The sequence below is a fragment of the Polyodon spathula genome, chromosome 1 (assembly GCF_017654505.1).
Source record: "Polyodon spathula isolate WHYD16114869_AA chromosome 1, ASM1765450v1, whole genome shotgun sequence".
Classification (NCBI taxonomy): Eukaryota; Metazoa; Chordata; class Actinopteri; order Acipenseriformes; family Polyodontidae; genus Polyodon; species Polyodon spathula.
Genome location: NC_054534.1, coordinates 48,038,409 through 48,326,766, shown reverse-complemented (window position 1 = coordinate 48,326,766; position 288,358 = coordinate 48,038,409). Strand labels below are relative to the sequence as shown.

The 288,358-nt window shown below is 41.1% G+C and overlaps 4 protein-coding genes across 4 annotated transcripts in view; 3 read left to right on the top strand and 1 right to left on the bottom strand.

The window, feature by feature from the left end:
* Positions 1–5,828, top strand: part of LOC121319467 — a 9,995-nt gene extending 4,167 nt beyond the window's left edge. The window contains exons 2-4 of the mRNA XM_041256919.1: positions 1,461–1,505; positions 2,214–2,258; positions 2,977–5,828. Coding sequence (XP_041112853.1) covers positions 1,461–1,505; positions 2,214–2,258; positions 2,977–4,952 — 2,066 coding nt within the window. The 3' untranslated portion in view covers positions 4,953–5,828. The remainder of the gene's footprint in view (positions 1–1,460; positions 1,506–2,213; positions 2,259–2,976) is intronic.
* A 26,805-nt stretch (positions 5,829–32,633) lies between these two features.
* On the top strand, positions 32,634–33,413 carry LOC121320779. The gene has a single exon (XM_041259449.1). The coding sequence runs from the start codon at positions 32,634–32,636 to the stop codon at positions 33,411–33,413; it is 780 nt and encodes a 259-aa protein (XP_041115383.1).
* Positions 33,414–62,472: 29,059 nt separating this feature from the next.
* LOC121320707 (FERM and PDZ domain-containing protein 1) lies at positions 62,473–258,002 on the bottom strand. Its single transcript, XM_041259320.1, has 16 exons — positions 257,928–258,002; positions 208,371–208,477; positions 187,979–188,139; positions 176,953–177,055; positions 159,297–159,342; positions 158,661–158,765; positions 130,873–130,968; positions 102,304–102,429; positions 91,537–91,656; positions 90,416–90,552; positions 90,196–90,322; positions 86,380–86,475; positions 85,928–86,110; positions 84,979–85,123; positions 66,898–67,806; positions 62,473–65,240 (listed from the first exon to the last, which is right to left on the bottom strand). The coding sequence occupies exons 2-16, from the start codon at positions 208,469–208,471 to the stop codon at positions 63,046–63,048; spliced, it is 4,650 nt and encodes a 1,549-aa protein (XP_041115254.1). The 5' UTR covers positions 208,472–208,477; positions 257,928–258,002; the 3' UTR covers positions 62,473–63,045.
* An 18,022-nt stretch (positions 258,003–276,024) lies between these two features.
* tomm5 (translocase of outer mitochondrial membrane 5 homolog (yeast)) lies at positions 276,025–277,946 on the top strand. The gene is made up of 2 exons (XM_041256908.1): positions 276,025–276,241; positions 277,391–277,946. Exons 1-2 carry the CDS (start codon positions 276,121–276,123, stop codon positions 277,423–277,425), a joined length of 156 nt encoding a protein of 51 aa, XP_041112842.1. The 5' UTR covers positions 276,025–276,120; the 3' UTR covers positions 277,426–277,946.
* The last annotated feature ends 10,412 nt before the right edge of the window (positions 277,947–288,358 follow it).

The window sequence follows — 288,358 nt, the reverse complement described above, 5'->3', positions numbered from 1 at the left end:
ACTTCAAAGTAAACCAGTTACCCAGGTGAAGAGACAATAGCTATAAAGTGAGGTTAAATCATTACTCTGTTAATCCATAGATCAAAGATACACTATTTGTTTGAGTATATATTTCCAAAGACATTTACTTAACTTTTGTATAAAATTTGAAAATTATTTGAAAAGTTTGCAGAATGTTTAAATAATTTCAAATATGTTTTTGTTTGGAGAAAAAATTTATATTTTCAAATACATATTTGATATTTATAAATGTAAACTCAAATATCAATGTATTTGTCCCAGGTCTGGTTTCCAGTAATATAAGAATTTGGTAATTAATATAGAATATAAATATGAATGTATAATGCGTTGTTAGTATGTGTGGCACAGTAACATCACAGCCCATATGTTATTTGCATGCGGAGAGAGACTCAGAGAGCTGCAAGTTAAATTGCGCTAATGCGCTCTTTAATTCACAAATAAACAAAAATAACACGGACAAAACACTTCACAAAACACACTTAACAAAATAAACTGCATGTAAAGGTATGTGGTCAAGTGGTGTAGCAGGAGTGACAAAAAGTAGACAACAAACTTAAACTGCAAAAAAAGGAGGGATTTATTCAGCCTCAGTTGAAGTGAAGAGAAAACAAAAATAGTTGATTCAATACAAAAGAATTACTAGATATATAAACAAAATACATTTTAAAAAGTATGCCAGACACTATGCCTAGTATATATAGATATATAGATATTTTTGTTCTTCTAAAGACAGACTTCGAGTACACTGTTACTCAATTTCCATAGCTTTCTACAGCCAACCTTCTACAGCCAACCTCTTCCCAATGAGCTGACTATACTCTCCGAGGATATATATATATTATAATATATTGATATATATATATATTATATGATATATCTATATATAATATACTAGCCCATATATATCCGTATAAATAAATAATATATATATAAATATAGCCCATAACTCCTTCCCTGGGCTAAACCATTGCCATAGCCTAAATTACATTTAATTTATAAAATCCATATAAACTTATTCCAACTAAACTGTATTGTCACAGCACAATATCCATTTATTAATTCTCATGTATTTACTATAGTCATCACAATACAAATACACAAGAAATAATTCAGATTTAATATATGCCCCATAGACTTGTATTGCGCGAACCCGCGTCTATATCAGGATGCGTACTGTGAGTGCGTGCTCCCTAAAATGGCTACCCACAGCTACACAGCGCAACTGCACTCTACTAAAATGTTACATGCCTTGACTTAACACAAGTTGACCAACTGGAATAAACAAGTAATTTCAGAATTAAATAACTCACAAGTATTTGGGTATATCCATTGTATAGAATATGTGCACCTATTCCACACAATGAACTCAAGCAAACACCGCGCTCATAAGATAGAACAAACATTTTTCAACACATTTTTTTTTTTTTTTCCCCTTACAGGCATGAGTAACAACTCTTCAGTACCCCGGATCACAAGACACACAGGTAAGTTATTTTCAGGTTATTATTTTAGTATTGAAATGCTTTTCTTTGTTTAAATAATTATTTTACACAACCTTGTTAAAATAAGTTTGTGAGTCTCGTTGTTTATTTATTATTAATTCAGTGATGGAGTTTAGTTCCACTCCATCACATTTCCCTCCCCTTAAGAATTTTCTTCCTTGAAAATGCGAGAAAGGAAGTCAGCAGTTATATTTTGAGTCCCAGCCCTATATTTTACTTCAAAGCGATATGGCTGCAGAGACAAGTATCACCTGGTATCACTGTCTGTTCATTTATTAAATGCTGAGCGAGACCATTCGTCAGCTCCACCAAACTCCACCTCTCTCTCTGTTTACTTCCTGGTTCCTGTTTCTGGTATGACGTCCTCCACTCTGGCCGTCTTTACGACACGTGGTGTCAGAACCAGGATTACCAGCACCTTAGACGCAGACCAGAGCAGGGACTGCAGTTTTTTTGAAAAAAAATAAATAAAAAAAGACGGCCGTCTTTGTGACAGGGTGGTATGGCGTGGTCTTAAGGCTCTTTGTCCCAAAATATTGATACACCTGACGCAGTAATGTTGATGTAAAATGAGTGCCCTTGACTGTAAGTACCTCTTTGGGAATGCCCACCCTTGAAAACAGCTGCACAAAGCATTAGCTACCTAAGCATAGAACAAACATTTTTCAACATGTTTTTTTTCCCTTACAGGCTTGGTTAACAACTCTTCAGTAACCCGGCTCACAAGACACACAGGTAAGTTATTTTCAGGTTATTATTTTACTGCTGAAATGCTTTTCTTTTGTTTAAGTAATTATTTTACACAACCCTGTTAAAATAAGTTCACAATGAGATAGAATCCGTGAGTCCCGTTGTTTATTTACTGTTAATGCAGTGATGGAGTTTATAATAGTTTCGCTCCAAAACAAAAGGGTTTAAACCCACGAAAGTCAACAAGACGGAACAACACATAACACGCACCTCCACCTCCATCACCAACATTAATCCTACTAATGCTCTCCTAAACCTAGTTTATACACCTGTGGCTAATTAGTCATTTAATCATTTTTTCACTTGTTGGCTCCAGCCACATTCCCACGTGTTTTGACAGGGAAAATTTTACCTCCTCCCTGCCAACCTAATTTTCCCCACGGCAGACACACACCTGTGCACCGGCAGGGCTTTCACCCTGCCACACTGCCACAGTATGGTATTTTAAAAAAAAAAGAAAAAACAAAAAGATTTAACCAATAGTAGGAAAGACTTTGTAGAAACGTAGAAATGTCTGTCATTGAATTGTACAAGTTTCTTTTAGTACTACAAATTACAAATTATATTGTATTTTGGCTGTCTGCATCTACAGTTTAAAATACTTGCACACACCTAAGAGAGAAACATACTTTTTAAAACAATATAAGTACATGGTTTCCTCTCCCAATTACTTTTTTCCAACTCAATTAGTTTTTTCTTACAGATGCAAAGAAGAGCAGAACAGAATATCCAAGTTATTCTGCAGGGAGCACAAAAAAAAATTCTCAAAAGAAAAGAGGAGTATCTTATCGAAGGCAGTGGAAAGCTAATTATGACTGGGTTAGAGAAAGCGCAAAAGGAAAGTCCAGAATTTTTTGTAACATCTGCAATTGTGACTTGTTGATCAAGCACGGTGGTCAGAACGATATCTACCGCCACAGCCTTACAATGAAGCATCAGCGATTTACCAGGAAGAAGCGGGCGGCAGACCAGCTTACCCAGACTGCCTCTGCCATCCTCCAAGCAGAGGCTGCTTTTGTCAATATGCTGGCAGAACATAACATATCATTTTCAGCTGGCAACAACATCCTGAAATTCATCAAACAGTACTGCACAGACCTGAAAGTTATTAAGGCTCTGAAATGTACTTTAATGCAGTCCTACACTGGAGATGACAAAGTAACTACAGGTGTTGTGGTGGAACCAGAACCTCAAAATGACGTAGCTGCTGTCTGTCGTCGTGTGCCCTTTTATGTTTCTTTAGGCCAGAATACCAAGGGACTAGGAGAGGATAAACTATTTATATTAGTGGGATTTTTTGATGAAAACTTGGGGAGAAACGTTGTTCAGTATCTAAATGTGTCTGACCATGTGTCTGGTACTGGACAGGCGATGTTTGACTTTCTGATGGAAACATTCAAGAAGTTTGATATACCGTCAGACAACATAGTGGCTTTCTCTTCAGATAACGGTCCACCAATGATAGACGTGAATGATTCAGTAATTTCCAGGTTAAAGCAAATAAACCCAAACATCATAAATATTGGCTACCTATTTAATCTGCCAGACCTTGCCTGTAAATCTGGGGTTCAAGCATTATCAGCACCAATCGAGGAACTGATTTCTGATATTTACTATCATTTTTTCCATATTTCACAGCAGGAGCCTTTGGGTTTTGCTCTGTTTGATGAAGAGCCTTGCATTATTGCTGATGATTTGCTGGGTTTCTGTAAAGCAATCAAGAAAATGTTGGAGCTTTGGCCTGATCTCCTTTCATTCTTTCTTTCATACGCACCCCAAACTGCCAAGGTCCAACTAATCTGTCAACGGCTGCAGTGCTTGGAGCTCAGGCTGCTATTTCTGTTTCTCAAACAAGCTGTGGAGCCGCTGAATCAGTTTAGGCAGAGGTTGGGTAATGGGGAGAGTCAGCTCATGACCCTACAGAGGGACCTGAGTGGAATTGTTAGGATCTATGCTGGCAGACTGCTACTTCCTGGTGCTGCCATTAACTTATTAAAGAGTGGTGACGTCCAACTTTTGAATAACACAGGAAATTTCTTACCACCAAATGAGGTGCGTGTTGGGCCAGAAGTGGAACGTTATCTGAAAGATCAGGGAGATGACCTTAGTGTTTCTGCATACAAAAGCAGATTCTTCGAAAAAGCCAGTTTATTCTATGCTGCTGTGCTAGAAAAGATGCTTAAGAAACTAGAGCTAAATGATAAATTCCTCAAAGACATGGCCACCTTACTGAATCCTGCCAACAAGCTAAAGGTGTCCATGGGAACGGTGATGGATATAGCCTCCCAACTTGGAGTTTGCAATGCCAGTGATGGTTACCAACTAAAGGATGAATTCTCCTTGTACCAGCTTTCTGATGCATGTTCAGCACAGCAGTCTGATACAATTGGTGCATCTGTATTGCAATATTGGAGTGGTGTTTTAAAGGACTGCTGTGGATCAGAGGAGCAGATGCCACTCTTCAGGAGACTCATCTTGACACTGTTATGTGTGTTGCATTCCAATGTTGAACAACAAGAGCAGGCGTTCACCCTAGTGAGAAAAACAAACACCAAAACTAACCAGGCCATCAACTTAAAATCTCAAAATGCAGTTCTATCTGGTAAAAGAGGAGATGATAGCAATATCCTTGAGGAAGAGCAACATAAACAAATCAATACCCTTGTAAAACAAAATTAAACTAGTTCTGTGACAGCTATGGATGCAATGATTATGATTTTCCCAACCTGAAATGAAACCAACATTTTCATAAAATTTCAAAATGAACAATACTGATAAAAGAGAAAACCCAACTGAACCTGATACCGACATTTTCATACAATGAAAAAGCGCTGCCATTCGTAGCACACAGTCAGCGCCATTTTTGGGAACCCATTGTGCACTTTGCTGCATGTACAAAGTTTATGTCAACATCCCTTAATACTTTTAATTTGGTATCTTAAATAAAAAATTATGACTGGACTTACCTAATTGATTCTGACAGCCTACAGTTGGGATAATTTTGGCTTCATACATAGTCTGGGTGTTCAGATGTCCAGGGCTGCTTTTTTCCACGGTTGCTCGAGTGGTTAGTTGAAGAGTGCAAGTACTAACCTTTGTTAAAAAATGCATCATATGAAGTAAAAGCTGAAGCTGGAAGTTGTTGAATCTGTCATGCCTGTTAGTTACCATTTGTAGACCTAATTTAGACCTCATAAAAGTGTAAGTAGTGATGCTGGCCTGACTACAACAGACAAATGAAAAAAGCATTCAATAAAAATAAAATGTTAGTTGAGGTCCCTGCAAACGAGCAAAAGGGATGCTGTGGACATGGGCATCTTCATCCGTAACCCATTTGGTTGTAATTTGAGGAAGACTATAGTTACAAAATTGTCAGGATTGAAAGGGCGCTGTAGCTGCCTGGAGTCTTAGTGCAAATATCTGGATGCTGCATTAAATTGCATGTTTCTGTGAGGAGGTCTGTATATTTTTGTCACAAGGACAGCCGAAGTGGGTGACGACAGACCAGAAACAGGAACTGACTCTGCACACAGCTGTTGAAATGGTGAAGGCGCTGATGCACAGTTTAATAATACAACAGGCAGAAAATAAAAGGTTTGTAATAAAACAGCACACGGCACGAGGCCAAAATAAATAGACAAACAAAACGAATAGACACGGACAAAACACAGAGTGGACGAACTCTACACAACATATGTTTACACATATTTACAACGTGGAGGCAGAGGAAGCTCCAGCTCCTCTCCTCGTGATGGTGGGGGAAGTGCTACCAGCAGGCATTCACCCTCTGCTGGTGGGGGAAGTGATACCAGCAGGCATTCACCCTCTGTTGGTGGGGGAAGTGATACCAGCAGGCATTCACCCTCTGCTGGTGGACGGGGACCCAGCAGGCATTCACCCTCTGCTGGGGGACGGGGACCCAGCAGGCATTCACCCTCTGCTGGTGGAGAAGGAAGAGGCAGCTCCTGTTGCTCTGCTTCTGCCGATGGAGGTGGCGGAGGCAGAGGCAGCTCCTGCTGCTCTGCGCCTGCCGATGGAGGTGGCTGAGGCAGAGGCAGCTCCTGCTGCTCGGCGCCTGCCGGTGGAGGTGGCGGAGGCAGAGGCAGCTCCTGCTGCTCTGCTCCTGCCATTGGAGGTGGGAGCGACGTGTAGTCTCCTGGTGGTGGAGGTGGGAGCGGCATGTAGTCTCCCCTTGTTACAGAGGACTGGTGCGGCTCTTCCTCCCTTGCAGGAGACTGGTGCGGCTCTGGAGACAGCGGTGGGACCTCTGCCTTCCTCTTCCCCTTTCCCCTTCTCTGCCACCTCCTCACCATCCTCTCCTGCGGCATTTCCTCCTCTCCTTCCTGGTAGGGTCAGCGCACCACCGGGTGCTCGAACTCCCCACAGGCAAGGCACCAGCCCTGGTCATCCAGACCACCGAGGAACCCCTCCAGGTCCGGGCAGCCATCTCTCCAGTCCCAGCCTTCCATGTTTTATTTATTTTATGTATTTATTCCCCCACACAAAAAAAATATATATATTTTAGTCTAGGAGGCGTTGTTAATCCCACGTAGGACACCACGTGTCACAAGGATGGCCGAAGTGGGTGACGACAGACCAAAACAGGAACTGACTCTGCACACAGCTGTTGAAATAATAATACAATAATTTTAATAATACAACAGGCAGAAAATAAAAGGTTTGTAACAAAACAGCACACGGCACATGAGTCCAAAATAAATAGACAAACAAAACGAAGACATGGACAAAACACATAGTGGACGAACGCTACACAACAATTGAGATCTATAGTTACACTTATCTCTCACTCTCTTCCTCTCTCTCTCCCCCGTTCCCCACTCTTGAACACACAACCCTGTGTATGTGACAGCATGCTCCTTTTATGCAGCTGTACTGAGACTCGACTGGTAATCAATCATTCAATTGGAGTCTCGATACAACTGCACGTGAATTAATCAAGTGCAATTCCCCATGCTCATATATTATTACTTTTTACTTGCACGTGAAGTGCTGTGCAATCCTCGTGCCTAAATACACATATACATTTTAAACACTCGTGTTACACAGACCCGTTTATATCCCGTGTACCAGTGTCTATACACCAACATTTAAACACATCACACGCAACACATAACAGATAATATACACAGGGGCGGGCACTTTGTCACAATTTTTTATAAAGCAAAGTACAGTAAACCGTCGCGTATCCACTCATCACATATCCACCCTAACTGTTTATTCCATAAGAACATAAGAACATAAGAAAGTTTACAAACGAGAGGAGGCCATTCGGCCCATCTTGCTCGTTTGGTTGTTAGTAGCTTATTGATCCCAAATCTCATCAAGCAGCTTCTTGAAGGATCCCAGGGTGTCAGCTTCAACAACATTACTGGGGAGTTGATTCCAGACCCTCACAATTCTCTGTGTAAAAAAGTGTCTCCTATTTTCTGTTCTGAATGCCCCTTTTTCTAATCTCCATTTGTGACCCCTGGTCCTTGTTTCTTTTTTCAGGCTGAAAAAGTCCCTTGCGTCGACACTGTCAATACCTTTTAGAATTTTGAATGCTTGAATTAGATCGCAGCAACCAGTCGCCACGTAGTCTTCTTTGTTCAAGACTGAACAGATTCAATTCTTTTAGCCTGTCTGCATATGACATGCCTTTTAAGCCCGGAATAATTCTGGTTGCTCTTCTTTGCACTCTTTCTAGAGCAGCAATATCTTTTTTATAGCGAGGTGACCAGAACTGCACACAATATTCAAGATGAGGTCTTACAAGTGCATTGTACAGTTTTAACATTACTTCCCTTGATTTAAATTCAACACTTTTCACAATGTATCCGAGTATCTTGTTAGCCTTTTTTATAGCTTCCCCACATTGTCTAGATGAAGACATTTCTGAGTCAACAAAAACTCCTAGGTCTTTTTCATAGATTCCTTCTCCAATTTCAATATCTCCCATATGATATTTATAATGTACATTTTTTATTTCCTGCATGCAGTACCTTACACTTTTCTCTATTAAATGTCATTTGCCATGTATCTGCCCAGTTCTGAATCTTGTCTAGATCATTTTGAATGACCTTTTGCTGCTGCAACAGTGTTTGCCACTCCTCCTACTTTTGTGTCGTCTGCAAATTTAACAAGTTTGCTTACTATAACAGAATCTAAATCATTAATGTAGATTAGGAATAGCAGAGGACCTAATACTGATCCCTGTGGTACACCGCTGTTTACCACACTCCATTCTGAGGTTCTTCCTCTAATCAGTACTTTCTGTTTTCTACATGTTAACCACTCCCTAATCCATGTCATGTGTTTCCTTGAATCCCAACTGCGTCCAGTTTCAATTAATCTTTTGTGCTCATTTACATTTATACTTTCTGTTTTCTACAACCTAATCTATGCTTTCTGGAATTAAATGCGGGACTTTGTAAATGGAAATCTAAATAAACCATGTCATATGCTTTGCAATTATCCATTATCGATGTTGCATCCTCAAAAAAATCAAGCAAGTTAGTTAGGCACGATCTCCCTTTCCTAAAACCATGTTGACTGTCTCCCAGTACCCTGTTACCATATAGGTAATTTTCCATTTTGATCTTATTATAGTTACCATAAGTTTGCATATAATAGAAGTCAGGCTTACTGGTCTGTAGTTACCTGGTTCAGTTTTGTTTCCCTTTTTGTGGATCGGTATTACGTTTGCAATTTTCCAGTCTGTCGGTACCACCCCTGTGTCAAGAGACTGCTGCATGATCTTGGTTAGCGGTTTTGTAAATTACTTGTTTCATTTCTTTGAGTACTACTGGGAGGATCTCATCCGGCCCAGGGGATTTGTTTATTTTAAGAGCTCCTAGTCCCTTTAACACTTCTGCCTCAGTTATGCTAAAGTTATTTAAAACTGGATAGGAACTGGATGACATGTGGGGCATGTTGTCAGCATCTTCCTTTGTAAAAACTTGTGAAAAGTAATCATTTAACATATTTGCTATTTTTTTTTCTTCCTCTACGATTTTGCCATTTGTATCTCTTAAACATTTAATCTCCTCTTTGAATGTTCTCTTGCTGTTGTTAATATTGGAAAAACATTTTGGAATTGGTTTTAGCTCCCTTATGTTCCCCGTTACCAATCTAGTGGCTTTTTCTGCCGCTTGTTCCTCCAATGCAGCACCCGAAGACGGCCCACAAGGAAAATTGGTTAAACCACTGACCTGGACAAAGCAGAGAATTATTTCTCCTCTATTTCTCTCTGGCAGAGTCCACTTACAACATGGCATCACCCAGAACCGGCGCACAAGGTAGTTCTTAACCACTGGAACCACAAAGCCTCTTTAACCACTGGACCACAAAGCCAGAGAAGATTAGTTCAGATATTGTAGATCCTACCAAAGTTTTGATACACTTGGTTGTATGTGCTCTGCACTGCCTTTGCTGTTAGTGTCACGTGAGCTGTTCAGTTCAGACTTGATATGTAATCAATCATGTTCACCTGGGGGGCATATCAACTTTAACCTCTGTCTCGATCTCCTGCCTGTCACTCAGCAGTGAATACACACACCCACATGGCTGACGGCTACCCTGTCACGAGCATTAACCCTTTGCAGTCCTATGTCGGACTAGATCCGACGTTACAATTTTCCCTTTCCGGTCCGATGTCGGACCCTGTCCGACATCATCAAAAATACGTAAAACACAGGTCTCTAGTTGTTTTTTTTCTCTGGAAATAGGGCGTATCTGATAGCCCCATGCACCACAGAGATAACACAGGCATAAAAAAGGAGATAGCTGCTTCTGCATCCTACGCTCCAAGAATATCACAGACATTTGCAGAGCTTTTTGAGATGTTATAGTAATGAAATAATGCCCAGACTTGATATCATCAAGTCTATTTCACTCTGGGGGGCATATCAACTTTAACCTCGGTTCTGATCTCCTGCCGGTCACTTCAGCGTGAATACCACAGATACAGGCTGATCTAGCTACCCTGTCACGAGCATTACCCCTTTGCAGTCCATGTCGGACTAGATCCGACGTTCCCATTTTCCCGTTCGGTCCTAGGTCGGACCCTGTTCCAGACATCATCAAAAATACAAAAACAGCAGGTCCTCTATCGTGTTTTGTTCTCTGGGTGAAATAGGGCCGTATCTGATAGCCCCATGGCACCACAGCGCTAAGCAGGCATCACAAAAGAGATCGCTGCTTCTGCATCCGACGCTCCAAGAATATCACAGACATTTGCAGAGCTTTTTGAGATGTTATAGTAATGAAATAATGACTTGGATCGCATTATTGAGGAGTTTACTCTGGTACCTCTGCAGTTGGATATGCGATGGATTACTGTATTTTAATTTACTCTCCATGTACTGAAATTTGTTTAAATTGTCAGATTATTGCTGCAGTCTATTGATACATTGATTTAATTTAAGTGTAAATGACTTTTCCATAAGCGTCATATGTACTATAGTAACAGGCTATAATAAACCAACATATTAAGCAAGAATTACTTTGTTGTTGGGGTGGTACAAGTTAAATAGAAAAAAAGTTTACTGTCTCAATGCAATTGTATTCTTTCTCAATGATGTCTAATTTTATAATACATTAGTATGCATGATATGGCTGTAACGAAAGGTACATTTTGACTTTCGAAGGTTTGGAACACATTACCAAAAAAAAGCAGGGCCGGTTTAACTTATATGCAAATTATGCTATAGCGCAGGGCCCCCAGCAGAACCCCGCAAGGTCATCATTTGTTTGGGACATTTTACAAAAGCTGCATGCGGACGGACAGGCCCACACCCACAGGAAAAGAGGCACACAGAAACTTGCTTTCAGTTATCTTTAGTTAACCGTCTGTTTTTCACTGTTTTCATTTATGTATGTGTAACTACTGGAAAGTTTGTGCTGTATGCATGTCACTTATATCAAATGAAAGGCCTCACAATTTTCTTTCATTGTATATAGGTTGCAACAGGATCACGCATACTATACAGTGCCTATAGAAAGTCTACACCCCCTTGAACTTTTTTCACATTTTGTTGTGTCAGTGCCTCAGAGTTTCATACATTTAAAATATCTACACCCCATACTCCACACTGTTAAGTGGAAAAAAGTTTTTATTGAGAAAAAAAATTATATATTAAAAATACAAAACTGAAAGGTCATACAGTATGTTGAAAAAGTATTTGCCCCGTCTGATTTTCTGCATTTTTGCATATTTTTGACACTGAATGTTATCAAATCTTCAACCAAAAATCTAATATTAGATAAAAGGGACAGAGTGAACAAATAACACAAAACTTTGATACTTAAATCTTATTTAAGAAAGTTATGCAACACCCAATGCCCCCGTGTGAAAAAGTAATCTCCCCCTTAGACTCAATAACTGGTTATGCCACCTTTAGCAGCAATAACTGCAACCAAACGCTTCCTGTAGTTATTGATCAGTTCTCACAGCGCTGTGGAGGAATTTTGGCCCACTCCTTCATGCAGAACTGCTTCAACTCGATGATATTTGTGGGCTTTCGAGCATAAACTGTTCGTTTTAGGTCCTACCACAACATCTCAATGGGGTTTAGGTCTGGACTTTGTCTAGGCCATTCCAAAATTTAAAATTTCTTGTTCTTTAACCATTCTGATGTAGACTTGCTTGTGTGTTTTGGATCATTGTCTTGCTGCATGACCTAGCTGCGCTTCAGCTTCAGCTCATGGACTGATGGCCTGACATTCTCCTGTAGAATTCTCCTATACAGAGCAGAATTCATGGTTCATTCAATGATGGCAAGTTGTCCAGGTCCTGATGCAGCAAAGCATCCCCAAATCATGACACCACCTCCATGCTTGATCGTTGGTATGAGGTTCTTACTGTGGAATGCAGTGTTTGGTTTTTGCCAGACATAAAGGGCCCATGTTGGCCAAAAAGTTCCACTTTCGACTCATCTGTCCATAGAACATTGTTCCAGAACTCTTGAGGATCATCCAGATGCTTTTTGGCAAACTTGAGACAAGCATTCATGTTCTTCTAAGTGAGCAGTGGTTTCCACCTTGCTACTCTGCCATGAATCCCATTTTTGCCCAGTGTCTTTCTGATGGTGCAGTCATGAACACTGAGGCCTTCAAATCCCTGGATGTTGTTCTAGAGTTCTTTGTGACCTCTTGGATGATTTTACACCTTGCTCTTGGAGAGATTTTGGCAGGAGATCCACTCCTGGGAAAATTCACTACTGTCCCAAACTTTCTCCATTTGGACAATATGGCTCTGTGGTTTGGTGGAGCCCCAGAGCCTTAGAAATGGCTTTGTAACCCTTTCCAGATCCGTAGGATAAAAAAGGGGATGACTGACATACAGATATATATATATATATATATATATATATATATATATATATATATATATATATATATATATATATATAGATATATAGATAGATAGATAGATAGATAGATAGATAGATAGATAGATAGATAGATAGATAGATAGATAGATAGAAATAGACAGATAGATACACACTTTATTTGTTACCAGCGAGTATGAACGCTAAATTTCATTTATTGTCTTGAGTTTGAAAAATAGTCGGACTGACGGACACAGCTAAAAGCTGTAAACCGGATTCTTTCTCCTGCGTCTTTTTGAGAACTTGTATAATTTATATCACAAAACAGATCTTGAAACCACTCAGGGATGCTACATTTGACATTATTTTTTTTCCAACGTAATGTGGCCAAATAAATGAAGTTTAACAGCACTAGCTTGTACTTTAAAACATGTTTTTTAAAAACTTTAAATCCGTTAACCTGCTCTGCAGTCCTGCAGTACCTACACCAATTTTGAACACTATTTCCATCACTTCACACCAATTTAAATCACTTGTTAATACTGACTATTAAGCTTCTAAACACGCACTTACAGTGCCTATAGAAAAATCTAACCCCCCTTGAACTTTTTTCATATTTTGTTGTGTCAATGTGCCTCAGAGTTTCATGCATTTATATGAGGATTTCCCAATTAGCTACACACCATACTCCAGACTGTTAAAGGGAAAAAGTTATATATTAAAAATACAAAACTGAAAGAGCATAATCTGATCATAAAGATCATAATCTAATCCCCCTAAGTTAATACTTGGTGGAAGCACCTTTGGCAGAAGTTACAGCTGTGAGCCTGTTGGGCTAGGTCTCTAACAGATTTGCACACCTAGATTTGGCAATATTTGACCATTCTTCTTTACAAAACTGCTCAAGCTCTGTCAAGTTCCTTGGGGAGTGTTGATGGACAGCAATCTTCAAGTCATCCCGCAAATTTTCGCTCTGACTGGGCCACTCAGGAACATTTACCTTTTTGTTCCTTAGCCACTCCAGTGTATCTTTGGCTGTGTGCTTTGGGTCATGCTGAAAAGTGAACTTTTGACCCAGTTTTAGCTTTCTTGCAGAGGGCAGCAGGTTTTCTTCAAGTACTTTTCTGTACTTTGCTCCGTTCATTTTCCCTTCTATCCTGACAACTTCCCCATAACATGATGCTGCCACCACTATGCCTCACAGTAATGATGGTGTTCTTTGGGTGATGCGCTGTGTTGGGTTTGCGCCAAACACAATGCTTTGCATTTAGGCCAAAAAGTTCCATTTTAGTTTCGTCAGACCACAAAACTTTTTGCCACATGGCTACAGAATCTCCTGAGTGTTCAAGGTGGGCTTTCTTGAGTAATGGCTTCCTTCTCGTCAACTTACCATACAGGCAAGATTTGTGGAGTGCACATGCACACTTTGACCAGTCATGGGCATCAAAGTCTGTAGCTCTTGCAAAGTTGCCATTGGCCACTTGGTAGCCTCTCTGATTAGTCTCCTTCTTGCTCAGTCATCCAGTTCGGAGGGATGGCTGGATCTAGGCAGGGTCTTGGTGGTGCCATACACCATCCACTTATTAATATTCGCCTTGACCATGCTCCACGGGATATTCAAGGCCTTTGATATTGTCTTTATACCCATTCCCTGATCTGTGCCTTTCAACAACTTTGTCTCAGAGTTTTTGAAAGCGCCTTGGTGCGCATTTTTGAGTCTTTCCTTTGAAATGCACTACCCAGCAGAGGGAACCTACATGAACTGCTGAATTTATCCTCCAATCATCTGAATCACTACAATTTAAAACAGGTGTAGGCCACCTAACTTGGTATGTGATTTTGAAGGTGATTGGTTACACCTGAGCTAATTTAGGATTGCTGTTACAAGGACACTTATTGGACTTATCCAACCAAGCTATTTCAGTTTTTATTTTTAACTAATTTTCTACAAATTTGTAGAATATTCTTTCACTTGGAAGCTGTGGGGTAGGATGTGTAAACAAATGAAAAAAAAACTACACTGAACAAAAATATAAACGCAACATGCAACAATTTGAAAGATTTTACTGAGTTTCATATAAGGAAATCAGTCAATTGAAAGAAAATTCATTAGGCCCTAATCTATGGCTTTCACATGACTGGGAATACAGATATGCATCTGTTGGTCACAGATACCTTAAAAAAAGGGGCGTGGATCAGAAATCAGTATCTGGTGTGACCACCATTTGCCTCATGCAGCGCGACACATCTCCTTTGCATAGAGTTGATCAGGCTGTTGATTGTAGCCTGTGGAATGATGTCTCACTCCTCTTCAATGGCTCTGCGAAGTTGCTGGATATTGGAGGGAACTGGAACACGTTGTCGTACACGTCGATCCAGAGCATCCCAAAAATGCGCAATGGGTGACATGTCTGGTGAGTATGCAGGCCATGGAAGAACTGGGACATTTTCAGCTTCCAGGAATTGTGTACAGATCCTTGCGACATGGGGCCGTGCATTATCATGCTGAAACGTGCGATGATGGCAGCAGACGAATGGCACGATAATGGGCCTCAGGATCTCATCACGGTATCTCTGTGCACTCAAATTGCCATCGATAAAATGCAATTGTGTTCATTGTCCGTAGCTTATGCCTGCCCATACCATAACCCCACCTCCACCATGGGGCACTCTGTTCACAACGTTGACATCAACAAACTGCTCACCCACACGATGCCATACCCGCTGTCTCACCATCGAAGATGAGCATTTGCCCACTGAAGTCAGTTATGACACCGAACTACAGTTAGGTCAAGACCCTGGTGAGGACGACGAGCACGCAGATGAGCTTCCCTGAGATGGTTTCTGACAGTTTGTGCAGAAAGTCTTCGGTTGTGCAAACCGTTTCATCAGCTGTCCGGGTGGCTGGTCTGAGACGATCCTGCCAGTGAAGAAGCCGGATGTGGAGGTCCTGGGCTGGCATGTTTACACGTGGTCTGCAGTTGTGAGGCTGGTTGGACGTACTGCCAAATTCTCTAAAACGACGTTGGAGGCGGCTTATGGTAATATGGTAATATGGTAGAGAAATTAACATTCAATTCTCTGGCAACAGCTCTGGTGGACATTCCTGCAGTCAGCATGTCAATTGCACGCTCCCACCAAACTTGAAACATCTGTGGCATTGTGTTATGTGACAAAACTGCACATTTTAGAGTGGCTTTTTATTGTCCCCAGTGTAGAAAATGCGAACATATTAAAAAAAAAAAAAAACAATTTTCCAAAAAAAATCATGTTTGGTCACTGCTATATATTTTGTAATCACAGATGGCCCAAAAAAAAACAAAAGAAAAAACACTGCACCATTGAACATCAATATGAAATGAACATGGGGAAAAAAATGAAGCAATCTGAAAAACAACTGTTTTATTAGCACTTTTACCAATCGCAACACTCACTCACTCACTCACTCACTCTCGTTTGTAGCTTCCCTAGCAATCTAACTAGGCAGCCAACGCCAAAGCCTGCCCTTTCAGAAGATATATAATCTGATTGGCTGGGTTTTGTATTTTTGAGTTACAGCGCTGAAATACGCCCACCGATCTGATGCATCTCACAGGACTGTACTATTGCCGTCTGGAGGCTGTAGTTTTCTCTCTGAACTACGTATTTTGTATTGCTTGAAAGCGGAGATTCTAACATTTCCAGCGATACGACCCCCTTCCGTCTGGCTGAGGAGGAGTTAGAACATTTTGAGTGCTCAGTGCCGGCACTTTGCTACAGGAAGTGCTGACAGTGCCAGCACCCTGCTACAGGAAGTGTTGAGAGTGCCAGCACTTTGCTACAGGAAGTGTTATGAGTGCTGAGAGAGTGCTAAGCACTGAACACTGGAGGGGCTGAAAGGCTTGGCACGGTGATTCATTCCAGTGTCAAGAGGTTTGCGCGTGTGTGCTGGCTGTGCTGCTGAGTATATTACATTGTGTGTGATTGAAGTACATTATCTTTACAGGAAATTAAAATACTTTATATATATATATATATATATATATATATATATATATATATATATATATATATATATATATATATATACACACACACACATACACAGTAATTTGCAGAAGTATTCACCCCCCCCCTACATAGGTTTCACATTTTGTAGGCACCTGAGCATACTCCATGACGCTTTCAAATTAGACTTTACATATAGAATCAACACAAACTAGTCCACATTGATGAAGTTATAAAATGCATATACAATATAAATAAGTGTGGAAGGGTAGTGGGTAATTCACTGACATGGGAGAACATATGTACTTGAATCACCGCACAGGTGTCCAGTTTTATTGAAGGGCGCTGTTGTGCGTGGTCTGCTTACCAACTATGGTAAACAGAAATATGGTAATACCAAAAGGCGGTTGTGGCAAAGTGGCTAGTGGAGGGGAACAGGTATAGCGGTGATGCGATGCAGGAGTGACAGGCAGACAACAGTTTCCAGTGGAAAGGTGCTTTTATTTATAATCCAGGTCTGGTGACCGTTAAATAATAAATCCCCGGCTATACACAACAATGTGTAAAGCACGGGGATAGCAATAATAGGACACAGTCCCGAACAAAACGAACACACGGTCACCAGTCCTGGGTGAGTGCAGACGTGCTTGTGGTGGGTGAAGACACTGTATTTCGTGACGGTTCCGTGCAGTGGTGATCCGGATTGTGCTGACCCTGGTCGACAGCTCCGGATAGGTGAGTTAACTGTCTGGTGGTGAAAAACACAGACAATTACAAACAAACACAACACGTAATTCCTCTTTACAACGAGAGCTCCTCTCTCGATCCTTCTCTCTCCAAGCGTTAACCCAAACGAAGGAGACTCAATATTTGGGATTTTTAATGGGGAATGGAAGGGTGAGACCTGTAGTCACCAAAATCCAGGCTTTGGTTGATGCAGCGATCCCCAAAACCAAGACTCAGGTGAGGTCACTACTGGGCTTAGCCGGTTATTACCGCCGCTTCATCCCTGAGTACGCCACAGTGGTTAACCCGTTAGTCGACCTCATTAAAAAGAGTGCTCCAAATTTAATTAAATGGTCAGCTGAGTGTCAGGGAGCGTTTGATACTATTAAGCGTACACTTTGCCAGGCCCCCACTCTTATCACACCGGATTTCACCAAGAGATTCATCCTCCACACCGACGCATCGGATGTAGGTTTGGGTGCAGTCTTGTCCCAAAAAGTAGCTGGAGTAGAACACCCGATATTATACCTCAGTAAAAAAATGTTACCTCGGGAACGCAACTACTCCGTAGTCGAAAAAGAGTGTTTGGCCATTAAATGGGCTACTCACTCTTTATGATACTACCTGCTGGGACACTCATTCGATCTGGTCACAGACCAAGCCCCACTCAAGTGGTTAAGCACAATGAAGGACAGCAATGCTCGAATAACTCGGTGGTATCTGGCATTGCAGCCCTTCATGCGCTGATCTTCTCCTTCGTTTGGGTTAACGCTTGGAGAAGATCAGCGTTACCCTGGCCCCTATATGTAATCCCGCATGATATCGAGATAAATGGTTGCAGCTGCCTTATTACTTGCAGCTGCCTCTCATTTACCTCTCAAATCAATACGGTCTTACAACAGAGTCGCGCTTCCCTCCAGGCTGACCCACTTCCCTGACCCGGAAACGAACTGTCAGGCCAGCCCTTCCAGATACTTCTCCTCCCGTTCTTTAGCGCCCTCACAGGTTGGGAGGAAGATTCATCACCAGAACTCATCTTTCCGTCACAGCGGTACACAGTTCAGAGTGCAGGCACACTTACAGGTGCTCCAAAGAATAATCAGAAACAAGGCAAAAGGAAAAAGGAAAATAAAACAATAAAAAAAAACTACTGAACTTGGCAGCGTTATCCTGGTCGTCGTTACCCGCACGACCCAGATCACCAACCTACACTAGCGGCTCCTTCAGCCTGCTATAAACAATATTTTGGGGGTCTGCCCAAGGGTTCCCCGCTGTCACTGTCTTTTGTTTTCCCGATTTCTTCGGTTTCTTTTCTCCTGGCTGGTTTTCGGTTGTGGACCAGCATTTCTGGGCAGACCTGAGGAAACAGTAGAGCGTTATCTTATAGGGCTAACAATCTCCCCAAGACTCGCCTCCCAGCCACTCAAAGAGAGGGAAAGTCCACACACCCCCTTTCCCACCTCCCTGTGTTACTGCCTTGACCCACAGGCGGGTATTGGATGACTTCAGAACAGAAAAAAGGAGACACTTTTTTACACAGAGAATTGTGAGGGTCTGGAATCAACTCCCCAGTAATGTTGTTGAAGCTGACACCCTGGGATCCTTCAAGAAGCTGCTTGATGAGATTTTGGGATCAATAAGCTACTAACAACCAAACGAGCAAGATGGGCCGAATGGCCTCCTCTCGTTTGTAAACTTTCTTATGTTCTTATGTTCTTATGGCTGCTGCCCTCTTCCTGCAGCACTATGAACATGCCAACAGAGTCGGCACAGATCTCCCCCTGCTACATATCCTCCCCATCTGAACGACACCACTGGTTCATTCGAAAATCCTACACCCCCATGCCTTCCTGAGAGAAAGAATCTGCATTTTGATGCAGCTTTCCTGCTCGGTGGACTACCCTGAAGGCATAGGGCTGCAGAGCCAAGTCTTCTTAACGTGTGCTGTTCTTGCGCAGCCAAGCAACTGCTGAATCAACAGCTGTGTGTAGAGCACGGAGTCCACCCGGGAAACTTGTCGGTGGGCAGTCCTCCACAACGTGAAGCATTGTCTGTTTCTGCCCACATAAGCAGAGTGGGCTGTCTACGAGGCCCCAGTCATAAAGACGCGCTGCACACCGACTGTGACCAGTACGATAGTGATTGAGTAAAGACCGATCTTGGCGTGGCAGGTCGAAGCCAGGCGGGCGGTCTGTTGGGTCAGCAATGAGGAATTGGTTGCGAGTGTCGCTCTGGAACCACTCCTCTTGCCACTGGGTTGTTGATGACCAATCAGGGTCAGGAAGTGTCAGCCAGACTGGATGTCTAGATTCCAGACGCACCTTTCGTGGACGGAGGATAAAGTCATGCAATGGTAGTGCCAGGTTATCCTGGATCTTGTTGACGATTTTGACCACTGCTTCCTTGTGCCGAATGTGTGGAGGTGTGATGTTGCTCAGCACCGGTAGCCACTGGACCAGAGTTGAGCGAAAAGTGCGGGAGATGGTCCGCATTGCAGAGTTCAGCTGAGTGTCAATTATCTTTGCATGTGAACTGCGACACCAGACTGGGGCACCGTACTCAGCTGTTGAGTAGCAGAGAGCAAGGGCTGTGGACCGGAGGACCGGTGTTCGTGCTCCCATGATGTGCCAGCCAACATACTCAGCAAGTTGCCAAGTACCACTGTGTGATTCTGACATTGCTATTTTTCATCCGGTGAAGCCATGCTAAGGGGGCATGATCTGTAACTAGGGTGAAGTGTTGTCCCAGGAGGTAGTACCGGCGTGACTCAACTGCCCACTGGATACCCACGTCATCTATGTAAGCAGCTGCGTACTGCTGATGGGGCCGCAAGATGCGATCCATCATCCGCTGGAAAGTGGCTGGTGCTCCGTGCAACCCAAAGGGCATGGTCCTAAATTGGTATAACCCGAAGGGGGTCGAAAACGCCATCCTCTCTCTAGATTCTGGGGTCGGGTATCTGCTAGTACCCCTTCATTAAATCCAATGTCGTCATAGACTAGACACTCCAGCAACTCATCTACCCGAGGCATCGGATAAGCGTCAAACTTCGATTTCTCATTGATTCGTCTGAAATCAATGCAAAATCAAGTTGACCCGTCCAGCTTATCGACTAAAACTACCGGACTGTTCTTTGGGACTGTTCTATTACTCCCAGTCTAAGCATTTCATCAATTTCCATCTTTATTACCTGTCTTTTATGCTCAGGTATACGGTACAGCTCAATATTAATGTGATGATGGGCTACTCGAGTCTGCCCCGGGACGGGAGAGAACACGTCAGGAAATTCTGCCACCAGACCATGAGCCTGATATTTCTGCTCTGGTGTCAGATTCTCTGCAATCTGTATCAACCCTTTTCTTGCCAACAGAGAAAGATCAGGTCCCAGGTCTGGGACGTCATCTGCACACGCCACTAGCAACGCCTCTGGTTGCAACCAAGGCTTCAAGAGGTTTATATGATAAATGTGTTTCTCTCTCCGCCGCTCCGGTTGGCAGATCTCATAGTCCACCTTCCCAACCTGGCGTGTTAACTCAAAGGGTCCTTTCCACTTAGCCAAGAGCTTTGACTCGGAACTGGGTAATAATAGAAGTACCTTATCCCTGGACTGAAATGTGCGCAACCAGGCTCCTTGTTGTACTGTGTCTCCTGTCTGTGCTGAGCCTGCTGCAAATTGTCATGCACCCATTTCCCAACAGACTCAAGACATTTCCACATGTCCAACCACATCTCTCTGACCAGATCCAACACACCCCGGGGTCTCCGCCCATACAACAGCTCGAATGACGAAAACCCTGTGGAAGCCTGGGGTACCTCTCTGATCGCAAAGAGAAAGGAAGGAATCAGCTGGTCCCAGTAACGCACATCACTACGAATAAACCTGTGCAACATGATCTTAAGGGTCTTACTGGAACGTTCCACAAGACCATCAGTCTGAGGATAAAACACAAGGTCCTAATTAGATTAGGCTCTCCTGTACTAGAGATTGACCACAACCTGAATCCAGGAGAGCCTGGGTTTTTGTACCATCCACTGTCACAAGAATAACAAAACCCATCTGCTGAAGTGACTGAGGTAATTGAACGTGCTTACCTGGTCGACCAAGGTCACACTCCATCACGGGGCAATCCCGGGTGATGTGGCCCACCTCCCTGTACGTCCAACACCTCGATGGACTGGTTTCACGTCCCGAGGCTTCAGCAAGAGGTGGAAAAACCGGAGCCATAAAAGGGGCTCACCGATAAGGTGGCCACGCAAGACCCTAGTCTGACACCGCAGCTGCCTGTGGGTAGCCCCACTCTGCCCCGGTTCCCAGGCTGGCAGCTCCCACCGACACCCCTCGACCAAATCTCTGAATACCCCTTCCCAAGTCACTTTGCAATCTCCAGGGTCAGTTGACGGGAAGATCCGGCAGTCACACTCCTTCCAGGCAGTCTCATGGACTTTGTTTCTGCTGCCTGGTACTGTTCTGCCAAGTCGACCGCCCGGTCCAGAGTATCAAGTGCCTACTGCTGGACCCATAGCCGAGGTCCCGGAGCTAGACACTCCAAGAACCGCTCCAACATGATCAACTCCACCAACCTGGCTTTGGTGATTGTGTCCGGGTTCAGCCAACCCATGGCATAATCTTTTAGGCGGTGGGCAATAGCTCGTGGGTGCTCCCCCGCCGCAAACTGCTCCTCCTGGAACTTTTTTCTGTAGCCCTCCGGCGTGGCCTCCACGCAATTAAGGATGGCCACCTTCAATGTGGGTACTCCAGCATGCGCTCCGGGGACAGCGTCCTTGCCGCTGCTTGAGCCTCTCCGGTGAGCTGTGGCAACAGGTAGCTAGTCCACTGTGCTTGGGGCCACCCGGCCAAGGTCGTCATGGCCTCAAACTCCTCCAAATAGGCTTCAGGTCGATCCTCAGCGGATATTTTATTTGGCCTTTGCAACTGGAGGTCTCGAGCAGCGGGTCTAGCCGCCCCCTGCACCGCAGAAGTGAGAGTCTGGCGCAGGAGGTCCATCATGGCTACGAACTGTGTGGCATCCATGGTTTCTTTTTGGTGGTGAAGTATTTGTACTCCTTCTGTGGGTGCACTGCTTTTATGGGCAATGCCAGTGAATCCCACAGCTAACACTATGTGTGGAAGGGTGGTGGGTAATTCACTGACACGGGAGACAGAATAGATGTACTTGAAACACCTCCAGGTGTCCAGTTTTATTGAAGGGCAACGTTTTCTTTTAACCCACAGAGGGTGCTGTTGTCCGTGGTCTGCTTACCAACTATGCTAAACAGAACTAAGGGAATACCAAAAGGCGGTACACAGTTCAGAGTGCAGGCGCACTTACAAGTGCTCCAAAGAATAATCAAAAACAGAAGGTGAAAGGAAAAAGGAAAATAAAACAGTAATAAAACTACAAATAAAAGGTGCTGAACTTGGCAGTGTTATCCCGGTCATCGCTATCCTCACGACCCGGATCACTAACCTACACTAGCGGCTCCCTCAGCCTGCTATAAACAATATTTTGGGGATCTGACCAAGGGTTCCCAGCTGTCACTAACTTTCTTTTGTTTTCCCGATTTCTTTCTCCGGTTTCTTTTCTCCCACCTGGTTCTTGGTCCTGGACCAGCACTTCCGCACAATCAGCGCGTCTGAAAAGGCAGACCTGAGGAAACAGTAGAGCGTTATCTTAAAGGGCTATATCTACCCAAGAACCGCCTCCCAGCCACTTAGAGGGAGGAAAAGCCACACACCCCCTTTCCAACCTCCCCGTGTCACTGTCATGACCCACAGGCGGTTATCGGACGACTGCTGCCCTCTTCCTGCAGCACTATGAACATGCCAGCAGAGTGAGCACAGATCTCCCCCTGCTACAGTAGGATTTACAGAGAAAAACAGATTAATCGCAGTTGCATAAGTATTCACCCCCCTTTGCTACTGCAGCCCTAAATCAGCTCAGGTGCAAATGATTTGTTTGAATCGTCATAAAATTAGTGAAATAGTTCAACACCATCCCAACTGTCAAGCATGGTGGTGGCAGCATCATGTTATGGGGATGTATCTCTTCAGCAGGGACTGGAAAGCTTGTCAGGATAGAGGAGAGAATCTTTTGAGGAAAACCTGTTTGATTCAGCCAAGAAACTGGGGAGGAAATTCACATTTCAGCAGGACAATGACCTGAAGTACAAAAAAGCCAAAGCCACACTAGAGTGGTTGAACAAGAGAATTAATGTTCTTTAGTGGCCCAGTCAAAGTCCTGACTTAAATCCAATCGAATATTTATGGCAAGACTTGAAGATTGCAGTCCATTGATGATCCCCCCAACAAACTTATCAGAATTGGAGCAATTTTCTTGTTAGGAATGGGCAAACATTTCACGATCCTACTGTGCAAAGCTAGTAGAGACAGTAGTAAAGGTATCACAGCATCTGTCACTTTTGTGCCCCTTCCCACTCAATATGTGCAGTATGTAATATTAAAATAAACATAGTAAAATTTCATAGAAAAATAAAGATAGAAAGAAGAATAAAGAGGGGTGTGTGTGCGCATGTATCTTTTGAGAAGGCAAGGAGCCCTCTAAAATAACAACCTGAGCTGTTACCATTCAGAGAGCCCCAAACGCATTCAAAGAGCTTGATCGTCAGTATGTCATATTATAGGCTATTACACAGAAAAGTGGATGCATTTATCTTTTGACATCTCACAGCAGTTCTATGACAACAACTATTATTGTGCAGAGAACCTCTGTTCTCACCACGGTTTCATAATCAACACTTCACTGAGAATTAACCTTAACGGAATGGAGAAAGTCCACTGGAGGTCCCTTATTAATTAGGAGATGTGGCCCCGTGGTAGGTATTAGAGCCTTCCCATAATCCCTTGCCTGGTTAATTAGCATATATCCCTCTAGCGGTCGATTTTGATATGGCAGCGTTATCATTATTTTCAAAATAAAATCTAAAAACCTTTAAGTTCATTCAGAAGCTGGCAAATGTTACCACTACATTCTTTGGCTTAATATGATTATTTTTAAGACCAAATGAGGCAATTACGAAAATGTCGTCTTGTTCTGTTAAAACTGAAGCTGTCATTGTTAAGATATAGGGTCATAGATAGTCGGTCCCATATCCTAGCGGCCCCTAGCGGTCTCATTATTTTCAAAATAAAATATAAAATCCTCTTTAAAATTAATTTAGAAGTTAACAATTGTTATCACTACATTTTTTGGCTTAATGGGATTATTTGAAGACCAAATAAGACAAAAAAGGGTCATATATGTATCTGAATATATATGTAGGGGATTAGCGTAAAAGATTTAGAGTCAACAGTCATTCAAAAGAAGAATGTCAGTCAAAATAGATCCACCCCTGATAAAAGGGGTCTGCTCAGGCATGTTCTGTGTCAACGTTTTTATTTTAATTTCCATAGAGTGGACATGTTTGGGCATGTTACATGGTTATGATGTTATCGACGGGGGGGGGGGGGGGCATTCTTCAGGGTTTTTTAAAAAAGATTTAAATCAAGGTTCATACTGTTTAAAAGATAAGAACCATTAGCATGGATTCTACAACGCATTAATACTTTTCAGACAACTCTTCCGATGAGTAGCTTGATTTCGATTACGTTCCAGAGAATAGGGATGCTGAAGATCCCGATGCGCCGTGGCAGTGATGTGAATCTGAAAAAGTGTGTTTTTTACCTTCTTACGAGCTGCCGTGCCAGAGTCTTCCTACTGACCATCCTGTGGAATCGGAGGTTCTCTACAAACCTGTTTTTATACTGCTGGCTCAGGCTCTTTCTACAACCCCTCTGTATGATCAGGATGACCCCGACAGCCTTAACAGAGTGAAATTCACAAGAATCCTCAAAATTGTTAAGGGACTCCTGGCCTCTTTACTGGAAGTTATCATAGACCATGATCTGAAGAAAAATCGTACCGATTGCCCCTGAACAAGAGTCAGAAACTGGTTGAGGATTGTTTAAATGAACTGAGGCCCGAACATGACATAAAAGAGAAGCTCCGTCATCGACAAGAGGAACTGGATGAAAGGACGCAAATGTAGTTAACAAAATAACTAAAATCTTCTATCATAGAAACTTTACTGCACCCCAGGCGCCGTTGTCTTCTTATGGCGCTTTTGACTTTGAAGATGGAGAACAGCATGACTCTCAATAGAATGCAGGGCGAGATGGAGGGTCTTCTGTTTGAACTAATGGTTAACAAATTGGATTGTCAGAACCTCTTTAAAAAACCCTTGCCTGTAAATGCAAAATGATTCTCTGAACTTAAAAGAGCTACGTCAGAAATATAATATATGCATATGACGGATAAACTGTGAATAACCCTTTTTGTACTTTACAATGAACACATTTGTTTGACTTTTTTCTGAGGGGATGACTCTTCAGCTTCTTAAAAAAATGTACTATGATGTTTCAAATCCAGGGGGGTTTGGGGGCCATCAGTCTCTACAAAGAGCCCTGGGGGAGGAGGGGTGTCGGGTTAATGATACGATTATAGCTGAATGGTTATCTGAAAAGATACTTACACCCTCCATAAACCTTCTAGAATAAACTTTAAAAGAAACAGAGTATATGTATATGTATCTAATATGTGACCCGGGACAGCAAAATCAGTCGGAAGTCGCATAGGTAGATTTTACACAGCGGCCACTGAGTGAAGTCATGAATTATTGATTTTGAGTTTTACACGTTTTTGTGTACTTAACAGTCCAAACTATCGTTTTATCGAGTTTATTTTGTGAAATAATGTCTCTGTTATACTGTAAATACACAGTTTAGTAACAACAGTGACCTATATATTGTCAAAATTAGCTGAAACAAAGACTAAAATCCGTACAATTCACGGAATCTCAGCAACATCATCCTTCCACGCATACACATCATCCGGGCATCTTTTGAAAGCTGTAGTTTCCCTCTTTCCCGCTATGTAGGTCATTAATAGACTAACATCTTATTTAGCCAATGAAAACGGTTTTAAGACGTGGTTGCAGTGTAAACAGTTCTGCTTGTTGCTATGCGTGACGTCATTTGGCTTCTTGTAGTATCCACCGATTGGCTGAATGCCTCCACGCGCTTTGACTTCTGTGACAGCGGCATTGCTGTGGTTGTGAACGCAGAGAACTTGTGATATTAAACCTCGGCAAATAAATAAATAAATAAATAAATCACAGACGAATCATGATGGAGAATCATGTCGCCGACATTGTCATTGATAACAATACTAGAACCAAGTTGCAAAAAATACGTAATTACAGCTGTGTAAATAAGTCGTCTAAATACAGCTGCAAACTGAATGATGGAAACCCTGTGTTAAGGTATTTTCTTACGAATATATACTTGTTAACTGAGGTAAGGTAGTCCAAGATATGTATTTCAGAATATGCAAATACCAAGTGAAATGTAAATAGTAAATGTAAATAGTTCAGCATTTTTAATTTAAAAGCATTTACATTTTTGTTTAAAAAAAAAAAAAAGCTATGAATTGTAAAAGAAAAAAAGAATTTTTCTATGTTTCTGTTCTGGCCCCTTTAGTTGATTTGAGTTCATTTTTTAAGTCAATTCCATTTGGCCACTAGATGGCGCTGTTTACTGATAAGGTCTGTTGTTTGCTTAAGTTCCTATTTCCTGTAAAGAAGAATCCTTGTTAGCAACAGTGAAAGTCGCTCTGTGGAGCTGCAGATATCATCGAACTCCATCCTTCTTGCAATTATTTGTAGAAGCATTGTCTGTAAGTAAAATCAATAATAACATACTCACCTTTCAATTCATGATGATATTTTATATAGACGATCGTTTGCGTGACAGATTTACATATTTTCTTGATAGTTGCATGGTCAGAGATATCTGTTCTATGTAATTTATCTTGCTATGTTTGGGGAATTATTTTGCATATGGCAGCATATTTTATGATAATATTATACCATACCTAAAAATACATGCTGTGCTATTAGTGAGAATTAAGCATAGTATTCAGCATACCCGTACTTACGGTTGTTTTCTTTATTTTATTTTAGTTTTACTCAGTTCCTAACACTGTACCTACAAACTGGTGGCAATAAAGCATCATTCAATACTACAGTTACTGGAAAGAGTTTATCTATCTGTTAAGCTTAAGAAGGGGACTCTTTTGCGAGGGCAGAATAGTAAAAAGACATTATCAATGCTGATTGCAACATCCGGTGGACTAGATATCCAGTCTGCTCTACTCCTCTGTACACATCCAATGCAAGATGTCAGCTTCAGAACATATGAGCCTTGCAACCAGGTCAGAATGCTCACGTTCACCTAAGTCATCAAGACACTCCAACAAATCTGCAGCAAGCTTGGCTAGAAGCTCGCGCCAAGGCTAAAGCAGCACTAGCAAGAGCATCATATACACAGAAAGAAATAGAAGTGAAAGTGAAGAAGGCCCAGCTTAAAGTGGAGGAGACCCACCTGGAAGCCACATTAGAGGCTCTTCAGCAGGAGAAAGAGGCGGAGGCCGCCTTAGCTGAGGCTAATGTATTTGAGACAGCGATGGATGCAGCTGATGTGGCACAGCTGTCTGGGGTTGACGACAACAAACAAGGCTCATCCTACCATTCGCTCGAGAGGGCTGAGAAGTATGTACAAGACCAGCAAGCCAACGTGAACTACCATCAGCCGTCAGCATACAAGGAAGTCTCACAGCCAGACGTCAAGGTTGAATCGCCTCCCCCAGTTGATCACCTGCAACCATGACTACATCCTCTCTCTCGTGCCCCCACTCATACTGGAGTGCCAGCCACCTCAAGACACCCAATGACTCATCTTATCAGAGAGCATGTGGTTAACGTGCCTAACCCAACCTACAGGCTCCACACCTCACAGTCTCCCAGGTGCTACGCAGATGATGACGGCCAGCCACCTGGTGTAGAACGTCATGAGTCAGTAGAACATAAGAACATAAGAAAGTTTACAAACGAGAGGAGGCCATTCGGCCCATCTTGCTCGTTTGGTTGTTAGTAGCTTATTGATCCCAAAATCTCATCAAGCAGCTTCTTGAAGGATCCCAGGGTGTCAGCTTCAACAACATTACTGGGGAGTTGATTCCAGACCCTCACAATTCTCTGTGTAAAAAAGTGTCTCCTATTTTCTGTTCTGAATGCCCCTTTTTCTAAACTCCATTTGTGACCCCTGGTCCTTGTTTCTTTTTTCAGGCTGAAAAAGTCCCTTGCGTCCACACTGTCAATACCTTTTAGAATCCAGTTTAGAGAGTCCAGTGGGACCCATTCTGATCGTGCCAATGTTGCAGATCTGGTGAAGTTCCTAGCACGCCGTAACCTCCTCACAGCTGGACTCACCAAGTTCAACGACAAGCCAGAGAACTACTGGGCTTGGAAGTCAACATTCTCCAATGCCGTTGAAGGCCTCGACCTGAAGCCCAGTGAGGAACTCGACCTACTAATCAAGTGGCTTGGGCCAGAATCAGCTGAGCATGTGAGAAGAATGAGGTCCGTCCATGTCAATCATCCTGCTGCAGCCCTCAGTGTGGTCTGGCAACGGCTAGAGGAGTGCTATGGGTCTGCTGAAGCTATGGAGACAGCCCTCTTCAACAAGCTTGAACACTTCCCAAAGATCTCCAATAAAGACCCCCAGCGTCTGAGAGAGCTGGGTGACCTTCTCCTCGAGTTGGAGGCAGCCAAAGCTGAAGGTTACTTACCCGGCCTGTCTGACCTGGACACTGCAAGAGGCATCAAGCCTATTCTGGAGAAGCTCCCCTTCAGCATGCAGGAGAAGTGGATGTCACAGGGGACCAGATACAAACAGGTGCATGGTGTCAGCTTCCCACCTTTCTTGTTCTTCTCCGGTTTAATTTATGCAGAAGCAAAAATGAGGAACGACCCAAGCTTCATCACATCCACTTCCAGTGCAGCGCCGCCTAAAGTAGAGAAATTCTCAACGAGAACGGCGAGAGCCTCTATCACAGTGCACAAGACAGAAGTGGACAACGCCATCCAGAAAGATGCCCTATCCACAAAAAGCCGCACCCCCTGCGAAAGTGTAGAGGCTTTAGGGAGAAACCCCTAGAAGAGAGAAAAATCTACCTTAGAGAGAACTCTATATGCTTTAGGTGTGTCTCCTCAACAGCACACCAGGCGAAGAACTGTAAAGCTGTCATCCACTGCTCTGAGTGCAAAAGCGACAAGCATATTGCAGCTCTTCACGCCGGTCCTGCCCCTTGGTCTCACAAAGATGCCGTCAGCTCCTCCACACAGCATGGCCGGGAGGAAGACAAGTCTCCCTCCTCTCCATTTGCCACGTCCACCTGTACTGAGGTCTGTGGAGACAGTCCCCTGGGGAAGTCTTGCTCCAAGATCTGTCTTGTTAATGTTTACCCAGAAGGTCATCCTGAGAAGAAGATGAGAACATACACCATTCTGGATGACCAAAATAACAAGTCTTTGGCTAGGTCAGCCGCCTTCAAGATATTCAACGTAGCCAATGACGCCTCACCCTACACCCTCAAGACGTGCTCAGGTATCTCGGAGACTGTAAGCCGGCGAGCAAGAGGCTTCATTGTGGAATCAGCTGATGAAAAGACCTGTTTACCTCTTTCCACGCTCATCGAGTGCAACGAGCTCCCAGACAATAGGGACGAAATCCCTACACCAGATGTAACAAGGTACCACCCTCACCTCAAGTTCTTAGTCACCAAGATACCTCCTCTGAACCCCCAAGCAGAGATACTGCTACTTCTAGGGAGAGACATCATCCAGGTGCACAAGGTGCTAGAGCAGCACAACGGGCCCCTGCACGCTCCCTTCGCACAGCACCTAGCCCTCGGCTGGGTGATAGTGGGAGATGTCTGTCTCAGAGGGGCACACAAGCCTTCACCAGTTAACGCCTTCAAGACAAACATTCTGGAGAACGGACGCCCCAGCTTCATGAGCCCTTGTCTCAGCAGCTTCCATGTTAAGGAGAACTTCAGCCACACACACCAGCCTCGAAGTTCTGGCACCATGACCCTGAAGCAGAGATGCACGCCAGCCGACGCGGCAAGCCTCATGGGCGAATCTGTCTTCTGCTACACTAAGGATGATGACAAACCAGCTCCCTCAATGGAGGATCTTGCCTTCCTGAAGATGATGGAGAAAGAGTTCCATCAGGATGCATCAAACAGCTGGGTTGCTCAGCTCCCTTTCCATAGCCCACGGCAACGTCTCCCCAAAAACCGCGATCAGGCCATCAATCGCCTCGACTCACTCACACGCACGCTCAAGAAACGTCCAGAGATGAAGGACCACTTCATTGAGTTCATGTGCAAAATCTTTGAGAATGGGCACGCTGAAATCACTCTAACCCTACAAGCAGAAGAGTGCTGGTATCTTCCAATCTTCGGGGTGAATCATCCACAAAAACCCAGACAGATAAGAGTGGTATTCGACTCCAGCGCCCAACACCATGGGATATCTCTGAATGACATCCTGCTTACTGGTCCCAACATGAACAACAGCCTGCTTGGGGTACTGCTACGGTTCAGAAAGGAACCAGTGGCTGTGACAGCAGACGTGCAGCAGATGTTCCATTGCTTCGTTGTTCGTGAAGACCATCGGAACTACCTGCGATTCCTCTGGTATCGCAACAACGACCTGGATGACGAAGTTGTGGAGTACAGGATGCGGGTCCACGTTTTTGGTAATAGCCTGTCCCCAGCAGTGGCCATGTATGGCCTCAGGAGAGCCGCCTTAGAGGGCGAGAGGGATTACGGAGCAGAGGCAAGGCACTTCATCGAGAGGAACTTTTAAGTCGATGACGGTCTCGTATCCCTCCCCACAGAGAAGGAAGCCATCACTCTTCTTCAGAACACAAGAGATTTTGGCCCTCTCCAACTTACGCCTGCACAAGATCGCCTCTAACAAGGCAGAGGTCATGAGAGCCTTTCCTCCAGACGACCTAGCTAAGGGGCTGAAGGACCTGGATCCGAGTGTCGACTTCCCTCCCATGCAGAGAAGTCTCGGGTGAGCTGGGACATCGCAGAGGACGTCTTCACATTTCAGGTGTCTTCAGCAGAGAAACCATACACTAGACGTGAAGTCTTGTCGACGATCAACAGCCTGTTTGACCCGCTTGGATTTGCCGCCCCGGTAAGCATTCGAGGAAGGTCTCTACTCAGAGGGCTCACCATGGAGGCTTGTGACTGGGATGCCCCTCTCCTAGACGAGAACCTCAAGGAATGGAAGCTGTGGAGAGACTCACTGAAGGATCTTGAGCAGGTCAAGATCTCTCGCACATACACCTCCACCTCTCTCAGCCAAGCACACAAGAAAGAGACGTGCGTCTTCTGTGATGCATCCACGAACGCCATCGCAGCAGTAGCTTACCTGAAGACAACTGATGCCAGTGGGAACATAGATGTTGGCTTCATCTTTGGTAAGGCTAAGCTCGCTCCACATCCTGAGATCACCGTTCCAAGACTCAAGTTGTGTGCTGCTGTTCTAGCTGTGGAAATAGCAGAAGCAATCGTCGATGAGATTGACATCCAACTCGATGTTGTCACATTCTACTCTGATAGTAAAGTGGTCCTTGGTTACATTCACAACGACGCCAGACGTTTCTACATATATGTGAATAACAGGGTGCAACGTATCAGGAGATCTACCAGCCCACAGCAGTGGAAGCACGTCCCTACTGACCAGAACCCTGCTGATCATGCCTCAAGATCAGTCCCAGCAGGCAGCCTGACTCATAGCACATGGTTGACTGGACCAGCTTTCTTGTTCAGGTCAGCAGAGCCAGAAACCCTTCACACACCTTTCGACTTAGTTGATCCCGGATCTGACTACGAGATCCGCCCCCAAGTTGCTTGTCACGCCACCAATGTCTCCAGCAACAAGTTAGAACCCAGCGCTTCTCAAGCTGGCAAGCACTGACACATGCAACAGCAAGGCTTGTGCATGTTGCTCACTCCTTCAAGCTAGGCAGCAGCTGCAAAGGATGGCACATCTGCAAAAAAACTTGCTCCACCGAAGACCTGGATCAAGCCAAGAATATCATAATTGGAATGCATCAGAGAAGGTAAAGCCATTCCTAAGCAGAGCCCACTCTTCAGTCTGTGCCCCTAAATTGATGATTCAGGCCTACTGAGGATTGGAGGACGCCTGTCCCAAGCAAGCCTAGGTAAAGATGAAATCAACCCTCTCATCCTCCTTGGACGGAGCCACATCGGAACTCTACTCATCCGTCACCACCACGAGCAGGTCCACCATCAAGGGCGCCACTTAACTGAGGGTTGTGCTCATGCTGTTCACATGTATGAGCACCAGGGCCATACACATTGAAGTCATTGAGTCGATGGATTCCTCAAGTTTCATAAATGCTCTGCGACGGTTACTTTCCATCAGAGGACCAGCCAAACAAATCAGGTCCGACTGTGGTACAAACTTTATCGGGGCCTGCAGAGAGCTGAAGATGGAGGCCATTCAGAGTGACAAGGAGGTCCAAGAGTACCTGAGTGACAAAGGGTGTACTTGGGTCTCCAACCCACCACACTCATCTCGTATGGGAGGCAGCTGGGAGAGAATGATTGGCATTATGAGGCACATCCTGGATTCCATGCTGCTGAAGGTGGGTCCATCCAGGCTTACTCAAGAAGTCCTGACTACTTTCATGGCGGAAGTCTCAGCCATCGTGAATGCTCGTCCATTGGTTCCTGTGTCCACAGATTCAGACTCCCCCCTCATCTTGACGCCAGCGACACTCCTCACCCAAAAGGTTGCTGTAGTTCCTCCTCCCCAAGGTGAATTCAATGAGAAAGACATCTTCAGCCAGCAGTGGAGGCAAGTTCAAAGCCTTGCCAACACCTTCTGGCACCGCTGGAGAAAGGAGTATCTTTCTACCCTGCAGAGCCGTAGGAAGTGGCAGAAAGAGAAGCCCAACCTTAAGGAGGGAGATATTGTGATGCTGAGAGACAGTCAAGTGAAAAGGAATGACTGGCCCATGGGCATCGTCGTGAAGACCTTTCCTGGCAGAGATGGGAAAGTAAGAAAGGTTGAAGTCAAGACAGCAAGACAGGGGTCATGCAAGACCTTTCTGCATCCAGTTTCAAAGACTGTCCTACTCATAAGAACATAAGAAAGTTTACAAACAAGAGGAGGCCATTCAGCCCATCTTGCTCGTTTGGTTGTTAGTAGCTTATTGATCCCAAAATCTCATCAAGCAGCTTCTTGAAGGATCCCAGGGTGTCAGCTTCAACAGTATTACTGGGGAGTTGATTCCAGACCCTCACAATTCTCTGTGTAAAAAAGTGCTTCCTATTTTCTGTTCTGAATGCCCCTTTGTCTAATCTTCATTTGTGACCCCTGGTCCTTGTTTCTTTTTTCAGGCTGAAAAAGTCCCTTAGGTTGACACTGTCAATACCTTTTAGAATTTTGAATGCTTGAATTAGGTCGCCACGTAGTCTTCTTTGTTCAAGACTGAACAGATTCAATTCTTTTAGCCTGTCTGCATATGACATGCCTTTTAAGCCCGGAATAATTCTGGTCGCTCTTCTTTGCACTCTTTCTAGAGCAGCAATATCTTTTTTATAGCGAGGTGACCAGAACTGCACACAATATTCAAGATGAGGTCTTACTAGTGCATTGTACAGTTTTAACATTACTTCCCTTGATTTAAATTCAACACTTTTCACAATGTATCCGAGCATCTTGTTAGCCTTTTTTATAGCTTCCCCACATTGTCTAGATGAACACATTTCTGAGTCAACAAAAACTCCTAGGTCTTTTTCATAGATTCCTTCTCCAATTTCAGTATCTCCCATATGATGTTTATAATGTACATTTTTATTTCCTGCGTGCAGTACCTTACACTTTTCTCTATTAAATGTCATTTGCCATGTGTCTGCCCAGTTCTGAATCTTGTCTAGATCATTTTGAATGACCTTTGCTGCTGCAAAGTGTTTGCCACTCCTCCTACTTTTGTGTCGTCTGCAAATTTAACAAGTTTGCTTACTATACCAGAATCTAAATCATTAATGTAGATTAGGAATAGCAGAGGACCTAATACTGATCCCTCTGGTACACCACTGGTTACCACACTCCATTCTGAGGTTTTTTCCTCTAATCAGTACTTTCTGTTTTCTACATGTTAACCACTCCCTAATCCATGTACATGTGTTTCCTTGAATCCCAACTGCGTTCAGTTTGAGAATTAATCTTTTGTGCAGGACTTTGTCAAAAGCTTTCTGGAAATCTAAGTAAAATGTCATATGCTTTGCAATTATCCATTATCGATGTTGCATCCTCAAAAAAATCAAGCAAGTTAGTTAGACAAGATCTCCCTTTCCTAAAACCATGTTGACTGTCTCCCAGGACCCTGTTACCATAAAGGTAATTTTCCATTTTGGATCTTATTATAGTTTCCATAAGTTTGCATATAATAGAAGTCAGGCTTACTGGTCTGTAGTTACCTGGTTCAGTTTTGTTACTCTTCTCTCCAGAGACTGGTAAGTAACTTTAAGTTCTAGTGTTAATGTTGGCATCTTTACAGATACCAGACGGGGAGTGTTCTGGCCCCTTAGTTGGTTTGAGTCCATTTTTTAAGTCAATTCCATTTGGCCACTAGATGGCGCTGTTTACTGATAAGGTCTGTTGTTTGCTTAAGTTCCTATTTCCTGTAAAGAAGAATCCTTTTTAGCAACGGTGAAAGTCGCTCTGTGGAGCTGCAGATATCACCGAACTCCATCCTTCTTGCAATTATTTGTAGAAACATTGTGTGTAAGTAAAATCAATAATAACATACATACTCACCTTTCAATTCATGATGATATTTTATATGGATGATCGTTTGTGATAGATTTACGTATTTTCTTGATAGTTGCATGGTCGGAGATATCTGTTCTATGTAATTGATCTTGATGTGTTTGGGGAATTATTTTGCATACGGCAGCATGTTTCTGAGTTTATGATAATATTATACCATACCTAAAAATACATGCTGTGCTACTAGTGAGAATTAAGCATAGTATTCAGCATACCCATACTTATGGTTTGTTTTCTTTATTTTATTTCAGTTTTACTCAGTTCCTACACTGTACCTACAAACTGGTGGCAATTAAGCATCATTCAGTACTACAGTTACTGGAAAGAGTTTATCTGTCTGTTAAGCTTAAGAAGTGGACTCTTTTGCGAGGGCAGAATAGTTTCAATAAATGAAAAAAAAATATTTGTATCATAATTTTTGTCATATTTTGTAGAAAGGTATGAGGAGTTATTGGTGAACATTTGGTGTATGTGTCAGAATTCTAACATAATGGTTGCTAAGGAAATAGCTGGAAAGTAGGTGTCCCATGTTTCAACTTAATTTTCTCAAAATGGCGTCTTCTGACTTTGCTGATTTCAAAATGTCATATCTCGGGCACCATTTGAGATATATTAATAAGTTTGGTATTATTTTAAAGCTTATTGTATGTCCAATCCATTGCCACAATAAAACAGTTTTTGAAATTTTTGCCCATATGATTTCGCTGTCCTGTCACATATTGAGGATCTGACAGGCTGATTTATTGGATATGGGCCAGTTTGTCCGAAGAAAACAACAGCAGCATTAGTGTGTGCCTCAGTGTGTGTGTCCAGTCCCGTCAGGTCTACAAAGAACATTTCAAGGAGCGATAAGTGGAGCAATAAAGTGGAGTCGAAGCGATCAAAAAAGGCTGTTGAATTTTTGACCAAGTGATGATTTCGCTGTCCTGGGTCACATATTGATGATCAATGACAGGCTGATTTAGTGGATATGTCCAGTTTGTCGAAGAAAAACAACAGCAGCAAATTATGTGTGTGCCTCAGTGTGTGTGTCTCAGTCACGTCAGGTCATACAAAGAACATTTCAAGTGGAGCGATAAAGTGGAGCAATAAAGTGGAGCGAAGCGATCAAAAAAAGGCTGTGGAAGGGTGGTGGGTAATTCACTGACAAACACAGGAGACAGACAGGTGGATTTGGAAACACCGCACAGGTGCCCAGTTTTATTTCAGGGTGCTATTTTTTCTTTTATCCCGCAGATGGCGCTGTGGGTCCATGGTCTGATTTACCAACGATGATAACCAGAACCACGGGCATACCAAGCGATGGTACACAATACCGGCGCCCTTGCAGGTGCTTCGAAACAATAATTCAAAAGAGAAGGCATAAAGAAACAGGGAAAATAAAACAGTAACAAAAACTACAAAGAAAAGGTGCTGCACTTGACAGCTATATCCCAGTCGACACTACCCATGCGACCCGGATCACTGTCCCACACTGCCGGCTAACTAGCCTGCTCCATTACAATACTCCGGGGTCAGCCCAAGGGTTCCCCGCTCTCACTGTCTCGCTTTGACACACTCAGTTTCAGTTTCTCCCAACTGGTTCCGAGTCCTCGACCAGCGCTTCCACACTCTCGGTGCGTTTAAAGGGCAGACCTGAGGAAACAGCAGAGCATTATTTTATAGGGCTAACAATCTCCCAAGACTTGCCTCTCAGCCATTCAAAGAAGGGGAAAGTCCACAAACCCACTTTCCCACCTCTCTGTGTCACTGCCATGACTCACAGGCGGTTGTTGGACGACGGCCGCCCTCTTCCTGAAGGTTGTGAACACGCCAGCAGAGTCAGCACTGATCTCCCCCTGCTACAGGTGCTTTTAAATTTTAGATTACTTTGTAAGCAAATTGACTGAGAGCTTTTCTTATGTGTGGTAGTGACTTGTCCTAACGTTATGAATTTTGTGCTGCTTGCCTGGGTTTTGTGTGGTAAAGAGTCCGACGGTCAAAATGTTGAGCACAGTCGCGAATAATGCGATTTCTGACAGAACAAACAGGGGGGGGGGGGGGTGAGTTTCCTCAGTATGCATATTAGTATTACGTCATTATTCATAACATGAAAATTTGGGGCCCAGCCATCCTGCGTGACACTAACTCCTCCTGGCTCTGCCATCCAATTGCATCTCCTTACTTGGACTTTTGTGTTTGATATCACCCCTTTAAACGGCTCTTATGTTTTCTAACTTTTTTTTTTTTACATTGACAATGCTTTTGCTCAACTGATAAAAACATTTTTAAACAATGTATTTTTTGTTATAGATATAAACCAACTTCAGATGTTTTTTTTTACTTGATCAAATAATGAATAAAGCAAGGGAAAGCTATTTGAGAATGTGTACAGTAAAGAGGCAGACAGACAAGAGAGTGTAATAAGTAGAGTAATATAAGTGAAATGAGAAAAGATTTGAAAGTAAAATAATGGTAGAAGGGACTTTTGGACAATATTGAAAGTGTAAACATTGTATTGTTTTAGTTGCAAATGTACAGCCATGAGTGGTGAAAACAATATGTCTTTTCGTAGGTATTGATGTATTGATATTTACGTAGGTACAAAACTACAATGTTATGAATGGTTAAAAAGGTATATATGCATGTCAGTGCTAAAGGGTAGTATACCAAAACATGTTAATGCTGAAAAACACAATTCTCCTTGTTATAGAGGTGCTATGAAGTTAGGCCAATGTAAGGCACTCGATCTCTTGCACTCGATCTCTTGATAAAAGGCCATGTCCATGTCAGCCATGGTTTGATTTCAACGAGTGCATCATTAGCATGCACCCATTTTAGAGTAGCACCCACAGCAAGAAGAGACACATAGTGTCCTGAAGTAACACCCTGTCCTTTGTGTATGATAATGGAGGATAACTGGTCATTTCTGTTATCCACAGTAATTTTGCTCTTCTGCACAGCAGTAAATTTGGCATTGTGTCGCTTTGTAAGGGTCCTGTCTGGTTTGGACTGCAATCATTCTTCCTGCTGACTGAATAAGTTGATGTTTCATGATTGGAGAAGTTTTGCATTGCCTACATTTTCTACCAAGAATCGTTAGCCCATTTGTCATTTCTATAAATGAGTTCTTCCAAACACATGGAATCTGTACCAGCAGGTACATGTAGAGGGTAAACATGCAACACCTGTCGGTTTGATAAGCAGTAGTTACATCTAGTACATAGAATGTCATGACTTATTGTGACTGAAACCATGTGAGATCTACTCCCTGATGACAAATTTCAGAAATACAATGATGGTCGGGTGTCATAAACCTGGACAAAGAAAATAAAGCCGAATCAATATGGGTCAGAATAAAGGACAAAAATTCAAAGGGCATAATAATAGGAGCATGCTATAGACCGCCAGATTCAGACGGTGAGCAAAATAATCTGTTATACAATGACATTAGAAATGTGTGTAGCAAAGGAGAAGCCATACTAATGGGGGATTTCAACTTCCCCCAAATAAAATGGGAAACCGCCCCGGTGGGTAGCGCGAAGGATGAAATAGAAATGGTGGAAATGACAAATGACTGCTTCCTAACACAATTTGTCAAGGCACCGACTAGAGGGGAGGCATGCCTTGATTTAGTCTTTTCAAATAATGAAGACAGAATAACTAAAACAGAGGTCAGAGAACCACTGGCAAACTCAGACCACAACATGGTCTCATTTGAAGTGTTTTTTAAAACCCCAAAAGTAAAGACTAAAGCTAAGGTTTACAATTTTAGAAAAGCAAACTATGAAGGTATGAAACAGAGACTAACAGAAGTAGATTGGAGTAAAATAGAGAAAACACCCACAGAAGAAGGATGGTTGTTCTTCAAAAATGTAGTACTAGAGGCGCAAAACAATTACATCCCTAAAGTAGACAAATCTAAATGTAAAACTAAATTGCCAAAATGGTTTAATAGATCAATTAAAAAAAATATTCAGCGAAAAAAGGCACTTTACAGAGCATTAAAAAAGGACCAAAAAGAAAGTACGCAGAAAGAGTACACGGAACTGCAAACGCAAGTCAAAAAGGAAGTTAGAAAGGCCAAGAGAGAAATAGAAATGAACATTGCTAAGGGAGCTAAAACCAATTCCAAAATGTTTTTCCAATATTACAACAGCAAGAGAACATTCAAAGAGGAGATTAAATGTTTAAGAGATACAAATGGCAAAATCGTAGATGAAGAAAAAAAAAAATAGCAAATATATTAAATGATTACTTTTCACAAGTTTTTACAAAGGAAGATACTGACAACATGCCCCACATGTCATCCAGTTCCTATCCAGTTTTAAATAACTTTAGCATAACTGAGGCAGAAGTGTTAAAGGGACTAGGAGCTCTTAAAATAAACAAATCCCCTGGGCCGGATGAGATCCTCCCAGTAGTACTCAAAGAAATGAAAGAAGTAATTTACAAACCGCTAACCAAGATCATGCAGCAGTCTCTTGACACAGGGGTGGTACCGACAGACTGGAAAATTGCAAACGTAATACCGATCCACAAAAAGGGAAACAAAACTGAACCAGGTAACTACAGACCAGTAAGCCTGACTTCTATTATATGCAAACTTATGGAAACTATAATAAGATCCAAAATGGAAAATTACCTATATGGTAACAGGGTCCTGGGAGACAGTCAACATGGTTTTAGGAAAGGGAGATCGTGTCTAACTAACTTGCTTGATTTTTTTTGAGGATGCAACATCGATAATGGATAATTGCAAAGCATATGACATGGTTTATTTAGATTTCCAGAAAGCTTTTGACAAAGTCCCGCACAAAAGATTAATTCTCAAACTGAACGCAGTTGGAATTCAAGGAAACACATGTACATGGATTAGGGAGTGGTTAACATGTAGAAAACAGAAAGTACTGATTAGAGGAAAAACCTCAGAATGGAGTGTGGTAACCAGCGGTGTACCACAGGGATCAGTATTAGGTCCTCTGCTATTCCTAATCTACATTAATGATTTAGATTCTGGTATAGTAAGCAAACTTGTTAAATTTGCAGACGACACAAAAGTAGGAGGAGTGGCAAACACTGTTGTAGCAGCAAAGGTCATTCAAAATGATCTAGACAAGATTCAGAACTGGGCAGACACATGGCAAATGACATTTAATAGAGAAAAGTGTAAGGTACTGCACGCAGGAAATAAAAATGTACATTATAAATATCATATGGGAGATACTGGAATTGGAGAAGGAATCTATGAAAAAGACCTGGGAGTTTTTGTTGACTCAGAAATGTGTTCATCTAGACAATGTGGGGAAGCTATAAAAAAGGCTAACAAGATGCTCGGATACATTGTGAAAAGTGTTGAATTTAAAATCAAGGGAAGTAATGTTAAAACTGTACAATGCACTAGTAAGACCTCATCTTGAATATTGTGTGCAGTTCTGGTCACCTCGCTATAAAAAAGATATTGCTGCTCTAGAAAGAGTGCAAAGAAGAGCGACCAGAATTATTCCGGGTTTAAAAGGCATGTCATATGCAGACAGGCTAGAAGAATTGAATCTGTTCAGTCTTGAACAAAGAAGACTACGTGGCGACCTAATTCAAGCATTCAAAATTCTAAAAGGTATTGACAGTGTCGACCCAAGGGACTTTTTCAGCCTGAAAAAAGAAACAAGGACCAGGGGTCACAAATGGAGATTAGACAAAGGGACATTCAGAACAGAAAATAGGAGGCACTTTTTTACAAAGAGAATCGTGAGGGTCTGGAATCAACTCCCCAGTAATGTTGTTGAAGCTGACACCCTGGGATCCTTCAAGAAGCTGCTTGATGAGATTTTGGGATCAATAAGCTACTAACAACCAAACGAGCAAGATGGGCCGAATGGCCTCCTCTCGTTTGTAAACTTTCTTATGTTCTTATGATAGTATCCTAATACTAAGTGGGTATCCAGAATACGGACGGATTCATTCAGAATACCCTGTTTACATGGCATGGAACATTATCTCCTCACTGTTTGTTCTGGTACTGGAGAATTTAATATGTTCCTCAGCACGTCGCAGCAACGTGGTTATGAAGCGGTGGAGGTGGCGGGACACTGCTGTCCCGGTAGCCAGGATACACATACAGACAGACACTACCAATTGCTCAGACAAGGCATGAATGCGCAAGTTTGTTCTGGTCAGGTCATCATGCAGCATGTGGCATAGATGAGTCGAGACGATACCTGAACACGATTTGCTCATTGCTGAGCTCCTCATATGTGTGCCGAGGCCGGTACACCCTTTCAGCTTATCTTCGCTATGTCGGGGTTGCTGTTGCTGGGCGTGCCTTGCATCATTCACATCCACACGTCGACAGACGCTGCATGCTACCCACGTTTCCCATTGTTGCCTGTTTGTAGTCAGAGCTGGAATGGTAGTGTGCGCTGAGTTAACGCAGTCCTTTTACAATCCTTATTCTGCACGTCACAAACCTGGTTTTGTGCTTGGCGCATACCTTCGAATATACCAGGATCACGCATATTGTCGGCCACTCCCCCCATATTGCGCGATGCATACATTTTATTTCTGCACAGTGCAGAATGGATTGTGACGCGCAAAAGGACGTTTAGAATATGGCAACTTGGCACAATTTCGGCACAACGGCCATTTGTGACGCGCATACCCCTCTGCGCGGTGAGCAAACCTTTCGAAGAGCTGGCCTGTACTGTATTAACATGGCGAGTGCTAAACGAGTGTCTATCTCGCTCAAGGGTAAACTCTACATTATCATTGAAATCAAAAAGGGACGAAAGCAGGCACAATTATGTAGTGAACTGGGGTTGTCCAAAAGCACCGTGAATACGATATGGAAAAGTCAGGAGAAAATCCAGTCAGTGATTGATTCTTCAGTATGTGCATCTGTCTGTAAACGGTTGCGTACTTCGATGTACGCTGAATTAGAAGACATGCTTCTCAAGTGGTTTAAACAATAAGGCGATGTATTAGTACCATTAGTACACACAAGCACTTGATGTTATTAACTGTTTTGTGATGAGCCAACCAAGCAGAGATCAGTTCATGGACTCAGTAGTTAAACTGAAGAGCTAAAGTTTAAAAAGCAGCAGTCGCAGCAGCTGACGTCTATGAAAGATTTCCTAAACAAATAAAGTACAAATTGCAGTTTGTAAGGTAAAGTGTACTGTATTGTGTTTATTACTGTATACATGTATTTAGTATATTGTCTTGTGTTTTGTTGTTTCTATACAGTAATTTATTACTGTATCGTTTTTTTAATTATTTTACAGTACGAGTGCAATGCATTGTACTGTTTAGTGCTCGTTCACAACGGTTTTGCAGAAGTTTGTCAGATTTGCAGAAGTGTGTGTGGTACAGTAAGTTTTGCAAAATGCATTTACAAAACATCCAGTACCAAGCCACTGTAGTTTTATGCAAGTATACTGTGATGTGTAAATTAACAATACTGTACTAATTACAGTACAGTATTCAGTACAGGTACATTATAATTTCATTTAAAGTACTGTACATTATTTTTTTTAATTTTATTTAGCTGACCATATTTGATACTGTACATACAAAAATACAGAATGTAAAAAATACAGTATAGTACTGTAGTTACATGCAGTAATTGTTTGTTTCTACTGCAATAAACACTTATACTGCTGTACATGCATTGTATATGTACATTAATCAATTAGTACTAGTTTTTACAGTACTTTTTTAAATTTGGGGGTTTTGTGCAGGTACAATACAGTACCTGGTTATTATATACCTAGGCTATAACATACTAATTTTACGGTCCCAAGGTGGTACGTTGTATCAGAGTTTTACTGTATATACAGTGGCTCAAAGTATTCACATTTTATTGTGTTACAACATGGAATCAAAATGGATTTAATGAGGAGTTTTTGCCACTGATCAACACAAAAAAAGTCCAATGTCAGAGTGAAAAATAAAATCTACAAATTGTTCTAAATTAATTACAAATATAAAACAGAAAATAATTGATTGCATAAGTATTCACCCCCTTTGCTGTGACACACCTAAATAAGCTCTGGTGCAACCAATTGTCTTTATAAGTCACATAACACTATGTAACACAATTTTCGTTCCTGGGTAGTAAGTGTTATTTCCTAATTGCTTATGCCTCAAAAGTATAGAAAATGGCTATTATTCCCCACATACTTTGCTTTTGTGACCAGGACATGTAAATTTCAAAATATCACTATTTCCAATGAAAAAACGGGCGAATGTGTCTTTTCGTTCACATAAAGTCAGAAAAAAACAACATATGAATCCAAATTAACATGTATTTATACTAAAGTAATACAAAAATGACTACAAAAGATTTTGAAGCGAGTAGTTTTTCGAGATTTACGATTATACTGTAAATTTACCCGTTTTCTCATTGGAAATAGTGATATTCTGAAATTTACCTGTCCTGGTCACAAAAGCAAAGTTTGTGGGGAATAATAGCCATTTTCTATACTTTTGAGGCATAAGCAATTAGGAAATAACACTTACTACCCGGGGGGGGGGGGGGGGGGGGTAAGGAATCATCACAGAGAGAGGGTGGTATACCTTTAACAAATTTTAAATTGGGAAATTTACAAGCTAATAAATGGTTCAATTTTTGCCAGCAGCTATAACATTATAGTATGTTCTCAGGAACTGTGACAGAATCTGTGAAGAGTTTTTTTCACAAAATAGCTTTTCCCTGAACTAGAGGCCCCATGATATGATAGCAGCGAAAGAGATGGAAAGGCGTACATCGAAACCTCCTTCAGTATCCATAGGGCAGGGTGGTGTAATCAGATTTCAACACTCTCTTATTGTACACAATTTGAAAGGTTTTCCAGTGTGGTCTATTTTCTAGTGGAAACACTTTTATGGGAGGGGTGTCTCAATGAGGACTCACGAAACTTTGAACCAAATCTTTCAGAGACGAGAGATGAATGGTTTTGGATTTTTCATAATTAAGCGTTATACCCTTAATTTTCAGACAGTTTTTCCATCTTTTGTTTCATAGCCATACGTTTTGGTGCCCCCTGAAACTAATTCTGTAATGCAATCACCAGATTACAGGGTCCGTGTCATGGTAAAGACATCTTCTCTGTAGTCGATCCATCAGATTATACAGCTCTAAATGTGCATAAGCTGTTGTAAAGGCGGCTATAAAGATGTTTACATTACCTTAATAAGGACATCTTCAGCTTTAACAGAATAAGACAACCCTTTTTCGTAATTATGTTTTATTTGGTCTTAAAATAATCTGATTAATCCAAAGAATGTAGTTGTAACATTTGCCAGCTTTTAAGTTAACTTTAAATACATTTTTTAGATTTTATTTTGAAAATGAGACCGCTGTAATATCAAAATCGACCGCTAAGGGGATGAATGCTAATTCACCAGGCAAGGGATTATGGGAAGGCTCTAATACCTACCACGGGGCCACATTGAATGACAACCATTACCAAATGGGAAAGCTGTACCAAAGCTGTCGTGGCTCCAGATTAGTGACAGTACAGCCCCATGGCGACAGCCTCTAAGCCCACATGACGCCTGCAAAAGTCTAGAGCCCAGAGAGGGTCTTGTTTGGTTTGTAACATCAAGGTGGTAAAAACACAAAAATATCTGACTACCTGTCCATGTGCAGCATTACATAACTCATCTAAGGAGGCGCCATGAAGGAAAGCCCACAAAGTTGCCTGGCCCCTGGTAGAATGGCCCATAATGTCCCCCGGTAATGGGGAGTCCGTCTGATCATATGCCAACGTATCACATCTGCCACCCAATGTGCTAGACATTGCTTCGATAGGGCCTGACCTCTAGAGTGGGACCCATAGCAGACAAACAGCTGGTTGGACTGTTCAAATAACAGCACAGAGCCAGAACTGGGCATAGCATGTGTTGTCTAGAGTCCTCCTCTGACTCATGCGGGGGAGGTCTGAAAGTTTCCAAAACCACTGGTTGGTTAACGGGGAATGAGGATACCATGATGGATGGATTTGTTCTTAATGTTACCCGCGTGTCATTTCCAGTGAAAGCCATACATGTGTCATCGATGGACAGGGCATGAAGCTCACTTACTTGTCTGGCAGACGTAGTGGCTATTAAAAATGCCACTTTTAATGAAACAGGGCGCAGTTCTGCTGACGCCATGGGCTCAAATGTGGGACCCATAAGGGCCCACAATACCAGTTCTAGATCCCACTTGGGGACCATACTTTTCATAGGAGGACGAAGCCTCCGAGCCCCTTTAAGAAATTGCACTTGCAGGAAATGTGCCCCAGGGGACAGAGTCAATTTTGTTATGGCGCACTGATATTGCTGCCAGGTATACCTTCAAAGCGGACGCTAATTTTGATGCGTCAAACAAGTGTTGAAAGAAGGTTAATATCATCTCAATCAGGCAACTCACAGGATCGTGACTTTCAGCAAGGCACCAGTCTTGGAAAACTTTCCATTTATATGAGTACTGGGCTCTAGTGCTCGGCGCCGTAGAGACCAGTACTAAATAGACGGCTTCATTAAACGGCCAGACCCAGAGTTGGAGCTGGGCTGGGTTCGGGTGTCGTAATAGCCCCTCCGCTTGGCTCAGGAGGTCCTTGCACAGCCGAAGCTGCCATGGCTGATCGAACAACATGTCGGGGAGGAGACCAAACCAGGGGCATCTTGGACATCTGGGTGCAACCAGCAAAACCTGTGCTCTCTCCACCCTGATCCTCTCTAGTGTCAGAGGTAATAATGGTGGCGGAGGGAGCGCATAATAATACAATAGCCCCTGTGGCCAGGGATGAGCTAGCGCGTCTACTCCCAGGGGGCCCCCATCTCTCTCCATGGAGAACCATAGGGGGCAATGAGTGGACTCGGCTGTGGCAAACAGGTCGACTCGTGCCGGTCGAAACCTCTCCCAAATCTGTTTCACCACTTGAGGATGCAGCCTTCACTCCGAGCTGTGTGGAGCTCTTCTGGACAGGAAGTCTGTGCACTGCATGGTGAAGGCCTGGCGAACGTGGTTTGTGTAGGCTACCACTGTAGTATTGTCCGTCCGGACCAGCACATGTTAGTACACTAACTGCTGGTGAAAATGAGATAATGCCAGGTTCACTGCTTGCAGCTCTTGGGCAATTATGTGCGCTTGCTGCCAATGTCCATTCCACTAACCTCTTATTCCTCTACCATTCCAGCCCAGGCTGGAGCCATCTGTAGTGATCTTCCCTTCTGTGAGGGGATCCGAGGGGAGACCCGAGGCACAGATTGCCAGGATGGAGCCACCACTCCAGTGTCTTCCGGCATTGTCTGGACACTCGCACCAGCCGGTACCGATCGTGGACCGGGTGCACCTTGAGCGACTGAAGCGGGCGCATTCTCAGCAGCCCTAGTGGAAGGATTCTCGAGGCGGTTCCCATCAGCCTCAACAACCTTTGATATACTTTGACCTGTAGGAGAGCATCCTCTCTGAATAGGGAGAGTGTGGCCTCCAACAACTGAATCCTGTCTTCCGACAGTGAGGCAGTCATACTCACAGAGTTCAGTTTGATGCCCAGGAGGAGGAACACTGTGGACTGAGACGGCACAAAGTTACTCTTCTGTTGATGTATTGAGAGCCTTAACTTCGTCACATGATCTATGACCTGTTTTGTGTGCGCCTCTGCACGTGGTTTTGAATGCGCGCAAACTAGCCAATCGTCCAGATAGTTCAGGATCCGAATAACCTGAAGCCTGAGTGGAGCCAGTGCTGCATCCACGCCCTCTGAAAAAGTGCGGGGCGGCAGCGAAAGGCAGCATGCAGAATTCGTACGCGTTGCCATAAAAGGCAAAGCGCAGATATTTTCTGCGCGCAGGACGGATCGGGAAGTGAAAGTAGACGTCTTGCAGGTCAATCGATGTGAACTAGTCGCCCAGTTGGACGAACTGGAGGATACGCTGTGCTGTCAACATGTTGAACTTCCTCTGTTTGAGGAACAAGTTGAGGACGCTGAGGTCCATAATTGGTCTGAAACTGCCGTCCCTTTTGAGCACCAGGAAGTACCTGGAGTAAAATCTTCTGAGGGCATTGGTTGGGCTTACCAAGAGTAGAGCGTTCATCCTTTGAAGATTGGCGATCTCCTGTTGAAGGAGTATCACCCTCGCTGGTTCAATGGTAGTGAGAAGCACACCCTATAATGGTGGCGGACCTATGCGGAATTGTAGAGCGTATCCGTGTCTCATTGTCGATAGCACCCAGAAGTCCTGGGTGTAGACTTGCCATAGGTCATTGCCTTTGGTCAGTCCGGTTGTGGGGGGGTTTGGTGGCAGCAGGGGCCCCTCAGGGGCGGGCTCCCTTTGGCTTGGGCGGGTCTGCCTCTCCCTCTTCCTGCTTGTCTACTCTGGGATGGAGGGCAGCATTTAGACCCTTTCATCCTAGCAGGCTGCAAATGCCACCTTGGGCGCTGATGGTATGCCTGAAGGTGCGAAAACTTGGAGGCAACCTCCGTGGCCTTGCAGGACCTCTCAAGGCTCACATCAAAGGTCGTTCCAAGTCTGTCCCGGTGTAATGGGGGCGTCCAGCGACCCCTTTCTCGGTCTCCACGAACTTGGCTTGTGTCAGCCACAAATGCCGGCGGGCGGCCACCATCGCTACCAGCGACCTCCCTGATGTCTGACCTAACTTCGCCATTAGGTCGGTCATCGCCTTAGCTACCACCTGGAGCTCCCCCGTGTCCGCTTCTGTAGTTCTTTCCTGCAGCATCTCTGCCAACTGGTTCTGGTAGAGCACCAGTATGGCCATAGCACTTGCTGCTCGGACTGACAGCGCAGCAGATGCTTTTTTGAGCATCCCATCTGTTGTCCTGCAAGGCTTGGAGAAACAGGTTGGGTCCTTATCCCCCTTGGTGAAGGTGGAACCTTGCACCAAAACCGTGACCGTGTCCCTGATAGTGGGAAATGTGCCTAGGCCCGCTTCTTGGGCTCCTGCAGCATGTAGCAGAGATACTGGTGTTCTGGAGGCTGAGGGTGCAGAAGCTGGGTTGCTGGCATAAAGGGAGGGCATGCTGTGGGTGCCCTTTCTGCTGGAGGAAGCGGTTCCCCTTTCCCTCCTGTTCTGCCGGCCAGGGAATGTCTGTGGCTGCAGCTGCAAAGCTGCAAGCTGCATTAGGGCCCGGAACTCTTCCCTCTGCGACACGTGTGGCAAGGAGCCCCCCAGCATGGCCTGCCCGATGGAGGCGGCTGGGATCGAGACGTCCAATCTGGATGCCGTGAAGGACAGCTCGCCTGGGCTAGGGGGTCTAGGCAAAGGGGATGGGAAATGAGACTGTGGGGGCTGGGGCTGCCCGGTGGTAGTCTGTCCTGTGACTTTAATAAGGCCTCCAGCATGGTCTGCTGAGCCCTTACAGTCTCTGCTGGTTCCACGAAGCACTGCTCTGCTGCGCTTGGGCGCCTTCGAGGCAACTGCGACGGGGATCATCTTCGCGTGTTCTGGGCCTAGGCATCTGGCGCAGGACCAGTGCTCATCCTGCCTTGGCAGCTTCGCCCCGCACTGGTCACACTGCTGGAACCCAGCGAAGGACCCAGTCGACTGGACCAACATGGCTTTGCAGGTGAAGCTGCTACGCTCGGTGCCGGGCTGTAGATGCTTTAGAGCAATTCACCAGTGCCGAGTCAATTGGCGCCGAGGTCGGCGTCTGTGTAGTGCGTTCGGTGCCAGGCTATAGATAGCCCTGAAGCTATTCACCGGTGCCGAATCAGTCGGTGCCGGGATTGGCGTTGAAAATAGCGCGGTCGGTGCTGAGTCAATCGGTACCGACATGTAGTGAGGTCGCTGCCGGGCTGTAGACAGCTCCGAAGAGGTTCACCGGAGCCAAATCAATCTGTGCCGGGAATGTCGCCGAGGAAAGCGCTGTCGATGCCGAACAGTCGGTGCCGAGTAGACCTGTTCCAAGGTCGGTGCCGATGGTAGGCGCGGTCGGTATTGGGCTGTAAGTGACGCCGAAGATGTTTACACCGGTGACTAGTCAATCAGGACCGGGTAGACGCTGTTTTTCTCAACCTCACGGACGGTGGGAAAATCCGCGGTCGATGCCAGGGTATGCAGCCGATTCAGCTGGCATGGTCACCGAGGGCAAGCGCAGCTGTGCTAGGAAAGCCAGAGGTTTGAGAGGGGTGTTAGGCCCGAGATGTTTTTTTTTTTGTTTTTTTGGTCGCTGTGACCGATTAAATTGCGTAGAGGACGACGCCGCGAGCTCGCGGAATCTCCTTACAGCACCACAACGCTCCTCACACAGTACACCAACTACACAAGGCCTCATGCAGTGAAAAAAGAGTAATCTCAGAAGAGGGGTCGAAACCTGCTGTAGTCAGTAAACTGACATGAGAATTAGGTGAGAGCACTTTTTAGTAACGCTTGAAAGCACGATTTTACCATGGAATTTGTATAAATTTGCAGGTAAAACCCAACAAACCAGCCAATTTCGGTTCAAGAAAGCAAACACAATCTGACCTGTCAGTGAAGTGATAGGGCAGCTTTTGTATATATACTCAGTGATTGACGGTCAGAGAGGCTCTTCCCTTTCGGTAATGATTGTCATTCGAATTGAGAGGGAACCTGTTAATGTCAGGAAAAAAAAACATGTGGTACTTTGACAGCTGTCAAAAAAGGGGAGGAACATAAGGGAGGGCCTTTTTGACAGATGTCAAAAAGGTGTGGAGGGAAGGGGCGGGGTTTAAGGGGCATAAATCAATTAAACATGTTGAACAGGAGGACATAAAAGTGACAGACGCTGTGATGCCTTTACTACTAGAGCCGTATCCAAAAAGATAACACCGTGTAACAAATTATTATTTTTTTTTTTGTTCCTGGGTAGTAAGTGTTATTTCCCAATTGCTTATGCTTCAAAAGTATAGAAAATGGCTATTATTCCCCACAAACTTTGCTTTTGTGACCAGGACAGTGATATTTCAAAATATCACTATTTCCAATGGGAAAACGGGCAAATGTGTGTCTTTTCGTTCACATAAAGCCAGAAAAAAACAACATATGAATCCAAATTAACACGTATTTATACTAAAGTAATACAAAAATGACTACAAAAGATTTAGAAGTGAGTAGTTTTTTGAGATTTACGATTATAATGCAATTAGGAAATAAGCAATTAGGAAATAACACTTACTACCCAGGAACAAAAATTGTGTTACATAGTGTAATTGCAGTAATTGCTGCAAAAGCTGCTTCTACTATGTACTGACTTAAGGGGCTGAATAATTATGCAACAAGTTCACTTTGTACATTTTCTTTGCAAGTTTTGCTGACATTTAACCTCCTCATATAACAGTGTTTATTTTAACCACTACAGCTTTAATAAAAATAGTTTGTTTGAAAAAAAAACTGTGCATAAATTATTTGTAATTCAACAAAATGTGACATTATCGGTAGGGGTAAATATTTCTGCAAACCACTCTATATATAATTAAACCACATGCATATATATGCGTGTGTGTATGTGTCAAATCAATACATATTACATACAACATTTGACATGACACCATCAATGCTGAGTGGCTGCAGCACTGAGATGTGCCGAGTAGTTGTTGCAGTATCCCGACTGTCCTGGAAAGTTTAATTTCGGGTCAAAACAATCATTGTGCAAATTATTTTCAGTTGTATTTTCAATTTAAATTATTTTGTATTTGTTTATTAATTTTGGACTTTTAAGAAGGCTAGGCATTTCTTTCTCTGAGTCTCTCACGCAAGCAGCTTCCTGCTACTGTTCAATACCAAATGCTCCATGCCCTCTACCTCCTGTGAAAGCTCCCTCCCTAGTCCTACTGAGTCAGAGGCATGAGTCTGCAGGATAAAATGTATTAATCAGGCTCAACTTGCATATTAATTTATTTTCAGTTTTAGGGCCAATTTAAAGACATGTCCTGTCTCAAATGTGCACAGTATGCATCTTTACATTTTAGAAATGCTCCTTTTTCATTTTGGGGTTGGAATTTTATTAAAAAAAGCAGGTAAAGGTAAACGTGTAGAATGCGGGAGGTTGAAGGAAATTCAAATGAGGATGCCTGCAGCCAGCAAGGAGTTGTTAAGTCTGTAGTGTTTGTTTCTCTCATTAGAAAAGAAAACCCCAAAAGAAGTAAAAGGACATAAAAATATTCCCTTTGTTTGTTAAACTACATTGTTTTGTTCTATTGAATGCTATGTTACTACTGGTCCTTTGAAGGAATCTACGAACAAGTTTGGAAAAAAATAAAAAATTGTTTTTTTTTGTTATATATATATATATATATATATATATATATATATATATATATATATATATATATGTGATGGTTCACGTCCAATCCCTTATAAAATAAACAATAACTTTTAACAAGCTGACGTGTTTTAAAGGAATCCTGGAATAAAGCGGTACTGTTTCTTATTAACAACTGCAACGAAAACAATCATATTGTATACTGTGTTTATTTAAATGTATATGAATTGTTTTAAATTTAACACTTGCACAAAGTAGATACATAACAGAGTATTACACTTTACCTGTGGGGTTGGAGGAGGCCGCGGATGGATGCCAGGACAGGAAAAAGGAAGACAAACAGAATAATCAGTATTCGAGCGGAGCTGAATGCTCAGTGCTTGTTCCCCTGGGAAGATGCACATTCGCGGCGAACTACGTAGTTTGTTATTCAGTAACCTTAATTGTCTATACAAGTAAAACTAAATTAAAATAGAGATTAGAAACAAATACTTACTGGTTTGTTCGTAAATGGCGTTTGTTAGTATCAGTGTGGTGCATAGGCGGCGCCATGTTTGTGAGGGGCAGATATTACCTCGGTTGTACCATAAACCTTGTTTGCAATGCGCAGAACAAATTACTTGTTACCCGTGTGTAACTGAAGGGTAGACCACGCCGTTATTAAAGTAAAGAGGTGTTGTGATTGGCAAAAAAAATAAAATGAAATTGCACATGTATTGAAAATGATTCTAGGTAGAAACCTAGTGATATTATGTAACTTTGATATGTATATAATAGTTGCCAACTGTATGTAAATAGATTTTAAAGTTAATTGTTTGATTTTTGGTTTCTTCCAAGGGGAGGAGTGATTTCAGCCTGGGTATAAAAGGGAGGCTGTGAGAGAAAAAGAGGAGGAGGGTTTAGAGAGATGGGTGTTGTATGAGTGCCCTGGCTAGACATAGCAAAGTATAGATCTAATTTTTACTGTTTCCCTGCCAAAAAAAACAGTTTAATCATCCTGCACTTAGAATTTATTTTCTTTTGTTTTGTAAAAAGTTTGAGTTTTTCTTAAAATTGTTTTGTTATGATTTCGTTCTGTTCAGTTCCTGGATTAGAAAAATAAAAAGGGAAAAAAAAAAAAAAATTTGCAAACCAAACTTCGGTTGTCCGTTTGCTTCCCTGCAATACCATCTTTGGCCACTTGGCACATGCTAACACACACACATACACACACACACACACATATATATATATATATATATATATATATATAGACACACACACAGTGAATACGATATGGAAAAGTCAGGAGAAAATCCAGTCGGTGATTGATTCTTCAGTATGTGTACCTGCCTGTAAACGGTTGCGTACTTCGATGTACGCTGAATTAGAAGACACGCTTCTCAAGTGGTTTAAACAATAAAGCGATGTATTAGTACCATTAGTACACACAAACACTTTATGTTGTTAACTGTTTTGTGATGAGCCAACCAAGTAGAGATCAGTTCATGGACTCAGTAGTTAAACTGAAGAGCTGAAGTTTAAAAAGCAGCAGTTGCTGCAGCAGACTTCTATGAAAGATTTCCTAAACAAGTAACGTACAACATGCAGTTTGTATGGTAAAGTGTACCGTATTGTGTTTATTACTGTATACATGTATTTAGTATGTTACTGTTTGGGGTTTTGTTGTTTCTATACAGTAATTTATTACTGTACAGTTTTGTTTTTAATTAATTATTATTTTACAGTACGAGTGCAATGCATTGTATTGTTTAGTGCTTGTTCACAACGGTTTTGCAGAAGTTTGTCAGTGTTGGAAAACATGGATTGAGAGTTGATTAACAGTTTGCTATGCATGTGGACTGGCAGGGCTATACTGGTGTTCTTTTCTGAAAAGAGACTAATATTGCAGATAGCAGACTGTTTGGTTCAAATTGCATGTACTGCTAACAATTGATAGAGACCTTGCGTCTACAAGCTTCTTGCCCAGTATTGACTGCAAGTTAACAAGATAACAATGCTGTGGACCAGAAGGGGCCAGGGTCTAAGACTTTTGGAATGCAAAGCATAAAGGAGCTAAAAGTCTCCCAGGGACTGCCGTTGGACCCAAAGGTTCTCAGAGAGAATAAGAGATAACGCCACTGGACTCAAAGGGTTTCAGGCAAAACGGAGAAATATGAACAAGGAAGATAACAAAAATTAGATGTATGGACCTTTTGGGGCGCCAGGGGTCTGAAGAATGCACTGAGTTCAGAGGTCGTCACACTAGACTACACACACAGACACATACACACACACTAACTTAAATATATGGTAACAGAATAATGTGTTGTACCTTTGCTATTGGTTAAATGTCAGAGAAAGAGGAGGTGGACCATCTATACAGAAGGGTATTTAATGTCATGCAAAAATTGTAAGGACGAGTATTCTGTTTGTCCTGTACCTGGGACCAGAATCCCTGCATGTCTCAATAAACCTAACAACTGATTGAAGAAAAGGACTCTGCATTTTCTTGAATCTACTTACTCACCATCCTTTTTTTAAGTTACATCAGTCAGATTTGCAGAAGTGTGTGAGTAGTACAGTAGGTTTTGCAAAATGCATTTACAAAACATCCAGTACCAAGCCACTGTAGTTTTATGCAAGTATACTGTGATGTGTAAATTAACAATACTGTACTAATTACAGTACAGTATTCAGTACAGGTACATTATATTTTCATTTACAATACTGTACATTATTTTTTAAATTGTATTTAGCTGACCATATTTAATACTCTACATATAAAAATACAGAATGTAAAAAATACAGTATTGTATAGTACTGTAGTTACATGCAGTAATTGTTTGTTTCTACTGCAATAAACATTTTTACTGCTGTACATGCATTGTATATGTACATTAATCAGTTAGTACTAGTTTTTACAGTACTTTTTTAAATTTGGGGGTTTTGTGCAGGTACAGTACTGTACCTGGTTATTACATACCTCAGTTATAACATACTCATTTTATGTTTCCAAGGCTATACGTTGTATCACAGTTTCACTGTGTATGTGTGTGTCTATATATATATATATATATATATATATATATATATATATATATATATATATATATATATATATATATAGACACACACACACACACACACACACACACACACACACACACAATGAAACCCATTTACAACATACCTGGGATATAACGTACACACTGATATAGAGAACCAGTATCACAGAACCGAATAAAATCGCAGTATTAGTGCATACTTCCTGTTATTCTTACTTCGTAATAGTGCATACTTCCTGTTATTACTTGCTAATATATGATGTGATGTAAGATAATTTAAAAAAGTGTTTTGGACACATTTTAAGTTTTGTGTACTACAGTACATCAGCATATCTGACTGTACCAGTGGACTGTGACAAGACTAAATCCTTCTGTATTTTAATTCGGGTTTGTCATTTCTTTGTTCTCGTCTCATATAAATAGGGATTATGGCAACGTACTACTGCAAAGCACTAGGGGATATTGGAGGATACTGTGTAAACAGACTCAAACACAGTTCACTTCCAGATTACAGTTATACCAGTTTATCTAACTCAGTTAGGCCAACAACCGAGTTCAAGACTACCTCCTGAGTAGGTTTCAAACGGTTTGTTGAACTCAGTTATGAGCAGTGTTTAGTGTGGATGCAAATCGATTTAAGTACTTTTAAACAGGTTTTGATCCCTTAAGCGTACAGGCAATGATTATTGAACTGTATCTGAACTGACAGTTTGTATGGTAATGTTTATTGACTTGTATATTATTTTTTATTATTATTAGCAGTTTTGTTATTTCTATAATTTATTATTACTGTACTTTACTTATTACAGTACAGTAGTATCAGTACATTACATGTTTTTTGTTGTTTTTTATAAATCATTTAGCTGACCATCTTTATCCAAGGTATCTGTATAGTAATGTACAGTGCTAGTTACATGTTACATTGTTTTATATTGTTTCTTCTGTAATAAACCTTTATACTACATACATTGCATATGTAAATTAATCAATTAGTACTGTACTAGGCTTTGATTTTTGTTCTGTTTTGGCGGGTATGTGCATGTATCTGATTATTACATACCTCGGTTATAACATACTGTTTTTACGGTCCCAAGGCAGTACACTGTATCAGAGTTTCAATGTGTGTACATATAAATAAATAAAAGGAAAAAGTCATATGTCAACTCCAATGCTTAGTAATTAATGAGGTGCTGGCCAAAGCAAGACAATAGTATCCTATCAAAAATGCATATTATTGGCCGCACACTAACAATGTCATTTAAAAGATGGACATGACCACTGTTGCCTTCAAAATTCAGTTAATTTTATTTATATAAAAAAACTTAAAAAGAACAAACAAACAAAAAAACAACACGTTTCACACGTTCAATGGTCTTGTGGAGAAAAAATCGTAGGGCAGACTGCCCCCTACTACTGGGCAGCCCCAACTTCCACAGTCTCATTCCCCATCCCCACTACATAGACCTCCTACCCAGGCAAGCTCTCCTTCATGGCATCGAGATGAGACCTCTCGGACCCTGAGGACTCCTTACCGCCCCTGCCACATGTGTCGCTGAGGGAAGAGTTCTGGGCACTAATGCAGCGTGCAGCTGCAGCCAAGGATGTTCCTTGGCTGGCAGAACAGGAGGAAAAAGGGAACCGCTTCCTCCAGAAAAAGGGCAACCACATCAAGCCTTTCCTTTGTACCAGGACTTCCTGGAATTGGTGCTTTCCTCCTGGAGCAACCCAACGTCTGCACCCTCAGCCTCCAGAACAGCAGAGTCTCTGCTGCATACTGCAGGAGCCCAAGAAGTTGGCCTAGGCATATTCCCCATTATTGGGGACATGGTCACGGTATTTATGCAAGGTTCCACCTTCACCAAGGGGGATAAGGACCCAATCTGTCCATCTAAGCCTTTCAGGACAATGGATGCCATGCTAAGGAAAGCGAACACATTGACAGCGCTGTCAGTTAGAGCAGCGAACGCCATAGCTATACTGGTGCTCTACCAGACCCAATTAGCAGAGGCTGCAGGAAAGATCCACAGAGGCAGACATAGGGGAGCTCCAGGCTGTGGCAAAGGCAATGACTGACCTAATGGGGGAGTTAGGCCAGGCATCAGGGAGGTCGCTGGTGGCGATGGTGGCTGCTCACCGGCATTTGTAGCTGACACAAGCCAAGGTCGTGGAGACTGAGAGGGTGGCGTTACTGGATGCCCCCATTACATCGGGGCAGACATTTGGGACGACCACTGATGTGAGCCTTGAGAGGTCCCACAAGGCCATGGAGGTCGCCTCCAAATTCTCACACCTTCCGGCTTACTGTCAGCGCCCAAGGTGGCATTCACAGCCTGCTAGGGCAAAAGGGCCTGAACAGCGCCCTCCACCTGAGAGCACACAAGCAGGCAGAGGCAGATCTGATGGCAAGGAACTGCCTCCAGCCAGGGGTAACCAGTTCTCTGGCTGGAGACCGAGACCGGGGCCTAAGAAAGACCCGCCCCCTCCCAAGTCCAAGGGAGACCAGCCCTGAGGGGCCCCCACTGCCACCAAACCCCCACAACTGGACTGACCAATGGCAATGACCCATGGCAAGGCTGCACCCAGGACTCCTGGGTGCTATCGACAATGAGACATGGATATGCTCTACCATTCCACATAGGTCTGCCACCCTTCAAGAGTGTGATCCTCACTACCGTTGAACCAGCGAGAGCAATACTCCTTCAATAGGAGATTATCAGTCTTCAACAGAAGAACACTGTACGCTTGGTAAGTGAGCGATGCTCTCAGTGGCTTTTACTCCAGGTACTTCCTGGTGCCCAAAAGGGATGGTGGTTTCAGACCAATTCTGGACTTCAGGGTCCTCAACTTGTTCCTCAACAGTGGAAGTTAACATGTTGACAGCACAGCGTATCCTCCAGTCCATCCAACCGGGCGTCTGGTTCACATCGATTGACCTACAAGACGCCTACTTTCATGTCCCAATCTGTCCCGCGCACATCCCCTCTACTGGCCCCAGGGAGGGCAAAGGGACTTGGGGAAGGGGTAGCCAGGTCTTTGGCTGGAGCGTGGCGGTGGGAGCTCCTGGCCTGAGAACTGGGGCAGAGTGGGGTCACCCACGGGCTGCTGTGGTGTTACACCGGGTCTCGCTCGGCCACCCTATCGTCCAGCCCTCCTGCTGAAGCTTCCTGGCAGGAAACTACTTCACTGATGTGTAGAACAAGCTGGGAGGTGAGCCACATCGACCAGGATTGCCCCACTATGGGATGTGACCTCACCTGACCAGTATGTTCCAATCCATTAGTCACTCCAGCAGACAGGTTTTGTGATTCCTGTGTCAATGAATGATACACAAACCCAAGCTCTCTTAGATTCAGATTCAGAGAGCTTAATCTTACCTGGGCATAAGAAAGTAACGTGACAGGTGCATATTAAATGTATTCATGGGGATGTGCGCACTTATCCCAAAATGTATGTGAATTTGAAAGTTGTCCAGCAGGTGACGCAAGTACAATTGGCTTTGGGTCCTCGATTGCCAGTGCCGGTGGTTCTGGGACAGGACTGCAAGCACTTTAAAGATTGGTTGGCTGCTGTGACAGCCCTGTCCTCCCTATTGGCTAAGAGGAAGTAATTGGAGAGATCTTCCCCTTTCGTGACCCAGCATGGTTTTGCCATAGATTTAGACCCCGCAAAACTAAACAGGACCACCGGGCCACTAAGAATGAAGGCTGGCAATGGAGGGAGTTGGATAAGTCTTAGGTGGGGGTGATTGGTGAGGAGTCTGGGTGGAAGGCCGCGGAGCCAGCGCAGGGGTCTGGCTCGGCTGCCTCCGCTCAGTACCAACCCGATCCGTAGCTGGAAGCCATGGGAGTGGATTTTTTAGCTCGCTCTCGTGACTCCTGACTCAAACCAGGATGTGATGATGTGCTGGGCAGGCTCTTTGACCAAACATCTGTGGTTAATGGTCGGGTGGTCGAGCCCAGATGTGCTGCCACGTATCCTCACTTTGAAATTAATCAAGACCTTCTGTACCGTGTTGACAAATTACCCCAGATGGGGGAAGTGCGTCACCAGTTGCTCATTCCTCAGCGCTTTAAGGAGGATTTGTTTCAGCTTGCTGACGCTATTCCCCTGTCTGGTCATTTGGGAAGAGACAAGACCAAAACGAGTCTCGTGACAGGGTTCTATTGGCAGGGGCTGGATGGTGACGTCAGGCATTTTTGCGAACAATGTGGGGAGTGTCAGAAAGCTAGCCCTAGAGCCATCCCATGAGCTCCATTGGTGCCGTTGCCACTAGTAGAAGCTTGGTTTGAGCGCATTTGGAGTAGATATAGTAGGTCCGCTAGAAAGGAGCAAGGTGGGATACACACACCTATTGGTCATTTTGGATTATGCTATGCTTTATCCAGAGACCATTCCTCTCTGATCTGAGTCTGCTAAGTCTGTTACCAACAAGCTTGTGAAGGGTTTCTCCTGAGTGGGAATCCCCAAAGAAATACTGACTGACCAAAGCACCAACTTTATGTCACGGCTAGTCTGCGGAACATGTAAACTTTTGGGGATTAAGACCAGTTTGACCTCAGTTTTTCACCCCCAGACTGATGGTCTTGTGGAGGATTTTAATACGACCCTCAAAAACATGTTGCACAGATTTATTGACAGTGACGTGCGCTACTGGGACCAGCTGATTCCTCCCCTTCTCTTTGCTATCAGAGAGCTACCTTAGGCTTCTACGGGGTTTTCACCATTCGAGCTGCTGTATGGGCGGAGACCCCAGGGTGTGCTCGATCTGGACAGAGAAATGTGAGAGGAACAGCAGGATAATTTCGACCAATACTGTCTGGTATGCGCTGGACCTGCGCAAATGTCTTAAGCCTGTAGGAAAATGGTTGCATGACAATTTGCAGCAGGCTCAATGCAGACAGGAGACCCAATATAACAGGGTTGCTTGGTTAAATACGTTTCAGTCGGGGGATAAAGTGATTCTATTGTTACCCAGCTCAGAGTCTAAACTACTGGTGAAGTGGCAAGAACCTTTTGAGGTTACACACCAGATTGGGGCAGTGGTCTATGAGATCTGCTAGCCAGAGCAACGGAGAGAAAAGCACATTTATTATGTAAACTTCTTGAAGCCCTGGTTGCAACAGGAGGCTTTTTCAGTGGCGCAAGCAGATGATGTCACAGACCTGGGATCTGATCTTTCTGTGTTGGCAAAAAAGGGGTTGTTACAGATTGCAGATAATCTGACACCAACACAGAAATGTCAGGCTCGGGTGCTGGTGGCGGAGTTTCCTGATGTGTTTTGTCCCGTCCCGGGGAAAACTCGAGTAGCACACCATCACAATGAAGTTGAGCCAGGGGCGCAAGTTCACCAGAGGCCGTACCACATTCCTGAACACAAAAGGCAGGTAATAAAGGTAGAGATTGACGAGGTGCTCAGACTGGGTGTAAAAGAAGAGTCCCAAAGTGACTTGAACAGTCTGATTGTTTTAGTGGACAAGCCGGGCAGGTCAACTCGATTTTGCATTGACTTCAGGTGAGTTAATGAAAAATCGAAGTTTGACGTTTATCCTATGCCCCGGGTAGATGAGTTGCTGGAGTGTCTAGGCAGGGCTCATTTTATGACGACACTGGATTTAACAAAAGGGTACTGGCAGATACCCCTGACCCTGGAATCCAGAAAGAGGACGGCATTTCAGACTACCTTTATATTGTACCAATTTAGCACCGTACCCTTTGGATTGCACGGACCACCAGCCACTTTCCAGCAGATGATGGATCGCATTTTGCGGTCCCATCAGTAGTACGCTGTTTCTTACATAGATGGCGTGGTTATCCACAGTGAGGATTGGCCGAGTCATCTGGGTAAGGTAACGGTGGTACTGCAATGTGTGGGAGGCGGGGCTCACTGCTAACCCAAAGAAATGTGCCATTGGGAAGAGTGAGTCGAAGTATTTGGGGTATCAAGTAGGAAATGTCCAGATCAGACCACTGGTTGCTAATGTGAAAGCCTTGACTGACTGTCCGGTCCCTATGACCAAAACCCAGGTGCACTCTTTCTTGGGACTAGCAGGCTATTATAGGAAGTTCATCCTGAGCTTCGCCACACTAGCTGCTCCCTTGACAGACCTCACCTGGAAGGCTGCCCTAAACCCAGGTGCACTCTTTCAGTTCAGTGGATGAAGCCATGCCAGACAGCCTTTCTCGCTTTGAAGTGAAGGCTGTGTAGTAAGCCAGTGCTATGCAATCAGGTGGCCGTGATTGAGAATACACAGAGACGCTGGCTGAGAAGTCCAGTGTAAACATAGACCAGGCAGTAACGCCAGTGGTTGGAGCGAGTGACTAAACTAGGCAAGCACGGCTGAGGAAGACAGCCAGCCTAGAGAAAGAAGACCATATAAAATAAAGTATTATGTACCCGAGGGGACGTGTGCAGATATACGAGGAAGCAGCACTTTTGTTTTGTAGTTTTATTACTGTTTTATTTTCCATTTTTTTTCGCCTTTTGTTTTCATTATTATTTTTGAGCACCTGTGACTGCGCCTGCACGAACCTGCATCCATATACCTGTGTTGGTAACCCTGTGGTCCTGATTACCATTGCCAGTATACAGGCCACGGAAAACAGCGCCCTCTGTGGACTAAAATAAAGCACTGCAGAAAGAAAAAGAAACATAAAACTGGGCGCCTGTGCTGTGTTTGCAAATACACCTGTCTGCCATGTCAGTGAATACCCACATCCTTACACAGTGTCAAACTCAGTTCCTGGAGGGTCGTAGTGTCTTCTGGCTTTCGTTCAACCCAAGCTGTCAGTTACTTTATTGGTCTAATTATTTGATTAAGTGGACACATTTAACACTTCTCTTCAGGCCTCAAAATGTTTACTAGGTAGAGTACCTTGAATCAATTGCATTTTTAAAACCATCAACTGTAAAAGACCTTGAAAATATTAAGTATGTCAAACTGAACAAATGACACCCCTGTGCTAAATAATATTCACACCAAGTTTCATGATAATTGGATAAGATGTTCTTGAAATATATGAAAAAAATTGAAGTGTGACACTGCCTCCACTATTTCCACTTTGTATGGGATAATTAGCAACTGACAAACATTGAAATCAATTACTTAATTGATCAGTCTACCAGCAGTGTCATTGTGTTTCTTATTGCTATATATATATATATATATATATATATATATATATATATATATATATATATATATAGTGTAAACAAACACCAGGCAGGTAGAGGGTTAATTTCCTCCCTGCTAGAAAAAACTAACAAATAAATAAATAAATAGGTTTATTTATTAGTTTAACGATATTTGTGTTAATTGTTTTATTGTTAATTATCCAGTCTGCTTAGGGTTGCTGTGTGAAGAGCCCAGTTGTGTTCAATTGTAAAAAGGTAGTGTGAAACCTTGTGTTTGATAATTTGTGCTTTTTTTGTTTTCGTGTTATATGTCAGGTAAACAGCTTAGCTGTCCTGCGCGTTAGTCAGCAACCTGCATCTGTTTAGTTAGTGCTCTGAGGGAGCTAGGTGTTTGTTTTGTTTATTTCGTTGTTGGTGTGTTATTAAAAATAGCGCGTAAGCCCCAAAACAGTCAATTTCTGTGTCCTGGGACTGTTTTAAAGGGGCAACGAACCGCCAAGAGTAGCAAGCTCGGTTACTAATATATAACCTGCCAGAAGATAATTTGAACAAAAAAATAGATTTAAATTTATGCATGGAAGAGTTTCAGGATTTAATTTCTAAATTACTAAGAACACCTACTTGGGTATTTATTGCTGACCTCTAGCAGTTTTCTATTTCAATCATACATTTCAGCATGTGCAATGTGTTCAAGATCATATTACTCTGAACAAATGCAGATTCTCGAAATCCTGCTGGAACTGAAACCAATTCTTGACTTTTTTTTTTCAAATTAATTAATTGAAAAGCAACAGAAAGTAAACATAATTTCAAGTTCATATTGAACCATTAATTACCAAAACTGTATATAATCCTGTATATAATTTGTTTATTATTATTTTACATAACTTTTGTATATCGATCATAAGCTTTAGCTTTGTACACAAATACGTACATCAAACAACCTTCTTTTTAGTGTATGTTTATTATTTGTATAAAGTACTGTATAAGAAAGAAGGGAGATTGTCTCATTTATATATTTTACTTATCTATGCATTCCCATCATACGGCATTGAAATACTAATATGCATTTTTATTAGTGCAAGATATTTCCTTATTCCTTTCCTTATTTCCTTATTATAAAGCTTCTTGTAGCCATGCTAAACATTCTGACAGTAATAATGAATTTTTGCAGTCCATACAAGTTGAACCAAGCCAATTGTATTGTCTTTTAGTATATGATGGGGGGCAAACCATCTTCTTGTGCTTTAGTGCCACCCTGCTATAAAACAATATAAACAGGGCCCCCACTGGCAATGCGTTGCAGCATTTTGGTTGGGCTATCATGGACAAAGTAACTTGTGAATCAGTGCCACTAAGTTGTGCAGTTGTCTTAGAGGACCACCACCACCACCACCACCACTGGAAAAGATAAGTGAATTCTGGGGAAATATTTTAATATGTAACATTGAACTGTCAAAAAGTCAAACAATGCCCCCAGCAAAGACCTGGCAACACATTTGTGATATTCTGCAAGCGCTGGTCCTTCAGGTCTCAAAGAGTTTTGGGTGTAGTCTGGATTTACAGGGATGTCAGTGTTCTGAAGAGCTGTGTTAGGCAAAATACTTTAGCAGTAAGTGCAGTGCACTGCCGCGCTAGTAACTTAATGGCTAAATCGTGGCAGCTCCTCCCACATGCCTTTTCAGCAGCCATGGTGAATTCCTTGTAGGTGCTGACAATCTCTCTCAAGCTGCTCAGAACCTTATTGTGCCGCTTTCGACAGCGGATGCAGTTGGTGAACCAGAGGCAGACAGATGCGAGGTGGACCAGAGTCTGGAAGCTCCCAGAAAGCATCTGTAGCATATCCTCAGGCCTCTGGTCAACCCGTATGACCTTCTGACAACTGGACATCAGTTTTCTGCATTCTGCAAAGAGCAGGTGCTTGTTTTCTGAGAACTGAACAGCACACGTCTCTTTGTGGTGCTGTCCTCGGCTCTCTGGATTCTCCTTTAGTACCCTCATCAGCTCCAAGATGTCGCTCTGAAGCTGACTGAAGCCCTGCAGCATCCCATATGAGTTGTTCCTCAGCTGGTTGAGTGTATCCTCCAATCTATCAGAGTGGTCAGTAGCTGAGGGTGAAAGCAAAGGACTCTCTGCAAGATAATGGCTACTAGGGGAAGGAGGCATGGTCAAGGGTACTGATGTCTTGCATGAATACTCAAAAACAGTGATTTCATCATCAAAACTGCTTTTTGTTCTACTGAAGCAATTAGCATAAACTGTCTGGCAGTCACATGCTTCCAACTTGCTCTTTAATGCAAGGCTAGTTTTAAGAGGTGGGAAATCAAAATATGTATTTGTTCCACTGAACATGTTAGGTTCCACATTCTCCAGGCTGCTCTCAGGCAGTTCAAAGTCATGGTGAGTTAGAAAGATAAACTCTTCTTTGCCAAGATGACCTTCTGCTGGGGCCAGAAATTCTGTAGATGCTCCAGATTTATCTTCCATCATTGTTGGGGATTGTGGGTCAGGACAGTCTTCAGCAGCAGCACCCACTTCACTGATGGTGCAATCAGCTGTTGAATCTGACTGGCTACGTTCATAAGCAGGCTGTTCTGTTTTGGGGGAGCTGCCGGACCCCTGGCTTCTTGGGGAGCCATTTATACAGTCTCTAATTGTTTCACGAGACTTTGATAAGTACAAGGGCAGTCTTTGAATTTTATTTTTCACGGTTGAAGTGGACAGGCGGCTCACCACACCTGACACTCCATTGAAATTGTAATTGAGTTCACTGGTGATGCAGCTCTCTGGAGAAGCCTCCAGACCAACCTGTAGAAGACAATCATGACTCACTGGAACCCCTTTTCTGATATCTGCTGAACAAAAATCTGCTAGTGGGGTCTGGTAATGCACTTCGGAAAAGGAAGGGGTTGTTTGTTCATGCTCATCCCCCTGGTCATCATCTACAGGACTGGTAGTATACTTGAGTTCTTGAAATGTGTCATCTGTGAAAACTAATGCGCCTATTCCATTATCTACATTCTGGACAGGTCCTTGTAGATTTGTGTCAGTCTTAGTATATTTGTTCAATACTCTTTCCGATTCATTCTCTTTGCAAGGAAGACTGTTGTTTGTGCATATTTTGTTTGTCTCTGTAGGAGAGACACTCTCAGAAGCCCATTCAGTGTGAATAGCCTCTGCTCGCTCCATGTTATCGTCTTTAAAGAAATTTGCTTGCCCGTCATCTGTGCTTGTAAACATGTGATGTAAAAATAGCTTCTTGTTCATGTCCCCTGCTTTTCCATCTGATCCTTCCTTTTTCTCTGGATCACTCTGGCAGCGAATGGCCAGTATGGATGACATTCCTTTGAGAGATTCAGTCACAGACTTGGTCTCCATGGTGTCAGGCTCCATTTCCATCAGCTCGGAGGAAAGCTTCTTGCTAGCAGCTGGCCTCTGGGACCCCCGCTGAGTGATTAGTTTGGTCTCCAGGAAGGCTGGTTCGCCCTCTGTGCTCCTCAGAGATGATGTGGTTAGGGATAGGTTCTCATGAGAGGTCAAGGCCTCCTTTTTGTAGTAACACAATTGTTCCTTGCTCCTGGGAGCCTCTGAGGGGAAAGATACCTGGGAAGTGTAGTCTGTTTCCAAAAACGAACGTCTTTTTTTGCTTTTCTTCTCTTCTTCCCTTTCTGCAACAGTTGTTCCAATATCACTGAAGCGTACTGTTCTCAGCAAAGCATTGTTACTTTCATCAGTACTGCAGATGTCCACATCATCTGTGGAAAATATGAAAAAAATGCAATGTAAATAAGCATTCTGTGAATAAAATGTTTAATTTCTACTGTGCACTGTCCTAAAAATACCACTGATGTTTTTTTTTTTTTAATTTACATTTGTTCTGATGTTTAGAAGAATTTCTGAAATTTAGAATATGTTAAACAACCATCACATACTCTATACATAGTGTTCAGCGTTTCCGGTGTTTTCTGAATTTTATCGAAAAATTACAAGATTTTTTTTTTTTTACTGCACGTCGATTTTTATTGATTTATACCTGATTTTTGTCTATTATTCAATATTTTCCCAGTGCTATTTTCTAAGAAATACACAATATTTTGATTTAATTGCTGTTTTATTTTTACTCTGACATTGTAATAAGCAGCCCTACACTGTATCCTAGGATACACGTTTAGACACTAGAGGACAAATAACGTTCAAACGTGGTTCTCTGTTACTTCACAAACACATTATCACCTGATTATGCTGGCCAATCTAAGTCTGATTATTGTGGCAATTGCCGGGCATAGTAAGTACTAGCTTGATCAAAAACTAAATTGAAATACTTATATATAAATATAATATTTTTAGTGGATGAGGAATGGGGAGAAAACTTAAATCATCTTATGAATATTCAAAAGAAAACAAATGTTTCGAAGTAAACAGAAAGCAAAAATAACAGGAGTGGGTCAGATAAGGCAGAGGATGCACAGCGCTGCATACTGCTGCATTGAGGCACATGTTCACACTGACAATAAAAGAACATACTGAAAAATTAGCGGCACATTAAACTAAAACAACAAAGTAAACTGAGAGACAACCAATCCATTTATGTGGCTTTTACATGCTTTAAAAAACAAGAGTGCAGAATGACTGTGTTAATGACTTTGACACAGTGCTGCAATTTTCTTTTCTTTTTATGATTTAAAGATGAATAAACCTGGCTTGTTTTGTACTGATGTCATGTTCATAACTTCTGTAGATACTATTTCCGTCAGCATAATGATTGCCCAAACGTTCGCAAAGTACCAACTTGGGAAAACGTGGATTCAACTTGCAGATTGTGCTTTATCGTACATGCCAGGGACATTATTAATCAGAAACCAGAACTGCTACGCATCATATTCCACATGTAAAGTGTGTATACTGAGATTTTTTCCTACCGATTTTTACCCATGTTTAAATTTTAAAAGTTTTGTTTAATTTTATTTATTTATTTATTTTTTTAACCGATTATCCCTATTTTAATATATTTAAAATAAACTCATAAAAATACCTGGAAACATTTTTTAAAGGTAAAAACTAAAACACAGAACACTGTGTATACAGTACGTTATAAAAGAATGCAGAACACTATGTATACAGTATGTTATAACAGACACATTACACTTATCACTAAGATAAAACACGGCTGAAAATTCTTTACTAACCATCTCAGAATCATTTGTGAATAACTATTCCTGATTTTAATAAGTTGTAACATCACTGACATGTGGGGAAAAAAAACTTCAACTAATCTCTTCAGAAATCCTATTCTGATCTTTATAAGTATTTAAGTGGTCCAGCTCAAGTAACAAGTAATTTCAGTCAGGTGGTCTTCTATTTTGTGCATGTTCTGTTTAAGCCTCTTGTCTAGTTTGCAAGATGTAGACTCACCTATAGCTCTCTCAGCTCTTAGTCCAGCCACAGTGTCTGTTGGGGTGAGTTTCTCTGGTGCATCAAAAAACTCTTCGTCAGAGCTGCAATCCCCAAAGCCTGGCGGAGGCTCTAGAATCATAACATCAACCAAGGTTTTGAGTGTTTCTCTTTCATCATTCACGGTGTATTTCTGCTCTGTGGTGGCCTGCAGTATTTTAGCTGGGTTTGAGCTACCCAGCCTTGTAAACAAGTTTTTGTCCAAAGCACTATCTGGTGTGATATTTGCACATAGGTTGTAATACTGCATGGTGTCCTCCTCAAATGTAAACATGGAGTCAAAGGTAAAATAGTTCAGGTCATTTCCTCCTGTTTGCTCGGCCAGGCTAGGCTGGTCATGTAGCGCTTTGGGTTGCTCAGTCAAGGATCTGGCCATCTCTGAATGCTGAGAGCAGCAGAGTGAAGTATCATTCATAGCTGGGCATTCTTCTGTGGTGATGGCTTCATTTTCTCCATCTTGTTGGTTGTCCTGCTGAAGCTTTTGAAACAGGTATGTGTCGTGGAGCTGGAGAAACTCAGGCCAGCTTGAAGAACAGGCCACAAGATCATCCTCCTCCAGAGCATCTATTGAATCACTGGAGAAGCTCAAATTGATCCTTGAGTCCTCACGGCTTTCAGTCCTACAAGAGTCTGATGCCTCTGAGATGTCTCCTGCATTCTCTTCGATGTCCTCCAAGCTCCTAGTTCCTGTCTCTACTCCCCCACCCTCACCCCGCAGGGACTGCTGAGGTGCCTCCTGTTCCTCATCCTCTTCCACTCTGTAAAAAGGTTCAGGGCCTGTTTTGTGTGTGTGGAAATCAGCCAGTATCTCCTGGGAGGAATCTATGTCCGAGGACTCCTCAGAGTCACTACAGCCTCTGGATTCGTATCCTGAAATGTTAAAGGGATAGGGACATGTTTGTTATTTTAAAGTGCTGGTGTTTAAAATACCTGCTAACACTGTTCACTGTTCAAACCTGTTCTGTAATTAATTCCTCTAGATCAGTGGTTTTCAATCTTTTTGTTCGCCCACTACCTGATTTTTCTTTTTTTTTTATCTCGGCAGACCACACAATAAACAATACAGCTTACTGAAGAGCTTGCACATCATACCACCCAATTCCTTGCTGTAAAAAAGCCATTTCCATTTTTTCCCACGTAACATCATACCCACTATCATGATGCTTCTTTTTACGCAGTGCCCCTCTTGAGGTTCTTCCAATTTACTTTCTACAAGTTTCTCTTTGTTGACTATATCAGGTTGCTCTTTTTCATTTTCTACATTTTCTTTTTTCATCATCCATTTCGGCTTGGTAATTTCCACATTCATTGTCACTATTTTGCTTAGAAAATAATCGGTTATTGTGGCAGGATACGAGCCCTGCACATGAAGAGTGGATTTTGTGTGTGCATAATGGGTAAATATTGGGTGTAATTGTGTAAGAATAATTAAGGAAGTACCTGACACTCCTGGGAGAGCCTGTCTGCTGGGTGTGATTACCAGCTGTGGAATCTAATCAGCAGGTAAGTGTGTTTGTTGGTAGTGTCAAGTGAGCTGTTCTCACTGTGAATACATAAATAAATCCTGTTCACCTGCTGGGCGTATCAACATCAACTTCTGTCTCGATCTCCTGCCTCTCATTCAACAGCGAATGCGGCACCCACACACCAGCATCATTCTGGTATCAAAAAGTGGGATTCACTGTGTTTCGCCGAGGCAAGGCAGGACAGCAGGAGGAAATTGTGATTCCAGGGGGGAGGGCTCCTTGGGAAAGAGTTGATGTTTCAAACCCCTCAAATTTTTGGGAGGCAGACAAGGGCAAGTTCGCAGGTGACACTCAGCAGCAAACAGAGGCACTGCTCAGGGACCCAGAGAGGGGAGCCAATGGAGACGTGGGTGAAAAGCAGTGGCGGCTGGTGAACTTTGAGAGGGGTGGGCCGTGTATTTCTCCCAAATACACATATAACATAAAAACATTGCATACTACTTACACTCGATGTACTGTATTCAAGTGTTCTTCGGTTCTCCTCGTGTAATTCCTACTGTGCATTACATTACTGAAACGAAAGCCTTTGATATAAATGACCAGAGATACTAGGCTACCAATTTCTGTATATTCAAATAAATAGGCCTACAGAAGTAGTAGGCTATGTAAATAACTATCATTTGATATGAATACACTATGAATAACCATATCACCCTGTGTTTAAGTATTACTTTTAGTCCAGAGGGAAAAAAAATGTAGGGTTCCAGGTTTAATCAGACAATCAATGACGAATCTTCACGATTTACTTTATTTTACTTTCTTTTCTGCAGGAGCATGACATTAAAACATGTTTCACCTATTTTAAAAGTGGCTTGATTGTTTAGAATATCATACTATAGTCACGACAGCTACACACTTTCATAACTGTCACAGGCGCTGGGTTCAGCATCCCAGAACCAATTGGAAATGCAGGCATCTGATCTGTTCCGCCCACCTCATTACTGTATGCAGCAGGGGTGACAGAAATAATTTATTGTAACGCAGGTAACAGTTATCATAATGTTAATAATAGAAGCCATCGTTTAATTTAGATCATTATTATTACTTATTAATTTAAACTGATGGGGTGGCGCCCTTTGCGCCCGTATACATGAGCCGTCACTGGTGAAAAGCAAAGAGGGAGGAGCTGGATCCATGAATGCCAAAAGGCCATCTGTCTGGAGAAACAGGATGAGATCCGGTTACTTTGAAGTACAGGACCCTCTGAACTCGGGCGGAAGATCCCTGTTTTCAAGGTGTTATTTCCCCTATAAAGAGTGCATTTTAGCAAAGGTGTTAAAAACATGATCACGTCTGACAAAAAAAGGTTCTCACAGACAAGGTGTCCTTTTTGTGCTGCTGTAAGGAAGGGGGAGTAGCTTTTGTAGTATATAAGAACTCTGCAGATCTGTATGTCGGGGCCCTGAATGTTGTTACATCGATAAGGGTCATGCAGGGTGTCAGCTTGTAGCTTTTGCTTGTTTCACAATTTTGCTTGCAGTTCACCTGATTACATTTTGGATTGTATCTCTGGATTTTTGTCTGTTCCGGAATTAAGCAGTTTTTATTAAAATCAAATCAAGAAGACTGGAGTTACTATTTTTGAAAAAAAGAATATATAAAAATGTATGCCAAAATTTTGGTAGACATGAAGGAATTTGGATATAACTGGAGTCTCAAGCAGTGTTGGGAGAAAATTAAGAAACTAAAACAAGAGTATAAAAAAGAAAAGACCATAGCAACAAAAGTGGAGCTGATCTTAAAAAAGCAGATATTACGACATTATGGAGTCTGTATTAGGACATCGACCTGCAACACTTGGCGTTGGCGTTCTCAATTCTGCTACAGAGATCCTGGAAGCAATGGTGGCTCCACTAGCTGAAGGGAAGACGATCTCTTTCTTAGTAGTCAGAATACATTCCTCAAAAAAGTCATCAAAATGTTACAGTAAAAAAATGCCTACTGTTTACATGCAATGTTTTTTAAAAGTTATTTTGATAACTTGGTGCTATTTAGTTTTACGTAACAGTACAGTAAAGTTTTTAATGTACATTATATTTTGCAATATAAGGAGTTACAAAACCATAGCGACTGCAGCTAATACATTAGTCAGGAAGCAGCCTTGATTGTATTTTGATATACTAACCTGTATGTTCAATTTTTATGCATTTGTTTTTTTTCTAGAGGATGCAGTGCCAGAAGATGAAATCGACAGCAGGTCCAATACAACAAACTTTCTCCTCCACTGGGACACCACACATGACAACAACAACTGGTAATTGTTTAAATAATTCCTCATCTTTCTACATTTTGTTGTGTTGCTGATATTACTTATTACTAATATTATTGATAGTACTTATTACTGATATTGCTAATATACAGTGTGCAATTAACAATAAACTGTAGCTTTACAAGACCAAGGTTTTTTTTCTTCAAATTGCTTACGCAACAATACACAAGATTGATAACCTCTCTTTTCTGTATTTTAAAGGCTTATTTTTCACTTCCAATTCTGAATTAAAACGTACTACACTTCACGTACTGTATTTAGAATTAGAAAAGATTTCAAAATTCTAATTTCTTTCAGGGAAAAAACACACAAGGGTTGATGTACCAGTAAATGGAAAGGCCACAAGATACAAAGCACTACGACTGCATGCAAGCTGAGTGTGACTTTCATGAGCGGCAAATGGTGTTGTACTGGGAGCAAAGGGAATGGGAGAGGGAAACATCCATGACATTGAATATGATCTGTGTTAGGAAGAATTGGAGAGGCGTTGCTAACAAGAAATACCAAAGATATTCAGATAATGCTTTATATTGTGTAACATAAATATGCAATTGATATTAAATTAATGTTAAACTAATATCAAATAGATATGCAGTTGCATATTAAATTAATGTTAAATTAATATAAAATAGATATACAATTGCATATTAAATTAATATCAAATAGATATGCAATTGCATATTAACTTAATGTCACATTAATATCAAATAAATATGCAATTGTATATTAAATTAATGTTAAATTAATATTTAATAGATATGCAATTGATATTAAATTTACGTTCAATTATTCCTTGTTACTTTCCATTAACATTTAAGTCAGATTAACTGTATTTTCAATTCAAAACATGTAAAGAATGGGAAATTATTACATATTTTCAAGGGTAACAAAACATAATAGAAATGGACATGATATGCAGTTACATTTTCATTTGACATTTGGTTAACATTTAGCAAGAAACCAGCTTTTGCATATTTGTGAAATATTAATTTAACATTAATTTAATATGCAATTGCATATCTATTTAATAGTAATTTAAGCCACACAATATAAACCGTTACCTATATTCCTGTAGATTAAATAATGAACAGACCCTGTGCAGCACTGTTTGTATATGTTAATATTCAGTAAATTTTGTATAAAGTTAAATTATGCTTATGTTTTGTGTTAATGCTTACATTACACCGTGTAACAATTTATTATTATTTTTTTTTTTGGTTCCTGGGTAGTAAGTGTTATTTCCTAATTGCTTACACATTAGTCATGGGTGAAATAAATGTATTTTTGTAGGATGGTACAGAGGGGAAAAGAGAGCCATGAAGTTCGCTATCCCAAGAATTTGGCGGGAACCCACTGACCACTCAAGCAATTGTTACTTCTGCATGGTGGACCCTTCCAAACGTCAGACTGGCAAGAATGCACCTGCTATCACGTATCCGGACCTTCCTTCATCCATCGCCCCGGTGCCACACTGCCATGAGCTCCCCGTACCCACTCCTCCAGAGAAAGAGCAGCCGTCTTTAGAAGAGAGCAGCAAGTCAGAGATCGAGGAAGACGTTGTAGTTCCAGATGACAATTTCAGAGGTGGAGCTGAGGAGAGAAACCCATACTACCCCAACCAAAAAGACCTCAACAACTTGATTAGAGATCTTGGTCTCACCAAGTCCAATGCCGAGCTATTGACGTCTATGCTCAAGCAGTGGAACTTGTTGGATAAAAGTGTGCAAGTCGCAGATCAGAGGAAGCGTCACCAACCTTTTTCCAGCTTCTTCACCCATCAAGATGGGCTCTGCTTCTGCCACAATGTGACCAGTCTGTTCGAGGCAATCAGAATCTCCTGTAACCAGAATCAGTGGCGCCTCTTTATTAATAGCTCATCCAGGAGCCTCAAAGCTGTGCTGCTCCATAATGGTAACAAGTACCCGTCTCTTCCCCTGGCTCACTCGGTGCACCTCAAAGAGGATTACAACAGCATCAAGACCTTGCTGGACGCCTTGAAGTATGATGAGTACGGCTGGGAGGTCATAGGAGACTTCAAAATGGTGGCATTCCTGATGGGTCTCCAAGGTGGTTTTACCAAGTTTCCCTGCTATCTTTGCCTTTGGGACAGCAGGGACACCAAGGCGCACTACCACAGGCGGGACTGGCCACAGTGGACCGAGTTCTCTGTGGGGAGGAACAACGTCAAGTGGGAGCCACTGGTGGACCCCCGGAAGGTGATGATGCCACCACTGCACATCAAATTGGGCCTTATGAAACAATTTGTCAGAGCTCTAGATAAGGAGTCGGCAGCCTTCAAGTACCTTCAAGACTTCTTCCCTAAGCTGTCTGAGGCAAAGGTCAAAGCCGGTGTCTTCGTCGGACCACAGATAAAGAAGATCCTGGAGTGCAATGAATTCCCCAAGAAGCTCACTAGTAAGGAGAAAGCGACTTGGAACAGCTTTGTCGCAGTGGTTCGGGGCTTCCTGGGCAATCACAAGGCCGAAAACTATGTGGAGCTGGTTGAGACTCTGGTGAAGAACTACGGCACAATGGGCTGTAGGATGTCCCTCAAAGTCCATATCCTTGATGCTCATCTTGATAAATTCAAGGAGAACATGGGAGCATACTCAGAGGAGCAAGGCAAGTGCTTCCACCAGGATATACTGGACGCCGCTACCAAGGACAGTATAACGAGAACATGATGGGAGACTACATTTGAGGGCTGATTCGTGAAAGTGATTTACAGTATAATCGTAAATCTCGAAAAACTACTCACTTCTAAATCTTTTGTAGTCATTTTTGTATTACTTTAGTATAAATACATGTTAATTTGGATTCATATGTTGTTTATTTCTGACTTTATGTGAACGAAAAGACATAAATTCGCCCGTTTTCTCATTGGAAATAGGTAAATTTCAAAATATCACTGTCCTGGTCACAAAAGCAAAGTTTGTGGGGAATAATAGCCATTTTCTTTACTTTTGAGGCATAAGTAATTAGGAAATAACACTTACTACCCAGGAACAAAAATTGTGTTACATAGTGTTATTAATGCATATTTTCTAAGTTCATACATTTAAGTTATATGTGTACATTTATATAGTTAAAATAATTTTTTTTGTAAACATTTTGAGTACTTACAACAAATAAAGACATTTCTGTTAAACCAATTTGTGAATGTTTATTCTTTTCGACATGGCACACAGTACACAACATGAAACAGTCCAGAAACGGTAACAAAATACATAGCAGTGGTATTTCACATGTCAGCACTAAAATACTCAACAAGAGCTTCACGACCAGCAGCCCCTTCGTTCACCCCTCTTTCAGGTAACACATGAACAGGTTGTGCTATTTCCAGGTGTGGCAGCTCAATCACCACTATAGTACATTTTTTGCAGAGGTGAAGCACACAACATGTCAAAACCATTTGCTAAACTAAGTTAACATCACAGAAGTTTCTTTTCAGCAGATACCGCCATCTGCCCTTCAACCTCTGATCTTTGGAGTGTGGGTGTCAGCCTTTGGCATAAGTATTCAAAAGTTTTTCTTAGCCTTTACAGATGAAAGCTTGTGAAATTTAAGTCAAATGCCAAAAGAAAATAATTTAATTTCTTCCATACATCCATTGCATTAGATATAACTGGACCCATTCAAAGAGAGAGCACTCGTTTTTTGAGACTACAAAAGGGAAGCTCTTGTAGTCAGATCGGCATTGTTATCGCCCCTTCCATTGATCTCCGTACACAAGGGGTGTCAGGGTTCATTCAGATTTTGAAAACTCTCAATTGGAAGGCCCAGTAATAAAATGTAAAATTTGGAAGGGCTGAACCTCCAATATTTTGGGGTGCTGCAGTTCTGCTAATCTAATTCTTGGGCACTTACCATTCCATATAAAACTAGAGCATGTGGAATTAATTTCTTCTATATAGTTAGGTGGAAGTGATAAGGGAAGCATGGAGAACAACAAGTTGATTAGTGGAAGAACATTCATCTTTATAGCTGAAATTCTGCCATGCAGAGTGAGCTGCAGGGGTGACCATCTAAGTAAGTCAGGTTTGATTTTAGTCAAAGTACGTATAACATTTTCTTTGCACATTTGTTGAAAATGATTGCATATCTTAATGTCCAGATAAGTAAAACCAGTGGACTGAAGCTGGAGAGGAACATCAAGATTTAGGAGGGGACATTTTATCTGCAGAGTTCAGAGGCACCAAGACTGATTTGGACCAATTTATTTTATAGCCAGAAATTGAACAAAATTCATCAAATAATTTCAGAGCTTGGTGGAGTGACTTAGATGTATTTTAGAGGAATAACAATATATTGTCTGCATAGAGAGATACAGTGCCTACAGTTAGTTTCTAAATGCTTGGTCACTAACAATGCTAACATTGCGGGTTATGTCAGCTCTGTTTATGGCGCGATTGAGACCAGCACGGAGCTTCATTCATTTTAATTAATTACAACAAATGAAAACGTTGAAAACCTCCAGTTTAATGTTTACAACAAAATAAAACTTTGCTTGAGGGTATATTTTTTTCTCCAAAACTGAAATATATATATATATTTTTTTATTTTATCCATTCATATCTGATAACACACTCCAGGGCTTGCGTGTTGTGTTGCATTAACATACGGATTGATTGGTGGTAATACAACACAAAGCATGTCCTTTCATGTGTTATCCTTTACTTTACAAGCGCCTGTGTTGAGTGCACCTGAGCACAAAACTCCCTAGTAAAAAATACAATTTTAAAACACTCCAAACACTGAGCGCTTAGACCTTAGACCTTTTAACTTGGAGACATCCTCCATGAATGCATTTTCTTCCTGCTTCTGTAGCTCACTTTTTAAGGTCTCAAATTTTGGGTTTGCAATGGGATGTATAAACTATGCTGCCGCTTACTTTTAATTATGTAACCTTTCCACGGACCACCTGGAGAGAGCTGTCCGCGAACCACAGATTGAGAACTGCTGCTCTAGTTTCCTATTCCAGAAAATACAGTATCCAGGATATAATAATGAGGATATCAAACCTCATTTTCTAGTGGAATCTTGCTTCTAGCCATTGTCAAATATAAAATACATGCAATAGCTGATGTTGAGAAATATTTGTTTTAATGGAACTAAGAATGAAAAGTATTGTGGTTCAGAATTTTACGTTGATTGCATGTATTTATATTTTTCGCAAATGGCTTTTCTCCGATTTAGAGCGAGTGAAAACCATAATTGAATCTATTGCATACTGTTATAACTTACATTCCCTTTGTTTTTTTAACCCAATACAAAACCAAATGCTTTATAAATCATTCCCATTCATTATTCATTAAAATGTATTAATTTGTATTCAATAATTAGTTTTAAGTTTTACTTATTTAAATTAATTATAAATAAACTGCACATTTCCATTTATTGTGAATTTCTGCATTGAAAGCAGCATCTCATAAATAGAGGGCAGAATATCTTGTAAAGTTTTTCTGGACATTCTTTCTGAAGTTTCTTGAAACTAAGGAAGGAAATGGCACAGCTGCAATGGAGGCTTGAGTCAGATTAGAGGTGAGTTTGGTGATAAAATTGAACTTTGCTGTTTTTTGTTTTGCAGTGTTGGAGTCCAGTATCTTAGCAAACTGCTTTGAGATTGATGTTCAGTTACAGACATTATTTCCCTTGATGCAGCCCGGCTTCTGAATGCAGGTGCACGACACCGCTGTACTTGTCATGTAGTGGTTTGTATAACGTTGCGAGAGATTGGCTTTGTTGCTTAGTTTAGGTATCATTTCTGCGAGGAGATGTATTCTCATCGGTTCACAGGAGTGCCAGTATGCTCTAGTGTTCAGGATTTGCTGAGGAGCTCTCAGTGGGTGCAGGTAACAGGCTTTTATGTCAACTTCTTGCACTGGCATAAAATTCCCTCAGAATGTTGTTGGGGCTTTCTGGACTTATTTCCTTAACATTTTAATCCATATTTTCTTTCTTTAATACAGTATTTAAATACATTATCAGCCCATGTTGTAGTCTTTTTAGTATTTTTTCATCTTTGTTTTATTCTTTTTCATGTAGCTGTGCCTCATGTAATCTTATGTGTCTACTGTGGATTACTGTAACAGCCTACATCTACATGAAGCAATTTTTATCCCATGTTAGTGAATAAGATCAAAGGGTTCCTGGTTAAATAAGGACTTCACTGTACTTTTCAAAGTTATACAAAAAATAGTATGCAGCACAGCAGTTACACTAATATATACTGATAGCAGTTAATACAAAGAAGACCCTCACAAAAAAACCTGATACTGTACTAATGATGCAGCGTGCAATACAATACACAAACCTATTGTTTAAACTGCTCTTAGGTTTTTTCAGTTACAACTGTAATGAATACATTGTTCAATCAGAGGAGTATATTTTGATCATGCAGAATAAAGAACAATAGTCCTCCAAAGTAAAAAAAAAAAACACTGCAGCTGAAGCATAAATTTCAAATTTAAAACATCGAAAAAGATAGAAAGACAAAAAAAAAGTAATTAGTTTTGATCTCACCCGATCCACAGTGGAAATGAATGAAGTATTCCAGAAAAATCCAGCAAAAGGGAGATCAGTCCAGTAGTATTTGCAGTGTAATTTCACAACGGTCAGTCCCAATCGCTTTGTGTCTAGGTACGTTTGAAGCAGCACTAGTTTGTTTCGCTAGTAGATGTTTTTTATATGTAGTTTTTACAGCAGTTGAGTTTTTTTTTTTTATTTCAAAACAAAAATAACATAGATAATAACTATAGATATCTGCAAACATTGTGTAGGGAAGTTGGTGCTGTATCAGTTCTCTGGAGTTTCATCCCCAAATATATTAAATAAAATGGGTGGAATGTCAAGGTTTTATAAAACAAAGTATATTATAGCAGTTTTATAAAACAAAGTATATTAAATCTGTGATTTGTGCATAATATATTTAAAGTTAGTAAACTGGATTAACTTGTACTTGTTGAAAGAAGCCTGTTTCCACCGCGGAACAAATAAAATGTTAAGTTATTATCATAACCCCGGTTCTCTGAAATAGAAATGTAGCATTAACAAATGGGTATTTGAAAATTGTATACGAAAGCTGCTCAGTGAGCCTGTGACGCAGTTGTGGCCCTGCCCCCGAGGGTATAAAGGACAATGGTCACAGATCTCAGCGCCATTTTTCCTTCGTGTCTGCTGCAATTATGGACGCAACGACCTTGAAGGTTAATGATTACATTAGACTCCCATTTTAAGCATTTTAAACAAGGCTCCAGCAATCAATCAGTGTTGGTTTTATATACTTTCAAAAATGAAAGCAAAGTTAGATAGACAGAAAGCTAGTAGAGTGAGTTTTTTGTTGTTTTTTTCTGGTGGAGATTCGGAGATCACAAGTACAAGCTTACCAGAAATACAAAATCTTCCAAAATGTTTATAAGCCCAAAAATAAACAAAATATTAACTGTAGTGAAATATTCGTAGGATAAACATAATTGATGACTCTCCAATCAAAATGCATTTCACTAAAGCCCCAGGCCAATGATGAGCAGAACCAACAACAAGAGAATGAAAGGAACAACATCCAGGACCCTATTGACAGTGGTGACCAGACAGCAAAAAGAAGGGAGGTCATGATTGTTGGGGACTCCATATTGAGAAACACAGCAAGTTCAGTTCGCAGTTTGGACCCCCTTACTACAACAGTGTGCTGCCTTCCGGGAGCCTCGGTCAAGCACATCACTGAGAACGTGGACAGGCTCCTAGAACGAACAGGAGACGACCCGGTAGTAGTCGTCCACATCGGTACAAACAATATTGGAAGAGACAGACCAAAATCCCTGCAAAATAAATTCAGAGAGCTAGGAAGGAAATTAAAAGAGAAAACCAAAACTGTGGTATTTTCTGGTATACTACCCACACCTTGCAAAGGACCATATGGACAGCTGGAAATAATTAATCAAAACGAATGGCTGAAGACGTGGTGCACACGGGAAGGCTTCACCTATCTTGATCATTGGACCACATTCTACAACGAGGACTATCTGTATAGACGGGATGGACTGCATTTAAATAACAAGGGAACTAGTCTACTCGGAGAAAAGATCCTCGAGCAGGTTCGGAAGCATTTAAACTAGAAAGGAAGGGGGGAGAAATCAACAAAAAAACAGAAGGGAGACCGCATCAAAACAAGAACAACAACTCAGGTAAGACAACCATTAAATGTATTTATCTAAATGCTAGAAGTATCAGAAACAAAATTCTAGAACTTGAAGCTACTGCACTAACAGGTAACTATGATGTGATAGGTGTTACAGAAACTTGGTTATCTGAGAGTGATGGGGACGAATATAATATTTGTGGGTATACACTGTATAGGAAAGACAGGCAGGACAGAAGAGGAGGAGGGGTAGTGCTATACATAAGAAACAGTCTTGAAGCCCAGGTGTTAAACCTGGACAAAGAAAATAAAACCGAATCAATATGGGTCAGAATAACAGACAAAAATTCAAAAGGCATAATAATAGGAGCATGCTATAGACCGCCAGATTCAGACGGTGAGCACAATAATCTGTTATACAATGACATTAGAAATGCATGTAGCAAAGGAGAAGCCATACTAATGGGGGATTTCAACTTCCCCCAAATAAAATGGGAAAACCCGGTGGGTAGCGCGAAGGATGAAATAGAAATGGTGGAAATGACAAATGACTGCTTCCTAACACAATTTGTGAAGGCACCCACTAGAGGGGAGGCATGCCTTGATTTAGTCTTTTCAAATAACGAAGATAGAATAACTAAAACAGAGGTCAGAGAACCACTGGCAAACTCAGACCATAACATGGTCTCATTTGAAGTGTTTTTTAAATCCCCAAAAGTAAAGACTAAAGCTAAGGTTTACAATTTTAGAAAAGCAAACTATGAAGGCATGAAACAGAGACTAACAGAAGTAGATTGGAGTAAAATAGAGAAAACACCCACAGAAGAAGGATGGTTGTTCTTCAAAAATGTAGTACTAGAGGCGCAAAACAATTACATCCCTAAAGTAGACAAATCTAAATGTAAAACTAAATTGCCAAAATGGTTTAATAGATCAATTAAAAAAAATATTCAGCGAAAAAAGGCACTTTACAGAGCATTAAAAAAGGACCAAAAAGAAAGTACGCAGAAAGAGTACACAGAACTGCAAACGCAAGTCAAAAAGGAAGTTAGAAAGGCCAAGAGAGAAATAGAAATGAACATTGCTAAGGGAGCTAAAACCAATTCCAAAATGTTTTTCCAATATTACAACAGCAAGAGAACATTCAAAGAGGAGATTAAATGTTTAAGAGATACAAATGGCAAAATCGTAGAGGAAGAAAAAAAAAATAGCAAATATGTTAAATGATTACTTTTCACAAGTTTTTACAAAGGAAGATACTGACAACATGCCCCACATGTCATCCAGTTCCTATCCAGTTTTAAATAACTTTAGCATAACTGAGGCAGAAGTGTTAAAGGGACTAGGAGCTCTTAAAATAAACAAATCCCCTGGGCCGGATGAGATCCTCCCAGTAGTACTCAAAGAAATGAAAGAAGTAATTTACAAACCGCTAACCAAGATCATGCAGCAGTCTCTTGACACAGGGGTGGTACCGACAGACTGGAAAATTGCAAACGTAATACCGATCCACAAAAAGGGAAACAAAACTGAACCAGGTAACTACAGACCAGTAAGCCTGACTTCTATTATATGCAAACTTATGGAAACTATAATAAGATCCAAAATGGAAAATTACCTATATGGTAACAGGGTCCTGGGAGACAGTCAACATGGTTTTAGGAAAGGGAGATCGTGTCTAACTAACTTGCTTGATTTTTTTGAGGATGCAACATCGATAATGGATAATTGCAAAGCATATGACATGGTTTATTTAGATTTCCAGAAAGCTTTTGACAAAGTCCCGCACAAAAGATTAATTCTCAAACTGAACGCAGTTGGGATTCAAGGAAACACATGTACATGGATTAGGGAGTGGTTAACATGTAGAAAACAGAAAGTACTGATTAGAGGAAAAACCTCAGAATGGAGTGTGGTAACCAGCGGTGTACCACAGGGATCAGTATTAGGTCCTCTGCTATTCCTAATCTACATTAATGATTTAGATTCTGGTATAGTAAGCAAACTTGTTAAATTTGCAGACGACACAAAAGTAGGAGGAGTGGCAAACACTGTTGCAGCAGCAAAGGTCATTCAAAATGATCTAGACAAGATTCAGAACTGGGCAGACACATGGCAAATGACATTTAATAGAGAAAAGTGTAAGGTACTGCACGCAGGAAATAAAAATGTACATTATAAATATCATATGGGAGATATTGAAATTGGAGAAGGAATCTATGAAAAAGACCTAGGAGTTTTTGTTGACTCAGAAATGTCTTCATCTAGGCAATGTGGGGAAGCTATAAAAAAGGCTAACAAGATGCTCGGATACATTGTGAAAAGTGTTGAATTTAAATCAAGGGAAGTAATGTTAAAACTGTACAATGCACTTGTAAGACCTCATCTTGAATATTGTGTGCAGTTCTGGTCACCTCGCTATAAAAAAGATATTGCTGCTCTAGAAAGAGTGCAAAGAAGAGCGACCAGAATTATTCCAGGCTTAAAAGGCATGTCATATGCAGACAGGCTAAAAGAATTGAATCTGTTCAGTCTTGAACAAAGAAGACTACGTGGCGACCTAATTCAAGCATTCAAAATTCTAAAAGGTATTCAGTGTCGACCCAAGGGACTTTTTCAGCCTTAAAAAAGAAACAAGGACCAGGGGTCACAAATGGAGTTTAGAAAAAGGGGCATTCAGAACAGAAAATCGGAGACACTTTTTTCACAGAGAATTGTGAGGGTCTGGAATCAACTCCCCAGTAATGTTGTTGAAGCTGACACCCTGGGATCCTTCAAGAAGCTGCTTGATGAGATTTTGGGATCAATAAGCTACTAACAACCAAACGAGCAAGATGGGCCGAATGGCCTCCTCTCGTTTGTAAACTTTCTTATGTTCTTATGTTCTAAATACCTTTTATCATGAGGTGCAGCATTTTAGTATTTGGTTTCTGTTTTGATTACTGTATATACCATAATTTTAAAGTGCAGCATTACCGGAGAGCATACTAAATTGCTTTACATAACCAAGAATGCTTAGTGACCCAAAAGAAACAGAAAATGATGATGAGTTGACAGATCTGTCCGATAGTGAACATCTTGACATTACGCACCCATCAAACAATTTAGTGTAAAATGAAAACCAGACAGTGTATTTATAAAATCATTTCTGATCCTAGTTCCTGAGAGTTGTGGCTACCACTGAGACTTTTACCGTTTCTAGGTAAGAGATCACTAAATTACACTTATGAAGACATTTCTAGGACCAGCTCCTTAGTGGATTCCAGCACGCGATGACAGCGCAACAACATCTCGTCCACTGCGGGACCAAAAGTATGCCTTGGAGTGATCGGGGCATCCAACAGCTGTGCTTTAACCCTGTTAGGCACACGTGCCTGGGAATGCCAAAGCTGCCTGTGTGCAGCTACCAGCGTAACTAGGTTTCTCCCTACAGCTTGTCCGCTGAGCCTGGACACATGGAGCAGGTTTTTGTAAACCAGGCAACAGCTTATCCAGCTGTTGTAGTGAGATCCTGTGGTTCTCATAGAGCAGCGGTCCGCAAAGCAATTTTGGCACAGGCATAAATTGATCTCACTTTGCTGTTTGCGGGCACGCTGACTATTGCATAGGATCTTATCTTACACACTGCCTTCTCGCGACATAATATATATTATGTCTCAAGAAGGCACTCTAATAAGGCCAAGTCTCAGGAAGTAATTGTGCGGGCTGTGCTTATACTTTAAATAATTTACATAAAATACGCACTGCTAATATTTTTTAAATAGCATGTTTACACAGAAAACCATGAATAAACTAAAATAAAAGAGTGTAGATAGTGTCTCACTTTGTTTCAATTTGACAAATTTGTCAACACTGCACTGTTTTAAAGATCGCTCATCTCCAGTACAATTATTCAAAGAAAGTGGATTCATAACTAAATTGACACCAGTGTTTCCATTGTCTGGTGAAATAAAAAAAAAATTAGCGATAGAAAATTAAACTCTACATACTGAATTGTATTATTTTTTTCAATAACAGTCGGTGAAATTCAGTGCTTACTCAGCATATTAACACCCGCCTCTACTTACGAATGATTGGACAGCTGTCAGATCTTTCACTTTCCATTTGGCCACTCACTCGCCTTCAATTTTCATGCAAATACCATGAACGGCCTCTGCTTGCTTATGATTGGACACCTGCATAATAATTGGCAGATATTTGACTCTCCTATTGGTTAATCTTACAGTTAGTACCTGCTCTTGAAACAGACAGTTTTTGTCCCACCTAGCTAACTTATGATTGGGCTACTGCAGAGACAATGCAGATATTCAACTGGTTGATTGTATCACAAAAGTCATTCAGAAAAAAAATGTTGCGTACGTACAAGCACGGCATAAGCGAACAGCACTTTCAACAGACTGCTGTGGTGCTTTTGTTGGAAAATGTGTTTAAAGCTTTCTTTATTTTCCCACGCTACGACCTGCCATAAATGTGTTTACGACTCATAATTTAAGAACAGCTGCTGCGGGCACGATGGCCTAGCTTCGTGGGCATGAATTTGAGGACCACTGTCATAGAGAGACTGCAGCAAATGCGACTGGTATGCTACCAGGATGCTGTTGTAGTTCTTTAGCCATCCATGACTTTAGCACCGGGTCGGTACAGGTACGGTACTGGTTTAGTGACTTTAGTACAGGGTCGGTACAAGGATGGCAACAAGACAGCGCCGGGTCAGATTGGTACCAGTTCGGTGGTTTTAGCAATTATCTGAACAAGGTTCTCAGATGAGGTTAGTCTTGAAAGGAAAAATGGCACTGAGATCTGTGAGCAGTCCTTTTGTCTCCTCGGGGGCAGGGCCATGATGGCATCACAGGCTCGCTGAGCAGCTCTGGTATACAATTTTCAGGTTTGGGGTCTTAAGGAGTGTGACCAGGATGACTCTAGTGGTGACGTCAGACCCGGAAGGACGCAGAAACAAAACAGGTAATGGCGGTGAACCTGAGACGCTACGGTGTCCAGTGCTTTATTAAATAATAATAAACAAAAGATTTAAACAAAACAGCACATGGCACTTGACGTCAAACAAAACGACAAAACAGTAAATAAACAGTGGACGAACAGACAAACATGGTGAGTGAAATCAATTACTTTTCCTTCTCTTATTTTTTAATTCTCCTCTCCACACCTGTTCTCCACTCACAAACACACAACCCAGAGTGAGTAAAAACATGCTGTTTTTATGCAGCTGTACCGAGACTCAATTGCTAATCAATCATTCAATTGGAGTCTCGGTACAACTGCACATGAATTAATTAAGTGTAATTCCCTGTGCTCACATATTACATTTTACCTGCACATAAAGTGTTGTGCAATCCATGTGCCTGAATACAAATATACATTTTAAACACTTACGTGGTCGTAACCCATATCTATATCCCTTGTATTTTATACATAAACTCCAACATTAAACACACTACGTACAACATAAAACACGTAATAAACATAAAGGGGCGGGACACTCCGCCACAAGGAGGTAAATACCCTTTCAGTAATGGCTGCATTTCCTACTTGACTTGCTGCTGAGTGATAAGCAGGAGATCAAGACAGAGGTTGAAGATGATACACCCCGCAGGTGAACAGAATTTATTGACATATCAACCCACTGAACAGCTCATGTGACATTACCAGCAATGGTAGCGCACAGAGTTCCTACAACACAGTGTACATAAACTTTGGTGGGATCAACAATCTCTGAACTAATCTTCTCTGTTCAATAATAAACGAACTCCAGCTAATCACCCAGTTGTCGGCGCTTTCAACTTGCTTACTCACTCTTCAGTATCCAACCGTAGTCCTGGTGTGTGTTTGTTTGTTTCTCTGTTTCTCTCTCTCTCTCTCCCCTGAATAGCTTGATCACCATAGATGGTAAGGGAAGATATGTGATGGACTGATACATGACGGATTACTGTATTCGCTTTTCTGTTTAATTGTTTCACTCACTGTGGTTTCATAGCAATAACTGGATTCGTTATTCAACAGTATATTTGCCCAGCACTCCCTTTCTCTTCAAAAAGTTTAGTTAGTAAATTCGTAGAATCAATCAAATGAAATATTTTAATTGAGACTATTACCTTCTTCAGCAGATATCCGATGAATTTTACTATTGCCAGTCCATGTGAATACAGTAACCCTTGAATCAACAAAAAGCTTGTAGTATCCAGCAATGAGGCAGGCAAGATCTTTAGCAGCATGAGACTCCATCAATAATGTGATTGGCTGGAGAAAGCAAACAGAAAAAAATAATTATTATTGTTTATATCTGAATTAAGCAAGCTCTCACTTCTTTTTTACATTTACAGATATTTGCAAGGTACTTTAGGGTTTTATTCTACATTACTTTCTTCCTATGCAAAACTTTTTACAGAAATTTTCTACACATAATTTTCTACAGTGTAACTTTTGCATGTTTTCTGTTAAAAGCAAACCACAAAGTTACAAAACTTACAGTAACCCAGTATGCTAATCTGTGGACTCGAGCATTGTAGTTTCTTGCTCATTCTGAAATATATCATTGCTGATAATGCCCCTTAAAGATGTATTAAAAAGACTTGACTTGTGAAATACATAAATCAAGGTCCATTATCACAGACAGACTTAATGCTCTACCAATGGTTCTTTTAGAATTATCAGAACAAAGTAATGCTAATAAAACCTGAAAAGTCACTTTAAATTACATAAATGTATTTAACACAGATGTTGTATTCTTTCTTAATGCATGTCAATATATAATATATGAAGAAAGCCCTCCACTAATTCATCATGCTAAAATTGACCTCTGGCAGTATAAAGCACTGTGCTCACCTGAGGGCGTCTGATGCTGATGCAAAATATAACATAAAAACACAAAACTATCTACATACACATTTTCATACACAAATATTCTCCACACCAGTCACTACCTGTAGCTAACTGGCCTTTTGTTAAGTTCCCTTGCTGTTGCCTATGTTAACTAGCTAGCAGGCAATGCCCATTACTTTAGACAAGGCTTAATAACATTATGAATAAAACAAAGCCTTTTACCTTTATATCCTGGAGGTATATTTTTACCATGCTGACTTTTTCAGACTCGGGATTAAGCTCCACCTGGCTGATATTCTTAAACTCAGTCAAGGTTGTCAAGATATTGAGTTTGTTGTTGATGATTTGGCTAATGCCATACTTGGCACCAACCAGCAGTGTGACAAATGACTCCCTGTCCTGCAACTGAAAAAGACATTTTTAAATGCCTAAAAGCTTCCAGAGACAAGTCTTTTTTTTTTTTCAAATGTGATAATACCTATCGTGTAAATCTGTTAAATGTGTTAGTTATTTATCCATTATATATAAATTATTTATCTTTTAAAAAATAGAAATTAAATGTGTGAAAAAGAGTTCACAATTTAATGTTTAATATACCACCACTTACATATAGGACAAAAAGCCTGTGCTGTCACATTGATTATTAGTGGGCTTTTTTTTTTTTTTTTACGTACCATTAAAGTTGCACTGAAGGTTTTTCCTCCATATGTTTTTAACTCTCCCAGTATTTTCAGATAGTTTAACCTTGCTTGTGCTGCAGAGATCAGTTGCTTAGGGAAAGAAAAATAATGACATTATTTAATAGATTTTAGAGGAAGTCTTTTTTTTTTAAGTAAAAAGAAAAACCTACTTTTTAAAGTATATATCAAAACAAGAAGGCAAGTTCAGATCAACTTCTTGAATATACTTCTCTGACTGTTGCATACAATTTTACAAATAGAAACCCTTGCAAACAACTGCATGCTAAATTTAGTTTGTTTAAATTACAGTTTAAAAAATATAATTCTGAATAATGTGTATGTCCCACTTAACATTTCCAACTTTGCATTTCTAATATTACTTTATATTTTAACAGTTGCAGTTGACAGCAAGTCAGTGCTGTAAAAAGACAAACAGTGACTATTGGATTGATGCATAAAGCTGTCTTGAAAAGGTTTTCCCATCTTTCATATTTTATGGAATTTATTCAGCCAGGATATGTCAATAAAAATACTGATTCTGCAGATAAGAATAGATGGAATTTATCGGTGGCAGGTTTTAGAAGAGATTTTGTTGTAGATAATGTTGTCCTGAAGCAGGGGTGAAATTCTCAACAGAAAAGTGAAGGTAATCATATGCACAGCGGGATGGAGCAGACCTGTGTTTCATTTTTTTACCTACATGTAAACATTAAAACATGGAGACAATTTGAATGCAAATTAACACGAGAACTGCCTTGCGGGTCATTGTGACCCATTTTGCATAAGTCATATGTGTATGCACATGCCCAGGAAGGGGAGGCCCACAGGTCCAGAACCCAGATATCCAGCAGCGGAGGAAGGGTGCCTACTGTTCCCGCCTCTGCCAGCTGGTTCAGCCTCCACTGCCAGGTGCAGAGTAACTGGAGCTGCCTCTGCCTCCACCACCCTCACTGCGAGGAGCAGAGCAGCAGGAGCTGCCTCTGCCTCCCCACCTCCACCTCCAGCAGCAAAGTAGCAGGAGCTGCCTCTACCTCCATCACCTGCACTGGCAGAGGGAGAGCAGCAGGAGTTACCTCTGCCTCCACCTTCTCCACCACCACCAGGAGGAGAGCAGCAGGAGCTGGCTCCCCCCCCACCTCCACCGCCAGGAGCAGAGCAGCAGGAGAGATTATGGCTGACCAAAATGATGGCGGAGGACTGTCCAATAGCCTATCTGGACACGTTTAAGGCCATGGCTTTTTTTGGCCATTGGCCCCAGACACAGTGGGCTAGCTACCTCATGCCACAGCTAACGGAGGAGGCACAGGCTGTGATGAAAACTCTGTCCCCAGTGGCCATGATAGACTACCCCACTCTTAAGGCAGCCATCCTAAATCAGGTGTGGGCTTCTCCGGAAGAAAGTCTTCCATGGCACCAAACATCCCCGGCCCATCACTCATCACTTCCAGGATTACACAATGGGCTGGCTGAACCCAGATGTGACTACCAAAGCCAGTCTGGTGGAGGCTATTGTGATGCTTTCTTGAATGCCTGATTCCTGGCATCGAACCCACAGATGAGGTCCCAGAGAAACGCTGGACCAAGCCGTCTTGAAAAACCTGGTACTCCAGCATCACCCCCGCGAGTTGCCCAAGGGAGGGTGAAGGGACTGGGGAGGAGGGAAACCGGGTATTTGCATGGAGTGTGGTAGCGGGAGCTCCCAGCCCAAGAACTGGGACAGGGTCTGGTTTCCCACGGGCTTCTGTGGTGTCGGACCAAAGTCTTGCGCGGCCACCCTAACATCGAGCCCCCTTGATGGCTCCTGTGTTCAGACCTCCACTGGAAGCTTCAGGGAGAGAACCAAGTCCACTGAAATTTTGGACACGCCAGGAGGTGGGCCACATTGCTTGGGATTGCCCAGCCATGGAATGTAACCTCATCCGTCCAGGTAAGAATGTTCAATTAACTCAGTTAATCCAGCAGACAGGATTTGTCCTTCCTGTGACAGTGGATGGTACACAAACCCAGGATCTCTTGTATTCAGGGTGTGGTCAGTCCCTAATACAAGAAGGGTTAATTTCACTGGGGCATAAATAATTAACAAGATGGGTTAATATTAAATGTATTCATGGGGATATGCACGCCTATCCTAAAGTCTCAATAAACATAAAAATTGGACAGGAAGTGACGTGAGTACAGGTGGGGGTTGTGTCCTTGACATAGGTAGAAGCTCTGTTTGAGCATATTGGGGTAGACATTGTCGGACCACTGGAGAAGAGTGTGGTGGGATACACACATCTATTGGTCATTTTGGATTACACTATGCATCTGCTTAGTCTGTCACCAATGAGCTTGTTAAGGTTTTCTCCCGGGTAGGTATTCCCCAGGAAATGCTGACTGACCAGGTACCAACTTTATGTCATGGCTGGTCAGCAAAACATGTAAGGTTTTGGGGATTAAGACCTTCAGTACATCAGGTTATCACCCTCAGACTGATGGACTGGTGGAGCAGTTTAATAAAACCCTAAAAAGCATGTTGCACAGATTCACTGAAAGTGACATGCACAACTGGCACAAGTTGATCCCTCCCCTTCTCTTTGCTATTAAATAAGTACCACAGGCTTCCATGGAGTTTTCTCCATTCGAGCTGTTGTATGGGTGGCGCAATCTGATAACGTCACAGACACGGGCAACAGCCGAGAACAGTGTCAGTGCAGATGGGAGACAATCTGACACCAAAACAGAAACATCAGACTCAAGTGTCGAAAAGCCCACCATCACATTGACATTGAGCCAAGGGTGCAAGTTTGCTAAAGGCCTTACCATATATCTAAACGTAAAAGAGTGAAAGATAGTGAAACTGGAGATTGTGCTGAGATGCTTAAGCTAGGGGTAATAGAAGAGTACCAAAGTGGACTGGAATAGTCTAATTGTTTTAGTCAATAAGCCAGATGGGTTGACTCGGTTTTGTATTGACTTTAGGAGAGTTGATGAAAAATTGAAGTTAGATGCTTATCCCATACCTTGGGTAGATGAACTGCTAGAGCTTTTAAGCTGGCTCACTTTATGATGACATAAGGATTTTATGAAGGGCAGATAGCCGTAACCCCAGGGTCACGTGAAAGGAAAGCATTTTTGAATCCCTGGTTATACTAGTTTACTACCATGCCCTTTGGGTTGCAAGGAGCTCCAGCTACTATCCAGCAGATGATGAACCGCGTCTTGTGTCTTTCCGCCCATCTCATTTCTGATGTCTAGTATTTTATTTTTTAAAGAAATGTAAGAAGTCATTGCAGCTGTGAGAGGGGCCAATGTCAAGGTTAGGACTATTAGGGGAATGATTAATTAATTTAAGAAATCTAGGATTATTATTTTTTTTATTATTTTATTTCAATTACATTAGAATAATATGATGATCTAGCCAATGCCAGAGCCTTCTTATATTTAACCAGATGGCCAATGTAATGAACACGAAATTTAGATTCCCGCTTTATTTGTTATATTATTACGACCCTCATATTTCATCTTAAGAATTGTATCATTGAACCACGGCAAGCTTTTTTAAAAGTCGCTTTTCGAGTTTTGACTGACGATACAGTATCTAATGATTGTTTAATTGCTGTGATGAGACTGCTTTAACAAAACACTAGTGGAGTAAGAGTGGATGGAATGCATGCGCATTAAATGAAAAGCAGATAAAACAAGTCCTGGTACTCAGTACCAGCATAAAAATAAGTCCTGTTACTGAGTACTGGTGAGTCCCAGAAGAATTTCACCCCTGCTCTGAAGGATTGGGGTACTGACACACACAGACACATATAGTAGTTTTACCTTTTGCCTTGGTTCAAGCAAACTTTGGTTCTGCTTCATATGAAAACTAATGGCTTTCTTCAGGTCTTTTACTTTCATATTCCGGAGCAAAGTGGATGATATGAAATTCTCGATTCCCCAGTCCTTCCTGACAAAAAAAAAAGAGAAATGTTTAAATTATATTTTGTTTGAAATGATTTCATCAGTGCATTTAATTCTGGCATTGCACACTTGAACTTACTCGATGTACTTCAGTGAGAGTTTCTGGGGTTGCCCACAGGTATGAATGCGCTCTTGAATGTGCAGTGCTGCAAGGCGGAGGGCAACATTGCATTTCATTTCCATTGCAAACCTCTCATGCAGGACATCACTGCAGCTCTGGTGAGAGAATAGAGCAGACAATGCTCAATTCATGTGGACGTTTGCTTATTATGGGAAATGGAAGAAATCGTTTTATTATATAAGAACATAAGAACATAGGAAAGTTTACAAACGAGAGGAGGCCATTCGGCCCATCTTGCTCGTTTGGTTGTTAGTAGCTTGTTGATCCCAAAATCTCATCAAGCAGCTTCTTGAAGGATCCCAGGGTGTCAGCTTCAACAACATTACTGGGGAGTTGATTCCAGACCCTCACAATTCTCTGTGTAAAAAAGTGTCTCCTATTTTCTATTCTGAATGTCCCTTTTTCTAAACTCCATTTGTGACCCCTGGTCCTTGTTTCTTTTTTCAGGCTGAAAAAGTCCCTTGGGTCAACACTGTCAATACCTTTTAGAATTTTGAATGCTTGAATTAGGTCGCCACGTAGTCTTCTTTGTTCAAGACTGAACAGATTCAATTCTTTTAGCCTGTCTGCATATGACATGCCTTTTATATATTACTCTTTAACCTGCATTCAATTGTACATGTCCTGTGTTGCTTGTTTTAATATAGTACATAAAGCAATCCAACCGACTAAGGTAGACTGAAGTTTGGGGTGGTTGAAATTGTGCTTTAAAATTGGTACCCCATTACTCAGATTCCCTGAGTTTGCTTGCATTTACTGTTCTTTTCACCACCACAAGGGGGAGCAATTCCAATAGACTCCATTATGCAGTATAAACACCTGTGGGATGAAGCACGACATCAGTAGGCAGGGAAGCCTCGGCCTAATCCTTTTAATAAAGTAGGCATGTTCCACTTCCTGCTGGAACAGTGAGAGAACATCCCACGGGCCAAATTCAGAAAAAATAGTTAGAACTACTTTATCTCAAGCTTGGGACCATAGTAAACATCAGAACATTTACCCAGCATCAATCATTTTAAAGTAAATGTGATCAATTATGCTAAAATTTAACTAACATAATTTTATGTTTAACTTCTTACCTGTAAAAATAGATATTCAAATGCAACTGGATCTTCTTGTAATAGGTCAAGCGGATCTCTGGGGACAAAGCACACCCTGAAGAGGCACCTATAGTCATGGGACTCCTTCTTCTGCACCACCTATAGAGAGTCCAACAGTCTTCTGTTTTTTTTTAATCACAGGACAAAGTATTTTTCTTAGAGATCCTTGTTAGGGTAAGCAAGTTTTTTTAAAACATTTTTAGGCATTACAGAGGGAATTGATGTTCTGATCCCTGTACCTCTTGATTAACCAGTCATTTTGTGGGTCTGGTAGTGTCAGTTTGATTGTGCTCACTTATATACTGTACACTGTACTATTTCATACACATATATTAAAGACTGTTTATGTTATAGAATATCTAATCACACAGATCCACCAACTTAATACAGTACTGCATAGCAGTGGTGGCAGGTAGCCAAAAAAAATGGTCAGAGGGTTTAGGGTCCCCTTAAGCCCCCAGGAGCAGTAGAATTGTATTATTGCATTCTGACTAATAACATTTTTCATCTCTTCTTAACGTTTTACCTCAATTCGGTTGTTAAACACATTCTCTTCACTAGCCAGCAGAGAAAAGAAAACTTTAGATTATAATAGAAATCTAACCATTACTGAATGGGTATTTAGTGCTTAAAAACCCAGGATCCTGAATAATTTATACTACCACACATGCAAAGTCGTGACCCTGCCCCCGACGGATCAAAAGGACTGCAGTCACAGATCTCAGCATCATTTTTTCTTCAAGCCTGCTGCGAATAATGGACACAGTGACCTTGAAGTCAAGTTAAAAATGTAACCATTAATGAATGGGTAAGCGTACCCAAGCTCTCTCAAGGGCATGATTACAGAATGACTGTAATGTTACAAGGCTAAGCCGACAGGCTGCCTTGTGCATCACCATTCGGTACCCCAGTAATAAGTAGCTGGGATGAAAACACTGAGGGAGAATTTCACATCTATGCCTGTGTTGTAAGGGTCCACTGGGAAGCCACCCTTAACACTTCAGTTCCAAAACCAGGGTTTTGAAGATCCACAACATTTAGCCTGTAAAACTGAAGGTACGTGGAGTAGCCCACACCGCTGCATTGAATATGTCCTTGACAGATGCACTCTGGAATAAAGAACACAAAGTTGCAAGGCCCCTGGTTTTCAGCTTTTCTGGAGGGGGCAAGTTGGCCAGATCATAGGCAGTCCTTACTGTTTCTGTTATCTACTTGGGCAGCCGCTGCTTAGACAGGGCATGACCACGGGACTTTGCCCCATAGCAGACAAAAAACTTCAGAAAACACCTCCAGCATTTTTTCATGTCAACATAATACGCAAGGGCCTGAACTGGGCAGAAAGTATGAACTTGCCACTCCCTGCCAGACTGAAAAAGAGCTGGACGGAAAGCAGGATTGGTACAGAGCATGACTTTTGTCCTGACCTCTAAAAAATAAGCATGCTTTCGCAATAGAGAATGCCTCCCTCTCATTGCGGAGATGATAGACAGCAAGATGCTGCTTTTAAAGAAAGCAATTTCAGCTGAGCTATGCAGGGGTTCAAATTGAGGCTTCATGACTGTATTAAGTACCACATTTAGCCTACAGTGAGGAACAGTAGGTGGACGAAGCCGCTGAGCCCCTTTCAAAAATTATCCTGCCAGGAAGTGAGTTCTGGGGAAACTGAGTCAATTTTGACATGGAAGGCTGAAATAGGGGGATTTCACTTCATCAAAAAGGTCCTGCAAAAATAGCTGTATAACTGCCATGGGGTCGAACCCACGAGGCAGAGATCACATTTGGAACTGTACTGGGAATGCATGGACTCTGCCCTGGAATTCTGTAGGGTGTCACTATCTCTGTTGGAAAGTTAGACCGCGTCTGTGTGTATAAGCATATGTCTCCTATGAGCATTATGTAACAAATTCTGCAAGGCCAGATGTGGAGACCCTGCCTTGGGGGTTTCCACACACCTTGCACACCCCAACCATTCCACACAGCACCCCAACCCAGGCTGAACGTGACCATGGTGATTACCTCTCTTCTGGTGACACTGCCCAGTGCTAGGCGTAGATGGGCCGGCTGTTTCCACCAAGAGAGTGCCCTTAGACACACAGACTCGAAGATCCTGCAGTTGAACCAGGCCTGCAGAGGGTGCATGTGCAGGAGACCCAATGGAAGGGTCTGGGAAGCTGCTGCCATTAGGCTCAGAAGTTTCTGGAATTTTCATACTGTGAGCGCTCTGCTGGGCTGAAAGAGGTCGAAACAGGCGACTATTCTCTGCACTCTGCCATCCGACAGTGGCTAGCATGGACCCAGAGTCCAGGCACACTGAGATAGGAGGCTGCTTGGGAAGGTGAGAGGTGTTGGCCTCTGCCTGTGCTGGAGACTTGGCACAAATTAAACAGTCATCCAGATAGTTGAATACTCTGATGCCTTTGAGTCTCAATGGGGCCAACATAGCTTCCATGCACTTTGAGAAGGAACGTTGTGCTAAGGAGAGGCAACATGGCAGGAAACGGAACTCGGAAAGCAAACCACAGGTACTTGTGCACTGATTTTATGGTGATGTGGATGTGGGTCATCCTTGAGGTACACCGTGGTGAACCAGTCGCCTGGCCTAACTGACTGCAACAGCTGTTGCATTGTCAACATTTTTGATATATATATATATATATATATATATATATATATATACACAGTTGTAGTCAAAAGTTTACATACCCCAATGGAAATTTAATTTCTAGAAATGTATCAAAAACAAAGAATTTTAGGAAAAGTGATTTGTATTAAAAGTTTTGCTTTGTGGTGTCTACATTTATTTATCTCAGTGTTTTTTTAAGCAAAACTCAAAAATTGCTAATTCAAATGTATTCCTACCCTTTGATGCTATGATAGTATTGTCTACAAGGTGCTAGAAGGGGGGGCTGGGCAAAGCCCTGCTTGTAAATACATGTGTTGCATTTATTATGATTTAAATGTATTTTAGGTTTTGTTAAACATGCCAGTTTGTTTATTGTTATTGATTTTAATGTATTTTGTTGATTTTAAAAACACAATGTGTTGCTTGTTATTGTTTGGCAGCAAGGATAGGGAAGCCCATCAATTAAACCAGTGCAGAATATGACCATCTCCGGACTGATTAATTTATTGTTAATCCGGAGCTGGTCACAAGCATATAAGCCTGCAGCGTTTGCTGTTCAAGGTGGAGTGTCTAGGAGTACAGTGTTCGTGAGTGGAGGTAAACAAAAGTAAGACAATTGCTACCCTTGCTGGTCTACCCCAGCACAATACTTGTTTAATTTAGTGTTTGCTTTATTTTGTATTTTTGTCTGTTTTGTTTTGGCCAACGAGTGTTTAGTTTTGTGAAGTGTTTATTCATTTCTCAATATGCCTCAATGCTTCCCTACCTAGCCCTATTGTCTGTGTACTTCCTAGCATGATGTCACCACCCAAGCTATCCTGTTACAGAGAGTACAAAAGGGTTAGGCAGAGGATGATTGCTGTCATTGTCAATAAATCAATATGGGACAAAAGTAAAGAGCTATCTGAAGACTTTAGGTAGAAAATTATTTACTGTCACAAAGCTGGAGAAGGATACAAGAAGATTTACAAGCATTTGAATATGCCAATTTCAGCTATTGTTTCTATTATCAAGAAGTACAAGACTCAGTTTACTGTCACAATGTTCCCTCGGCCTGGAAGAAAGAAGTTTCTTTCACCAGGAACAAGTAAAAGAATTATGAGGAAGGTTAATAACAATCCGAGATTGACTGCCAAAGATATTCAAAGTCAATTGGCTGCAAGTGGGACTGGGGTTCCAATTTCAACCTCAGGTCGAATATTGCATGGCGAAGGTGTCAACGGTGGCAGGCCAAGGAAAAAGACACTTTAGGAAAACATCACAAGGACAATGGCTTAAAGTTTGCAAAAAGGTATTTGAATGATGGATATGAGTTCTGGTCAAAGGTTTGTGCAGTGATGAAACAAAAATCGGTTTGGTCACACTGATTGTTGGAGAAAATCTGGTGAGGCGTACAAAGAAAAGAACGTCATACCCACTGTCAAGCATGGAGGTGGTAATATCATTCTATGCAGTTATTTTTCCTTTAACAACACGGGAAATTAGTTACAATACATGATAAAATGGTCTCCATAGTATACCAAAATATATTGGCTAATCATCTGAAAACCTCCACTATAAAATTTGTTTAATGCACAACTGGAGCCAAAAGCTCATTGACAAATATCCTAATCATTTAAAATAGGTTATTATTACTAAAAGGTGCCTCAACTAGCTACTAATTTCATTTTCCTTGGCAAGGTATGAATACTTTTGAATCAGCATATTTGGAGTTTTGCAAAAAAATCGCTGAAATAAATAATTGTAGACATCTGTTTCTTGTAACTTTTTTTTCCTCATCCACAAAAGCAAAACTTTTGTACAAAGGATTTTCCTATAATTATTTGTTTTCGAGAAATTTCTAGAAATTGTACATTTCCATTGGGGTGTGTAAACTTTTGACTACAACTGTATTTGTAATATATACAGTGCCTATCTACACCCCTTTCAAAATATTCACCTTTTGTTGCCTTAAAGCCTGAAACTAATGCATTAATTTTTTTTTTCATTTATCTACGCATCCTACCCAACAACTTCCAAGTGAAAAAAATATTTTAGAAATTTGTAGAAAATTAATTAGAAATAAAAACTGAAATAGCTTGTTTGTATAATTGTCCACCCCCTTGTAAAAGCAATACTAAATTAGCTCAGGTGTAACCAATCACCTTCAAAATCACACACCAAGTTAAGTGGCCTCCACCAAGCAAGGAGACTGATCAGAGAGGCTACCAAGAGGCCAATGGCAACTTTACGAGAGCTACAGGCTTTTATAGCCAAGACTGGTCAAAGTGTGCATGTCACAACAATATCCTAAGCACTCCACAAATCTAGCCTGTATGGTAGGGTGGCAAGAAGGAAGCCATTACTCAAGAAAGTCCACCTTGAATCCTGTTTGAAATATGCAAAAAAAAAAAACCCTCAGGAGATTCTGTAGCCATGTGGCAAAAAGTTTTGTGGTCTGACGAAACTAAAATTTAACTTTTTGGCCTAAATGTAAAGCTTTATGTTTGGCACAAATCCAATACAGCGCATCACCCAAAGAACACTATCCCTACTGGGAAGTATGGTGGTAGCAGGATCATGTTATGGGGATGTTTCTCATTGGAAGGGACTGGGGCACTTGTCAGGATAGAAGGAAAAATGAATGGAGCAAAGTACAGAGAAGTCCTTGAGGAAAACCTGCTGCCCTCTGCAAGAAAGCTGAAACTGGGACGGAAGTTTACCTTTCAGCATAGCAATGACCCAAAGCACACAGCCAAAGCTACAATGGAGTGGCTAAGGAACAAAAAGATAAATGTCCTTGAGTGGCCTAGTCAAATCCCCGATCTAATTCCAATCGGAAATTTCTGGCATGACTTGAAGATTGCTGTTCATCAACGTTCCCCAAGGAATTTCACAGGGCTTGAACAGTTTTGTAAAGAAGAATAGTCAAATATTGCCAAATCTAGGTATGCAAAGTTGGTAGAGACCTATCCCAACAGAATCACAGCTGTAATTGCTGCCAAAGGTGCTTCCACCAAGTATTAACTCTGGGGGGTGAAGACGTATCCAATACAGTTTTGTATTTTTAATATACAATTTTTTTCTCAATAAAAACTTTTTTCCCCCTTCACAGTGTGGTGTATGGTGTGTAGATAAGTCGAAAAAAATCCTCATTTAAATACATGAAACTCTGAGGCACTGACACAACAAAATGTGAAAAAAAGTTCAAGGGGGTGTAGACTTTCTATAGGCATTGTAAATTGTCCTATCTCCCACAATACTATATTTAAATATTACATTTTAACCGTGTACTGCTCTGTAACACCGGTATGTCACCTTGGATAAAGGTGCTTGCTAAATACACAAATAATACTAATGATTACAAAAAAAAATGTCTTGTTGCTGTAAACTAAAAAAAACTATTACACCTACAATGGAGTAAAACAATAAGACACACTAATGTACCTTTCCAATACCAAATAATTTCCTCCCATAATGAATACGTGTGTGAGGGTGTGACAGGACGACGTGTGTGGTGACGTCAGGCCAGAATGCAGGAAGCAACACAGAGGCAGTACTGCAGAGCAAAAGGCGCTTGCGGCACTGTTTTTATTAAAGACAAAAAATAAAAGATTTTAACAAAAACACTGCTCACAAAGCGAAATAAAAAATGTAAACAATACCTTGGGTGAGAGGTTTAACTAGCTAGTAATTATTCCATTACCCCTCGGCTAAAATCTGCATGAGTTTATTAATTACTCCTGGCAGAGCTAACCAGAACATGTTTTAAATAAAAACAATAATAAACCATTCGGCTATGCCGCCATATATATAAAAAATCTATATATAAAAAAATAAACCATAATACAAACACATACTAAACAATAAATTGCACAGGGGCGGAGAGGGAGACCCCGTTCTAAAAATAAATAACAAATAAATGTAGAGGGCTCCTCGCTCTGTTACATTTCCCCCTCCTTGTGCAACACACACCTGGCCCAATGGCCACTTCCCCCCTTAGTCCCAAAGTCCTGGCTAACAGTCTCAGCCCAGGAACAGGGGCAGCAATGGGCCAAGGGTGGAGGCCAAGGTGGGAGGTCCTGTTCCCACCTCAACAGCTGTAGCGGCCAGGCTGACCGCATACAAGCCAGTTTCTCCGGCAAATGAAATCGTGGCAGCCAACTGGCTGCCCGTGGGGGTGGTCTCCTGAACTCCCCCCCCCCCTTCATGACCAGCCTCTCCCCTTTGCGGGGCTCCGGCCACAGTACTTCCTGCTGCCATGCAGGATTGGCAACAACCCCAAGTGAAGCAGAGCCGGCAATGACCCCAGGTAAAGCAAAGCAGGCAGCGACACCAGGCGAAGCAAAACAGACAGTGACCCCAGGCAAAGCAGAGCCCTCAGTGACCTCAGACGAAGTGAGACCGTCAGCGACCCCAGGCGAAATGGGCCAGTCAGCCCCAGGCAATGCGGAGCAGCAGGCAGCCCTAGGTAATGCGGAAATGACATCGCTGAACGGAGCAGTCATGGCATCCTGAGCGGTGCAAGGCAGGCATCCTTGGGCAGTGCAAGGCAGGCATCCTAGGTCGATGGCAAACTGGCATCCCCAGGTGATGCATGACAGGGCAGCAGCGGACCCTCGGGAAGCAACGTCAGGAGCGGACCCTCGGGAGGAGACGGCAGGAGGGAAGCTAGGACTAGCGTTGGTACTCTCCCGTGCTCTCCTCAGCAACCTATGCAGTGAGGAAGGGAGAGGAAGCTCCTGCTTCTCTCCCTCGGGCGGTGGTGGAGACAGAGGCAGCTCCTTCTGCTCTGCTCCTAGCGAAGGCAGCAAGGGCTCCACTTCTGGCTGCGAAGGCGGCAGAGGCTCCCACGGTGGTGGAGGTGGGAGCGGCTGGTCAGCCTCCCATGGCAGTGGAGGTGGGAGCGGCAGGTACTCTTCCTCTGCTGGTGGAAGTGGGAGCGGCAAGCACTCCTCCCATGGAGATAGAGGCAGAACCAGCGGGTATTCTCCCTCTGCTGGTGGAGGTGGGAGCGGCAAGCAGTCCTCCCACAGTGGTGGAGTCAGAACCAGCAGGTACTCTTCCTCTGCTGGTGGAGGCAGAAACAGCAGGTATTCTCCCTCTGCTGTTGGGTACCAGGGCTGTAGATGCAATGAATCCCCCTTCTTGGGCTGTGGACACACTGAATTCCTCTCTTGGGTTGTGGACGTATCAACTTCCCCCTCTTGGGCTGTGGACGCACCGACTTCCCCCTCTTGGGCTGTGGACATTCTGGCTCCTCCCACTCAGACGAGGGAAATTCGGGCTCCTCCCACTCAGATGCAGGACATTTGGGCTCCTACCACTCAGGCGCAGGACATTCGGGCTCCTCCCACTCAAGGTCTTCGCCCTCCCACTCTTCGTAGACCCAGTCCACAATCTGAGTCATCCTCTCCAAGGCTTTCATTAGCCCTGGATATCCTCTTGTGATTGCCTGCCATTGGACTTCTGGCTTCACCCTGATGAAGTCCAAAAGGATATCCAGGGTGCTATCTCCCAGCAAATGTCTCCCCTCTGTTCTTAGCCACAGGGGGGCGCTGGGTTCCCTCAGCCAGCTCTCATACCTCTCCATTCCTTTTTGGAGAGGTGGCCTTTCCATTCTCGTCAGGACACCACCTTCTTCCTTGTAGTGCATCTACCTTGTAGTGGTGAAGTGCAGGCACCACACACTTTCCTCCATCCTCCTCTTTCTCACTCCACACATAAAAAAAATAACTGCAGTACCCTTTCCGGAGGTGCTGGTGAATCCCACAATGAACACCACACGTGACAGGACGGCGTGTGTGGTGATGTCAGGCCAGAATGCAGGAAGCAAAACAGACGCAGTAATGCAGGGCAAAAATACATTTCAAGATATCTTAAATTGAATTGCACATATCTCAAACTAACTTGATTTCAAGATTATCTCAAATTCAGTTCAATTTAAGATATCTTGAAACGCATTTTGAGATATCTCTAAATAATAATTTGGCTTGCCATAGAATGCATGCATTCTCACACTGGGTTAGGTCTGTTATGCATGCTAAATACTTAAGTGTAACCTAACTTCTCACTGAAGTGCTAGCTATAGTTTTCACTATGTGTATGGTGTTATGTATTAACTGGCATAGACCTATGATCTCCTTCACACGTATGAAATCCTTCTCAATACAGTTGACTGGGAATTATCTGTATTAATTATTATATTTTATAATATTTGTAATATTACATTATTATTTATTTATTTATTTATTTATTTATTTTAAATTGAGTAGTCTTTTTTTTTTTTTTTTAAATCATTTTCTCACAATTTAGAATAGCCAATTATTTTAGGCTCAGTTCACTGCTACCATCCCTGCGCTGACTTGGGAGTGGCGAAGATGAACACACACTGTCCTCTGAAGCATGTGCCATCAGCCGACCGCTTCTTTTCACACTGCAGACCCACCATGCAGCCACCTCGTTGGAGGACAAACACAGCTCTGGGCAGCTTACAGGCAAGCCCGCAGGTGCCCAGCCAGACTATATGGGTCGCTGCTGCACAGTGAGCGAAGGACACCCTGGCCGATCTATTGTAAGTGACTCTGCAGCAGCAGTTGTGATGCTCTGAATAGTAGATGCTTTGTAAGTAGCTTTGGATAAAAGCATCAGCTAAATTACTAATTCATGATTGTTTTCAACCACATAGCAGATGTAAATTATTGTGTGCTGTTATACCGTAACAGTTTACCATGGTATATTTGGACAGTAATTTTGCAGATTTCCCTTGGTTTTTATAGTATTATACTTTGACATGTTTTTTTTTTTTTTTAAATGTGCTGTACTATACCTCTCTGGGCTTTACAAAGTACAGTGCTATGTTTACTGTGACTTCACTGTGCTTTTACTGCTATGGCTCAAATTTTTTTGGGATGATTAAAAAAAAATAGACATTATTTTTAAATTACATATATAAAACAAATTGTTAAAACACAATGTAATAAATATTAAAGTAGTAATTTTACCCTTTAAAGACCAAAACATATTTCAGTGGGATGCTCCCCCAGAACCAGGGTTTATTTGCTTATTACGTTTATTATCTTACGTTTATTAACTACTGTCGATTATCTTCTCAAAATTCAATATTTGTAAATAAAATAATGGTTCTTCATTCCATTATTAACAGTAATAAGGGAAAGAAATGTAACATATATCAATTTAGTTCCTGAAACATCATCTGACTATATCCACTTGTTTCTTGATATTTATAAATGTTGTGTTTGTGTGTGTATATATATATACACACACACACACACACACACACACACACACACGAGACAAAATAACTGTTCTAATTTAATGTAAATAAAGTCAAATACATCGGATTTACCTTGTTTTTCCATTACTTTCTAATCCATAAACATGTTCCTGTGATGTTTTATTTTTATGAGCTGCTGTAAATTGTGTCAACCCTTTAAAAATAAAATGCCTGTCTCAGTGACATCACATGAAAAAAATAAACTATCAGAGAGGGAAATTCAATAGCTCTCCTATCCAGTGATATGCATTTCCAACCTGTACAGCAAAGTATGGTGGCCCAGGAAGTGTGCGTTTGTGTTTACCGGATCACGGGCCCAGAAAGACATTTCAGTATGATCGGTTAATGATAAAACCACAGTTTATATATATAGTTGGTACTGAGGCATAGCAAGATATCTCTTTATAGTTGCTAGTACACATCAGGAATAATTAGGAACATTCTGCATGAACCAGAACTACAATTTTCCTTAAAAAAAAAAAAAAAAAAAACACACAGTAAAAGCAATAACATCTATAAACCAGTAGGAAGTAATGTACATGTATTTGCATTTTAGGAAGCAGATATTTGGTTTAAAGAACACTAAACAATTAGAAATTTGTAAAGACATTGATTCAGTGCTGCTTTATGATAGTTCTTATATAAAAATAAAAAAAAAACTATATATGATGAATGAAACAGAAAATGACACACAAAGTGAATCCTAACAATAATAATAACAATAAGATAACTGTGATATTTCAGAGCTGTACCAAGTTGCTCTTTTAAGCCATTTAAAACAGTGAGTTAACAGATAAATTTCCAACTCCCCATTTCAGTTCAGTCAGTTCAATTAGATTTCGTTTACCTGTTCAATACATTCATCATCATGGAGGAGGTAAAGTCTGGAAATATTGTACTGTTCCTCTAAAGCCAGAGCAAAGTGTTCAATGCAGCGGATAGACAGCTTCTCTTTCAGGGTCAGGACAATATCCTAGGAATTGTGCAATACTGATTAGAAGTATTTAATGTCATTTCATTCTCCACTCTGTAAAGCATTTCAGCAAGCCACTTGCGAAAGCCATACTTTAGTGCTGGTAGATTTTAACAATGTGATACTTACCTTGCATAACATTCTGCAACATACTGTTGGTGAATATGTGGTGGCTTAAAAACACCACCAAAAGATTGGCATACCTTTCACTGATTAAATATACAACTCAAAAGGATTTTTTAATTTATAATTTTTTTTATAATATCTGTCTGCAATTTGTTTCAGATTTTCAATTAGACAGACCTGGAGGACAGGAACATTGGCCGGGTTTTCCACGCAGTTTGGAAACTCCAAATTCTCTCTCCACTATCAGGAGCACATACCACGCACGTTCCTCCCGTTACAGGAAGTGCACGTCTAAGGCTGGGTAAATCGCCTTCCCACGCTAAAAACCTGACAAAAAACATCTCAGAAAGCTGTACCTTACGCGCATGTGACTAAAAATCCTGTTTGTGGCGTAACGTCACGCAACTTTGTACTATAACTAAAGGTCGTACCAAGCAATCCTTTACTATCTGAGATCAGTGGCGGACATAGGGTTCACCGAAATGGTAGGCAACTGAATATCTGAAGTAGGCAAATTATATGTAGGGGTCCAAGGGCCTCTTAGGCAAACTAAATGGTGTATTATTATGCATCTGGGCTCAGAAATAAAGCAGTGTTCATTTTGTACATGGCCAGCCACATGTTAGCTGAGGTCTTTGTGGACCACTTTCTTTTGAGCCAAGGTTAGAAAGACTTAGAGCAACAGATGCATGCAAAGCCATGATTGATCTTTCAGTGGAAGAACTTGAGGGATTGGTGCTGGGATTCAGCTGAGTAACACTTTCATTGGCTCCTACCAGGAATGGAAATAAGACTCTACTTGCGTAGCAGTTTTATCCATTCCTGGTTTTACTGTGAGTTTAATAATAAGACACATCTGAGATTGTTACCTATACACACTGTCTAACGTTAGGTTATTACCATAACCCTGGTTTGCTGAAAAGAGAATGACAACCATTACCAAATGTGAAGAGCCTCTCTGACTGTCAGTCTTTGAGCATATATAAAAAAGCTGCCCTATCAGGGCCCTGCTGTGAGGGGGAAGTCCCTCCCACCTCCTGTTGAAGAGGGATGTCCTCACAGTAGCTCATCGCCATTTTCTTTCGAAAACAGAGATCAGCTGGGGACACGACCTCAAAGGGTAATGGTTTTCAGTCTCTTTTCAGGGAAACAGGGTCAGGGTACGTTCCCTTTCAATTGAATGACAACAATTACCGAATGGGAAAGCTGTACCAAAGCTGTCGTGGCTCCAGATTACTGATTGTATAGCCCCACTATGATAGCAATAGAGCCCACATGACGCCTAAGAGCATGTTGCCTGCAAAACTCTAGAGCCCAGAGAGGGGCTTATTCGGTTTGTCACAGCGGATAGACTGTCTGACTGTCTCGCCCAAATGTCTGACTACCAGTCCATGTAGCAGCTTTGCATAACTCATCTAAGGAAGCGCCATGAAGGAAAGCCCATGAAGTTGCCCCGGTAATGTGGAGTCTGTTTGTTCATACGGCAAGAATATCGCATCTGTCACCCAGTGCGCTAGACATTGCTTCGATAGGGCCTGACCTCTTGAGCGGGGCCCATACACGAACAAACAGCTGGTTGGACTGTCTCCAGGATGCCGTCCTATCCAAATAACAATGCAGAGCCTGAACTGGGCATAGCATGTGCTGTCTACGGTCCTCTGAATCGTGCGGGGGAGGTCTGAAAGTTTCCAAAAGCACTGATGGTTAATATGGAATGAGGATACCACCTTTGGCAAAAAGGATGGATTTATTCTTAATGTTACCCGCAAGTCATTTCCAGTGAAAGCCATACATGTGTCATGGATGGACAGGGCATAAAGCTCACTTACTCACCTGGCAGACGTAAAGGCTATTAAAAATGCCACTTTTAATGAAACAGGGTGCAGTTCTGCTGATGCCATGGGCTCAAATGGGGGAGAAATAAGGGCCTGCAGTACCAGTTCTAGATCGCACTTCGGGACCATACTTTTCATGGGAGGACGAAGCCTCCAAGCCCCTTTAAGACATGGCACTGCCAGGAAATGTGCCCCAGGAGACACCGAGTCAATTTTGTCATGGCACACTGATATTGCTGCCGGGTATACCTTCAAAGTGGATGCTGATTTTCCAGTGTCAAACAAGTGTTGTAAGAAGGTTAAGATCGTCTCAATCAGGCAAGTCACCGAATTGTGACCTTCGGCAAGGCACCAGTCTTGGAAAACTTTCCATTTATATGAATATTGGGCTCTACTGCTCAGCGCCCTAGCAGACTATAGTGTTTCTACTACTGCATCTGGCAAACCTCATCTGAATAGACAGCTCCGTTCAACAGTCAGACCCAGAGTTGGAGCTGGGCTGGGTTCGGGTGCCATAATAGCCCCTCCACTTGGCTCAGGAGGTCCTTGCGCAACGGGAGATGCCATGGATGATCCGACAAAAAGTCGGAGAGGAGAGCAAATCAGGGGCGCCTCAGCCATCTGGGTGCAACCAGCAGAACCTGTGCTCTCTCCACCCTGATCTTCTCTAGGGTCAGGGGTATTAATGGTAGTGGAGGGAACGCATATAAGCCCCTGTGGCCAGGGGTGAGCTAGCGCGTCCACTCCCAGGGGGCCCCCGTCTCTCTCCATGGAGAACCATAGGGGGCAATGAGTGGACTCGGCTGTGGCAAAGAAGTCGACTCGTGCCGGTTGAAACCTCTCCCAAATCTGTTTCACCACTTGAGAATGCAGCCTCCACTCCGAGCTGTCTGGAGCTCCTCTGGACAGGGGGTCTGCTGCCTTGTTGTCCACATCGGGGAGGTGAACTGTCCTGATGGAACGCAAGTTTCTGTGTGTCCAGGACAGGAGTCTGCACTGCGTGGTGAAGGCCCGGTGAGTGCAGGCCGCCTTGGTGATTTATGTAGGCTACCATTGTGGTGTTGGCCGTCTGGACCAGCACATGTTTGTGCGCTAATTGCTGGCAAAAATGTGATAACACCAGGTTCACTGGTTGCAGCTCTTGTGCATTTATGTGCGCTTGCTGCCAATGTCCCTTCAACTGACCACTTATTCCTCTCCCGTTCCAGACCGCTCCCCAGCCCAGACTGGTGGCGTCTGTAGTGATCACTTCCCTTCTGTGAGGGGATCCGAGGGGAGATCCAAGGCGCAGACTGCCGGGACGGAGCCACCACTCCAGTGTCTTCCGGCATTGTCTGACACTCGCGCCAGCTGGTACCGATCTCGGACCGGGTGCACGTTGAGCCTATTCACCCAGGCTTGAAGTGTGAGCATTCTCAGCAGCCCTAGTAAAAGAATTCTCGAGGCGGATGCATTCAGTCCCAACAATCTTTGATATAGTTTGACCTGTAGGAGAGCGACCTCTCTGAATAGGGAGAGTGTGGTCTCCAATGACCGAATACTGTGTTCCGACAGTGAGGCAATTATGCTCACAGAGTTCAGTTTGATCCCCAGAAACACTGTGGATGGTACACAGTTGCTCCTCTATTTTGAGTTGAAAATAAAATGGAATAAAGACAAGATGAAAATGAGTTATGAGACAAGCTGGTAGTAAGAGACGCCAGGTCACGTGACTAGGCTACCCTTTACAGACCTTTGTGATCGTAAGCATCTAAATGAATGTATTTATTTTCTATTCCATTTCATTAATATGTCTACAACCAGTTGTTCGATATTTTCTCGCTGTCCAGCACTTTTAATCAAAAATTTACAATATAGCACTGCCAATGATATGTAATTAAGAGACACACTAATCAGCAGTACCTCTTACTCAATCCACTACCACACACGACTGTGTTGGGCACAGGGAAATGCATGGAATTTCTAATCACGTAAAAGACAACAACTACATGGTGATCGGTCCTTTCAGAATCTAACGGGAACTTTGTGTATTGTATTGGTTCTTTCTCCTGTCAGACTACCATGTTTTGCAATGCCTGAATCAAACCAGAAAATGATGTAGCCAATAGATTGCACAGTTGGCTTGTGTGGGGGCGGGAGTTCATCGCATGCCTAATCATTACCATTATGTCATATGACTCAAGTAGGTGCAGAAAATTCTAAAAAAAGGCGTGTCTGCTTGGCAATGCAACGGTGGTGAAAGCAGTAGCTTAGTAGCGCTTCTGAAATGCTTTAAGTGTGTGCGCTCTGTTCAAAACATTTTTAATACCCAAGGAAATCTGCTGGAAGTAGCCATAGCAAATAGTAAAAATAAGCATACAGTGAGTGGTTTAAAGGCCTCTTCATTCAGTATTTTTATGACACAATATAGTTAACGTTTGCCAAATAAATATTTACAATAAATATATTATATAAAATAAGTATATTCAATACTTCAAATTGCCATTTGACTCATAAAATGCGATTGCTTTATAATTTAGTTGTCTTAAAAGTAATGATACGATTTTGTCACAGAGGCCCAGGAGGTCACGAAAACTGTGAATTTGAACAAAAGTCTGTGAAAGCTTGAAAATGGATGCGAAAACACATTTGGTCAGGCACTGCCTTGATTTCCTTTAAAAAGCAATATGTCATGCACTGAAAATACAAATCTGCAAGTATCTGTTAATTGTTTGGCTGTCACTGTGAACTCTTGGTTGTGATCTTCACATACATACAGCATTTGTTAATTATTTTTTTAAAACAAAAAAAGTGGGCTTGCATCTTCAAAAAATATTATTGAAATTTCTTGAAACTTTTTTCATACAATGAATCTAGTGCACCCAAGTAGTCTGTTGAAAATAAATCCTCACTTTCTCCAAAACTAATCATTGCTAAACAAAATACTTCAGATTGCCGTTGAACATCCTGCAAACTGCAGATAAAACGAGAGATTTACCTGTTTCTGGTCTTTTTTTCTGATCTTCATGATGCCCTGTTTCTTGGCCATGGTGCCGCCTGTGTAGCTTGACCTTTCAATTGTTTGACATGCTTATTCTATATACTCTGTAGCTCCTTCAAAGTGATTGTTGGCCTCTCTATGGCATCTCTCACAAGTCTCCTTCTTGTTTGAGTTCTGAGTTTTGAGGGACGGCCTTTTCTAGGCAGTGCCTGGATGGTGTGATGCAGCTTCCACTTCCTGATTATTGATCCAACTGTGCTCACTGGTATATCCAAACACTTGGATATTATTTTGTACCCCTTCCCTAATCTATGCATTTGTATTACTTTATCTCTGACTTCTGTAGAATGCTCTTTGGTCTTCATTTTCCTTCAGATTCACAGCCTTACCATGATCCTTCAACAGTGGGGTTTTTATTCAGAAAATGTGACAGCAACTTTAATGGTTCACAGGTGGAGGCCAATGGTAAGGTAACTGTCCTCGTTTGGGCAATTTCTTTCATCGGTGCAAACTGGGAGCTTCCACAGCACAGGGGTTGAATACTTATGCAAGCAAGATATTTCAGTTTTTTTATTTTTCTTAAAAATATTTACCAACATAAAACCAATGTCACCTTACAATAATTGAGTCTGAGTTTCAGTGTTTAAAAATAAAATATCAAACAGAACAAAAGTTCAATGTATCATTTGTAACTGAGTAATATGAGAGAATTGGTCAGGGGTCTGAATACTTTTGCAAGCCACTATATATATATATATATATATATATATATATATAATATTATATATATATATATATATTATATAAGATATATCTATTGAAAAAACTAGTGAGTACACCTGCTTGAAACTAGGTTTTTCATTATTATCTATGCTTTTAACTGTATAAACTTGTCTATAAACACTTAATATTTCATTATATGATACGTGTACTTATATAAGCTGATAATCATAAGTGAATTCCAATCAACTATTTATTTTTTAAATGAAAATGTAAATCTTCTCAATTTCAATGAAATGGTCACCCAAAGCAAGGGGATTTCAGTCTGAAGCCCAAGTCAGCTAAAAGTCTGAAATGTGTATAACACAGTGTTAGAACACTGGCCTAAGTATAAAAGTGTCTTTGTTAGATGTTCTCTGAGTTAACTAGCATGTTACCTAATTAACCTTTTGTCACCAATTATTGTTAACAGGTGAGGGTCCATGATTACTATAAATATAGGTAGTATAGGCACAAGTTTGTCATTCCTGAATGTAAGGGAGCAGAAAATGGCAAAATATGCTCAGTTAAGCAAAGAAAAAAAGACGATGGAGGTCAATCTTTAAGACAAATCGCAAGAACTTTGAAAATGTTTGTAACTGCTGTTGTCAAGACCATCAAACGATTTGAAGAAACTGGCACTCATGAGGACTGAACAAGGTCGGGCAGGCCAAGGGTGACCTCAGAATCAGAGAACAAGTTAATTCGAGTCACAAGTCTGAGAAACCAGTGATTAACTGCCCCTGAAATACAAGCTCAGCTAAATGCTACTAGAAGTACAGATGTTTCAACATCAACTGTTCAGAGGAGATTGCATGAAGCTGGCCTAACTGGAAGAATTGCTGCAAAGAAACCATTGTTAAGAGTACAGAATAAGAGGAAGAGACTTGCCTGGGCCAAAAAACTCAGAAACTGGACTGTGGCAGAGCAAAGCTCTGCCCTTTTTAAATTGGCAGGGATGGAGTTAATTTCCCCTACCTGCCTGGGTTTATTATGTTCAGGTGGCTGGGGTTGATTAGTTGATTAGGTAAATTAACGATCAATCAGCGCCCAGCCACCTGACATAAAAGGAGGCCTCTGCTTCTCGGTTCTCTGCAAGTTGGTTTTTGTGGTTGTTTGTGATTTTTGAATTTTGCTAAATCTAGTGAAGGCATTGCCCAGCCTGGAAACCTTATTTTTGTAAGTTTTTTTTGTTTTGTTGTCTTTCTTTTTGTGTTTAAAGATTTTTATTTTGCCCTTGTGCATGTTTATTTTGTGTTATTTATAATAAAATTAGTATTTTTTTTGAACTGCAGACTGTCTCTGGGCCTCTATCCACTCGGCAGCCTGCCACATTTGGTGTTAGCAGTGGGATAGCGCCACCTAGAGGCTCAGAGCAGTATTTATTTATTTATTTGAATTTTTGGGATCATTTTTTTTTTTTAAATGGTAAAGAGCAGACAGCGGCAAAGGCAGGAAAAGCAGCAGCAGCTGAAGAAATGTAAGCTGCTGCAGCCACCGCTGGAGGACCTGGCCAGCCTCTTCCTGGTGCGGGAAAGAGAACCATCGTTGGCGGTCCTGCCCAGATGTGCCACCGGCAAACTGCTGTGGCCGGTGTGAGGAGGACGGCCACAACTGGGCAGGATGCCCCTACAACCAGGCCCAGGAAGAGGTGCAGTATTCATCCCGGGGATCAGGGGCCACCCCACTACCTCCAGCACCATCACCTTCACCACCGTCCCGGGAGATCTGGGACTGGTTGATGCACCTTGAGGCAGACCTCGTCCACGATCTCCCCATAGTGATCAACACACTGTGGCATCGAGATGGGGAGAGGTGGGAACAGTGGGAGGAACAACACCACCCAGCGTCCTTGCCAGAGGTTGCCCTCATGGTGGTTAATTACCTGGCGGTAGACATGGGAGATGCCCCGGTCACTCCAACAAAGAGGGTGGAGATGCTGTCCTGAGAGCCAGAGAGGGAGGAGCCGCCGTCGCTCTCAGAGCCAGAGAGGGAGGAGTTGCCGCCGCCCCCAGAGCCAGAGAGGGAGGAGCCGCCACTCCCAGAGCCAGCGATGGGATAGCTATGGCCCAAGGATGCTTGCCTTGCACCGTTCAGGGATGATGCATCCGCATTGCCTGGGGTTGCCTGCTGCTCCGCATCACTTGGGACTGCTGGTGTCTCCTTTTTGTTTTCTAGGGTTCCCGAGGGTCCGCCGTCGCCGCCGCCTCCGCCACTAGAGGGAGCCGGGCCACCCCCTCCGCCTCCGCCACTAGAGGGAGCCGGGTCGCCGCCTCCATCTCCGCCACTAGAGGGAGCCGGGTCGCCGCCTCCATCTCCGCCACTAGATGGAGCCGGGCCGCCATCGCAGCCTCCACCACCAGAGGGAGCCGGGCCGCCATCGCCGTACTACCTTGGAGATCCGGGGCCCCCTCAACCAAAGAAGGCTTGGGGGCTCTGACATCAACCCCGCCCACCACCACCCACCAAAACAGCCCACCCAAGGGACACAATTGGACTCGGGGGGGGGGGGGGGGGGAGTACATTGTACATGGGGGGAGGTGTGTGGCAGAGCAAGACGACCCAAGACCCGTATGGTTATTACGTACAGTGGCGAAACAGAAAAATAAACAAACAAAAACCTACTCCAACAAGGAGTGCTAAATAACCACCAATTTTCGACGCATCTGTTTGTAGGATAAACCGATTTTAAAATCAGGCACAATTAGACCAGGGTCAGTACATAAAGCATTCCTCAAAGTGTTAAATGCCTGATCTTCTGTCCCCCCCCATTTAACCATATTCGGTGTCCTTGCCCTGGTCAGAGGTGCTGCAATGGAGGCAAACTCGGGAACAAACCGCCTGTAATACCCGACTATACCGAAAAATGCTCTGACTTGATTTTTTGTTTTTTTTGGTTTAGGCCAACTTTTGATGGCCTTGACTTTCCTGACCTGCGGTTGACTACACCATTGCCCACCACATACCCCAAATATTTGGATTTTGTAAGCCTGATGTGACACTTGGCAGGGTTGGTCGTCAACCAAGCCTCTCCAAGGGTATCCAATACCGCCTCTGCCTTACCCAGGTGAGACTCCCAGTCCTCATTGTCATTTTTAAATCATCTAAATAGGCGGAAACGCAGGAAAGATGCAACGTTAACACCCGATCCATTAACCTCTGAATTGAGGCAGGTGCTCTGTGTAACCCATATGGCATTACAGTGTACCGAAAGAGGCCATAGAGTATTATAAATGCAGGTTTTTCTTTTGCTGATGGCGTTAGGGGAATCTACCAGTAACCAGAGGTCAAATTCAAAGTGGACAGAAATTTTGCCTCATACAACCTCTAAATAAGCTTGTCTACTCTGGGTATTGGGTAAGAACATAAGAACATAAGAAAGTCTACAAACGAGAGGAGGCCATTTGGTCTATCTTGATCGTTTGGTTGTTAGTAGATTATTGATCTCAGAATCTTATGAAGCAGGTTCTTGAAGGATCCCAGGGTGTCAGCTTCAACAACATTACTGGGGAGTTGGTTCCAGACCCTCACAATTCTCTGTGTAAAAAATTGCCTCTTATTTTTTGTTTTGAATGCCCCTTTGTCTAGTCTCCATTTGTGACCCCTTGTCCTTGTTTCTTTTTTCAGGTCCAAAACGTCCCTTGGGTCAACACTGTCAATACCGTTTAGAATTTTGAATGCTTGAATCAGGTCGCTGCATAGTCTTCTTTGTTCAAGACTTAATAGATTCAATTCTTTTAGCCTGTCTGCATATGACATGCCTTTTAAACCCAGAATAATTTTGGTCGCTCTTCTTTGCATTCTTTCTAGAGCAGCAATATTTTTAGAAGCTATATTTCTTAAAGGTACAGCTTCGGGATACCTTGTATCATAGTCCAAGACTGCTAAAATATACTCATGGCCCCGAGCCGACCTCAGTAGCGGGCCCACCAAATCCATAGCTATAGGCTCAAATGGAACTTCTATGACCGGTAGGGGAATGAATGGGGGTCTAAATTTAGTTTTAGGCCCATGTAATTGACACTCCAGACAGGAAGCACAAAAACACTATGTTTATATGGACCTAACCAAAAGAACCTTTTCAGCACCCGTTGTATTATTTTTTCTTTGCCAAGATGGGCACCAAACAGATGACTGTGTGCAAGTCTCATAACAGTAAGCCTATGACTCTGAGGAACCAACAACTGTTCCACTTCGACCCCATCAATTTGAGTCACCTGATAGAGGAGGTCATTTTTTACAATATAAAAATTGCCCTCCCCCTTGTGCCTCCCTTTGACTGCTATCCCATTCATTTCTACCACTCTTTCTCTTACATTAGCTAAAGTGGGGTCATTAAATTGATCCCTTGCAAACTGTGAACCTGGTAACGTCCACTGATCTAATAGGGCTTGTCCGGACTCACCGTCACCGAGTGTCTGTTCCCCAGTTTCCTGCACAATATCCTCTATGCTGCACTGTACACCAACCCTTTTCCTGTTTCTTTTATTTTGTTACCCCACTAAAACTTTTGTTTGACCTATAGGGCGCCCTCTGTGTTTATCAGCTCTACGTTCTCTGCAAGATTTCGTTCTTTTAATAGTTGATACAAACCTGGGTCGTTGAATGGGAACACCTGGCAAAATCGTAGAGGAAGAAAAAAAAATAGCAAATATGTTAAATGATTACTTTTCACAAGTTTTTACAAAGGAAGATACTGACAACATGCCCCACATGTCATCCAGTTCCTATCCAGTTTTAAATAACTTTAGCATAACTGAGGCAGAAGTGTTAAAGGGACTAGGAGCTCTTAAAATAAACAAATCCCCTGGGCCGGATGAGATCCTCCCAGTAGTACTCAAAGAAATGAAAGAAGTAATTTACAAACCGCTAACCAAGATCATGCAGCAGTCTCTTGACACAGGGGTGGTACCGACAGACTGGAAAATTGCAAACGTAATACCGATCCACAAAAAGGGAAACAAAACTGAACCAGGTAACTACAGACCAGTAAGCCTGACTTCTATTATATGCAAACTTATGGAAACTATAATAAGATCCAAAATGGAAAATTACCTATATGGTAACAGGGTACTGGGAGACAGTCAACATGGTTTTAGGAAAGGGAGATCGTGCCTAACTAACTTGCTTGATTTTTTTGAGGATGCAACATCGATAATGGATAATTGCAAAGCATATGACATGGTTTATTTAGATTTCCAGAAAGCTTTTGACAAAGTCCCGCACAAAAGATTAATTCTCAAACTGAACGCAGTTGGGATTCAAGGAAACACATGTACATGGATTAGGGAGTGGTTAACATGTAGAAAACAGAAAGTACTGATTAGAGGAAAAACCTCAGAATGGAGTGTGGTAACCAGTGGTGTACCACAGGGATCAGTATTAGGTCCTCTGCTATTCCTAATCTACATTAATGATTTAGATTCTGGTATAGTAAGCAAACTTGTTAAATTTGCAGACGACACAAAAGTAGGAGGAGTGGCAAACACTGTTGCAGCAGCAAAGGTCATTCAAAATGATCTAGACAAGATTCAGAACTGGGCAGATACATGGCAAATGACATTTAATAGAGAAAAGTGTAAGGTACTGCACGCAGGAAATAAAAATGTACATTATAAATATCATATGGGAGATATTGAAATTGGAGAAGGAATCTATGAAAAAGACCTAGGAGTTTTTGTTGACTCAGAAATGTCTTCATCTAGGCAATGTGGGGAAGCTATAAAAAAGGCTAACAAGATACTCGGATACATTGTGAAAAGTGTTGAATTTAAATCAAGGGAAGTAATGTTAAAACTGTACAATGCACTTGTAAGACCTCATCTTGAATATTGTGTGCAGTTCTGGTCACCTCGCTATAAAAAAGATATTGCTGCTCTAGAAAGAGTGCAAAGAAGAGCGACCAGAATTATTCCGGGCTTAAAAGGCATGTCATATGCAGACAGGCTAGAAGAATTGAATCTGTTCAGTCTTGAACAAAGAAGACTACGTGGCGACCTAATTCAAGCATTCAAAATTCTAAAAGGTATTGACAGTGTCGACGCAAGGGACTTTTTCAGCCTGAAAAAAGAAACAAGGACCAGGGGTCACAAATGGAGTTTAGAAAAAGGGGCATTCAGAACAGAAAATAGGAGACACTTTTTTACACAGAGAATTGTGAGGGTCTGGAATCAACTCCCCAGTAATGTTGTTGAAGCTGACACCCTGGGATCCTTCAAGAAGCTGCTTGATGAGATTTTGGGATCAATAAGCTACTAACAACCAAACGAGCAAGATGGGCCGAATGGCCTCCTCTCGTTTGTAAACTTTCTTATGTTCTTATGTTCTTATGTTCTCCTAAGCTCTCTGTAGAGTCAATTTCACTATGGGTACAATTTGATCAGGTTTATCCAAATCCACTGCCCAGATGAACAGATGGGCTAGGCTGTTTCCTTGTACAGAAAACAATTGGTAACCTTTACCAACAGCACAACTATTCCACACAGTAACTTCTTCTGGAGTACTTACAGAAATCTTTCAGAAACTTTCTCTGCCTTTACAACCTTCTCCCTGGTAGTCTCTCTCTTTACAACCTTCTCCATGGTAGTCTCTCCCTTGAACTAGATTCAGGGCTGGCTTTATACAGACAGAACACCACCCTAACAAGAAACAGCTGTGTCCTGTTACACAGTTAACTTTGACCATAGCCTCCTGGGAAACATAGTCTTTTAGTCGGCAGCCATTTTACCCCACTACACATAGTACTCAGTATACAGAGTTATTTATTGTGGAGTCAGGATTGTTTTCATTCTGTTACTTATGTATGCACTGTTACATACTTTACCATACATCCCACAACCCACTCTGTCACACAATCTTTCTTTCTTTCTTTCTTTCTCTCTCTCTCTCTCTCTCTCTCTCTCTCTCTCTCTCTCTCTCTCTCTCTCTCTCTCTCTCGTGGAGGATTGTGGGAAGGGCTTGCAGAGAGGTGGAACGCCGGTGCGGTAGGACCGGGAAATTTAAAACTTTATTTATTTATCTATTTATTTATTTATTTATTTATTTTGTTTGTTTTTGTTTTGTTTGATATTTACTTAGTTGTTTTTTTTTTTTTTGTGTGTTTGTTTGTTTAGGTTAGTGTGTGTGTGTGTTTTGTTTGTTTGTTTGGAGGGTGTTTGGAGATCCCGTTATGGGGTCTCGTTCAGGAGGGCTGGGGGCTCTCACCCGCCGACACGGGGTCCGTTGCCTGCCTGACCCCGGGGTTTCGGTGGAGGAGTGCCTGCTGGCAGTAGGAGAGGTGGTGGGGTTTGAAAATATTATGTCGGCGTCAAGAATGAATAAAGCGCTGGTAATATTTTTAGTGGAGGTGTCTCTGGTACACAAGCTGGTAGAGGAAGGATTTACAGTGAAAGGTGAATTTGTTCAGGTTTCCCCTCTAGTAACCCCGGTTACGAAAGTTATTATTTCTAATGTGCCTCCGTTTTTAAAAAATGAGCAATTAGAAAAGAATTTAGCTTGTTTTGGTAAACTTGTGTCCCCGATTAAGGGAATCCCGCTGGGGTTGCAAAAATAACAGCGTTAGGCACGTCATGTCGTTTAGAAGGCAGGCGTTTGTCTTACTAAAAGATCCAAATCAAGTCATTAATGTAGCCTGGAATTTTAATGTAGAAGGGATGAATTGTGTGGTGTTCGTCAGTTCCGAAACGATGAGGTGTTTTTACTGTGGAGAACAGGGACACCAGAGGAAAGCCTGCCCGAGAAAGGAGGCTAGAGCGGAGACAGGGCAGGATCAGGGCGATGCTGGCGGGGAGGAAGTCGGGGGGTGTTGGGGGTGAGCGGGAGGAAGCGAGTCGCAGAGGGGGCGATCCAGAGGGAAACCGGAGCAGAGCAAAGAGACCCAGCGATGCTCGGAGGATAATGCTACTGAGAATGGTGGAGGTAGTAGCGAAAAAGACACGAATTCAGCGGAAGGGCAGAGCTGCAGAGCGCACAGTGCCAGCGGGGCGTCAGCAAAACTCCTGTGAACCCGTAGCAGACTGAATCTCAGACAGTGCCGGCTGTGGCAGAGACCGGTGTCGAGGAGTCGGAGGGAGCTGCGGAGGAACGGATTCTCGGGGGCGAGCGAGAGGACAGCACTCTGACTCCTCGCTTATCTCAGACATCCCTGATAGCCAACCCTTCAGTAAGAAAAAGTTATACACGCTTGAGCAGGTAAATGATTTTATGACAGAAACAAAAGGGAAAAGGGGAGTAGAAATAGAGAGTTTTTTCCCTGATCTAAGGTTATTTCTCCACTCCGCTCACGTTATCACAAGGAAAGCAACAATAGAAGAATTTGATCAGCCAAAACGTTATAGATTTAAAAAAAATTGTTCAGAAAATTAAAAAGGATCTTAAAAGTGGTTCAAAATCTCTTGTTTAAAAATGGCTGTGTTTTATGAAACTTCTTTTATTACTTGTTTTAGTCTGTTAGTTTTTTTAGCTATGATGGAAAGGTGCGTTTTTGTTTCTTTTAATCTAAATGGCTATAGACAGTCTTTTAAGAGGGCGCAGCAAGTAGAGTTTTTAGAGCAGAAGCAGGCGGGGGTGGTGTTTCTGCAGGAAACGTACTGTGATCAGGAGAATGAAGAGGCGTGGCGAGCGGAGTGGAATGGATTGTGCATGATGAGTCACGGCGCTAGTACTAGTGCAGAAGTAGCCGTGCTTTTTAAACCCAGCCTGGGGGCAGTTTTACTAGATATGGATGAAATCGAGAAAGGGAGGATTTTAAAAGTAAGAGCTAGGCTGGGCAGTACAGTGTATGTTTTTATTAATATTTATGCCCCCAATAGAGGGGGGGAACGAATTTTATTTTTTAAGAAATTAAAGCAAGCTCTTTTTAATATTAATAATAATGATGTGATGGTACTAGGAGGAGATTTTAATTGTACTGTTAATTTTAATATTGATAGAAATAATGATGAACCACATCCTCAGTCCTTTAGAGAGTTGGCTGCATTGTTAGAGTCCAGTGACCTGGTTGACATATGGAGATGCCTGCACCCCAGTTCAAGACAATACACCTGGTCTCAGTATCACACAGACTGTGTATATAGAGCAAGACTAGACCGGTTTTATACTTCTAAAAATGATTTAAATAAATTTATCAAAGCAAGAATCATCCCCAGTAGTCTCTCTGACCACCACTGTCTATTAATTACAGTAATAATTCAATCAGAACCCCACAGAGCATCTTACTGGCATTTCAATGTAAAATTATTACAAGATGTAAAATTTAAGCAACAATTCAAACTTTTTTGGATAATTTGGAAAAAAGAAAAAGCACAATATAAAGATTTAAGACAGTGGTGGGACATTGGCAAAATACAAATTAAATGTTTTTGTCAACAATATACTATAAATGCAACCAGGTCACTGAACACAGCCGTGAGAGAACTGGAGTCCAAAATCCTCCTCCTAGAGGAAAGTTTAAATTCAGAATTTAAAGAACAGACCCTGGAGAACCTAAAAGAGCAGAAAATCGCGCTGGGGAGCTTGCTGAAGGAAAGAGTGAAGGGGGCGATTGTGCGTTCCAGATTCATGGAGTTGAGAGACATGGATGCCCCCACTAGTTTCTTCTTCAACCTGGAGAGGAAGAGAGCGGACAGTAGACAGCTGTGCTGTATCAAGACTTCTGGTGGGAAAGAACGGCACACCCGGGAGGAAATCAGCAGAGAGGCGGTGCGTTTTTACAAGGAACTTTATAATAAAGAACTGTGCAACATAGAGGACACTGAGCGGCTGCTCCAGGGGTTACCCAGCCTCAGTGAGAAGGAGCAGATTCAGCTGGACGCACCGCTGACCCACCAGGAGATGACCGCCGCTGTCAAGCAGCTCTCCAGTGGAAAGGTTCCCGGGATCGATGGACTGCCAGCAGAATTTTATAATAATTTCTGGGATATAATGGGGGAGGATTTGCTCCAGGTTTTGAGAGAGCCTCAGCCACAAGGAACTGCCTCTTAGCTGCCGTAGGGCAGTGGTTACACTACTGCCCAAGAAGGGAGACCTATGCCAGCTTAAAAATTGGAGACCTGTGTCAATTTTATGTTCTGATTTAAAGATTTTATCCAAAACAATCGCTAATAGATTAAAAAGTGTTATTGGAACTGTGGTAAAAATGGGCCAAAGATATTGTATACCGAGTTGCTCTATTTTTGATAACTTGTTTTTTATTAGATATTTTTTATCTATAAATGATATTTGTGGTTTTAATGTAGGAATGGTCTCCCTGGCTTAAGAGAAGGCTTTCGATAACGTCGACCACACCTACCTCTTTAAAACATTGGAGGCCTTTGGGTTCGGCCCTGGTTTTATCTCTTATATTCGGCTTTTATATTCCAACATTTTTAGTATTTTAAAGATCAACTATGGGCTGAGTCAGCCCTTCCCAGTGTGCAGGGGTATAAGGCAGGGCTGCGCCCTGTCTGGTATGCTGTATTCGCTGGTTATTGAGCCCCTGCTGCACCTGCTGAGGGTCAGGTTAGCTGGATGGACAGTGCCCTCCTTTCCCTCCACACCCTCCTCTGCCACAGTGAAGGTGTCTGCCTATGAAGACGATGTGACTGTGTTTGTGAGTGGGGATGCTGATGTCCAAGCACTGCAGCAGACTCTAAATGAGTTCCAGAGAGCATCTTCTGCCAGAGTAAACTGGGCAAAATGTGACATCTTCCTGTCGGGCAGCTGGGATGAGGGCACCCCTCCTGTCCTGCCTGAGGGGCTGGAATGGAACAGAACAGGCATTAAAGTGCTGGGGGTACACCTCGGAACAGAGAACTACATGAAAAAGAACTGGGAGGGTCTGTTCGACAGGGTGAGGGGGCGGCTGCAGAGATGGAAGGGACTGCTGGCCTAACTGTAGTTGGTGAGGGTGGAAAGGGATGTGGTCCTTGACAGGGCAGGACCTGTTTGAGGAGCCCCTATTTTTTAATCCACTCTTTCCAGTTAAGTTCCTCCAGTCAATGACGCTCTGAGCCAGTTTTTAAAAACAGGTGTAACCAGGATGGTCCACCTGTTAAACCTTGAGCTCTCCTGTTGGCTAACTGCCTCCCAGCTAACTGCACAGCTAGGCTGGCACTCAGAGAGGCTTGCAGAAAGACTGATGGGTGAGTTGAGGGGCTGCCTCTCACCACGGCTCAAGGCAGTCCTGAGGGAGGAGTTGTCCAGAGGTACAGAGCAGAGACAGTTTTCCTTATTTCCAGGGATAATCGTGTCACCAGCAGTAGGTGAGGAAGGTGAGGGGGGTGGAGAGAATGGAGGGACTTTGCTTAAATTGCAGAATGTGGAGGAAATAGTCTTTCACACAATGAATAGCAAACATATATACAAACTGTGTGTTAAAGCCACAGAGTATAGTAAGCTAAGGGGTCTGGTAGATTCCAAGTGGAGAGCTTACTTATCTGTAGAGGAGGGGCACAGGCCAGTGTGGAGGCTGCTGTACAAGCAGCCCCTCGCCAAGAGAGTGGCGGACCTGCAGTGGAAGATTCTACACTGCATTGTGTCCACAGGCAGGTTTCTCCATAGAGTGGACCCCAGTATTAGTGAGCAGTGTGCTTTTTACTCAGCAGAGGAAACTCTTTCATGCTTACAGTGAGTGTGAGAGGCTGCAGCCACTTTTTAATTTACTGCAGGGAATCCTGAATAATTTAGAGGTTGTTTTTAGTAAGGAGCTTTTTATTTTGGGGGTTGTACAGTTTAAAAATGAAAAACAGGTGTGTTCTTATTAATTTTTTAATTGGTGTCACAAAGATTGCCAGACCAGAAACAGGAAAATAAACAAAGAGAGAGGTGGAGTTTGGTGGAGCTGAGCGAATGGTCTCGCTCAGTATTTAATGAATGAACAGACAGACAGAAAATAAACGGTTGTAACAATACAAAAACAGGACACAGCACATTCGCCAAAATAACCAGACAAACAAAACGGACTAAACAAAACACGGTGAGCAGATATTTTACTACTAATACTTTTTAACTATTCTTATTATCTTTACCTCCATCTCGTTCTCCACTCACCGAACACACAACCCCAACTATGTGAAAACATGCTGCTTTTATGCAGCTGTACCATGACTCAACTGCTAAACACCAACATTTAACACACCACACGCAACAAGTAACAGAAAATACACACAGGGGCAGGAACTTTGTCACATATACCCCCCCCCCCCCCCACCCTGTGCAAAGCACACATGGACTCAATGGCCACCTCCCCCCTTAAAAGCCCAAAAGTCCAGCACAAAGTCCTGGGCCAGGACCGGAGGCTTCAAGGGGCCCAGAGGTCGTAAGGCTGTCCGCAGCAATGCTGACAGAGGGGTGGCATACTCCTGTCACTCTTCTGCTGCTGGTGGCAATGCAAGCAGCTTCCCAGCTGATAGCGGAAATGTCGTCAGCAGAGACATTAATAGTCCCCAGTCTGGCTCCTCCAGCTGGGGTAGGCCTGGCAGCGGAAAGGCTGCTTGGGGGGTGGTCTCCTTGTAGCTGGCAGCTCCCCTTGGTGGGGCACCGACCACAGTACTTCCAGCAGCTAAAGTACTTTAGTGGGAGCAGGTCTCCTGACCTCCCCCACGATCTCCGGCAGTGAAACTGCTGCTGGGGTTGGTGGTCTCCAGACCTACTCCCCCTTCTTCGTGGCCGGTAGCTCCCCTTGGTGGGGTTCCGGCCACAGTACTTCCTGCTGCCATGCGGAGCGGCTGGCAACCCCAGGCAATGCGGAGCGGCTGGCAACCCCAGGCAAAGCAGTTTCAGCGACCCCAGATGATGCGGAGCGGCTGGCAACCCCAGGCGATGCCAGGCAAGCATCCTTGGGCGAAGCGAGGCAGGCATCCTTGGGCTAAGCATGGCAGGCATCCTTGGGCGAAGCGTGTCAGGCATCCTTGGGCGAAGCGAGGCAGGCATCCTTGGGCGAAGCGAGACAGACATCCTTGGGCGAAACGAGGCAGGCATTCAGGACAAGCTGGTGTGCGGATGTTGGCCACTGTGGCAGTGGCTGCGGCGGTGCTGGTCCTCTTCGTAGCCGCTGCGGCCGGGCTGTTTTCCGCTGTGCTCTCCTCAACAGACTATGCAGTGACTGCTGAGGAATCCCAGCATCAAGTCCTGGTACTTTTTCTTGTATAGGGAGAGGCAGCTCCAGCTCCTCTCCCCCTGATGGTGATGGAGGCAGAGGCAGCTCCAGTTCCTCTCCTCGTGAGGGTGGGGGAAGTGACACCAGCAGGCATTCATCCTCTGCTGGTGGGGAAAGTGATACCAGCAGGCATTCATCATCTGCTGGTGGACAGGGACCCAGCAGGCATTCACCCTCTGCTGGTGGACGGGGACCCAGCAGGCATTCACCCTCTGCTGGTGGACAGGGACGCAGCAGGCATTCACCCTCTGCTGGTGGATGGGGACCCAGCAAGCATTCACCCTCTGCTGGTGGATGGGGACCCAGCAAGCATTCACCCTCTGCTGGTGGACAGGGAGCCAGCAGGCATTCACCCTCTTTTGGTGGAGGAGGCAGAGGCAGCTCCTGCTGCGCTGCTCCTGGCGGTGGAGGTGGTGGAGGCTGAGGCAGCTCCTGCTGCTCCACTCCTGCTGATGGAGGTGGCGGAGGCATGTAGTCTCCTGGCAGTGGAGGTGGGAGCGGCGTGTAGTCTACCCTTATTACAGGGGACTGGTGCGGCTCTGACTCACTTGCAGGGGACTGGTGCGGTGGAATCTCTGCCTTCCTCTTCCCCTTTCCCCTTCTCTGCCTCCTCCTCACCTTCTTCTCCGGGGCCAGTTCCATCTCCTGCCATGGAGGGGGTCGGTCAGGTGTTTTGTGTCCGACCTCGCCGATGGCAAAGCACCACTCCTCTCCTTTGAGGCAGGTGAGGCAGGTTTCCTGATCCACCTGCGGCGATGGTACGGCCTTCAGGTGGATCCACTCCTCCGCAGTCTCTACCTCACCCGATCGAAGGCCTGCACAAAAAGGGGGTCTTCATATGGGCACACGTCACGGAGGTGCCCATACTCCAGACAGGCGAGGCACCATGTAGCCCCTCCTTCCTTCAACTCCCTCTGGTGCTCATGCCACCTCTTTATGTGCTCCTCCACTTTATCCATTTTTTTTTTTTGAATCCACACAAAACACCTCTCCTGGTCTGACGCTTGGAGGCGCTGTTAACTCCCACTTTTGTGTCCATGTGTCACAAAGACGGCCGGAGTGGGTGACGTCAGAACCAGGAAGGGAATAAACCGAGACAAAACAGATGAACTGAAATGATGACGACGCTTGTTTGCGCCGGTTTATTGTAAATAAAAGGGTTTTAAACAGACAAAAGGCAGGACACAGCACATTTACCAAAATAAACAGATAGACAAAAAAACAGACTATACTTAACAACTTTGTGCACGGACAGACACACTGACAAACACGGTGAGTTTTAAATACACAAGTATCGTGCTGGTCCCACCAGCACGCAATAGCAATTGTTATTAAATTTCTTCTCCTCTCTCTCCCATTCTCCACTCACCGAACACCCCAACCCGAGTGGGTGAAAACATGCTGCTTTTATGCAGCTGTACCAAGACTCGACTGCTAATCAATCATTCAATTGGAGTCTCGGTACAACTGCACGTGAATTAATAAAGTGTAATTCCCCGTGCGCACATATTATTACTTTTTACTTGCATGTGAAGTGCTGTGCAATCCTCATGCCTAAATACAAATATACATTTTAAACACTCGTGTTACACAGACCCGTTTATATCCCGTGTACCAATGACTATACACCAGCATTTAACACATCACACGCAACATATAACAGAACAACATGGAACAATACATAACACAACATAATATAAAAACCCAAACACAAATTGCCTGTGAGGAGTTTGTAGTTTTGGAAGATAGGTGAATGGGAATGCCATTTAGTTTGGGAATTTGTAAGCTTCTCTACCAGACGCCACGTAGCAATTAAATGAGAAATTATAGGGCCAAAGCACAATTTACACTGTCTGAGGGGGACATTGGCGTAGATTAAATCTTGGAGTCTATAAGGGGAGATTATGTCTTCCTCAAGAGGACACCAAGATACAGGAGTATCAGGAGCAAGCCAAACAGAGATTGGGCGTAGAATAAATGAGTAGAAATAAAATTTTAAATTCGGGAGAGCCAAACCCCCCATGGATTTTTTGAGCTGCAGAGTGGAAAATTTGATACATGGTTGTTTCCCTTTCCATATAAACTTGGAGATTATTGTATGCAGTCTATCCCAAAACCTTAATGGGGAGACAAAGGAATTTGAGCTAAAAAAATTAATGCGAGGAAGCACATTTTTACGATGGAAATAGGAGCCTGAAGAAAATTAGGAAAGTGCATCCACCTGTTCAAATCTGTATTCACCTGCTTAAAGACTTTACTAAAGTTATTTACTGTGGTATTATGTAAAGAAGGATAAATCTCAACACCCAGATATTTGAAGTGTTTAACCAGAGGCACTATCGAGGGTATGTTGGTTCTTGTCATTGCAGAATTTAAGGGTAGCAAAGCAGATTTAGACCAGTTAACTTTGTATCCCGACATTGTACAGAAATCATCGAAAATAGTCAGCAGATGAGGTAGGGGTTGGGAAACATTGTCTACGTATAATAATATATCATCTGCATACAGCGATATGTGATGTTGGGTATTATTGACAGAAATAGGGGTAGAGTCAGTCGATTGACGGACTGCCTGAGCTAGAGGTTCAAGAGATAGGGCAAACAACAAGGGCTAGAGTGGACAACCCTGACGAGTGCCCCTAGACATAACAAACTGGGGAGAACACGACTGGCCTGTCAAGACCATTGCGGAGGGATTGGCATATAAAAGCTTAACCATATCAATAAACCCGGAACCCAAACCCATATAGTCCAGAACTCACCCCAAATAATCCCATTCGAGTCAAATCAAATCAAATCCCTTCTCAGCATCTAATGAGAGAACTGCACATGGGGAAGCAACGTTAGCAGCAGCATATATAATATGTAGGAGACGGCGGATGTTATCAGACGCAAGGCGAGTTTTAATGAAGCCTGTCTATCATGATGTACTAGTTTGGTCATATAAGCCTCAAGACGACGTGACAGCAGTTTAGCATACAGCTTGATTTCCAAGCCAATCAGTGATAGAGGTCGATAGTTCATACAGGAAGTGGGATCTTTGTCCTTTTTCAGCAAAAGAGATATAACTGCGCTATTAATATCTCTCCAAAATGAACCCTTGTCAATAGCAGAGTGTATCATATTGAGCAACAAGGCGTGTAGTTGGGGCCAAAAAGTCAAATAAAGTTCAGGAGGGATTTGCCCTTCTTCATGTCTTGTAGTGCCTCCCGCAGCTCAGTTAAGGATATAGGAGCACCAAGCACGGCTGATTCTATAGGTGAGAGATGAGGCAGTTGAACGGTTTGAAGGAAATTCATATAGTGCTGTCGATCAAGTCTAATGTCAGAACTGTATAATTTGGAGTAGAATAAACTAAATGATTTTGCATAAGATCTGTCAATAATGCCCCCTGTGAAGATTTGATAGCAGGGATATCTGCAAAACATTCACTGTTGCGGAGTTTCAAAGCCAACAGGTGGCTAGGTCAACTGCCATTGAAGTAATAGTTTTGTCTAGACCTATGTATGAGAAATTCGGCACGATGAAAAAGTAGTATATTTAGGTCTTTTCTAAGCAGATTAACTACCAAGGCAATACAATCAGAAAAGGTAGTTGTTGGGCATGTTCTAAAAAAGCTAATTTGGATTCTAATTCAGTAATTTTGCTGAGACAGACTTATGTAATTGACCAGCAAATATGGTGGGATTATCCTTAATAAAGCCCTTAACCGCATCCCATAAAATGCGGGGGTCATCAACTGAGCCCCGATTGAAATTAAGGTACTCCTCCAATTTAGACTGAAATTGCGTTCGGAACAATTCATTCGTAGCAGCATGGAATTGAAACGCCAGCGGGGGGCACGCTTAGGCCTATTGGCCAGTACAATTTTACAACAATTTGCATGATGATCGGATAATGACATAGGCAATAGCTCAGCAGTGCGTATTGAGGGAAAAAGAGCCTGGGAAGCAAAAATGAAGTCAATTCTGGAGTATGATTTATGCTTACCTGAAAAAAAAGTAAATTCCCTAGCCGAAGGGTTGAACACACGTCAGATATCTACCAGGGCCAAATCCGACACACATTTTCTTAGAGCTGTGGATGCCAAAGACTGGGTATTCATCTCTTGTGACTTTGATCTATCAAGCATATAATTCATGGTAGCATTCATATCTGCACCGAGAATTACCTCAAATTCAGCCGGCTCTAGCAGAGATTCCGTAAGTGAGTTAAAGTCTGGATCGAGCGTAGTTGGGGCATACACCGATACAAAGGCAAATTTTCTATCTGAAATAATAGTTTTTAGAAATGTCAGCCTTCCTAGATCATCACCTCCTGATCCCAATATAGAAATCTGAAGAATTCTTCGCAAGATAATTAAAGCACCTTTAGTTTTGTTTTCTGCAGCAGAAAAAGCTGCCACATAGTAGTATTTATTGGCCAACGAGAAACATCATGTTGTACTAAATGAGACTCCTGTATCATTGCGACATCTGTCTTTTTTCTACAGAGCAAATCCAAACAGCTAGTACGTTTTGAGGGAGTATTTAGGCCATTTCCGTTCCATGATAGAATAGAGATATTAGTCATAAGTATCAAGAATCAAAACCAATGCCAGGATCAAGCAGATAGTGGTTTGCGTGAATAAAGTGTATACACCAGTAGCCAGCAGAGAGCTGAAAGACAGTGTCAAAGATAGTAGTGCAGTCCATAACCCAACTCCTCAAGAGGGCACCAACCCAAACCCCCCCCAACCCCAAACACCCAGAGTAACAACAGAACCACCCCCCCAAAAGAAAGCCCATTAGGAAGAGAAGGATCCCCAGTTGGGGATCCTTTGCAACCCAGTTCCCTTCCCATATTGAATCCGTGACACTTATACAGGTAGGGAGCGCAATCAAAACACCACTGCCCATCTACCTATAATACAAACAGATATAAAACAGCAAAGAATTCCCCCTAAAACACAAGTAGTAATAACATATCATTTAAAAAAAAACAGTACTTACAGATATAGACCTCTATGCCACATGAGAACATAGAGAGTCAAATATATGTATCTCAAAAAAAAAGAAAAAAGAAAAGAAAAAAAGTAGTTAAGTGTAAAACCCCTGGGCACCCACAAATAAAGCATAATTAGATCAACGGACATCGCAAATTGCGCCAACAAACATATATACGTATCTGACAATGGCTGCAAACATCGTGAAAAAATAGCTTATAAACAACTTATTTGACTATGAAAAATAAACGTGTAGTCTCTACATATGCTGTTTGTAACAAAATATGAGCCTATACTCAGTTCACCATTCACAAAAAGCGAGTCCAGGGTCCTTCTGAGCAGAACACAGAATCAGTAACTTACCCAGTGCTGCAGGCACAGGGAAAAAATATATATCCTGTAGTTATTGGAAAGAAAGGTTATTGGAGAGGTTATTGATCTTGTCGTGCAGGAAAGCTTCAGCTTCTTGGGGTGATTGCAGTAAGTGCTGACTCCCGTTATGAAGGACTTTGAGAACAGCAGAGTACAGCAGAAAGTTCGGGACACCAGCCGCTCTCAGAGATTTCCTCACCCCAGAGAAGGCATTTCTCATGTTCGCTGTCATAGGGCTAAAATCCGGAAAAAAACTTAAAATGGAGCCCGAGGCGGAGCGAACAGGACCGGCTTTCCGATTCTCCTGCAGGATGACTTGGCGGTCTGTATAACGCAGCAGTTTAAAAATAAATACCGAGGCCTATTACAGCCTCCAGCTTTGTTGCAGCTGTAAATTCGATGTGCACCCTCCACTTCAAACTCACGCTGTGCCAAACCAGGAAGGCAGACAGGGATTGAACATTTCACAAATCCTATGGAGTCGTCTTTCTCAACCCTCTCCTCCAGATTTACAATACGGATATTCGACATCTGCAATCTGTCTTCCAAAGAGACCACCTGGTTCCTGAAACTCCAGTTTCCCATCATGAGCATTAAGGATTTTCTTTTGTTCTCGTTGCTCGCCCGCAACCAGATCCAGTTTCGAGATCAGCTTCTGAACAGTCGATATCTGGATCGTCAAGTCGGCTCTGAGAGCAGAGATCTCGGTTTTGAAAAGCAAGGCCTGTTGCTCCATTGATTGAGAGAGCAGCTCGGCCATCTTTGCTAGTCCAGGTGAATCAAACTCCCTGAATTTCTTCCCTGATGGAGACGCGGACGGCGAGGGAACCAGCTTCCTACAAGCACTCGACATTATGGGTGAGTTATAAATGTGAAATAAAATAAAAATAACCGGGGGAAACATAAAATATGCTAAATAAAGGCAGTGGGGAGTAGGAGCTCTAACTGTTTAGACTATCCTGCTAAACAGGTCACATGATCTTCCAATTCATATTTTTTTCTTAAGCATGTATAATATTTCATCATATGTTGAAGACTATTTATTATAATCTAATACAATCAATTTAAGATTTTTGTAACTTTTAAAATAAAGTATTTTTAACAAAATCTGGTTAGTTTTTTAATGTTAAACAAGTGCTGCTATATGATAATATTTAATTGAACCAAAGTTGAGTATTGCCTAAAATATTAGGTCATATTTCACATGAATCTAATTTGTAGGCAGAATCCTCTTATTAATGTAGAATAAATATTCACATGTACAGTGGAACCATTGATTTTGCTTAAATATGAATATGATTTCATGGTAATATAGTAGGAAATAATTGTGGTAAAACCTTACATAATATGATCTCAAGATAGCTTAATGATTTGTGCTTATAATAACTTTATCATAAACAGACACCACAACAGCCATTTTATAACAACATTTTTATCTTGCAAGAGGAAACAAAAAGAAGCTGCAGAATCGTAAAAATGAATACGTTATAAGCACTTGCTTCTTCAACCACCAGACCCGCAGTTTATGCGGAATATTGAAATCAATATAATATAGCCGACAATTTAGTCTAAGCTTTGTAATAAAATCAAAGTCATTGGGAAATAACGTATTATAATCCTGTTGAGTGCTTGAAACACTGATGAAAGTCATTCTATACATCATATATTATTATTATTTACACTACATTTCTCAGGTAGAATGACTATGCCACCATGAGTGTGATTTTTTTTTTTAAATGTGCATATTCTAAGCTGTCTGCGCAGATCAGTGACGATCAGGACTGATGCTAAACAAAAGCTAGAGTCTGTTGCCTCTTACAACGCAAAGAAGTACAGTGTGGATATACTGGATCAAATAGCACGGCTGTATTCTGTCAAAGGTAGTACTTGCAGATGGCCTGTAGATAGTTTTTTTTATAAGGTTTTGGTTCTGGCAGCCATCAATGCTTTGGTTTTGTACAAGGAGTGCACCGGCAACACAATCACTTTGAGGGACTTAATTTTGCTGCTAGTCCTGGAGCTATGGCAGAAACATTTTGATAAGAGACATGAAAGCCGGCTGGCAAATGCCCCTCAGCCTTCAGTCAGCGCTGTGCCCACTGGCACATGGAATAAAAGACAATGCCAGGTTGCTAAATGCAATAAAAAAAGAACTTTTGATGTCGGCGCCCGTTGTGAAAAGGCAGTCTGTGGCAAATGCACTGGTACAGTTGAAAAGTGTGTTTTCTGCGTAGATTGTACTTAGCTGTAATAGAACTCTGAACAGACAGACAGAACCTTTGAACTCTGTTTCACTCAAAGCGTTTTCACATTGCTTTAGCTATGTTATATTTTTGTTTCATGCTATTTTTATAACTAGTTATTTATGTTTTATAATTTTATATGTGCATACAGCTTTCTACACCAGTTTACACAGAAGTTTATTGCATGAAGTTTATTTTATAACAGTTTTTCATGTTTATGTGCTCTTTTTGAAACAAATAAGTTTAATTTGAATTTTAAATACGGTGTTTCTGCTCTGATAATGTTATGTATGATAATAAGTTAAGTTGTATCTGATTGCTTTTCATTTTCATATCGAAGCCGTTTTAAAATGGAGCCACACATTTTGCGGGTGAGGTGGTTGTATGTAGTCAGAAATCTTGGCGGTTATAGTGTTAACCAACTTTGTTGTATGGTTTACAACTGTGTGTTGTACAAACCACTTAGTGGTCCTGTGCTAGTTTAACTGGAGAAAAGTTTAACTAGTGCTGTAGCTAGGCTTTTGTTTTTGTTTGCGCAAAAAGTACTTAATTAACTACAGTTCTGGGCGCAAACCAACATTAGCCTGTGGGGGGGGGGTGGGGGTGGAGCTCTAGCTCCAGGTCCCTGAATCACATTTAAAAGGTTAAAAGTTACAAACAGATGTTTTTTGTCTAAAAGAAAGAAGAACAAAACAGCATATCACTAGAATCCACAAAAGTTAAATTGCAACTTGCTATTCAATATTGCAAACTATGTGTAGTCTGCTCTCAGTTCCAGAACAGACACAAAGCTCTAGAAAAGTGGGAAGTGAAGTCCTGCTTTTGTTATATTTCTTAAAACTGCATCAGCATGATTAACGTCAAACTTAAATTGAGGAGAGCTTTTTTAACATTAAACTTAAGGCAGGTGCATTTTCGAAGGACTAGACAACTGCAAACCTGAGAGTCCCGACAAACCATGTGTACATAAAGGACAGGGTATCCAAGTCTCCAAGAGCTTTGGGTTTATAATAAATATATAAGCAGTAAACAAATGTTACAATAATAATACAAGGATAGTAAACAGCACCGTCTCCAGAGCCAAAGGGGGAGGAGTGGCTGCTGTCCAGAGTCAAAGGGGGAGGAGCCATTGCTGTCTCCAGAGCTAAAGAGGGAGGAACTGCTGCCGTCTCCAGAGCCAACAGGGGAGGAGCCGCTGCCGTCTCCAGAGCCAAAGGAGGAGGAGCCTCTGCCATCTAATTCCCAGGTCGCTGCACCGCTAGGCACAGTCATTCTTGGGTTTTCTTCTTTAGAAGAAGAGGTCTGTAGAGGTATTTGTTCCTGCATTTTGTATTTTTGAGTAAAATTAAACTGGATAGTAAGCGCTCTGCAGTTTTTGTGTCTGGTATGAATATTAAAGGGTGCAGACTAGCTTTACCTGTGGGCTACGCCACTGCTATGTATTTGTTTTGTTTCCTGTACTTTTTATTATATTTTTTTGGTGCCCAAATGAGGCAGACTGCACTTACGGTGCTTCAACACATCCTAAAAACTTTGTGGAAACCCAGTTTAAGAAAGCTGGATGATATCAGTAAGTCACGCAAGTATACCCTCCCGTATATTAATATTAATTCGGTTATTTACATTTGGAAGGAACATTTCTCAGATTAACAGAAAGGTGAGACTTATTTATCTTTTTCCAGTGAAAACCCGGCCAATGTTATGAACGTGTAGACTTGATCATTTGAAATGTATTGTGAATACATCTTTTTTTTTTTTTTTTTAAGACAAAGACATTCCCAAAATGAGTGACTGTCACTCTATGTCTGGACATAGCCAAGTCATCCAAGACCTCCATAAAAACTATCCAGACAGCAACTCAAAGCCATCTCAATGGTGCAATGGTGGATTTCAATTCAAACATGTTATGTACTTTTGTTTTTCATATGGTGCTCAGTTTTGAATCATCAGTTTGATCTATTTCTACATTTCTGTGGCCTACTGCCTAGTTTAAATATAACAAAAACTTACCTTAACTGTAGTTTTCTTCTCAAACTTAAATGCTTTAGTCTGTCCATTTTCCAAATACACCTTAAGAACATTAGGCAAGAAAAGAAGCGAATTGCCCTAGGAAATTAAATGAAAAAAAGATCATTATTTATTTGTTGTGCATTAGCATTAGCACATAGAAGGGTTATATAACAATAAAGACTGTTTTGAGAATTCTACAATAATATACATACTGTCACAAAGCTCCTTCACTTGGAAGAAAGGAGGTTATTTTACCAAGAAAAAACAGAAGAATTGTGAGGAAGGTTAAAAGCAGTCTGAGACTGACTGAGATATTCAAAGTGAACTGGCTGCAAGTGGGACTGGGGTTTTCAACCATAGGTCAAGTATTGCATAATGAAGGTCTCAATGGTTGCAGGCCAAGGAAAAAGTCACGCTTAGGAAAACTTCACAAGGACAATTGCTTAAAGTTTGCAAAGAGGCATTTAAAAGATGGATATGAGTTCTGGGGAAAGGTTTTGTGGAGTGATGAAACAGTGACAGTCGTGGCAGTCGTTACGTTTGGAGAAAGTCTGGTGAGGCATTGTGGCAAAGTGGTTAACAGTGCACAGGTGCAGGTGATCAATAAACAGACAGATAATTATAATCCAGATGCAATGTTGTTTAATGGTTGTATTTTGTAATCCAAATGCCTGATGGCGAACAATAGTAAATGATAACAATGTCAATGAGAAACAATACAGCGGCATGTATTGCTTATCTGTAATCCTCGGGTTGGCCCCACTGGTGTCGAAGTGAAATGCATCAGCTACAGTTTGACAATGGTTTAGGAGCAGGAGAGAAGCGAGAGAGAGAGAGACAACGGGAAAGGGCTTCGCCCATTTTCTGGACAGCTGGTATAAAAACTATCAATATCAACATCAGAGAGAGCCGTGCCCGGATGTTTGCAGATCAGCCTAATCTTCAGAAGATGACCTCGGAAGATGATTCTGAGGCTTTCTTGATTACTTTTGAGAGTGTGGCAGAGGCTGCAGAGTGGCCTAGGGAACACTGGGCCATGAAATTGGCACACTGCCTGACAGGGGAAGCTCAGGCAGCGTATGGAGCCCTGACGGCCACGAATGCAGGGGACTATTTTAAAGTTAAAGAAGCCATTCTCTCACGTCCTGTTTTAATTCACCCACACATAACACAAACACAAACACCTGTCCACAGTGTGTGCTCTAGTGCTCCTGGTGAAAATACAGTACTTCGGTGCTGACCCTTAGCAACAGCTCCTGGATCGTGTTTAGCCATCCAATAATCACAAAAAGTATTATTTTTGACACAACAATAAACAAACAAAACACTCATAATTTCTCCACACAAAACGCTAGTCCTTCCAGGTTGTTCTCTAACCAAAATGAAGGAACAGATTGCGTCGCTCTGTCCCCCACTTACACTGTTACTCATGACCTCTTGGTAAACTATTATAGCTGCTCCTCCAATCCGCAGCTGCCATATCATTTTCCTTCCAGGTCGATGAGTTAATATACCGAAGATCTGTCCCTTTTCTAAATGACCGACTTCCTTTTAACCCTAGGAATGAAGTGTCAGGCCAAGCAGTCCAGGGTACTCTCTTCCTGTTACTTAGCGCCCTCAAAGGTTGGGAGGGAGATTTACCACCAAGAATCATTTTCTTTCTGTCACAGGCATACAAAGAAAAGAACACCACACCTAATGTCAAGCATGGAGGTGGTAATATCCTTCTAATAGGCTGTTTTTCCTCTAATGGCATAGGACATTTAGTTCCAATACATGGTAAATTCCATTGTATACCAAAAGATATTGACCAGTCATCTGAAACCCTCCATTACAAAACTTGGTTTAACACTTAACTAATAATTAACTAAATGATTAATTAAGGCACCAGCCACAGGTGTATAAATAGGGTGATCATGGGTGAGAAAGGTGGTGTGTTCTGAGGTGGAACAAGAGTTGGGAGGTAGAGAAAATATATAAAATAATTTACAATTGCTATTCATGCTGGATTTATATCAGCGTGATACTTCTTTGGTTTGGTTTCATGTCTGTTTTCTTTGTCTATTTGTTTTGGCCAACATGCCTTTTGTTTTGTATAAATGTTTTGTTCTGTTTTTGGATTGGAGGAGTGGATGCGATTGTTAACCTAGGGGTTGTGAGCGGGGATATAAATAGGGGGCCTAGTGAAAGTGATCTTTTCCTTTTGTAAATGGTTGGAGATAACCTTTAAAGGCGTAACAATTGCTGAGAAACGTGAGTGTTTGTTTTGTGTTTGTAAAGTGTCGGCTGTAACTGTTGTTTGTCTTTTAGACTATCAGTAACACCATCTGGAGCTGGACTACAAGCCAGCATTAACCAGGACATTACTTTTCACCCCAGCATTTCACGGAGTACTGTAATCACCACTAGCACTTAATTTCACCACTGTCTTGTGTTTGTGTTTCGTGTTTAGTGTGTGTGTTTGTAAAACCTGGACTTTTGGTTACAGGTCAAACTCAGGGATTACAATTACTAGTGATACATGCCACTGTATCACTCCAGCATTTATTATTTACAGATGTTTGCCTTAGGGCTCTGGACCTGAAAGTAATTGTCTGTGTGTTTGCACTCACCACTTTGCCACAGGAACCCATTACAACTCTGTAATCTAGTGGTGGAGTAGTATATATTAATTTGCCCTTCCTATTTTCTAATCTTGTAGTCTGCATTTTCTGACTAAAATGGGATACATTTCTACTAGATTTCCCATAGAAGCTTACTAAACAGGAAGAGTAATTATCTTTTTCTTTTGCTCTCTCTATCTATCTATCTCTCTCTCTCTTGATCCATGAAAGGCTGCAGTTAGTTCCTTGAAAATAACTCTCTCTCTCTATTTTCTTCCCCCAAGCACATAGCGTAGAGAGCCAGCCATTGGGAAACCTAGCAAAGAATTACTATTATCCTCAGAGCTACTCTCACAGGGAGGCCTCTGCTAATTCACCCGGCTAGACACCCCTCATTGAAGCACAAATGCCCCTAGTTACACATACAGTACACGCACACACACATGCACACACTACAGATTAAGTTAAGTCAGGATTCACTTGAATACTGAATGCTAACTTCGAACTCCCAACCACTAGAGCCTCTAGTTAGAGTAGTGTAGGGATCAGAAATGGTAACTTAACTGCTGGACATCTCTGCATTTCTCTACAATGCTGCACTCCAAGAACCCAAGCATGTGCCATCGGATGGAAAAGTTGCACAGTGGCTGAGCTGGAAAGCTACCAGCAAGAACATGCCTGGCAATGTGAGGACAACACCAAAATGAGATTGGTGTACAGAGCAACACACTAAGCTGCTGTATGTATGTACTACATTAACTAGAAGAAGCACATGCCAAAATATCACTTACTAAAGGACAGTGGTGTAGAAAACAGGTGAACTACATTGGCTCTGAGATGGGAACAAAGGCATAGGACCACAGCAAAGCTGAACAGAAGCCCTGCGAGCTGTAAGACCACCCACTTCTGTAAAAGAACTCTGCAGTTATCTGGGTATATGCAACTACTCATGTCACTTTTTGTGGATGACTACGCGAGGATTGCAAAACCTCTCTAAATTATTAAAGAAAGAAGAACCTTGGATATGGGGGTGTCACAAAGACGGCCGAAGTGGGCGGCGTCAGACCAGGAAATAAAATACACAAACACAGGACAGATGAAATGAAATGATGATGGCGCTTGCTTGCACCGGTTTATTGTAAAATAAAAGGGTTGAACAAACAAACAGAAACACGGCACTTCACTTCAAAATAAATATACAAACAAAAAAGGACTAACACTTAACAAAAACAGTGAGCAGATCGACAGACTAACAAATACGGTGAGTTAAATAAACAACTATCGTGCTGGTCCCACCAGCACGCAATAGCAATTGAAATTGTAACTCTATTTGGTTTCTCCTCCTCTCTCTCCCGTTCTCCACTCACCGAACACCCAACCCCGAGTGGGTGAAAACATGCTGTTTTTATGCAGCTGTACCAAGACTTGATTGCTAATCAATCACTCAATTGGAGTCTTGGTACAACTGCAGGTGAATTAATAAAGTGCAATTCCCTGTGCTCACATATTAACTACTTTAAATGTACGTGAAGTGATGTACAATCCCGTGCCTAAATACAAATATACATTTTAAACACTTGTGTTACACAGACCCGTTTATATCCCGTATACCAATGACTATACACCAACATTTAACAAACCACATGCAACATATAACAGATAATATACACAGGGGCGGGAACTTTGTCACAGGGGGCCAGAGTAAGAAAAAGCCATGATGGTACTGAAAGACGCAAGCCCCATCCTTATTATATCCCGATAAGAATAAGGAATTCTACCTCACAACAGGATTCCCAAATCAGAGTGTCAGTGCAGTTCTGTGCCAGATGCACGACCACGAAAAACAGATCATGGCATATGCAAGCAAAACCCTGAGTGAAGTAGAACTCAAATACACAGACTGCGAGAAATCTTTCTTTGCCACAATATGGGCAATAGAACACAACACTGTACCACTGTCTTCCTGAACAGCCAGACAATCCAAGATGTCAAGCAGCTGGATTTGCCTCCTGGATTTTGGCAGTTGAAGGACTCCCGATATAAGTATGATAATCCAAGGACAAGAAGAGTGAAGTAGCACAAAACCTGGCTGAACTTCACCAAACCCAGTGCAAAAGTAGAGGACCTTCCAAAAGATCCACCAGAACCTAATCCCCATTTTAACGACAATGAGGATGTGTGTTGGGGAATGCAAAATGTCTACATAGACGGCAGCGAAACTAGAAAGGGAGGAACACTGAAGGCAGGAGTAGGACTAATTTGGAAACACAATTCATTCCAAAAGAGTTACCACCTGCAATCAAAAACCAGCCAATATCACAAATTGGTAGGAGCTTTGCTGGCTGTCCAAAAAGTTATCGAGCAGGACATTATAGAGGTTGTACTCTCTACAGACTCTGCATACACAAAGGACAGTTTGTTAAGTACATACCCGGCTGGAAACGAAATGGCATAAGGAAACCCGACGGTTAACCTGTTGCAAACCCAAAGCTGGTATTGGTCAACTTGTCTCTGAACAAGATCTACTGGAAGAAGGTATTGGGGCACTCACTTGTTGAGGGACCCGAAAAACAAACAGACAAGCTGGCAAAAGAGGGTGCTTTGAACGGAGAGAACTAGAAACAGCCCATAACTCCAAGTAATGGTCCATGCCATCACCTGTAGACAAAGCAAACAAGGACAAAATATAGCCCTATCGCCACAGGTGACAGCCACCTTGCACAATGAAGAGCTATCCACAGACTTGATAGAAATGCAACAATGGGATGCTACAATCTTTAAAATTCACAACCATGTCCAAGATGCTGAAGCAAACCCACTCACCCCAGCTAGCCTGCTTGATGACCCCGAACTGAAAATCCTGGCCAGTCAGACGCGAAGGACCTCCCTTAAAACTGGACTACTTGTGTTCACCATTTAAAAGGATAATCTACCCAGATGGACAATCCCTCTGAGTTACCAGAAAAAAAACAATGTTGAAACATGCTCATGACGAACCATGCAGAAGAGGCTTCTCTCAAAATTTATAATTAGTGTACTACTGTTGCTTGTATGGACCTGTATCAAGATTTTGAATTGTGTGTTTCTGTTATTTGAGAATATTTTTCTCTCTCCTTATTTTTTTGTAGATGTAGACAATGTTTTAGGAAATTAGACATTTGCTTGAAAACTGCACACCGCCTTCCTTGCTAAACAAAGGCAAACTAGGTTCTCAAGGACAACAGTTGTTTTTAACACTATATTTCTTCAGAAAGGGGGGAGTTGTAGATCATACAGTCCTTGTCATTGGAAATATATTGCAAATGTTTTGGATATTATGTATTTTAACAGATAACTAAATTGAATTACATTTAATCTAATTTGTCTGGCTTTGCTTAGTAATAACAATCGATCTAACACTAGAATGCATCAGATACCCAGGAAACAAAAGTCTAATAAAACCTGTCTCTGCGATTGAATTACACAGTCTTGTGAGAGAAAGGTGGTTTAACCCTTAGCGGTCCATTTATTCAGTGCCTGTCAGGTGCATCAGGTCCAATTTATTTTAATAAATTAATTTTATTTAAAGTAAGGCTGGTTTAAAAGGCACTGCATATCAACAGAAAACTCAATACTGCATCTCCAGCCCCGCCCCACCCCCTTGTTCCCTGTATTTACCACATACCTCTTCATAGTCGTGCATACTGATAAATCATCTCCTGATCACTCGTTTTATCACCAAACTCCTCAATGATGTGATCCAAGTCATTATTTTATTACTATAACATCTCAAAAAGCTCTGCAAATGTCAGTGATATTGTTTAAGCACTGGATGCAGAAGCAGCCCTCTCCTTTGTTTGTGTCTCTGTTATCTCTGTGGTGCAGGGGCTATGTGTATTGCTCAGATCCGCCCCTTTCTTTTTGGCTTCTCTCAGCTCCTACCAGAGAAAAAACAACTAGAGACCTATGCTTAATGTCTTTTTGATGATGTCGGACTTGGTCCAACTTAGGACCGCGAGTGGTTAACACAGCCTAAAAGAAAAAGAAAAATGACCACTTTAAATTTAGCTAAAGAAAACAAAAGACTTAAGACAAATTTCACATCATATTGATTTAATACAACTACGAGTACAAGATGCAATCATTTGTATTCTTAAATTACCTAACAAGCATAGAACAGATTATAATAATAAACTAATCGGGCAGAGGAAGGGGGGGAGTGATCAATCAAGGTTTTGAGCCCATCAGGCACAAACTAGCCAATCGGAGCATGTGGCAGGAAATTCAAACCATCTCTTTGTTTGAAAAGTATAAAAGCCTACTGTAAACATTAGCTCCTTGCCCATCGGATCTGCTGAGCCCCTCTGGCCACTGGATACCCACCCCTCTGATCTCCTGACCACTCCGCTGAGCCTCTATGATCCTGGCTCGCTCCTTTAATCCGCCTGACCGCTCAGCTGAGCCTCTCTGATCTTGGCTCGCTCCTTTAATCTGCCTGACCGCTCCGCTGAGCTACTTTTATCCCTGTTGGCTCAGAGTCAAAGAAACTACAAGACTGCACCTGGAGCCCTCCGCACTCACTATCTGTCCATCTAGGTCAGGGGCCTTGACACTCGGAGAAACACAAGGTAACAGAACACTGAAACCTGACTGCTTTCCAGGCTAGGTAACACTATTCTTAAAAATCTATTCAAGTATTGTGCGAGCCATTGTTGTAGTGTCAGTATGTACTAATATTTCTTTGGTAAATTGCTGTTTAAAACCTTAGTTCTCATTTCAAACTTATTTTGTTGCATGCTTAATAAATACCATCTTTCTAAGAAGAGATTCCCTGTATTGAGTCAATCACTCATGTTGAACAAATAAGATTTATGAACTTTGAACAGTCTGGAATGTGGACTATTTCTGGCTGTTTGTAATGTGTAAATCCAACATCGTTTCAGAGAAAGATATTGAAAACGGGTTTGTACATTATAATAGGACAACATTTATTGTGGAGATCCCACCAAGATCTTGTGAGCATTACCCCAACAATCGAAGGTATCTCTTTATCCCCTACAGTTTTTGGAGGTCCCTTAATTTATTGCTCTTAAAAATATATTAACTGTCCACAGTAGTACCCACAGGACAGTTCACATTATATATGTTTGTATATTTGCACGTAAGCAAAGAAGGCCATTTCTTTATTTTATACTGTTCTGCTGCCTCTAAACGTATCTTCTTATGTTGTTTCTTATGAGATATGTGTAATAGCAACTTTAACATTCCGTGTTTTAACAATGTATAACATCAGTGTAAATGTTAAATAAATGAACCACATTTATTTAGTTACTAGTTGTTTATTTTACACACAAGAGAATCACTCTAGTAGAGCTGTTATTAGTTCATTGCATTATATTATTTCCTTTTCCTGTTTTTGTTCAGGAAGAGAGAGTTAAGGTCGTGATGTACCTGCAAAGCAGTGACTGTACAATAAGAAAAGCCAACTTCTGGTTAAATAAAACCCTTTAACTCGATAAGCTACCCACGCTTACAATATCAAACTATAACCATTTAATGATCACATTAAAGTAAATTAATTTGTCTCTTAATAAGTGCAACACTATAAATTATATTATTTGTATTAATATTTATTTGGGGGTCTGCGACAGAGAAAGAATTAATTTTGATTATAAATCTCACTCCCGACCTGTGAGGGCGCTGTGTAAAGTGGTCAGACTGGATGGTCTGACAATTCATTCTAGGGAAAGGTGGAAGTCAGCCATCTAGAAAGGGGGAGCTATGATACACCAAGTCATTGCCCCAGAAAAGAAGCGATGTGGCAACCACGGCTTGGAGGAGAAACGGTTGCACTCGCTAACCAAGGGGGCGTGGCTGAGCAATCTGTTCATTTGTTATTGTCGCGAACAAACCAAAAACGTACTTCTATTATATGTAAACTTATGGAAACTATAATAAGATCCAAAATGGAAAATTACCTACATGGTAACAGTATCCTGGGAGACAGTCAACATGGTTTTCGGAAAGGGAGATCATGTCTAACTAACCTGCTTGATTGTTTTGAGGATGTAACATTGATAATGGATAATTGCAAAGCATATGACATGATTTATTTAGGATTCCAGAAAGCTTCTGACACAGTCCAGTCTATAAGATTAATTCTCAAACTGAACACAGTAGCAATTCAAGGAAATGCATGTACATGGATTAGGGAATGGTTAACATGTAGAAAACAGAAAGCACTGATTAGAGGAGAAACCTCAAAATGGAGCGAGGTAACCAGTGGCGTACCATAGGGACAGTATTAGGTCCTCTGCTATTCCTAATCTACATTAATGACTTAGATTCTGGTATAGTAAGAAAACTTCTTAAATTTGCAGACGACACAAAAATAGGAGGAGTGGCAAACACTATTGTAGCAGCAAAGGTCATTCAAAATGATCTAGACAAAATTCAGAACGGGGCAGACACATGGCAAATGGCATTTAATAAAGAAAGGTATAAGGTATTGCACGTAGGCAATAAAAATGTGCATTATACGTATAATATGGGAGATATTGAAATTAAAGAAATAATCTATGAAAAAGACCTAGGAGTTTATGTTGACTCAGATATGTCTTCATCTACACAATGTGGGGAAGTTATAAAAACAAGACCAACAAGATGCTTGGATATACAGTGAAAAGTGTTGAATTTAAATCAAGGGAAGTAATGTTAAAACAGTATAATGCATTAGTAAGACCTCATCTTGAATATTGTATTTAATTTTGGTCACCTCACTACAAAAAAGATATTGATGTTCTAGAAAGAGTGCGAAGAAGAGCAACCAGAATTATTTCAGGTTTAAAAGGCATGTCATATGCAGAGAGGCTAAAATAATTGAATTTATTCAGTCTTGAACAAAGAAGACTACGCGGCGACCTGATTCAAGCATTCAGAATTCTAAATATTGACAACGTCGACCCAAGGAACTTTTTCGACCTGAAAAAAGAAATAAGGAACAGGGGTCACACATGGAGATTAGAACAGAAAATAGGAGGCACTTTTTTACACAGAGAATTGTGAGGGTCTGGAACCAAATCCCCAGTAATACTGGGGGAGCTGACACCCTGGGATCCTTCAAGAAGCTGTTTGATGAGACTCTGGGATCAATAAGCTACTAACAACCAAACGAGCAAGATGGGCAGAATGGCCTCCTCTCATTTGTAAACTTATGTTCTTACATTCTAGGAAGGTCTTCCTCGTCTGACTCACCTTCTGTTTTTTGGCCCAGGCAAGTCTCTTCCTCTTATTCTGCGCTCTTAACAATGGTTTCTTTGCAGCAATTCTTCCAGTTAGGCCAGCTTCACGCAATCTCCTCTGAATAGTTGATGTTGAAACATCTGTACTTCTAATACCATTTAGCTGAGCTTTTTTTTCAGGGGCAGTTAATCGCCGGTTTCACAGACTTGTGACTCGAATGAACTTGTTCTCTGATTCTGAGGTCACCCTTGGCCTGCCTGACCTTCAGTCAGGGATTTTGTAGGCATATAGTCAGGTGAATGATTAAACAATTATACCAAACAGATGCTAATGATCATCAATTCAATACGTAGGTTGAAACACAATAATTAACTGAAATAGAAACAGCTGTGTAGGAGGAATAAAACTAGGTGAGGAACAGCCAAACTCAGCTAACAAGGTGAGGTTGCTGAAGACAGTTTACTGGCAAAAGTCATACACCATGGCAAGACTGAGCACAGCAACAAGACACAAGGTAGTTATACTGCATCAGCAAGGTCTCTCCCAGGCAGAAATTTTAAGGCAGACAGGGGTTTCCAAATGTGCTGTCCAAGCTCTTTTGAAGAAGCACAAAGAAACGGGCAACGTTGAGGACCGTAGACGCAGTGGTCGGCCAAGGAAACTTACTGCAGCAGATGAGAGACACATCATGCTTACTTCCCTTCGCAATCGGAAGATGTCCAGCAATGCCATTTGTTTGTTCGCCGAATGGCTGGAGAGCGGTACACGAATGAGTGTCTGCAGGCATCAGTGACACATGGTGGAGGTTCCTTGCAAGTTTGGGGCTGCATTTCTGCAAAAGGAGTTGGGGATTTGGTCAGAATTAATGGTCTCCTCAATGCTGAGAAGTACAGGCAGATACTTATCCATCATGCAATACCATCAGGGAGGCATCTGATTGGCCCCAAATTTATTCTGCAACATGACAACGACCAAAGGCATACAACGAAAGTCATTAAGAACTATCTTTAGCGTAAAGAAGAACAAGGAGTCCTGGAAGTGATGATATCGCCCCCACAGAGCATTGATCTCAACATCATCGAGTCTGTTTGGGATTACATGAAGAGACAGAAGCAACTGAGACTGCCTAAATCCACAGAAGAACTGTGGTTAGTTCTCTACGATGTTTGGGCCAACCTACCTGCCGAGTTCCTTCAAAAACTGTGTGCAAGTGTACCTAGAAGAATTGATGCTGTTTTGAAGGCAAAGGGTGGTCACACCAAATATTGATTTGATGTAGATTTTTCTTCTGTTCACTCACTTTGCATTTTGTTAATTGATAAATCTAAACTATTAACATGTCTATTTTTGAAAGCATTCTTACTTTACAACATTTTTTCACACCTGCCTAAAACTTTTGCACAGTACTGTATGTTTATTTTTTACCAGTAAGTTTGAACACTAAGTTTCATCATTGTATTAATTTTTGAAAATAGTCGGACTGACTGACACAAATAAAATTTGTAAACCGGATTCATTCTCCTGCATCTTTTTGAGATCTTGTATAATTTATAACACAAAACAGACCTCAAAACCACTCAGGGATGCTACATTTGACATTGTCTTTATCCAACGTAATGTGGCCAAATAAATGAAGTTTAAACTAGCACTAGCTTTTGCTTTAAAACATTTTCTGCCCATTTAAGCAAATTAGAAAAACAGTAAGGATAACAAGCTGCACTGTTTTTAAAACCTTTAAATCCGTTAACGTGCTCTGCAGTCCTGCAGTACCTACATCACTTTCAAACACCATTTCCATTACTTCACACCAATTTAAATCAATTATTAATACTGACTATTATTATTAAGCTTCTAAACACACACTTACTATTGTATTTATAATCAAGGGGCATATTTGATAAGGTATATTTGCAAAAAATAAAAAAAATAAATAACTGCACTCTTACCATAAACTTTTGAATATCTATACAGGGCTCAGATTGGCGGGAAGAGTGAACGTTAAACCAGCCAAGCATTGTCTCCTCGAATGACATTGAAAAGCGTCTAAATCCTGTTTCAGAAGTTCACTGAAAATGATTGGAAAAATCTAAAGAAAAAACTTCAGAAACATTCATAATCTGGCACCACAAACTGTTCTGAAAGGTGACATTTGCTCAAACAGTCAAAAGAAATATTCTGACTGTAGCGTCATATGCAAATGATGTGCATATATGATTTAGTAGGCCCCTGTACTTGGGAGGAGCCTCAGTTACACATCATTAAATTCTTCCACAATGTGTTTGACTGTGCATCTTTATATAGTACTTATAATTTTTGCAGGAATACATAGAGTAGAATTTCAGAATTATGAACACCTTGGGAATGGAGGTTGTTCTTAAGTCAGAAATGTAGGTAACTGTGAAAATTAGTTTTCAGTGGTTTTTATAAATGTGCACATCTGCTATTTACAGCCTTAACGTTGTGAATAATACAAGGATATGGCACAGTAATGCGATGCTCATATTGTTATGGTTTAAAGGGCTTTCATATCGTACTATGCTAAATTTAACATACTATTCATATTGTAACTGTAGCAAAAACACAGATGTTAATTGTCCAGGAAAGCCTGGGTTAATGTAGTGTTAGTGTTCATTTTATTTTAAACAAAATGCATTCCTGCAGCTTGCTCAGTCATTCAGACTTATTCGGAAAAAAAAATACTTTGTTTAAAACTAAAATGTTCCCAGTAAAATTGTCTGTACTTGCTTTGAAATCTGCCTCACCTCTGTCTGGACACATTTGTTGATACAGTAATTTTGCCCTCTCCAAGACCAGCATGGTGCTTAAGGAGTGCTTTATCATAATCATCATCCTCATCCTCATCATCATCTTCAGCTTTCTGTTTTTATTGCTCTGCTGTCTTTTGTCTCCTTAGCAAATTATTGGGATGTTTTTCTTGGTCTTTTATAATATCAATGACAATTTCCCAATACCATATTCCCATTACTGAGGATGATACCACTGTTTTAAAACATATTTTACATGTTTCCTTTCAACTGAAAGTGTAACACGATTGCATTTCCAAGTTCTTACCATTTCAATTGGTTAACCTTGCACTTTTTAAAACTGGATTCTAGTTATATTGTAGCTAAAAGTAGGGTATTTGGTTGAGCCATCAGATAGTCAGTTTTGTGTTCGTTTATTTATTTATTTTTTTTTTAAGAAAATCTGGTGTTCTGTCTTTGTTAACCCTTTGTGGTCCTATGTCAGATCACATTATTGAGGAGTCTGGTGATAAAATGAGTGATCAGGAGAGGATTTATCAGTATGCACATCTGTAAAGAGGTATGTCCTTTTGTGAGTCAGTGCCTTTTAAACCTGTTTCACTCTGAAAAAAAAAACATTTAAAAAGTGCATTTAAAATAAACAGCACGTGCAAAAATAAATTGGACCTGACGCGTCTGACAAGCTGAATAAATGGACCGCAAAGAGTTAATATAATATATGTAAGTATTGAAGAATCTCTTCTACTTTACACAACGTAAATGAAAACTTGTCATATGATTTTTTAAGGTATATGTGAAATTCCTTAAAACACTATAATATATATAATAATATATATATATATATATATATATATATATATATATATAATATATATATATATATATATATTTTTAGAACTAATTATTATTTTACAATATGTTATTTTCTGTAAAAAAATTGAACTGAGAAGCCTGGTGTGGTGTTTGAGATCAGGCATGTAAGAGGGGCCTCTGCTTGCATGAGGGATGGATGAATCTCAGAGATAACAGATTCAAAAGGAATGTTTTTTAGGCTTGGAAATCTGCCACAATTACATAGGTATAGGAAAGAGAGGACATAAATGACATCATTATAAGGGTGTGTTTTGGAATCTATAAAACTAAAGTGAATGCACTGTCCGGGGCGCAGTTCTCAATTTCACTGTAGCCTGGAGTGTCGCAACTGTGTTCATTCAAATTATTCTATTCTGAGCTATACCAATAAACATACACTTGACACTGATGATATTGTTTATCAGTTTCATATTTCCTACAACTTTATTCTGAAAAAAAAACCATATTATAGTATCTGGGAAACCCATATAGAGGTGTTCTGTCTTGGTTATATGAAGGCAGGTGCCAATATGTTACACTATCATTAGAAAGATAACATTGCTTGCAATATAAATACTGAGAAAAATGTATGCTACAAAAATATAGCCACTTTTACATACCGTGCGCTATATAACAATATACCAGATGTTCTCAAAAAGGAAGGAAATTATTAGCAAAAACTTTGTTAATTCATCAATTAGGATTGATATCAAAACAACAAAAGTGGTCAATGCAATGTTTATTAATATATGTGACTTATTAGTACAAGAAGACGTATGCATTTGTGTTACAAGCAGCGGAAGGGGCAAGGCAACACAAGCAACCACAGACATCATCAGTTAAGATGAACAACATACAACTCTTTGCAGATAACACAAGAGACACCCATTATCATGGTCCACTAGGTGTATGAGGTCCACTGCATACCATGGTGGGGGCGGAGCCGCTGCATGTATATCTGGACACTGCTTAGGCAGGTATAGTAAGAGACAGGTGCATAATGGTAGGAGTAGCACCAAAAACACAATGTGCCTATATTAATGCCACTGCCATGGTCAGTGTCTAGTGTGGCATTTACATGCCTGATGTGATGTGTTTGTTGGGTGGGGTGTGGGGCACTGCATGCAGGGCAACATGAGGAGAAGTGGATATGTCTGGTAGATCATGAGACACAGGTGCATGACAGGGGGACTGCCAACAATGCTGTAATATGGACCTATGAGATGTCCTACCATAACAGCCTGTTATGTGGAACTGCAGATGGTGAATGGTATAACACAGCCTTTTGCAGGGTAGGAAGTGTTGGGCTGGCACTCACACTGATAGTAACATGGAAAGGGGGAGGGGAACACTTCAAAATCAGGTCAGGGGTGGAAAACCCTAACATCGCATTTCCCTACTTTTGATGTTTTAATATCAACCCCAACTGATGCATTAACAATGTTTTTTGCAAAGAATATATAAATAGATACAGTGCCTATAAATAGTCTACACCCCTTGTACTTTTTTCACATTTTGTTGTGTCAATGTGTCACGAAGACAGCTGTAGTGGGTGACGTCAGACCAGAAACAGGAACCAGGAAATAAACAACAGAGAGGTGGAGTTGGGTGGAGCTGAGCGATTGGTTTCACTCAGCATTTAATAATGAACAGACAGAAAATAAAAGGTTGTAAAAACAAACAAAACACAGGACACTGCACTTTCGCCAAAATAAAGAGACAAACAAAACGGACTGCACAGACAAACACGGTGAGCTGATATTTTAACTATTACTTTGATTATTACCTCCGTCTCCAATCCCAATCTCCACTCACCGAACACATAACCCAGAGTGAGTGAAAACATGCTGCTTTTATGCAGCTGTACTGAGACTCGGTTGCTATTCAATTGGAGTCGTGGTACAACTGCACGTGAATTAATAAAGTGCAATTCCCTGTGCTCGCATATTATTACATTTTACCTGCACGTGAAGCACTGAGCAATCCTCGTGCCTAAATACAAATATACATTTTAAATAACTTGTGTTCCACAGACCCATTTATATCCCGTGTACCAATGACTATACACCAACATTAACACGCTACACGTAACATATAACACTGAAATACACATAGAGGTGGGCAACATTGCCACACAGTGCCTCAGAGTTTCATGCATTTAAATGAGAATTTTTTTCCACTTATCTACACACCATACTCCACACTGTTAAGGGGAAAAAAGTTTTTATTAAGAAAAAAAATTATATACTAAAAATACAAAACTGAAAGATAATTGGATAAGTCTTCACCCCCCTGAATTAATACTTAGTGGAAGTACCTTTGGCAACAATTACAGCCGTGAGTCTGTTGGGATAGGTCTCTACCAACTTTGCACACCTAGATTTGGCAATATTTGACCATTCTTCTTTACAAAACTGTTCAGGGCTCTGACTGGGCCACTCGAGGACATTTACCTTTTTGTTCCTTAGCCACTCCAGTGTAGCTTTGGCTGTGTGCTTTGGGTCGTTGTCATGCTGAAAGGTGAACTTCTGTCCCAGTTTCACCTTTCTTGCAGAGGGCAGCAGGTTTTCCTCAAGGACTCTGTACTTTGCTCCATTCATTTTCCCTTCTATCCTGACAAGCGCCCCAGTCTCTGCTGATGAGAAACATCCCCATAACATGATGATGCCACCACCATGCTTCACAGTAGGGATGGTGTTCTTTGTGTGATGCGTAGTGTTGGGTTTGCGCCAAACATAACGCTTTGCATTTAGGCCAAAAAGTTTCATTTTAGTTTTGTCAGACCACAAAACGGTTTTTGCCACATGGCTACAGACTCTCCTGAGTGGTTTTTTGCATACTTCAAACGGAATTCAAGGTGGGGTTTCTTGAGTAATGGCTTCCTTCTTGCCACTCTACCATACAGCCAGATTTGTGGAGTGCCTGGGATATTGTTGTCACATGTACACTTTGACCAGTCTTGGCCATAAAAGCCTGTAGCTCTTGCAAAGTTGCCATTGGCCACTTGGTAGCTTCTCTGATCAGTCTCCTTCTTGCTTGGTCATCCAGTTTGGAGGGGTGGCCTGATCTAGGCAGGGTCTTGGTGGTGCCATACACCTTCCACTTCTTAATAATCATCTTGACCGTGCTCCAAGGGATATTCAAGGCCTTTGATATTGTTTTAGACAGATCCCCTGATCTGTGCCTTTCAACAACTTTGTCCTGGAGTTCTTTTGAAAGTGCCTTGGTGCTCATGGGTGAGTCTTTGCTTTGAAATGCACTACACAGCAGAGGGAACCTACAGGAACTGCTGAATTTATCTTGAAATCATGTGAATCACTACAATTTAACACAGGTGGAGGCCACTTAACTTGGTGTGTGATTTTGAAATCGATTAGTTACACCTGAGGTAATTTAGGATTGTATTACAAGGTGGGTGGACACTTATCCCACCAAGCTATTTCAGTTTTTATTTTGAATAAATTTTCTAGAAATTTCTAGAGCATTTTTTTCACTTGGAAGTTGGGGGTTAGGATGTGTAGGATGCATTTTAATTCCAGGCTATAAGGCAACAAAAGATGAACATTTTGAAAGGGGTGTAGACTTTCTTTAGGCACTGTATATATGTGTGTGTGAAGATAAATGACCGCAGATACTTAACCTGCTGTTGGTCAATATTTTTGCATAGTCCATGTTTTTGTCCAGTCTAGATTAATTTAGCCTAGATAATTAAGCTATTATACATGGTCATTATAGAGGAAATGTCCTGCAGGACTCAGATTGCCCACGTCTGGTACTGAGGGCCATATCGTATCAGCAACTCATAATTTCTTTAAATAGTGTTTCGTCTCAGTGGGGCTAAAGAACATGAAGGGGGAAGGGAAGGGAAGAGGATATCAGCACTATGCAACATGTCAAGAAAAGGTGGCAAAGGAAATTCAGTTCACAGTTTGTATAGCAACAGACAACACCTGACATGGAACAACGACTTAGGACATCAGAAAACAATGAGACTTACTAACCAAGACAGACAAGGGGTTTGATGTCAGGATAGGATGACAAGAATATGTATCATGTTGCCCACTGAACTCTACTGTTTCAAAAATACAAATATTCATAATCATTTTTTATTTTAGGGCCAATATGTTAGTCTTCTTGATGTTGTCAGTCCAAGCAGAGGTGACTCCATACCATATAAAGTAATCAAGAAGCAACTGACTTTCAAAAGGCATTGGAGGGAGGTAATGCTTGCTTCTTTTGTGATTGATAACTTCTTCTACCCATTAGTTATGCCAAGGAGTCTTGGAATTTGCTGATGATGTTAATGATGCATATGTTGCAACATCAACAATGAACAGTAAGCAATTTTACAAAAGTATACTCCTGTGGAGCATTATTATTGTCTTAGTTAAGAATCTTTCAGTACAAAATGAATCACTTTCCTGACAAACTGCAAAATTAGATTACACTAAAATTAGAATAGTAATAATTTCACTGTAGTTAGCACTTAATCTTGTGTCTGGTCACAATTTTGAACAAGCTACTAGTGTAATCATTAATCCAGCTTAACTTGCAGATATCTAGCCAGAGAAAAAATAATAGTGTTGGGGGAGTGTGATAGAGAGAGAAAGGATCGATGCTGTAAATCTCCCTCCCGATTAGGGTAAGGGGGAAGGTAAGCTGCCTCCTAGAGCTGCCACCTCTGTGGTAGGTGGAAACCGGAAGGTAAACATATTAGGAGGGGCGCGTAGCTGCAAGTACTCAGGATGATTCCATTGCAGTCAGCTGCGGGGCAGCCCTCTATTAGGGAAACCATGGCAACGCGGTGACTGCGGGGAGGAGTTTGCTGGGTACAAAGGGGAGCAGCTACGTCAAAACCTCCGCTTACGCTGATAATGAAAATAAACGGCCGGAGCCTGTATTGCTTTGTTTTTTTAGATTATGTGTGTTTTGTGTTGCAGAGGCGGAGCGAGCCGCGGACCGATAAAACACAGAGCACGTCCCTGCACTGCACTGCACTGCACTGCACAGCACAGCACAGCACAGCACAGCACAGCACCGCACCGCACCGCACCGCACCACGCTTCTCAGCACCAAGCACTGCGTGCACGGAGAACGTGGGGACGGACAAAGTCCTGTTTTTTTTTACTTTTTATTTAACTAAGAAGAGCGGTGCATACCCCCCAATGCCATTGCTGGTAAAGGGGTGGACTTATTTGTGGTGTTTTGTTATTATTTTTGTTATTATAACTATAACCATTAAAACAAGCACTGTTTTGGGAGAAAGACTGTGTGGACCTGCTTCATTCACTGCACCTGACCACAGGGAGGAATCTCAAAAGGGCAGAAATTACAAACCTGTCATCTGCTTGATTAATTCTTATCAATTCCTAGTATGGATAATAAAAATAAAACAGATTGCTTTAACCCTGCTAAACCGAATGAAAAAAAAGTAGTGTCTTTCAATATGCCTCAGGTGAGTTTTTGATAATCTGTGTGTATGAAATTATTTGATATATACAGTACTGTGCAAAAGTTTTAGGCAGGTGTGAAAAAATGCTGTAAAGTAAGAATGCTTTCAAAAATAGACATGTTAATAGTTTGTATTTATCAATTAACAAAATGCAAAGTGAGTGAACAGAAGAAAAATCTACATCAAATCAATATTTGGTGTGACCACCCTCAGCATCAATTCTTCTAAGTACACTTGCACACAGTTTTTGAAGGAACTCGGCAGGTAGGTAGGACCAAACATCTTGGAGAACTAACCACAGTTCTTCTGTGGATTTAGGCAGCCTCAGTTGCTTCTCTCTCTTCATATAATCCCAGACAGACTCGATGATGTTGAGATCAGGGCTCTGTGGGGGCCATACCATCATTCCAGGACTCCTTGTTCTTCTTTACGCTAAAGATAGTTCTTAATGACTTTTGCTGTATGTTTGAAGACGTTGTCATGCTGCAGAATAAATTTGGGGCAAACCAGGTGCCTCCCTGATGGTATTGCATGATGGATAAGTATCTGCCTGTACTTCTCAGCATTGAGGAGACCATTAATTCTGACCAAATCCCCAACTCCATTTGCAGAAATGCAGCCCCAAACTTGCAAGGAATCTCCACCATGCGTCACTGTTGCCTGCAGACACTCATTCGTGTACCGCTCTCCAGCCCTTCGGCGAACAAACTGCCTTCTGCTACAGCCAAATATTTCAAATTTTGACTCATCAGTCCAGAGCACCTGCTGCCATTTTTCTGCACCCCAGTTCCTGTGTTTTCGTGCATAGTTGAGTCGCTTGGCCTTGTTTCCACGTAGGAGGTATGGCATTTTGGCCGCAAGTCTTCCATGAAGGCCAGTTCTGACCAGACTTCTCCGGACAGTAGATGGGTGTACCAGGGTCCCACTGGTTTCTGCCAATTCTGAGCTGATGGCATTGCTGGACATCTTCCGATTGTGAAGGAAAGTAAGCATGGTGTTTCTTTCATTTGCTGCATAAATTTTCCTGGCCGACCACTGCGTCTATGGTCCTCAACGTTGCCCGTTTCTTTGTGCTTCTTCAGAAGAGCTTGGACAGCACATCTGGAAACCCCTGTCTGCCTTAAAATTTCTGCCTGGGAGAGACCTTGCTGATGCAGTATAACTACCTTGTGTCTTGTTGCTGTGCTCAGTCTTGCCATGGTGTAAGACTTTTGACAGTAAACTGTCTTCAGCAACCTCACCTTGTTAGCTGAGTTTGGTTGTTCCTCACCCAGTTTTATTCCTCCTACACAGCTGTTTCTGTTTCAGTTAATGATTGTGTTTCAACCTACATATTGAATTGATGATCATTAGCACCTGTTTGGTATAATTGTTTAATCATACACCTGACTATATGCCTACAAAATCCCTGACTTTGTGCAAGTGTACCTAGAAGAATTGATGCTGTTTTGAAGGCAAAGGGAGGTCACACCAAATATGGATTTGATTTAGATTTTTCTTCTGTTCACTCACTTTGCATTTAGTTAATTGATAAATATAATCTATTAACATGTCTATTTTTGAAAGCATTCTTACTTTACAGCATTTTTTCACACCTGCCTAAAACTGTTGCACAGTACTGTATATATATACAGTGTCTTGCAAAAGTATTCAGACCCCTGACCAATTCTCTCATATTACTGAATTACAAATGGTACATTGAAATTTCGTTCTGTTTGATATTTTATTTTTAAACACTGAAAAAAACACTCAGAATCAATTATTGCAAGGTGACATTGGTTTTATGTTGGGAAATATTTTTACAAAAAATAAAAAACTGAAATATCTTGCTTGCATGAGAGTGACCCAGCTGTGGGAAAAGGTTTTGTGGTCAGATGAGACCAAGATAGAGCTTTTTGGCCAAAACTCAAAGCGCTATGTGTGGCGCAAACCTAACACTGCCCATGCCTCAAGACACACCATCGCTACATGGAGGTATGGTGGTGGCAGTATCATGCTGTGGGGATGCTTCTCATCAGCAGGGACTGGGCATCTTGTTACAGTTGAAGGAAGAATGGATGGAGCAAAATACAGGAAAATACTGCAAGTGAATCTGCTTCAGAAATTCACCTTTCAGCAGGACAATGATCCCAAGCACAAGGCCAAAGCAACACTGGAGTGGCTCAAGAACAAAAAGGTGAATGTCCTACAGTGGCCTAGTCAAAGTCCTGATCTTAATCCCATTGAGAATCTGTGGCACTATTTGAAAATTGCGGTCCACAAGCGTCATCCAACCAACCTGAACAACATGGAGCAAATCTGCCAAAAAGGATGGGCCAAAATCACTCCGACACTGTATGCAAAGCTGGTACATACTTACCCCAAAAGACTTAAAGCTGTTATTGCAGCTAAAGGTGGCTCTACCAAATATTAATGTGTGGAGGTTGAATACTTAAGATATTTCAGTTTTTTATTTTTCTTACAAATATTTCCCAACATAAAACCAATGTCACCTCACAATAATTGATAATGAGTTTCAGTGTTTAAAAATAAAATATCAAACAGAATGAAATTTCAATGTACCATTTGTAATTCAGTAATATGAGAGAATTGGTCAGGGGTCTGAATATATATATACACACACACATACAGCTATGGCCAAAAGTGTTGCATCACCCTATAGAATTAATAAATGTTGCTTCATAAAGTCAAATGAAACCTGCTTAATAATGCTACCTTAACATATTGAATTACATACCACTTTGCAGGGCCAGATTAACCTATACGCAAATTACGCTATAGCCAAGGACGTAGGTTTGGTTTGAATATTGGTGCGGACACAATTTTTTAGTGGGGGAGGAGGGTCGCGGTCGCTAGGGGGGGAAGAAATTTTTTAGGAGACAGCTGTTAAATGGTCACTTCTGGTGGCTTGAAATGAATGCTGGACATGAATCACGGACAATTTGATTGACATGAAGTTGGCTGATGTACACTCAAAACACAATGAAAGAGTGGCCCTCCTGGAAGTTGGTTTGACATCCCTGCTATAGAATTACTAATAACCTGAATTATAACTTTGGAGCATGCTGGTTTGCCCCACCAGTATACCGTTTCGGTGGCATTCTAAACTAACAAAACCTCTGTCCATTAACCTCAGTGGATGTTATATAATGCACTTGCTAATGCTTTTGTACTTTACTGTCTGGAACTAAAGATTTTATTATGTCTATGATCCATATTGAATCATTTTGTGTTATATGTTCCCACGGATGTTTGAATGCCAAATTAAAATGATAATTATCAACAGTGAGATTTAATTATTAGCCTCATGCCCAGCTATGATCAGCAAACAAAAAAGCCTACAGAAAGTGCTCACATAAGTTATCTAACTCAATTCGAAGATGCTTATTATTGTTATTGACTGTACTGAAAAAATGCGTAAATTGAAAATAAAGTAAAAGTTCGGAAATATCATTTTGCAAGTAACAGGTTCCTACGATGCTGTGTACAGTGTACTCACCTATTTCAAACTTTGCATATGATTCCTATCAAATTATCTTTATGCTGGGCTTCTTTGTATCTGATTATCTCATAGGGAGCCCAAAGCAACCCATGAACACATATGAATGATCTATAGTGTATGAACTATCCATAAGAGTCCAGAAAAAGTCCAGAGCTGTATTAGTGGATAACCGTAGGACTGAATAAAAACAATAGAAGCTATGTAATAATCGCAGACAGGTGGACTCACTGATGACGTTTTTCACATTTTAATGAATTATAAAGTGCAATGCCAATCACATTGAATATAAATGCTTTTTTAAAAAAAATGCAATTCTCAAGTTTGCAAAACATAAAAGTACCTCATTTTGGTTTGAAACTGGAAAATGAGTGGTTACCATGCACAGGCATGATGGAAAATACTGTACAGTGACTGCATCTGTATTTGTCACCTTTTTTATTTTTTGTGCAAACTCCATGGCCGAAAATATATTTAAAAAAAATAAAACTATCAGTTCTTCTCAGTGCTGTGAAAGAGCAGGCTGGAAAAATGTCGAGCAACTACCCCGGTCCGCTGCCCTGCTCCTTATACAATAGGCTCACTCCTCTCCCCGCTCCCCTCGCACTCTCTGTCCCCATATGCCAATAACACTATTCGGCAAAATATGCATAGGGCCCCCAGAATATGGGTTAGCATAGAGCCCCTAGAATATGGGTTAGCATAGGGCCCGTAGAATAGGGGTTAGCTTAGAGCCCCCAGAATATGGGTTAGCGTAGAGCCCCTAGAATATGGGTTAGCGTAGAGCCCCTAGAATATGGGTTAGCGTAGAGCCCCTAGAATATGGGTTAGCATAGAGCCCCTAGAATATGGGTTAGCGTAGAGCCCCTAGAATATGGGTTAGCGTAGAGCCCCTAGAATATGGGTTAGCATAGAGCCCCTAGAATATGGGTTAGCGTAGAGCCCCTAGAATATGGGTTAGCATAGAGCCCCTAGAATATGGGTTAGCACAAGAGCCCCATGTCTTTTAAATCTGGCCCTGCCAAATGGCTTCTGGTAGACTTTTGCACTGAATACATCATAAATAAAATATCTAAATTATGGTCTGGATGCTAGGGGACACACAATATAAATTTTTCTTCCTCCACTGTTTGTCCGTTCAATACAGGCTGTCATCTCTTGGGGAAAGGAGCCTCCTACTCTATCGGTACGTCACTAAATGACATGGCAAAATTTGAAAATGTTTTATCTCTGACATGGCAAAATTTGAAAATGTTTTATCTCCGCCCCGAGTGTGGCCTCTGGCTGCTCCTGCACGCTGCCTTCACACTGCAGTTAAACGAGGCAGTCTTCTCAGCGACAGCGAGTGGAAGCGACAGCGAGTGGGAGAAGTACAGGCGTGGAAAAGTACAGAGAAGTTTAGAAGCAGTTTGAAAGCAGGCTGACAGCTGCAGAAAAAACTAAACTTAAAAAAAAAAAAAACCCTCAACATGGTCTTCAAGCCAGTAATCTGTGACACCTGCTTGATGTGGGAAATCCGAGAAAACCCAGTGGAGCTAAACAAAGTGTGCGTAAAGTGCAGCGCGATCCAGGATTTGCATAAACTAGTAAGTATGCTAGAAATGGAGCTGGAAGAAGTGAGACAGCAACAGGATCTTGAGGAACTGGCACACCCACAATTCATGGAAGTCTGCATCACCCCTAACAGACTGAAAGCCACCAGGGAGATAGAAGGTCAGAACAGCTGGGTTCAGGTAGGCAGAAGCAGGGAAAAAAAGAAACTTCGTCAAACACAACCACCAGAAATCAAAACAACCAACAAATTTGAGTCACTTCAGAATTTTGATGAGCAGAGCCAAAAACAAGAGAATGAAAGGAACAACATCCAGGACCCCATTGACAGTGGTGACCAGACAGCAAAAAGAAGGGAGGTCATGATTGTTGGGGACTCCATATTGAGAAACATAGCAAGTTCAATTTGCAGTTTGGACCCCCTTACTACAACAGTGTGCTGCCTTCCGGGAGCCTCGGTCAAGCACATCACTGAGAACGTGGACAGGCTCCTAGAATGAACAGGAGATGACCCGGTAGTAGTCGTCCACATCGGTACAAACAACATTGGAAGAGACAGACCAAAATCCCTGCAAAACAAATTCAGAGAGCTAGGAAGGAAATTAAAAGAGAAAACCAAAACTGTGGTATTTTCTGGTATACTACCGGCACCTTGCAAAGGACCATATGGACAGCTGGAAATAATTAATCAAAACACATGGCTGAAGATGTGGTGCACACGGGAAGGCTTCACCTATCTTGATCATTGGACCACATTCTACAATGAGGACTATCTGTATAGACGGGATGGACTGCACTTAAATAACAAGGGAACCAGTCTACTTGGAGAAAAGATCCTCGAGCAGGTTCAGAAGCATTTAAACTAGAAAGGAAGGGGGGAGAAATCAACAAAAAAACAGAAGGGAGACCGCATCAAAACAAGAACAACAACTCAGGTAAGACAACCATTAAATGTATTTATCTAAATGCTAGAAGTATCAGAAACAAAATTCTAGAACTTGAAGCTACTGCACTAACAGGTAACTATGATGTGATAGGTGTTACAGAAACGTGGTTGTCTGAGAGTGATGGGGACGAATATAATATTTGTGGGTATACACTGTATAGGAAAGACAGGCAGGACAGAAGAGGAGGAGGGGTAGTGCTATACATAAGAAACAGTCTTGAAGCCCAGGTGTTAAACCTGGACAAAGAAAATAAAACCGAATCAATATGGGTCAGAATAACGGACAAAAATTCAAAGGGCATAATAATAGGAGCATGCTATAGACCGTCAGACGGTGAGCACAATAATCTGTTATACAATGACATTAGAAATGCGTGTAGCAAAGGCGAAGCCATACTAATGGGGGATTTCAACTTCCCCCAAATAAAATGGGAAAACCCGATGGGTAGCACGAAGGATGAAATTGAAATGGTGGAAATGACAAATGACTGCTTCCTAACACAATTTGTCAAGGCACCGACTAGAGGGGAGGCATGCCTTGATTTAGTCTTTTCAAATAACGAAGACAGAATAACTAAAACAGAGGTCAGAGAACCACTGGCAAACTCAGACCACAACATGGTCTCATTTGAAGTGTTTTTTAAAACCCCAAAAGTAATGACTAAAGCTAAGGTTTACAATTTTAGAAAAGCAAACTATGAAGGTATGAAACAGAGACTAACAGAAGTAGATTGGAGTAAAATAGAGAAAACACCCACAGAAGAAGGATGGTTGTTCTTCAAAAATGTAGTACTAGAGGCGCAAAACAATTACATCCCTAAAGTAGACAAATCTAAATGTAAAACTAAATTGCCAAAATGGTTTAATAGATCAATTAAAAAAAATATTCAGCGAAAAAAGGCACTTTACAGAGCATTAAAAAAGGACCAAAAAGAAAGTACGCAGAAAGAGTACACAGAACTGAAACGCAAGTCAAAAAGGAAGTTAGAAAGGCCAAGAGAGAAATAGAAATGAACATTAAAACCAATTCCAAAATGTTTTTTCCAATATTACAACAGCAAGCGAACATTCAAAGAGGAGATTAAATGTTTAAGAATACAAATGGCAAAATGGTAGATGAAGAAAAAAAAATAGCAAATATATTAAATGATTACTTTTCACAAGTTTTTACAAAGGAAGATACTGACAACATGCCCCACATGTCATCCAGTTCCTATCCAGTTTTAAATAACTTTAGCATAACTGAGGCAGAAGTGTTAAAGGGACTAGGAGCTCTTAAAATAAACAAATCCCCTGGGCCGGATGAGATCCTCCCAATAGTACTCAAAGAAATGAAAGAAGTAATTTACAAACCGCTAACCAAGATCATGCAGCAGTCTCTTGACACAGGGGTGGTACCGACAGACTGGAAAATTGCAAACGTAATACCGATCCACAAAAAGGGAAACAAAACTGAACCAGGTAACTACAGACCAGTAAGCCTGACTTCTATTATATGCAAACTTATGGAAACTATAATAAGATCCAAAATGGAAAATTACCTATATGGTAACAGGGTCCTGGGAGACAGTCAACATGGTTTTAGGAAAGGGAGATCGTGCCTAACTAACTTGCTTGATTTTTTTGAGGATGCAACATCGATAATGGATAATTGCAAAGCATATGACATGGTTTATTTAGATTTCCAGAAAGCTTTTGACAAAGTCCCGCACAAAAGATTAATTCTCAAACTGAACGCAGTTGGGATTCAAGGAAACACATGTACATGGATTAGGGAGTGGTTAACATGTAGAAAACAGAAAGTACTGATTAGAGGAAAAACCTCAGAATGGAGTGTGGTAACCAGTGGTGTACCACAGGGATCAGTATTAGGTCCTCTGCTATTCCTAATCTACATTAATGATTTAGATTCTGGTATAGTAAGCAAACTTGTTAAATTTGCAGACGACACAAAAGTAGGAGGAGTGACAAACACTGTTGCAGCAGCAAAAGGTCATTCAAAATGATCTAGACAAGATTCAGAACTGGGCAGACACATGGCAAATGACATTTAATAGAGAAAAGTGTAAGGTACTGCATGCAGGAAATAAAAATGTACATTATAAATATCATATGGGAGATACTGAAATTGGAAAAGGAATCTATGAAAAAGACCTAGGAGTTTTTGTTGACTCAGAAATGTCTTCATCTAGACAATGTGGGGAAGCTATAAAAAAGGCTAACAAGATGCTCGGATACATTGTGAAAAGTGTTGAATTTAAATCAAGGGAAGTAATGTTAAAACTGTACAATGCACTTGTAAGACCTCATCTTGAATATTGTGTGCAGTTCTGGTCACCTCGCTATAAAAAAGATATTGCTGCTCTAGAAAGAGTGCAAAGAAGAGCGACCAGAATTATTCCGGGCTTAAAAGGCATGTCATATGCAGACAGGCTAAAAAAATTGAATCTGTTCAGTCTTGAACAAAGAAGACTACGTGGCGACCTAAAAGCATTCAAAATTCTAAAAGGTATTGACAGTGTCGACCCAAGGGACTTTTTCAGCCTGAAAAAAGAAACAAGGACCAGGGGTCACAAATGGAGATTAGACAAAGGGGCATTCAGAACAGAAAATAGGAGGCACTTTTTTACACAGAGAATTGTGAGGGTCTGGAATCAACTCCCCAGTAATGTTGTGAAGCTGACACCCTGGGATCCTTCAAGAAGCTGCTTGATGAGATTCTGGGATCAATAAGCTACTAACAACCAAACGAGCAAGATGGGCCGAATGGCCTCCTCTCGTTTGTAAACTTTCTTATGTTCTTATGTTCTTATTCATTCGGTGTGAACGCCCCTTTAGAACACCTGATTAAATCACTGAATATACAGAAATGAAGAGAAGGATCCGGAATCAAACAAACCTGTGCATGTCCATTGACTATCACCTCCTCTGCAAAGCGTACTTTAAAAGGGTTCGACTTCAGCTTGGCTCGCTTCTCAGCAGTGATAAAGGATGACTTCGGTCCCTTTATAAAATGATATATAAAAAAAAAAACATCAGATAGTATTACTATTATCACTAATATCAGCAATGTTATAAATTCACTGTTGTAAACACCGCTAGTGGGGAAAACATTGAAGTTTGTTCATATCGGGGATGACAAGAAAGAGTGTTCATATCATTGTAACATAGGTCTTAAATGACAAGAGGCTATCACAAGAAAGGAGGAGTTCTACTACATTATCTTTTTAACCAGGTGCAAGCAGACAAATGCTTAACATATAATATAATTCTAACTGGTTTTAATGAACTAAAAAACAAAAACTAACAAGTATTCCAATAATATACACCCCCCATCAGACTTTCAAAAATATAAGTTTAATATACAATTTGGACATTTTGACAATCAATAACTTCTGCAAAAGGATGTTCTTATTGCCCCGATCGCAGATAGAATCTATGTACCCCAAGATTATGATATGTATTCTTAGCGGGATGATGATGTAATTATTGAATGCACATCCATTGTCTTGTTTATTAAATTGAGCATACTTACTGAAGTGTAGCGAAGTACAGTGACTGCAATTGATTCTTTTGATTCCCTGAAACATACACATAGAAAGGATATAGTTAGTTTTATTTATTTTTGCCTGAGATGTCTTCTGATAATGATGCTAAGAAAGCAATGCAATGCAGTTTGTGTAATGTGTTCACTGTGATTAGCCATGTCGAGTTTATGAAGAACTTTACATGTAAAAAGTGTAATTCCCACCAGGAACTTCTAGCTAAAGTAGCTGCTTTAGAAGAACATACAGCTACTGTATATTAAGGGACATTTTAAAGTTGGAGAAATTCATAGAGGACAGCTTCAATGCTTCTAGACTGGTATGGTGTGTTTCTTTCAGTCAGATTGAGATGGTGGGTTTTCCTGGCCCCTCTGTTTCTATCCTGGAAGCCGGGGCTCAACCCTCACCTCTTGAAGAAATGTTGGAGCATAGGACTTCTTCTCCTCTTTCTCCACGCTGTGATAATCAAGACTGGGTTACTGTGAAAAGGGGAGCTAAGCTAAAGACTGCCCCTCTTGTCCCTAATCTTGACATTAGGAACATATTTGATGCTCTTATGCTACGGGAAGAAGTTCTGTTAGTAGGGGACTCTATTAAATATGTTGAAAGAACCTTCACCGATACAAAGAAAGTAAATGTGAAATGTTTCCCAGGGGTCAGAGTTTGTGTTGTTCTATCAATTACGTAATTTGATAGAACAACACAAACAGGCTTTTACAGTGGTTTTACATTGCAGCACCAATAATACGTGGTTGAGAGACTCTGAGATCCTCAAGAAAGATTTTAAAATACTAGTTCAAAAGTCAAAAGAGTATGACAAGAGAACTATCATTTCAGGCCCCTTACCTGCTGTGGGTAGAGGATGTGAAACTTTTGAAACTTTTACACCAGATTGTTTTCATTAAATAACTGGTTAAAAGTTTGGTGCACTGTGGAGAGCATTGGTTTTATTGACAGCCTGCAACACCTTCTGGAAGACCCTCTTGGTTGTTTGGTGGGGGGGGGGGGGGGGGGGGGGGGGGGGGGGGGGGGGGGGGGGGGGGGGGGGGGGGGGGGGGGCTAAACCTCATATTATACTCATATTATAATGAGTATAACTGTAAACAAATAAATGCTGATGAATTTTCTTCATTTGAGTATCTAACTTTAATATTAACTAGCCACCCACTAATTCTTATTGTAAGCATTTATTGACCACAAAAACCTTGTCAGCTTTTTCTGTCAGAATTTGTGGAATACTTGTCTATATTATCTACTAATTATGATAGGATTATTATTCTTGGCGATTTTAATGTCAATGTCTTCTTTAGCAAATATCAAATGTGGTGTCCCTCAGGGTTCTATCCTTGGTCCAATTTTATTCTCTTTATACATGCTACCTCTAGGCCAGATTATTGTTAAACATGGTGCAAATTTTCACTGTTATGCAGATGATACACAGTTATACATCTCAGTGAAACCAGGTAATATTACGTCAACATCAGTGCTTCTGGAGTGTTTTACTGACATAGTTTGTTTCTACTGCCTCAGGAATATTGCCAGAATGAGATCTTTTCTTTTCTGTCTATTTCTGATGCAGAGAAAGTAATCCATGCCTTTATTTCTTCGAGACTGGACTACTGTAATGATCTGTTTGTTGGACTTAGATGCCAACCCATATCATGACTACAGCTTGTGCAAAATGCAACTGCAAGGGTCGTCCCCAATACAACAAAGAGAGCTCATATAACTCCAGTTCTGGCTTCTTTGCACTGGCTCCCAGTTATATGTAGAATTGATTTTAAAATCATTTTGCTTACCTTTAACTACAAAAGATTTAGAAGTGAGCAGTTTTTTGAGATTTACGATTATACTGTAAATACAGTATAATTGTAAATCTCGAAAAACTACTCACTTCTAAATCTTTTGTAGTCATTTTTGTATTACTTTAGTATAAATACATGTTAATTTGGATTCATATGTTGTTTTTTTCTGACTTTATGTGAACGAAAAGACACACATTTGCCTGTTTTCCCATTGGAAATAGTGATATTTTGAAATATCACTGTCCTGGTCACAAAAGCAAAGTTTGTGGGGAATAATAGCCATTTTTTATACTTTTGAGGCATAAGCAATTAGGAAATAACACTTACTACCCAGGAACAAAAATTGTGTTACATAGTGTTATCAAAGACTTTTATTCTGTCAACAATTCATTTGATAACTATAACTGACACATTTATACTTAGAAAAAAAAAGAAAAAACATGCACTTAGCTAGACTATATATTTGCATTTTGTTGTCCTTGTTTTGGACTACAGACTGATTGCAGATGTGATGAGTTTAGTTTGACATATCTTTTGCTCTGTGATTGTTGTTGTCTTTCTAATGGTTTTGATGATCTGGGACTAGAGCTTGGTTATATGACAAGATGTTGGTTAAGGACCAGCAGCTGACTGATCTGTAAAGAAAACTTGGCTGGTAGCACGTCACAGACAGAGCCTCTGGCTCTCTTTTGTAAACACACGCATGTACCGAGAAGCCGGTGACGTGATGCTGCCCTGTTACATACTGTAAAAATGTTTTTATTCTTTTTAGAAAAATTGTCTTTCTACACACTTTTAAATAGGGTCCTTACTGTTTTACCAATTGCCTTCAATGTTTTTTTTTTAAATTAAGGAGAAACTTTGCACTTTTTTACAGAAATGTAACACTGTAAAGCATGGTTTACATTTTGAAACAGGAATACAGTGCCTGATTCATATATGGTTCATATAGAAAAGCCTTTACTTCATACACTTGCAACAGGAATAAAAAAAAAACAGAATACTTGGACCATAAACAACCTTACAAAAGAATAACTACATTAAAAATCACTTGAGAAATATTATGTTTTGGGTACAATATTCTAAGTGATGTTGGATAAAAAGATCTACATGACTTGCATTTGAAGTTAATAGAAACACTTTAACTGTCACTTGTTTGGGGAGCTTAAGTCTCAGATTCATTTGTGTGTTTTGCAGTTTATTTAATTTAAAATACTATTACATACATATGAAATTAAATACAGCAAGCATACAATGTCACAACCCATGTAAAAACAACATAAGAGCAACCACAAGGCAGATTCAAGTGATCAAATGACAGTACTTTTCTTCCAGTATTGTTTTTGTAATACTTCGTACTGCATTGTAAGGGACCACAATAAATAATAAATCTGCAAATTATATTAAACCTTAACTATTGTAGGTAGTTTTAAAGGCCAAATATTGGGGCTGTGGTACTAAACTCAGATCCCCCCGCCCCCCTCCCCCAGCCATTTTCTGGGACCTGGCAGTAGCATTTCAGTTTGGGATTATTAGCTATAGTGTGTCAATATACTTAAGGTGACCAGCCATCCAACACTGGTCCCAGTGTCCCCAGAACCTTTCTTGGGATGCTCATTTTGTCCCACTTTTTTACCCAGAGCATTGTCGGGCAGGTAACAGAATGTTGTATTTTCATGTAGGCTGCCATATTACTATCATATCTAACTACAGTGCGCTCCATTTATAAATCATTGATATAAGAATCAACCGCATATAGCGATCAAAACTACTGGGACAAAATCATTCCTATACTAACCAAGGTAAAATAATCCGCTTGTAAGAATCAAGCAATCCACTTATTAGAAGCAATTGACATATACAGCTGTCACAAGGACGGCCAAAGTGGGTGACGACAGACCAGAAACAGGAACTGACTCTGCACACAGCTGTTGAAATGGTGAAGGCGCTGATGCACCATTTAATAATGAACAGGCAGAAAATAAAAGGTGTGCAACAATACAAAAACAGGACACGGCACATGAGGCCAAAATAAATAGAAAAACAAAACGAATACACTGACAAAACACAGAGTGGACGAACGCTACACCAAAACAATTGAGACTTAGAACTACGCTTATCTCTTGCTTTCTTTTTCTCTCTCTCTCCCCCGTTCTCCACTCCCGAACACACAACCCCGCGTATATGACAACATGTTCCTTTTATGCAGCTGTACCGAGACTCAACTGGTAATCAATCATTCAATTGGAGTCTCGATACAACTGCATGTGAATTAATCAAGTGCAATTCCCCGTGCTCATATATTACTACATTTTACTTGCACGTGAAGTGCTCTGCAATCCTCATGCCTAAATACACATATACATTTTAAACACTCGTGTTACACAGACCCGTTTATATCCCGTGTACCAATGTCTATACATCAACATTTAAACACACCACACGCAACACATAACAGATAATATACACAGGGGCGGGCACTTTGTCACAACAGCCAATAAAGCTATTTTTGAATTTGAATTTGACCACATCGCGTGATTAGGCACGTTCGCAGCGTGGATTGTACAATGATGCAAGAAACACTGCATTGTTTGTAATCAAACTTGACTGCGCCAATGCATTGTGCAATAATGTTTTTTGTGTTCTCTGCTAGTGTAAATGTGTTTCAGTAAGGTGAATACATGTTCATTGAATACAGTACAGCATACTGAGTACGAATACTGAGTACAGCAGTGTTATTGTGTGATATGCATGTAGAGGGAGGGGGATTGCAGCGCGGTGAGGAGGGGGGGTGGGGGGTTGTGGATCTTTGCATCTCTGCTTAGTGAAAAACTGTTCACAAAACTGTTTTTTGAGATTTGCACTGCAACTGAAAATAAGTAAGCCACAGATGCTTAAATGCAGTGGTAGTCCTGACAGTAAAATACTGTGCTGTAATGTCATTTTAATTCAAAGGCCATTACACGTAACACTGCAGGGCAGTTAAACTAGACACCCTCACGAGACGATCGTTTCTCAAGAACACTGTAGTAAAATAGGATTCTGCATTATGCATATATATATATATATATATATATATATATATATATATATATATACATACATATATATAGTGCCTATAGAAAGTCTACACCCCCTTTAACTTTTTTTCACATTTTGTTGTGTCAGTGCCTCAGAGTTTTATGCATTTAAATGAGGATTTTTTCCACTTATCTACACACCATACTACACACTGTTAAGGGGAAAAAAGTTTTGATTTAGAAAAATATTATTATATTAAAAATACAAAACTGAAAGATCATGATTGGATAAGTCTCCACCCCCCCTTAGTTAATACTTGGTGGAAGCACCATTGGCAGCAATTACAGTTGTGAGTGTGTTGGGATAGGGCTCTACCAGTTTTGCACACCTAGATTTGGCAATATTTGAACATTCTTCTTCTTCTTTAGAAAACTGTTCAAGCTCTGTCAAGTTCCTTGGGGAGCATTGATGAACAGCAATCTTCAAGTCATACCACAAATTTTTGATTAGATTTAGGTCGGGCCACTCAAGGACATTTATCTTTTTGTTCCTTAGCCACTCCATTGTAGCTTTGGCTGTGTGCTTTGGGTTGTTGTAATGCTGAAAGGTGAACTTCTGTCCCAGTTTCAGCTTTCTTGCAGAGGGCAGCAGGTTTTCCTCAAGGACTTCTCTGTACTTTGCTCCATTCGTTTTCCCTTCTAGCCTGACAAGTTCCCCAGTCCCTGCTGTTGAGAAACATCCCCATAACATGATGCTGCCACCACCAAGCTTCACAGTAGGGATGGTGTTCTTTGGTTGATGTGCTGTGTTGGTTTTGCACCAAACATAACGCTTTGCATTTAGGCCAACAAGTTCAATTTTACACTGAATAAAAATATAAACGCAACATGTAAAGTGTTGGTCCCATGTTTAATGAGCTGAAATAAAAGATCCCAGAAATTTTCCATACGCACAAAAAGCTTATTTCTCTCAAATTTTGTGCACAAATTTGTTTACATCCCTGTTAATGTGCATTTCTCCTCTGCCAAGATAATCCATCCACCTGACAGGTGTGGCATATCTAGAAGCTGATTAAACAGCATGATCATTACACAGGTGCACCTTGTGCTGGGGACAATAAAAAGCCACTCTATAACATGCAGTTATGTCACACAACACAATGCCACAGATGTCTCACGTTTGAGGGAGTGTGCAATTGCAATTCTGACTTCAGGAATGTCCACCAGAGCTGTTGCCAGAGAATTGAATGTTCATTTCTCTACCATAAGCCGCCTCCAATATCGTTTTAGAGAATTTGGCAGTACGTCCAACCGGCCTCACAACCACAGACCACGTTTAACCACGCCAGCCCAGGACCTCCACGTCCGGCTTCTTCACCTGTGGGATCGTCTGAGACCAGCCACTCGGACAGCTGATGAAATTGTGGGTTTGCACAACCGAAGAATTTCTGCACAAACTGTCAGAAACCGTCTCAGGGAAGCTTATCTACGTGCTCATCGTCCTCACCAGGGTCTTGACCTGACTGCAGTTCGGCGTTGTAACCGACTTCAGTGGGCAAATGCTCACCTTCGATGGCCACTGGCACTCTGGAGAAGTGTGCTGTTCACAGATTAATCTGGGTTTCAACTCTCTCTGTACTGGGTAGAAGGCAGACAGCGTGTATGGTGTCGTGTGGGAGAGCAGTTTGCTGATGTCAACGTTGTGAACAGAGTGCCCCATGGTGGCGGTGGGGTTATGGTATGGGCAGGCATAAGCTACGGACAACGAACACAATTGAATTTTATCGATGGCAATTTAAATGCACAGAGATACCGTGACGACATCCTGAGGCCCATTGTCGTGCCACTCATCCGCCGCCATCACCTCATGTTTCAGCATGATCATGCACGACCCCCTGTCGCAAGGATCTTTACACAATTCCTGGAAGCTGAAAATGTCCCAGTTCTTCCATGGCCTGCATACTCACCAGACATGTCACCCATTGCACACATTTGGGATGCTCTGGATCGACGTGTACAACAGCGTGTTCCAGTTCCCACCAATATCCAGCAACTTCGCAGAGCCATTGAAGAGGAGTGGGACAACATTCCACAGGCCACAATCAACAGCTTGATCAACTCTATGTGAAGGAGATGTATTGCGCTGCATGAGGCAAATGGTGGACACACCAGATACTGACTGGTTGTGTGATCCACGCCCCTACCTTTTTTTAAGGTATCTGTGACCAACAGATGCATATCTGTACTCCCAGTCATGTGAAATCCATAGATTAGGGCCTAATGAATTTATTTCAATTGACTGATTTCCTTATATGAACTGTAACTCAGTAAAATCTTTGAAATTGTTGCATGTTGCGTTTATATTTTTGTTCAGTATAGTTTTGTCAGACCACAACTTTTTTCCATATGGCTACAGAATCTCCTGAGTGTTTTTTTTGTATACGTCAAATGGGATTCAAGGTGTGGTTCCTTGAGTAATGTCTTCCTTCTTGCCACCCTACCATACAGGCCAGATTTGTGGAGTGTTTGGGATATTGTTGTCACATGCACACTTTGACCAGTCTTGGCCATAAAAGCCTGTAACTCTTGTAAAGTTGCCATTGGCCTCTTGGTAGCTTCTCTGATCAGTCTCTTTCTTGCTCGGTCATCCAGTTTGGAGGGATGACCTGATCTAGGCAGGGTCTTGGTGGTGCCAAGCAGAACCCCAGTAGCAAGTAACTAGGGCTAAAAAATTGAAGGAGAAACTCACCTCTCTGAAGCCACCCTTAATACTCTAGTTCCAAAGTCAGGGCTTACGGATCCACAACATTCAGTCTGCAGAACCTTGTAAAGTTATGAGGAGCAGCCTACACTGCTGCATTGCAAATGTCCTTGACAGATGCACCCTGGAATAAAGCCTGAAAAGTTGCCATGTCCCTCAAGGAATGGACAGTGAGCTTTCTGTAGGGGGCAAGTTGGTCAGCTTATAGGCAGTCCTGCATGTCTGCTATCCATTTGGACAGCCTCTGCTAGACAGGGCTTGACCATGGGACTTTGTCCAAGAGCAGACAACACATCGTCTGGACTGCCTTCAACTTTTTGTCCTGTCAGCAAAACATGCCAGGGTCCACTCTGGGTAGAGCTTATGAGCTGCAGCTCCCTGTCAGACTGGAAGGAGACTGAAGGAAGGAAGCCTCCAATTCCACACACTGGTTGACATGGAATGCTGAGATAGTGTTCGGCAAAAGGTAGGATTGGTACGGAGAGTAACCCTTGTCCTGGCCTCTGTAAAAATGAAGCAGGCTCTCACTAAGGAGAAACCCTGCATCTCACTCACCCACTTTGCGAAAGTGATAGCATGAAAATAGTTGCTTGAGGGATAATATTTCAGCTCAGCTGAATGCATGGGCGCAAATGGAGGCTTTAACCCTTTGCAGTCCATTTATTCAGCGCTTGTCAGACACGTCAGGTCCAATTTATTTTCACACATGCTGTTTATTTTAGTAAAAACAGGTTTAAAAGGCACTGAATCGCAAAAGGACACTCAGTACTGCATCTCTAGCCAAGCCATCCACTGTATTTTTCACATACCTCTTTATAGATGTGCATACTGATAAATCCTCTCCTGATCACGCGTTTTATCACCAAACTCCTCAATAATGCGATCCAAGTCATTATTTTATTACTGTAACATCTCAAAAAGCTCTGCAAATGTTTGTGATATTCTTTGAGCGCTGGATGCGGAAGCAGCTGTCTCCTTTGTTTATGTCCGTGTTATCTCTGTGGTGCATGGGGCTATCGGATATGACATTTTTCGGCTTCATTCGGCTCCTATCGGTCTCACTGGGCCATTGAAAGGTTTTCTCTGCTTTTTCCGGAGAAAACACGACTAGAGACCTGTCCTTTATGTCTTTTTGATGACGTTGGACTGGAAAGGGAAAATTGTAATGTCGGACCTGGTCCGACATAGGACGCAAAGGGTTGAGAGTGCACTGAGCACCACGTTTAACCTCAGTGAGAAACAATGTCATTCATAGGTGGCAGAAGCCTTTGAACCCCTTTCTGCGCTAGGAAGCTAAGCAATTTTGACATGGTAAGCTGAATGGCTGCCAGATAGACCTTTAATGTAGAGGGGAATTCCTCTCTGGTCCTGCAAAACTGTAGTATTACTGCCATGGGACAAGTCGTTGAGTCAAACCCACGAGGTAGACTCCATGTGTGTAAGACACTCCACTTGTGGCATTTTGTAAGGTGTCAATAAGCCTATTGGACAGACCCAGATGGCTCAATGCAGCCATTCTGGGGACAGACCCAGAGGTACAGGCTCATTGGGTCGGTATGCCATAAGGAGCTGCATCAGGGATTAAACATTGTCTCCTGGGCCAATAATGATTTTCTAGGAGCACCTGGTCCCGGTCCTGCTTGTTTTTCTCCAGACACAGAGGGAGCAAGGCGAGCGTTGGGAAGGCATATAACTGGTGTGCCAAGGCATCTACCGTCAGTGGGTCCCCGCCTCCTATTATGGCGAGCCAGAGGGGACAGTGGGTTGATTCCTGGCAGGGAAGAGATATACAGGTACCTCTGCTTTACCGAATCTCACTCAAATGAAACTACCACCTCGGGGTTCGCCTCCACTCTGAGGTGCTGGGAGCATCCTTGAGAGGAGGTCTGTTGCCCAGTTTTTTTTTTACCCTGGGCAGATGCACTACCTGCAGTGAAAGTAGGTTCTTGTGTGCCCAGAGCAAAGCTTACGGGCCACACGATGGAGACTGGGTAACCTGAGGGAGCCTTGTGGTTGCACCCCCGGCTTAACTCGTCCATGGTGACAACCTCCCTTCTGGTGACACTGCCTAAATCTACACCAAGGCATAGATGGGCAGGCTCTTTGTATTAAGACAGTGCCTTTAGATAGTGACAAAACACCATCAATAGGTGGTCGCTGTTCAATGCAGGTTAAAAAAGCGCTGCTGTTGAACCAGGATGCAGAGGGTACATGCGCTGGAGACCCAAAGGTAGGGTCTGAGAAGTTGCTGCCATCAAGCCCAGAAGTTCTGGAATTGTCACTACTGTGAGCGCTCTGTTGAGATGAAATAGCTCTAAACAGGCAGCTATTCTTTGCACTCTGCCGTCCAACAGAGTGGACAGCATGGACCCAGAGTCCAAGCACACTCCTAGATATGAGGCTGTCTGACAGAAACGTGGTTATCTGAGAGTGATGGGGACGAATATAATATTTGTGGGTATACACTGTATAGGAAAGACAGGCAGGACAGACGAGGAGGAGGGGTAGCGCTATACATAAGAAACAGTCTTGAAGCCCAGGTGTTAAACCTGGACAAAGAAAATAAAACCGAATCAATATGGGTCAGAATAACAGACAAAAATTCAAAAGGCATAATAATAGGAGCATGCTATAGACCGCCAGATTCAGACGGTGAGCACAATAATCTGTTATACAATGACATTAGAAATGTGTGTAGCAAAGGAGAAGCCATACTAATGGGGGATTTCAACTTCCCCCAAATAAAATGGGAAAACCCGGTGGGTAGCACAAAGGATGAAATAGAAATGGTGGAAATGACAAATGACTGCTTCCTAACACAATTTGTGAAGGCACCCACTAGAGGGGAGGCATGCCTTGATTTAGTCTTTTCAAATAACGAAGATAGAATAACTAAAACAGAGGTCAGAGAACCACTGGCAAACTCAGACCACAACATGGTCTCATTTGAAGTGTTTTTTAAATCCTCAAAAGTAAAGACTAAAGCTAAGGTTTACAATTTTAGAAAAGCAAACTATGAAGGCATGAAACAGAGACTAACAGAAGTAGATTGGAGTAAAATAGAGAAAACACCCACAGAAGAAGGATGGTTGTTCTTCAAAAACGTAGTACTAGAGGCGCAAAACAATTATATCCCTAAAGTAGACAAATCTAAATGTAAAACTAAATTGCCAAAATGGTTTAATAGATCAATTAAAAAAAATATTCAGCGAAAAAAGGCACTTTACAGAGCATTAAAAAAGGACCAAAAAGAAAGTACACAGAAAGAGTACACAGAACTGCAAACGCAAGTCAAAAAGGAAGTTAGAAAGGCCAAGAGAGAAATAGAAATGAACATTGCTAAGGGAGCTAAAACCAATTCCAAAATGTTTTTCCAATATTACAACAGCAAGAGAACATTCAAAGAGGAGATTAAATGTTTAAGAGATACAAATGGCAAAATCGTAGAGGAAGAAAAAAAAATAGCAAATATGTTAAATGATTACTTTTCACAAGTTTTTACAAAGGAAGATACTGACAACATGCCCCACATGTCATCCAGTTCCTATCCAGTTTTAAATAACTTTAGCATAACTGAGGCAGAAGTGTTAAAGGGACTAGGAGCTCTTAAAATAAACAAATCCCCTGGGCCGGATGAGATCCTCCCAGTAGTACTCAAAGAAATGAAAGAAGTAAATTTACAAACCGCTAACCAAGATCATGCAGCAGTCTCTTGACACAGGGGTGGTACCGACAGACTGGAAAATTGCAAACGTAATACCGATCCACAAAAAGGGAAACAAAACTGAACCAGGTAACTACAGACCAGTAAGCCTGACTTCTATTATATGCAAACTTATGGAAACTATAATAAGATCCAAAATGGAAAATTACCTATATGGTAACAGGGTACTGGGAGACAGTCAACATGGTTTTAGGAAAGGGAGATCGTGCCTAACTAACTTGCTTGATTTTTTTGAGGATGCAACATCGATAATGGATAATTGCAAAGCATATGACATGGTTTATTTAGATTTCCAGAAAGCTTTTGACAAAGTCCCGCACAAAAGATTAATTCTCAAACTGAACGCAGTTGGGATTCAAGGAAACACATGTACATGGATTAGGGAGTGGTTAACATGTAGAAAACAGAAAGTACTGATTAGAGGAAAAACCTCAGAATGGAGTGTGGTAACCAGCGGTGTACCACAGGGATCAGTATTAGGTCCTCTGCTATTCCTAATCTACATTAATGATTTAGATTCTGGTATAGTAAGCAAACTTGTTAAATTTGCAGACGACACAAAAGTAGGAGGAGTGGCAAACACTGTTGCAGCAGCAAAGGTCATTCAAAATGATCTAGACAAGATTCAGAACTGGGCAGATACATGGCAAATGACATTTAATAGAGAAAAGTGTAAGGTACTGCACGCAGGAAATAAAAATGTACATTATAAATATCATATGGGAGATATTGAAATTGGAGAAGGAATCTATGAAAAAGACCTAGGAGTTTTTGTTGACTCAGAAATGTCTTCATCTAGGCAATGTGGGGAAGCTATAAAAAAGGCTAACAAGATACTCGGATACATTGTGAAAAGTGTTGAATTTAAATCAAGGGAAGTAATGTTAAAACTGTACAATGCACTTGTAAGACCTCATCTTGAATATTGTGTGCAGTTCTGGTCACCTCGCTATAAAAAAGATATTGCTGCTCTAGAAAGAGTGCAAAGAAGAGCGACCAGAATTATTCCGGGCTTAAAAGGCATGTCATATGCAGACAGGCTAAAAGAATTGAATCTGTTCAGTCTTGAACAAAGAAGACTACGTGGCGACCTAATTCAAGCATTCAAAATTCTAAAAGGTATTGACAGTGTCGACCCAAGGGACTTTTTCAGCCTGAAAAAAGAAACAAGGACCAGGGGTCACAAATGGAGTTTAGAAAAAGGGGCATTCAGAACAGAAAATAGGAGGCACTTTTTTACACAGAGAATTGTGAGGGTCTGGAATCAACTCCCCAGTAATGTTGTTGAAGCTGACACCCTGGGATCCTTCAAGAAGCTGCTTGATGAGATTTTGGGATCAATAAGCTACTAACAACCAAACGAGCAAGATGGGCCGAATGGCCTCCTCTCGTTTGTAAACTTTCTTATGTTCTTATGTTCTTATGATAAGGCGTGAGCTGATCTTTGCATGCTTCACTGTAAGACCCAACCGTTGAAGGTGGCCTGTGAACAGTTATGTGTGAGAGTCTGTCTGAGCTGGAGACTAGGCACAAATGAGCCAGTCATCCAAATAATAGGGTACTCTGATATCGCTGAGTCTCAATGTGGGCCGATTTTTATGGGGATATAGAATAGGCATCTTTGAGGTCCACTGTGGTGAACCAGTTGCCTGAACTGATTCACTGCAACAGCTGTTGCATCGTCAACATTTTGCCTAAGGTTGAGGATTGGTCTGGGGCCACCATCCCACTTGGGCATGGAGTAGAACCCGCCCTCCAACTGGAGGGGGTGTACCATACAAATGCAGCAGCAGAGCTACTACCTCCTGAAACACTATAGTGGTGTCCTTCTTGAACTGCAGTGCATAGCCAGTCTGAAAGATAGTATGCACCCAGATGACTCCAGATGGCTCCCTGAGAAGGGGACCTGGGCCTGTGGCAGCAAACCCCTAGGGCTGCTGCTCACCATGTGGCTGGCCTGAGGCTCTTGTTTCTTAAGCATAGGGTCCAGTTGTGGTAGCCATCTTGGGAAGGTCAGAAGCACAGGTGTTTCAGGTTGCGCTAATATCACAATCAGGTTAGGTCACATGCACAACTGAATAGTGGTTGGTTGTGACAGAGTGATAGAGGTGGGTCCTGGGGTACATAAAGTAAACTGTAAAGTAGCGAGAGTTCCCTGGCAGGAGGCAGAGTTTTGGACGGGTGCTGGAATCACATAGAGAGCTGATGGTGTTATGTTCTTTTCTCTGGATACAATGGAAATTACAGGCTTGAGTGGTGAGCAATCAACAACATTGATTGTGAGCAATTATAAATAGTGTGTGTGCAGCAACAGCACCTGTGTGACTTATTGTAAATTCACTGTGTGATTAACCTGAGACAGTGTGTGGTTATTTCATCACTTCCCCTCCCTCTCATATTCCCATACTACCCTTACATGATTTTTGTTTCTTTTAGAGATATTTGTTATTTGTGAAGTGTCAACGATGGAAGCAGTACCTTGGATGACTCTCCAAATACACAATATTGTATTTATTATATAGATTTACCTTCCAAAAATGTGTTTGACCATATTAAATTTAAATATCATGCATAATTCATATTTTTTCACTGCGTAATGCTCCCAGTACCAGCTTATCTGGAGTGCTGCTTATAGCCATTGCTCCACAGCACAATTTTACATATCCCGTCGTCTGTATTTTAAGTGGCTTGAATATGATATTTACAGTCATGTGTAGGAATGGATAGCTAACAGTGCTCACCGGAATGTATTCACACTTTGCAGTAACTGCACACAGGGTTTGCCATTTAGTCTTCATAGTAATTCATGTTCAAACAGGATAGGGCCATATCAAAAAGACGGCTGTAGTGGGTGACGTCAGACCAGAAACAGGGACCAACACAGGACAGAGAAGTGGTTTGGTGAAGCTGAGTGTTTAGTTGTGCTCAGCATTTAATAATAAAACAGACAAAAAATAAAAGGTTTGAAAGACAAACAAAACACAGGACACGGCACTGGCAGCCAAAACAAAGAGACAAACGAAAACAGACTACACAGACAAACATGATGAGCTGCTATTATTATTACCTCCGTCTCCAATCCCATTCTCCACTCACCGAACACACAACCCCGAGCTTTTATGCAGCCGTACTTAGATTCTATTGCTAATCAATCATTCAATTGGAGTCTCAGCACAACTGCACATGAATTAATAAAGTGCTCACATATTATTACATTTTACTTGCACGTGAAGTGCTGTGCAATCCTCGTGCCTAAATACAAATATACATTTTAAACACTTGTGTGCATAACCCATATTATATCCCGTGTACCAACTACAATACACCAACATTAACACACCACACAGAAATACATGCAGGGGCGGGGCAACTGCCACATAACCCCCCACCTTGTGCATAGCAAGGCTTCACTGGGCCCATGGCTGAAAATGCTGTTAGCTCCCCTGCCGGTAGTGGCACGACTGACAGCATGGTGGTCCACTCCCGCAGCGGAAAGGGTGCTGTGAAAGGTGGCCTCCTTACCTTTCCCCTGGCCATAGAGGTGGTAGCGGGAGCTCTGCTTCTCCCTCATACCCTGCAACCAGTGGCTCCACAGGCAATGCAGAGACAGAGGCAGCCCCAGGCGATGTGGAGCAGCAGGCAACCCCAGGCGATGCGGAGCAGCAGGCAATCCCAGGCGATGCTAGGCAGGCGTCCTTGGGCAAAGCGAGGCAGACATCCTTGGACAAAGCGAGGTAGGCATGCTTGGGCAAAGCGAGACAGGCATCCTTGGGCAATGACTTGTGGGGAGTCAAGACGAGCTGGGGTGCGGGGTTTGGCCCTCTTCGCAGCCACTGCCGGGCGATTCTTCTCCGTGCTTCCCTCAGCAGCCTGCAGGCAGTCTCCCTTTGTTGTGCAGATGGGAGCGATAAGCAGTCCTCCCACGTTGATAGAGGGGGAACCAGCAGGTATTCACCCTCTGCTGGTGGAGGTGGCAGAGGCAGAGGCAGCTCCTGCTGCTCTGCTCCTGCCAGTGGAGGTGGTGGAGGCAGAGACAACTCCAGCTGCTCTGATCCTGGCGACAGAGGTGGGAGCAGCGTGTAGTCTCCTGGCGACGAAGGCTCTCCCTCACTTGCAGGGGACTGGTGCGGCTCTCCCTCACTTGTAGGGGATGGGGGCGGCTCTCCCTTACTTGCAGGGGTAGGTGAGGGAGGCAGAGGCAGCTCCTGCTCCTTTCCTCCGGGTGGTAATGGTGGGGGAAGTGATACCAGCAGGCATTCACCCTCTGCTGGTGGAGGTGGAACCAGCAGGCATTCTCCCTCTGCTGATGGAGATGGGGACAGCAGGCATTCTTCCTCAGCTGGTGGAGACTTGGGCTGTGGACGCTCGGACTCCCCCTTTGCAGGCTTTGCATGCAAGACTCCTCCCAATTGGGCTGTGTATGTTCAGGCTCTTTCCACACAGGCTGTGGAGGTGAAACCAGCAGGTATTCTTCCTCTGATGGTGGATATGGGAACAGCTGCCTCCCGAGCTTCAGATTCCCGCGTTCCCCCAGTCTGGGCGCTGGACTGTCGCGTGGTCCCCCCATCTGAGCACTACTTCCTCCTTCTCCTCCTCATAGTGGCGATAGGGACAGTTGGCAAATAGTGGTCTTGGTCGCAGAGGGGGCACCCCTGCAATGGCTGGTTATAGCGCCATGGATGTCTGGCAATTAGGCGACACTCCTCCTCCCTGTCCTTCACCTCTTTATCATCCTTCCATCCCATTTTATTTATTTATTTATTTATTTATTTGTAATCCAAAAGCACTTTATTTTTTTCCCCTCACAAAAACTGCGGTTCCTGCTCTGGTCTGCGTCTAGGAGGTGCTGGTAATCCCATGATGACATCACGTGTCACAAAGACGACTGTAGTGGGTGACGTTAGACCAGAAACAGGGACCAGCACAGAACAAACAGAGATGTGGAGTTTGCTGAAGCTGAGCGCTTGGTTGCGCTCAGCATTTAATAATTAAACAGACAGAAAATAAAAGGTTTTGTAAGACAAACAAAACACAGGACATGGCACTGGCAGCCAAAACAAAGAGACAAACAAAAACGAACCACACAGACAAACACGATGAGCTGCTATTATTATTACCATTATTATTACCTCCGTCTCTAATCCCATTCTCCTCTCACCGAACCCACAACCCTTAGTGAGTGAAAACATGCAGCTTTTATGCAGTTGTGAATCGATTGCTAATCAATCATTCAATTGGAGTCTCAGTACAACTGCACATGAATTAATAAAGTGTAATTCCCCGTGCTCACATATTATTACATTTTACCTGCATGTGAAGTGCTGTGCAATCCTCGTGCCTAAATACAAATATACATTTTAAACACGTGCACATAACCCATATTATATCCTGTGTACCAACTACAATGCACCAACATTAACACACAACACGCAACATATAGCACAGGCCACCATGACTGGTCTCCAATAATGTCAGTCAACTGGTTGGTAGTATAAAATATATCAGTGGATCGAAGAGAAGATTGTTAAAAAAAATGTGACAAACCTGGGACCCTTCCCCTTCACAGTGATCCTAGGAAGAACCAGTAGTGAAGGGTGTAGGGGAATAATTGCATAGAACCATTCCTGTACCTGTTTGTTGTTACTCTACTACAATTATTCACTGAGTTATATGCTTTAAAGCATTTTGAGTTTATGATCTATTAAGTTTATAGAAATAAAGTAAATGTATTAAACTGCAGGTACGTGCAGCTGAAAACCAAACTGCGGGTGGTGTGACAAAAGGAACATGGCTCCAGCTTATCGGTTGATCAGGGCGAACCCACCTTTCCACCTAACCTTTATTGTACTGCCTTGTAAATACCTGTCCCCCTTTCTTTGTTACACCAACTGAGTTGGCTCTAGCTTATTGGTTGAAAGGGAAACCACCCTGTCTCTCTGTAAAGGTATAATAACTGTATGCTAACTCTGTATGAGAGAATACTGCTCGGACTTCCTAACACTGATGAGCTGTTCTCATTTGCGCAAACTAATAAAGCTTTATGTCTCCGAATACCTGGTGCAGTTGGCTCTTTTAGTTACGGACCTGAAAAGTTCCACGACAAGGGTTCTCATATCCATTTTTCCACGTGTAATTTTTCAGTCCCTGAATGTGAACCTACATTTATAGTGCACTGAAGGTACTATATACTGTATTTTATTAATTTTGTGAAATTTAAACAAAGGGTGTTTCAGACTGTGAGTCATTAAAGATTACAGGTACAGTACTACAAAACAATATTTTGGTAAAGAGAAAGCAATATTCATCTGAATTTATAAAGACTGCTTGGCCCGTTACCTGATGATTTCTGCTGCTTGCTCACCAGACAAGTCATCCACAAGTACACTGTTTATCTTTAAGATCTGGTCTCCTGGTACAAGCCTCCTCTCGGCTGGCCCTCCTGTCAAGAAATGATTTAGAACATATATATGTATCTCTTTTATATATATATATATATATATATATATATATATATATATATATATATATATATATAGATATATATATATATACATATATATATATATATATATTATATATATATATACATATATATGTACCACTATATATATATATATATATATATATAACTATATATATATATATATATATCATCATTTATTCATATATTTTGTGACAAGTGAGTGATCGGTGGTCGATGGATATATCATTAAAATATATTATTTTGATATTACTTATTTCTATGTTATATATATGTATAAATGTGTACACTTACCGAATAAGGTAGTAAATGTCCAAAATTATTAACAATAAATAGCTTTTTGGACATTTACTGGTTAATCTTATGATTTACTAAAGCATATTGGTAAATGCGGGTATATCATCAACGAATGTATTTACTCCAGCATATGAATTGTCAATTTATAAAATAATCATTCATGTCGTAGAATATATTTATTTTGCATACACATTTTCCATTAACAAAATAATCATTAATGCGCTTACAGTAATCCACAATTGAGCAATTCATCATGGTAATGAACAATACTGTGATCCACTTAACTCAAACCACCATCATTCTGGTAAATTTATGTATAAAACAATTCACAATGGCATTGAAGGATATTGTACTCCAAATACATAGTAGTTTGAGATAAAACAATATTCTGTTAAATGCAAATTAAATAATTTGGGACCTTTGCTTTTTCAACAGAAAATCACACTTTGGTTATGACATAAAACACGATAAATACAGGCACTGAATAGATATATTTACTGACTTATTGTAACATGGTAGACTGTGGCACTTGGAGTTACACAGGACTCCTAAGAGTTAAAATACGCGAAAGTGAGACACTCGGTCATTAGCCAAAGGCACTCGGCATTACTTGTAGGGTGTGGCCTCATTACTTGTAGGGTGTGGCCTCATTTGCATGTTAGATTTGGATGACTGTACAGACCGAGATGAACTAATCTCAAACTAACCAGGTAATGGGAGGTTTACTTGAAATGCAGGCGCAGTCTTTATGAAAAAGGCGCAGCAAGAGGCAAAAGAGAGGGAGAAAACACTTTTTCCATACTATGTTCCAAGTTATATATATTTCTTATATTTTAAAATAAATTACAAATATCTGTGCAAACTGTGATGTGGAACGTGCTTTTGTTAACTTGAAGGCTGCTCTAAAAAATATAGAGTCATATGAAAATAAAATGCATACAAATATATTCGTACTTCATATTTACCAGAAGTAATTTATTCTAAAGTGTTTTACATTTGTATATGCATATAATCATTTGCTGTGTGCAGTCTTTCACAATTTGCATATATTTCAAATCCCACACAAGAAGGACATATTCTCTTAAAAATATAAATATTCTGGAATGCATTATTTCACACAGGTATTAATTATGGACTTTATATTATTTAAAACTTGAAGCCCCGCAGCAGTCATTTTGGTAGATTTTGGTTTTAAAATGTAATTTTCTCCAGTCGTGTAATGGGGCTGCGTGTTCATGTACCTTTCTGCCAGTATGTATTAAATATTGTCACAAAGAATGAAACGCGGAAGTGCAGATATATTACATTATACCTAAAAGCCCCGGGAGCAGTAACATTGACAGACACACAGAATTTTGATTATACAGAAAAGTATTCTACATTATTATTTTTATTTACCAGTCTGCAATGTGCTTAGCTGTAATTAGATTAGTCTCTGCTCGGCTTTCGTGAATGGCTGACAGTCTATTGTTTTTCAATCAGCCTTTCCAAAGGCTGGCACCTGCTTGCCAGCTGTGCTTTTTTGATCAACCAATTAGCATCGGGACTAGATAAAAAAAATACCATGGAGACCGTGGAGTTTTACAACGCAACACAATATGGAGTTGATGTTTTGGATCAGATGGCACAGAAGTATTCCATGAAAGCTGCCTTGGCCTGTTCAGGTGTGTTACAATGTATTGGACCTAGCAGCCATCAAATCCTGGGTGCTTTACAAAGAATGCATGGAGAAGAATTTACCCTTTGTCCAAAAAAGGCAGAAAAAAAGAAATTTGACTTTTTTTATAACTTGTTGTGCTGCTGAACTTCTGTAGAAAGTTTTCTTCTAAGTTTATTTGTCTACATTGCTCAGTTGTTTTTGTGCATCTGATAATAAACCGATTTCTGTTGAAAAGAAAAACATTTATTGCTATCATTTCAGTTTTATAAATATGAATGTTGTAAACCGATGTCTGTTCAGATGTTTATTTATTTACATTTTCTTGTTTTGATTTGTAAAATAAATGTTCATATATATATATATATATATATATATATATATATATATATATATATATATATACACACACACACAGTACCAGTCAAAAGTTTGAGTACACCTCCTTGAAACCCGGTTTTTCATGATTATCTATGCTTTTAACTGTATAAACTTCTTTATAAACACTTAATATTTCATTATATGATATGTGCACTTATATAAGTGAATTGCATTCAAAAATTACATTTTTAAATGAAAATGTAAATCTTGTCAATTTCAATAAAATGGTCAACCAAAGCAAGGGGATTTCAGTCTGAAGCCCAAGTCAGTTAAAAGTCTGAAATGTCTATAACACGCTGTTAGAACACTGGCCTAGGTATAAAAGTGTCTTTGTTAGATGTTCTCTGAGTTAACTAGCATGTTACCTAATTAACCTTTAGTCACCAATTATTGTTAGCAGGTGAGAGTGTATGATTACTATAAATTATAGGTAGCAAGTTTGTCATTCCTGAATGTAAGGGAGCAGAAAATGGCAAAATACGCTCAGTTAAGCAAAAACAAAAGTCTGTAATTACTTTAAGAAATGAAGGTCACTCTTTAAGACAAATCGCAAGAACTTTGCAAGTGTCTGTAATTGTTGCGACCAAGACCATCAAACGATTTTAAGAAACTGGCACTCATGAGGACCGAACAAGGTCAGGCAGGCCAAGGGTGACCTCAGAATCAGAGAACAAGTTCATTCGCGTCACAAGTCTGTGAAACCGACGATTAACTGCTCCTGAAATACAAGCTCAGCTAAATGCTACTAGAAGTACAGATGTTTCAACATCAACTGTTCAGAGGAGATTGCGTGAAGCTGGCCTAACTGGAAGAATTGCTGCAAAGAAACCATTGTTAAGAGTGCAGAATAAGAGGAAGAGACTTGCCTGGGTCAAAAAACACAGAAACTGGTCGTTTGAGGAGTGGAAGTCGGTCTTATGGACCGAGGAGTCATAATTTGAAATATTTGGGTCCAACCGTTGAATATTTGTAAGACGCAGAGAGGGTTAGCGCATGAGTTCTGCATGTGTGGTTCCCTCTGTCAAGCACGGAAGAGGCAGTGTTATGGTCTGGGGTTGCTTTGCTGGTGACAGAGTTGGTGATCTTTACCAAAACAGAAAGTACTGATTAGAGGAAAAACCTCAGAATGGAGTGTGGTAACCAGCGGTGTACCACAGGGATCAGTGTTAGGTCCTCTGCTATTCCTAATCTACATTAATGATTTAGATTCTGGTATAGTAAGCAAACTTGTTAAATTTGCAGACGACACAAAAGTAGGAGGAGTGGCAAACACTGTTGCAGCAGCAAAGGTCATTCAAAATGATCTAGACAAGATTCAGAACTGGGCAGACACATGGCAAATGACATTTAATAGAGAAAAGTGTAAGGTACTGCACGCAGGAAATAAAAATGTACATTATAAATATCATATGGGAGATATTGAAATTGGAGAAGGAATCTATGAAAAAGACCTAGGAGTTTTTGTTGACTCAGAAATGTCTTCATCTAGGCAATGTGGGGAAGCTATAAAAAAGGCTAACAAGATACTCGGATACATTGTGAAAAGTGTTGAATTTAAATCAAGGGAAGTAATGTTAAAACTGTACAATGCACTTGTAAGACCTCATCTTGAATATTGTGTGCAGTTCTGGTCACCTCGCTATAAAAAAGATATTGCTGCTCTAGAAAGAGTGCAAAGAAGAGCGACCAGAATTATTCCGGGCTTAAAAGGCATGTCATATGCAGACAGGCTAAAAGAATTGAATCTGTTCAGTCTTGAACAAAGAAGACTACGTGGCGACCTAATTCAAGCATTCAAAATTCTAAAAGGTATTGACAGTGTCGACGCAAGGGACTTTTTCAGCCTGAAAAAAGAAACAAGGACCAGGGGTCACAAATGGAGTTTAGAAAAAGGGGCATTCAGAACAGAAAATAGGAGACACTTTTTTACACAGAGAATTGTGAGGGTCTGGAATCAACTCCCCAGTAATGTTGTTGAAGCTGACACCCTGGGATCCTTCAAGAAGCTGCTTGATGAGATTTTGGGATCAATAAGCTACTAACAACCAAACGAGCAAGATGGGCCGAATGGCCTCCTCTCGTTTGTAAACTTTCTTATGTTCTTATGTTCTTAAGTCCATGGCAAGCTCAACCAGCATGGCTATCATAGCATACTTCAGAGGCATGCCATTCCATCAGGATTATGGCTAGTTGGGCAGTCCTTCATTCTTCAGCAAGATAATGACCCGAAACACACCTCAAAGTTGTGCAAGAACTATCTGCGAAGAAGGAAAGTGAAGGACAACTCAATCTAATGACCTGGCCTGCCCAGTCTCCAGACCTTAATCCCATAGAACTTGTACAAGTGCCCTACATCTCTGGGAATTGCTGCAGAAGACATGTCGGGTGATTTCCTGCTGAAACTTGTTAACCGAATGCTTCTTGTTTGTGAGGCTGTTATTAAGGCAAAGGGTGCCTATTTTGAGGATATAGAAGATTTTTTTCAGTTTTCTTGAACATTGCTTTGATACTCCTTATGTTTTGTATATTATAAGGGAATCTGTAAATATTATAAGTATTTACAGAAACGTATACGATGTAAAACATTGTCAACTATGAAAAAAACTTTCCGGCAAGTGTACTCAAACTTTTGACTGGTACATTGATTGTGAACAGTATGTGTGCCATTCAGAGGGTAAAATGCGCAAGACAAAAGATTTAAATGCAGGCTGGTGGTGGTGGTGTGACGGTGTGGGGTGTGTTTTCATGGCACATATTGGGCCCCTTGATAAAAGTGGAGCAATGTTTGAATGCCACAGGATAGTGGCATTCAAATAGCAGATGGATACACTGCTGCCAATCAGGTGCACCCCTTCATGGCAGCAGTGTATCCATCTGCTAATGGATTTTTTCAGCAGGACAATGTCCCATGCCCGAGGCTAGGATTGTCTAGGAATGGTTCCACAAACATGACAGTGAATTCAGCTTACTGCAATGGCCTGCCCAGTCACCAGATCTCAATCCAATTGAGCATCTGTGGGATGAGATGGAACAAGCTATTTGGAGTAGAGATCCACTAGCAGTCAACTTGACACAACTGTGGGAAGCATTGGAGTCAACATGGGCCAGCATCCCTGCTTTCGACACCTTGTAGAGTCCATGCCCTGATAAATTGAGGCTGTACTGAGGGCAAAAGGGGGTGCAACTCAATATTAGGAAAGTGTTCCTAATGTTTTGTACACTCAGTGTATATATATATATATATATATATATATATATATATATATATATATATCCCTTGCCAACCGCGGGGGTTATGTTCTTGAATACCCCTGTGGTTGACAAAACCGTGGTTGGTAAATACTGGAGCTTATGGGAAATAGGGGGTTAGGTTCTCTTCGGCCGTGGTTACACTTATCAAAGCCTATATAAGTTCACTAATCACAAATGAAAAACACAGTAACATAAAAACAATAGAAATACTATAAGATACTGGGTAATGTAACATGTAAAAAGTAATACAATTATAACATAATAAAAACTAATGTTTTATTTACCTTGAATCCTTACAGTTGAAGGCCAAGGTGTTGTTGACTGGTGACGGTTACGCTAAGTTAACACGGAGCAATGAGACCGCATGCGGATGCTACTATGACGAGTACACGAGAAAAATCGAGAGATGATGCTGGTACTGGTAGGGGGAGATACTGGCGAGATGGGAGCGTGGAAGAATACACAAGATGGCGCGGAAGCAAATGCGGATACGTCATATGTTTCCGTGCAAAACCGCGTATACACAAATATATACTGCGCAGTTGGCAAATTGGTAAACAAAAGGAAAACCATGTATACATGAATTCCACGGTTGGCAAATACCCGGTTGCCGAGAGATTACTGTGTATGTGTGTGTGTGTGTGTGTGTGTGTGTGTGTGTGTGTGTGTGTGTGTGTGTGTGTGTGTGTGTATATATATATATATATATATATATATATATATATATATATATATATATATACACAAAGCGCTATGTGTGACGCAAACCTAACACTGCCCATGCCTCAAGACACACCATCCCTAAAGTATAGTATGGTGGTGGAAGCATCATGCTGTGGGGATGCTTCTTATCAGCAGGGACTGGGCATCTTGTTACAATTGAAGGAAGAATGGATGGAGCAAAATACAGGAAAATACTGCAAGAGAATCTGCTTCAGTCCGCTAAAAAACTGAAGCTTGGGAGGAAATTCACCTTTCAGCAGGACAATGATCACAAGCACAAGGCCAAAGCGACCTGGAGCAAATCTGCCAAGAAGAATGGGCCAAAATCACTCCAACACTGTGTGCAAAGCAGGTACATACTTACCCCAAAAGACTTAAAGCTGTTATTGCAGCAAAAGGTGGCTGTACCATATATTAATGTGTGGGGCTTGAAAACTTATGCAAGCAAGATAGTTAATATTTAATAAAAAATATCAAACAGAACTAAATTTCAATGTACCATTTGTAATTCAGTAATATGAGAGAATGAATACTTTTGCAAGGCACTGTGTATATATATATATATATATATATATATATATATATATATATATATATATATATATATATATATTTTATGCTTCGGTTGTTCAGATGTTTATGTGACATACTCAATAAAAGAAAACTAATTACATCCGATTGTTTCTACTTTCATTATACTATTTACAGTGTTTTGAATACAGCCATCAGAAAGACTGCTGCGGCGCTTCTAGATAGGAGTGTATCTCCAGGTCTTCTAGTGTTAAGGAAACATATTTTGTTTGTAAAAACATGACTGAAAACCTAAACTTTAGTGATATTGTGAAAAGTTCATCCATTACCTGGGAGCTATGCGGCACTTAGTGAAGCCTTCGCACGCCGCTTCAGGGGCCTTGACGATCTGGAGGGGCTGAAGCTGCAGCACTGACTGCGATAACTAGGGCAGGGGCTGGCCAACCTCACTTTGGAGCTGAAACATGAGAGTTGCTGAGCCTACGCAATGCCCTACCTTGCCGAGAAAGAGCAGCAGGCAAGGCTACAGTTTATCAAAGCACTAGGGATCAGAGAGCTGAGATGACCCCAGACATTGAAAGTTGTGCGATCCTTGGCACTTGAATGGGAAGATATTACAATGGAAGAGAGGTCAGCGATGAGCCGACCAGCGGTCCACCAAGCACAGCCCTGCTGAAGCGATACTGAAAGTGGCACGCCTAGACTACCCATGCTCCAGGAAGTTGTCACTCTTTGCAGAGTGATGGCAACCAGCGTCCGTCAGCGATCCAGCCCTTGGGCCTGCCTCTTTTGGAGCTGCACCCATGCTGGACACTTGTGTGCACTATGCCCGGCAACAGCCTCCCAGCTGCAGTTCTAGGAGCAAAGCAAGACACTAGGGAACAACTCTGGGCCCAAATAGATGTGGGACCGCGGCCCCAATCTCAGAACCCAAGAAATCCAGACTGCGCTACAGCCTCTCCCCTGCCTGACCAGCAGTCACTACAAGGAGGGGCCCAATAGCACAGCCCTTGCCAGAAGCGACTGACAGCATGCCTGCACCCTGTGCCAGCCCGCCAAGCCCAACCACGCATTCCATCAGTGTCAAAGAGGTCCCTGCACAGCCCCGGCGGACTCTAGTTTAAGAGCTGGATGTCTACCAGCAAGCCGACGAGAAACAGCACACCCGCCTGGAGCCCATTATGGTCCAACTGCGAACTGTTATGGGGAGCTGGTGCCAACGAGGGGAACTAGAGCTCATGAGCATTCAGATTGGGGGTCTTACCGTATGCCACCAGGTATGTGTAGCAGCCTTGCAAGACCCCTACATCCTGGGGCTGGACTTTCTCTAGTGAGGGCAATGAGAGCATCCACACAAAGCTGGGAAAGATCAGTGCTGTCTGGGACTGGCCCATCCCAGGAGATCAACACCAGCTATGAGGGTTCCTGCTACTACTCCTACTACTTTTTGCCGACTTTGCCATCATTGCGGACCAGCCAGTGAAGGGGAGCCAGGTGTCTTCAATGACCTGCAGGGAGCTGTCCAGAATCACCGTGGCAGAATGGAGACGGCAGCAAGATCTGTATCCTGACCTGCAACCAGTGGCCTGGGGAGGAGAACATCCTTCAGTCTGTAGCTACCAAGGGACTGTGGTCGCAGTAGAGCAGCTTAGCCATCAGAGATGGCATACATCCTTGGTTCGGGAAGCTTTTTACTGGGTCCGCTGCTGTTGGGATTTGGAGGACTGCTGCTGGTGCTACAAGAAGTGTGTGGCACGAAAGGGACCACTGGGCCAGTCGCACGCCCCGCTGCAACAATTTCCTGTTGAGGGCCGCATGGAGCATGCAGAGGTTGACATCTTGGGCCTCTTGCCTTGCTCTGACCGGGGGAACTTATTCATCCTGGTGGACAGGGACTGTTTTACAAGTGGCCTGAAGCATATGCGCTGCCAGACGAGGAAGCAGAGACTGGCAGAAGTACTGCTGGAGGGCTTCTTCTGCCAGTTTGGGGTCCCACAAGAGCTCGACTTTTTTGAGTGAATTGTCCTTTTGGAAAAAAATAAGTATTAAAAATATTTCTTTTCAACAAAAAAAAAAAAAAAAAATCATAAAGAAATGGGAAGAAGCAGCCGGAGAAAGCAGCAACCTCCCCAGCAGCCAGAGCAAGTGCTCTGGTTTGAGATGACTGCATCCAGGGAAATTTGTGACAAGGACCTGGATGCATTTATGGAGGCTTGGGAGAGCTAGGAGGGATGGTGCCTCCTGTGCAAAAGCTATGGGCACGGAGTGGCTGACTGCCCTCTCCCGGATACAGAAGAGGGACAGTCTTCATGCCAGCGGCTGGAGCAAGAGCACCTAGAGGCCCAGGAGAGGAAGGTGAGGAGAAGGAAGCAGAGAGGGGGAAAGGTGAGGAGTGCATTGCCTATGGGCATGAGGACGAGGACTGCCCAGAGCGGGAGCCAGAGGATGAGGAGCCCCAGCATCCTACACCTGAGTGGGAGGAGCTTGAGCACCCAGCTCCCAGAAGGTGGTTGCACAGGCGACGGTGGGAGAAACCCTGCCAGAGGGAGAGCCGCACCAGTCCCCTGAAAGTGAGGGAGAGCCGCACCAGTCCCCTGCAAGTGAGGGAGAGCCGCAACAGTTCCCTGCAAGTGAGGGAGAGCCGCACCAGTCCCCTGCAAGTGAGGGAGAGCAGCAACAGTTCCCTGCAAGTGAGGGAGAGCCGCAACAGTCCCCTGAAAGTGAGGGAGAGCTGCACCAGTCCCCAGTGACCGAGGGTGAGCCGCACCAGTCCACAGCAACCGAAGGAGAGCTGCATCATTCCCTAGTGTCCGAGGGAAAGTCCCCAGTGATAGAGGGAGACTACTTGCTGCTCTTCCCTCCACCGCCAGGGGGAGACTACCCGCTGTGCCCGCCTCCACTGCTAGAGTGACACTACCCACTGCTCCTGCCGCCACCACCACAGGTGCTGAAGCTATCTCCCAGGGGTCAGCTCCTGCTGTCACCTCCCAAGGGTCAACTCCTGCCCTGTCCTGCAAAGTCTCCATTGCCTAGGGCTGCCAAGCCTGCAAAACTGCTGCCAGGATTGCCCAGGCTGGAGGAGACAGCCAAGAATCTGTCAGCATTGCCACTGACAACACTGACACCCCTTGGCCCATTAAATCCTCCGTTCAGGACCCTGACCAAGACTTTTGTGATTTTAAGGAGTGAGGTGGCCTTTGAGGCCGTCTGTGCTGCACAAAAGGGGGGAAACATGTGGCGGGGTCCACACGCCCCTGTGCATATTTTATGTAATTTGTATGTATGTATTGGTGCATTGGGTGTGTTGTTATTATTATTATTATTTATTATTTATTATTATTATTATTATTATTATTATTATTATTATTATTATTATTATAATGTATGTATTTGGGCACTGTTGTTTTACATTGGCAGGGAAGGATTGGTTGTATTCCTTGCCAAAACAGTTCATGCAACAATCAAGCCAGACCCAGCTGCATAAAAGAGGCATGGATCACTCACTCTGTGTTGGTTGTTCAGAGGCTGAACGTGAGTAAAAGAGAAACTAAAAAGAATAATAACAATTGCTCCTCATGCTGGCTTAATAGCAGTGCGATACTTGTTGTATTTAGTATTTGTTCAGTGTCTGTTTTGACCAACGTGCTATTTTCTTTTGTAAAAGTGTTTTCTTTTTATTTAAGCTTTTTATTTATTATTAAAAATGTGCAAGAACCACTTTCATACCCCATTCACGAGCCTCTCCCAGTCCTGTGTATCTCTTTCCTGGTCTGACGTCACCCACAAGCTATTCTGCTACACAGGGTCTTTAGGGTAAATACCCATTAGGTAATGCTTACATTTCATACTTGATATGGAACTAATATTATCCAGAGCATTTATAGGATGAAAGATCACACGGCTGTATCCCTGTTCCTAGTCATATGCATTCCTTGGGGAATAAAAAAAATAATAATTACATAACAGTATGCAGGCACACTAAAACCAAAGCAATGGCGATATAATAAAACACTGTATTAGTTTGTTGCTTAAAAAATTACCTGCAGCCACAGCCTTGATCATGATTGGGTGATGTGCCGAAATCTCAAATCCATAAGAGTCAAGCAGTAAATCCTTATGAATGTGTACTGTGAGCCTTATTGTGAAATTGACTTGATGGTTGCCCCTGTTGTTTGACGATCCATCTCCAGGAGTTCTTTCCCTTAGAACAGAAATGACAAAAAACGACATCTGGGTTTTCAAAAAGTGAGGAAATATGTGGATTACACAATGAGGTTCACAAATTAAGTAGTGAAAGATATAATTAAGTCAAGTCAGTTCACATTCAAGACAAAACAGTATAACACACCTTCACAGTGACACTTACATGCAACTAGCTGTTAAATGTAATTACATTTTAGAGCAAAGGTGAGAAGAAGGTAATAGAGTTTTATTGACCAGGGAGAGTTGCACCACATATTTATTTCTTATAATTACTAATACTTGTTCGCAAAGATCTGCAGTATGTTATGTTACCAAGAATGTAACACGTAGGGTTACCAGATAGCAAGAGTGAAAAATCGGGACACTTTCAGTTGGTGTGGAGAGGATAGAAATATAATTTTTTTTTTTTTTAAAGTGTTTACTGTTCAGATGACAATGATGTTTTAATCAGCCTATCAGTGCGTTTGTACTGGCTTTTCTGTGACCAGTAGGGGGTGGGACAAAGTCAGTGCTGCATTGTTTTGATTTAGGTTGCTAAAATCTAGTTTTCAGCATTGAAGGTAAAATACCAGAAATGGACAACAAAGCAAAAAAGCAAAGTATATTTCGGCTGATGACCGTGTCAAGATATTTCCCAAATAAACTGTACATGCAGATGGAGTTAATTGTATTGCACATCTTGTAACATGTCTAAAATACGATTGATCGATATTTAGATTTAGAATCACACATTAAGCAAAAGGCTACTACAGAGGCTGCTGAACAGAACGTAAAACAAACAGCTTTCAAAAAAATTGGAAAGTCAGGGCAGACAAAAAAATATTCCAGTGTTGGTTGTACCCATGTTAATTCAGCACTACAGGTACAACCAAGCACAGCTACCTCGGTTCAAACAACCTGCTGTTTGCTTTTTAAACACAGTTAGAATTTTAGACCCGAATATAGGCAGGTTTTCTTTGTTTGACTTTCTTTGTACTAATATAATTAATTCCTGGATGGAACAAATAACATTACAACAACCGTGCTGCATATATTGCCTTTATTAAAGAATTCTAGGTACCTTTAGGTATCAGAGTTTTGGGATTGTTTCTAATTGATTTCCATATCTGTATAACTTGGCAAAGCATTGCCTTACTCTTCCAACCAATTCAGGGATGCAGATGTGCAGTCTCAATGTATGGGTAAGTCCACATCAGACAGAGAATGTCAGCAGCAACTGTTGGGAGATGTTTGCCTTTTAACAAATGACAGCACTCTGTTTTAGTAAGGAAGCAAGTACCACTATTTTTAGGCTTTTATGGTGCTGTGAAATATTATCTAGGTGTATTTAATGTTTTAATACGTCTGCGAAATGTCAGTGAAATCCTAATAATAATCCTAATCCTAACTGGAGGACTTGGCCATGCGCATAACATCCTTTTTGCCGATGACATAACTGTAGAATTCCTTGCAGCTCATTCTGAAATTCATTTTTACATTTGAGTTTTACATTTGACTTGTGCAAGCTTCAATTCAGTCACAATAATAATAATAATAATAATAATAATAATAATAATAATAATAATAATAATAATAATAATAATGTTGTATCCCACCACTGCCATGTGATGCCACGCTCTTTTTACACAATTTACAAAATGTCTTTGTAACACAGTCATATAACTGAATCCAGTCGTCCCCCCCCCGCGATCGGTACCTGCATTGTCTTTTTTTACTTTTTAGTGACAGTCAACACCAGCCACTATGACACTTCACCGGTAAAACCAGACGCACCTAGTGAAAAACATGACACATACCGCATCATATGATGGAGGTTAACGTGACTGGATAGCCGCATAGATGTAATGCAAACAACTCACTCAAACGACACGCCCTAAACCAGTAGAGTATGCTGTTGCACTGCGAGGCAGTACAGCAGCTACATATAAGACATGTCCTAACGAGAAAATAAGAAATTAACATTTTACACCTGAATTTTCAACGTTTACTGTAAATATCGGGAAAAATGTCCTGACAGTACCTCGATCAGGACGCAGTACAAAGCCCCTAATATCGGGACGATCGCGATTTTACCGTTACGTCTGGTCACCCTAGTAACTTGATTGATCAAATACTGTAAAATTAATGCCTATCACAACACATGTAGTTTTATGTTATTGTTCTTATTAAAACCTTGTATCAGGAACCCATAATTTCTATTGTACAAGAAATATAATTTATAAACCAACCATTTCCAACAAACATTTGACTTCGAAAAATGATATTTGTCTCGGCTGACTGTAAGCAATGAATTATCATTATCTGAAACAAACATGTCAATGTCAAAAGTGCCCTGCCATTTAAAGTGCAGATATAAAAAACACAAGCCAAGTTTCAAGAAGCCATTGAGTCAATAATAATAATAATAATAATAATAATAATAATAATAATAATAATAATAATAATAATAATAATTTTAACATCGCCTTTCATAGTGGACCACCATCACAAACCGCTCTACAGAGGTAAGCTGTGAACTGTGCATTACATGCAGAGTCACTTACAATAGGTCACTGATTTAACATCTCATCGGCAGGATGGAGCACAAGGAGGTTAACCCTTTTAGGACCAAGCATTTTTCAGTGGGATGCTCCCCCAGGACCAGGTGTTTTTTGGCTGTAGTTGACTCTCTTCCTATAAAAAATTCACTAAAAATCTGTTTTTTACAGTAGCATCTTGGAAAAGGTGTCTTTTTTTTTCAGAACACTCTGGGGAACATTATAAAGTTCAGAAACCATACTTTCAGAAACCATAGCTTTTTTTTTTTCAACACAACATTTACTTAAAAAAAAAAAAGTATTTTTTATTATGTATTCTGCTTAGAGATACATGTATAAAAATACATTATTCTATGACCCGAAAGACCTTACAATACTTCCTGAAAGTTTTTTTTGAAAACTATTGATGTTTGGGCAAATTTACAAGACATTGTTTCACCTGAGTGATTGTAATGACATAATACATATTTATTCTCAGGGTCTTTATATACAATAATAAACACTTCTTTCAATTTATTTTCTCAAAATAAATATTTATAAATAAAATTTACTCATTCCATTATTATCAGTAATAAGGAAAAAACAAATGTACCTGATTAATTTAGTTCATGAAATAGAATATGCTTGTATCTATTCGTTTCTTGATATTTATAAATGTTGTGTAACATTTAATGAATCAGAGTACACACATGAGACAGAATACATGTTCTAATGTAATTATATGTCAAATACATCAGATTGACAGTGTTTCCCATTTTTTTATTAGCTCTAAACAAGTTCCTGTGATGTCTTGTTTCTGCTGGGCTGCTTTAAACTGTCTCTGTCCTTTAGAGACTAATGCCCCTGTCAGTGATGTCACAAAACTATCAGGAAGTGAACATCAGCCTCTCCCCTATTCACTGATATGTGTTTCAAGCCTGTACTGCAAAGTATGGTGGCCCTGTAAGTCATTAAACAAAGTGCTTTTTTTAAATCATTTTTACACAACCTTTCAGTTACATTTTAAAATGTTTTCTTTTTGTAGTTTTAACTTGTTAAATTAAATGTATTTTTGGTGGTTGTCTATGGTCTGGCAGTTTACGGGACAGGAACAAGGGCTGCATGGAAGAGAACCTCAGGAATTGATAGTAGGAAAGATTGCTTTGAGAGTACATGGTTTTCCTCTTGGTTCGCGGAGAGCCGCCCTCACGAAGGTGAGATCGAACCATTGGCTTCCATGGCTGGGGAATCAACCGATACTTCCCAAAAGAGGAACCTCGAGGTGAGAGAATAGGAAAACAAAAGCGAGTTGTGAAAGGTTTGGTGCCCTTGGGCTTGCAGAGAACCTTCTTGGTAGAGGACAAGGCCAGCACGACTGGGCCTCTAAGATTACATGGCACCCAATATAGACTGGACTTGCATCACACATGCAACAATGTTACATGTACATATTGTACTATAGCCTACTGATGATAACATAATTTGAGTGCAGTAAAATGCTTAAAAATGCTTTTCTTTTGTACTGTATGCATTAGCATCCCAAGCCGAAAGACAACCTTCTGCTGTTCTAGTATTGTTGCTGAATAGTTAATTGTAAAGGCTTAATAGCATAGGCGCTGGGTTGCCCAGGAGTCAAGGGGCAGAATCCCCTATACTTTAGGAGAAAAAGTGAGAACAATCTCTCTAAGCCTTGTTTTTAACAACTTTTCTTTGTCCTGGGCAGCTATAAGAGTGAGAGACAGCCAAGAGTGACAGGCAGCTTGTGCAGATAAATCCCGGATGAAGCGTGCTTGTACTGCATGGTGTGCTTGTACTACGAGGCGTGCTTGTATTGCGAGGGTGGGACTTCTGGTGGCTGGTTTCTGCGTTGTCCTAGATGGAGGAGGAGAGACATTGGTGCAGATTAAATGGATTGATGAGTTGTTGCAATGCCTTAATAACATGAAGACATATACAGTATCTATAAATGCATGTATCTGTGTGCTGAAACAATGTAAACAGTTTATCAAGAATATTATTTTTGTTTACACTCAGCAAGCATTTTTTCTTGCTTACAATTTCACGCTGCTGGGTCGCATCAACAGTAGGGGAGATGAGGAGAGCCAAAGCGAATGTGAAGATTGGCATCTGGACTGCAGGGGAGTGACAGACGCGGCTATCATAGTGGATGCGTGTAAGGGGACAGCTGCTGGTTCTAAGTGAGAAATCTTGGTTTCAAAATGCGCTCAGGCGGCACATGATCAACAGATTGTACAAACAAGTAAAAGCACAACAAAACACAGCACAGAGAAGCATCAGCGGCACCATGAAGCCGAGAGAGGTAATGGCAAAGCACACTAAACAAAGACATATAAAACAAATTAGTGTTGGTGTGGTTTATATGTGGGAATGGGTTTATTTTGTGTCGTTTTGGGACTTGATTAGTTTGATTGTATTATTGTTTACAGACGGTCGCTTGATTGAGACTTGCTGCCTACTATGATTGGTTGAGGGAGGGGCAGCAAGTGATTGGCTGTGCTGGTCCTCAATCAGCACGTGGGCGGGTCTCGACCGAGTGGCCGTCAGTTTAAAAACATCCGTGGGAGATAGCTCGGGGCTGCTGCAAGGCCTGCTGTTTTCACTGCACCTTTTGAGTTATAGTTTGGGGTATTGTGGTTTATTTTGCACTTTTTGTACAGTTTGCTGTATTTGTCCTCTGTGCGTTACCATCGCTGGTAATGTCACATGACCGCCTTTATTTTACTTTCGTTTTATGTTTTTTTATCTCTGAGCACACTCTTAAACTCAGGGGAGGCATTTAAGGAGGACACATATGTTTTAGACTCCTGTAGTGGATTGTTCGTGCACTGGGCTTGCAATGTATCCAGACAACTTTTAAAATATTCAAGAAAATCACACTCATTCAATTTGAAGTTTTAACGAGTCAGAGTAATATTAGTACTCTTTCATTTTATTCAATGCTTAATAATGGATCGAGTTTACAGACCACTTTGGATCACAGCTAATAGGCAGCCTGGGCATTCCAGTGCCTTCACGAGTATAACAGTATTAACACTTCAGTACATTTATGGTTATAACATGTTTTGCCATTAGGCCATGCATGCAAAAAACTGAAAACGTCCACTGCTAAATCCTAGAGCACCCAATATATCACTCTCTAAAGCTAAAACATAATTCATATACCTTATAGCAGTGCATCAATATATTTGAGATATAAATTCAAAATTGTTCTTACCTTCCACTGTCTGGAAGTGTAGTTGTAGGATATAACGTAAAAACAAGAGTTGTCTTCAAAAGCAGAGACTTCTGAATACAACCAAACAGCAACCAGCTTTATCAGAGATCTTCAGAGCATGGACCACGCAACTTGTAGTTAGCAAGTCAAGTGATGCTTGATAAGTCTTGTCGCAACTTTTATAGAATTTCTCTGTTTCATATGTCAAAAAACCCAATTAAATCAAATTATTTGGTTTGTTTTACAACCCTTATCTTAAGTGAATAATATATTTAAAAAGTCTTTTCTTAATACAGCATAAAAGTGAATAAAATACAAGTGTGTGTGTGTGTGTGTGTGTCTCTCTCTCTCTCTCTCTCTCTCTCTCTCTCTCTCTCTCTCTCTCTCTCTCTCTCTCTCTCTCTATCTATATATATATATATATATATATATATATACACACACACACACACACACACACACTAACACACTAAAATATATTTCCCTCAACATCAAAACATTTTTAGTTGGTTGGATTTGTTTAATTTATAGATGTGTTTTAACAAAATAATATTGGATAAGGACTGTTTAGAGAGTTCATGGTCCCTAGTTGCAGGTCCAGTTATTTTCACTTAAATCCAGACTATTAGAAAACAGTTAAATGTAACACTCATGTTTGCTTTTCAATAACTTGAACTAAGCATGACCTCTAACCCCCCCCCCGTGCAAGCAGGTTTCAAGTACCCTGTTTACCAGCCAAGTTTAGATTGAATTAATATGAAACTGTACTATCAGTGTTTTTCCAAATTCACCGCATGAAGTCATGCTTTGGCCGGATTCAAGAGATGACTCAGACCAGTATCTCTACAGATAAGAGATCCACATCTCATATAATGAAGTAATGGACACTGTTAACTCCTTTTTCTGTTGCCAAAAGGTACTTCTCGTTAGTTACCAGGACTTCAATTTCACTCACGCTTGGCATCGCATTGCTGTAAGCAAGCAAAGGCGAGGTTAACAATCAATTATATTCTTTCAGTAAGTTTACTGTGTATTAAAGTTATTAAATATAATCTACACTATATTGTCTTATTTTCAAATGTAACAATTCTTCTCTTGTAATAAAACTTTTACACTTATATTCCTGTTTTAATTATTCTAGAATACCTGTGTTTAGCTTAAAAGACTACTTTCAGATTAAGCTTACTTTTCTAAATAAGAAACTTGACTGTAGACTCATTCTTGAGCCAATTAAACTAGATGCTCATTTTCTGCCTTTTCAGTCCTCCTGTAACAAGACTTCTATTTTTTATTTCAGTAAAACCTTATACAAATAAAACATGTATTTTTATTTTAAGTTTACTCACTCATATTGACTCTTCCATAGAGTTTGTTATTCTTACAGGGCGTCACAAAGACGGTCTGAGTGGGGGACGTCAGACCAGAAACAGGAACCAGGAAATAAACGACAGAGGGGTGGAGTTTGGTGGAGCTGAGCGAATGGTCTAGCTCAGCATTTAATAGTGCACAGACAGAGACCCGTTACACAGACCCGTTTATATTGTGTGTACCAATGACTATACACCAACATTACCACACAACATATCAACACAAAATATACACAGGAGCGGGCACTTTGCCACACAGGGGCTCTATGTTTAGTTTAAAACCTGTTTCTAAACCGGAGGTTTTTTCTGTTAGTGTCCAGTTGCCTCGCTCATGCAATACTTTTTGTTAGTTATTATTATTAATAATAATTTCTTAGACGCCCTTACCCAGGGCGACTTAGTTATATACAAAAAATACATAAAGAATTACAGTACAATTAAGAGCAAGACACAAAATACAATCTATAACAGTATAACAGTTTATATATAGGGTCTGAATGGGAAACTCAATTGACCAGCAAACCAGCTTTAAATACGCCAATATTGCTTCACTTAGGCAAGCAGAGTTGAGGGGTATCCTGCAGTAAAATTTACTTACAAAAGGCTTGTAGCTTTATGCATGTGCCCAAGTTAATAAACTAGGTTACAGCTGTGCGTTACATTGTTTCACTTTTAAACTTAACAGCTTTCCTGTAATAAATACTTCTGTTTTCTATCACAGTAAAACTTAAATAAATGCATGTGGCAAAGTGGTTGATTTTATACAGCTGCAGGAGTGATGCAGTGTGCGAAAGGAGCAGACAGAGATAATTATAATCCGGTTTGGAAATGTTTTTATTTGGAGATTCCAGGTCTGGACAGTCCCAAATAATAAACTATATCCGCCCCACAATAATGCAAACAGTCACCAGTCCTGGGTGCGTGTAGTAGTGCTAGTAGTGGGTGATACAGGTTTATACTTGTGACAAAGGTGCAGAGTTGTCCGGCAGCCATGTCGTTTCCCTTCCAGCTCAATGCTTTATTGCAATGGAATCTCACCTTCTTTCCAGATTCGCCAACTTCCCAACCCTGGGAAAGAACAGTCAGACCAGCCCTTCCAAAGAACTCTGTTCTCGCTGCTTAGCGCTCTCACAGGTCGGGAGGGATATTTACAATTAGGAATCATTGTATTTTTGTCACATATCCCACCGCTCAGACTGGAGCCGAAGGAATACTCTGCTGAATCTAACTTTCCCATTACTCACCCCTCCCAGGAAAAATAATTCGCATTTTGGTGGTCTTTCCCTGCATGGTGTACCATGTGGTACATGAAGGGCTGCAATGCCAGATACCACCAAATTATCCGGGCATTTATAGCCTTCATTGTGCTTAACTACTTGAGTGGGGCGTGGTCTGTGACAAGATCAAATGAATGTCCCAGCAGGTAGTATCATAAGGAGTGAGTAGTCCATTTAATGGCCAAACACTCCTTTTCGACCTCGGAGTAGTTGTGCTCCCCAGGGAGCATCTTTTTACTAATTTACAGTATCAGGTGTTCTACTCCGTCAACCTTTAGGGACAAGACCCCGCAACCACCATGACTAATCCCAGCCCTAGTAATAATCAAACAATTACCATGATGAATCCCAGCCATAGTAATAATCAAAAAATTACCATGATGAATCTCAGCCCTAGTAATAATCAAAAAATTACCATGATGAATCCCAGCCCTAGTAATAATCAAACAATTACCATGATGAACATTATCATAATATGATGCTTAAAACATAGTAACACAATATATTCATAATAAAGTTGAGTTCTTACCTATAAACAACAGTAACACTTTTAAAGTTTGGGACTCACTGTCTGTAGCTTGGTGTTGTTTATACTGTCGTCAGCATACTTTAAGTGATTGGAAGCTAAAATTACTTTTAAAACACACTTTTCTTATACCAATGCAGTACTGGTGAGCGATAATCAGTTCATTTGAAATCCAGGCTTTAATCAGTGATAACAGGTGCATAGGCGGCAATTCCATGAGTGATGCGGGGCTCAAGCACCAGTGGGGGAAAATAAGGTCCCGCATAGTGCAAATAAATCACCTGTTCTGCCAAATTATAGTGTGGATGCTTCACAATGAGAATAGTTTATTGCAGCGTTTAAAAGGTAAAACATTCACTGGCAGCTCTGACAAATCGGAAGACGATCCTTCACATATTCAAATCGATTTATACAAAGTCTACCAGCTTATGCATTTCCCTAATTTTTCTTTTGTATTTATTAGGTAGATTCTACTGTACTTGCTGAAGTGGTTTACTCCCACTGCTAATTAAAAAAAAAAAAAACTAACAATTTCATCCCGAGGGGTACAATGAAATATACTGCCTTTAAATTGGGAATTTAGTGAAGACCACGTGCGTATGTGAGTAAATTAATTAGGTAGTTGCTATGCATACTGCTACTGCACATATTAGAAGAATTCTATTTTAACGTCGATGTGTCAATGACTCAAATATAGATCATTATTCTCCTGGAAGGATAGGGGATATTTTATTAATATGACTACAGCAGATGGAACAATAATAATAACATAATGTGTATGGCAAATAAAAAAGGACAAAATAATATTCAGGGACTGTTTTTGTTTCTCAGTGGAAGGACACATAATACAATTCTAATTTTTTTCCTTATAAAAGCTAGTTTGTGTAATTTTTTTCCCCAAAAAATTTGCCATTTTATAAGCGAAATAAATCACTCCAGGGCGATCGGTAAGAATTGTCTTACCACACCCGCACACCCTGTCATGGGTTATTTCTTACTTAGTTCCATCTCGGGTTTCTGTGACAGTTTATGATATATATATAATATGCTCATCTCAGTTCAAACTTTTACAAAATACGCTGGTGCAAATAAACTTTAAGTACAGGCAATTTTTAAACAAACACAAAAAACCACATAACTTAAATATGTTCATTAAAGCATCTTTAAAAAATTGACTCATACAAGCATGATAAGGTGTGGAAACAATTTGTACTCACAGTCACACCATGCTCACAGGCAGTCAATAAATATAACATTTTTTTCCTCCCTATACAAACTGTCTGTTGGCAGTAAACAATGGAAGCTGGAAATGCAATTAGAAAACTTAAACCTGCTGTGCCTGAGCAAACCTGACAGCACTCAAAAGATGAGCTCCCACTTATTCACAAAGCACACATTAAAAACGAATTGTTGAGGCAGCAGTCTCTGCTAACTTAATTTCCTATGGTGGTTAGAATTTGATTGATTTTAATGTACATTTTTGTGGCTTGCACATTAGAGTGTTTGGGAGAATATTAAACCAATCACACGGAAGAACACCAAGATGTTATTTTGTTCTTATTGGTTGTTTTGCAAATAGGCTTTTCAGAACTCTAGGCTTAAATTCCCTGAACAGCGGCTCTGTCAGCACGGGATATCGGCTCTCTTCATAAGAACATAAGAACATAAGAAAGTTTACAAACGAGAGGAGGCCATTCGGCCCATCTTGCTCGTTTGGTTGTTAGTAGCTTATTGATCCCAAAATCTCATCAAGCAGCTTCTTGAAGGATCCCAGGGTGTCAGCTTCAACAACATGACTGGGGAGTTGATTCCAGACCCTCACAATTCTCTGTGTAAAAAAGTGTCTCCTATTTTCTGTTCTGAATGCCCCTTTTTCTAAACTCCATTTGTGACCCCTGGTCCTTGTTTCTTTTTTCAGGCTGAAAAAGTCCCTTGCGTCGACACTGTCAATACCTTTTAGAATTTTGAATGCTTGAATTAGGTCGCCACGTAGTCTTCTTTGTTCAAGACTGAACAGATTCAATTCTTTTAGCCTGTCTGCATATGACATGCCTTTTAAGCCCGGAATAATTCTGGTCGCTCTTCTTTGCACTCTTTCTAGAGCAGCAATATCTTTTTTATAGCGAGGTGACCAGAACTGCACACAACATTCAAGATGAGGTCTTACAAGTGCATTGTACAGTTTTAACATTACTTCCCTTGATTTAAATTCAACACTTTTCACAATGTATCCGAGTATCTTGTTAGCCTTTTTTATAGCTTCCCCACATTGCCTAGATGAAGACATTTCTGAGTCAACAAAAACTCCTAGGTCTTTTTCATAGATTCCTTCTCCAATTTCAATATCTCCCATATGATATTTATAATGTACATTTTTATTTCCTGCGTGCAGTACCTTACACTTTTCTCTATTAAATGTCATTTGCCATGTGTCTGCCCAGTTCTGAATCTTGTCTAGATCATTTTGAATGACCTTTGCTGCTGCAACAGTGTTTGCCACTCCTCCTACTTTTGTGTCGTCTGCAAATTTAACAAGTTTGCTTACTATACCAGAATCTAAATCATTAATGTAGATTAGGAATAGCAGAGGACCTAATACTGATCCCTGTGGTACACCGCTGGTTACCACACTCCATTCTGAGGTTTTTCCTCTAATCAGTACTTTCTGTTTTCTACATGTTAACCACTCCCTAATCCATGTACATGTGTTTCCTTGAATCCCAACTGCGTTCAGTTTGAGAATTAATCTTTTGTGCGGGACTTTGTCAAAAGCTTTCTGGAAATCTAAATAAACCATGTCATATGCTTTGCAATTATCCATTATCGATGTTGCATCCTCAAAAAAATCAAGCAAGTTAGTTAGGCACGATCTCCCTTTCCTAAAACCATGTTGACTGTCTCCCAGTACTCTGTTACCATATAGGTAATTTTCCATTTTGGATCTTATTATAGTTTCCATAAGTTTGCATATAATAGAAGTCAGGCTTACTGGTCTGTAGTTACCTGGTTCAGTTTTGTTTCCCTTTTTGTGGATCGGTATTACGTTTGCAATTTTCCAGTCTGTCGGTACCACCCCTGTGTCAAGAGACTGCTGCATGATCTTGGTTAGCGGTTTGTAAATTACTTCTTTCATTTCTTTGAGTACTACTGGGAGGATCTCATCCGGCCCAGGGGATTTGTTTATTTTAAGAGCTCCTAGTCCCTTTAACACTTCTGCCTCAGTTATGCTAAAGTTATTTAAAACTGGATAGGAACTGGATGACATGTGGGGCATGTTGTCAGTATCTTCCTTTGTAAAAACTTGTGAAAAGTAATCATTTAACATATTTGCTATTTTTTTTTCTTCATCTACGATTTTGCCATTTGTATCTCTTAAACATTTAATCTCCTCTTTGAATGTTCTCTTGCTGTTGTAATATTGGAAAAACATTTTGGAATTGGTTTTAGCTCCCTTAGCAATGTTCATTTCTATTTCTCTCTTGGCCTTTCTAACTTCCTTTTTGACTTGCATTTGCAGTTCTGTGTACTCTTTCTGTGTACTTTCTTTTTGGTCCTTTTTTAATGCTCTGTAAAGTGCCTTTTTTCGCTGAATATTTTTTTTTTTAATTGATCTATTAAACCATTTTGGCAATTTAGTTTTACATTTAGATTTGTCTACTTTAGGGATATAATTGTTTTGCGCCTCTAGTACTACATTTTTGAAGAACAACCATCCTTCTTCTGTGGGTGTTTTCTCTATTTTACTCCAATCTACTTCTGTTAGTCTCTGTTTCATACCTTCATAGTTTGCTTTTCTAAAATTGTAAACCTTAGCTTTAGTCTTTACTTTTGGGGTTTTAAAAAACACTTCAAATGAGACCATGTTGTGGTCTGAGTTTGCCAGTGGTTCTCTGACCTCTGTTTTAGTTATTCTATCTTCGTTATTTGAAAAGACTAAATCAAGGCATGCCTCCCCTCTAGTTGGTGCCTTGACAAATTGTGTTAGGAAGCAGTCATTTGTCATTTCCACCATTTCTATTTCGTCCTTCGCGCTACCCACCGGGTTTTCCCATTTTATTTGGGGGAAGTTGAAATCCCCCATTAGTATGGCTTCTCCTTTGCTACACACATTTCTAATGTCATTGTATAACAGATTATTGTGCTCACCGTCTGAATCTGGCGGTCTATAGCATGCTCCTATTATTATGCCTTTTGAATTTTTGTCTGTTATTCTGACCCATATTGATTCGGTTTTATTTTCTTTGTCCAGGTTTAACACCTGGGCTTCAAGACTGTTTCTTATGTATAGCGCTACCCCTCCTCCTCGTCTGTCCTGCCTGTCTTTCCTATACAGTGTATACCCACAAATATTATATTCGTCCCCATCACTCTCAGATAACCACGTTTCTGTAACACCTATCACATCATAGTTACCTGTTAGTGCAGTAGCTTCAAGTTCTAGAATTTTGTTTCTGATACTTCTAGCATTTAGATAAACACATTTAATGGTTGTCTTACCTGAGTTGTTGTTCTTGTTTTGATGCGGTCTCCCTTCTGTTTTTTTGTTGATTTCTCCCCCCTTCCTTTCTAGTTTAAATGCTTCCGAACCTGCTCGAGGATCTTTTCTCCAAGTAGACTAGTTCCCTTGTTATTTAAATGCAGTCCATCCCGTCTATACAGATAGTCCTCGTTGTAGAAAGTGGTCCAATGATCAAGATAGGTGAAGCCTTCCCGTGTGCACCACGTGTTCAACCATTGGTTTTGATTTATTATTTCCAGAAACGGCTGACCTGGACCTCAAACTGGGCTGCCGGATACCTGGACTGGTGCAGACTTCTGTTCTCATTCATTAAGTTAAGGACTTCAGAGCCCTTAGCCCAAAATAGTTTTTACATTTTTTTATAGTCATACACTAACTGAAATTAAATAAAAGCTATACAATTTAAATGATAATCAATTTATTTTCATTAAAATCTCAATCTCTTCAGACACGGCATTAGTGCCTGTAACACCCATGGCTGAAGTACCAAATTCAACTCTAGGATCTGCAATCAAGGTTGTGTTGGATCTTCACACAATGAAAAGAAAAAAAAAGTAAACCAAGGTTCAAATTTTTAAAAACGTGGTCTAAAAGATAAATACATTACAAGCACTGTTGTTGGGATTTACCCAGGAGCCAGGCAGACATCAGAATTAGCTCTTAACTCTTTATTAAAAGTAGACGAACCACCAGCCACCCGAGCAGTTAAGCACCGCTCACACTCTCGTTTAACAGCCCCAGCTCGCTGCTGCCCCAGATTAACACAGTACAGACTGTCAGGGTGGTGCACCCCAAAACACAAATAAACAACAGAACCAAGTGAACAGTCTCTGAATTACATAATGCAACAACAAGACAATAAATGCAATAATGAACAACAATAATTAACCTTTCCCCCCCAAAAAAATCTGTCGTCCTTGCGTCAATTTACATTATTTGCATATTCCTCCCTAGGAGGCAGCAGCTAAGCGGTTGGCTGTGCTTGTTACAGTATTATAGTTAGGGCTTCTGTTTTTTGTTTTTTTATTAATTTCATTTTTTGGTGGTTATTTTTAGCTATTTTCCAGGCCTTTCGCTTTTTATATACTATATGAAATTATTGTTTTCGGTTACAAAATGCTTGGGTGTTTTTTTCTGTCACAATAGTAGTAACTCTACAGTAGTTGCACACTTAGCTGTACCTTCTTTCCTTTGCTGTCTTCCACAACAAAATCCTTATGGTCACGGGCACATTCTTCTGGGGTTTTTATGTGTCTAGACATTTTTACATTTCGCCACAATTTGCAGTTCTGTTTTAAATTCTCACTATCTAACTGTAATATAGCTTTAAATCCTGTGGAACAATTGTATAATTGTAATCTAGTTTTAAATCTCCAATAGAAATGTTGAATTTTCTGCCACTCAGTTGTTTGTGGAGGGTTTAAAGTGAATCCTTGATAGATACGAGTCAGGGTTTTTGGTTTTTTGTAGTAGATTTTTCATTTATTTTTTAAATGGGAAAGGAGTGAAGTCAACGTGAATTGAGTAATCATTTCCAGTTTTTCCGGTGTTTATTGGCTAGACAATATTTTACTTTTTTTGTATCGGTGGCTAATTATAATGCAATGAGCAGTTTTGTTCAGGTTGACTGATATGAGTGACATTGAGCATTTGAGGAATATACAATAAAGGTGCAAAGCATGATTATTGTGCTTGGGAAACAGTGATTTAAAACGTCAGGTGTATAAACCATGGAATATATATATATACACACTGTATATAGTACTTTTCCTATATAGGAATATAACACATTGAAACTGTAGTATAAAACCATTAAAGTTTAAAATGTTCTTGTTTTTTGTTTTCTTTTATAAATTAAACAGAGTTGTTTTATAAGCACCATAATCCACTCCAGGGTGTGTGACAAGACTAGGAAAATGTCCTAGAAAGAAAATGTCATTTAAACATGTCTTAGTACAGGAATTCCTGCATTGCTTTTCTGATATTGCATATATGTTGTGGAACCGAGACCTAGGTGTGCGGTGCAGTACAGATGCAGTACCATTACTCATTGTCCGAGGACTGAATGCTGTTTCTATTCCTCTCATTTATTGATGCTTTCCATGGTCATAGTTGATTGGACTTTTATTTCCAGAGAGGTTAAATGTATCCAGAAGTGATTCCCCAACCAAGCAGATTTTTTTTTTGCTAGTGCAAATTTTTATTTTGTTTTTCATTTGTCAGTCCATCTTTTTTTTTTAGTTCACTTGCAGTTCTTTTTGTTTGACCGATTGCATTTATTTTCTGCAATAATGAACAGATTATGTATTTCATTTACTGGCCATGTTTTGTTCCTTTACTTCCAAATATAATATGCGTGTAGCAGCACGCATGTTAAATAGGAGTGCTTGAAAGCAGGACCAAGACAAAACACTGCGAAATGTATTGAAAACTATAACACACAATTACTCTAGTCTCATTTTATTAATAATAATTATCGTTATATATGAGGTTTTTCTGTACTCCCTCCAGACATTTTTGTCTGCCACTCACACCCTATTTCAATATACTGGTAGTACTACTAAAATAGTACTAATTGTAGTGTGAAATTGTAATCACTTTAACTTAATCAGGAATTGCTTGAATGTTAGTATCTCACACGTCCATTTTCTCTATGCCTCAACAAAAATGATAAAACTTTTTAATCTCTCTAAGGAAAATAATTAGTCATAGTCGTAGCTTGAAAGTAAAAAATACAACTTGAAAGAAAAAAGCATTACAAGTAACTTAAGTAACAAACTTATATTTGAACATGAATGTTAAAAATACAAACTACATTATCCCAATGTGCAAGCAGCCAGATATACTGGAGGTATTAATGTGTGACAATGTGTTTGAAGGAAATAATAAGGTAAGAGTCCCACCATGATGGTACAAAGTATGGGATTAACACAAAATAATTATTCATGAGAGCTGATCAAATGACACAGATAATATGTCATTTTGCAGGGCGTGAGCTAGGGCAATGAAGGCTATTGAGAAGCTTCTGATTAGGCTTAAGGTGCTTGTGTAACTTGAGATTAAAAAGAGCAGCACGTGATCAAGCTGTTTTGAGGTCCCCGACCGGCCTTTGATTGATGATGATTAGGGCTCGGCCTCAGGCCAGTTGCTTGCCAACCTCAGGGACCCAAAAACACACCATAGGCGCCGGACAAGGAAGCTGGTTCTAGGTGCGATTAAGAACCTGAAAAAGTGAAAGTGCTGCCCTCTGATGAGGTTAGGGTGACCAGACGTCCTGATAAAATTGGGATCGTCCCAATATTAGGGGCTTTGTCCCGCGTTTATTTTTTTGTTATTAAATTTCATATATGTGGCGGCTGTACTGTCTCGCAGTGCAACAGCATACTCTACTGGTTTAGGGTGTGTTGTTTGAGCAAGGTGTTTGCATTGCATCTATGCGGCTATCCAATCACGATAACCTGCATCATATGATGCGCTATGCGTCATGTGCTTCACTTGATGCGTCTGGTTTTACTGACGAAGTGTCATGGTGGCTGATGTTGTTGACGAGCCTGTCACTAAAAGTAAAAAAAAGACAATGCAGGTACTGAGCGTGGCATCACACGGCTGCAAGATGGGTGTGAAGCATCACGCCGTTGGGAAACATTATTATTATTATTATTATTATTGTTATTATTATTATTATTATTTATTTTGACTGTGAATTGAAGCTTGCGCGAGTAATCAAAGCTCAAAAGTAAAAATTAATTTCAGCATGCGCTGCAAGGAGTTCTACAGTATGTCATCGGCAAGAAGGATGTTATGTGAACCTGTTTAAACATTAAATACACCTAGATAATATTTCATAGCACTATAAAGCCTAAAAATTAGAAACAGTCCCAAAACTCGGCTACCCAAAGGTATCTGGCATTCTTGCAGCACGTTCGTTGTCATGTTATTTGTCCCATCCTGGAATTTATTTTACTAGTACCGAGTCAGACAAAGAAAACCTGCCTATATTTGGGTCTAAAATTCTAACTGCGTTTAAAAATTAAGCAGCAGGTTATTTGAACCAAGGTAGCTGTGCTTGATTGTCCCTGTAGTGCTAATTTCACTTGGGTACAACCAACACAGGAATACTTTTTGGTCTGCGCTGACTTTCCAGTTTGTTTTCTGAAAGCTGTTGTTTGTTTTACGTTCTGTTCAGCAGCCTCTGTAGTAGTCTTTTGTTTAATGTGTGATTCTGAAGTTATAGCGATCAATCGTATTTTGTTTACGTCAAGTTACAAGATGTGCAATATAATTGCATGTACAGTTTTGTTGGGAAATGTCTTGACACGATCCTCAGCTGAAATATACTTTGCTTGTTTTGCTTTGTCATCCATTTCTGGTATTTTACATCTAATGCTGAAAACTAGATTTTAGCAACCTAAATCAAAACAATGGAGCACTGACTCTTTGTCACCCCCTACTGTACAGTACAGGTCACAGAAAAGTCAGTACAGATGCACTGATAGGCTGATTAAAACACTGTTGTCATCTGAACAGTAAATAAGAAAGTTAACCACTTTGACGTTTGCTTTGGCGGCAGAAATGGCTGCTCCGATTTTGACAGAGTGAGGGATGTAGAACTGGGGCGAGAGGCCTGCCTTGGATATTAGGGAGGCTATATAAGTAGTGAAGCAATGTCTTGTTAAGAGTGTGCATATGGAATCGATGACTAGAGGGTCTGACGGAAGGAAAGGACTCTTGCAAGAAATGTACGTGAACATGCAGGAGTAAGGGCATAGTGGAGAATTGATTTTTGATAGTTGAATGAACCATTCTTGGTGAAGCTGATCAGTTTTTCAGGTACGCAGAAGGATAATTAAATGGGAATCGTGGACATGAGATAGGTCGCTAGAACATGCACCTGAAGAGGGAAAGCTGGCAATTGTTGAGACGGTAAACTCTGAACATCTGAGGAAGCCGAAGAATGCACTGAGACACAAAACTCCCATGACTAGAGAAAGTTCATGGGGGAAAAAACAGCCATTGCGGAGAATTGAGATTAATGAAAATAATAGGTCAGTTGATATGGGTAGCTTAGCTGGGGTGGAAGGGGGGAAGTTTCTGATGATTCCGTGGCATGTCATATGAACTGCAGGTATGGATAGAAGAGTCAGGCAGGGCACAGACAGGAGGCGGTACTGATATTGAATTCTAGAGATATAGGACTTGATGGTAGCAGGAGCGAAGAGATCAGAGACCCAGGCAGAAGTATAAATGCGATAATCCAATCTTGATTGAATGGAATAGGCTGAAAATGGTTTTGAGCGCAGAAAGATGAAAATGATGACCATCCTAAAGAATAGATGGGGCTAAAGTTGTAGCCATGTAGCTCCAGCCAGATTGAAGGACATTGGAGAGGGTTGGATTGAATCTGTGTGATTTGAACTGCAGCTTGACGAAATTGTTGCATAAACACCTGCCTTGTAATCTTCATATATCCCAGACTGTCTGAGGATGTACAGAGCCTATAGCAAGTATTCACAACCCAAAATCTTAATGCATTTAAATGGGATTTTATTTCCTTTGATTTACACAACCTACTCAACACTTTGAAGAAGCAAGATCATTTTTATTGTGAAACAACAGTTAATGAAAAACTGGCAAAATTGTTCAAGCTCTGTCAAGTTGGATGGGGATCATTGGTGGACAGCAATCTTCAAGTCTTGCCACAGATTCTCAATCTGGTTCAAGTCTGGGCTTTGACTGGGCCACTCTAGAACATTCAATTTCTTGCTTTTAAGCCACTCCAGTGTCACTTTGGCTGTGTGCTTGGGGTCATTGCCCTGCTGAAAGGTAAATCTCTGTCCCAGTCTTAGGTCTTTTGCAGACTGAAGCAGGTTTTCCTCAAGAATTTGCCTGTATTTAGCTCCATCTATTTTGCCCTCTACCCTGACAAGCTTCCCAGTCCCTGCCGATGAAAAGAATTCTCATAGCATAATGCTGCCACCATCATGTTTCACAGTAGGGATGGTGTTACCTGGTTAATGTGCTGTGTTGAGTTTGCAGCAGACATAACGCTTTGCATTTAGGTCAAATAGTTAATTTTTTGTTTCATCAGACCTGTGGCAATGTTGCCCCACCCCTGTGTATTTATTTGTGTTGTATGTTGCGTGTTGTGTGTTAATATTGGTGTATAGCACTATGTAACACATTTTTTTTTCCTGGGTAGTAAGTGTTATTTCCTAATTGCTTATGCCTCAAAAGTATAGAAAATGGCTATTATTCCCCACAAACTTTGCTTTTGTGACCAGGACAGTGATATTTCAAAATATCACTATTTCCAATGGGAAAACGGGCAAATGTGTGTCTTTTCGTTCACATAAAGTCAGAAATAAACAACATATGAATCCAAATTAACATGTATTTATACTAAAGTAATACAAAAATGACTACAAAAGATTTAGAAGTGAGTAGGTTTTCGAGATTTACGATTATACTGCAGAAAATTACATTTTAAAACCAAAAAACACCAAAATGACCGCCGCGGGGCTTCCAGTGTTAAATGACTCGAACTCGGTACTTTTTCCATGTGCTAGGTTGCCTGCCACTGGTTAGTGAATACAGCAGCTGTACAAAGCACATAGTGCAACTGCGTGCAAAACACATTACCACTGTTTAGTGAATGAGGCTCCTACAGTATTAACTTACAATTTTACCACTGCTATGTGAATTGGGCCAAATGTGTCTGAGAAGTCTGTTCTGTTGTTTTGTGCTATTAGTCTCATATAACGTGTGTACAATTCTCAGTTAAAGACTCACCGATGGGAATTATCTCTTGACCGACGGAGCCATCTTCCCACCACCTGTTCAACTCTGCTTGTCTTACGAGATGGGGATGCATTCATTTCCTGTTCTTCCATTTATAACTGCAGACAGACAAAAATAATTGATGTTAATTCATTGCGTTGTAAAATGTCGGTTGCTCACTCTTTCAATTGGCTTTGGGAATTTAGGGATGACACAACATTGAGCATACTTGGCATAGTCAGGCACAGTGCCAGTAGAAACAATGAGATATTCATCTCAGAATCCAAGATTATGAAATCCTGGCATTCTATTCTCAGCATCTCTCAAGCAATGTGCAGAACTGTATGATTGTTTTATATTAAGACTCATTTTACCCAGTCATCCCCCAGTCAGATTCGAACCATGGAATCCTAAGGTGAAATACTCATGACATGAAAAAGCCTACATACATTAAGTGGTTTTAATGATGTGCCTGTATCAGTCTTGAAAAAATGAACTATTCTAAGTGAGAAGGTATACAAAAATTAATGTTAATGGTGGTAGGAAAATTGACTTGAAATAGAAACACTACAAAAGAGCCTTACATGAGGCACCTCAAACATTGGAAAAGATCAACAGATAAACAATAAGGGTCTTATTAATGCTGTAATGCTATATTTTCTCTTTTTGTGGTTACACCTTGAAGGATTAGTAACTCAAAGTTAAAATCATAAGATTGCTGTTTATAAGTTAGTGCTACAATTTATAGTTGCAGCTATGGCCACAAGTTTTACATCTAGAATTTTAGGAGTGAAACAAAAAAAAAAACACCTATATTAATGTAATTTAGATCTTTTCTTTAGCATCATTTAATCTACAAAGTACAAAAGTATAACACAAAAGTTTACCAGAAGCCATAATAGTAGTACAGTGTTTCATGTTAGATTTCCAAATGCCACTGTGGCAGGAAATGGCGTTGCGGTGAAGTCAGGCCAGAAGGCGGAACAAAAACACAAACAGGCAGGTACTTCAGTTAAACAAAAATAAACACTGCTCACAGAGCACAAAAATAAAAGGTTTAAACAAAAATAAATCTCAAACACAAAACACTAAATGCTAAGGTCAGGCTGAGCAACTGCCTTCACTGATCCTTAGTTCTTCGATTTCTCTCTCTTCTCTCCACTCTCATTCCGCCTCTCGAACACCCCAGCACGAGCAGGGAAAACTGCAGGGTTTTTATACAGATGACCATCTCTCAATTAGCAACAAATATATCACTTAATTCAGGAGATGGCCATCTTCTGCATGGGTTTTTAATGTGGATGGGGCTTCCCATCCACACTGCAAAGCAACAACAAAACAAAACGCACAGCCACGCAGTCATATATACAAATACATACATAAATCATAATAAACAAAACCATACGGCTTTCGCCGTCATATATATATATATATATATATATATATATATATATATATATATATATATAAATATATATATATCATAATACAAACACAAAATAAGACAAGGGTGGAGGAGCAAAATTAGGCATCTGGATCAGCTGTTCAATCCTCACCCTGTCAACCCTCACCCCTCTCTTTGTAGTCTGATGGAACAGTCTCTCAATGCATCTTAGAAACTCTGGGAGAGTCTCACCCTGCTGCTGGTGAGTGGCAGGGGCAAAAGTATAAATCTTCACCACTTTCATAGCTCCCAAATGTGCTTTCAATGCCACTGCTTAATCTTGTTAGCATCTTACTCATCTTGGATTATTTCAGGGCTCCATGTACATGCGTCTGCGATATAGTGCCCACATGTCATTTGCTGTATTACCCTCTGCCTGCAGCCAGTTAGCTAATTTTGCTGAAAACCCAGCAGGGGCTGGGTTAGCTGGATTGGCAATAACTACTTTCCATCGAAGGTTGCCTTCCATCCCCAATATCTGGGGAGGCATAAAGCCGGTATTCATTGCGTAGGTTGTGGAAACTCTTACTCTATCCAAAACTTTAACCTGTTGTACTTGCTGTGCTAGGAACCTGGTATCAGTATCAACAGGAATGCCTGTAACCATAATGACATAACAGGACTGTAAGCCCTCCCCTTTACACCAATTGTGTAAGCAATCTTAGTAGGGGTCAGTTACCAGGTGCTTCATATTGGGGTTCAATATATCTTTCACAGGGTTGTTATTGGCTCTGAGCAAGATGGAAAAACAACGGTGTCTGCAAAATGTAACCCCTGGATAAAAGGGCCTACTTAGCTACAGAGCTTTCCAAGGTTCAATAAGCTGTTTTAATCTTGCTACTTAAAGCTATATTTATCACCCAGTGCCTCCACTTGCAAGGCAAGCTCTGATATTACCTGTCCCTCCCCTGTAGAAAACCAATAACTATATCCACCCCCTTCCCAATAAAAATGACACAGTGCTAATTGAAACAAGAACAACTCCAATCGTAATCTTTTACTGAACCAGCTGAATTCAATAACAATAATAACAAATAACAAAGGGTATATTTATATATACAGGTGGCATTGGCCAAATTATATAATAATAAGCACACATTGAGTACACAAGTAAGGAATGTACTGCTGAGAACTATTTCAGTACTCACAAACATGACCAGGAGTGGGAAATAAAGCGCCTGCCCTATATTTGTCTTTCTTTGAGTGCGGCTCCTCTGATCCAACGTTGCCGGAGGGTACACTGCACTTTAACACAGGTCACCCAGGTGGCTATCCGGTTGTTGATCTGGAACGCCGAAACTGTAGCTATTAAGGTGAATATAACTACATGTGTTCGCCAGCCATTTGGTTTAACACATCATCTAAAATGCCGACTCGGCTGTATTACAATGCAACTAAAGAAAAATAAACCAAATGTACCCAAAAGAAAATAAAGGCAGTTAATATAGCTTGCATATATATTTAGCTATTTAGGGCTTTTAATTGTTAAACTAAAATAGGGTTAAATAAATTAATCTCCTTCTTTTGTGCATGTCTCTCTTCTTGCTTCTCTCTCTCTCTCTCTCTCTCTCTCTCTCTCTCTCTCTCTCTCTCTCTCTCTCTCTCTCTCTCTCCATTCACCCCCAGCCTGCTTGTCAACCTATCCCTCCCACAGCTGATCTTATTTGGCCAGTATGGTATCGTACTGAATCCAATAGGCTAGCACTCCTCTCTCTAAGCTCCCTATTTTTTAGCACAGCCTGGCTTGGAATTTTAACCGATCTACATCTTGGTGAAGCAAAACTTTTGGCCATCGCTGTAGAACACAAAATAATGCAATTTGGATCACAGACATAAAAAAAGCTTCAGTCCCAGGAAGTAAGTGCAAAAGCATCAGCAAGTGCATAACATAACATCCACTGGGATAATGGGTCAGTGGTTTTGTCAGTTTAGCAGAAAGTCCAGCAGTTAGTATATATACAATAGCAGCAGATTATTACACAGAAAATAATTGTATATAGATAAATGTTCCCAACAAACGTGACCTCGCTTGGGCCCCAATTTGGCTGGGGTCCTATGCTATAGCATAATTTGCATATAGGTTAATCCAAGTATTGTGCTCCTTTGATTAAAAAAAAAAAAAAAATCAGTCAATAAGATGACATCAAATGAGATATGATCCCTGTAATCCAGAGTACTGAACAGCCTTCCTGTATTTAATTGCTGTGTGTTATTGTAACTTAATCTCTGGTGTCAATATTTTTTGCACCAGGTTTTGAAGCCATATGTAATCTTGAAAAAAAGAATGATACTGCACCTGATGATTCAGAGAACAGAGATGACAATGCTGGCTATGATGAAGACGATATGTTTTTAGATTTTCAGCTTCAAGCTATCTCAGTAAGGAATGCTGTGCACATATTAGGAGGAATGCTTTTAGACATTCTGTGCAAGTCTGTCCACTACATATAATATCAGGAACATACACATATGCTCACTCACTACCCAAGCAAAGTGAGGGGAAATCGATACTCAGGCCAATCAGTCTAGGATTGGGTTACAGATGCATTTACGGCCCACAACGAACAGATCAATGGAGTAAGTGAGTCATTCAGAAATATTCACATTGTCTGAAACATACTCAGTGACATGTCAGAAATAACACACTGATTTAAACAGCACTACTATCAACACTTCTGTAGTTTTTAATAATAATGAGCTATAATAATGCAACACCGGTATTTTGCAGCCAATTTCCTGATGCATTATATATTTCTTTCAATGTATCTGCCAAGGCCACACAGTGTTGTTTCTCTGTGACACAGTAATAAAGTTGGGTCTACTGTGCAGATTTGTATTTGTGGAGAAGAAGAAAAACTTGTCTGTAAAACTATATTCTTCATTACAAAATAAGTCCAATGTTTGAGATATATCATACAAACCACTGCTGTAATGACAAGGCATTGCCTTGCTCCTTAATACATGACAACAGAGGCCCCTAGTGGAAATGGTCAGCTATTGTTTAGTTTGCTGCAGGTGGTTTACATGATTACACTTTTTTTTTTTTTTTTTTTTTAACATGACACTCTTGTTCTGTAAGGGAATTTGCCATGTAGAGGTGCCATACTCTAACTCAAACATTGTTCCCAAGCCAGGTCACACTTTCTAGCCAGTATAGGTTCAGAGAACAACTAAAAATGTACCTTAATGCATGCACTTCATGAAGGCTGTTTTAGATCTAGGGATGTGATCTATGATAGGCCATACCAGCCAGACTGATTACAACTTTGTCTATAGAGATATGTTTTAGAGACAGTCTCTGCCCTTCATTTGAACAAAGCTCAGTGTGGCTAGTGGTTGTCCTGGTGGAACTGGTATTTGAGATCCATATAACTACTTTTGCCAGAAACAGAACTGGCATAATTGGCCTATACAGTTGTATATCTAAATACTTCTATATAACACCAGTAAATACAATAAAAGCAGGTTTACAAGTTATAGGCAGTGGTATTCAGATCCACCACTGTTTAGATCATTAAAATAGACACCAATGTGTGTGACTTCCTTTAAACGGCATGCATTTCAAGTCAGTACATTATTTTCCAGTTATCTACAATTTTGCAGAGTAGCCATAGAGAGTCCAAGTTTAGGGACATCGCTTTGCAATTGACTATTTTTTATTATTTTAGAAAGAAATGCAATTAACCATAATATATAGCACAGATTTTTACTGACCAAACGAAAGTTAAGAGGTCAAGAACTCCTTTGTTGCACGTCACTAGATTTGTGTGTGTGCAAGCAGAGATTATGTATCATACGCGTAGGAACTGTGGGGTCCAAGGCCAGGCTCCACCAATATTTAGTTTTGGGGGCCAGATTATCTTTTGATAGCACTCCACTCTCTAAGCTCCCCATTTTTTAGCAAAGCCTGGCTTGGAATTTTAACCGATGCAATACAAATAACAACTGCTAAGTAACTTATTTGTAATAACATTCTGATACAGGAAATATCCATTGAAATACATAACTTGTTCATTATATTTCTGTACCAATTAGCCAATGCTGCAACGGAAGCATCTGCAGAAGAAGAGAAAACACTCAATTCTACACTTTACTGAAACTGCACTGATGACTAAATGTCCTTTAAAGTGAAGAATTCCCTTTGAGAGGTTGTGTTGATTCAATAGGTTATGTAGCTCTGTTTCTGCATGAATAGTTAATGACAGATATTTACAATAAAAAAAAAACAGGATTAAAGTACATTTAGCAGCTTCAGTCAATTACTGTAAGAAGTCTGCCTGGCCTAGTTGTTGAAATTGACAACTGGGAATTGGAAGTTATAGCAGGTGACAATTTAGTGAAGACATTTTGACATCTTGATATCCCCAGATAATCCAGCCGCCAGCATTTTTAAAAAATTGTAATAGTAATTGTTTTTATATTACTACGGTATCAGTTTGGTGCACTTTTGTCAAAAATATGAAACATACTGTCAAAAAAGAAAGTGTCCTATCCATTTTGCAATTATAATGTTGTGTGAATCAATAAAATACTTAAAGAAAACTAAAATAAGTCTTCCCTGTGTAAAATGTCCCATTAGCACTAAGATTACAAGGAGCCATTAAGATTATTGACTCTGTTAATGTTCAGGATTTCTTTATGATGTCAGAATTCTCCCTAATGGACCTTTTGCAACTGCACACTACTGGATGGCACTTTTCAAAAGTGCTATAATAGCTGAAAAGGAATCTTCAGGGATGGGGGAGGTACTTCCAGTAAGTATGTGGTTTACCATCCTAAATTCTTATAACAAATTATATGTGAGTAACATGAAAGATTGGCTGAGCACAGTTTATAACTGCCGCCTTGCTCGTTTTAAAAAAGAACAAAACCAGGTGAGCATAAAAAATACACAGCAAAGTGATATAAACATTTTGAGTGAGTGAGTTAATAGAAATAGCGAACCTGAACAATGGAGCAGAAAATCTTTTCAGTGTCGGTTCTCAGTGTGTCGGATCACGTGTCAGTTCACAGCACATTACTTTGCATTAATCTCATTATACAAGGCCTTCTATAAGAGCCAGTAGAGAGCCTTCAGCATGGAATGTCTCGTCTGCCTTTTACCAGCTTCATTTCAATGGAGAGGACAAAACAGCACTGCCACTGATAAGGAGATATGGAGGAAATCATTGTCTGAGTGCAGGTACTCATATGCACAGCAGGTACACAATACATTTATGAATACAAAATAAGCCTTAAAAAATAACTGATAAAATATAACTAATTCATCATAAACAAAGAAGCTGAAAATACTGAAAGCTTTGCATCCATCTGCATGTATCACTCAGTCATGCACTGTAATATGACACTTAAATTAAACCTTAACTGTTAAGTACTAAGAAATATTACACTGCTATAAGAGGGAGCTTTCTTTCAAAGTGTGGATAAAGAAAACCACTGTGCTATGAACAAATGATACACAAAGGTCTAAGTCAAACAGTGCACAGTACAGGCTGAAATACCCCTCTATTTTTACATGTGCCAGACACTACTCTTAACAAAATGACTTGGCCATTTCAATCTCCACTGTATTCTCTGTAATCCTACCTGTACATTCCAGACCCTGGGTACTCACCTACAACAGGACCTGGCCATGCTACATTGATAACCATGGATTGAACATATATCTCTCTTATTTGTCCTTTTATTTATTTATTTATTTTTACTGATTACATATCCTACAGTATATTATGTGTGCGTCTCTGTTGTGTTTCTGTGTAGATGAATTATACTGTGATCTATTCCAGAAAAAAAAGATTACTATATTTCAGGCAGTAACAGTATAAAAGTAGACGGCAGGTTTTTTGTTTGTTTTAATCCCTGGCATTGTAGTTCCTACACAATAACAAAGTGACAAATTACACATTTTCATTTAGTAATATCATTACTGTGGTTTAAGTATGCCTTACATAGAAGTGCAAACTCAAATTTAACAAATAAACTGTAGAAAAGGGGGTTGTACAAAGAAAAAAACATCTCACCGTTTTGGTTTTTGTTTACAGTCTTCATAACAGAAAATACTAGGATCACAACACAGCAAAACGTTGATCATTGCACTTAACATTTACCTTGCAAACTGGGCCAGTGTTTGGAAAGTGTGAAAGCACACCTTCATGTGTATCCCAATTCTGACTGGCTTGCCAAGTCTGAAGCAGCGCTTCACTTTGTTGATTCAGTTTTTTGTGTTAATACCTACTGCCCCACACATCACTTTCCATTTTATACATTTTCGTGCAAATTTTGGCAAAGAAATCGATGCAAGAGAAAGCACGTTGTGATAATTATTTCTAATATTTATCAACTGTGCAATTTATGGCGGACACTGGCATCAACTTTTGCCTTCAATGTTCACATAGTTTCACCGAAATTAAAATAATAATTACTCCATGCCACTGTTTTCACATTTCAATGCTAAAGTCTTCTCTCGTTGATTAACCGATGAGCACTGACACAAAGCGAAATAGGCAGAAATTTGAGGCACATGCCAAAACGAAATCTAATCGGAATGAAAGCTCGGCCAATCAACACGTAGTGATTATAGTGACTTTAATGGTGCCCAATAGCAGCTAAGAGACAGAGAACAAGTATTAGGAAACCGAATGCAAGCAACATGAACTGTTCTGAATGAAAGCACATTTGAGAAATGTTGCACTGGAGTGAATGAATGGAAAGAACTTTGGATGAAAAGCAGATGAAATAAGTCCCGGTACCCAGCATTAAAATAAGACCCGTTACAGAGCACCGGTGAGTACCGGCAGAATTTCACCCCTGCATATGACAATACACTAGGGCTCTTCAGCTTTTTTTTTAAGGGGGCCAGATTGGAAAAAAGTTAGGAGCAGGCAGGCCACAAGTATTTTACTCTGCACATTTTTAAACAATATAATAAATATGATATAACAAAATGTTAGTATATTGAACAATTACACATTTTACCATATGAATAGTACTTTAAAAATACAACATTGTAAACATTATCTGAGTAACCTGTGACGGAGTAAAGTGCCCGCCCCTTTGTTTATTATTATATTTAAAAACCTTGTGAGGATGCATGACTGATCAGCTACTGATTGTTTAACTAGCTGACAGTCACACATCCTTATTTAACTTGTGAAAATGTGACAGAGGGATAAGAAGATAATTGTTTGCCAGTTAATCCCTCGGTCACCACTATAAGAACCTGCAGCTTGGGCTGCACAAGAAGGTGTGTCAGAGGCAAGACGTGAGTCTAAATCAGCAGAGAACAATTGCTATAGTGTGAATATACTTGTTTAATGTTCTGTTTTGTTTTTGCCCTAGTGCCCTTGTGTTTGGTGTTCTGTTGTGTTTGAACCTTATGTTTGATTATTTAAAATTAACACGATGTCGTAGCGTTTCAGTTTTGCCCCACCATTCCTTGTCTTGATCTGTGTTTCTGGTCTGATGTCGCCTCTGCAGCCACCCTGTTCAAGGTGCCATTTAAAACAAATAAACTTGTTTCTTTATTTCTAGTCTATCTCTGACACAAAAATGAAAACCTGAATAAGTTAAAAACAAACAGATTAGTCCCATGGAAAGTTATAATAGTAGCACATGGGAAATCAATGGAATTCATGTTTCTACATTTGGGTTAATTTCACAAATAATGACATTTGATGTTTATGACCAAAATGTTAATCTCCTTTGTATGGTATACTTTTTAACGAATGTCAAAAAACTATGGATTAGGAAAATATATCTACATTACGTTATGGTTACTCATCGACCTACAGGAGTACTGTGTTGAAAACTGTGTTGCAAACCGTGAGTTTCTGTGTTATTTGCATGTCTTCTAACCTGTGCTATTTGTCATTTCTAGACAGCTAACTAATCCGGGAGCTGTCCCTATAAGCCAGCATCCACCCTGGACCACTCTACACCATTGCTGTCATGATTAAACTATTGAATCACCACTTGCACTTGGAGCACTGTAGTAGTTGAGTTAATCGTCCCTTCTCCCTGTCAATCACACTAAGGTCAATACTCTTGCTTCAGGTTCCGGTTCAACAATGTGGCGATCAGCATGTAAACAGTACCTCGTGTGTCTCTAATAAAAACCACCTTTCTCTACAAGATAAACTTCTGCTCCAAGTTATTACATTGGCGAAAAGGATAAACAAGATCAAAGCTTTGTACAACACTGGTTGCTGTGAGTAAAGAAACATTCAAATACCTCAAGGAAGCATGCCAGTGAAGTTGAAACGCACTGGCACAACACTGAGAACATATACGGGAGAGCCCATTCACATAAAGGGTGTGGCTGCTGTTCCAGTCTGCTGCAAGAAACAAAGAACCCAACTTCCTATGATGGTCATAGAGGGGGAGGGGCGAAGTCTTTTGGGAAGAGATTGACTGCAAAAAATGTAATTGGATTGGTCACAAATATTCCAATTGAAGTCAGATGGAATTCAAGAGCTCTTATAGAAATATGATACTGTGTTTCAAGACAAGCTAAGAAAACTGAGGAGCACACAAGCTAAGAATTACATAGATCTCCAGGCAACACCATATTTCTTCAAGGGCAGACCAGTGCCTTATTCACTAAAAGAGAGAGTGGAAGAAGAGTTGTGTAGGTTAGAAAAACTGGGAATAATGTTTAGTTTTCAGAGTGGGCCACACCCATTGTCCCAGTTGTCAAACAGGTCCTAACTATATGACTGTGTGGTGACTACAAACTGACAGTTAACAGAGCAGAAAAATTAGACAAATACCCCATTCCAAAAATCGACAACCTTGTACTCCACGTTGGTAAGAGGCAAGTCATATTCCAAGCTAGACATGAGTCCAGCAGCTGGAATTGGAGCCTCCAGATCTGTGTTGTCCTCCGGCACTATAGGTTTGGTGGCCTCGCTGTGGATCCGCAGTGCGAAAAATGACAGATTGGCAGGAGCACATTTCGGAGGACTAGTGCTCCAGCCTCCGTTCCCCGAGTCGGCAGGGGGTTTGCGAGCAGTGAGCCGAGGATATAGATAATAATTGGGCACACTAATTTGTGGAGAAAACTGGGATAAAAAATTGGAGACGACTAAATTTATTAAAAAAAAAAAAAAAAACTAGATGAGTCAGACAGGCCAATTGGTTATGTTTCCAGAACACTCTCTGAAGCTGAAAAAGGCTACACTCATCTGGAGAAAGAAGGTCTCTCAATTATATTTACTGTTAAAAAGTTCCACCAGTACCTGCATGGACGACATTTCCATCCTGGCTTGGACATAGCGAATGCAGATGCGCTCAGCCATCTCCCGTTGCCCGATTCTCCAGCTAACACATCTGTTCCACAAGAATTAGTGCTGTTATTGAATTTATTGGATTCAGTGCCTAAATGCTTGTGTGTCTCTAATAAAAAAAACATCTTTCTCTACAAGATTAACATCTGCTCCAAGTTATTACAAGCACTCACTGTTGGACTCGTGATCATCTGTGTTTAAAAGTGTGTGTCCATTGTATTATTATTTCGGGACTGAACCCAGTGTCCTACCTGAGCAATACATATCGTTGTGTAGAGCCAGGTATTATTATTTGTCAGCAAATAAAGAGCTCCTTTTTCACCATGAACTGTCTTGTGTTTATCAATCCTGAGCACCGCATCACCACTGCAGCTGTGCTCTGCAAACCACTTTGCCACACAACCATACAAAGTCAATATTTTTTAAATGAATGTATGATGAAAAAAAAGCACAAAAAAGCAATGTTCTCCTATCCATTTAAAATAAAGAATTGTCATTTGAATACCTGATGTCAATCCAAACATACAATACAAAAAATGATTTTTTTTTTTTTTTTATATATATACTTCATAGCAAATGAACTAAAGGACGTACAGTACAGTAAGAACAAAAGAAAATACAAACTTCTTGTTCATCATATACTCATAGCGGTTGAATCGGGACTGTCTCTCTGTTATCCCTTGCTTGTGTATGACATATTAATAGTCTAAGTTAAACTCTAAGTTAAACTATAACAGTTAATAGTGACTTTCAATGCAAAAAATTGTGGTCCTGTGTCGGACCAGGTCTGACATTAAAATGTTTTCCTTTCCGGTCCCTTCACCACAGACATAACACAGACATAAACAAACAAGATAGCTGCTTCCGCATCCACTGCCATTCATATCACTGCCATATCCCTGACATTTGCCAAGCTTTTTGAGATGCCCCTCACCTTGTTCACTGTATTTTTCACATACCTCTTTATAGACATGCATACTGATAAATCCTCTCCTGATCACTTGTTTTATCACCAAACTTTTCAATAATGCGATCCAAGTCATTATTTTATTACTATAACATCTCAAAAAAAGCTCTACAAATGCCTGTGATATTCTTTGAGCGCTGGATGCAGAAAGAGCTATATCCTTTGTTTGTGTCTGTGTTATTTCTGTGGTGCATGGGGCTACTGTATTGCTCAGATACGTCCCCCTTTTCTTTCGGCTGCATTTGTCTCCTATTGGTCTCACTCAGCCATTGAAACATTTTCTTGGCTTTTTCCGGAGAAAAAACGACTAAAGACCTGTGCTTAACGTCTTTTTGATGTCAACTGGAAAGGGAAAATTATAATCTCGGACCTGGTCCTACATAGGACCGCAAAGGGTTAAACTAGTTTTGCTGTGAATAAAATTACTTTTAAACAGTGCGTGTAAAATAAATTAGACCTGACGCACCTGATAGGTGCTGAATAAATAAATTAGACCGCAAAGGGTTAATCACATTGTATTCCTTAACTACTGACACACATTCATTGCACAATAAACACATTGGCTTTGCGTTCGGTACAGTTGGTAAAATAAAGTATTTACTGGTCCACTCGTTGAATCTACAATTTTCACAATTAAGTTGTCTCTTCTCTTACTAGCTAGAGACAGACATGTTTATCTCACTTTCAAAATAAGGCACAAGTAAAAAATAAATAAAATCACCCACAGAGTATGCAAAGCAGAACTCAGTGGAACTGATTTTTGTGAGTCATGCTGAGTGGCTTAGTGATTGGAAAGGGGTGGTCTGATCCACGCGCAGCTTTGCCGGATACAAAAATAAGACACACATCTTAATCACAAATTGATTTACAATGTTACTGTTTTACTTTTTTTTCTTTTCCATATTTAGTTAATTTTTATAATTTTTGTTGACTTTCGGTGGGCCACTTGGTTGTCCCTTGCAGGCTAGACATGGAAAAGTCCTGCAATACACAATATAACTGCTGTACATGTCCTGTAGACAAGAAGGCCTGATTCACATACCAGTGGTAATACCAGAGTTAATACTAGTGTGTTATTATCACTCCTGACAGTGTTTTTCGGTGGTGTTTATCAGCTCTCATGACTAATTAATCTATATTAATACTACCCTTTTATATCATGATAGTAGGACTCTTACCTTATTATCTCCTTCGCCACACAATAACAACTCCAGTTCAGCTGGCTGTAGGCACACTGGGGTAATATAGCTTGTATTTAAAAAAACTTTTCCTTTAACTAAAAACAGCTCAACTGAGGAGCACATTTTAACACATTCATGTTCTAATATAAATTTGCTACATGCGTTAATTATATATATTTTTTTCTTTCGAGTTATAGTTAGAGTAAATTAACCCAGGACTGGACCAGGGCCCTGAAGATAGCTCTGCAGTCAAAGAAAATAAGAACATAAGAGAGTTTACAAACGAGAGGAGGCCATTCGGCTCATCTTGCTCATTTGGTTGTTAGTAGCTTATTGATCCCAAAATCTCATCAAGCAGCTTCTTTACTGGGGAGTTGATTCCAGACCCTCACGATTCTCTGTGTAAAAAAGTGCCTCCTATTTTCTGAATGCCGCTTTGTCTAATCTCCATTTGTGACCCCTGGTCCTTGTTTCTTTTTTCAGGTCGAAAAAGTCCCTTGGATCGACATTGTCAATACCTTTTAGAATTTTTAATGCCTGAATTAGGTCGCCACGTAGTCTTCTTTGTTCAAGACTGAACAGATTTAATTCTTTTAGCCTGTCTGCATATGACATGCCTTTTAAGACGGAATAATTCTGGTCGCTCTTCTTTGCACTCTTTCTAGAGCAGCAATATCTTTTTTATAGCGAGGTGACCAGAACTGCACACAATATTCAAGATGAGGTCTTACTAGTGCATTGTACAGTTTTAACATTACTTCCCTTGATTTAAATTCAACACTTTTCACAATGTATCCGAGCATCTTGTTGGCCTTTTTTATAGCCTCCCCACATTGTCTAGATGAAGACATTTCTGAGTCAACTCCTAGGTCTTTTTCATAGATTCCTTCTCCAATTTCAGTATCTCCCATATGATATTTATAATGCACATTTTTATTTCCTGCGTGCAGTACCTTACACTTTTCTCTATTAAATATCATTTGCCATGTGTCTGCCCAGTTCTGAATCTTGTCTAGATCAATTTGAATGACCTTTGCTGCTGCAACAGTGTTTGCCACTCCTCCTATTTTTGTGTCATCTGCAAATTTAACAAGTTTGCTTACTATACCAGAATCTAAATCATTAATGTAGATTAGGAATAGCAGAGGACCTAATACTGATCCCTGTGGTACTCCACTGGTTACCACACTCCATTCTGAGGTTTCTCCTCTAATCAGTACTTTCTGTTTTCTACATGTTAACCACTCCCTAATCCATGTACATGTGTTTCCTTGAATCCCAACTGCGTTCAGTTTGAGAATTAATCTTTTATGTGGGACTTTGTCAAAAGCTTTCTGGAAATCTAAATAAACCATGTCATATGCTTTGCAATTATCCATTATAAATGTTGCATCCTCCAAAAAATCAAACAGGTTAGTTAGACACGATCTCCCTTTCCTAAAACCATGTTGACTGTCTCCCAGGACCCTGTTACCATATAGGTAATTTTCCATTTTGGATCTTATTATAGTTTCCATAAGTTTGCATATAATAGAAGTCAGGCTTACTGGTCTGTAGTTACCTGGTTCAGTTTTGTTTCCCTTTTTGTTGATCGGTATTACATTTGCAATTTTCCAGTCTGTCGGTACCACCCTTGTGTCAAGAGACTGTTGCATGATCTTGGTTAACAGTTTGTAAATAACTTCTTTCATTTCTTTGAGTACTATTGGGAGGATCTCATCTGGCCCAGGGGATTTGTTTATTTTAAGAGCTCCTAGTCCCCTTAACATTTCTGCCTCGGTTATGCTAAAGTTATTTAAAACTGGATAGGAACTGGATGACATGTGGGGCATGTTGTCCGTATCCTCCTTTGTAAAAACTTGTGAAAAGTAATCATATAATACATTTTTTTCTCTTCATCTATGATTTTGCCATTTGTATCTCTTAGACATTTAACCTCCTCTTTGAATTTTCTCTTGCTGTTGTAATATTGGAAAAACATTTTGGAATTGGTTTTAGCCCCCTTAGCAATGTTCATTTCTAGTTCTCTCTTGGCCTTTCTAACTTATTTTTTGACTTGAGTTTGCAGTTCTGTGTTCTCTTTCTGTGTACTTTCTTTTTAGTCCCATTTTAAAGCTCTGTAAAGTCCCTTTTTTTGCTGATTTTTTTTTTTTTTAATTGATCTATTAAACCACTTTGGCAATTTAGTTTTACATTTAGATTTGTCTACTTTAGGGATGGAATTGTTTTGTGCCTCTAGTACTACATTTTTGAAGAACAGCAATCCCTTTTCTGTGTATGTTTTCTCTATTTTATCCAGTCTACTTCTGTTAGTCTCTGTTTCATACCGTCATAGTTTGCTTTTCTAAAATTGTAAACCTTAGCTTTAGTTATTACTTTTGGGGTTTTAAAAAGCACTTCAAATGAGACTATGTTGTGGTGTGAGTTTGTTAGTGGTTCTCTGACTTTAGATATTTAACTTAAATATCTAATGACTTTAGATATTTAAGAACAACATACTGTATGTATGTTTCCAGATCAGGACAAAAACTACCTGGACGAGGGACTAGAAAAACTTGTATAAATGGTAATTATTTTTAATATGTAGACTAATGATGTGGTTTAGTTTTCAATAAGTGACTGACCAAGTGAAAAATCTAAAGAAAAATTTTAATTGGCAAAAAATAAATAAATCTTCCTTGGTGGTGGTAATTGTAAACACACGGCATTTAGAAATTATAAAAAACCCAATAAAAATACTTCAATACTGATTTTTTTAATTCTATTTATTCAGGATTTAATTATTAGTAATGAAGAATGTTTTATGATTTCATAAGTCTTATCAAACCTGGACTGAAATGGTCAACCTCAAAACTATAAAAATAACTATCAAAATAACAACACCTCAAGAAAGATTTAACAGTGTTTTTTTTTTTGTTTTTTTTTACATTTTTACTACTGTGCAACTTGCAAAACACAAAAGTGTAGTATCCAATAATTAATTAGTTGTTTAAAGCGAGTTAAACCTCAAAACCTATTTGCACAAACATATAATAATGGGGGTGTCGGATTTTGCTTATTGCTGCTGTTTCTTAATACCTATGTGAGTGATACAGTCATGACATTCACAGAGACGTCTGTCTGGCAGTATTCAAAGTAGACATGAAATTGAGACACTCGACTTCTTTTAATGAATAACCATTCTGTGGTAAATTCTCTGTATCTCTGACAAGTCAGTCTGTTTTAGATGGAGGAGAGTGACATTTTTTGTTTGATTTGTGATTCCTATTTTAATAACTGATAAGCAACCAAGTAAACATGCGATTGATAATGGTCATGTTCGTATAGCGCAGATTTCCACAGTTCTGCATAGATCTGCACAGTTCTGCACAGAATCGCAGAGATATGCTTTCTTCGTGGGCTGCTGTGTGACGTCACTCAACTCCATCCGCAGAAATCTGTGCAGATTCTTCACAGCCCACCACAGTTTTGAAAACTTCAAGCGGGAAACTGGCTGCGGCTGTGAACCACACAGTTGAAGCAGAGCTCACGAGTGACTTGCTAATCGTAATGCAAATAACCATTAAAACTACTGCTGTACATCAAACTGACTCTGTATAGATTTAACATTAGGTTATTATCATAACCCTGGTTCCCTGAAATTCCCTTTCAAGCGCGGAATGTAACCATTACCTAATTACCAATATTGCAGAACAACTACAATGTACAAGGCTAAGCCAAGAAGCTGTCTTATGTGTTACCATACACAACCCCAGTAACAAGTACCTCTGTGTTTATGTTGTAAGGCTCGACCCGGAAGCCCCCCTTAATACTCTAGTTCCAAAATCAGGGTTTAATGGACCAATGACATTGAGTCTGTAGAACCTAGTAAAGGTATGGGGAAAAACTGTATCCGCATCTGCGAGACTTTAACTTCATCTGGTGTTCTCCTCATATAAGCATCCGCATCCGAAAAATACAAATTACAAAAATACGTCTGACTGAGGAACACAGAACACAAGAAGGACTGAGCTATCTCACCTTCTGCTGTTACAGTCAGCAGCAACAACAGCCACTGCCCTGATCAGTGTTTCTCTAATTCAATTTGAAGAACAGTCACACACACTATATTGGCTAGTCTTTAAGAACAGCCTGCAGATATTGGGATTGAGGGAATATTGGGAGCGTGTTAGGTGTGTGTTGTCTGTTCAGCAGCGTGCGTATTGAGATGCCTGCTGTCACAGAGCGTGCGTGCACCTTGGGTCTTTCACTTCGCTCTCTCTCTCTCTCTCTCTCTCTCTCTCTCTCTCTCTCTCTCTCTCTCTCTCTCTCTCTCTGTGTGGCCAGTTTTCCTGCATGTGTATGGAAAAAAAAAGAAAAAGCCAATTTGGACAGCCTAGTTGTAATTTTGTAAATGTTTTATTCCAATTATTTCACTATATTAGTAACTATACATTGATAATAATTTTAACATAATTTCAAACACAAGTAATTGCAAGTAATTAACTTCATTTATATCAGGAAGACATATGAGATCCCTTTTTTAATCAGAGAATTATAAACAACAATCTTACAAGAACAGCAGCAGTGACATGCATCAAAACAAATAACATTTTACATTACAAAAAAAAAATAAACCACTCAAGTCAGTAATACTTTCAATAGCCACAAAGCTGAGCTACAACAATAAAAGGCAGTCGCCTACAGCCTATGCCTACCATGAGCCCTGAATCCTAATCATATTTATGTTTTAATAAGTTTGATGTACCTGTTTTATGGCTACTGACACAAAGGCACAGTGTGTCCGTTTTCATCTGCAAGTAATTGGATTGTTTTCCAAACTGATGACTTGCCTTTCTCATTTTCCTTTAAGCTATATTCGCCTGTGATTCATTTCTTGTGAATTTTTGTCTACATATTTAAAAACAGAGTTCGAAAATGTTTTCGTTCAGAAGCAACAGGCAACTAAGGAAAGTACAAATAGGTGACCGTGTCAGCTGACAATGTTGTCACATGTTTATACTAACTGTTTGTACTCTGGGCTTGCAGTGAGAAAATAAACTGGTGGCTTGACATGGCAAGATAAACACAAGCTGAACTTTTATCAGCTGAATATTAATAATTATATCTGCACCCGATCCACAATCTTCAAAAGATTAACACAATTCACCTGCATCCTCATCTGTGGATGCGAATATACATGGATATAAAGCAGATATCTGTGGATTTGCAGGGCTTTCCCCTTCAGCTATGCAAAAGGAAAAGATGGGCATTTGTGACATTTCTGGAGAGGATCAAAATAAAAGCAAGGAAGTCTAAACAGCTAAATTTGGATTCTAGCTTCTAAACGCAGAATGATAATTGCCTTATGAAACTCACATAAGAACATAAGAACATAAGAAAGTTTACAAACGAGAGGAGGCCATTCGGCCCATCTTGCTCGTTTGGTTGTTAGTAGCTTATTGATCCAAAAATCTCATCAAGCAGCTTCTTGAAGGATCCCAGGGTGTCAGCTTCAATTTGTATAAATCACATAGAAACAAATACTTTAGTGTTCATTAACTCAAAGCATGAATTGAAAGCAATGATACTTTTTTTACATTCCACAAAACATTAATTTTACTTTAAGGTCTGCTTATTCTCGAGTTCATAAGAGGATTACAACACTACTCATTGAATACTTAACAGATTTGCGCTGCTTCCTCAAGCTGTACCATGTCTTCAACAATACAGGCGCTCGAAACTTGTCCACCGTCAAGGTCAGCTAGATTCCTGGGTCTGCCTTCCTCGCGTTTCGACTCCACTTCAGGGTACAAAAAAAATGTCTTTGCAAAGGACTAAGAGTCATTAACTATTTAGATATTCCACTGAAACAGGTATTCCTCCACCAATATGTGCATTCTTCATCTGGTTACGTCTGGGATATTCCACCGCAAACTCTGGCCTGCTAGCTCAATAAATTGAATATACTTCAATTTATGTCGACTTCAAATTTTCATCCAACTCTCTCTTCGGTGATTAACCGGAGCTAAGTTAGACAAGTACTTTAGGATTTTAACCGTCTCACGCAGCGGACTCCCACACCAAGGCAAACACTAGAATATTTGTGTCGTATTAGAGTGTCTGAAAATGGTATCTCTGTCCCAGCTGGTCGCAGGCTGGCTCTCCAGGTTATCACAGTTCAAAGACTGGTTTGTGTATTGGAGCCTTGGATTTCTTGTCAGGAGCGTCGTTTCAATGTCGCGCTCATATGTTTGTAGGTCTCTTTCTACCCCTGTGATTGGATAGTTGGGTTAATTTGGGCAGTGCCTGAGCCCACATGAAGTGTTTTTCATTGGTGACATAGACTGGTTCTCGTCTTGAGCGTGAAGACACCTAGAATTGTTTGGCTTGTGGCACAGAATGAGTCATTCAGCGATCGTGAAGATAAGCCATGTGTGCAGTATTTTATCTTTTTAAAAGCATTCTTTGTCAGTGGGGAAGTTGGAGACCAGAAACCATGAAGACACAGAGAATGGTTTAAGATTCCCCCCTGTATATTCCAATTCTGTTACTTTCATGCACAAAATTACATGATGACCCCCCCCCCCTTGACACTACAAAATGATGCACTCATTCAAGTCAAACCATGGCCAACAAATGCAAAGGACATGGACATGGACATTTATCAAGAGAGCTAATGCTTTACAAATGCTTTACATTGGCCTAACTTCATAACACCTCTATAACAAGGAGAATAATGTTTTTTTTCAGCATTAAAATGTGTTAGTATACTACCCTTTAACACTGACATGCATCTGTACCTTTTTAACCATTCATAACACTGTTGTTTTGTATCTACATCAATATCAATATATCAATACCTATCAAAACAGACATATTGTTTTCACCACCACAATTGCAACTAAAACAATACAAGGTTTACACTTTCAATATTGTCCAAAAGTCCTTTCTACCATTATTTTACTTTAAAATCATTTCTCTTTTCTCTTATTACTCTACTTATTACTCTCTCTTGTCTGTCTATCTATTTACTGTACACATTCTTGAATAGCTTTCCCTCACTTTATTCATTATTTGATCAAGTAAAAGAAGTGATATCTATAACAAATTGTCAATGTAGAAAAACAAGTTAGAAAAACATAACAGCCATTTAAAGGGGTGACATCAAACACAAAAGTCCAAGTTAGGAGAAGCAATTAGGCCAATCTTGTCAAGCATCAAGCAAATAGGCACAATTGGAAAGGTGCTGGGGCCCAACATTCACATAATTCTTGCTTCTAACTTGGCGCCTTTTTTTTTAATCGCTTAGCTCCACTTTATCGCTCCACTTTATCGCTCCACTATAAATGCTCTTTGTATGACTTGAAGTGACTGAGACATACACTCACACACTGTGACACAGCCTGAACAGTTCTGGATTTTGTTTAACCCTTTGCAGTCCATTTATTCAGCACTGTCAGGCGCGTCAAGTCCAATTTATTTTCACATGCGCTGTTGAAAATATTTTTCAGCGTAAAACAGATTTAAAAACACATTGCATGGCAAAACAACATCAGTAATGTATCTCCAGCCAAGCCCCACCCCTTGTTTGCTGTATTTTTCACATACCTCTTTATAGACGTGCATGCTGATAAATCCTCTCCTGATCACTCGTTTTATCACCAGACTCCTCAATAATGTGATCCAAGTCATTAATTTATTACTATAACATCTCAAAAAGCTCAAATGTCCTGTCTTTGATCACTGAATGTGGAAGCAGCTATCTCCTTTGTTTGTGTCCATCTTATCTCTGTGGTGCAGCTGCTAGTGGCTCTCAAAAGTATTCACCCCCCCTTGGACTTTTCCACATTTTGTTGTGTTACAACATGGAATCAAAATGGATTTAATTAGGAATTTTTGCCACTGATCAACACAAAAGAAGTCCATAAAGCTAAAGTGAAAAATAAAATCTACTAATTGTTCTAAAGTAATTACAAATACAAAACAGAAAATAATTAAGAAATTAACATAAAGTATCCCCTACCCCCCCCCCCCCCCCCCCCCCCCCCCCCCCCCCCCCCCAATATTTGTAGAGGCACCTTTGGCAGCAATTACAGCCATGAGTCTATTTGGTTAAGTCTCTACCAGCTTTGTACATCTGAACACTGCAATTTTTCTCCATTCCTCTTTGCAAAATTGCTCAAGCTCCGTCAAGTTGGATGGGGACCTTTGGTGAACAGCAATTTTCAACTCTTTCCACATATTCTCAACTGGATTGAGGTCTGGGCTTCGACTGGGCCACTCCAGGACATTGACCTTTTTTTTTTTAAGCCACTCCAGTGTGGCTTTGGCTGTATGTTTTGGGGTCATTGTCCTGCTGGAAGATGAATCTTCTCCCAAGTCCCAGGTCTCTTGCAGACTTCAGCAGATTTTCCTCCAGGATTTCTCTGTACTTTGCTGTATCCATTTTGCCCTCTATCTTCACAAGCTTTCCAGGACCTGATGCAGAGAAGCATCCCCACAGCATGATGAAGCTGGGCTCACAACACTCCCCTGTCACATTCATTTTTTTATTTTTCACGGTAGGGATGGTGTTCTCCGGATGACGTGCGGTGTTAGGCTTGCGCCAAACATAGCACTTAGAGTTGAGGCCAAAAAGCTCTATTTTGGTCTCATCAGACCATAGAATCATCTTCCACTCGGTCTCAGAGTCTCCCACATGCTTTCTGGCAAACTCTAGTTGAGATTTAATGTGAGTTTTTTTCAACAATGGCTTTCTTTTTGCCACTCTCCCATAAAGGTTAGTTTTGTGAAGCACCTGGGCTACTGTTGCAATATGCACAGTATCTCCCAGCTCAGCTGTGGAAGACTGTAACTCCTTTAGAGTTGCCAATGGCCTCTTGGGGCCTCCCTGACTAGTGCCCTTCTCGCCCAGATACGCAGTTTTTGAGGACGGCCTGTTCTAGAGAGATTCACAGTTGTCCCATATTCTCTCCATTCTTAATAATGGACTTTACTGTGTTCCGGGGGATATTCAATGCCTTGGAAATGTTTTTATATCCTACCCCTGATTGGTGATTTGGAAGAACCTTACTCCAGATATGCTTTGAATGTTCCTTCGTCTTCATGATGTAGTTTTTGTTAGGAAATGTACTAACCAACTGTGGAAACTCCCAGAAACAGGTGTATTTAACCTGAAATCATGTGAAACACCTTAATTGCACACAGGTGGACTCCATTCAACTAATTACGTGACTTCTAAAGACAATTGGTAGCACCAGAGCTTATTTAGGTGTGTCACAGCAAAGGGGGTGAATACTTATGCAATCAATTACTTTCTGCTTTATATTTGTAATTAATTAACAATTTGTAAATTTCATTTTTCACTTTGACATTATGGACTTTTTTTTGTGTTGATCACTAGCAAAAACTCCTAATTAAATACATTTTGATTCCGTGTTGTAACACAATAAAATGGGTCCAAGGGGGGTGAATTCTTTTGAGAGCCACTGTAGCTCTATAGCTCGCACCTCCCTTTTTTTCGGCTTCATTCGGCTCCTATCTGTCTCACTCAACCACTGAATGGTTTTCTCTGCTGGGACCTGTGCTTTACGTCTTTGTGATGATGTCAGACAGGGTCCGACATCGGACTGGAAAGGGAAAATTGTAATGTCGGACCTGATCCAACATAGGACTGCGAAGGGTTAAACCTTTTGTTTTGGCCCTTGAGCCAGTTATTTGTTCCTGTTCATTGTGTGTGTGTGACCTGTTTTTGTTTAACCTTTTATTTTTGCTCTGTGAGCAGTAGTTTTAGTTTTGTATTTTTTATTTGTTTATTAAAACGCGAAGCCACGCTTAAACTGCAGCTTCCTTGCCTCTGAGACTCCTTGCCTGCCAAACCCACCTGGGCTCACAACACTACCCTGTCATATTATTATTATTATTTTTTTTTTACGTAATTGCATTCTTTTTCTGGGACCTCTTTATGGTTGTAATTATTTGCTATATTTCTTTATCCTCCTGAAGTGCATTATGGGGGGTGTGGGTTTTGCATCTTGGTTTGAAACCACGGAAACTAATATTTTTTTGTTTTTGTTCTGGCAATGAGGGTCATGGCAGCGTAGTCAGTTTTGTTAAAATAGTTCCCTTTCAAGTCGAAAATAACCAACAAGGTATGGGACATTTACAGCAGTCACTAAGCGTCCCAAAAAAAAAAAATCCCTTTTTTTCACCATTAAGAAGATGACCACCAAACACATACTCCCTTAAGCACCAAGGTAAGTATTCGCCAATAAGACACTGTACCAGCACTAGCGTCTCCGCTCTGCGGGTCAGCTGAAGCTTAGGTGTCTCGTGCTATCGTCTCAACGCTTGGTACTCGCAATCCGCATGGTGTCAGCGCTTCAGTGCAGCGCTTTCGTGCTTGGGACTCGGCACTCGGCGCACGATGCTCGGCGTGTCGCTACTTAATGCACGCACCTCGAGGCTCGACTCTCGGCATGTCGTTGCTCGACGCTTCGGCGCTCGACGCACGCACCCCGACGCTCAACGAGTCGGTGCTCGACACTTCGCCGCTCAACGAATGCACCCTCGACGCTCGACGCATCAGTGTCTATAAAAACTGAATTTTTGCTGTCAGTGGTATCAGCCAAACGCGTCAGCGAGTTACATGCACTGTCAGTGAATTCATCATGTACTCGTTTCGCAGGAGACGGTTCTAAGGTCTCCATGTGCCCAAATCCAGCCTCATATCCCCGTTTCATATGAACCAGCCAGTCGAGTTGATGCCGTTCCATCCTCCTCCTTTTTCTTCCCCAGAGGAAGAATGGTTACACATGCTCTGCCCCGTGCAGGCATTGGGGTGTTATATTGACCATACAACGACTGTGAGGCAAACAGAACAATTGTTCATATGCCATGGTTCTAAGACTTTGGGTCAGCCATTGTCTAAACAACGCCTTTCCCATTGGATAGTGGATGCTATTAAATTAGCTTATGAATCTACAGGCCTTCCGCCACCAGGGCAGTTGAAGGCGCATTTCGCTAGGGGTATGGCGACATCCTGGGCCCTCTTTAGAGGGGTGCCAGTGTCGGACATTTGCGCGGCAGCCAGTTGGGCTACACCGCATACTTTTATGAGGTTTTATCGGTTAAACATACTGGATTCCTCTGCTCCACTATTTGGAGCATCTGTACTACACTCTATGGCACCTCAGGGTGCCAACATGGTGTTGACTATTCCACCTTAGGACAGGTGTCATTGCGAGCATAGATGCTGAGGCGCAGCTCCCCATATGCGTAGATGTATTGCCTATGCAGTTGCGTTATGATGTAAGTCTGTCCTACTGCCGAGAATCCTCCCTCGCGACGGCTTGGGTACACTGTTCCCATACGTTGATGGTTATTTTCGACTTGAAAGGAAACGATAGGTTGCGGATGCAACCCCTGTTCCCTGAAAGAGAAAATAACCATCAAGCCGCGAGGTCGCTCCGGAAGCCTTCACGGCCTGAAGAGCAAAAGAGGAAGAGAGTCTCCGAACGCTGCGTATAGTAAGCTCCCAGGGGGGCGGGCTTACATGTCAGCTCACGCAGAGGCCTATCGGCAGCTTTGCTATAAAGCTCAGCCAATCCCTACTGCCTGACGGCAATATCCCATACCTTGATGGTTATTTTCTCTTTCAGGGAACCGGGGTTGCATCCGCAACCTATCGTTCTGTGTTTGTTTTTGTATCCTAGATTGCATTTAGTAATATGCAATCAATTGGGAACGTACTGTTATACCATTGTGGGGCTTTTTAAAGCATTTTATACTTTAGTTTTATTTGATCTGTCCGATGCTACTTTTAGAATATGTTTATTTCTCTCACTGCTGTCTGTTAATTGTGTGATCCTTGTTATATGTGCTCAGTATGCAGGGAGCAAGTTGTCCTTTACTGGTGATTTATAAACCTCCTTAATGGCTAACTATAATCTTATGTCCTGGAACGTACATGGTCTTAATTGTCCACTAAAAGAGCCAAATGCTTAGATTTTTTATATCGTCAAAACATAAAAATTGCATTAATTCAGGAGACCCATCTCAAATCAGCTGACATTCACAGATTTCAAAATAAACACTGTAGCAATTGCTCACTCCTGAACTTTGAATAAAACAAAAGGAGTATTGATTGCAGTTGACAGAAAGATAAATATTACCATTAACGGTTATAGCAACGATACTGAAGGCCATTTCTGCCAAGTAATGGCAACGCTTAACAGTGTTAAATTATACTTAGCATCAGCTTAGACACCCAACATATTTGATCCTCAATTTTTTGAGAATATTAGGCACGAACTATCAGGATTCCCTGACTGAGCACTTATTGTGGGGGGTGGGGGGATTTTAACTTGACTTTCAACCCAGGCACTGCCCTGTCCCATCCCTCTGCCTCCAAACGCTTTCAAAACTTTGCACAATACCTAATGTGTATGATGCGCAGTGTCTTTGTAACAGCTGGCCTGACAGTTCATTTCCTGGGTCGGGAAGTCGGTCAGCCTGGAAGAAGGCAAGACTTTGTTGCAGGAATGTATTGACCCGGAAGGTAAACGAGGTAGCAGCTGCAGGCAATAGAGTCAGCTGTAATTGCTTACCAAGGGGTCATGCGTGTTAGCTTAAAGGGGCCAGAGAATCGTAAATCTTTTCCTTCGCTTGGTTTATTTTGAGAAACTGGAAGGACTGTGTGAGATGCAGAGAAAGAGTTGTAAAAGTATTTTGTAAGTGTTTGTTTGTTTTTCATGTTGTTACTAAATGTCTTGTTTGTTAAATCACCAGATGGCTAAACACAAATCCGGAGCTGTCGTCAAGGGCAGCACAAACCGGATCAACACTGCACTACAGTCACGATTAACATTGTGATCACCACTTGTTCACAAATATAGCATGCACTATACTGTACTTCACCACAAGCACTGAGAACACTCACTTTGGATCGTGTGTGTGTCGAATTGTGTGTGTTTAGTACTGTGCTTATGTTTACAGGACTGCAACCCTTTTTTACTACTGTGCAATACACATTGTTGTGTATTACCAGCTCATTATTATTTGCTGGCTGGTCATCACACCATTGGATTAATAACTGAAGCTGACCACTTCTTTTCACACTGCATACTCAACATGCAGCCACCTCACAGCTACAGTGTCAGAGGACAATGCAGCTCTGGGCAGCTTACAGGAAGGCCCGCAGGCGCCCGGCCAGACCACAGGGGTCACTGGTGCACGGTGAGCTGAGGACACCCTGGCTGATTGGTACAATAAAACAGTTTTAAAAAGCTAATCTGGAACTGATGAATAATTGGCTGTAATTTATGTAGAAAGGCAGCCAGGAAGGATGCTATTCATCAGGTGTACTTTTTAAAGCTGGTCTATTTCCCCTCTTCAAATGTATTAAGTGCTATTGTAGATGTCACATACTTTTTTTTCAATGAACTTCTCGATGTAGTTTTTACAGATAATCCTAAAGAGAATCTGTTTACATAACCCAGTGAGCTATCGGTGGCTTCCATGGGAACGCAGCCAGAAATGGACTGTTTCTTGCCTACTTCTTATTGGAGTGCTACTTAACATGAAAGCTTATACATCACTAATTTGCCAGTTGGTTCCTGTGGGCACTTCTCCAGAGACTTGGTAGACTTGCCATCTGAAATTATGATGCAGTGGTGAAAGATGGTCCCCAAAGGACAAGTGATGCAATTATCAACATCCATCACCACTACATTCAGATATTGTTGGTCCACTGCTAGATCAAAGTCTCTTTATTTTTAGTTAATGTCCTTTCTAATTCACAACCATTGACATCAATTGGGCTCCCAGCAAATATTGATACAGTACACCCTCACTATAACGCCCTTCATAAGAAGGAACCTGGTCCTTGGACCCCAAATAAAAAAAAAAAGAAAAAAGATTATAAAATATAAAAATAAAAAAGATATTATAACGTATGTGAGGTCTGTGAAGTGCTGGAACGCTTGGAGTAGGAGGGGTTGCGTGTCACATCGGTCAACCAGCCTATGGCCGACAGGCACGACCATAGGAGCTGCTGGTGATTGGTCGTAGAGTGGGACGAGGAGGGACTAATTGGAGCTAAAGACCAGTGAGAGAGAGTATTTGTTGTTGTTGTGAAACAAATGAAACCAAATGAACAGAGACAGAATAGTTCCACCCTGAGATTCCTTTTAAAAATTAATTTGTTTTAGTGGCAAAGGCCATGACCCACAGCAACGTGTTAATTGTTAGTTAACAATGGCTAGATTGACTTTGATCATTTATTAGTGTAATAAATATTGAGTTTGTCCCTTAATCGACTGAAGGCTCATTCTTGTTACAATATTTACACACTCTCAACACCCCTGTCTGCAGACAAGGGATCATGCCACCTCTGCAGTGAAGCTCTTGTGAATTAATAAGAAGTGTGTGCTGCATAACTGTATCCCAAATGAAAACAACATTATGTTGTAACAAAGCTGGAAACTATACTGATTGTTTGAAAAAAGTAGTAACGCAGGCATATCTCTGTTGTGAATATAGGTTGTCAAAAAGCGCCCTGGTTGGCTTTTGTTCATCAACCATGTGGCAAAGTAAAACTGATTAAAGAAAAAAAGAAACAATGAAAAAGAAAAAAAAAACTGATTTGAAATACAAGCTTATTTTGGGATTCTTGCATGTTGGATTAAGATTTGATGCACTTTGAAACGATTCATGTCAGATAGATTTGGAATAAAAGTTAAGCTTCAATTCAGGATTTTTGCTTTTTGTACTGCTTTTTAATTCTTTAACAAATAACACAATACTGCATACATGAGAGAAACAGGTGCATGTAATTCTACCTGTATTTACAATATAATCTCATTAACTAACTCCAGCGATTTATCGTTCATTGTGATTATCCTTTCACTTTAACGAACCCCTCAATATAACAAACAAAAGGACCCCAACAGGTTCGTTACAGCGAGGGTGTACTCTGTGTTGCTTACCCTGATTGAATGTGCCAGTCCAAGACACCATTCTCTTAGTTCCTTGCAGTTGTTATCTATGGAGAATAACTTGTACCAAAATTAAAAAATGAATACATAAATAAATAAATACATACATAAAAAACTAAATAAATAAATAACATAGAAAACTGTATTTATTTATTTATGTACTTATTTCGTTTTTCATTTTTGGCACAATCTTTTCATCCTGGTATTTCTCATTAGCCTCAATCATCATTAAGGGTGGGGCAATAACGTTGGTGTGTTCGATTATCTAACTCAGGGGTCGGCAGCCCCTGGCACATGTGCCAGAGTTGGCACGCGGGGTGGTTATCCTTGGCACGCAGAGTGAAAAATGAGCACAACTGTAAAAAAAAAAAAAAAAAAAAAAAACAACTTTCCAGTGGGAATAGATGCACGATCGAGCTCCAAGCTGTCAATCACAATTAGCCAATAGGCTGCAATCATTGGTGCAGCAGCATCTGTAGCATCATCAAGTTCAACCTCATGTGCTCATCATTTCCCATTTTCCCACGGTATATTTTCCCAGATGTGATTAGCTATCAATGCAGTCGTTTTTGTTTTATCTGTAAGGGACCATGGCATTTGCTAAGAAAGCGAAGTTGGATGTACGTTCATTCCACCCCTCTTTGTCAAACAAGTTAGGATTTATTTTACAAAAGGACCGCGCTGTCTGTGCTTTCTGCTGTGAGAGTGTTGTTTGCAGAACATCAAGTGTACGCCGACATTTCGAAACGAGGCATGAGAAAAACTTCAAGGATGAAGCAGACAAGGCCGAGTCTATTAAGAGGGCCGTGGCTAGGTACGGAAAGCAAAGCAGTGTAATTAAGTATCTGAGCGTCAGCAAAAATCAAGCTACAGAGGGAAGTTATAAAGTTGCTGAGTGCATTGCCAAACAAGGAAAACCATTGACCGATGGGGAATTTATTAAGGGGGCTTTCCTCAGTAATTCAGAGGTTTTGTTTGATGGTTTACCGAACAAGGACACAATCATCTCTAAGATCAAAGACATGCCAATATCTGTCAGGAGTGTTGAAAGGTGCATTACTGAAATGGCAGAGAATGTAAGTAAGCAGCGAACAGTGGCACTTAAAGACACTGGGGTGTTTAGCGTGGCCCTTGATGAGAGTACTGACATTAATGACGTTGCACGCCTGGCAGTTAGAACATAAGAACATAAGAAAGTTTACAAACGAGAGGAGGCCATTCGGCCCATCTTGCTCGTTTGGTTGTTAGTAGCTTATTGATCCCAAAATCTCATCAAGCAGCTTCTTGAAGGATCCCAGGGTGTCAGCTTCAACAACATTACTGGGGAGTTGATTCCAGACCCTCACAATTCTCTGTGTAAAAAAGTGTCTCCTATTTTCTGTTCTGAATGCCCCTTTTTCTAAACTCCATTTGTGACCACTGGTCCTTGTTTCTTTTTTCAGGCTGAAAAAGTCCCTTGGGTCGACACTGTCAATACCTTTTAGAATTTTGAATGCTTGAATTAGGTCGCCACGTAATCTTCTTTGTTCAAGACTGAACAGATTCAATTCTTTTAGCCTGTCTGCATATGACATGCCTTTTAAGCCCGGAATAATTCTGGTCGCTCTTCTTTGCACTCTTTCTAGAGCAGCAATATCTTTTTTATAGCAAGGTGACCAGAACTGAACACAATATTCAAGATGAGATCTTACTAGTGCATTGTACAGTTTTAACATTACTTCCCTTGATTTAAATTCAACACTTTTCACAATGTATCCGAGCATCTTGTTAGCCTTTTTTATAGCTTCCCCACATTGTCTAGATGAAGACATTTCTGAGTCAACAAAAACTCCTAGGTCTTTTTCATAGATTCCTTCTCCAATTTCAATATCTCCCATATGATATTTATAATGTACATTTTTATTTCCTGCGTGCAGTACCTTACACTTTTCTCTATTAAATGTCATTTGCCATGTGTCTGCCCAGTTCTGAATCTTGTCTAGATCATTTTGAATGACCTTTGCTGCTGCAACAGTGTTTGCCACTCCTCCTACTTTTGTGTCGTCTGCAAATTTAACAAGTTTGCTTACTATACCAGAATCTAAATCATTAATGTAGATTAGGAATAGCAGAGGACCTAATACTGATCCCTGTGGTACACCGCTGGTTACCACACTCCATTCTGAGGTTTTTCCTCTAATCAGTACTTTCTGTTTTCTACATGTTAACCACTCCCTAATCCATGTACATGTGTTTCCTTGAATCCCAACTGCGTTCAGTTTGAGAATTAATCTTTTGTGCGGGACTTTGTCAAAAGCTTTCTGGAAATCTAAATAAACCATGTCATATGCTTTGCAATTATCCATTATCGATGTTGCATCCTCAAAAAAATCAAGCAAGTTAGTTAGGCACGATCTCCCTTTCCTAAAACCATGTTGACTGTCTCCCAGGACCCTGTTACCATATAGGTAATTTTCCATTTTGGATCTTATTATAGTTTCCATAAGTTTGCATATAATAGAAGTCAGGCTTACTGGTCTGTAGTTACCTGGTTCAGTTTTGTTTCCCTTTTTGTGGATCGGTATTACGTTTGCAATTTTCCAGTCTGTCGGTACCACCCCTGTGTCAAGAGACTGCTGCATGATCTTGGTTAGCGGTTTGTAAATTACTTCTTTCATTTCTTTGAGTACTACTGGGAGGATCTCATCCGGCCCAGGGGATTTGTTTATTTTAAGAGCTCCTAGTCCCTTTAACACTTCTGCCTCAGTTATGCTAAAGTTATTTAAAACTGGATAGGAACTGGATGACATGTGGGGCATGTTGTCAGTATCTTCCTTTGTAAAAACTTGTGAAAAGTAATCATTTAACATATTTGCTATTTTTTTTCTTCCTCTACGATTTTGCCATTTGTATCTCTTAAACATTTAATCTCCTCTTTGAATGTTCTCTTGCTGTTGTAATATTGGAAAAACATTTTGGAATTGGTTTTAGCTCCCTTAGCAATGTTCATTTCTATTTCTCTCTTGGCCTTTCTAACTTCCTTTTTGACTTGCGTTTGCAGTTCTGTGTACTCTTTCTGCGTACTTTCTTTTTGGTCCTTTTTTAATGCTCTGTAAAGTGCCTTTTTTCGCTGAATATTTTTTTTAATTGATCTATTAAACCATTTTGGCAATTTAGTTTTACATTTAGATTTGTCTACTTTAGGGATATAATTGTTTTGCGCCTCTAGTACTACATTTTTGAAGAACAACCATCCTTCTTCTGTGGGTGTTTTCTCTATTTTACTCCAATCTACTTCTGTTGGTCTCTGTTTCATACCTTCATAGTTTGCTTTTCTAAAATTGTAAACCTTAGCTTTAGTCTTTACTTTTGGGGATTTAAAAAACACTTCAAATGAGACCATGTTGTGGTCTGAGTTTGCCAGTGGTTCTCTGACCTCTGTTTTAGTTATTCTATCTTCGTTATTTGAAAAGACTAAATCAAGGCATGCCTCCCCTCTAGTGGGTGCCTTCACAAATTGTGTTAGGAAGCAGTCATTTGTCATTTCCACCATTTCTATTTCATCCTTCGCGCTACCCACCGGGTTTTCCCATTTTATTTGGGGGAAGTTGAAATCCCCCATTAGTATGGCTTCTCCTTTGCTACACACATTTCTAATGTCATTGTATAACAGATTATTGTGCTCACCGTCTGAATCTGGCGGTCTATAGCATGCTCCTATTATTATGCCTTTTGAATTTTTGTCTGTTATTCTGACCCATATTGATTCGGTTTTATTTTCTTTGTCCAGGTTTAACACCTGGGCTTCAAGACTGTTTCTTATGTATAGCGCTACCCCTCCTCCTCTTCTGTCCTGCCTGTCTTTCCTATACAGTGTATACCCACAAATATTATATTCGTCCCCATCACTCTCAGATAACCACTTTTCTGTAACACCTATCACATCATAGTTACCTGTTAGTGCAGTAGCTTCAAGTTCTAGAATTTTGTTTCTGATACTTCTAGCATTTAGATAAATACATTTAATGGTTGTCTTACCTGAGTTGTTGTTCTTGTTTTGATGCGGTCTCCCTTCTGTTTTTTTGTTGATTTCTCTCCCCTTCCTTTCTAGTTTAAATGCTTCTGAACCTGCTCGAGGATCTTTTCTCCGAGTAGACTAGTTCCCTTGTTATTTAAATGCAGTCCATCCCGTCTATACAGATAGTCCTCGTTGTAGAATGTGCTCCAATGATCAAGATAGGTGAAGCCTTCCCGTGTGCACCACGTCTTCAGCCATTCGTTTTGATTAATTATTTCCAGCTGTCCATATGGTCCTTTGCAAGGTGCCGGTAGTATACCAGAAAATACCACAGTTTTGGTTTTCTCTTTTAATTTCCTTCCTAGCTCTCTGAATTTGTTTTGCAGGGATTTTGGTCTGTCTCTTCCAATGTTGTTTGTACCGATGTGGACGACTACTACCGGGTCGTCTCCTGTTCGTTCTAGGAGCCTGTCCACGTTTTCAGTGATGTGCTTGACCGAGGCTCCCGGAAGGCAGCACACTGTTGTAGTAAGGGGGTCCAAACTGCAAATTGAACTTGCTGTGTTTCTCAATAGGGCGTGGGCCACACTGTATTGGACCTTGTGACAGAAATACAATGAGTTCTGGTGATAAATCTTTCTCCCGACCTGTGAGGGCGCTAAAGAACGGGAGGAGAAGTATCTGGAAAGGCTGGCCTGACAGTTTGTTTCTGGGACCAGGAAGTGGGTCAGCCTGGAAAGAAGCAAGACTCTGTTGTAAGACCGTATTGACTTGAAAGGTAAACGAGGGGCAGCTGCAAGTAATAAGGCAGCTGCAACCGTTTACCTAGATGTCAGGTGGGATTACATATAGGGGCCAGGGTAACGCTGATCTTTTCCTTCGTTTGGGTTAATGTTTGGAGAGAGAAGGATTGAGAGAGGAGCTCTCATTGTTAAAGAGACCGACTGGTGACTGTGTGTTTGTTTTGTTCGGGACTGTGCCCTGTTTATTGCTATCCCCGTGCGTTACACATTGTGTGTCGCCGGGGAGTTGTTTATTTTTTCGGTCACCAGACCTGGAAAAGAAATAAAACACTTTCCACTGGATTACCGTTGTCTGCCTGTCACTCCTGCACCGCATCACCGCTACACCTGTTCCCTTACCAGCCACTTTGCCACAGACCAATATGAGACATGGAAGGCATTTGTTGTTAAACTATCCATCTATTCAAGGGACATTGCTAATGCCACTTTCCGCTACTTTAAGCACCTGCGGGAACTGTCAACGCAGTGCCACTGACACTAGAATATACATGCAGGGGCTGGAGGCCGAGTTCTCTCACAGATTTCAAGATTTCCAGCAATATTTCCAGTGATATTTCTTTTTTGATCAAACCCAACAGCTATGACGATAGTGAGAAGGATTTATCTGTGTTTCAGTGGCTGGGTGTTGAGGACTTTGAAATGCAGCTGATTGAGTTAAAGAACTCATCATTATGGGTGTCCAAGTTCACAGAGCTGCGGAGGCTGCTGGAAACGGCTGAAAGGGATCACAGAGCCTTCATTCTAACCTGTTGGACATCGCTGCCAGATAAGTTCATCTGCCTGAAGAACACTGCATTTGCTGTGATGACAGGATTCGGATCAACCAATCTCTGTGAGTAGATATTTTCCCACATGAAGTCAGTGCTCAGCCCCTTTCGCAGCCGTCTAACAACGGACCACTGAGGCTGTGTGATGCTCAAGGTGACGAAATACAGGCCACAGATCTCGCAGCTCAGCAGAGAGAAGCAGGGACAGGGATCATACTAATCCGGTAAAGACGCGATAAACATGATAAAATGACAATATAAATTGATATGTGTAAAAATGCCCTGCAGGGAAAAACTTGGAGCCTTGGATAGTAATAACTCTAAATCCGGTTAAGACATGTGTAGCCTTCAGAACTTGATAAAATGCAAAGGTGAAATGTGTAAAATGATCAGCAGGAAAACCCTTTAACAGTATCACATTAAACCTGGTTAAGATGTGTGTACAGTGCATAATAGAAGGCAAAGGTAAAATGTATAAAAATGTTGAAAAAATTGCACAACTGCTAAGAGAAGCTGGCACATTATCCTGCTGCTAGTCATGCACAGTCTCTGGTATTGCTATATAGGTGTGTAGGATTTGATGGCAAATTGTCTACAGGTTAGTTATTGCACCTGCCTTGATATTTTCATCGGTACACGCCAATATCTGCCCTATTCTTTCTAACAACCATTCTACCCGATACAAAATACAATCAAAATTTTCCAACATCAGGCTGAAGTTGTTTTGATATTTACTGGACTGTGATGGAGAGAATTCTGAACATAGCTCCATCACGTATATCTTACTCCTGACTAAAGAATCAGAACAATCTTGCATGAATACATAAGTGTAACCATTATGGGTTACAAATTAAAATATTTTAGACTTACCTGAAATGGGGTTGTTTCCAGCATGGGGTGGAGAAAGAAAGAAGTGTATTCGGTTTTGGAGTTTAGCAGTGGCAGTGGGTGCTTTATGGCTAGGAATAGGTGCCTATATTCATGGCAATAACACAGGCTGCTATTATTTCAAACTCTTGATAATGTTTCCCTATAATAGGCCTTAGAAACGGCGGTGTATACGTCCCTGTGAACGCGTGCGCACCCCAAGATGGTGGCGCCCTGCAAACAATACACCGGCAAAAATTCGACCCCGACTAAAAACAATAAACGGTAAGTCATAAAACTATAGCCCGTGTTGTCGCCATGAATATTTGCACCTATTCCTGGCCATAACTACCCACAGACACAATTCTTAACAAAAGTCATGCATTCTATCTAACAAATGCATTAGTGTACAGACAAACCATGGGGCAGTTTTCATAAAAACATTTTAAGAAATTACAAATATAGGCATGTTTTATTTTTATTTTTAATTGAACTTGAATTTTATCGTTTTTACACTTAAGCAAGGACAATGTAAAATGCTGTGTGGGATCGAATCTAGCCAGAACAGGAACATTGGGAATATTTCCAAAAGTTAAGTTAAGGTAGAAAGGGGATAGAGCATTTATATCAGGCACTCAAAAATGACTCTTATCAAAATGCTTACATGCGAAAGTGTTTAGTGCAGAGGTCTGGTGGTGTTAATCAGCTCTAACCTCGTTTCAAACTGATCTGATGCTCCTGCAGCATGCCAAATTGAATTCAAGCACAAAATATTTACTATGTCCCCATTAAGTACATAAGTTGAGTGGCATCTGAAACAATTACGTACACCTTGACGCTCTTTCGACCTTCCTCTGCCGATCCGAGCGCCTCTGGTGCACTTTGGTTTTATACAGCGCTCCAGCAGTGAACTGTACTTCACTGTACTTAATGCTAATGTACGCAAATGATATGATAAAGAATATGGGGTGTCCCACCATGCTACATTGTTCAACTGTTACCACCAGAATCAACCATGGCAGCGCCCACAGAGAAGCAACCAGTTCTGTGTCTCACACTTGTAACTAAGCATTTCATGAAGACATTTCTTGTCACCATTATTATGCTGAGAATAGGCATCAGTTCTTCTTTTCTTTCTCTATTGAAGGATCTTCCACTGTCTGGTATCACTTGAATCCGTATCTAACTAGCTAGCTAGAATAGGGAATGCTATGTGATGGAGCGGGTAAATGTTTTTATTGGTACAATTGCACAATATCGATAACAAATGTACACAAACAAGTACATTCACACTTGCTCACTTCCTGGTTTTGTCATTACTTCGATGCATTGTGGAAAATTGCTTTGGAATAAGTGCGGCGCGCTTCACTTCGCCACTATGAAATCAATTGGCCCATGGAATATAACTAGGCTTGCTAGTTTTTTATTTTAAATCGGTAAAGCTTGTTAAATGTCAAATTCTCAAAAAAATATGTGTGACTGAAATAAATGTACATGTGATAAACGTCAGTAAAACCACTCACTATTTTTATTATTATATTACCTAAAATAATAATTTAGAAATCATCTCTAGTTTGTGTAGTTTTTATACATGCTCTGTCCCATCTCCTGTCCATTCTGAATGGCTAGGGTCGTTGTCAGTCATCTCAGTGGTCCCTTATTAAAGTAGTGTAGTTTCAATGTCAGTCATTTCATCCTGTGCTAGAATGCTCTCATTAGTTGAAATGACCTGTTCATTGAAATTACATGATCAAGACCTGTACTGACTGTGCATTTCATTTGCCAGCTACAGCGCCTGTCATTCAAAGCGGCAGTTTTAAAATTAGAGGGTTAAGGTGCACATAAGCTTTTGTTGTAGGTATATGGTGACAGTTACTAGTTTGATTTGAAAATGAGGCGCAAGAGGAAAATACTTAATGAGTATTGTGCACAATCCACTGATCAACTGCTGAAGTCTCCGTGGCAGTATGAAGCGGGACCGTCTGCCTTGCCTTCCAGTGACTCCGAGTCCAGCTGTGCTGAAGCAGGAGAGATGGAGGGGAGCTCAGACTCAGAATAATAAGTTAGTTTTGTTCAACTGTCCAGTGTTTTGTTCTGCGCATATTATTTTTACCTGTAAATTTATGCTGTAAAATTCTGCGTAATACACTTTTATATGCTGCGTTTTCTACGGTTTATTTGAGACCATTTTTTAATTGATGTATCTTTATCTTTACAAGGTGTATCTCCTCTGTGACCAAACGTTATTTCAATTAGAATGTTGGTAACTATGGTTTTGTTGCATGTTGTATATGATAAAGGAGTTTCTAAATGAGATGTTTCTCAATGGCATTTTTTTTAAAGCATACAGGTGATTTCACCCATTTCCTGCTTGAATAGAAATAAAGATTAAAAAAAAAACTGTAAATTCTTTCTAAAATAAACGTCATTATTGATCATCGATTTGGCAAAAAAATTTAAATCGAACAGTAGCAAGACTAAATATAATTTACTTCAGCACGTTGCTGGAGCACCAGTTTGAAACGGGGGTTAGACAATTAAAGCTTATTGATATGAACACACTCAATAGGTCTGGAGTAGGGAATTGCAGACATTTTTTAAAATACCAAGATTTCATGATCGATTTTTTTAAAATTCTGTTTAATTCCATTTTTGTAATAATAATAACATTGTGCTTTTGCTGTTATTAATAATTACCGACGTGGAGGCGTAGGGTAATGCAGTTACGTGACAAAGGAGTTCTTCAGCAAATTAATTAATGAAAAACACGCATACACACAAGCACTGATACACAAGTAAAGATAACTGTTGTGTCAATCCAGCTCCAGTGCAGAACGAGTAATTTCACGGTCTAAGTAGGGAGGTAAAAGAAGCAACATCATACAAGGGCATTTTTTTTTAATGCCGACAGTTCAGTCCCACTGCCCTGCTATTTAAATATGTAAATTAGCTATGTGTGCGGTCAACGCTCGCTCACTGTCAGCAGCTGGCTGGCTGTTTATAGTTAACCTTGTCCAACAGAAAGGAAACCTACACCAGTCGCGAAGTACTACAATTTTAATTACCGGATTTTTCTCAAATACCCCCTGATGATAATGACTGTCTGTGATTGCTTGTGCTGCCTTGCGCCTTCCACTGATTGTAATTTCCACTGATCACATTTCTCTACTTTTATCGTTTTAATATCAACTGATGCATTAACAAAGTTTTTTTGCAAAGAATATATTTATATAGACATAGACACAACAAAGTGCAAATATGCAAATGAAACTATGTAAATAAAAAACAAACATTTGAACATAAATGAATTTTCCATACAATCACAACAGCACAACTTGTTTTTATGTAGCAGTCAATTTGACTGGGTCTGGTAGTTCTAGGTATGAATGTACTATATATATCCCTTATTTTTGCAACCCTGCATCTCAAACTTTGTCAGGATAATTAAGATATATATTTAGGAAAAGTCATAAACGCACAGCTCCATATCTGCCAGAAAGGTAGAGTAAATTACATTTAAAAAATGCAAATTATGTTATGTTCATATTGTTGTTTTTTTTAAATGATGTCTCAATCCTAAAATTCTAGGTGATGTTGAACTTCAGGAAATCGAAACCAGGAAGCCGTGTCTGCACCTGGGGTGTGCCCTCGACACAGAAATAAGTAACAGGCTGCTGCTGCTGCTGAGACAGGGAAACAGGCTGGAGAGAAAAGAGCACAGAAGCAACACGGGAAAGAGAGCAGAAGAGAAGTGGGACTACAGTACAGAGAGGAGAACCAGAGACTGTACTTAGTGGCTGTAGCACATAGCCAAAACAATGTGCTGTGGACCTTTTATTTTCTTTTATTGTCACACACTGAGTAGCACTGCACTGCTCAACTGTATTTGTACCACTGCCTGGTAAAGCAGCTCGCTTAACTTGCCCAGTATAGAGTCCCAGCTTTAATAAACTGTCCCACTTTATGGAAATGAAATTGGCAACTCTAAAGGAGTTACAGTCTTCCACGGCAGAGCTGGGAGACACTGTGCATATGGCAACAATAGCCCGGGTGCTTCACAAAACTAGCCTTTATGGGAGAGTGGCAAAAAGAAAGCCATTGTTGAAAAAAACATAAAATCTCGGCTAGAATTTGCCAGAAGGCATGTGGGACAGTCTGAGACCGAGTGGAAGAAGATTCTATGGTCTGATGAGACCAAAATAGAGCTTTTTGGCCTCAACACTATTCGCTATGCTTGGTGCAAGCCTAACATTGCACATCATCCTGAGAACACCATCCCTACCGTGAAGCATGGTGGTGGCAGCATCATGCTATGGGGATGCTTCTCTGTGTCAGGGCCTGGAAAGCTCGTGAAGATAGAGGGCAAAATGGATGCAACAAAGTACAGAGAAATCCTGGAGGAAAACCTGTTGAATTCTGCAAGAGACTTGGGACTTGGGAGAAGATTCATCTTCCAGCAAGACAATGACCCCAAACATACAGCCAAAGCCACTCTGGAGTGGCTTAAAAACAAAAAGGTCAATATTCTAGAGTGGCCCAGTCAAAGCCCGGACCTCAATTCAATTGAGAATATGTGGAAAGAGTTGAAAATTCTGTTCATCAAAGGTCCCCATCCAACTTGGCGGAGCTTGAGCAATTTTGCAAAGAAGAATGGGCAAAAATTGCAGTGTCCAGATGTGCAAAGCTGGTAGGGACTTATCCAAAAAGACTCATGGCTGTAATTGCTGCCAAAGGTGCCTCTACGAAATATTGACTCAAAGGGGTGAATACTTATGCAATCAATTGTTTTCTGTTTTGTATTTGTAATTAATTTAGAACAATTTGTAGATTTTATTTTTCACTTTGACATTATGGACTTTTTTCTGTTAATCAGTGGCAAAAACTCCTAATTAAATCCATTTTGATTTCATGTTGTAACACAATAAAATATGGAAAAGTGGGGGGTGAATACTTTTGAGAGCCACTGTATACGCCCTTTTTAAATCATGTTCTTCATTTAGTAGTTACTTGTTGGGTTTATTTTTATCCAGTCAGTATAAGTCATTTTTTTCCAGTGGGTCTCTTTGGATAATGCAGTTCCTAGAGTCATACTGAATTGGTTATGATCAGGGACATATCAGGCATAATAGAGGATAAGAAAATGTCAGGTTATAATCATAAACCTGGTTCCCTGAAATAGAAATGTAACCATTACCTAATGGGTATTTATTCTTAAAGATCATAAACCCTGAACAGGTATACCAAAGCTGCACACAGTGCCTGTGACGCAGTTGCACCTGCCCCCGAGGGCATAAAAAGGACTGCTGGCTGCATTTTTTCTCCTAGACTGCTGCAATAATAAATGCAGCAACCTTCAAGATTAATGGTAAGATTTCTATTTCATGGAACCAGGGTTATAATAATAACCTAACGTTCCTGTGGCAAAGTGGCTGCGTGGAGTGATGCAGTGCGTGAAAGAAGCAGACAAAGACAATTGTAATCCAGTTTGGAAATGTTTTATTGTATTTTTCAGGTCTGGCAACCAAACAATAACCCCCTGGCAATACACATAAATGTATATTGCACGGGATAAATAACACAAGAAAAGACACAAATAATGAACAATATCCGCCCCACAATAATACAAAACTCAGTCACCAATTTTGGGTGTGTGCAGTAGTGCTCGTGGTGGGCGATACAAGTTTGTTTGTGACAATGATGAAGTGCTGTCCGGTTTAGTGCTGGCCCTTGGTGACAGCTCTGGATTTGTGTTAGCCGTCTAGCACAAGACAAGACAATTACAAGACAAACAAACAAAACACTCACAGTACTTTTTTACATGCAATGGGGTCTCCCACAGTCCTTCTTACTTTATTTTCGCACAAACCAATGTGAAGGAAGAGATTACGATTCTCTTTCCCGTTTACTGCTCTCAAACATGACCCCTTGGTAAATGAGTGCAACCACCTCTCCAATCTGCAGCTACCACATAGTTTCTCTTCTGGGTTAATGTGTTATTGCAACGGAGTCTCACCCCCTTCCTACCTGGCCGACTTCCCTTGAATCCTGGGAAAGAACTGTCAGGCCAGCCCATCCACAGAACTCCCTTCTTGCTGCTTGGCATCCTCACAGGTCGGGAGGGAGATTTACAACCAAGAATCATTGTATTTCTGCCACAGTTCCCTAACAAGTATGAAATGTAACCATTACCTAATGGGTCTGAATACAAAAGGCTATATTGCAGACCAACCAGAACACCACAAGGCTAAGCCAGGGCTACCTTGCTCATTACCATTAGGAACCCTAGTACAAGTAGCTGGAGCTAAAAAAAAATGAGGAAGATCTCACCTCTGTGTTTATGATGTAAAGGTCGACCCTGAGGCTGCCCTTAACGCTCTCGTTCCAAAACCAGGATTTTGTGGATCCACAACACTCAGCTGATAGAACCGTGTAAAGGTATGGGGATTGGCCCACACCGCTGTATCGCAAATGTTCCTGACAGATGCGACCTGGAACAAAGCCCACAAAGTCGCCATGCCCCTGGTTGAATGGGCAGTGAGCTTTTCTGGAGGGGGCAAGTTGGCTCGCTCATAGGCAGTCTTGACTTTGTCCGTAAACCATTTAGACAGCCTCTGCTTAGATAGGGCTTTACCATGAGACTTGGCCCCTAACAGACGAAAAGCTGTTCAGACTGCCTTCAAGTTCTGTCCACACAGTATGCTAAAGCCCACACTGGAGACAGCTTATGGAGCTGATGCTCCTTGTCAGACTGGAAAAATATCAGATGAAAAGCCTCAAGCTCCATGTGGCAAAGTGGTTTGCAGTGCACCGGTGTAGAGGTGATGCAGTGCTCAAGACAAGGACAAACAACAAAGTACTGGTGAAATGATGGCTTATCTTGTATCCAAAGTCTGATGACAACAGTAAACAATAATGATAACAGGCAATACAGTGCGTTTAATCCACAGGTCCGTTCTAAGTCCACAGTGAGTGCTATAGTGCTTGTGGTGCAAATGCAGTTAATCGTGACAGTGCAGTGCTGTCTGGGATTGTTGCTGTCCTTTAGCGACAGCGCCGGATCGTGTTAGCTGTCTAATAACAACAAACAAGTATATTTTAGACTCAACAAAACATATAAAACACTCACAATAACAATACGGCTCTCCTTCCAGTTCAGTATTAACCATAGGAAAGGAACAGATCACCTCGCTATGTCCCCTTATGTACGTCAATCACACCCCTTGGTTAACGATTGCAACCGCTTCTCCAATCCATGGATGCCACATCGTTTCCCTTCCGGGTCATTGATTTAGTCTACCATAGCTCTGCCCCCTTTCTAGATGTCCGACTTCCACCTAACCCTGTGAATGAATTGTCTGGCCATCCAGTTTAGGGCACTCTGTTCCCTTTACAGGTTGGGAGGGAGATTTATCACCAAGAATCATTCTGTCTCTGTCACACTCCACAGTCTGGTTACCGTGGAATGTCACTTGAAAAAAAGCAGGATTGGTACGAAGCGTAACTTTCTCTGGCTACCTGCTCCTTGATCTCTGTCTGCCTGCTGTGCTCCCTGATCTCTGGCTGCCAGGTCTATAACAATTTATCACGAACAATTCATCACAAACAGTTCATCACCAGTACAATTCATCACCAGCGACAATTCATTACGGAGTGTACGTTATCATATCACACCTGTTTAAAACTTTACAGGTGAAAATGACCGGTGCGGCATTTGTAGGTAGTGCGAAATTACGGCGCTTCTAGTGTTAAAATAGAGGTTTGAAAAGCAAACTTCTTATTTTTGTTTAGTTTTTTTGCTTGTTTATTTGTTAGTTGGTGTGACAGGAGTGAAATGAGTCCTTCTTGTAATTCGCCCTCCCGACTACTGGCAGCACTGTGCAGGAAGGACCGAGACCGAGGAGAAAGGCTGAGTCAAGGTTGGGGCAGAAGCCGCAGTGGGAGTGGCCATCTTAACTTGAGGCAGGACCTCATGGTCGAGCCCCATTATTGCAATCAGTTGTGCTGCGCTCGACGATTGGCTGAGGTGGGGCAGTGCACTGATAGCAGGGGTGGGGCTCGGCACTATTTAGGCTGTGGGGTTCTGCCAGTCAGTCTCCCTATCCTGAACTGAGACGGTCGTGCTGCGTGAGCTCTGTGAGTTTGTTTGTTTTTGTTGTGTTTGTATACCAAGACTGAGGATTCCCAGGCCGGCTGCCTTCGAGCCCAGACTTCACCTGTGATCCTTGGCATCTCCAGGAACTACTTATCCTGGTTGGGAGAGGGAGCCCAAACCACCTGCTGTTCTGTGTGGATTGTTTGTTTTCATTGCAAGCCTCTGCTTACCATAGCTGGTAACAGAGGCAGTTTTTTTGTTCACTGCAATTGTGTGGAAACTCACTGCTTGGGACTTTTGGTTGTGCTGCAAATAAAAACACTATGTAACACAATTGTTGTTCCTGGGTAGTAAGTGTTATTTCCTAATTGCTTATGCCTCAGAAGTATAGAAAATGGCTATTATTCCCCACAAACTTTGCTTTTGTGACCAGGACAGTGATATTTTGAAATTTACCTATTTCCAATGAGAAAACAACGTATGAATCCAAATTAACATGTATTTATACTAAAGTAATACAAAAATGACTACAAAAGATTTAGAAGTGAGTAGTTTTTCAAGATTTACGATTATACTGTAAATCACTTTCACGAAGCAGCCCCCAAATGTAGCCTCCCATCATGTTCTCGTTATACTGTCCTTGGTAGCGGCGTTCAATGTCCAGTATATCCTGTTGGAAGCGCTCGCCTTGCTCCTCCGAGTACACTCCCATGTTCTCCTTGAATTTATCAAGATGAGCATCAAGGATATGGACTTTGAGGGACATCCTACAGCCCATTGTGCCATAGTTCTTCACCAGAGTCTCAACCAGCTCCACATAGTTTTCGGCCTTGTGATTGTCCAGGAAGCCCCGAACCACTGCGACAAAGCTGTTCAAAGCCGCTTTATCCTTACTAGTGAGCTTCTTGGGGAATTCATTGCACTCCAGGATCTTCTTTATCTGTGGTCCAACGAAGACACCGGCTTTGACCTTTGCCTCAGACAGCTTAGGGAAGAAGTCTTGAAGGTACTTGAAGGCTGCCGACTCCTTATCTAGAGCTCTGACAAATTGTTTCATAAGGCCCAATTTGATGTGCAGTGGTGGCATCATCACCTTCCGGGGGTCCACCATTGGCTCCCACTTGATGTTGTTCCTCCCCACAGAGAACTCGGTTCGTTGTGGCCAGTCCCGCCTGTGGTAGTGTGCCTTGGTGTCCTTGCTGTCCCAAAGGCAAAGATAGCAGGGAAACTTGGTAAAACCACCTTGGAGACCCATCAGGAATGCCACCATTTTGAAGTCTCCTATGACCTCCCAGAAAAATGCAGATATGTATCCATTTAGGCAGCTGGAACTAAACTGAACTGGTGGGCTTAAGGCCCCTGTATTTATACTACTATTTATATTACTGGAAAGTTCTAGAAAGTTCTAGAAGTTACTCCAAGTTTACTCAGCACTGAATCTATCTGGAATGTTCTGGAAAATAGGTAAATTTCAAAATATCACTGTCCTGGTCACAAAAGCAAAGTTTGTGGGGAATAATAGCCATTTTCTATGCTTTTGAGGTATAAGCAATTAGGAAATAACACTTATTACCCAGGAACCAAAAAAAAAAAAAAAATTGTTACACGGTGAAATCCAACCCCCAACTACATGTTTCCTGTCTCCGTCACTTCCGGGTCACGTCATTTCCTCCCATAACCCACCACACGTGGTGTCAGGGTGGGATATTGAGGAGGGACCCAAATGTGATGGCTGCCCTGCTAGAGGCCCAGGATTGGCGCAGGGATGGTGAGGAGTGGGATGTCCAGCGGGAGGCTGCCATGATGAAGCAACTGACAGCCATGTGTACCGCGGTCCAGGGGCTGGTCACGATGCCAGCAACGGTGGGAGCTGGGCCAACAGTACAGCCCATTCCAAAGATCAGACTGCAGAAAAGGACGGAGGACGACCTGGAGGTGTTTTTGACCACCTTTGAGCGCGAGGCCATGGTCTCAGGGTAGCCTAAGATGTGGTGGGCAGCGCAACTGGCCCTATGTCTGTATGGTGAAGCCCAGGCTGCCTACCGTGCGCTTTCCAATGAGGCTGCCCTGGACTATGAGCAGGTCAAACAGGCCATTCTACGGCATTTCAATATCACCCCGGAGACCCACTGTCGCCGGTTCCGGCAGTACCAGCGGCCAGAGGGAGTGAGACCCCGGATCGTCACACAGCAGCTCTGGGATCACATGGCGAAATGGCTACGGCCTACCGAGAGAGTGGCCAAGGCTGTGGCAGAGTCTGTGGCCATCGACCAGTTCTTGGCAGTGGTCGGGGCTGACACCCAGGCCTGGGTCACCAGACACAGCCCGGAGACACTTTCTCCCATAACCCACCACAATTGGTTGGTCACAAACTAGTAAAAGTTAGTACATTATGGGTTTTATTTATGTAATTTGTAAGTGAATACATACTGGATCTGTTATTTATGATTTATTACAGCTCTATTTGTTTTTAGCACAGCTTTTATGATATATTGTGGCCTTAAATCGGTAAGTTATTGTCCTTGATGAATTGTCACTGGTGATTAATTGTTAGTTATGAATTGTTGGTGACGAAAAGTGCGTGACAAATTGACGGGATACCCTGGCTGCTCACTCTCTGATCTCTGGCTGCAGGCTGCCTGATCTCTGGCCAGCTGCTCTGCTCCCTGATCTCTGGCTGCCTGCTCTCTGATCTCTGGCTGCCCGATCTCTGGCTGCCCACTCTCTGATCTCTGGCTGCCCGCTCTCTGATCTCTGGCTGCCCGCTCCCTGATCTCTGGCTGCCCACTCTCTGATCTCTGACTACCTGCTCTTTGTCTGATAAAGCTATAAATTGGTTCTGTGGTTACTTCAATAATCGGAAACAACAAGTAAAGGGAGGGGGTAAATTATCTTCAATTTTAGAGATTGAAAAAGGTGTACAATAGGGCTCTATTTTAGGCCCAACATTATTCTCATTGTATATTGATAATGTCAGGGGACTGGAGTTTATTGTCATCTTTATGCAAATTACACAGTGTTTTATGCATTTGGATGCTTGGGCACAGATGTAGTAGAAAAACTTCAAGAGGCATTTAATATTGTTAAACACCGATTCTGGAACTTAAAGCTACTGCTTAATATAAAAAAAGAAAAACTAAGGTACTGTTCTTTGGATCTAAATTCAAGTTTGAAACAATAATTAAGTATTCAATCACTGACTGGGGAGCCACTTGAGATGGTTAGATCCATTGCTAAAGTTTGATTTGCATATTTCCACTACTTCATAGAAAATTGAACAAAAACTTTATCGACTATCGACTTTCTTTATCGACAGCAAAAAAATCTTCACACTTAAAAGTAGAAACCAAGTTATTGAGAGCTGTATTTTTCCTTTGTTTGATGATGGTGATACCTTGTACTTACACGCCTCTGTTGAAAATTAAAGAGGTTGGATCAGCTAATGAATAAAGCAGCCAGATATATATTAGGGTGTCATCCTCAGACTTACATCCTTAAAGTGAATTTAATTAGATTAAGAAGACAGCTTCACGGGAGACTATTGGTGTGTAAAACTATACTAGGCTTGTCACCAGGGTGACAGGTTTGATGCTGCAGGCAAATATAGCCAAGTATAATTTAAGATCTAGCCTTAGACTTAATTATCAAGTAACGGGGAGAAGGTCTTGTGTTGGTCAAACAGCCTTTAGCTATAGTGTGCCTATGGAATGGAATCAGTTGGACAAAAATGTTAAGGATCTGATTGTGCCTCTAAATGGTAGCCAAAATTTACCAGATAAACATAGAATAATGGCTAAGTTATGTCTATTTTAAAAGGATAGATATCATGAATTAGCAATCTGTAAATGTTTCTGATGCCTCACTGAATGTTATTGATGTTTTATTATTTTTAAAGTTGTTTTATGTGAATCCCTGATGTATGTCTTGCAGACACTTTCGCTGCCCAATATAACAATTATAAAATGGGGAAAATGTATTGGGCTAGTGAGATTAACCAATACACCATTTATCTTTTTTATCTTTCCCCTCGTGTTCGCTAACATGGGGTCTTGAAATTGTGCTGTGCCAAAATGATCAGGATTCACACCATGTACTGGAAACTCCTCCCCTCTGCTGCTGTGGTGCATTACAGGCACCACAGCCGCTTGCCATTTCACAAGCATTTCACTATCGCACTAAATTCAGCTTCTTTTTATATAATATTTCAGTATGATCCAAACACTACATGTTTTGAAATAAAAGAAGGTAATCGGTAGATTTAAAAAGAGAAAAAAAAATGTATTGCCTTAATTTTTAAATCAAGAAAACATGAATACAATAGGCCTACCTCTGATTTGGCTTGTCCAACGCAAGTGTAGAGGCCTAAAGTGTGTATCCTAGTAACAGGATACGTTAAATATGGAGCACAGCTCAAAATCAGCTGATCTCGGCCTTGGCTTAAAAGGTTGATCCCCATTAACTATAGATTTATCTTCCCTGAGGACAGTCATCTGAAGTTTAACCCTATTCTTACCTAACAAAGTGGGAATCCAGATACTGGCATCAATCAGTTTGAATATGTTATAACAAGTATGTCTGTGACATACATCCGCTGTTATTAGTATGAATTTGTCCACTGTGATGTCACACCCTGCCAGAATTTGGTTTTATTTATGAATCCCCTTGCAATCCAATGCAATCGGACAAGCTCTCAATACAATCCAATGCAACTGGAGCATCGTTTTATCGTTTTAATATTTGTTGGGTCTACTGAAGTCAAACTTATCTAAACTGCAGGTGTTTTTATGCAAGGAAGCAACAACATTGCAACTTTTACTGCAATAGCATTGTCTTGCAAATTGACATGTAATACACTAAATCTAAGTATACAATACAAGAAAAGAACCAAGAGATACTCAATAAAGGGGGAGAGGGGGAGCTGTAATAATGTTACAGATGCTGTAAATTAATTTTATATTTTCCTAAATTGCTTTTACCCAGCTAAAAGTGAATTTAATTCAACCCTGAAGTTCCAATCACTACCCGAAAGGCATAATACAACTAAAATCTACTCCTTTTCTTAATTTAAGCCTTCAATAATTGTGGACCTTGTCAAATACTGTAGGTGTCCATCTTGTGCCAATACATGGAAACTGCCAACTGGAAAGCTAAAAGTGGTCTGGAGAAAAACTAAACTGTATAACTATTCACACGGTGGATATTATAAAACAACACTAAAAGGATATCCACCCAAATATTTTTCTTAAATGCATTTGTATCAATACATAGCAAGTATGGGTCCCTAAATTGTGAAATACAGCTAATTTACCAAAACACATGCAGAGGAACTTCCCAGAAGTGAGTTTTATCAAATAATATTTTACATATAAATTAAAACCTTTGTACAATACAGATTATACAGATAAGATTCACTTTAACTATGATGCCCCTGTCATACTGCTGTTTTAAACTAACAAATAACATACATGGTGAAAAAGTAAAATGCAATAAGAATTACTTTTAACACAGTTTTTATTTGTAGTTATTGGATTTTATCAGTTTGTTTCTATTAACCACTAACAGTAAATTATTATTGTATGAATCTACTGCTGTTGTTATGTGAAATAAAGAATACTTTCAGTAGCTGAATATTCTACAAAACACATACATGAAGAGGCACATTACAGCACAAGCCACATAAATATACACTAGGAGATTTCTTAACATGTTCACTAACCACACTAACCATGTCTGTCAGTCATCCCCCTTTTCAGTTTAGAGTACACATTGCAAGATCGCCCATACAATCCCAACTTAAACATATATTGTACTGTAGAAAACCAGTATATTCTGTTACACATATGAACTCAGACGTCAAACATGCCAAATGATAAACTGTTATGACACTACTTCCCTAGATTACTCCCTATAATGTATTTCATTTGCTGTACTCTACACGCGCTACATAAGTAATACCCTGCATTAAATATTACAGTCAGTCCATTGTAACCAATCTGAATAGACTGGCTTTGCTTCAGAAAAGCTTTTGAAACAGCACCATATTGCAACAACATGATTTTTAATGAACTCACAAAGTACATCAGAGGTTATTTAAATCTCATCTGAGCAATATATCCAATATATTTTCTAATCGACACTACTAGAAACTAACGCAGTGGAAACTAATACGCTGAATTCGGCGATTAAAGCCAGAATGAAATGCAGGTCCAAACAGAATAAGGTGAGATCGGTGCAAGTCTTTTGTTAACGCAGTCAAGATATAAGGGTAAAAAGAAACAGCTTCCTTTGGTAATTACTGTTTGATTAAGAAAGCGAATCGTTTCAAAATATGTTCAATGGGACATCACGTGATCAAAAACAAACCCCGAAAACCAGTAGCCCTAAATATGATTATACAGATTCCTAACATTTAAATATGATTATACAGATTCCTAACATTTAAATATGATTATACAGATTCCTAACATTTAAACATAATTATACAGATTCCTAATATTTAAATATGATTATACAGATTCCTAACATTTAAATATGATTATACAGATTCCTAACATTTAAACATAATTATACAGATTCCTAATATTTAAACATGATTATACAGATTCCTAATATTTAAATATGATTACACAGATTCCTAACATTTAAACATAATTATACAGATTCCTAATATTTAAACATGATTACACAGATTCCTAACATTTAAATATGATTATACAGATTCCTAACATTTAAATATGATTATACAGATTCCTAATATTTAAACATGATTATACAGTTTTCTAACATTTAAATATGATTATACAGATTCCTAATATTTAAATATGATTACACAGATTCCTAATATACATGTCAGTTTTATTTTGGATTTATCTTAAAACACGGCAGCAATTTCTACCCGGTGTATATTTCTGCAAGCTGCCAGTCACTGTTGTATTTCCATTAAATTGATACCTATCATACAACAACGCTCCAATTGTTTGAATTTTAGACAATAAACAAACACGTCAATATTGCAAGTCAGTGTAACTTTAAATGTTACAAAAAATAATAATAACAAAATGTTGATAGATGTGCTATCTGTTTAATTTGAAAGCTTTTTTTTTTTTTAGATTACATAATCCACATGAACTCCAAATAGCAAAAAACGTGTAAGATGTATGTAATACAAAGAGTGAGTAGTCTAACTTACCTGTCATGCGTGCAAGAAGCTTACTGTCCATCTGTAAAAGCAACAAACACTGCTCGTGTAAGCGAGTAGCTGACGCTGAGCTCTGTAGTACTCACAACTAATCTTTCAGAGTCAGACACTCAGTCTGCTCTCTCTCTCTCTCTCTCTCTCTCTCTCTCTCTCTCTCTCTCTCTCTCTCTCTCTCTCTCTCTCTCTCTCTCTCTCTCTCTCTCTCTCTCTCTCTCTCTCTCTCTCTCTCTCTATGTCCCTGCAAGGTCAAAATTGCAAGCAGGGCAGCGTAATGAAACTCAAATGGTTTGGCATGGAATTCATGTTTGGGGTTTCCTGGAGATGTGATCCTCAAAGGTTTTATGATTTGGAGCTGGCTCTTATTGGTGGAAGCTTGGAGCTTACTTATCTTTACAACAGATATTGATTGGTGTCTCTGCAATGATGATACAGCATAAGGTATACTACAACAGGAAAAGCAACATGAATATTATGTGTTCTGACATTTTAAATGACTTGGAAATTTAACACAAGACACACACATATCAAAGTTAGCTAAATAGACTTCAAATGCCTGTATGATTTAAACTGAGATGTAATGATTTATTATTCACTATAATGCCCCACTGTTAACTAACTCATTAGAATCCTAAGTGTAACTGTTCCCCTTCCAAACACTGTCCTGTGATCAGAGGTGGGAAAATACAATGGTGGTACGCCAGAGTTTACATTATTATCCATTGTAACACTATCTTCTGTGGTCTACCTGATGTTGAAAAATACATTTTAGAAAATGTGTTGCCTTTTATATTTGTTGTGGGGTTTACCTTTCCCCAATACTTCAGCTTTAAACAATTTAAATTAAGCAGATAGCCTAAAAATGTACAGCTTTAGTTCCCAGGTTGTTATTTTAAATATCAGAATAATGGGTTTCAATGTAATTAGACACAACATTTCCATTCATAATCCAAGCACTATGAGACAGTCGGTCAATTGAAAAATGCAGAGCTCTTAGTACTAAGCTCACAATGACTTGCTCCAACAGATATGATGCAACCATCTTCTTAAAGCATCCACAAGTAAGGCACTATTACATTTCAAAGTAATAAACAACAGCTAAGACTGGCCTACTGTAGAGGCTAGTTGAGTACTTTCACCCCCCACCCAACCCTGCCTTTTACTGCAGTAGATAGCAGTTGTATACAAGTATGTTAAGTGTACTTTCACTAGCTCGCAGTATCATGGTTCCCTCTAGTGGTTTCACTACTGGGTGCAAGTTGTTTCAGAAGTTTCTGGCGGAGCCTTTCTAAAAGTGGGAGACCAAGGTCAAGGAGGGGGGGTTAAACTTTTATTTTTAACAAACATCTCGCAAAGTAAAACTGTTAAATAAAACTAATGCATATAAAAAATAAAGCTCAACAGCTGTGATGGAAACAGAAGAAACTTTGTTAATTCATGCAGAAAAAAAAGCTCTTTAACTAATCCTGTAAAACATGACTCACATAGCGTAACTAATGCTGTGAAACATGACTCACACAGCTTAACTAGCTGTGAAACATGACTCACATAGCTTAACTAATGCTGTGAAACATGACTCACACAGCTTAAATAACTGTGACACATGACTCACATAGCTTAACTAATTCTGTGAAACATGACACACACAGCTTAAATAACTGTGACATGACTCACATATTAACTAATGCTGTGAAACATGACTCACATATCTTAACTAATGCTGTGAAACATGACTCACACAGCTTAACTAGCTGTGAAACATGACTCACATAGCTTAACTAATGCTGTGAAACATGACTCACACAGCTTAAATAACTGCGACACATGACTCACATAGCTTAACTAATTCTGTGAAACATGACACGCACACAGCTTAAATAACTGTGACATGACTCACATATTAACTAATGCTGTGAAACATGACTCACATAGCTTAATATCTGTTATTAGCTGTTGTCTAAATTGTTATTTCAGGTTTTTCACTCCATATGATTCTGTATGACACACGCATCCATAATGTTTAGAATTTACATCCTAGCACTGTATTTAATTGTATTTAATGTATTATGCATTGTTCCTCACTATCTTGTAAAGCGCTTTGTGATGGTGGTCCACTATGAAAGGCACTGTATAAAATAAAGATTGATTGATAGGGGTGGATAAAAAATGTATCTTGTACGATAAATGACGCACAGAAATGCATTGGAAATATTTTCTGAGTGAATTTTACGAGAGCGCACACTTTTTTCAGTCATATAGTGGTATTTACATGGTCAGCGCAGCACATTTCTACCGGGACTACGCAGTAATTAAAACCTAATGACAGGCCCTGGTATGTAACAAGGATTTTCTCCCTATTTGCACAGTGCTGGTATGTAACAGGGCTTCTCTCACTATTTGCACAGTGCTGGTATGTAACAGGGCTTCTCTCACTATTTGCACAGTGCTGGTATGTAACAAGGATTTTCTCCCTATTTGCACAGTGCTGGTATGTAACAGGGCTTCTCTCCCTATTTGCACAGTGCTGGTATGTAACAGGGCTTCTCTCACTATTTGCACAGTGCTGGTATGTAACAGGGCTTCTCTCACTATTTGCACAGTGCTGGTATGTAACCGGGCTTCTCTCACTATTTGCACAGTGCTGGTATGTAACAGGGCTTCTCTCACTATTTGCACAGTGCTGGTATGTAACAAGGATTTTCTCCCTATTTGCACAGTGCTGGTATGTAACAGGGCTTCTCTCCCTATTTGTACAGTGCTGGTATGTAACAGGGTTTTTCTCACTATTTGCACAGTGCTGGTATGTAACAGGGCTTCTCTCACTATTTGCACAGTGCTGGTATGTAACAGGGCTTCTCTCACTATTTGCACAGTGCTGGTATGTAACAGGGCTTCTCTCACTATTTGCACAGTGCTGGTATGTAACAGGGTTTTTCTCACTATTTGTACAGTGCTGGTATGTAACAGGGTTTTTCTCACTATTTGCACAGTGCTGGTATGTGACAGGGCTTCTCTCACTATTTGTACAGTGCTGGTATGTAACAGGGTTTTTCTCACTATTTGCACAGTGCTGGTATGTAACAGGGCTTCTCTCACTATTTGCACAGTGCTGGTATGTAACAGGGTTTTTCTCACTATTTGTACAGTGCTGGTATGTAACAGGGTTTTTCTCACTATTTGCACAGTGCTGGTATGTGACAGGGCTTCTCTCACTATTTGTACAGTGCTGGTATGTAACAGGGTTTTTCTCACTATTTGCACAGTGCTGGTATGTAACAGGGCTTCTCTCACTATTTGCACAGTGCTGGTATGTAACCAGGCTTCTCTCACTATTTGCACAGTGCTGGTATGTAACAGGGTTTTTCTCACTATTTGCACAGTGCTGGTATGTAACAGGGTTTTTCTCACTATTTGCACAGTGCTGGTATGTAACAGGGCTTCTCTCACTATTTGGTATGTAACAGGGCTTCTCTCACTATTTGCACAGTGCTGGTATGTAACAGGGCTTCTCTCACTATTTGCACAGTGCTGGTATGTAACAGGGCTTCTCTCACTATTTGCACAGTGCTGGTATGTAACAGGGCTTCTCTCACTATTTGCACAGTGCTGGTATGTAACCGGGCTTCTCTCACTATTTGCACAGTGCTGGTATGTAACAGGGCTTCTCTCACTATTTGCACAGTGCTGGTATGTAATCGGGCTTTTCTCACTATTTGCACAGTGCTGGTATGTAACAGGGCTTCTCTCACTATTTGCACAGTGCTGGTATGTAACAGGGCTTCTCTCACTATTTGCACAGTGCTGGTATGTAACAGGGCTTCTCTCACTATTTGCACAGTGCTGGTATGTAATCGGGCTTTTCTCACTATTTGCACAGTGCTGGTATGTAACAGGGTTTTTCTCACTATTTGCACAGTGGCCCCTGGGTGCACATGCCTAACTGACCATGGCACATGAATCCCATGTGACTCAATCGGAAGCAAAATCAGCACAGGCACCAGGGCTGTCCACCCACCCACTCTTAACAGCGTGGATGAAAAGAAAATAAAAATATATATTTTAATAACTTGAATCTCATCATTCTTCCAAAACCCAGTGACACAGATAAATCAAATAAATCAATAAATTAAGACAACACCAGAACTGTGTTGATAGAAAATAATCTTAATGTTTCGCTAGCTGTGCTGCCAGCTTCAACAGAGGTGCACCGAACTAGCGATCAGCGACCACTTCAATGAGAAGTACTCATTGAAAAGTACAGAGCAGTAGGTGGAATTTTCCTTGATGCATCAGGGCATGGATGGCAAGCATGAGATCAGGGTCCACATACTACAATTGCATGCATACCTATAGCATTGTGGTACTCGTAGTTGTAGATTCGTGCTACAGATTTCTATACATACTGTATATGTAGATTGCCAAGGGTGAATTGTGGATGGTGGCTTTTTCATAAATTCAGGTCTACAGTGCTTATAGAAAGTCTATATCCCCTTTCAAAATGTTCACCTTTTGTTGCCTTATAGCTTGGAATTAAAATGCATTAATCTACACATCCTTCCACACAACTTCCAAGTGAAAAAAATATTCTAGAAATTTGTAAAAAATTAATTAAAAATAAAAACTGAAATAGCTTGGTTGGATAAGTGTCTAAATTAGCTCAAGTGTAACCAATCGCCTTCAAAATTACACACCAAGTTAAGTGGCCTCCATCTGTGTAGTGACTCACATGATTTCAGGATAAATTCAGCAGATCCTGTAGGTTCCCTCTGTTGGGTAATGAACAGACAGAAAATAAAAGGTTGTAAAGACAAACAAAACACAGGACACATTACTTTTGCCAAAATAAAGAGACAAACAAAACGGACTACACAGACAAACACAGTGAGCTGATATTTTAACTGTTATTATGATTATTACCTCCTTCTCCAATCCTGTTCTCCACTCAGCAAACACGCAACTCAGAATGAGTGAAAACATGTTGCTTGTATGCAGCTGTACCGAGACTCGATTGCTAATCAATCATTCAACTGGAGTCGCGGTACAACTGCATACAAGCAACATGTTTTTTACAACTGCACGTGAATAAAGTGCAATTCCCCTTGCTCGCATATTATTACATTTTTCCTGCATGCAAAGTGCTGTGCAATCCTCGTGCCTAAATACAAATATACATTTTAAACAACTTGTGTTCCACAGGCCCATTTATATCCCGTGTACCAATGACTATACACCAACATTAACACACAACATGCAACAAATAACACTGAAATACACACAGGGGCGGGAAACATTGCCACAAGCATGGTCAAGACAATTATTAAGAAGTGGAAGGTGTATGGCACCACCAAGACCCTGTCTAGATCAGGCCATCCCCTCAAAACTGGATGATCGAGTAAGAAGGAGACTGATCAGAGAGGCTACCAAGAGGCCAATGGCAACTTTACTTTACTAAAAGCTACAGGCTTTTATGGCCAAAACTGGTTAAATTGTGCATGTGACAACAATATCCCAAGCACTCCATAAATCTGGCCTGTATGGTAGGGCGGCAAGATGGAAGCCATTACTCAAGAAAGCCCACCTTGAATCATGTTTGAAATATGCAAAAAAAACATTCAGGAGATTCTGTAGCCATGGGGCAAAAAGTTTTGTGGTCTGACAAAACTGAAATTGAACTTTCTGGCCTAAATGCAAAGTGTTGTGTTTGGCACAAACCCAACAAAGCGCATCACCCAAAGAATTCCATCACTACTGTGATGCATGATGGTGGTAGCATCCTGTTATGGCAATGTTTCTCATCGGCAGGGACTGGGGCACTTGTCAGGATCGAAGGGAAAATGAATGGAGCAAAGTACAGAGAAGTCCTTGAGGAAAACTTGCTGCCCTTTGCAAGAGCGCTGAAACTTGGACTGAAGTTCACCTTTCAGCATGACAACGACGCAAAGCACACAGCCAAAGCTACATTGGTGTGGCTAAGGAACAAAAAGGTAAATGTCCTTGAGTGGCCCAGTCAGAACCCCAACCTAAATCAAATCGAACATTTGTGGCATTTCTTGAGGATAGCTGTCCATCAGCGCTCCCTAAGGAACTTGACAGAGTTTGAACAGTTTAGTAAAGAAGAATGGTCAAATATTGCCAAATCTAGGGTGCAAAGTTGGTAGAGACCTATCCCAACAGACTCACTGTAATTGCTGACAAAGGTGGGGGGGGGAGTCTTATCCAATTCTGACCTTTCAGTTTTGTATTTTTAATATATCATTTTTTTCTCAATAAAAACTTTTTTCCCCTTAACAGTGTGGAGTGTGGTGTGTAGATAAGTAGAAAAAATCCTCCTTTAAATGTTTGAAACTCTGAGGCACTGATACAATAAAATGTGAAAAAAGTTCAAGGCGGTGTGAATTTCTATAGGCACTGTATATACTACTTTAGAAAATAACATCTTGCATGTCTCTGACAGTGCTGTCTTACCCGATCACAATGTTCAAATTTCTTGTTTTTTACTTGTTGGTGAAGCATTTCCACTGAAAAACTACTTAATGAAGCCATACCCCAGAACAAATCGTGCAAAGATTATTAAATTATAGACTCCCGAGCCCGAAGAGTGGTGGAGAATGCATTTTGAATTCCTGTGCAGGGGTTCCATGTCTTCAAGAGACCAATGCTTCTTCCTGCTGAGAAAGCAAAGACCGTCATAAAAGCAACAAAAAGGTAGGGGCGTGGATCAGAAAACCAGTCACTATCTAGTGTGACCATCATTTGCCTCATGCAGCGCGACACATCTTCTTCGCATAGAGTTGATCAAGCTGTTGATTGTGGCCTGTGGAATGTTGTCCCACTCCTTTTCAATGGCTGTGTGAAGTTGCTGGATATTGGCGGGAACTGGAACACACTGTCATACACATCGATCCAGAACATCCCAAACATGCTCAATGGGTGACATGTCTGGTGAGTATGCAGGCCATGGAAGAACTGGGACATTTTCAGCTTCCGGGAATTGTGTACAGACATGGGGTCGTGCATTATCATGCTGAAACATGAGGTGATGGCGGCGGATGAATGGCACGACAATGGGCCTCAGGATCTCGTCACGGTATCTCTGTGCATTCAAATTGCCATCGATAAAATGCAATTGTGTTCGTTGTCCGTAGCCTATGCCTGCCCATACCATAACCCCACCGCCACTATGGGACACTCAGTTCACAACGTTGACATCAGCAAACCACTCGCCCACACAATGCCATACACACTGTCTGCCATCTCCCCGGTACAGTTGAAACCGGGATTCATCGTGAAAAGCACACTTCTCCAGCATGCCAGTGGCCATCAAAGGTGAGCATTTGCCCATTGAAGTCGGTTACAACGCCGAACTGCATTCAGGACAAGACCCTGGTGAGGATGACGAGCACGCAGATGAGCTTCCCTGAGTCGGTTTCTGACAGTTTGTGCAGAAATTCTTCGGTTGTGCAAACCCACTGTTTCATCAGCTGTCCGAGTGGCTGGTCTCAGACGATCCTGCAGGTGAAGAAGCCGGATGTGGAGGTCCTGGGCTGGCATGGTTACACGTGGTCTGCAGTTGTGAGACCAGTTGGACGTACTGCCAAATTCTCTAAAACAACGTTGGAGGCGGCTTATGGTAGAGAAATGAACATTCAATTCTCTGGCAACAGCTCTGGTGGACTTCCTGCAGTTAGCATGCCAATTGCACGCTCCCTCAAAACTTGAGACATCTGTGGCATTGTGTTCGGTGACAAAACTGCACATTTTAGATTGGTCTTTTATTGTCCCCAGCACAAGGTGCACCTGTGTAATGTTCATGCTGTTTAATCAGGTTCTTGATATGCAACACCTGTCAGGTGGATGGATTATCTTGGCAAAGGAGAAATGCTCACTAACAGGGATATAAAAAAATTTGCACAAAATTTGAGAGAAATAAGCTTTTTGTGCATATGGAAAATTTCTGGAATCTTTTATTTCAGCTCATGAAACACTTATTCAGTGTAATTTCTGCAGTTTGAAACAGGTTGACAGCTGGAGAAACTAAACAAAAAAAAAAAAGAAAAAAATTAACATGGCCTCCAAGCCAGTAATCTTTAACACCTGCATGATGTGAGGAATCAGAAAACCCAGCTGATCTAAACCAAGTGTGTGTAAAGTGCCGCACGATCCAGGACTTGTTTCAACAAGAAAGAATGCTAGAAATGGAGCTGCAGGAAATGACAGAGCAACAGGAGTTGCACACCCACAATTCCTGGAAGTTTTCACCCCTAACAGAAAGAAAGCCACCAAGGAGATAGAAGAGGGTTGAAACAGTTGGGTTCAGATAGGCAGAGACCACCAGAAATCAAAATATCAAACTAATTTCATGAGCAGCAGCACCCCAAAATGTAGCCCATTATAACTCATTCAGAACGCATAGGGTCATGTCTTTAGATGCCCCATGTACCCACCTTAGATGCCTTGCTCAATTAATATCGAGGTATCCCTAGATAGGTTAATGTCTTCTCTCTGCAAAAACACTAAATATTTTAGTGAGCAAGCCGTACCCCACAAGTAGTAGCACCCCAAAGTGTAGCCCATTATAACCAATACAGAATGTAGGGGGGCACATTTTTGGATGCCCCATGTACCCACCTTAGACACCTTGCTCACTAAATGTTGAAGTATCCCTAGATAGAGTATCATCTTCTCTCTGTAAAAACACTAAAGATTTCAGTGAGCAAGTCGTACGTCACGAACTGCAGCACTCCAAAGTGTAACCAATAAAAATGCATAGGAATCCCTTTGCTCTTGTTGATAAACAGGGTCCAAAGTATGCCGAACTTGGCTCCTTATTCGCTAGCTTCTTATTCAGTCAGCTTCCTATTCGCATTCCAGCTTCTTATTCATATTCCAGCTTCTTATTCGCATCCCGCAAATGTAATACAAATTGAATAAGTAAATGGGGTATTTCGGGGGTTAAATTGTTTTGGGCCACTGTGACAAAGTAGTGAGTGAACACAGGTGATGCAATGCAGTGCGGAATAAGTAGACAATGATATCCAGCTGCAAAGGTGTTTATTGAATAAATTACAATGTCCAGAGCCTGTAAATAATAAATGATGGAAGTGATACAGCAGCGTTTATCACTTCGTTTGTAATCCTCGGGTTTGACCAAATGTCCAGTCTTTTCCTCACCCACACATAACACAAAACACAAACACAGTTTTAGCAGTGAGTGAATCAAGTGCTCGTGGTGAAAGACAGTTCTCAGTAAAACAAGGAAGTGCTGGTGTCCGGGTTTGTTGCTGGCCAGAGGCTACAGCTCCGGATCGTGTTAGTAATCTTTTTAGAAAACAGACAAACAGACAGTTTTAACGAAACAAACAAATAAACACAGCACTCACATTTCCAGCAATACAGGGTCTCTTTTTAGATCTTTTATAACCATTTATAAAGGAACAGATTACTTTACTACAATCCCTATTTATGCCCTCCCTCATGACCCCTTGGTTAAAGAGCACATCCGCTCCTCCTCCAATCCGCGGATGCCACGCCGTTTCCCATCGAGGTCATTGAGTTCAAGTACATTAGCTCCACCCCTTTTCTAGATGTCCGACGTCCACCTACCCATGGGAATAAATTGTCATGCCATTTAGTCCAGGGTTCCCTTTACACAGACCCTTGCAGGTTGGGGGGGAGATCTAACACCAAGAATCATTCGATCTCTGTCACAACCACTTATTTTAAAGCTGCTTTTCACACACGGGGAACCCCTCTATGTCACCCATGTGTATTTATCCCCGCCCAAAACTAATTTTGATAGAAAAACAGCGGGCAAACATGGCACAGATAGCAAGTTGGCCATCAATGTAAATTGAGCAAGTAACTGGATTAAGCCGCTGCCTTCCTGCCCTTCTGTAACACCCGCTCGGTCAGACGGGTTACAAAACACATATTTTTAATATGTAGTCCGGCTACGCCAGTTCAGTGGGGTAAACACAAAATATTAGATAAATGATTAAGTTCTTTTTATTCGGATGCAAAATTAAAATACGGGAAACAATGTCACCAAAAAAAAAAAAAGACAGTCAAAAGATACATATAAAAGCAATGAGAACTTTTTTTTTTTATTGGACAGCGTGGTTAAAAAGCAACAACAAATTGTTAAAATATACAAGCAGTCAATTACAGACATAATTAAGATTTATCAAAACACCACTGTGCAAACTGCAATATTACACTTTTAAAAGTCCCTGCTGGGACGGTTGCCCTGGAACCACCTTCTAGGGTGCTGCTGCATGGACTGGCCATGGCCTGCGCGCCCTCCACATTGTGGGATAACCCTGCCTCTTGCCTGTGGTGATGCATGTAGGTGACGCCTAAGGTCATCTAGCGGGGCTGTGGGGACTGGCACCGTCCTGGTGACCGTCCGTGTTGGAGGTGTGTGCCAGCGGCTCGCACTACCCAGTACTGTTGCAGGGAGAGGGAGCAACGCGGCCACCTGTCTAGATGCCTCGAGCTCTCTGAGAGACCGCTGCAAGATCTCCTCCGCTGCTGGATCAAAGGTATGGCCTGGTGATATAGGTGCATCCAAAAGCGCAGCCTTATCAATATCAGGCACCTTCACCTACAACAGCTACAGCTGTTTGCAGCGACCACCAGGCCAGCCAGGCTCTGGCCCCGGGCCTGCCCTTGCAGGCCGGAGATCTGAAGCAACGTGTGTGATAACAATTGCAACTCCGTGACCACCAGCTCTGGGAGCAGGGTGTCACGCAAATCCATGTATGCAACCAGCATACTGGATGTGTTCGCCAGACGGGTACTCTGAGCCCCCGCCAGTACACCCTGTGGACATGTGTCTCCGTAATCCTGTATTGCAGGTTCGGGCACATGGGGTCCTTGGGCAGACCTCCCACCAGTGGAGCCTTCACCAAGGCTGCAATCGTGGAGTCTACAGGGAGAAACTCCACCAGGCTTCTTTGCCCCTTCCAGTGAGAACAGTTGAGAACTGTGCCTCAACTGAGTAGGTGCTGTGGCTGGGAAATCCCAAGAGGAGCGCACCTCCTCCACAAAGTCAGGGAAGGCGGGGGAGCCAAGCCTCAGGGCTGAGGCTGAGGAGCCACGTCATGCCATGGGGCAGTACAGCAACTCTCAGTGGCACTGGGGGTGAGGGCAGAGCCACACGCGAGGGCCGCGGCCGGAGCTGTCGGGGCCTGCTGCCTCTTCAAAAGCTCCATGATCCGTGCAATCTGGGCCTTCATATTCATGATGTCTCACGCCTGCCGAGACTTCTTCACCCGTTTCACCGCAGGCGATGGGGAGCGGCTGCGGGTGGACACAGACACCTGCGCAGAAGGAATCCCCCCAGAGGGACTCTGTGACAATGTCGAGAGGCGTGGCTGGGAAGGACTCGCTATGGGGGACAAAGAACGCCCTGTGCAACACTCTCCAGGCGACTGGCAAGCACTCTGGGCTGAAAAGTCGTGCAAATGCTGCAAGAACCTTGTAGGGCTGTCTTCCTGCTGGATGTTAGTCCCATAGGCCTTGCAGGCATGAAACCCAGCCCTGCACGTCATTGCTGAGTTGCACAGCGTGTCCACAGAGGAAGTGCGTAACACAGAGAGCACGTGCAATACTTGCACCGACTACCATAGCACTAACGCACCACATGCACCAAGTACCGTGCAGCGCCAGATACCGTGAGCACCGCGTGCACCGAGCATACCGTGTGCATCAAGCACCGTGTGCACCACATACACCGAACGCCATGCAGCACCGGGTATCGCGTGCACCACATCATGTGTACCTTGTTCACAGAGTGCACTAAGCACAGGCCAACAAGATATATCTCAACTCCACAATGTTGTTGGCCCCAGTGAAGAGTACACGGCTAGTTCAGGCTGTAAGCAGCCGCACTGCAGCTAGTCCTCTGCGCAAGTGTGGGGACGTGCAGAAGAATCAAAACAACAAGGCCCCAACCGGCGGCCCGAAGGCGGCTGGTGGACTAACTCGACAACGGGGACAAGGCAGGCCTAGGACCCATTGGAGTAACAGCGCTCTCCCAAGTGAAAAAGGGTGAAAGTACATACATTCACTCCTTTAAATCAATACTTAACAGGCAGTCAACTCACAGACGACAGGCAGAAAGACAAGCAGCCTGCAAAGCAAGCGAGCAGGTGCTGAAGGTAAAGTATTAGAAAGACAAAAAAGGGCTACAATTTAGGAGCTACTGATTCCGTGAAAAGCGTCAAGCGAACTTTCAGCACGAAGTGCAAGAGAACTAGCAGCAAGCTCAATGCACCGATTTTTAAGTAATAAAAAAGGCTCAATGCAATACAGATGGTTTTACCTTACCAGCTTGAGAAGTGAAAAGAGGTTGATCCTTCCCTGCATAACAGTTTTATACCCTTGGTAGGCGGGACCGAGGAGGTCATCGGGGGAAGTGGGGCCTATCAGCAGCTTTGATAGTAGAGCTCAGTGACACCTACCAATAGGCAGGCATATATCCCATAAAACAATGTTTGGTGGCCATCTTCGAATTGAAAGGGAACTCTCAATTCACTCATGCTCATTGTTTAATTCAAAATTCAAAATTAGAGTTCTGTAAATATGACACATGCTGAAATGGATTAGACATAAGCTGAAATAGATATGACATATGCTGACATGGATAAGATATATGCTGAAATGAATATGCTGAAATGGATATGAATATGACACACGTTGAAATGAGTATATCACCTACTGAAACTTGTGAGTATAACACATACTAAGAAGCACATGACATTGTTGACCAATCATAGCTCGCCCTCAATAGCTGTAATGGCCGGCAGGCTGCAACGACGAAAGCAGTTGAATTTAGTTCTACTTCTAGATTCTATTTAGGAGCTACCTGCCACCAACTCGGGGCTGTGTTGTGGTATCCTGTCGTTGAATGAATAAACAGATGAATGAGATCTTGCTGCGGTCAACTGGCTCTGTTTGTTCCCCTGAAACGCTACAATATAAACATACAGTATATGTACAGTGGTTCTCAAAAGTATTCACCCCCCTTGGACTTTTCCACATTTTGTTGTATCACAACATGGAATCAAAATGGATTTAATTAGAAGTTTTTGCCACTGATCAACACAAAAAAAGTCCATAATGTCAAAGTGAAAAATGAAATCTACAAATTGTTCTAAATTAATTACAAATATAAAACGCAAAATAACTGGTTGCATTAGTATTCACCCCCTTTGCTGTGACACACCTAAATAAGCTCTGGTGCAACCAATTGTCTTTAGAAGTCACATAGTTAGTTGAATGGAGTCCACCTGTGTGCAATTAAGGTGTTTCACATGATTTCACGTTAAATACACCTGTCTCTGGGAGGCCCCACAGTTGGTTAGTACACTTCCTAACAAAAACTACATCATGAAGACAAAGGAACATTCAAAGCAAATCCGGAATAAGGTTTTTCAAAAGCACCAATAAGGGGTAGGATATAAAAACATTTTCAAGGCACTGAATATCCCCCGGAGCACAGTAAAGTCGATTATTAAGAAATGGAGAGAATATGGCACAACTGTGAATCTGTCTAGAACAGGCCGTCCTCAAAATATCCGGGTGAGAAGGGCACTAGTCAGGGAGGCCACCAAGAGGCCTATGGCAACTCTAAAGGAGTTCCAGTCTTCCACGGCTGAGCTGGCAGACACTGTGTATACGGCAACAATAGCCCGGGTGCTTCACAAAACTGGCCTTTATGGGAGAGTGGCAAAAAGAAAGCCATTGTTGAAAGAGACACATCAAATCTCGGTTACAGTTTGCCAGAAGGCATGTGGGAGACTCTGAGACCAAGTGGAAGAAGATTCTATGGTCTGATGTGACCAAAATAGAGCTTTTTGGCCTCAACGCTAAGCGCTTTGTTTGGCGCAAGCCTAACACCACACATCATCCTGAGAACACCGTCCCTACCGGGAAGCATGATGGTGGCAGCATCATGTTATACGGATGTTTCTCTGCGTCAGGGCTTGGAAGGCTTGTGAAGATAGAGGGCAAAATGGATGCAGCAAAATACAGAGAAATCCTGGAGGAAAACCTGTTGAAGTCTGCAAGAGACCTGGGACTTGGGAGAAGATTCATCTTCCAGCAGGACAATGACCCTAAACATACAGCCAAAGCCACATTGGAGTAGCTTAAAAACAAAAGGTCAATGTCCTGGAGTGGCCCAGTCAAAGCCCGGACCTCAATCCAATTGAGAACATGTGGAAAGAGTTGACAATTGCTGTTCAGCAAAGATCCCCAACCAACTAGGAGCTTGAGCAATTTTGCAAAGAAGAATGGGCAAAAATTGCAGTGTCCAGATGTGCAAAGCTAGTAGAGACTTATCCAAATAGACTCATGGCTGCAATTGCTGCCAAAGGTGCCTCTACCAAATATTGACTCAAAGGGGTGAATACTTATGCAATCAATTATTTCTGTTTTGTATTTGTAATTAATTTAGAACAATTTGTAGATTTTATTTTTCACTTTAACATTATATACTTTTTTGTGTTGATCAGTGGCAAAAACCTAATTAAATCAATTTTGATTCCATAACACAATAAAATGTGGAAAAGTCCAAGGGGGTGAATACTTTTGAGAGCCACAGTATACTGTGGTATTTATTTAGTCAGAGAATAGAACACAGAAAACTCTGCGGCAAGCAGTAGTAGTAACACTATTCAAAAGCCATCTGAAAAATCACCAGGCAAGTCTCACTCAGCATGTAATATATTGTATGCAGCAGTTGCATTAACTTATTAAACTAAATAGCTCCTTACAAAACTGACTAGCGAGTGTGCAATATTTAAACTTGACACAACAGATGCATCTCACCACAACCCTCAGATGTCTGAAACATATTTAAAACAAAATTAAAATCTCTCCTGCTTTCTGCTGACACAACCGTTGGGCTTTTAAACAAAGTCGGGTTCGGCATAGAATTCTGCTCGCCCTGGACGGGAAGGACTGCAGCACTGCGCAAACTGACACGGAAGTCGTTTGGTCCACATATCATCTAATCCTGGTTTACAATCTAGGAAATTATTGTCAGCATCGGTTTGAAAACAGCCTCAGAAATTATTCATCAGCATCTCTTGAAAACTGCAAAGCCTGAATAAGATAATCGCTTACAAAAAAAAAAAAAAAAAACACTCGGAAGCCCCCCCCCCCTCGAGTGCCAGTGCAGTGTAGTGTTTGGCTGTTCCTTGAATCCTACCCCAGAAGTGGGAAATCAGTCTGCTTTCAATTCGCAAATGTCATTTCATCTCGAAAAATGTTGCATAAATGGCAATATTCAATGTAATGTTTATGCAAATAAAAAAATTACAAAATATATGTTACAATCAAACAGTCTTCACTTCAGGGGCTATTTTTTCTCAGTGGAAGGATACATAATATATCTCTTATTTTTTTTTCTTTAAAAAAGGCAGCTTGTGTAATTATTTTTTTTTATTTATTTATTTTTTTAACATTTTATAAGCGAAACGCACCCAGGGCGTGCGGTAAGAATTGTCTTACTGCACACCCTGTCGTGGGTTATTTCTTACGTAATCCACAGGCAATAAAAGTACAGCAGAAAACGTTAACTCATTATTAGTAGAATTACATATAATTATTAATAATCAAAAAAAGTATTACTAGTATGTAATAGAAAGTTAATTATTTCATTAATCACCAATTTAATTGTTTCATAGTTATTATTATTTATTGTGTGTGTGTGTGTGTGTGTGTGTGTGTCTATCTATCTATCTATCTATATCTATCTATCTATCTATCTATATGTACACACAGTGCCTTGCAAAAGTATTCAGACCCTTGGCCAATTCTCTCATATTACTGAATTACAAATGGTACATTGAAATTTCGCTCTGTTTGATATTTTATTTTAAAACACTTAAACTCAAAATCAATTATTGTAAGGTGACATTGGTTTTATGTTGGGAAATAATTTTAAGAAAAATAAAAAAAAAACTTAAATATCTTGCTTGCATAAGTATTCAACCCACACACATTAATATTTGGTAGAGCCACCTTTTGCTGCAATAACAGCTTTAAATCTTGTGGGGTAAGTATGTACCGGCTTTGCACACAGTGTCGGAATGATTTTGGCCCATTCTTCTTGGCAGATTTGCTCCAGGTTGTTCGGGTTGGTTGGACAACGTTTGTGGACTGCAATTTTCAAATAGTGCCACAGATTCTCAATGGGATTGAGATCAGGACTTTGACTGGGCCACTGTAGGACATTCACTTTTTTGTTCTTGAGCCACTCCAATGTTGCTTTGGCCTTGTGCTTGGGATCATTGTCCTGCTGAAAGGTAAATTTCCTCCCAAGCTTCAGTTTTTTAGCAGACTGAAGCAGATTCTCTTGCAGTATTTTCCTGTATTTTGCTCCATCCATTCTTCTTTCAATTGTAACAAGACGCCCAGTCCCTGCTGATGAGAAGCATCCCCACAACATGATGCTGCCACCACCATACTTCACTGTAGGGATGGTATGTCTTGAGGCATGGGCAGTGTTAGGTTTGCGCCACACATAGTGCTTTGAGTTTTAGCCAAAAAGCTCTAACTTGGTCTCATCTGACCACAAAACCTTTTCCCACATTGCAGCTGAGTCACTCTCATGCTTTCTGGCAAACTCCAGACGTGCTTTCATGTGGTACTTTTTGAGTAACGGCTTCTTACTTGCTACCCTGACCATTACGGCCAGTGTTTTGCAGAGCTCTTGATATGGTTGACTGGTGCACCATTACTCCACTTCCAGCCATTGAACTCTGTAGCCCTTCAAAGTGATTGTTGGCCTCTGTGGCTTCTCTCACAAGTCTCATTCTTGTTTGAGCGCTGAGTTTGGAGGGACGGCCTTTTCTTGGCAGTGCCTGGGTGATGTGATGCTGCTTCCACTTCCTGATTATTGATCCCACTGTGCTCACTGGGATATCCAAACACTTGAATATTATTTTGTACCCTTTCCCTAATCTATGCATTTGTATTACCTTATCTCTAACTTCTGTAGAATGCGCTTTGGTCTTCATTTTCCTTCAGATTCACAGAACTACCACTGATCCATCAACAGTGGGGTTTTTATCCAGAAAATGGGAAGGAACTTTAATGGTTCAAGGGTGGAGGCCAATGGTAAGGTAGTTATGTCCTCGTTAGGGCAATTTATTTCATCGGTGCAAACTGGGAGCTACCACAGCACAGGGGTTGAATACTTATGCAAGCAAGATATTTCAGTTTTTTATTTTTCTTAAAAATATTTCCAAACATAAAACCAATGTCACCTTACAATAATTGATTTTGAGTTTAAGTGTTTTAAAATAAAATATCAAATAGAACGAAATTTCCATGTACCATTTGTAATTCAGTAATATGATAGAATTGGTCAGGGGTCTGAATACTTTTGTAAGGCACTTGTGTGTGTGTGTGTGTGTGTGTGTGTGTGTATCTATCTATCTATCTATCTATCTATCTATCTATCTATCTATCTATCTATCTATAGATAGATAGATAGATAGATAGATAGATAGATAGATAGACACATACACACACACACACACACACACACAAAGTGCCTTAAAAATATATATATATGTTTCAGATGAGCTGAAGTGTACAAAAAAGTGGATACAAAAAATAATAAAATTAGTTTAATATACAGGATTTAAATTATCATTTCTTTCCGAACGTTTTCTGTAAATAATAATAATAATAATATAATAATAAAATATATAATGTCCTTCCCTCCATAATAAGTATAATTTTACAGGTAATGGAAATCCTAATTACCTTGTATGGATTAAAGAAGACCTTTTCTCATAATAATAATAATAATAATAATAATAATAATAATAATAATAATAATAATATGCTGTTCTGCTTTTTGCTGATTCTTCTTTCTCTTTTAACTGTTATGTGAGATTGGCACCGGAAGTTGTTATTTTTGCTTATTGTTGCTAGTTCACTGCACAAAGGATACGTCACTTTGAATGAAGGAATTAACCACAACAACCGATAGAGGCGCTATTTCTTAGTGCCGCGACTTTTTTCTTTTCCTGACTGTGTGATTTGTCTTTTTTTGCATGCCGTAGTTGGTCTATACAGAAGAGCTAGAAGGTCAGAATTTACTGACGAGAGAGGAGAAGACTGGGAAGGAGAGTGTCAGTAATCGTGCAAGTGAAACAACACCAAAATGTTCAAGATCGAGGGATTGGGGCCAAAGATGGATCCCGAGGAGATGAAGAAAAAAATGAGAGAGGACGTAATTACATCTGTCAGGAACTTTCTGATATATGTGACGTTGCTCAGAGTCAGTGAGTATCACACACCCTACACAAAAATAAGCAGCGTTTATACTAGCGGATATATTTTAATAGTTTTTTTTTTTTTTTTAAATGACTTCATTGTATTAAACACAGCAGCGAGAAATAACAGCTGTAATGTGCGTTTAATTGACGTCACAGTTAAGCGGTAGAGCCTGAAGAGGGCTTTATCGTCTGGTAAGACCCGCCTCGTGTTTTTAAATCAATGTCCCGAGTCGAAGGCGAGCGCATTTATATAACGAGAAGGGCTTTACCAGACGATAAAACCTTCGCAGGATGGTACTAATGCTCTTATAAAATACATACGTACAAAAATTGTTTTCTGTTAGTTTTCTTTCGTAATTTTATGCAGCAATAGTTTGTTGTTAATGATGAATACAAACTTTTTTCCTCATTCTGTGAGTAATGCGGTTTGCCCAGAATTCAATCTCGAAGCCTTCACTCGGGATTCATGATTGATTTGGATTTTGATTAAACATACTTGAAAGGTAACATTCGAGGTCCTTTATCAGAGATATAAACCCTCCTACTGACTGATCAGGATAAAGGAAATTTACGATCCATTTTCTTGTTTAGGTTGGAGTCTGGTAAGGCATGTTTATGCTAGACACTTGGTTTATTCCGTACACAAACCCAAAAGGCAAACATGTTTGAAGATTGTAATATCGGCTATACATTTGGTTTTATACCGTGCATTAGTCTAATGCATCAGTCCCAAAATGGCACTAAAAACAGAACAGAGTCCCTAATCTGGATGCATGTTGATGTGCTTCCCAGTATCCTTTGCCCTCAGTTGTTCAAACTAGGGCGTTTTTTTTTTTTTTTTTTTTTTTTTTTTTTTTTTTTTTTTTTTTTTTTTTTTTTTTCAGTTCGATTGGGGCTTCAAAGTAATTGGGGAAATTCGTGTAATGAATTCATATTATAACAACTACTTTGCAATAAGTGACTTAAATTTGGCCAAAACCGTTAGAAAATTCGACTAATCAGAGTTAGTTTTAACAAGAATTGACTGCGTGTTTGTTTGTTTGTTTGTTTATATATAATATATCTAATGGATGGAGAGAGAGTAGTTTATTGGGATGATTCACATCAATGTGAGATGAGTGGAGCCTGACAATTTAATTGTTTCCTTATTTACAGCTCCGTACCTCCTGCAGAAACTGGACAGCATATAAAGACACACCCCATCTTACCCCTTGAAGTTTAGACAGTTTTGAGAAGTTTGAAGACCAGGTGGTAACGGGAATGTCATGAAGACATCAAAACACAGGAATGCTTAATTGGATGTGTCTGACTGAAAATCATCTTTATTTGAATACACTTTTTTTTTTTTTTTTTTTTTACACTGGAACATTGCTTTTCCCTTGTCACTGTGGTGTTTTATTAAAAAGGTTATTTTTGACTGGATTTTTTTTTTTTTTTTTTTGGAATATTCAATAACACACTGAGTTGTGTGAAACTGGCTTGGAATAATTGAGTGTGTATAGTGCTTTCTCCTTCTAAATGTGTGCTGTAGAGTTGCAAAGACTTGCAAAACAATATCTGATGATGATTGTCATTCAAATCAGTTTTATGTTCCCATATACATCCATAGTGTTCATTTAATTAAATTCCATATATGTTTAATTCCACTGAATGGTCTTACACATTAAACAATACAGACATCCATGTACACTGAAATAAAGTTTTGTTAAGAGTTTTGTGATGTAATATTATTTGACTGTATTTAGCACTTACCGCATCACATAAAGACATTGAAAAGATGGTACCTTTAAACAGACTAATAAGTTGGTTCATGGCCACTTCATTGGGTAAAAGTGTGTTTTCTATTTTTTTTTTTCAGAATATAGTATTCAAATCCTAAACTAGTAATAATATAAATCGCATGAGAAAATAACCATTAACTGTTACAGATTTGTAAAAATTCCACTACATGTTATCCTATGTAAAGATGTCATCCAAACACAACATCTTAACTCAATTAATGTATTTACCTGGAGAAAACTCATTGACAGCATGGCAGAATACTACCATGTTTGAACATACATTTTATTGGCCTTTTGATAAATATTTCATGATGGGAAGTGGCATTTCCAAATCTGGGAGAATTTTTGTTATGACCATCAATGCATTTTCAAGTTGAAAAAAAAAAGTTAAAGAGCAGTGGTGCCCCAAAACAGAAAAACTACAGTGCAAGTAGGCAACCTTCAATATATATATAATTATAGAGGTAACAGACGTTTGAATAATTTTCCCTGCTGTTTACTCCCATTAGCTATAAGGGTATTGCAGGCAGTTTTGAAAGAAACAGGTTAGCAAGTGTAAATGTTATAATATAAATGTGTGTGTATATATATATATATATATATATATATATATATATATATATATATATATATAATATATATATAGATACACATATAAAAGTTTACATTACCGAATGGAAATATTAAAGAACTTTTTAATTTCTTGAAAACAATTATAGGAAAAAACTTTAGTTGCTTTTGTGGACGAGGATAAAAGTTACAAGAAATAGATGTTTACAATTAATCAGCAGGCTATTTTATTTATTTTTTTCCAAAAAATTGCTAATTCAAAAGCATTCATACCTTGACAAGAAAAATGAAAATAATAGCTAGTTGAGGCACCTTTAGCAATAATAACCTATTTTAAACGATTAGGATATTTGTCAATGTGCTTTTGGCATGATTCTTTAGTGATTTCTGACCATTCTTCAGGACTTCTTTTGTGCACAGCCTTCTTCAAAAAATACCAATACCATACCTTAGTCAGATTTAGATCGGGACTAACTAGGCTATTCTAGAACCTTAATTGTATTCTTCTTAACCAGTACATTTAATGTGTGCTTTGGATCATTGTTGTGTTGGAGCACCCAGTTGCGCTTTAAACCAAGTTTTGTAGCGGAGGGTTTCAGATGATTGGCCAGTATCTTTTGGTATGCTACGGAATCCATTTTACCATGTATTGGAATTAAATTTCCTGTGCCATTAGAAAAAAAGAAGAATAGTACCACCTCCATGCCTGATAGTAGGTATGGTGTTCTTTTCTTTGTACGCCTCCCCAGACTTTCTCCAAACGTAACAACTATCAGCGGGACCAAATTTTTGGTTTCATCACTCCACAAACCTTTGACCAGAACTCACATCCATAATTAAAATATTGTTTTACTTATTTTAAGTGACTGTCCTTGTGACAACTTAAAAGAAAGGATAGAATCTCTGACAGCATGAGACTCCTCAGATTGTTCCTGTCCAATTGAAACTGGCGGCTGATGTAACTTTCACAGTTGCCAAGTCTGTTTATAATAAGCAGAATTGGGCTTGTTTTTGACTCGCTGGTTGGAACATGCATAAAACCTATACTCTAACATGGGTTTGCTTGTTTTGGGCTTGTTTTGAAAGGCATTGTCACTTCTCGTGAGACTTGGCAACACTGGTAACCTTCCCTGTCAGTCTCACAGCAGGCAGTGCCAATTTTGGGAACAAACTAATGCGGCACTTAAGTCCGTTTCAACAGTATCCGCCACCTCACTTTCAAGTGTCCACTACCAGTGGCGAAGGAAGAGGAAGATGGGCCCCGGTGCAGGACCTTATTGTGGTCCCCCCTCCCCAAACGTTAATTTAACCCTTATTTATAAAAATCAAACATATCAAATCAAGTGTTCAATATTGAACTGTATATAATTGTCAGAATGTTAGCATGTATGAAACACTACACCATAAGAACGTTTTCTACTCTCCTACTTTATTTTATTTTGCGTACATCTTTACATCCAACACTACTTCCGTCTAAACTACAGGATGAACAACGCAGCAGAGCAGAACAACGCAGTTAAACGAGGCAGTCTTCCCAGCGACAGCGTGTGGAAGCGACAGCGAGTGGGAGAAGTTCAGGCGTGGAAAAGTATAGAGCAGTTTAGAAGCAGTTTGAAAGCAGGTTGACGGCTGCAGAAGAAACTAAACTAAAAAAAAAAAAAAAAAAAAAAAAAAAAAAAAAAACCCTCAACATGGTCTTCAAGCCAGTAATCTGTGACACCTGCTTGGTGTGGGAAATCCGAGAAAACCCAGCGGAGCTAAACCAAGTGTGCGTAAAGTGCCGCGCGATCCAGGATTTGCATAAACTAGTAAGTATGCTAGAAATGGAGCTGGAAGAAGTACGACAGCAACAGGATCTTGAGGAACTGGCACACCCACAATTCAGCTGGGTTCAGGTAGGCAGAAGCAGGGAAAAAAAGAAACTTCGTCAAACACAACCACCAGAAATCAAAACAACCAACAAATTTGAGTCACTTCAGAATTTTGATGAGCAGAACCAACAACAAGAGAACGAAAGAAACAACATCCAGGACCCTATGGACAGTGGTGACCAGACAGCAAAAAGAAGGGAGGTCATGATTGTTGGGGACTCCATATTGAGAAACACAGCAAGTTCAATTCGCAGTTTGGACCCCCTTACTACAACAGTGTGCTGCCTTCCGGGAGCCTTGGTCAAGCACATCACTGAGAATGTGGACAGGCTCCTAGAACGAACAGGAGACGACCCGGTAGTAGTCGTCCACATCGGTACAAACAACATTGGAAGAGACAGACCAAAATCCCTGCAAAACAAATTCAGAGAGCTAGGAAGGAAATTAAAAGAGAAAACCAAAACTGTGGTATTTTCTGGTATACTACCGGCACCTTGCAAAGGACCATATGGACAGCCGGAAATAATTAATCAAAACGCATGGCTGAAGATGTGGTGCACACGGGAAGGCTTCACCTATCTTGATCATTGGACCACATTCTACAACGAGGACTATCTGTATAGACGGGATGGACTGCATTTAAATAACAAGGGAACCAGTCTACTTGGAGAAAAAATCCTTGAGCAGGTTCAGAAGCAATTAAATTAGAAAGGAAGGGGGGAGAAATCAATAAAAAAACAGAAGGGAGACAGCATCAAAACAAGAACAACAACTCAGGTAAGACAACCATTAAATGTATTTATCTAAATGCTATCAGAAACAAAATTCTAGAACTTGAAGCTAATGCACTAACAGGTAACTATGATGTGATAGGTGTTACAGAAACTTGGTTGTCTGAGAGTGATGGGGACGAATATAATATTTGTGGGTATACACTGTATAGGAAAGACAGGCAGGACAGAAGAGGAGGAGGGGTAGCGCTATACATAAGAAACAGTCTTGAAGCCCAGGTGTTAAACCTGGACAAAGAAAATAAAACTGAATCAATATGGGTCAGAATAACGGACACAAATTCAAAGGGCATAATAATAGAAGCATGCTATAGACCGCCATGTTCAGATGGTGAGCAAAATAATCTGTTATACAATGACATTAGAAATGCGTGTAGCAAAGGAGAAGCCATACTAATGGGGGATTTCAACTTCCCCCAAATAAAATGGGAAAACCCGGTGGGTAGCACGAAGGATGAAATAGAAATGGTGGAAATGACAAATGACTGCTTCCTAACACAATTTGTCAAGGCACCGACTAGAGGGGAGGCATGCCTTGATTTAGTCTTTTCAAATAACGAAGATAGAATAACTAAAACAGAGGTCAGAGAACCACTGGCAAACTCAGACCACAACATGGTCTCATTTGAAGTGTTTTTTAAAACCCCAAAAGTAATGACTAAAGCTAAGGTTTACAATTTTAGAAAAGCAAACTATGAAGGTATGAAACAGAGACTAACAGAAGTAGATTGGAGTAAAATAGAGAAAACACCCACAGAAGAAGGATGGTTGTTCTTCAAAAATGTAGTACTAGAGGCGCAAAACAATTACATCCCTAAAGTAGACAAATCTAAATGTAAAACTAAATTGCCAAAATGGTTTAATAGATCAATTAAAAAAAATATTCAGTGAAAAAAGGCACTTTATAGAGCATTAAAAAAGGACCAAAAAGAAAGTACGCAGAAAGAGTACACGGAACTGCAAATGCAAGTCAAAAAGGAAGTTAGAAAGGCCAAGAGAAAAATAGAAATGAACATTGCTAAGGGGGCTAAAACCAATTCCAAAATGTTTTTCCAACATTACAACAGCAAGAGAACATTCAAAGAGGAGAGTAAATGTTTAAGAGATACAAATGGCAAAATCGTAGATGAAGAAAAAAAAATAGCAAATATATTAAATGATTACTTTTCACAAGTTTTTACAAAGGAAGATACTGACAACATGCCCCACATGTCATCCAGTTCCTGTCCAGTTTTAAATAACTTTAAGGTCATTCAAAATGATCTAGACAAGATTCAGAACTGGGCAGACACATGGCAAATTACATTTAATAGAGAAAAGTATAAGGTACTGCACGCAGGAAATAAAAATGTACATTATAAATATCATATGGGAGATACTGAAATTGGAGAAGGAATCTATGAAAAAGACCTAGGAGTTTTTGTTGACTCAGAAATGTCTTCATCTAAACAATGTGGGGAAGCTATAAAAAAGGCTAACAAGATGCTCGAATACATTGTGAAAAGTGTTGAATTTAAATCAAGGGAAGTAATGTTAAAACTGTACAATGCACTAGTAAGACCTCATCTTGAATACTGTGTGCAGTTCTGGTCACCTCGCTATAAAAAAGATATTGCTGCTCTAGAAAGAGTGCAAAGAAGAGCGACCAGAATTATTCCGGGCTTAAAAGGCATGTCATATGCAGACAGGCTAAAAGAATTGAATCTGTTCAGTCTTGAACAAAGAAGACTACGTGGCGACCTAATTCAAGCATTCAAAATTCTAAAAGGTATTGACAGTGTCGACCCAAGGGACTTTTTCAGCCTGAAAAAAGAAACAAGGACCAGGGGTCACAAATGGAGATTAGACAAAGGGGCATTCAGAACAGAAAATAGGAGACACTTTTTTACACAGAGAATTGTGAGGGTCTGGAATCAACTTCCCAGTAATGTTGTTGAAGCTGACACCCTGGGATCCTTCAAGAAGCTGCTTGATGAGATTTTGGGATCAATAAGCTACTAACAACCAAACGAGCAAGATGGGCCGAATGGCCTCCTCTCGTTTGTAAACTTTCTTATGTTCTTATGAATCGTGCACACAGAATAGAACCGCAAAACCTTCCATGAAGACATGCCTCGTACCAGCCTTCGGGGGAAAAGTTAGGATAATCAAGACAATAGCGATACCTGTTAAAATGAGGGAGGATGCAATCTGAATTAGTGGCACTATACACCGGCAGCTACAGTTATACAAATGTGTAACATTTGCAACTATAAATCTGAAGGGTATTATCATTGTTCAAAAATAAATAAATAAATAATAACTTTCGAACCCATCCGGGGCCCTCTGAGTGCGTAGGCACCTGCTATTGCTCCTCCACTGCCCACTACTCGTATTTGCCCAAGCATGGTGTTGAATGCTTCCTAAGAAGCTGAGAGCCGTCTAGACAGGTAGGGTTTCTAAGCCAGGGTAGTATACGTAGCATCACCTGATCCTTTATATGCTGTATTGCCTGAATGAATATATATAACATCTCCGCTGGTTTTCAGCCATGGTGATCTGCAATACCTGCTGGTCAGTTTAATTTTATACCTCTGAGTATATTTTTAATTAATGAGTCGTAAGATACATTAGTTGAAACAGTATTCACTACTAATGACATTTTAAAAACAATTTGGGCAAGAGCAGTAAAACACTTTATTAACCAGCCAGTGGTATTTTGCTTTATTACAGCAGTTTATATTTATTCATGTACCAGTTCTCTGCGCATGGAAACATTAGGTTATTATCGTAACCCTGGTTCCATGAAAAGAATGACAACCATTACCAAATGGGAAGAGCCTCTCTGACCCCATCAATCACTGAGCATATATAAAGCTGTGAGTAGGAGGTCCCTCCCACCTCCTGCTGAAGAGGGATGTCCTCACAGCAGCATATCGGCATTTTCATAATCGAAGGTCAGCTGGGGACACGACCTCGAAGGATAATGTTTGTCATTATTTTCATTGAATCAGGGTTATGGTAATAATCTAACGTTCCCCTTCAATTGAATGACAACTATTACAGAATGGGAAGCTGTACCAAAGCTGTCGTGGCTCCAGATTACCGACAGCACAGCCTCACGGCGATAGCCTCAGAGCCCTCATGACACCTAACGGCATGCCGCCTACAACACCCTAGAGCCCAGAGAGGGTCTCGTTCGGTTTGCAACATCAAGGCGGTAAAAACATGCAAATGTTTGACTATCCTTCCATGTAGCAGCATTGCATAGCTCATCCATAGAAGCGCCATGAAAGAGAGCCCATAAAGTCGCTTGGGCCCTGGTAGAATGGGTCGTAATGTCCCCCGGCATGGGGGAGTCCATTTGTTCAGACTCCAAGCATATGGCATCTGCCACCCAGTGCACAAGACGTTGCTTCGATAGGGCTTGACCTCTGGAGCAGAACCCATAGCAGACAAACAGCTGGTTTGACTGACTCCAGGAAGCTGTCCTATCCAGGTAACAGCGCAGAGCCTGGAGCTGGCAAAGCGTGTGCGGTCTACGGTCCTCCTCTGACTCGTGCAGGGGAGGTCTGAAAGCTTCCAAAACCACTGGTTGGTCAACATGGAATGATGAGACCACCTTTAGCAAAAAGACTGGGTTTGTTCTTAATATTACCCGCAAGTCATTTCCAGTGAAAGCCATACATGTCATCGATGGACAGAGCATGAAGCTCACTTACTCTTCTGGGAGACATGACGGCTAAGAAAAATGACACTTTGTGGGAAACGGGACGTAGCTCTGCTGCAGCCATGGGCTCAAATGGGGGAGCCGTAAGGACCCCCAGCACCAGCTCCAGATCCCACTTAGGGACCTTGCTTTTCATCAAAGGATGGGGCCTCCAAGCCCCTTTAAGAAATTGCACTGCCAGGAAGTGTGCCCCCAATTTTATCATGGCACACCGGTATTGCTGCCAAGTAGACCTTCAGAGTGGATACGGATTTTCCCGCATCAAACAGGTGTTGTAACAATAGGGCAGGTCACATGATCATGTCCCTCGGCAATGCACCAGTCTTGGAAAACTTTCCATTTAAATGAATACTGGGCTCTAGTGCTCGGCGCCCTAGCTGACGGTAGTGTCTCTACCACTGCATCTGGCAAACCTCGTCTGTATAGATGGCTCCGTTCAACAGTCAGACCCAGAGGTGGAGCTGGGCTGGGATCCGGTGCCATAATAGCACCTCTGCTTGGCTCAGGAGGTCTATGTTAGTGGGAGCTGCCACGGTTGGTCCAACAGCATGTTAGAGAGGAGAACAAACCAGGAGCGCCTCGGCCATCTGGGTGCAACCAGCAAAACCTGGGTTCTCTCCACCCTGATCCTCTCTAGTGTCAGAGGTAATAGCGGTTGAGGGAACGCATACAACAGCCCCTGTGGCCAGGGATGAGCTAGCGTGTCTACTCCCAGGGGGCCCCTGCCTCATTCCATGAAGAACCATAGGGGGTAATAAGTGGACGGCTGTGGCGAAGGGGTCGACTGGTGCTGTATGAAACCTCTCCCAAATCTGTTTCACAACCTGAGGGTACAGTCTCCACTCCAAGCTGTCTAGACAGGAGGTCTGCTGCTCTATTGTCCACATCGGAGAGGTGAACCGCCCTGATGGAACGCTGTTTCCATCAGGGCGGTTCACAAAGTTTCTGTGCATCCAAGACAGGAGTCTGTGCGCTGCGTGTTGAAGACCCGGTGAGCGGAAGCAGCCTTGGTGGTTTATGTAGACTACCACGGTCATGTTGTCTGTCTGGACCAGAAAATGTTTGTGCGCTAACTGCTGGCAAAAATGAGATAACGCCAGGGCTACTGCTTGCAGTTTTTCAGCATTTATATGAGCTTGCTACCAAGGTCCCTTTACTGACTTCATATTCCCCTCCCATTCCAGACCGCTCCCCAGCCCAGGCTGGAGGCGTCCATAGTGGCAACTTCCCTTCTGTGAGGGGACCCGAGGGGAAATCCGAGGCGCAGATTGCCGGGGCGGAGCCACCACTCCAATGTCGCCTGAATTGGGAGAGGGTGACTTCCAACGATGAATCCTGTCTTCCAACAGTGAGGCAAGCATGCTCACAGGGTTAAAGAGACAGTACAAAGTTGCTCTTCTGTTGATGTATGGAGAGCCTTAACTTCGTCACATGATCTTATACCTGTCTGGTGTGCACCTCTGCGCGTGCTTTGGAATGCACGCAAACTAGCCAATCATCCAGGTAGTTCAAGATTCGAATACCCCGCAGCCTGAGTGGAGCCAATGCTGCATCCATGCACTTGGAAAATGTGCGGGGCGCCAGCGAGAGGCCAAACGGCAGCACGCAGAATTCGTTCACATTGCCTTGAAAGGCGAAGCGTAGATCGGGACCGATCAGGACATGGAAGTAGGCGTCTTGCAGGTTGATCGATGTGAACCAGTCGCCCGGCTGGACGGACTGGAGGATACGCTGTGCAGTCATCATGTTGAACTTCCTTTGTTTGAGGAACGTGTTGAGGAACCTGAGGTCCAGAGTAGGTCAGAAACCACTGTCCCTCTTGGCACCAGGAAGTACCTGGAGTAGAAGCCACTTCTGTTGAAGATTGGTGATCTGATGTTGAAGGAGAATCGCGCACGTTGTTTCGACGGTGGTAAAGAGCACACCCTTGAAGGGTGGCAGGCCTAAGTGGAATTGCAGAGTGTAACCGTGTCTCATAGTTTATGGCACCCAGGAGTCGTGTCCAGTGGTCAGTCCAGTTGTGAGGGGGAAAGGTGGCAGCCGGAGCCTTTCAGAGGTGGTCTCCCTTGGTGTTGGGAGGGGGCACGTCTTTTTTAGGCCCCAGCCTCGATCTCCAGCCGGCTCTTCCTCTGCTTGCTTGTTTGGTCTGGGGCGGAGGGCAGCGTTCAGGCCCAGTTGCCCCAGCAGGCTGGGAAGGCCACCTAGGGTGCTGGTGATAGCCAGGAAAGCGTGAGAATTTGGAAGCGACCTCTGTGGCCTTGTGGGACCTCTCAAGGCTCACATCAATGGTCGCTCCGAATGTCTGCCCCGGGAGTATAGGGGCATCCAACAACACCACCTTCTCCGTCTCTACGACCTTGGCTTAGGTTAGCCAAAGATGTCGGCAAGTGGCCACCAGCACCGCTACAGACCTCCCTGATGCCTGACCTAACTTCTCCATCAGGTCAGTCATCGCTCCTGTCACCACCTGAAGCTCCCCCAGCGTCCTTCTCTATTGCTCGTTACTGCAGCCTCGCCCCTGCTACGACTGGTAGAGCACCAGTATGGACATTACATTTGCCGCTCGGACTGATAACGCTGCTGATGCATATGCATTTTTGAACATGGTGTCAGTAGTCCTGCATGGCTTGGATGGGCAGGTAGGGTCTTTGTCTGGTGAAGGTGGATCCTTGCACCAGCACCATGACCTTGTCCCCAGTGGGAGGGAAATTGCCTAGGCCAGCTTCTTGGGCTCTGGCGGTGTGCAGCAGGGACTCCGCTGTTCTGAGCCTGAGGGAGCAGATGCCGGGTGGCTCCATGAAGAGCAAACCAGCACTACAAAGTCCTGACACAGAGGGAGGGCGTATTGCAGGTGCCCTTTCTGCTTCAGGAAGCGGTTCCCCTTCCCCCCCTGTTCTGCCTGCTTGGGAACGCCTCCCTTTGGGAAGTATGCGGTATGGAGTCCCCCGTTGTGGCCTGCCCAACTGAAGTGGTGGGGTCGGACACGTCTGACTTCAATGCCATAAACGACAGCTCACCAGGGCTTGGGGGTCTAGGTGGGGCTTGGGATGGAGAGTGGGAGTGGGGAAGCTGGGGTTGCCCGGTAGTAGGGGGCAGTCTACCCTGCAATTTTAATAGGGTCTCCAGCATGGTTTGTTGGGCTCTCACCGTCTGAGCGAGCTCCTCAAAGCGAGGTTCAGCCGAGCTTTGGCGTCTCTCCGGTGCTTCTGGGGAGTGCTTGCGCCTACGAGGGGAAGGAAAGCGGTACTCGATAAGAGAGGTAAGCCCTCTCGAGCGGTGCCGCCTCAGTGGTGTCTACCTGGTTTCTATTGAGGTGCGCCTATGCCTCCGCACCAGTGGTGGGGAAGGGGAGGGTGACCCATGGGTATGGGGGAGCTCCCTGGTCAAAGTGGCAGGCCACG

Excerpts from the sequence above, each read along its gene's own strand:
- LOC121320779 (XM_041259449.1), top strand. The coding sequence starts at position 32,634 with ATGGATTCCTCAAGTTTCATAAATGCTCTGCGACGGTTACTTTCCATC.
- LOC121320707 (XM_041259320.1), bottom strand. The coding sequence starts at position 208,471 with ATGGAAGAACAGGAAATGAATGCATCCCCATCTCGTAAGACAAGCAGA. Across the intron at positions 86,111-86,379 it reads CCTTCAGTGCAACTTTAATG|TTGCAGGACAGGGAGTCATT; the intron begins GTACGTAAAAAA and ends TGTCTTTTTCAG. Across the intron at positions 65,241-66,897 it reads AAGAGCTGAGAGAGCTATAG|ATGATGTGGACATCTGCAGT; the intron begins GTGAGTCTACAT and ends TATTTTCCACAG.
- tomm5 (XM_041256908.1), top strand. The coding sequence starts at position 276,121 with ATGTTCAAGATCGAGGGATTGGGGCCAAAGATGGATCCCGAGGAGATG. Across the intron at positions 276,242-277,390 it reads TGTGACGTTGCTCAGAGTCA|CTCCGTACCTCCTGCAGAAA; the intron begins GTGAGTATCACA and ends CCTTATTTACAG.